General features: G+C 41.7%; 5 protein-coding genes and 1 long non-coding RNA gene across 11 annotated transcripts; 5 read left to right on the top strand and 1 right to left on the bottom strand.

Moving 5' to 3' along the window:
- The first annotated feature begins 38,431 nt into the window (after positions 1–38,431).
- Positions 38,432–42,476, top strand: zfp64 (zinc finger protein 64 homolog (mouse)). Its single transcript, XM_029722700.1, has 6 exons — positions 38,432–38,693; positions 38,994–39,155; positions 39,349–39,492; positions 39,767–39,829; positions 39,975–40,226; positions 40,492–42,476. Exons 1-6 carry the CDS (start codon positions 38,672–38,674, stop codon positions 42,033–42,035), a joined length of 2,187 nt encoding a protein of 728 aa, XP_029578560.1. The 5' UTR covers positions 38,432–38,671; the 3' UTR covers positions 42,036–42,476.
- Positions 42,477–90,732: 48,256 nt separating this feature from the next.
- LOC115167940 (sal-like protein 4) lies at positions 90,733–101,165 on the top strand. Of its 3 annotated transcripts, none has more exons than XM_029722696.1 (4): positions 90,733–90,936; positions 95,488–98,019; positions 98,159–98,469; positions 99,269–101,165. In XM_029722696.1, the coding sequence occupies exons 1-4, from the start codon at positions 90,774–90,776 to the stop codon at positions 99,701–99,703; spliced, it is 3,441 nt and encodes a 1,146-aa protein (XP_029578556.1). In that variant the 5' UTR covers positions 90,733–90,773; the 3' UTR covers positions 99,704–101,165. The 3 variants fall into 3 exon arrangements, with proteins under 3 accessions (XP_029578556.1, XP_029578557.1, XP_029578558.1); XM_029722697.1 differs by lacking the exon at positions 90,733–90,936 and adding an exon at positions 91,076–91,379; XM_029722698.1 differs by lacking the exon at positions 90,733–90,936 and adding an exon at positions 94,531–94,564.
- A 1,182-nt stretch (positions 101,166–102,347) lies between these two features.
- atp9a (ATPase phospholipid transporting 9A) lies at positions 102,348–142,717 on the top strand. The gene is made up of 28 exons (XM_029722699.1): positions 102,348–102,504; positions 105,790–105,934; positions 108,267–108,380; positions 108,509–108,617; positions 110,016–110,074; positions 110,987–111,038; positions 112,137–112,231; positions 112,405–112,485; positions 112,658–112,733; positions 113,227–113,303; positions 113,581–113,741; positions 114,050–114,192; positions 117,180–117,292; positions 120,281–120,490; positions 123,427–123,588; positions 124,233–124,325; positions 124,529–124,612; positions 126,263–126,433; positions 126,630–126,728; positions 128,039–128,128; positions 128,479–128,623; positions 128,942–129,006; positions 129,599–129,754; positions 130,497–130,561; positions 130,977–131,085; positions 131,292–131,349; positions 135,606–135,809; positions 140,579–142,717. Exons 1-28 carry the CDS (start codon positions 102,437–102,439, stop codon positions 140,713–140,715), a joined length of 3,141 nt encoding a protein of 1,046 aa, XP_029578559.1. The 5' UTR covers positions 102,348–102,436; the 3' UTR covers positions 140,716–142,717.
- Positions 142,718–148,808: 6,091 nt separating this feature from the next.
- LOC115167938 (nuclear factor of activated T-cells, cytoplasmic 2) lies at positions 148,809–201,286 on the top strand. 3 transcript variants are annotated; one of them, XM_029722695.1, is made up of 10 exons: positions 148,809–149,093; positions 155,305–156,232; positions 156,419–156,587; positions 161,100–161,302; positions 162,075–162,247; positions 176,100–176,240; positions 183,197–183,252; positions 183,499–183,631; positions 183,884–184,636; positions 200,104–201,286. In XM_029722695.1, the coding sequence occupies exons 1-10, from the start codon at positions 149,036–149,038 to the stop codon at positions 200,157–200,159; spliced, it is 2,670 nt and encodes an 889-aa protein (XP_029578555.1). In that variant the 5' UTR covers positions 148,809–149,035; the 3' UTR covers positions 200,160–201,286. The 3 variants fall into 3 exon arrangements, with proteins under 3 accessions (XP_029578555.1, XP_029578553.1, XP_029578554.1); XM_029722693.1 differs by lacking the exon at positions 148,809–149,093 and adding an exon at positions 151,834–152,341; XM_029722694.1 differs by lacking the exon at positions 148,809–149,093 and adding an exon at positions 151,835–152,341 and having other exon boundaries at positions 183,884–184,630.
- On the bottom strand, positions 182,045–188,835 carry LOC115167939 (uncharacterized). Of its 2 annotated transcripts, none has more exons than XR_003870601.1 (3): positions 188,456–188,835; positions 183,072–183,226; positions 182,045–182,912 (listed from the first exon to the last, which is right to left on the bottom strand). It is a non-coding gene; the product is annotated as an uncharacterized LOC115167939 (long non-coding RNA). The 2 variants fall into 2 exon arrangements; XR_003870600.1 differs by lacking the exon at positions 188,456–188,835 and adding an exon at positions 183,497–183,595.
- Positions 201,287–254,527: 53,241 nt separating the features above from the next.
- LOC115167937 (potassium voltage-gated channel subfamily G member 1) lies at positions 254,528–276,118 on the top strand. Its single transcript, XM_029722692.1, has 3 exons — positions 254,528–254,645; positions 272,142–273,035; positions 274,636–276,118. Exons 2-3 carry the CDS (start codon positions 272,223–272,225, stop codon positions 275,407–275,409), a joined length of 1,587 nt encoding a protein of 528 aa, XP_029578552.1. The 5' UTR covers positions 254,528–254,645; positions 272,142–272,222; the 3' UTR covers positions 275,410–276,118.
- Positions 276,119–288,358: the final 12,240 nt, after the last annotated feature.

Raw genomic sequence — 288,358 nt, 5'->3', positions numbered from 1 at the left:
ATCATGCGGAGTCGTCACGTGTCTGTGGAGTGCCAGGGAGGAGAGAGATGGGCAGCAGGGGTGGCAAGAGAGGAGAGAGGAATGGAGAGATGAAAAGAGAGAGTGTGTGAGAGTTAGTGTGTGTGAATGAGACAAGGAGGAGGAGGGAAGAGGTGGGGGGGGAGTTGAAGCAGGGAACAGTGGGCCAGGGCCTGGTGGTGTAGAAAGAGAAGTGGCCAACAGGTCCTGGCAAATAATTGTATATTTCCTTATCAACCATCTCTTCCCTCCCCTCAGATGAGTTGCTGCTAAATGACTGTCACTCCAGACGGTGCTGTGATATGTTCTGCTGTAGCAGACCGTAATTGGGAAGAGGTCACCGGTGCCTGTTTCTGTGCGTGACCTTTCTAAAACTCGGGCAGAGGCTCAGATTAAATTACTTCTCTAGTGCCTCGGCCCTTCACCTTAAATGCTGCCACTTGGCTCCAGTTCATGGGAAAGAAGCCCCGTGTTCCCGCTTCAGCGCTTCCCTTCTGCCTCGGCACGGAACCGGGAACTAGGCACCAGGCTACAGGCTGAGGCACAGACCTACCCTGTCTGCCAGGATCAACTAATGGGAGAGAACATGGGCAGACTAACTAAAACATACATTATCCTCTCGCCTTGAATTAAATGTTACTTATTTACAAAGTATTTACACTTCATATATTAGGCATGTAGTGTGGCTCAGTTGGTAGAGCATGGTGCTTGCAACACCAGCGTTGTGGGTTCAATTCCCACTGGAGACCAGTATGAAAAAGAACAATTATTGTATGCACTCACTTCTGTAAGTTGCTCTGGATAATAGCGTCTGCTAAATGACACAAATATAGTGTAACATACTGCTCTAAAACCTAATTGTGCTTTAACACATTTGTCTTTTTTACAGCATTGGATGTGCAAACGCACTAAAATGTCTTGTGTTAAAATCTCTCATCATTCAGAGATGTTTATTGATAAAAAAAAAATAGTTATTTTCTTCTCCACTCCCCATCATGGTTTAGCCTATTGTTCGTAAATACAGTATAGCACCAAAGACTTCAATCTGAAATCATCTTGCTGTCAACAACACACCATCCTCGCCCCATCACCGCGTAAAGAATGGCACATTGACCTGACACAGCAATGTGTGGAGGGAGGCAGCTACTCAGTGCTCTGTTAGATATGATATAATGAGGCTGCGACGCTGAGAGACTGACAGAAGAAAAAACACCATCCAATTGTTCTCCAAACATTGGTGGAACGTCTAAATAAAAATGTCACATTTTGACTCGCTATCATGCAAATTAATGGCAACTCTGGTTGTAAAATAGACATTATGTGAAATCAAATCATCTCCAAAGACATAAAAATGCTCTGATCAAGTGTTTATTTTTCCCTTTGAGTGTGTTCAACAGCCAGACTACCTCCTCAATTACTTTGGGTGTCAGCAGACAGCTATCTGCAACCAGGGCATGCTTTCTCACGTAATGACAACTGATAGCTGGAGTCAGTCAGGTTATGCCTTTCAATTTGTGTGTGGCAATAACAACAATTACAGCACAAGCATGTCTTCATCATTATGAGGTTTGTTTATATATAAACTCTCTTGTCTGTTCTATGACACGGTATACAACTTTTTCTCTCACACGTTCCCTCGGAACATATGAACCACTTGAGGTACAGTAGAACACAGATAGGCACACGTAGAGCGACATACTGACCATTGGCTGTTTCTTACAAGGTACTGTTAAGGTTTGGCTTTGCAGTGACCCAGGCAACTTTCTTTATGATCACATGATGAAAGGGTGCCAGTCTGTTTTTAGCCAACCATCGAATCATGCAGCAATGTGAATACAGACACATTCTGGCAACAAAGCTACACTAGACTAGGGGCCACAGTACATTCACACTTCCCATTTTTGCTGCCTGGCATGGTGCCCTGAGACCCAGCTCTCATACAGAGGATTGACTTGGGCACACATGACAGAACTGGCAGACATGACTGTCTCCGTGGTCAAGGCCTAGTGGCCTACCGACATATGTCCTTTCATGCCATATGTCCTTGTATACCCAACGTATGTCCTCATTATACACAGGCCTACATTGTACTCCCGGAGGATCTAAATGATGCGATGATGAAGCTGGAGAAGTGATCAGCCATTGAGATGGTTCGATACAGATTACGAAGAAATTGACAACACAGGGCCAGCCATTGAATATCATTGACACAACGAAATGGAACAACAAAATGGTTGGTGCTTCAGCAATTGGATAAGGTCCGATGGTAGCAAGGCGATAATCTTGAACATTTACAGTGTCCAAAATATGTATATATTCAAGTCCAAGTCTGGAATGAGAGATTATTATAGGGCAGCTAAATACACTCAGAGGTCAGGGTAGTGAAGGGGTTTAGCCGATTCAGTCCACATCTCGACTAATTCTTCAGACATGTTGTAAAGGAAGGCTTGTATTACACTGGCATCCATGGTGTGTCTGGTTCTGTCAGCTCCATGAATGTGTAGCCAAAGCTGTACTCAGCATTGACACCGAGTGATGCCTTTTCAAAAGCAGGCGGAGAGAGGAGAGAAGGGAGAGAGGGAAAGAGGGAAAGAGAGAGAGAGAGAGAGAGAGAGTGAGAGAGGATCCATGATAAATCATGTCCCATGTGAGAGCAGTGTGTTAAATAGGACTTGGACACTGCAGCATGATAATTTTCTATAACAGCAGTTTATAAGTATCTGACAGCCAGAGCCTTATGCTGACTCTGCAGTCTGTTACAAAATGGCAGGCGTGCCCTTTTATCTCGGCACATGTTTCACGGCAATTGGACAATCAGCCACTGCAGTGAAAATCCATAGTATTGATCCGGCCCTGTATCTTCTCTATAATTCTCAAGCAGGAAATCCCTGATGACAAATTATATCTGCACCAGTTTTTGATTGGTGCTTTGATGTAAACGATCTCCAAGGGCAGTGGGTAGACAGACACAGGAACAGATACTGGCTGGGGGTTTATTAACTGAGTCTAGCCCCCGTCTGATCACACAATCCTATTCTCTTCTCACACCTGCACAAGGCTGTCAGATGAGGGGTCTAGTCAAACCTGCTTCAGCAAAGTTTACAGCCAACAAGGCAGCGACACAAACACACACACAGCCCACCAAGCTGCGTAGGCAGGCAGAAATGCAGGTGTACCTGTGCTGGACGGATAGCTGGCTTGGCTGTGAAGGTGACTGTCTACATATTGTGTCTGGAACACACTCGCACGCTCTACAGCTAATAAATCACGCACGCATCAGATTTCAAACTTTTCCCGTTTATTTCTAGATCAGTGGCAAAGTCATTCCTGTATTTCATTACAGTTTACTACATGTGTATTGCTCTTTTACAAGACTATCCTGAGCCAGTCGCTGCTTTTTATTATACCTTTATAAATTGTGCCGCAGTGTTGAGTTTCACTTTACTGTCAGCGTAGGCGGTCCTTTCTTTTTGCAATAAAAGTGCCAATGGCGATGCCGACATTTCACCTACAAGTGCCATTACGTTTCTACCATCTCCTTCTATCTGCGGGCTCGAAATGTTTTAAAGTAGTACACACACTGACTTCAGGGTTCATAGGTCACGATGAGCCTTGTGTTATACAGTGCTATATTTCCTCGGCTGATAGCTCGTCACGGTAGTAGCGCTACACAGAGGAGAGAGCACATCACATCAAAGGGCCTTTTAATCCTGCATGGGACACTTAGCAGGCATCAAAATTGGCGCAGAAGAACTTTCGCCGAATCCTGTGTCATACATCCAAAGACCAGAAAGAACCCTCCTTTGTCGGAGAGTCAGGGAGGGATAATGTCGGCCGTAATCCAGCATCTGACAAGGAGGAGGGGGAAAGTACACATTCACAGAGGAGGCATATGCTCAAGTCCCAAATGGCACCCTATTCCAAATATATTGCAATACTTTTGACCCGAGCTCTATGGGCCCTGGTCGAAAGTAGTGCACTAAATAGGGAATAGGTGCCATTTTGGATGCTGTCATGTTCTCCCTTCCCTTTCCTTCTTTTCCCTTCACAGAGAGCAGACCAGAAAGACATGAACTACAGCAAAGCAGCCTTTTAGCAGCCAGTCAGGGGAGGGTAATCTTTCCCCTCGCAGCACAATGTGGGAGATTACACAGGGAACATGTCAGTCTGCACTGGATTTGCTCGACACCAGATCTCTTGTCCCTATCGATTTGCAGGCTGCTCATTCATGTTTTCACACGAGGCTCACAGCAGAGATGATGGGCCAAAAGTATATGGTTGGGGAGGCAACCATTCTCCTCTCTTTTTCCACTCTGGAGCCCTCTCTTTGTGTGTGTGTGTGCGTGCGTGCGTGCCTGCCTGCCTGCTTGTTTGTGCCTGTGTGAGTGCTGTGTGCAATTCTACATGATAGTAACTGTGTCAATGCAACACCTGCTCCCGGGGAAATGCGTTTTGTAATCACAGGACAAGTTAACCTCGACACCGCACACTGCAGATGTTGTAGTCCCAGGTGTCCCTCTGTCACTGTTCATTTTGTTTTGCACATCCACAATCAGGACTCTCATTTAAAGGCTCTAGTTTTCCCCAAAGCTTCGCGTGTATATTAATCAATTATTGTTTTGCACATCTACTACACAAACAAAGGTGAGTGATAGTTTAGAATCACTAACGGACCCAATTGGTTTCACTGTCTTAAACAACTATCATAAACATACATTCTGTTTGTCTGTGGTGTTTTAGTAAGTTTGTCTATTGTTTATTGGTGATGCATCATTGCAGCAATTTAAACCCGGTGGTAAGGAACTTCATTGTTGTTGAGAAACAAAGCTCAGGGAAGCATGGATCTTTGGTTTATTGAACACATCTGTGCCAAAAAACACCCACATAATGTTGACAGCTAGCAAAGCATCTCATGACATGGTTGCACAAGTGTTGCCGGTAAACTGCTCTTTCTTTCCATAATGAATCTATTACAGTGTTCTGAAGAAAAACATGTTCACATAACTTTTTTTGCCATATGTGCGACATTATTCAAAGGGTTCATGTTGTAACTTCCTGTTTTGGCGTATAAATCAATGTTGACTGATGCCTCATAACCAATTGAAATGGTTATTGTCAGCCCCTTGAAACAAAGTTCTGTTGTTCTGCTGTTTTCCTTGAACTTTACCATGTTTTAAGAAAGAAAGCCCTAAAGCGTCTAATGCATCCTGGACTTGAATGATAAATGACCTATATCATGGTACATGCAGCTGGTCAGATTAAAAACCAATGCGGTGGACAGTGACAGGAATCCTGTGGGCTCACAATGCCCAGTTTAGGGAGAAAGCTAGAAGCAAAAAAATAACTCCTCCTCACTTGACCGGTTTTCGGTGATCAATATGCTAACTCGTGGAATGCTAAAATTGAGGCGGACGCTTGACAAAGATGGATAGATTTGCACCGTCCGTGAAATGTCACTGATTCAGTGGAGGATGTCACCTCAGGATCGCTCGGCTGGGTGATAAGCCTGACACATCAGCTTGGGGTGGATGGTAGTGGTGGCAGGGAGCCACACTCTCTCTCGCGCTCTCTCTCTCTGTCGACCGATCTGTGTGTGTCTCTCTCTCTCCCTCTCTATCTCTCTTTCTCTCTCTCTCTGTCGACCAACCTGTGTATCTCTCTCGCTCTCCATCTCTCTCGATCTGTCTCGGTCTGTCTCTCTCTCTGACTCTCTGCATCCCTCTCTGTCTCTCGCCCCCCTCTCTCTCTCTCTTCCTGTCACGGCAGATGGATGACAGCGACCACCGCCGCAGCCAGCCCCTGTGGGACCTGCAGGTAAAAAATAAAACACAATTAAAAAATGGATGAGTTGCAATCTGTTGGAAAGTCAGTGCAGGGTTTCAGGTGGTTGCTAACTGACAGTGGTCTTGAAAAAACATCTTAAATGTTTAGGGACGCTCCCCAAGCAAAATAATTGTGTATTTTAAAAGGCTAAAGGGTAACTTCTCTGCTTGGAATAAAACAATTAGCAAATTAACGGCAAATTAAATTAAAGGAGAACAGACGTTCTGCACATTAACATTACATGATCTATTCGAACATATTCTGATTGACATCCATCACTTTAGCTTAAAACTCATCAGGGCTGAAACTCAATGCCCATTTCTCAGATGATGGGAGAACAAAGCTTAGTCATTTTGCATGGATAATGTAATTGTCACACGACAGTAGCCTTAATGAGGCCAATAAGGCCTACATTTTAGTGTCTCCCTGAATTTACCCTTTATGATGCCATTTCCTGGTGCTTGGTAATGCCCTCAGGCTGCAGCACTCAGACCATATTCTCTATTTGTCAGAGATCAAAGGTCCAGGGAGATCTAACGGCTAGAACCACAGAGAGCCTTGTCTCAATGTGTTAGGCCTAGCGCTGGGTTGGAGAGGAGAGACCTGGGGATTGGTAGGGTGAGAGGTTTCGATTTACTCTTTACCTCAGCACTCTGTCAGGGAGGCTATGCTCGGGGGAGACGGGACGAGTTTGTGTGGTCATAGCAGGAGAATCGCACAGGGAGGGAAGCTTAGCTAGCTAGCTAGCGCTAGACCTCTTCTTGGATATGACCCGCAGCCTGACCTGCTGTTTAAAGGCACGAATATCCCACCTGGTTCCCTCCTGATTTCTTTCTTTGTCAACAGACTTGGTGCTGTAAAACCACAACTATACAGAATGCTTTTCTCTCTGTGTGTAGGCCACTTTAGGAACTAGAGAACGGTGTATGATGTCTTGCTGATGTTGTCTTTTTTATTCTCTGGTCTCTCCTTCCCTTTCCTCACCTCTGGGAGCGACAGGTTATTTCTCATGCTGAATGAATGCCACCGTCTTTGATTCCAATCCTGTTGGATTGCAAAGGATAAACACTGAAGGCGTGACAGAAGACAAATCACCTGGATACTCACAGGTTCCTGTGTAACTAATAGCACAGGTCACTGTCTGTGCCTTTATTTATAATAATCCGCCCAATGAAATATGATGGGGGGTGAGATGGAGATGCAAAACTTCCTCGTGTTTTTTGTTGTTGGCAGGAACAGTAAACCCTCAGAGCTCGGACAGCAGAATGATGAAATGCTGAGGCTAAGAGGTAAACTATTAATAGACTCCAGCACCTGAAACTGTCATACTGTTCTAAGGCCCTGTGTCCACATCAGTAATACCAGCTTCGGTACAGCAGTGGCGGTCGGTGCCGTTTAAGATGAGAGAGGATGATATTTTTGTTGTTGTTGCGAGCATGGCCTTATTTCTTTCAGAATATTGGATGACTGTCATTCATATTCCATTCACCCAGTTCAATGTAACACCTATAGGTTTAGGCTACTACATGATACTTGAATTTTCCCTATACCCATCATGAGGTTGGAAAGGAAAGCGGGGATACCTAGTCAGTTGTATAACTGAATGCCTTCAACTGAAATGTGTCTTCGAATTTAAGCCAAGCCCTCTGAATCAGAGAGGTGCAGGGGGCTGCCTTAATCGACATCCACGTCTTTGGTGCCCGGGGAACAGTGGGTTAATTGCCTTGCTCAGGGGCAGAACAACAGATTTTTTCAACCTTTTGGTTACTGGCCCAACGCTCTAACCACTAGGCTATCTGCCGCCTCAACCTAGTCAAGTTTACAACGTAGGTGCACAGAGGTTGAGAGAAAAATTTCAGGTGACAGACAGACAGTGACACACCGCCTTCCACACTCTTGCCTGCACCTAGCTGATCTAGGGTGTAATCATTAGTCCAACAGTTGCAAACGAGAGTGTCTATTGGACAAATGCAGGTATGTTTATCCCCATTTAGTTTTGTTTGCTTCCATTTAAGAAACGTTTTTCAACAGAATCAGCAGAATGAATAAACCCCTGGTCACACGTAAACACAGTTCACTTTCATAGCAGCCACGTTGTATTTCTTCTTGCATCTACGTGCTGTCCTCCTCTCACCTTTTCCCTTCGCTTGTAGACTTCAATGCACAACACATCAGCTGTCTGTGACCAGGCACAAAAAAACTTTCCAAGCCAAACCATATCATAACTGCTACACACAGCCTTCATTGCTGTCACCATATTAGCTAAAGTAACGTCATAGTCAACATAGCTAATAGAACTAGCATGTCAGTAAACCTGCTACAATCACGCAGTACAGTCAGTAAGCATTTTAGCACTTACACCAGCAGGCCCCTAGTGGCAATAAATTAGTAAAACCAAAAGCTTACCTTCACTTGGAAGAGTTCCAGTGTTGGATAGTCATAGCCAGCTAGCTAACATAGCATCCCTCTGTTTGAGCTCTCTGTTAGAGCCAGGGTGTTTGAGTAGGCTAAACTAGCTAGTTGCATTTACTAGCTAAGTAAGTGAAAGTAAAAAAAATGACAAAATATCTCTCTCTTCTCCTTCATTTAAAAAAAATATTTGTTCAAAACTGTAAAAGTATTGTCTTTCTCTCTCTGAGTCAATTATGCACTACAGTGCAAGCTAGCTGTAGCTTATGCTTTCAGTACTAGATTCATTCTCTGATCCTTTGATTGGGTAGACAACATGTCAGTTCATACTGTAAGAGCTCTGATAGGTTGGAGGACGTCCTCCGGATGATGTCATAATTACTGTCTAAGTCTATGGAAGGGGGTGAGAACCATAAGCCTCCTAGGTTTGTAATGAAGTCAATGTACCCAAAGGAGAACGGAAGCTAGATGTCCTCCGGCTACACCATGGTGCTACCCTACAGAGTGCTGGTGAGGCTACTGTAGACCTTCATTGCAAAACAATGTGTTTTAATCAATTATTCAGTGACGTGAATATATATTTAGTATTGTTGTATATTTTTTAAATGTTTAACTATTTTTATGAAATTCACTGAGGGAGGAGCCTGCACCGCTGTACTGTATGTGAGACCTGTGAAATGCTAGTGAATGGGTTAATATATCGGCTAGTCTGGGTGAAGGTTTTCATGTATCACTTACTGCATCATGCAAGTGTTGCTCATTCTATTGTGGATTAGGATGACTATGTTGCATGCAGTGATCTAGACATCTTTAAATAGCCCTTTAATAATACGTCCCGGTATTATGAAACAATATGTATCAAATATGCCTACATATTGGGGATCATGAATAAAATGCTAATTCTAAACATGTTGAGCATGTAAAATCAGGCCAGCATTAAAGTTATGTCAAAAGTCACTACCGTGCCTGTAGCTACTAACACTTGCACAAATGATCATTTATTACCCCACACTATTTTAAGTGGGAAACTGGCAGCCTCTCTTTGTCAAATCTAACAAGGGAATAGCTTTCAGGTGCTTATACCACCATAACTCATTTTCCTGACCTTTGGAGCGGGAATTAGGGCACTTTTATCCTTGCTCAGGTGCATGTGGAAGACCATTAGCATTTTGTTAAAAACATTCAAAAGTATAAAAATACTCAGGGGTAGTCTTAGTAATAGACCTGCAGAGCTTTATAACTATGGTATTATGGTAAGTAGATGAATATATAACCAAACACTAATAGTGTTGTTTGTAACTGGTTATAGTTGCCTGACAGACAAATACTCAACACAACAAGCTATAGTAGCAACAAGCTACTACTGGGCCTTCAGAAAGTATTCATTCATCTTGACTTATTCCACATGTTGTTGTGTTACAGCACGTGTCAAACTCATTCCACGGAGGGCCGAGTGTCTGCGGGTTTTCGCTCCTCCCTTGTACTTGATTGATGAATTAAGGTCACTAATTAGTAAAGAGCTCCCCTCACCTGGTTGTCTAGGTCTTAATTGAAAGGAAAAAAACAAAAACCGCCTGACACTCTCCATGGAATGAGTTTGACGTCCCTGTGTTACAGCCTTGAATTCAAAATTGATTGATTATATATTTTTTCCCTCACCTATCTACACATAATACCCCACAAGGAGAAAGTGAAAACATGTTTTAATGTTTGCAAATTCATTGAAAATGAAATACAGAAATATCTCATTTACATACAGTACCAGTCAAAAGTTTGGACACACCTACTCATTCAAGGGTTTTTCTTTATTTTTACTGTTTTCTACATTGTAGAATAATAGTGACGACATCAAAACTATGAAATAACACATGGAATCATGTAGTAACCAAAAAGGTTTTAAACAAATCAAAATATATTTTAGATTTTAGATACTTCAAAGTAACCACCCTTTGCCTTGATGACAGCTTTGCACACTCTTGGTATTCTCTCAACCAGCTTCACCTGGAATACTTTTCCAACAGTCTTGAAGGAGTTACCACAAATGCTGAGCACTTGTTGGCTGCTTTTCCTTCACACTGCTGCCCATATCATCTCAATTTGGTTGAGGTTTGTGGAGGCCAGGTCATTTGATGCAACACTCCGTCACTCTCCTTATTGGTCAAATAGCCCTTACTTCTCCAACTGGAGGTGTGTTTGGTCATTGTCCTGTTGAAAAACAAATGAACCCCACATCATCTGTCCACCTACTCTGCATCTCACAAAGACACAGCGGTTGGAACCAAAAATCTCAAATTTGGACTCATCAGACGAAATAAAAGATTTCTACTGGTCTAATGTTCATTGCTCGTTTTTCTTGGCCCAAGCAAGTCTCTTCTTATTATTAGTGTCCTTTAGCAGTGGTTTCTTACGAGGAATTTGACCACGAAGGCCTGATTCACACAGTCTTCTCTGAACAGTTGATGTTGAGATGTGTCTGTTACTTGAACTCTGTGAAGCATTTATTTGGGCTGCAATTTCTAAGGCTGGTAACTCTAATGAACTTATCCTCTGCAGCAGAGGTAACTCTGGGTCTTCCTTTCCTTCCTCATGAGAGCCAGTTTCATCATAGCGCTTGATGGTTTTTGCGGCTGCACTTGAAGAAACTTTAAAGTTCTTGACATTTTCCGGATTGACTGACCTTCATGTCTTAAAGTAATGATGGACTGTCGTTTCTCTTTGCTTATTTGAGCTGTTCTTGCCATAATATGGACTTGGTCTTTTACCAAATCAAATCAAATTGTATTTGTCACATGCACTGAATACAACAGGTGTATACCTTACAGTAAAATGATTACTTACAAGCCCTTAACCAACAATGCAGTTTTAAGAAAATACCTAAAAAAAAGTAAAAGATAAGAATAACAAATATTTAAAGAGCAGCAGTAAATAACAATAGCGGGGGTACCGTGTGCAGGGGCACCAGTGTCGAGGTAATTGAGGTAATATGTATATGTAGGGAAATAGGGATATCTTCTGTATACCACCCCTACCTTGTCACAACACAACTGATTGGCTCAACCGCATTAAGAAGGAAAGAAATTCCACCAATGAACTTTTAACAAGGCACACCTGTTAATTGAAATGCATTCCAGGTGACTAACTCATGAAGCTGGTTGAGAGAATGCCAAGATTGTGCAAAGCTGTCACCAAGGCAAAGGGTGGCTACTTTGAAGAATCTAAAATCTAAAATATATTTTGATTTGTTTAACACTTTTTTAGTTACTACATGATTCCATGTGTTATTTCATAGTTTTTCATTGTCTTCACTACTTTCGACAATGTATAAAATAGTAAAAATAAAGAAAAACTCTGGAATGAGTAGCAGTGTCCAAACTTTTGACTGGTACTGTAAGTATTCACACCCCTAAGTCAATACATGTTAGAATCACCTTTGGCAGAGATTACAGCGTTGAGTTTTTCTGGGTAAGTCTCTAAGAGCTTTGCACACCTGATTCTACAATATTAATTATTTTTAATTATTTTAATTTTTATTTGATTAATTATCTTCAAGCTCTGTCAAAATGGTTGTTGATCATTGCTAGACAGCCATTTTCAAGTCTTCCCATATATTTTCAAGACGATTTAAGTCAAAACTGTAACTAGGCCACTCAGGAACATTCAATGTTATCTTGGTAAGAAACTATTTGGCCTTGTGTTTTAGGTTATTGTCCTACTCAAAGGTGAATTTGTCTCCCAGTGTCTGTTGGAAAGAAGACTGAACCAAGTTTTCCTCTAGGATTTTGCCTGTGCTTAGCACTATTCCGTTTATTTTTATCAACAAAAAAAACTCCCTAGTCCTTGCCGATGACAAACATACCCATAATATGATGCAGCCCCCATCATGCTTGAAATTATGAAGAGTGGTTCTCAGTGATGTGGTGTGTTGTGTTGTATTTGCCCCCAAAATAACAAGTTGTATTCAGGACATAAAGTTAATTTCTTGGCCAAATGTTTTGCAGTTTTACTTTAGTGACTTATTGCTAACAGCAATGTAGGCCAGTGACACAACATCTAAATTGAATACCATTTAAATTCAGGCTGTAACACAAGAAATGTGGAAAAAGTCAAGAGTTGTGAATACTTTCTGAAGCCACTGTATGCCTCAACGTGCTAGAGACGTCTTTTCATACTGTACTTGCTCACTTGAATTTTTTTATTTGTCATTGTTATGCTCCAATTCAACATCCCTCTTTCTTTAGGGAAATTACTTAGCCAGCCACCTAATCCTGGTTATAGTGGATGGATGCATTTTCAGGGTACCAATACAAATTAAACCTGGGACTGAGGTTGCTGCAAAACAGAGCCACTATCCTAGTTTTTTTACCTCTAAATAATGCACTGATAAAACAAAACACAAATACCTGCAGTAAGTTAATCCCACAAAATGAAATAACTTTATCTTGCAGCTCAAATGAAACAACACCGTAATAATAAGTGTGTGGGTGAACACAACAATAGCAACAAATAACAACGTGCCAGGGGGACAAGGGTATTACATAGGGAAATGCCATTTCATTTCAGAGTGAGTTATTGCTTTCCAATTTTATTCTACTGTCTATACATTTTAGACAATTTGAAACATCTTCATGACTTCCGGCAATTTCATGCATTGAAATGATCAAGTGCGTTATAAAATATATATCGTTGTTGAATACAGTTGCTGAATGTTTAATACTTAGTAGTGAATAGAATTTTCATGATCACTATCATGCAATATTCAGTGGCCCTTTATTTTGCTCCAACTTATAATACCTCATTACGGGATTTGTCAGATCCTTTGTTCCCTTGTCATTTGAAATAACAGTAAGATTGTTCTGAGCAGACATGTATGTTAGTTTGTCAATTCTGAATGGGCCAAGAGATTTTCCAAAATAATCCACAATCTAGACTCTAGACTGGTGTGCTGTGATGTCACAGAATCTGACAAAGAAAATGATCCACAATAACACAAAGCACTTTGTGTTCCCGGACAATCCGTTTAGCATTACCACTTCCACTGTGATCAGTACCTTTAATCTAACATAAAAAGGGGATCTGTAGGAAAATATTATCCATATCTGCATTACTTATTCATTTGTATTTTCATACCCATCCAGGGCACTAAGGTATGTCACCTACAATGTCCTCCGAAAGCGAACGGCTTTATCCAACAGTATATTGAGTTACATGTTCCCCTATTTTACGGGAAAAACAGGTCTTGGAGATAACAAGAAAGGTGATATTTACAGTGCCCTCCAGACAGCAGCCGTGTGATGTGTCTGTCCTGCCAAATCACAACTCAGGTACTGTAGCTAGGTGGAGGAGGAGCGGAATGGAGGTATGAAGAGACACAAAGAGAAGATTACTGGTGACTTTGTATCTAGAGGATCCACTTTAGATGATTATATAAAAACGATATTTGAACATGATCTTTTTGGAGTTTGCATTGGATAAACCAGGGACTTTTGATGGGCATTTGTGACGTCTTTGTTCAACATGTTTCTCTTTTGATTCTAATGATCTCTGATACTGTGACCTCTATAGCCACTTGATGGACACACGAGAACATCATGTCTATTTACTCCATAAATACACTCCTTCTGTTATGATCAATACACAGTTTTGAATGCCTATGCGATTTAGAAACAGGTGCACATGAAACAATCTGAACACATGGTAAGAGCCGGAACACCTGTTTAAATAACCCAAACAGTGTCATTCATCCAGTCTCGAGAGCACAAAATAACTTCTCTCACATACAGCAAAACCCCTTGAATTCTAATAAGACAGAATTGCAGAACAGACATATTGTCCCTGATATGCCTAGTGATGATATAGCATCTATGCAACTAGACTTTCTTCTTTATTAGATATTTCTGGTGTATTTTATTTTTGTGCTGCAGACTTCTGCTCCACTGTGAATGAAGAAGGGTAGAGGATGAGTATGTAAGGCGGTGGGGATGGGGTTGGTTGGTGAGGCTGTACATGTGCTACGTCCCAAATGGCACGCCATTCCCTTTATAGTGCCCTATTTTTCAAAAGTGTGGTGCGCTAGTTGTGCACCATATAGGGGATAGGGATGCCATTTGGGATGTAGCCACCATTAGGCCCTCTGCTGTCTTAAAGGGATGGTCCCTGAGGATTGACGTAGCCAGACCCAGAGAGGCCTGGTTTATCAACCTTGTCTAAGGGACTTATTATGAAGAGAACACTAATGAGAGACCATTTCCATTGCTCTGTTTATTTTCAGAGATGCATTGAGCGGGGCTGGGGCTATACGCACGCACGGCTCGCTGAGCGCATGTTGCATCACGTTCATTATCAGGCCTGGGTGGGCTACTGATACTCCACACACAACACACAAACCACTTAGAATTGCATTTTATTGTTCAACTCTACTTTTTTAATGCTCTTCTAACAGAATGGTGAATGTCTGTCTGCCGGACCTCCGCAACCGTAAGATATCTATGAATTATAATTTAGAATCCCCTTACTGATTGTTGTAAATGCACTCGCATTCTTCAGAGAGCATTGTCAATCAAAGGAGAACGTAAATCAGTGAAGAAAGGCTCAATTAATATCTTTTGATATAGATGCACACACAGTGGACACCACTAATGTCTAATTTATGAGTATAGCGATTCTTCTCATCATCAAACAGTAAGCTGGCAGAGATACTGAGATAGGCACCATTTCCTTTCAAACCCAATGAGTCCCTCCATGTTCATTTATTTACTGAGGCAGCAAGCTGTTTTGAAAATGGTCTCTATGGCATCACTCTCTGGATTGGATTGAAACCACTATATTTCATTGCACAGAAAATAGCTATTGAATTTGGGGATGAATAATTGGAAGCCATGTCTAATATCACCGAACGGTGGATGAGGTAGAGTTATGGTTTTGTGTCACACTCAAATCAATGACATTTTGAAGCAGAGTACTATAGCACAAATGGTACGGGTATTGTGGGTTATTGAATGGGACATTGCTCTCCATTGCATATGAGCCATATCAACAAGGAGTTGGAATGCAATTTGGACGGATGCATTTAACTTTGATTTGATGGGAGGCTGTGAATGAAATAGAAAAATCAGCATTTTACAGAGAATACACAACCACTCAGTTTGAACAGATATACATTGAATGGACAAAACATTAAGAACACCTTCCTAATATTCACGCCAATGAAGCGATGTGATTTTGATCACATGGTTTCTCTGCGAGGGTTTAATAACAATAGCTTAGATTTTCTCTTGTCAGATCAAGAAATAAACGAGTCAGGGTTAAACTGTCAGAGTTTATGATGTTCCACCCTATCCAAATTCACCCTACTAGAATGAACATTTAACATTTAAGTCATTTAGCAGACGCTCTTATCCAGAGCGACTTACACATTGGTGCATTCACCTATAATATCCAAATGAAGAGGCAACTACAACTATCGTTCTTTCTCTGTAAAATCATTGTTGTTGAGAAGCACACGGTACTTAATCCAGGATTAGCATATGTGATCTAAGGGACAAGATATATGTTGAATTAGTTATGGTTCTTTTCTTAAGAGATGCTAAACTATACATGATAAAAACCGACATTCAGTATGAAAAAAAATGTATAGTAGCCTTTGGACTATAAAGAAAAATCTCTACTGCAGAACGATTTCAATAGCTCTTCCTGTCTATTCAGGGTATTTTTTGTTGAGGGTTATGGCTGCACTGACTTTGTCCTTTTCCTTGCCCCTCCCTTCAACCAATGATCGTTTTGGGAACCCGTTAGCCTGTCATTCGTTTAGAGACTGAAAACGACCCTGTGTCTCTGCAGAAGACTCATTTCTCTCCTCCCTTACCCTCCCTCCGTCTCTCCCTCCCTCCTTCTCCAGGCGACTGGCCATACTGATGACCACACACACACACACACACACACACACACACACACACACACACACACACTTTGATGGCTCCTCTGGTTTGCTGGTGTAATGCGCTTTGTTGTGTGAAGGTATCAATCAGAGGGGAGCAGATTATTAGAGTGTCTGAAAGAGATCAAACAATGTTTGCCGTCTGCACCCACACATGGCTGATTTACAGGCAGGCTGATAAAGTACTGCAGCTCTCTGTCAGTGGCTAGATGACGGCTCGCCGCGCTCTTACGATAAATTATTGCAGAGGCCCGCGGTAATGTCTCTCCACGTAGCAACCGTTGCTCGGTCAGGATGCAGGGGAGGGAGCCCGGCCCTCTCCTTGCCTGTTGTAATGGTGCTGTGTCTGGGGTCAGCAGTTACTGTATCGTAAGGGGGGTGGGTGATATACGTAAACACTTCCACGTCCGATCATCCACCTTTTTTCACTTCATCAGATATTGGAGGTGATTCTTAAAAACACTCATATATGTCCATGGGAGGGCTGAATGAACATGGGGAGGCAGTTACGACTCTAGAAAATATTACGACATTGATTTATTGATTTATTTTCAAAACAAGATGGGGTCATAGTGATTCAAGAAGCTGAGCCAGTTTAAGAGAACACATTTAGTTAATTGTGGTTGTCTGACAGGCTTCAGCCTTAGCTTCCTCTGTCAATGTTCATTTAAATATTTAACATTTTACTTCCTGACCTATGGTAAGTGAATGGACGACAGTAGTTCACCTTTACGTAACTGTCCTTTAAGTAAATGCATATTTTGTGAAGACAGGATTTGTTTTATGGCAAACGTCCAAATCGAATTGATGTCCACGTTACGACTTCCTAATACAAGGCTATCTGCATATCATGCATGATGCCTTTAGAGACTAAGGTAAAGATAGTCACCACCTGGAAGTGGATTTCACTCACAGATGAACCATCAGTAGTTCATGTTGTGCTTCAGTTCCCGGCCTTTTATTTACTTAAGATGGCAGTTTTCTGGACACAGAGCAAGGTCAAAGAAGGTGACGTTAGCTCTTTCAAAACGGGGGAAGACACTGAACTGTAAAAAATAAATAAGTAACTTAAGATGCTAAAAGATAGATGCTGTCAATTGAGAGTGATGAATTTTTAACTCCTGTTTTATCCATTAGAGCTTTTTGACAGGAAAGAAAAAATAAAAGAGGTGAAATGAAAAACAAAAACCCCAAATATGTTCGCAAAGAGGGTCTGAGGGGTGGTAGAAAGGGAGGTTCACAGTCTAAGCCTGGCTTTAGCACTCCACTGCTCTCCACTGCCAATTGGCCATTTTAGTTCTGAATGTCTTCAAAATGTCCCCCTGGCTGTCTCCTGCCCCCTCCCCACGGTGTTATCTCGCTCTGAGCAGTGCCATCCCTCTATTGTAATACTGCCGCTACCCAGCAGCCCTTGGAATGACCTTTCTTTAATTAACTGCATCTTGATGAGCAGATCTACATAGAATGTGAAGGTTAATTAATGAAGTATCACTGCTTAGTCTTAAAACCATCACCTAGCGGATGACAGCCAGCCCACCACTCTAAATTTTACCCCCGATCTCATTAGCAATGGTAGTCCGACGATGGACAGCTCAGGCTGGTGGAATCCACAGCAAATTGTATCAAAGTAAAGAGCCTTTTGATTTCCTCCTATATGGCTACAGTAAGACTCTTTGCATTGAATAATAGATAAGATACACACACATACATACACTACATGGCCAAAAGTATGTGGACACCTACTCATCGAACATTTCATTCATAAAATCATGGACATTAATATGGAGTTGGTCCTCCCTTGGCTGCTATAACAGCCTCCACTTCTGGGAAGGCTTTCCACTACATCTTGGAACATTGCAGCAGGGACTTGCTTCCATTCAGCCACAAGCATTAGTGAGGTCGGACACTGATGTTTGAGAGATTAGGCCTGGCTCGCAGTCTGCGTTCCAATTCATCCCAAAGGTGTTTGAAGGGGTTGAGGTCATTGCTCTGTGCATGCCAGTCAAGTTCTTCCACACCAATCTCTGCAAACCATTTCTGTATGGACCTTGGTTTATGCACGTGGGCATTGCCATGCTGAAACAGGAAAGAGCCTTCCCAAAACTATTGCCACAAAGTTGTAAGCACAGAATCGTCTAGAATGTCTATATGCTGTAGCGTTGTATGTCTAGTCCAAACCATGAAAAACTGCCCCAGACCATTATTCCTCCTCCACCAAACGTTACAATTGGCACTATGCATTCAGGCAGGTAGTGATTTCCTGGCATCCGCCAAACCCAGATTTGTCCGTCGGAATGCAAGATGGTGAAGCATGATTAATCTCTCCAAAGAACGTGTTTCCACAGATCCGGAGTCCAATGGCGAGCTCTACACAACTCCAGCCGACACTTGGCATTGTTCATGGTGATCTTAGGCTTGTGTGTGGCTATGGCGGTGCCACGCTAAAAGTCACTGAGCTCTTCACTAAGGCTATTCTACTTCCAGTTTGTTTTTGGAGATTGTATGGCTGTGTGCTCGATTTTATACACCTTTAAGCAACGGGTGTGACTGAAATAGCTGAATCCACTAATTTGAAGGGGTGTCCACATACTTCTCTATACACAGTTTATCTACCTCAATTACCTCGTAACCCTGAACATCGACTCAGTACTGGTACCTTGTGTATATGAGTATATAGTTATTACTCATTGTGTATTTATTCCTTGTGTTTTATTTTTCTATGTATTCCTTGTGTTATTTTTTTTATTATTATTGTTGGGAAGGGCCCGTAAATAAGCATTTCATTGTTAGTCTACACCTGTTGTTTACGAAGCATGTGACAATTTGATTTGATTTAAAAAATAACTAGAAATTGATTATTTGAAGGAGACACTGCAAGAAAGAACAAAACAGATGGAGACAGAGTTGGGGGTGGGAGGGGGGACTATGGCCCATGAACCCGTTCAATCCGTCCCGAGTGATGTTTGAGAAAAAATTATTATAACAATTATTCCAAAAAAAATTTCAATGATTATAATTTACAAAAATTATAAAAATGATTATTTTGGGTTAAAATAACCCTCCAGGGAACTCTTGAATGTCTAAAACTAGATAGAAAGTACAGTTTATAAAAATTATAATGGACTTTCCTCTGGCGGTCCTCATGAGAGCCAGTTTCATCATAGCACTTGATGGTTTTTGCGACTGCACTTGAAGAAACTTTCAAAGTTCTTGAAATGCTCCGGATTCACTGACCTTCATGTCTTAAAGCAATGATGGACTGTCGTTTCTCTTTGCTTACTTGAGCTGTTCTTGCAATAGTATGGACTTGGTCTTTTACCAAATAGGGAAATCTTCTGTATACCAACCATACCTTGTCACAACACAACTGATTCGCTCAAATGCATTAAGAAGGAAAGAAATTCCACAAATGAACTTTAAGCAAGACACACCTGTTAATTGAAATGCATTCCAGATGAAGCTAGTTGAGAGAATGCCAAGACTGTGCAAAACTGTCATCAAGGGAAAGGGTGGCTACTTTGAAGAATGTCAAATATAAAATATATTTTGATTTGTTTAAAACCTTTTTGGTTACTACATGATACCATATGTGTTGTTTCATCGTTATGGTGTCTTCACTATTATTCTACCATGTAGAAAATAGTAAAAATAAAGAAAAATCCCTTGAATGAGTAGGTGTGTCCAAACTTTTGACTGGTACTTTATATTGTACTTCCATCACATAATGTGTGTTCATGTTGTGTGCACTTTGTATTGTAGTATCAATCTAGTCATACGCCATAAATAATTCAAAAGAAGGTAAAATAATATTTCAATTAGGATCCAGGAGTCTGTGTGTGTAAGCAGGTTCTTGCAAACAAATGCATACATGACGGATGGTGATAGATAATTCTGGTGTAATTGCATGGTTTCATCTTGATAAGCTTTTTGTTTCCGTATGATTTAATTTCAGGGTGCATTTCAACATGGCTTATCAGTGCGATTAGGAAATTAGATCCACATTAGGAAATATCCACAATCCTTTTCAAAGCTTGTAAGAGATGGACATAATGATGATGTTGGGTCTATTGTTACTAACTACACTTATTGTCAATTTCTGGCAGACTTTGGTTGTCCATTTCTGCTGTCTGCTCAGCGTATGGGTTCTGCTGTTGCCGATTCAAAGGCCTATGGTAAGTGACTTGTTTGCCTGCATGTAGGCCATAGACCTAGCTATGCTAGATCACTGCTGCTTACTTGACCTCTATCATGTCTCTCAATTACCATGAAGGAGTCAGATATCTGATGTATGTGGATACCTACTTACATCAGCTACGTATCCCCTAGCCCTAAATACTCTATGAAATCTTGATTCAAAATCTATGCACTCTCTCCATTCCAATTGTCTCTATGTCAGTCTGTCTGCTTTCCTTCACTTTGTTACAGGGTAGTCTGCTGAAATCTGGCAAAATATGCATTTTATCACAAAATGCTGTCACCAAAGACAACCTGCATTGGTGAACTGAACGAAGTGAGGAGTGTTTTGAGAGTTTGAAACAAAATAGCTGGTGCAGCATTTCCAAGATTTTGTCTGAAGATTCTTGACATTTTTACATTTTTACAGTTAGGTAGTGAATAAAGGGGGGGGGGTACTCTCTGCTCACATCCCTATCCTGACAGTCAGGGATCCTCCCTTACAGCATCACCCTGTTTTTTCATTAGTTTCTTACTCACTCTCTTGCCCTTAAGACCCGCGGTGGAGACGGAGTGGAGAAGATTTAAGTGGCCAGTCAAGAGGTATCCCTGAGGTCTGGCAGGTGTGAGCTCTGGCTTCATTATCTCACGACACCTCTGTCCAATTATGAGCCTTGCTCCCTTAGTGACAACCAACGGTGTAGTGGGCTAGTGGCAGAGTGTGGCTCCTCCCTGAACGGAGAGTTCAGACCGTCCATCTATTGTTATGTAACTATCTATGTACTCTAAATCTTCTACATCATGACATCATCTGCATCCTCCCTTTGTCAGAATCCAGACATAGTTCAGTCTCTACTCGTTTGTCTCAATCACAGTCGTTGGTCAACAGCCAGATTTTTTTATTTGTATTTGAATATTTGAAAACTGTCAACTGTCAGTGTGCAGCGGGTAGGACGGAGTCAGGCGCAGGACACAGAACTGAGTAAAAATGTACTTTACTCGAAATAAATCACAAACTAATTCCATATAGGGAAAATATTCCAGCTCGACACAAAAGAGCGACCACTTAACAAAGAACAAACACGCACAAAACTATGTGGGAACCAGAGGGTTAAATAGGGAATAAATTATAATGTAATGGAAACCAGGTGTGTACAATCAAGACAAAACAAATGGACAAAGAAACGTAGATTGGTGGCGGCTAGAAAGCCGGTGACGTCAACCGCCAAACGCCGCCGAACAAGGAGAGGCACCAACTTCGGCAGAAGTTGTGACAGCACCCCCCCTTGACGCGCGGCTCCAGCAGCGTGCCGACACCGGCCTCGGGGACGACCCGGAGGACGAGGCACAGGACGATCCAGGTGGAGGCAAATTCCTGCAGTAAGGAAGGGTCCAGGATGTCTTCCATCAGCACCCAGCATCTCTCCTCCGGACCGTACCCCTCCCACTCCACAAGGTACTGAAGGCCCCTCACCCGACGCCTTGAGTCCATGATGGCTCGCACAGTATACGCCAGGGCAGGCGCACATGGGCAGGGTCCCATGTCTCCTCCGAGCGCCGAAACCATTCATCCACCGCAGGTGCCTTGATCTGGCTCTGATGCCACGGTGCCAGGACCAGCTAGTACACACTGAAAAGGAGATAGGTTAGTGGCGGAGTTTTGGGCCATCTCTGCCCAGGGGATGAAAGCCGCCCACTCCCCCAGCCGGTCCTGGCAATAGGACCGCAGAAACCTACCCACATCCTGGTTAACTCTCTCCACCTGCCCATTACTCTCAGGGTGAAAACCTGAGGTGAGGCTGACCAAGACCCCCAGGCGTTCCATAAACACCCTCCAGACCCTAAACGTGAACTGGGGACCCCGATCAGAAACTATATCCTCAGGCACCCCGTAGTGCCGGAAGACGTGGGTGAACAGGGCCTCCGCAGTCTGTAGAGCCGTAGGGAGACCAGGCAAAGGAAGGAGACGGCAGGACATAGAAAACCGATCCACAATGACCAGGATCGTGGTGTTTCCTTGTGACGGAGGAAGATCCGTCACGAAATCCACCGATAGGTGTGACCACGGCCGTTGTGGAACGGGTAGGGGTTGTAATTTTCCTCTGGGCAGGTGTCTAGGTGCCTTGCACTGGGCGCACACCGACCAGGAGGAAACATAAACCCTCATGTCCTTAGCTAAAGTGGGCAACCAGTACTTCCCACTAAGACAGCGCACTGTCTGACCGATGCCAGGATGACCAGAGGAGGGTGACGTGTGGGCCCAACAGATCAAACAATCGCAGACATCAGACGGAAAGTACAGACGCCCAACTGGACACTGGGTGGGAGTGGGCTCTGTACGTAACGCCCGCTCAATGTCCGCGTCCACCTCCCATACCACCGATGCCACCAGGCAAGAAGCCGGAATTATGGGAGTGGGATCCGTAGACCGCTCCTCTCTGTCATACATACGGGACAGTGTGTCTGCCTTAGCGTTCTAGGAACCTGTTCTGTAGGATAGGGTGAAAACAAAGCGGGTGAAAAACATGGCCCACCTTGCCTGACGAGGGTTCAGTCTCCTCACTGCCCGGATGTACTCCAGATTGCAGTGGTCAGTCCAAATGAGGAAAGGGTGTTTAGCCCCCTCAAGCCAATTCCTCCACACCTTCAGAGCCTTGACAACAGCCAACTGCTCCCGGTCCCCCACATCATAGTTTTGCTCCGCCGGGCTGAGCCTCTTCGAAAAGAAAGCACAGGGGCGGAGCTTTGGTGGCGTACCCAAGCGCTGAGACAGCACAGCTCCTATCCCAGCCTCGGACACGTCCACCTCTACTATAAATGCCAAGGAGGGATCAGGATGAGCCAGCACGGGAGCCAAGGTAAACAGAGCCTTCAGGTGACCAAAAGCCCTGTCCGCCCCAGCAGTCGCACCGGTCCCCCCTTCAGCAAGGAGGTAATCGGAGCCACTACCTGACCAAAACCCCGGATAAACCTCTGGTAGTAGTTGGCAAACCCTAAGAACCGCTGCACCTCCTTTACCGTGGTTGGAGTCGGGCAATTACGCACGGCTAAAATGCGGTCATTTTCCATCTCCACCCCTGACGCGGAAAGGCGGTACCCTAGGAAGGAGACAGACTGTTGGAAGAACAGACATTTCTCAGCCTTGACGTACAGGTCATGCTCCAACAGTCGACCAAGCACCCTGCGCACCAGGGACACATGCTCGGCGCGTGTAGCAGAGTATATTACAATGTCATCTATATACACCACTACACCCTGCCCGTGCAGGTCCCTGAAAATCTCGTCTACAAAGGATTGGAAAACTGCATTCATCAACCCGTACGGCATGACGAGGTACTCATAGTGCCCAGCGGTGGTACTAAATGCCGTCTTCCACTCATCCCCCCTCCCGGATACGCACCAGGTTGCAAGCGCTCCTGAGATCCAATTTTGTGAAGAAGCGCACCCTGTGCAATGACTCTGTCACACTGGCTATGAGAGGCAGCGGGTAACTGTACTTCACCGTGATCTGATTTATACCTCGATAGTCAATACACGGGCGTAAACCTCCATCCTTCTTCTTCACAAAAAAGAAACTTGAGGAGGCAGGTGAAGTGGAAGGGCGAATGTATCCCTGTCCCAGAGATTCGGAGACATATGTTTCCATAGCCGCAGCGGGTAGGACGAAGTCAGGCGCAGGACACAGAATATTCCAGCTCGACACAAAAGAGTGACCACTTAACAAAGAACAAACACACACAAAACCATGTGGGTGTCACGCCCTGACCTGAGAGAGCCTTTTTTATGTCTCTATTTAGGTTTGGTCAGGGTGTGATTTGGGTGGGCATTCTATGTCCTTTTTTCTATGCTTTGTATTTCTTTGTTTTGGCCTGGTATGGCTCTCAATCAGGGACAGCTGTACATCGTTGTCGCTGATTGGGAGTCATACTTAGGCAGCCTGTTTTCCTTTGGGGTTTGTGGGTAGTTAATTTCTGTTTAGTGTGTTAGGATACCTGACAGGACTGCTTGGCTGTCGTTTGTGGTTTCTTTGTGAAGTGCTTTTTTCATCCAGAATAAAAGATGAACAAATTCCACGCTGCACCTTGGTCCTCTTCTTCCAAAGACAGCCGTTAAAGTGGGAACCAGAGGGTTAAATAGAGGGTTACAACGGACCAAGCAGCGTGGTAAGGAGGAGCAGAGGGTTCAGGACTCCTGGACTTGGAAAGAGATACTGGATGGAAAGGGACCCTGGAGACAGGCTGGAGAATACCGCCGCCCGCCGGAGGAGATAGAGGCAGCAAAGGCAGAACAGCGTTTCTGGGAGGATCGGCTGGCACGGCAAGAGGAGGAGAGGCAGCCCCAAGATTTTTTTTGGGGGGGGGCACACGGGAAGGTCGGCGGTGCCGAGGATGGAACCAGAGCCAGTCAGGGTGAAGTTGGAGGTGAGCAAAGCAGAGACAGTGAAGGAGTTGATGGGGAGATTGGAGGAGAGAGATATGAGAGAGCTGCTGTGTTGGTGCATGAGGCATGGCATTCGCCCTACGGAGCGTGTCCTCGAATTGATGTCACCTGAGTCAGCTCTCCATAATTGTCCTGAGGTGCGTGCTAGCCGTCTGGTGAAGACTGTGCCAGCCCCACGCACCAGGCCTGGTGAGTCCTGTGCCTGCTCCCAGAGCCAGGCCTCCTGCATGTCTCCCCAGCCTGGTGAGTCCTGTGCCTGCGCCTAGAGCCAGGCCTCCTGCAAGTCTCCCCAGCCTGGTCTATCCTGTGCCTCCTCCACGGATCAGGCCTCCAGTGGGTCTCCCCAGCCTGGGGAATTGGGCGAAGCCAGAGTCGCCCGCCTGTCCTCCGGCGCAGCCAGAGTCGCCCGCCTGTCCTCCGGCGCAGCCAGAGTCGCCCGCCTGTCCTCCGGCGCAGCCAGAGTCGCCCGCCTGTCCTCCGGCGCAGCCAGAGTCGCCCGCCTGTCCTCCGGCGCAGCCAGAGTCGCCCGCCTGTCCTCCGGCGCAGCCAGAGTCGCCCTCCAGTCCGGGGCCCGTGGTGAGGGACCCCGCTCTAGAGGCGCCACCAAAGTGGGGTGAGCCAGTGGTGGAGCGGGGTCTGCGTCCCGCTCCAGAGCAGCCACCGCGGAGAAATGCCCACCCAGACCCTCCCCTATAGGTTCAGGTTTTGCGGCCGGAGTCCGCACTTTTTTGGGGGGGGGGGCGGGGGGGTACTGTCATGCCCTGACCTGAGAGCCTTTTTTATGTCTCTATTTAGGTTTGGTCAGGGTGTGATTTGGGTGGGCCATTCTATGTCCTTTTTTCTATGCTTTGTATTTCTTTGTTTTGGCCTGGTATGGCTCTCAATCAGGGACAGCTGTACATTGTTGTCGCTGATTGGGAGTCATACTTAGGCAGCCTGTTTTCCTTTGGGGTTTGTGGGTAGTTAATTTCTGTTTAGTGTGTTAGGATACCTGACAGGACTGGTTGGCTGTCGTTTGTGGTTTCTTTGTGAAGTGCTTTTTTCATCCAAAATAAAAGATGAACAAATTCCACGCTGCACCTTGGTCCTCTTCTTCCAAAGACAGCCGTTACAGTGGGAACCAGAGGGTTAAATAGGGAATAAATTAATAATGTAATGGAAACCAGGTGTGTACAATCAAGTCAAAGCAAATGAGAGGCACCAACTTCGGCGGAAGTCGTGACAATAACAAAGTGATGATCAAACAAAGTTGAAATTGTGCTCATAACCAGTCCACAACAACATTAATTAGGGATTCTATCATAGTGAGATAATAATTACATTGATTTGTCTCATGATCAACACACCCTCTGCTTTACAGTGCTTTGATACATGTCTACTGCTTCATCATTCTGCTGACCTGCTGGTCCCAAAATGTCAGCAGCTACAACCAAATATAACAATGTTCCTTCTCAAGCCTGCTTTTGGACACCCCCCTACTGACACTATTTAACAACACAAGAAAACAAGGCTTTCCAGGTCTCATTGTACATGAAGCAAAATACTTGCAGTGAGTGTCCTTCTCGTAGCTATGTCTATAATAAACTAGAGTAAGTCTAGGTTGCTTAGATAATCAAGTTCCATCATAGGCTCTGGGTTAAACATACATTTACAGTAAAACATGGATCTCCTTGAGTATTTACATTCCCGTCTGAGTTTGGTAAAATGTATACAGAATGTCCCTTGTGCAAGGGAGTAATCCCCAATAGGCTATACAATTCTCTATGAAGTCACATACAGACTCACACACACTGTCCTTCCAGTTAGTCCTCATCTATAAGCATATCATGTGCATCACTTGGCAGATACAATGAAGTAGTCCTGATTTGTCTGTGAGCATGTGCGTGTGTCCGTGCGTGTGTGTCCGTGCTTGTGCCTGATGAAGTAGATTCCGAGGCATCTGATGTTTCCCAGACTTCGGCTCTGTTTTATCTGATGCTAAGATGGCAGCTGTTGACTAGAGGAATTCATACATGTGTGTATAATTTGTCATGCAGTTCTAACCAAACATGGAACTTTGGGACATCTTTCTCCTCCCTCTTTAAACTAGGACAAATATCAGCTGGCCAATATGTTTCTGTTTGGATTTTAATTTTGCATGATGACTAGAACGTGTGTCTCATTGTATAGAGCAGGCTTATGGGTATGTGCCTATCATCCCTCTACTATGTTTTCATCAGACAGTATTTCTTGACAATATCCCTTCATAGAACTGAACAAGAACATCTTCGCACATCAGTTCAGACTTAGGAGTTGGACCTATACATTTTCAGAACACCACACTGGTTGCTCTGTCTGGGTGATACCAACCAGAGGGTGACTTGGCAACTGCAAATGAGCTTCCCCTGACTCACACAGGAGAAAACAATGACATTAATAACTAATGAGTAAAATTACTCAAATTCTGCATGCACACCCAAGGATATTTCTGCCATGGAATCCTTGTGCGGACCACCTAAGCATTTTTTCATGTCCCCTAAGTCTAAACTGTATAACAAAATCTACATACATCTACATTGCATACATTTTCGGGATGGAAAAACACTTTCAGTGTTAACTTAAATGACTAAAATCATACATAAAATATGTACAAATGATTATGGATAATATATATTTTTGATCATATAACTCACAATCAGCTAAATAAAAGCTAGACAGTCTGAGACAATTGAACACTTCCAAAACACAGGGTTAGCCATGGCAAAATGCATAGAATTGCATGATTTTTTTTTTCAACTGCAACATTTTCTGTTAGCTGCATGGCAAAATGTGTGGAATGGCAATATATCGGTTTTAAACTGCAAAAATGTAAAAAATATGAAAATGTTCTGTAAAATTCAGCTGTGCCAACGGGCTGATCACGCCCCCTACCATGCCCCATGCCATGCCCACCACCTAAGCCCTTTTTTGATCCAGAAAAAACCCTGACACCAAGATCTTCCTACAGTAAGTACTAGGCGCTGAGGTGACAAAGTACTGCAGGAATCAAAACTCTACTTTTTGGGGGATATTATTTAGCTGTCTGTCAATCTGGACATCACATTATCAGGTCCTCAAAAGAAGAAAAAATCTTCACTGAAATAAACACCAAGTTGTAGGCCCGTCTGCACCTATAAAACTATTATTCTACATCTGACATGCTTGTATGGCTGGCTTTCTTCCTTTCAGCAGCTCTCATGTAAGTCTGTGGCGGCACTGTAACCAGGCTGCTGCTGTAATGCAAGTCTATGGCAGTGCTGTGTCCAGGCTTGCCGGTGATCCTCGGGTGCCCTCAGGTGGAAACATGCTATAATTGCTGTTGACAACCAACAAGTCACTCTGCAATTACAGCATCTGCCGCTCCTGTGTGGCAGTATACTGTGATGGGCTGTGACAGCTCGTTGCCATTAAGACACTGTAAGCAGCTGGCGTGCCTCGGTGTGGGGGGAATACTGTGACAGAGGCCCCACTCCCCCTTATTGTTGCCCTTGTCTCGCAGGGAATAAAGAAGGGCATTACTTCAGGGAGAGGAATCTTATGGATCTCAATGACCGGAGAGAGAATGAGGCAACACTCGAAATTGGTAGAGCACTATTTACATTATATGATAAGTTGGACCTGTGCTTTGAGGATGCAAATATAATTTGTTTATTTAAAATCATTGATATTAATTTTAATTTATATAAATTATCATGGTTAACATTAGATATGCATATGAGGGTGTTATACAGAGAATAAAAATGCTATAGGCCTAAATGTTGGAGTATTGAGTGGCAAGTAGTATGTTTGGAATTGTAAAAACTGTGATTGATACATAATTCTCCAGCATAATTATGAAAACTGACTGTAGATCAAAGTCAGAAGAGGCCTACACAATGCTTAAGGCATGAGATGTGGTTTATGTCTGTTTAATTACCCCATCTCTCTATGAGTCATTTGTCTGCCAGACTGCCGCAAACTTTATAAAGACCTTTTGAAGTACATTTAACTGTATTTGTTTTTTAGGATTTATGTGAAAATGATTTGCATGCTCTTCAGTCAAGCGAGCGTCATCAGAAGTATCAACATAGGGACCTCTGAGGCTGTATGAATAAGGGGAATAGCAGCAAACACCTCATTCAAACGTCCCAATGATTTACAATATAATATGTGGAGGATATCAAGAACTTCCTTACTCAAATTATATTGCCACTTGCCAGTTAACTGAGGGTCACATGGTTTACCCAGTTATGTACATAAACCCTGGATTGCCCATGAGAGGCTTTGAAACCACTGGTCAGCCGCATTGGTACACTCCGGAAGAAGCAGTCCTCCATTGGGAATTATTGAAATTCTACAGTATTTAAATTACATTTTTCAATGACAAAATTACACGTATTTAAGTATTTTCGGGGGTTGTAGTCGGGACCCTAACTATAACCCTAAAAAATATACTTTAAGGAAAATGTTTTTATATATTTGTCCTTTATTATTATTACATTTTTTACAATGGTGGGGGTGTATCAAAATTGATGCGCGGTGGCTTCAAAACATTGACCCCTGTCAGTCATCTAGTGTATATATAAATAATTACCAGATATAAACTAAATCAGTTCAGACAATCTACTCCACAATCGGAATAATGAACTCAGGGGTGTCACATATAGCAGAGGTGACAAAGGTTTGCACTACAGCTAGTGCTGTCACGCACAGTGTTGTCACCTTCTCTGAGATCTGATGTGATCACTCACTCCTACACTGGTAAGCTAAGCTTTAGGCCTTGTCATGGAGGTATTACTGTACAATGGTTAACGAAGTGTAGAAAAATGAAGGCAAAAGCATACAATTTCATCTGACACAAATACTGTACATGGTTGTATTTTCATCATGCATGTAAATCTGCTCAAGAAGCTGTGACAGTGATCATGGTGAGGCAGTGGTATGGAACCAGTCAACCTCATAATTGTGCCCATGGAACAGCAGCCCATTGTGTGTGTGTGTGTGTGTGTGTGTGTGTGTGTGTGTGTGTGTGTGTGTGTGTGTGTGTGTGTGTGTGTGTGTGTGTGTGTGTGTGTGTGTGTGTGTGTGTGTACACATATGTCTGTCTTTCAAGGGAAGGAACCAGAAAAGTGGCATTGCCATGCAGGAAAGTCAAAGTAAGGAAATTCCTTAGCTTTATGGTGGCAATCAGGCAACTAAGGACCTGCTACTGGAAATGGAGTTGTGTGTCACTCACTCTCACGGCTTACAGTTACTCCATCTCTACTCTCGTTACTTTCTCATTTTCGTTAACTGTAAGAGTCACAGAGATAATATTTGATCACATATGTACAGTTGAAGTCGAAAGTTTACATACACTTATGTAGGAGTCATTAAAACTCGTTTTTCAACCACTCCACAAATTTCTTGTTAACAAACTATAGTTTTGGAAAGTCGGTTAGGGCATCTACTTTGTGCATGACAAGAAATTTTTCCAACAATTGTTTACAGACAGATTATAATTCACTGTATCACAATCCCTGTGGGTCAGAAGTTTACATATACTAAGTTGACTGTGCCGTTAAACAGCTTGGAAAATTCCATAAAATGATGTCATGGCTTTAGAAGCTTCTGATAGGCTAATTTGAGTCAATTGGAGGTGTACCTGTGGATGCATTTCAAGGCCTACCTTCAAACTCAGTGCCTCTTTGCTTGACATCATGGCGAAATCAAAAGAAATCAGCCAAGACCTCAGAATAAAAATGGTAGACCTCCACAAGTCTGGTTCATCCTTGGGAGCGATTTCCAAACGCCTGAAGGTACCACGTTCATCTGTACAAACAATAGTACGCAAGTATAAACACCATGGGACCACGCAGCCGTCATACCGCTCAGGAAGGAGACGCATTCTGTCTCCTAGAGATGAATGTACCTTGATGCGAAAAATGCAAATCAATCCCTGAACAACAGCAAAGGACCTTGTGAAGATGGTGGAGGAAACAGGTACAAAAGTATCTATATACACAGTAAAACGAGTCCGATATCAACATAAGGCCGTTCAGCAAGGAAGGCCGCTCAGCAAGGAAGAAGCCACTGCTCCAAAACCGCCATAAAAAAGCCAGACTACAGTTTGCAACTGCACATGGGGACAAAGATCATACTTTTTGGAGAAATGTCCTCTGGTCTGATGAAACAAAAATAGAACTGTTGACCATAATGACCATTGTTATGTTTGGAGGAAAAAGGGGGAGGCTTGTAAGCCGAAGAACACCATCCCAACCGTGAAGCACGGGGGTGGCAGCATCATGTTGTGGGGGTGCTTTGCTGCAGGAGGAACTGGTGCACTTCACAAAACAGATGGCATCATGAGGAAGAAAAATTATGTGGACATGTTGAAGCAACATCACAAGACATCAGTCAGGAAGTTAAAGCTTGGTCGCAAATGGGTCTTCCAAATGGACAATGACTCCAAGCATACTGCCAAAGTTGTGGCAAAATAGCTTAATGACAACAAAGTCAAGGTATTGGAGTGTCCATCACAAAGCCCTGACCTCAATCCTATAGAAAATGTGTGGGCAGAACTGAAAAAGTGTGTGCGAGCAAGGAGGCCTATAAAACTGACTCAGTTACACCAGCTCTGTCAGGAGGAATGGGCCAAAATTCACCCAACTTATTGTGGGAAGCTTGAGGAAGGCTACCTGAAACCTTTGACCCAAGTTAAACAATTTAAAATGTCAGGAATTGTGAAAAACTGAGTTTAAATGTATTTGGGTAAGGTGTATGTAAACTTCCGACTTCAACTGTATGCTAGTCTTATAGAAGGAACATAAAAACTTTACTAAACCTTTCCAGTGGCGAATTTAGCATGTAAATCTTGGTGGGGCAAACTCCCCCCCCCCCAAATTTTTTTTTAATGCATGCCAGCAAAGCCTCTACTGTCACGTCCTGACCATAGTAAGAGGTTATTTTCTATGGTAGAGTAGGTCAGGGCGTGACGGGGGTGTTTTGTGTTTTTCTATGTTTTGTATTTCTATGTTTAAGTTCTAGTTTTTCTATTTCTATGTTGTTGTTTTTTTGGGTTGATCTCCAATTGGAGGCAGCTGGTCCTCGTTGTCTCTAATTGGAGATCATATTTAAGTAGGGTTTTTTCTTCCTGGGTTTTGTGGGTTATTATATTTTGAGTAGTGTTTGTTTCTCTCTGCGTCACGGTTTGTTGTTTTGTCATTTCAGTTATTTATGTATTGCAAAGTTTCACGGATTTAATCAAATGTGGAACTACAACCACTCTGCACTTTGGTCTGCTCCTTTCGACTGCCGTGACAGAATAACCCACCACAAAAGGACCAAGCAGCGTGGTAAGGAATGGACCTGGGAAGAGATTCTGGACGGTAAAGGACCCGGGAGGCAGGCTGGGGAGTATTGCCGCCCGAGGGACGAGATTGAGGCAGCTAAAGCAGAGAGGCGTTATTCTGAGGTGCTGTACCAACAACAAGGTAAGTGCGAGAGAAAAACAAATTGTGGGGGGGAGGCACATGGGGAGATTGGCAGAGACCTGAGCCAACTCCCCATGCTTACTGTGGGGGGGGGCGAGTGACCGAGCAAGCACCATGTTATGCTGAGATATGCACTGTGTTGCCAGTGCGCAGCTACAGCCCGGTGCGCTCGGTGCAAGCTCCTCACAGGTGCCGTGCTAGAGTTGGCATTCAGCCAGGAAGGAGTATGCCTACTCAGCGTTTCTGGTCTCCGGTGCGTCCTCTCGGCCAAGGTTATCCTGCGCCAGCTCTACGCACGGTACTCCCAGTTCGCCAACACAAACCTGTGCGACCTGTCACAACACCTCGCGCTTGTCGGGCTACGGAGGTTATCCAGCCAGGACGGGTTGTGCCAGCCATAAACTCCAGACCTCCAGTGCGCCTCCACGGCCCAGTATACCCTGTGCCTGTTCTGCACATCTGGCCTCCAGCGATGTTCCCTAGTCCAGAACTCCCAGCGATGTTCCCTAGTCCGGTGAGACCTATTCCAGCTCCACGACAGAAGCCTCCAGTGATGATCTATGGTCCGAAGCCTGTAGAGATGATCCATGGCACGAAGCCTCCAGAGATAATCCATGGGCCGGAGCCTGTAGGGATGATCCATGGCAAGAAGCCTCCAGTGATGATCCATGGCCCGGAGCCTCCAGTGATGATCCATGGCACAAAGCCTCCAGTGACGATCCATGGCGCGGAACCTGTAGTGACGATCCATGGCGCGGAGCCTCCAGCGACGGTCCCAGGTCCGGAGCCTCCAGCGACGCTCCCCGGTCCGGAGCCTCCAGTGACACCAACCGGTCCGGAGCCTCCAGCGACGCTCCCCGGTCCGAAACTTCCTGAGGCGGCCTGCAGCCCGGAACCTCCTGAGGCGGCCTGCAGCCCGGAACCTCCTGAGGCGGCCTGCAGCCCGGAACCTCCTGAGGCGGCCTGCAGCCCGAAACATCCTGAGGCGGCCTGCAGCCCGGAACCTCCAGCAATGATCTACAGTCCGGTTCTTTCGACGACGATCCACGGTCAGGTGGTACTAAAGAAGAAGGATCAGTGGGTGGAGCGGGGGTTATGTCCCGAACCGGAGCCGACTCCTCTGCTGGAGGTTAAGGTTATGTGGACTGCATTTGAGCCGCCATAAACAGGAGTTTCCCACCCTACCCTCCCTTTTGTTTTTGTTTGTCTTTGTTTAGGAGCATTCGGAGTCTGCACCTTTGGGGGGGTTACTGTCATGTCCTGACCATAGTAAGAGGTTATTTTCTATGGTAGAGTAGGTCAGGGCATGACAGGGGGTGTTTTGTGTTTTTCTATGTTTTGTATATCTATGTTTATGTTCTAGTTTTTCTATTTCTATGTTGTTTTTTTTGGGATGATCTCCAATTGGAGGCAGCTGGTCCTCGTTGTCTCTAATTGGAGATCATATTTAAGTAGGGTTTTTTTCTTCCTGGGTTTTGTGGGTTATTATATTTTGAGTAGTGTTTGTTTCTCTCTGCGTCACGGTTTGTTGTTTTGTCATTTCAGTTATTTATGTATTGCAAAGTTTCACGGATTTAATAAAATGTGGAACTACAACCACGCTGCACTTTGGTCTGCTCCTTTTGACAGCCGTGACACCTACACAACACAACACTAAACAATACATTAATTGCACTATACTGGTGACAAACAGCGCCCACAAACTGTTAGGGCCTACATAAAGCTGTCCCAACAGCAAAGCTTTCTTTTCTGCACCATGGAGTGAATCTTTACCACCGCTATACCTGGCTATCAGCGGAGACCCGTCTGTCAGCAAAACAATTAGTTCAGCCTCATTTAGTTCAGTTCAGCAGTTAGTTCAGCCTTTTTTAAACATAGCTGATATGGCTGACTTGCTTAAACAAATGTGGCATAAGGGAACGATGAGCGGATAAGAGGCAATCCGTCATTTTGATTAAGACATTAATTAGCGAGCTAAGACGGACGTAATCAATAACTATTTGTTCAGCACATTTGAAATATACATTTACAGAATTCAGAACATGGACCACTCTTACAGTATTCTCCAAGTACACCAAGTCAGAACTGTAGGATAATGAAAGGGGGAATATAAGCAGACAATTAAAGCGCTTATTATATTTGATAATGACATTTCTCGAAAACAGGCTCTAGGCTACATGTGCACCACCAAGTCAGAACAGTAGGCTAAGTTATAAGTTGGAAAGGGATGAAATTATTAGGGTGAAGCACATGGGCTACTAACAGCTTACTACACCATATACACTTGGTATTACTTTCATAGCTACACTATACATATCTCACTGGCGTATTACATAATTTATGCAGCAACATTCAATACATTTTTGGGCTCACCTTGTTGTGCCATAATCACTTGAATAGGAAGGTGGTGCGGCAGTCCATCTTGTGGGCAAATTTTGTGGTACTCATATTTTGTCTGGCATTCTCTGGATTTATGGTGCTTTCAAGACAACTGGGAATTCTGAAAAAAACAAGGTCAAATCATGACGTCAGTGATCTTCAGGCCGAAGCTTTAGAAAGAGGCCCGAGTTCCCGACTTGGAATTCTGAGTTGGATGACTGTTCAAAATGTATTTTCCCAGTCGGAGCTCGTATTCTTCAGAGTTCCCAGTTGTCTTGAACTCGGCAGAAGTCATACTTGATTGACAGCATTGCCAATGTATTCAACTTTTTCTGGCCCATGGTGTTGCATGTGATTGTTTATCCTTTTAAGCTTGGAAAAGGGACCCTTAAACCCAGACTTGGACCACAAATCGACTCCATTGAATAGCAGGCTAGTGATTGCTATGCAACACTTGCAGTTAGCCACTGATTCCTTCCAAACCACTCATTGTTGAATTTGCGATTTCCAAATTGTTGTGTAATGTTTATGTCCAATGGCCGATGAGCACCAATACCTTTTATCTATAATTTCTCTTCATATGACAAGAATTGAAAAGAATTTGCCAGTAGATTGTCGACTTGATTCATGATGACGACTGCTTGTCTAGCTTGCTAGCTAAGATTTTGAAAGTATGCCGTTGACATGATCAGTCCAATCAAAGCTACGGTAGATACAAAGTAAATTGACGTCATTTTATCTGTAGCCAATGACCTTGAGCCTTCTTGGATGGGCGCTTCTAATGTAAATCTATGGCCACAGATCCCCATAGATTTTGCGGTGATGTAGTGTCCCCATGAGTGACAGAACACTGAGCCAATCACGGTGCAACTAGAGAACATTACCAACCCGTACGCTCTGTATTTTCCGCTGACTGCCCCACCACCACAGAAAGCACAGCGCTAGTCTGAAACACCTACATACTCAAGAAAGCAAAAAAGAGACCATGTTTTTATACTGCTTTATTAACTCAATTATATTTTTTGTACATGGTTTGCAAACTGATATGTGACACATAGTAATGCCAAAATAACATGCAAAACAGGCAACAACAACAAAACAACAAGCTAAACAGGTGGGGCTCATAACAGGTGGGGTTCTGCATGACGGGTCGGCACTGAACCTTTCACTCATTAGCCTACCTAGTACGGCGCTCGGATTTTGAGTCAATCTCGCTTTGTACCATGTGGGTCGCATCAGCCAGGTTTGGTTCAAACTGCTACTACCATCCATAATAGTCAACAACATATGACTGAAAGACATATCACACAAACACTGCTGGGGAGAGAAGTGAAGATTAGGAACTTGTTGTTCAGAGGGAAGAAAAGTAAACAGGAGAGTCAAATCTTCAGAACCCTGGCCTTTGCTTACCCATCAGCTGTAGATCATGGCTTTTCGCTATCCACATCTGGGAAAACAAAATTGACCAATGAGAAAGATTCGATAACCCATACATGCAGTATTAATTAGATAACCCATACATGCATAAACCATTTTAGCAGCAGCAGTTGTTGCATACATAGCCTACACTTTACAGATACATGTCTTTTAGCAAAGATAAAAATGAAATAAATCCGTTTGAGCTCATTTCTACCAGCATGTCACCTGCACAACTAGAGGAGAAAAAAACTCTCGGTCACCTTTGCTCCACACACAAAGACACATACAAAACTCTCCCTCGCCGTCCATTTGGCAAATCTGACCATAACTCTATCCTCCTGATCCCTGCTCACACAGGAAGTACCAGTGACGCACTCAATACAGAAGTGGTCCGATGAAGCGGATGCTAAGCTACAGGACTGTTTCGCTAGCACAGACTGGAATATGTTCTACTCCAACACCATCATTAAGTTTGCATATAACACACGATGGTGGTGGGCCTGATCACCGACGACGAGACAGCTCACAGGGAGGAGGTCAGAGACCTGGCAGTGTGGTGGTTCCAGGAGAACAACCTCTCCTTCAGTGTCAGCAAGACCAAGGAGCTGAACGTGGACTACGAAGGTCAAAAGCCACGTGTCCTCCGAAACACAACCCTGCCAAGCCGCACTGCTTCTTGACACACTGCTCACTTAACACGGAAGCCAGCCGCACCAATGTGTCGGAGGAAACACTGTACAGCTGGCGACCGAAGTTAGCGTGCATGCGCCCATCCGCCACAAGGAGTCACTAGAGTGCAATGGGACAAGGACATCCCAGCCGGCCAAACCATCCCCTAACCCGGACGATGCTTGGACAATTGTGTGCCACCTCATGGGTCTCCTGGTCGCGGCTGGCTGCGACACAGCCCGGGATCGAACCTGGATCTGTAGTGACATCTCTAGCACTGCGATGCAATGCCTTAGACCGATGTGCCACTAGGGAGGCCAGGTGATGTTTGAGAAGATTTTTTTTTTAAATTATGATTAGAATATAAAAATAATATTATAAAAAATATTATTTGGGGTTAAAATAACACAGGCAACTCATTGGTTTCTACAACTAGATAGAAAGTATGTATAAATTATAATGGCCATATATCTTCAAATAACTGCCCTTTTTCTGGCCCACAAATTGATTTTGACAAACCCATAAAATGTGTGGTCCTTAAATTTCTAAATCCCGATGTGGCCCTATCTCAAAAAAGTTTGCCCACCCCTGATCTAAGCCTAGGCCCTAGGCGGTAAATAAACAACATGTAGTAAATGTAAAGTTACCGTTTTGATCACTCACCTGTCAAAAAGAACACCATCTGCAGATTAACAGAGAGGAATAGGCTGACATTTCACATTAAGATCCTGCTTATTCCTCTCTTTGGATTTGTGGATACATTTCATAATTTTTTTAAATGTTTGTTTATGTCAACCGCGTGTATTCAACGGTGAGTGAGATGCTGCGTTAGCCTCTCGAATTTCAACTGGTACAACTACAATATAATGTGTTTTTTTCTCAAAGTTGCCAGGATGTCACATGCATCACACTTATATTTATTTATTTAATTTTTTATTTCACCTTTATTTAACCAGGTAGGCAAGTTGAGAACAAGTTCTCATTTACAATTGCGACCTGGCCAAGATAAAGCAAAGCAGTTCGACAACATACAAAAACACAGAGTTACACATGGAGTAAAACAACATACAATCAATGATGCAGTAGAAAAAAATAAGACTATATACAATGTGAGCAAATGATGTGAGATAAGGGAGGTAAAGGCAAAAAAATGCCATGGTGGCAAAGTAAATAAAGTATGGCAAGAAAAACACTGGAATGGTAGATTTGTAGTTTGAAGAAAGTTAAAAGTTAAAATATAAATAATATGGTGCAAAGGAGCAAAATAAATAAAATAAATAAATACAGTAGGGGAAGAGGTAGTAATTTGGGCTAAATTAAAGAATTTATATCAGTACACTCGTAACAACCTAAGCATTATGAAACTTCTATCAAATAAGTTGTATCAAAATAGCAATACATTTTTTATCTTGACTAAATTCGACACTCATTGTCCCCATACAAAAACTCATAAATAGCTTAATAATTCATTTTGGGAGCTAAACCCTCTCGCTTCACCTCTTCCTCTCTGACATTTGTTTGTTTGGATCCTATTTTTGTTTGGATTTTTTTTTACAAAGCAATTCAAAGATTTTGGATTTCATTAGAATAAGGCCCTTGGTTACGAGTCAAGTATGTGGCGGATGCTGGGAACTGAGACCTCCGAGTCATTAGATGGCAGTAATGCGCTCAAATGAAAATGAAAAATAAATTCCCCTGGAGGAAAAGTGTGTACTGCCGAAAAGTGAAGGGAGCCTGTCGTAAAATGGTTGCAACAATGTTGCCAGTAGAGAGTTCAGAGCTAAAAGTCAGTAGATAATAAACTTTTGCTATTTCAAAGGCGCTTGTTGTATTGTATACTTATGTTGAATGGATTCGTTTCGAGGCGCCCGTCCCAAGTCGGTAGCCTACGTTAGGGGAGCCCTAAACTGAATTGATATCCAGCTATATTAGCGTTAAAATGGCATCATTCAACGGAGGGGGTAAGAACTCATAACAAATGTTCAAAACAAAGTCCACTTGGTAGTCAAATTATTCATTTAAATATTTGTGCTACAAAAAAAGGTCCAATGCCTTTAGTATCATTTAGCAGTCTGTTGTTAGCAATTATATGAAAATATGGCTAGCTATGTTTACAAGTTGCAAAGTAGGCCTACATTCAAATAGTCCCTACTCAAAGGTAGGATTAGTCTTGGTATTGCAGGGTAGGCTATGGTTGTCAATAATCATCATGGTCTTGAATAAAAGCTGGGTTTTATCCCATTTTTCCCCCTCATCAACAGGAGGGAACCATGTACTTGTGGAAGTGAGCCCAGATATCCACATCTGTGGCTTCTGTAAGCAGCAGTACAATAACTTTGAGGTCTTTCTGGCCCACAAGCAAAATGGCTGTCATATACCCTCCTCTAACATATCAGCATCTAACTCCGCACCCACTCTTACAGGTAAGACCATAAGATGTCTCTCCCTACACGATCTTGTTTGAACATGCTACCCCAGACTCCTTTTATTATACTGTTGGAACAATGAATAGTCTATATGTTTTCAAGTTTTAAAAAAACAGTCCTTTGTTATTTGGTAACTCAGTTGTCTGGAAATGTATCCTTTACAGTCAGAATATCCTCCCTTTGCCCCCAGATTCCAGCACAGAGTTTTTTGAGGAAGCCTACCAGACGTGTGTTATGAGAGGTGTCAAAAAGATCCTGACCAAAGCCCCAAAAACACCTTCCAAAAAAATAAAACCTGCCCTGACTTCAAAGAGACGCAGCTGCTGTTTCTCAGGTTGGTAGCTCACTCCCTCTTTCCTCGTTTATTACTCTTCTGACACATTGCTTCCATACTGCTGCTAGGGAGGAAGCACATTATCTGCTGGTCAGTTGCAACCAATTAGTTATTTTCTGGGTCACAATTACTTTTTTTTGATAGCTGACTTTTACACAACTTAATTCTACAGTGAAGTGGCCTTGAAATGTGGTTCAAACAACACTATTATATTCAGGCTGCATGAATCAATCAATTTTCTAATCAAATGCATAATTTATTCCTTTGCCCCTAGGTTGCTCATTCAAGACACAGTACGGTCAAAAAGACATGGAGCGGCATCTCAAAACTCATACTGGTATGTAACAATACCAGTATTATTAGATCATAATTCAAATTGTATTTACGCTCATCCTAGTATGTATTGCAGTCGTGACATAAATGTATCCTCCAATCCACCTGTGTGTGTGTGTGCTTGTGTATATGTGCGTGTCTGTGTCCAGGTGAGAAGCCATTTGAATGTGAGCTGTGCCAAAAGCGGTTCAGCCGGAGGGACAAGCTGAACATGCACCTCCGATCCCACACGGGGGAGAAGCCTCACAAGTGCAAGTACTGTTCCTACGCTGCGGCCGACAGCAGCAGTCTGAAGAAACACCTCCGTATCCACTATGACGAGAGGCCCTTCAAGTGCCAGATCTGCCCCTACGCCAGCCGCAACTCCAGCCAGCTCACCGTACACCTCCGCTCACACACTGGTGGGTCTGCTTTCCCTTCACTACTTGGGTTGATTAGTACACTGAAGCATGGAATTGGTGTTCACAAGTTATAAGTCTGGTTCTGATATCTGGTTATTAAATGGTCTACATTGTTTCCCATTCATTTGGGATTAAAATATGGGACATGGACTCATTTCGGTATAAGACCACTTTTAACTTCTGAATAGTCTGACAAACGTACGTTTCGAGTCAAGTTTTTGTTGTTGTTGGGTGTTCTATAAAGATATATAATCCTCTACTTTAGGGGATGCACCTTTCCAGTGCACTCAGTGTGAAGCAAAGTTCAAGATCAACTCTGACCTGAAGAGGCACATCCGCATCCACTCGGGTGAGAAGCCTTATAAGTGTGACTTCTGTGAGTACCGCTGTGCCATGAAGGGCAACCTGAAATCCCACGTCCAGATAAAACACGGCACGTCCAACTCTTTTCCCTGCCCTGACTGTGACTTCCAGTGCACCAATAAGACAGCCCTGCGGCAGCACTCGCGAGAGCACCAGCCCACTCAACCCATCCAGTGCTCCAAGTGCATCTACTCCTGCTCTAGCAAGGGGGCGCTCAAGGTCCATGAGCGGATCCACTCTGAAGAGCGACCCTTCAAATGTGACTTCTGCAGTTTCGCCACCAAGCAGCGCAGCAACCTGGTCATCCACAAGAAGAAGTGCCATGCGGACAAACCTGAGAAGGGTGCAGGTGTTGGTGGGAAAGGAGGCAAAGCCAGTGTCGGTAACGGAGAGGACCCTGCCAAGCCTGTGAGCTCCCGGTATCGGGCCAAGCTGGATGCGACGCGGGCCTTCCGCTGTGACCTGTGCGAGGCGTCGTTTGTGAGGGAGGACTCTCTGCGCAGCCACAGGAAGCAGCACCGGGAATCAGGCTCTGAGCAGACTCTTTCCTTGACGCTACAGCCCATTACCTCCCAGCCCAGTAGTGTGACTGTGAGCCCTTTACCCAGGCAGGACAGCCACACCACCCAGCTCCCCCTCCACCATGTCCCCCTAGCTCCCCTGGCCCCCTACAGCAGTGCCCAGCTTAAGATCATAGTATCCCACCCTTTGGGTCAGGAGGGCTCCTTCCATCCCCTGCAGGCTGGGGTGGGTGTGGACATTGGGCAGCACCCGCATCACACCAAGGGTTCCTCCGCCGTCCTCCTGAGCCCAGAGAACCAGGACATGGTGGTCAACTCCATGATCCAGCAGGTCAACCTGAGCCTCACGCCCATGCAGCATATAGGAGGTCCAACAGAGGGCGCTGGTCTGGAGCCTGGGACGGTCCTGCTGACACACCTCTCCTCAGAGGACAGCAGTAACCCTCTGCATCAGGCCCTACTGCAGACAGCCATTACCTCCCAGGTCTCTTCAGCAGCTCACAGCACACAGGCCTTCATCACCACCTGCTCAGACCTGGAGGGCTTTAACGCTCTTATCCAGGAGGGGGGCACCGAGGTTACTGTGGTGACGGAGGGCGGGAACCACGGTAACCTAGTCACCACAGCCACCTCCATGTTCCCACCCCCGGACATGATGTGTAGCGAAGGTGGCCCTTCAGAAGACTTGGCCAAGCAGGCACATATAACAGTGGTGCATGGGGTTGGGGACAATAGCATTACCACCTGTGAGGACAGTAGTCTCATTGTCCCTAGCATCAGTTTAGGCAGCCAGGGAATGGTCATCCACAGCTTGCCTCTGGTGGTGACTGCCCAGAACCAGCCTGTTCTAGAACAACTCTCAGTCTCTACACAGAACCTCTATTCAGTGTCAGACACACACAACATGGACAGCCTCCAAGACTGACTAGACCATCATTACTGAAGGTCTGCAACAGGTCAAATAGATATTTATAACAAATGATTAGATGGCAGCTAATGTTCCGTTACAGAGTGATGACTCATGTCATGCTTAGATGAATTTAGTTGTTAATCATAATTTCAGGCTTGAATGAAGTATGTTTGGTACAACCTAGTCAAAATCGGATTATTTTAATCTTTGACATGTTTCCCAATCATGAACTTTTCAATTCCGATGAACACGAAGGCCATGCATTGCTTTAAGTGTCATGAAACTGGGCATTTCAGAAAAACAAATTAAAACAATATCTGCTTGTGTTTCTGTGCTACTTTTCTATTATTTTGAAATGATAATTGAAATGTATTGTACTTGGTGTATGTTCCTGCTTTACCAACCTGTCGTTGACCATGAAATAGTATTAATACATTAAAGTTAAAAATGATAACTTACATCAAAAAACCTAGACAGTTATAGACAGAAAATACCTTCTATGCTTTCCAGTTACCTATTATTTATGTCAATAGATGTTCCTAGTGTCCACAAGCTATTTGCTTAACGTTCTTAGTATCTTTACGGAATTGCAGCCTTTCATGGCTTTGGCAAAGAGTCATGGTAAACATGTACATTTCAATTTGGTATTGGTACAATGCTGTGTCGATTCACCTGATAAAGAATGATCTATGTGCCTCAATTTCCGAATGAGGTCTTCCTCCTGTATGTTATATTGCAGGTTTGATTCATCATTGAAAATATGTCAAGGTATTTATGTTTTCAAAGCACAAACTACTATCTACAATAGTCAATAGACATTTGATTGAATGCCTCTTCTGCTTGTTGTTTGCTATTATCCTCCTGGAGCCAGTTTGACATTCAGCCTTCAGGTCCTTAGTGTTAGTAGGGAAGTGAAGGCTGCACTTGAAAAGGGCTGCATCCCATACGGCACCGTATTCCCAATGTAGTGCACTACTTTTGACCAGGGACCATAGGGCTCAGGTCAAAAGTACTGCACCCTATAGGGGACAGGGTGCCATTTGGGACGTTACCAAGGAGTCGCTCTGGCACAGTTGACCATTGATTTTTATTTCAGCACTAATGGCTTTAGAAGCTCAGCTGTGACCCCTCTGCTGTCTCTGGCTGTGGATGGACACAATCTGAGCAAATCATTAGCTGGCTGATGCTCCGACTGCTCTTCCAACGAGGATGAGATCTTAAGAGTCATGGGATATGTGGAATGTCACTTTGATTCTGTAGAATGGAAATAATTGTACCTTTTTGAAGGATCTAGAGATCGATAGAGGGTGGATGTAGTATCTGTGAAGTCCCAGTATTTGTGGAACGTACTGTGGTTATTTATTGAGATCTATATGATTTCTCATGTAAACAGAACATTTTTTACAGTTGTATGTATGCTTATTTTAACCATTCTATATTCAGACATCTCGTCATTTCAGTGAAGCCTGGGTGTCCGAGGCTACCAGACATAACGCTCCAGCATCTCTAGCGCTCTGGTGTAATGTCCCTAGATTGCCTTTGGGGGTCAGTAAGTATCCAACATTAAAATCATCCTTCTGAACTATTGATCTGAACCAATGCCTCTTTTTTTTCTATAAACATTTGTCTATTTTCATCCCTGTAAATGTTTGAACTCATTAGGTATTATACAAAATGGAGTTTGTATTATGACTATATGAGTGATAATCAGACAGCAACATTATAATGCACCCTAGTGTGTATCTTTTTTCCTTTTTATAATGTGGGGTTAATTATTTCATTTAAGAGATTTTTACGTGGTGTTTTATTACTAGAGTCCATTGGTTGAAGCCATAATTGCTGAGGCCTTGTAAAATTCCATTATGCATTAGGGTGACTGGCTGCTATGTGGGAAAAGTGTTTTAAAACTAAAGTTGTTCTCTTATGCATCTCTTTGATCTATTATCAGGCAGAGAGCAGAGACTTCCAGGGTTCCAATCCCAAGCACCCTTGAGGAGGGCCTGCTTCCCCCGAACACATTCTACATGCGACGTCATAGGAGGTGGGCTAAGTGCTCTCTCTCCCAGCTTTTTTATATATGTAAATCCTTGTGTAATTAATCAAAGTTTGACACAGCCATTTGATGAGTTACTTGAAATGGCTAATATAAAAAGCATCCACACATGCATTTATACATCCACAAACCTATTTACGGTGTGTACGTGCGTGCGTGTAAGTAAAACCATGTCCATTCACAAATCTATACAATCTTACATTTCTGTTTTGAATAAAGGTGTGTTTTGTGAGGCTTTGTTAAAAAGATATAGCAGGAAGTGTAAATGGATATCTTGATACTGTATGGCACTTCTGAGTTCCTTCCTTCCTGTGTTTGAGATGTCAGGCCTTTGAATGGGGTCATAAATGTCTCCAGGAAAAGCTATTTCCACTCACAGCTGCTTAAAGAAGTCGTATTTTGTGATGCATTCCTTCTGGACATGAACTAAGACAGAGAAGGCCAAGTGATGGAGAGAATGGATGATGTGAAATACTGGGGAGTCTTCCCTCTGTAACATAGAACAGTAGTATCTGACCCCTTTTAATAGTGTGAAAATGTCAAAAGGTCCAATATTATAAAACTTAATGAATATTCTGCTCTTATGGTTCACTCCTGTCAGTAATATGGTGATACATATTTAGGAGAGTGTGGACGAGAACATTGGAGTTCTTTTAAAAAAGGGTTTGGATTTCTTTCTTGGTTCCTTTTTACATCTGTTTTTAAAGCTATAAAGTCCCGTCATGTTCCACTATCTAAATACCTTACCCTTTTTTTGTGTGCAAATGTTTTGACCTTTGAATCGTTTGCACACAATTTGCTGTACCATTAGTAAAAGGCATTGAATTCCCTTAATGCAATTAACTGATCAGTTCAGAGTTGATATGGATTTGTTTTCCAATGCTAGCATCTTTTTCTCCTGACACTATTGACATTTTAAGTGAGTTTAGATTTTTTCACAACATGGGAGGCTTTTATCTTGCTCCTCATTCAATACAATATGTGTTTGAAATACAAAATATAGACGTATTTGATTAGACATTCCATTTGACAAGTGGACAATGTGCTTAGTGGTACAAGTTAATTGTCTTTTTGGATGCATTGCAATTATTTGTCAAAGTATGAAGGCCATTGAATTTGTGACATCTTATTTCAGATTTCAACTCGTTTGAAAGTCCTGACAACCAACATGCAGAAAGACTACAGGTAGGGATGACAACCGCTATATTCCAGACCTTTCAGGGTCTTATCACTTGAATTGGGATTGTTATCGGATACATTTTGTTTTAGTAACAGTGAGGGTTAGTAGGCTGCCATTTGTTCCTCTTTAACAATAGAAATACATGGTGATTGATCATGTTGCTCTATTCAGCTCTCAGACCACCCTGTCACATTTCAGATATTGGAATTATGAGCGGCGACAAAACAATGGGATAGCCGCTCACTTTACAGCTGTTCATGTTTTTAGGTCTGATGTCTTTACAAAACAACTCCGGTGTTTGATTCAGTCAATTCATTTAGTAAAAAGTAGCATATCGAAAATATTGATATCTATAACTTATTCCATATTCTTACTCATGAAGTAAAGATATAGCCTACCCACAACACTAACTTCTAAAAATAGGCCTGGGGGTAGTGTAAATTCATTCAAAACGTTAGTATTTGTGGTGTTGTTTTTGTCTTATACTGGGCTGTCAGGAAGCATTACATTGACAGGCTATTTTGCTGTTGTTTCTTTAAGAATGAAAGCAGTGTTTAAAAATAAGTCCTCGGGGACTGGAAAATAAGTATGATTTTTAGCCAATGGGGAGGTCCGGAGTGTTGCTGGCCAAAGCCCATAAAAATCCTTTAAAGGACAAAGGAATGCTACAGTATCTCCTGCTCTTAAACACTCAGCAATATAATTTGCTGTGACTTGCGGTCTAGATATACCATTTTGAAATTACCTATGATGAATGTGATGATGTTGCAGATAGCCCAGCTGTGAACGTAAAAACCTATTGTGATTAGGTGTTTCTATGTAAAGGCCATTGTTTTACCAAAAAAAGGCATGTTTGCATGTTCTAATCTTTTAAAAGTTTTTCTTTAGCTTGCTGTATTTCCTCAGTTTCTATATCAATTGGCTATTGGTTACTGTCGCCTGCAATCAATTGTTATTCTCTCGTCAGACATACTATTTGTGTGGTTTTCTGCTTTGTTTTGTGCTCATTTTTGCATTGTCAGCAGGTTGCTTTGTGTTTTCGGTATGCACTTTCAGTTAGATTTGGAGGGACAGTCAATCACAGTTTTGTCTGGTTAGATCATTGCTTTCAATGTCACTGTCCAATCCACTGAACTCTCACATATGCAACAACACTGATGAAGAATGGGCATATGGCTGGTGGTATAACAATACTGAAGAAATAGTTGAAAAGGTACTATGATCCTTCAAACTTATATTGTCAATATTCTCACAGTAAAACCTATTGCATATCCAAACGAATGAACATTTACCATTTTAAAGATGCCTTTGCTTTGGACAGATGGCCATGAGCAAGCGCAATATTTTCTTTGCTCATGCATGCATTATCCTAAAAAAAAAAAAAACATGATGGAAATCTTCACAGATATAGACCATTGTCTCCTGGCAGTTTAGGGCTCCTACTCTTTGCTATGTCTGTGTTTGTTTTAAAGGCTGCGTTTGCTTTATCTGGTTTAAATGCACAATCACACAGCAGAAAGTGGACCCAGTATAACGACTTGCTATAATAATGTTATAATTACATGGGTAATGATAGCTTATAGCAAGTGTTAAAATCCACATTATTTGTATCATAAGACACTTGCTATAATAATGTTATAATTACATGGGTAATGATAGCTTATAGCAAGTGTTAAAATCCACATTATTTGTATCATAAGACACTTAAGGCTGCTGTGAGGTGTTTCATAAATACACTAAGGCTTTATTTGTGTGCCTACAGTATAAGTGTTAATACGTCTTATACTATCAGTAATCCGCAGCAATACCATGATTGAATGAATATTGAAATGTGATTGCTCTTCTCTTATGATGCATATTTACTGAGCACCGTCCTTAATGGGTCGACAGGAAGAATCTCTTTTGTTCTCCGTTTTAGGAGAAACACCATTAAAGTCCATGGCCTGCATGCATGGGTAGCATTAGGCCCCTTTTGAAACCTTTTCATCCTTTTAATTTCTATAGACCCTCTGTTCAGGGGGGGGGTGAGAAAGGACAAGAGCCATGCCTTTTTAAAAATGTTCAAATATTTTATTTTATATTGCACTGTTGTTTTCATCTGAAGATGAGCCAAATGTGAGTCTCTCTGTCCTCATGTCTCATTCTGCCCCTGAACAAGGCAATTAACCCACTGTTCCTAGGCCATCATTGAAAATAAGAATTTGTTCTTAACTGACTTGCCTAGTTAAATAAAGGTAAAATAGAAAAATATATATTTAAAGATTCTATGTATTGACCCCTTCTCATTTCTCCTCCCCTCATTATTTTATGGCCAACTGGGTGCTATGCTTCTGCATTGAACACTTTATTTCTGAGACCCAGGAAATGGTCTTGTTGTCTTTTTGATGTAGAATGCTGTTAGTCACAGTTGGTTGAGTGAACAAGGAAATGCAATGGTCAGATGAGGGCCTGAAAGAGATTAGGGTATTGTATTTGAGAATTGTATTGTGTTGAAGAGTTATAGTATCAAGAATCGGTCTCGCCTTTTTTAAATTATATTCAATGTTCAGCAACCCAACCCCAATGATATGTCATATTTATATTTACCATTTGAACTCATAAGTTCATGAACTTTAGTTGATCTATGATCAGTCACCTAAGGACAAAGCTAATGTTTGCGGTGACATCCTAAATGCCCGTGGAGACAACAACGGTTTATGGATAATCAGCTCGGTGTATAGAAGCGCAGAGTGGACAGAGAGACATGTCTGAAACCTCCAGCCTGTGTCATGGAAAGTTCAGAAGGAACTCAACTCACACCTTGACCAAACACACACTGCTCAGAATGAGGAAAGAACTGTCCTGGTCTGGGGATCAAATTACTGTACTTGTGGTGGACTGGACAGTGACCACTCATGTGCATGTTTGAGTTTAGTTCTTGTTTATATGGACCTTGTCCTGAGTTAAACCACACATCATCTAGTCTGAAGACTGTTTGCTACCAATTCCTTTGGGATTTGGTTGATGTTGTGTAGTTTTGAGAGGGTAGTTCAGTATCAAAGAATAATCTTGTTGGCTCTCTGAACCCAAAGAGCTGATCAGTCAGGCTGTGTTTTCCTCACAGAAGAAAGAAGCTTTGTTTTTATAGGCTGGACTGTGTTGAGGACTGCTGATGGACGTCTGCTTTATTAGCATATGTGATCCCACCCCCAACGGAATCTGTTGGTGGTCTGATTTAAGTTTTGTCAATATAATCTTAAAGGGTCCACCAATTCAGCATTGCACTTACACACCTATCACACATATTAATGATGGTAAAGATTGCCAAAACAAAAATTGGCTGCTGCTAATGATAATAAGATAATCATTATTATAATATTATGACTATTATAATAATCCTAACAGTCATATTGTTAACACATTCTTAAATATAATAAACAAGCAATATACTGTATATATGAATATTGTAACTTCATTCTATAACCATTGGCTCTAGTTCCCCTGGAGCTCATTGGTGTGGAAATTCTTTAGAAGAAGAGTCATTCTCAGGTCGTTTCACATTGATCCCACCCATGCACACATTGCTGGCCCAAAAGATTATCATTAGCATATCTTCCTTTGTTACGCTAATAACATTAAATGGGGCTTTTCAAAGTTCAGTAGTGGTCTGTCTACCATCAATGTGGAATTTTCCACTTTTTTTTCCAATGTCATTTGTTAACTTCACATCAAAGTTTATTGGTCACGTGCATACAGCACAGTGAAATGCTTACTCTCCTCAACATTGCCGTACTAGTCAATCATTTTAATGTGTTCTTTAACATAACTTAGTGTTACCAATTAATATTTTTTTTAAACTATGATAACCTTGATGAATGATTCAAACTATAATAAATACGTGTTTCATTAATTGTAAACATGTGTAAACATTTGTTGGCATTACAATGTATATGCATTTATAACTTTTATAATTTGATATTTCTAATAATCAATTGACCTTTGGACTGTATAAATGATTAAATACATATGAAATTTTATCCTGAGTGTTCAAATCACTGTTGGATTGCCATCTGTCACCAGAGCTCTAGGGTGTTTCCTGTTAGCACCATTTAATAGAAGATGCTTAAATTAGCATATGTTGGGCGTACCACTTTTTAAAAGCTCTGAAAGACTGATAAAGATCAAATGCAGAACTTTGGAGACCTCCTTCGACAGATATCTTCTATTAAAGTGGCCGTTGTAACCCGACCCCAATTGGGGAATGCACTCAATCATGTCTATTGTTTCTGGTTACATACAGTTCCTTTTTGTTAGATAAGTTTGCTCTGGCCACAGAGAGATAACAACAATGCAGATGAAATACCTAGCTCGGAACCCAGATTAATGTAAAATCAAATCACATTTTATTTGTCACATGCCCCGAATACAACAGGTGTAGACCTTACTGGGAAATGCTTACTTACAAGCCCTTAACCAACAATGCAGTTTTAAGAAAATAGAGTTAAGAAAATAGTTACTAAAGAAATTAAAGTTTTAAAAAAGTAAAAAAAAAAAAAAATAACACAACAATAATGAGGGTACTGGTAACAAGTCAATGTACGGGTTAGTCGAGGTAATTTGTACATGTAGGTAGGGGTAAAGTAACTATGCATAGATAATAAACAGGGTAGCAGCAGTGTAAAAAACAAAATCTGCTGGGCAGTTTCAGTCCTATAGGCATGTGGTAATTTCAGTCAAACCAAAGTTTATTGGTCTGGTAAGTCATTTGCAAAAATAAATAAAGTAACCTAACAGATGTCAAATGTATAAACATCTAATAGATTTGCAAATACAAGGTGGTGAAGTAATAGACTTAAATATTCATTAATACCTTTTCAAAATAATCTCTGAGAATCATGTCTCTTGTTTTATTGCTGTACCTGTGGATTTTCCGGTTCTAACCGATTGTTTCCAAAATGCCTGCAGCTTTTATTAGATGGGAGATGTGTTGATTGCATTTCTACTTTCCACTTCCTCCCACAGAAACTCCCATATTTAGACTATTAGTCAGTACTTAATGAGGTCAACCAGAGCTGTGAATCAAGAAACCCAGTTAGATGGGGGGTAGCTTTAGAATGGCCAGCGTAAATATTATGGCACCAGGGCTGTGGCTCAGGAGATTAAAAATCCAGTTGATTAACTCTTTGCTTAAGTTAAAAGACAGGAAGTTGGAAGATTTGTCACCAGCAGGTAGGTTTATCTCTTTGGGGAAAGGGAAGGGGGGGGGGGGTTCTGCACAACTCAGGAATGGGGAAAAGGTTGGGAGGGTTTGGTTTATTGTTGCTCTAAATCTGTCAGTTCAGTTTCTTTTGGGATGATACAACTAAATAAAACCAATGCATTTACAGAAGATAGACATCATTGGGTTTGCATTTTGCATCTGATAAAAAAAATCTTAATCAGGGTTGTAGACATTAAAGTCACTATAGTTTAGGATTCCACCATAGTACAGTTCCAGCATATCAACCATATCCACATCTAAAACAGTCCATTGAGTTGACTGAACCTTTCATCAGTGCTGGGAGGAGGCTGACATATCCATCTATGTATGGTTCTGAAGGGGACTAATCCTGGACAACTGTGCCCCTCTGGCACCATATCCGTTGAACTGATGGCCGGCTGATACAATGGATCGCCTCCTTTGTCCCTGAAACTGTTTTAATTAGCCCCTCAGCGGGGGTGAAGTCACTACATAGGATGGTAGGACTGGCTCAATGGGACTGGAGAAATCACAGGACCATCATAATACACGCCGAGGAGTTGACGTATGCCGCTTCTAGGATTCTAGAAGATATTTGATTCTACTGACAACTGTTGATATAAAAATATATTTCTAAATACATTTGATTGATGATTTTGGGGGAGAAATCATCACAAATCAGATAATGAGCACTGGATGAAAATTAGTTTCCTTGAGCAAAGTATATTTTTTGTTCACTTCTGCTACTTGGTATACAATATAAGCAGGCACAAGTACATACACCAAACATACTTCCAAACAGTATAGCATGCTATGGCATGGATGTAAGCAATGTTATTCAATCTCCTTACAGCGTGTCTCTAACACCAACAGTGGTGCTGTTGCAAAGCAATTGAACCTAAAGACTGCCAAATCCTTTGTGGACCTCAGCCTATAGGGAAATATAATTGAGTAATTAATAGACAGTCTTTCCATCACAGTAGATGCCTGTAGTGTGTTTCTTTAGAAGTCATAACTTGACAGAAAGGCCATCTGTCAACTGGAACACAGCCCACCTGGCTTTGAAACCTGTTCAACCTCCAAACACATTCCTCTCCGCCAAACATAAAAATACTACAGTATAATACACTTTTTACACTCAAATACATTTCAGTAATATTAAACCGACTAAACATTTAGAATCCATTTAGTATACTCATCCAGCTGAGATGATTCCGTGATGCAGTGTATCAGCCAGCTGTCAGTGTGTCGGCAGTGTGTGTGGCCACTCTAAGGCCGTGTGTGAGACGAGCGGCGGCTGTGGCTTGTCACTCCAGTAGCCCAGGGGTCCTCTCTCTGGACAGAAGAGGTCTTCCTCTCCTGAGGGCCTCCAAGGCGAATGCCAAAGACCACTTGGACCTCCCACCAGTCCCCACACAAACCCTGCCTTCAACAGCAACTCAAGAGGTAGCCACCAACACAGAGAATAGTGAGGAGCTGGACAGAGGAGGCAGACTCAATGCTACAGGACTGTTTTGAGAATACTGATTGGAATATGTTCAACGATTCATCCACCCAGGACTCATCCATCAACATTGAGGAATATACATCGTCAGTCATAGGCTTCAATAGGAAATGTGTTCAGGATGTTGACCCACAATAACAATCCGGACATACCCCAACCAAAAACCCTGGCTGAACGGAGAAATCCGTACCATGCCGAGAGCCCGTACTGCAGCATTCAATGTCAGCAGAATGAACCCGGTGACACGTACAAGGCAAGCAGGTACGAGCTCCGCAAATACATTAGTTCAAAAAGACGATACAAACTCAAACTTGAATCAGTGTTCGACAAACAACTCAGACACGTGATGCATGTGACAAGGACTACAGGCTATCATGGACTACAAAAGCAAATCCAGCTGTGTGGTGCCCACTGAAACCTCCCTCCCAGACGAGCTTAACACATTCTGTGCTCGCTTTGAGGCAGACGATACCGAACCATCCAGGAAGGATCTCAATGCTCTGGATGACCAGGTGCTTTCGCTCTCTTAGGGTGATGTGAGAAACTCTCAAAAGGGTGAATACTCACAATACCGCCAGCCCAGACCACATATCTGACCGCATCCTAAGGGTGTGCACTGTCCAGCTGGCAGGCGTCTTCTTGGACATCTTCAACCTGTTCCTGTCCCAAGACTGTAGTCCCCGCTTGCTTCAAGGAGACCACCATCATCCCAGTGCCCAAGAAAACCAAGGTGACATGCCCAAATGACTATCGCCCATTCACGCTCACCCCTGTAATCATGTGCTTCGAGATACTAGTCACGGCCCACATCAAGGCCAGCATGCCAGGCATGTACCGCTCCAACAGTTCCAATGTCATTTCCATCGCTATTCACACGGCCGTAACACATCTGAATAAGAGGAACACCTATGTGAGAATACTGTTCATTGACTAAAGTTCAGCATTCAACACTATTGTTCCCTCCAAGCTCATCACTAAGCTCAGAGCCAAGGGTCTGGTCACTACTCTCTGCAACTGGATCCTGGACTTCCTGACGGGCAGACCACAGGCTGTGAGGATTCGCAACCACCTTCACCACACTGACTCTTAACACAGGGGCCCCCCACTGACTCTTAACACAGGGGTGTGTCCTCAGCCTTCTGCTGTACTCCCTGTTCACCCATGACTGTGTGGCTTTGCACGACACCAACTCCATCATCAAGTTCGCTGACAACACAGCAGTTGTGGGCCTGATGACTAACAACGACGAGTCAGCCTATAGGGAGGAGGTAAGTGAACTGGCATTGTGGTGCCAGGACAACAACCTCTCCCTCAATGTCAGCAAAACAAAGGAGTTCATTGTTGACTTCAGAAAGCAGAGGAGGGAAAACACCCCGATCCACATCAATGGGACTGCAGTAGAGAGGGTCAGCAGTTTTACGTTCCTCGGAGTCCACATCACCGAGGACTTGACATGGACCGACACCACCACTCTTGTCAAGAGGGCGCAACAGTGCCTCTACTGCCTAAGGCGGCTGACGAAATTTGGCATGCCACCCCGAGTCCTCTCCAAATACTACCACTGCACCATCGAGAGTGTCCTGACCGGTTGCATCATGGCCTGGTATGGTAATTGCTCCGTCCACGACCACAAGGCCCTTCAGTGGGTGGTGAAGACGGCCCAGTGGTCCCACCCATCCAGGACGTCAACTTGAAACGGTGCCTGAGGAAGTCCCACAACATCATCAATGACCTAACACACACCCCAGCAACAAGCTGTTCACTCACTTACCGTCAAGCAGACGGTATCGGAGCATGAGGTCTGATAGAAACTGTCTCTGAGCTTGTTGGTATCTACAAGCTATCAGACTGCTGAACACTTGAACTGGACTGACCACCTGCTCTGATTCTCCGCACCATAGCACACATGCACACACCCACACAGACACCCACACAGCACCCATACACACACATTCATGCTTCAGACACAAACCACAATTTCTGCTACCAGACTCTTTACTATTGCTAATACTGCACAATTGAAACACTTGCCCCCAATCTCCCCTTTCTCTGATACATATAAATTATACCTTCCTGTATTATACTTATGCTCAAGTGTTAATTCTATTCTACCGAGCCATTGACTTTATGTTCGTATTCTTATCTTTTATTATTTCTTATTGTTGAATTGTCAAGAAGGAACCTGCAAGTAAGCATTTAGTTGGGCGGTGTATACCATGTGTATCCTGTACATATGGCTAATAAAACTTGAAACTTGAAATTACACATTCAATTCAGAAAATGATTTGTCCAATAACCCATATATTGTATATCTTACTGTGGATAAACCATACCATGAAGAGAGAAGAACAGTTTGGCCTTTTTATGTTAATGTCCCCCCCCCCCTTAGCTGCTTGGAGGAGGGGTGGTGCAGACAGATCTAAATCCCTTTGAACTAAGTGGCCAGAGAGGAGTAAGGGCAATTATTCCACCATGATGCATTCCTTTTCAGAAGAGGATTCCATTACTGTGCAACATGTGGAATGCAAGCTGTTTCATAGGCATTCAAGGCATGCCACACAACCTAGCTAGCCAACTCCCCTCTTTTATTGCCCAAAAAGTCAAAAGATGTGAGTGGGATAAGAGCGATTTATGCACAACAAGAATGAGACAATATAACGTTTGATAAATAAAGCAAATAACCCAAAGGAATCATTGGTCGGCATGGGCATACAACTCCACTTGAAACACATAAGTCATTAATTTCCGTTCACATATTGTATATTCGTGCCTCTCAAACCATGTTTTGATTGTGTTTAGCATATCGTTAGATGTGTATTTTTGCAGCAGGTCTATGATCACTTATCATTAATGCTCTTCCTTGATGTTTTCTGTTGACTTTTTTGTCATCCAATTGTTGTTGTTAGCCTACTCCCAGCTTCCATAAACAAAAGTCTAATGATGAAAAAATCCAGCTGTGTTACTTTGTGAATATAGAAACCTACAATTAAGAAAGATTAATAATGGTGTGCACTGATGAAGCCCCTCCCTAGCCAAACAGAGCTCCCCGAGGCAAAGTCCTGTGAGAAAATTGTGTTTGTTTGTTTTCCCCCTTCATAGTCATGCTGATTGTGAGAAACAGGAGATGTAAAATAATCTGCTTTTTTTTCATCACTTTGCATCATCAATTCATTTACAAAGGAACCCGAGTGAGAATGTTTAAAGATAAAGCTGATTTATTTTACAGATGTGTATTTCCAGTCAATTTTTTTTTAACATTCTCTTTAAAAAGTGTACATTTAAAAGAATATAGTAGAGTATAAAGTTATTTTAATGCATACATTTGTCATTTGCTGGTTAGGACATGTCTCATGTCCTTGTGTATAGCTTGTTACCTCATTTCTACCACACAGAAATCATTTATTGCATGATTTGCTAGATTGTGTAGATGTATGTAGACACATTGATGTGTTAAGAGGAAATTACAAAATAACACATTTATAAGATGAGACACTTGAGTCTTGTGTAACCTCTATTCCACCTGTAGCTTATGCTATACTTTCTTCTTAAGAGGTCCGGCTCCTCAATGGTGTTCAATGAAGCTCATTGTTTCAACAATTCTCTCACCGTTTCCCCCAAAAACGGGACACTTCTTACCCACCATGTATCATTCACTGTCACCTTTTTAGGAAGAGAGTGGAGCATGGAGAAAGGACTTTATCACCTCTTCTAAGAGCCAGGCAACAATAAGCACAAGATTTCCTACTGAACAGGGCTAAGCGGTTGTGAGCTGGAAAACGCATGCCTTCCAACACATACTTCCAACAGCGTTATGGGGCTGTTGCGCATTTGTTTTAACTTTTTTGAACGCTTGTGGAGTAGAACCAAACACATTCTCATGTTTGAAAGGCAACCCAGAATTTTTTTTTTGACAAGATGGTGAGGGCATAAAGATGAATGTTGGCGCTACCTTGGAGCTACATGATGTCTCATCTACTCTAGCTCTGTCTGTTGAACTATTTTAATTGGACATTTAAAATTGGGATTTTGAATGTAAAGTGCTCGCAAAAACTTCACAGGACAGTGTCGGTATTGTGTAGGTCAGCAGAAGTACTGACAACTATAGGGAGCAGCCACCAAAATGAGTGGTTCAGTGATAAGTACTAATCCTTGTCTTTCATCCTGGTCCATCAGACCAGACAGGTCAGGGTTAATGACAGGCTGGCGTTGCGTCTTTAATGTACTATGTGTTGATGTAAAATTGCCTCTGAAAACATAAAGCCTTCATATGAGTGAAACTCATATGTTCTTAGTAGTAAAATAGCAAGAACCATGGTTATCCAGACAAACCACTGTGATTTTGCATACATGGGCCCTGACCGATGGTTGTGCCGCATTGTTTTGTCCTGTACACCCTCATGAATAAAGATTTGTTCTTAAAAGGGGTACAAACACTTTTCACTGTGTTAATACCCTATAAGATACGTCCTTTGTACCTAATTGTACCCTAGTTTACCTTAGGGGACAGGATAGTACAGGTACAGAAGGGTACCTTTGGAAAAATGTACAAATTTGCCTGTTTAGGGAACCACCACAGTGACAAAGCCATTTTGTTCCATTTAAGTGCCAAACATCTACCTCTTAAAAGGTTTCTAGGTGTTGTTTTAACACTGTAGGGTGTAAAGGCTTACACTGTGTGTACAAAACATTAGGAACACCTTCCTAATATTGAGTTGCACCCCCTTTTGCCCTCAGAACAGCCTCAATTTGTCGGGGCATGGACTCTACAAGGTGTCGAAAGCGTCCCACTGGGATGCTGGCCCATGTTGACTCCAGTGCTTCCCACAGTTGGCTGCATGGCTTTTGGGTGGTGGACCCTTGTTGGTACACACCGGAAACTGTTGAGCATGAGAAACCCAGCAACGTTGAAGTTGTTGACAGACTCAAACCGAGGTGCATGGCACCTACAACCGTACCCTGTTCAAAAGGCACTTAAATCTTTTGTCTTGCCCATTCCCCCTCAATGGCACACACACAATCCATGTCTCAGTTGTCTCAAAGCTTAAAAATTCTTCTTTAACCAGTCTCCTCCCCTTCATATACACTGATTTAAAGTGGATTTAACAAGTGACAACAATAAGGGATCATAGCTTTCACTTGGAGTCACATGGTCTGTCTCTGTCATTGAAATGTTTTGTACATTCAGTATATTTGCATATTTCCCAGGGTGCCTTTCAAGTGGTGGGAGTAGGCGGCACATCTGCCACGCTGATCCTTTGCACTGGGGCCCCTCAGTGGTGTGTACTTCGTCCCCTCCTGTATTCCCTGTTCACCTACGACTGCGTGGCCAAACACGGCTCCGACACCATCATTAAGTTTGCTGACGACACAGCAGTGGTAGGCCTGATCACCGGCAACGATGAGACGGCTTATAGGGAGGAGGTCAGGGAACTGGCAGTGTGGTGCCAGGACAACAGCCTCTCCCTCAATGTGAACAAGACAAGGGAGCTGGTCGTGGGCTACAGGAAAATGCAGGGCGAACAGGCCCCCATTAACATCGATGGGGCTGTGGTGGAGTGGGTCGAGAGTTTCAAGTTCCTTGGTGTCCACATCACCAACGAAATATCACAGTCCAGACATACCAAGACAGTTATAAAGAGGGCACGATAAAAACCTTTTCCCCCTCAGGAGACTGAAAAGATTTGGCATGGGTCCCTAGATCCTCAAAAGGTTCTACAGCTGCACCATCGAGAGCATCCTGACCGGTTGCATCACGGCCTGGTATGGTAACTGCTCGGCCTCTGACCGTAAGGCGCTACAGAGGGTAGTGCGAACGGCCCAGTACATCACTGGGGCCAAGCTTCCTGCCATCCAGGACCTATACAGTAGGCGGTGTCAGAGGAAAGCCCATAAAATTGTCAGAGACTCCAGTCCCCCAAGTTATAGACTTTCTCTGCTACCGCACGGCAAGCGGTACTGGAGCACCAAGTCTAGGACCAAAAGGCTCCTCAACAGCTTCTACCCCCAAGCCATTAGACTGCTGAACAATTAATTAAATCGCCACCTGACAATTTACATTCACCCCCCTCCCTTTTGTACACGGCTGCTACTCACTGTTTATTATCTATGCATAGTCACTTCACCCCCACCTACATGTACAAATTACCTCAACTAACCTGTACCAGTGCCCCCTGTATATAGCCTCGTTATTGTTATTCCTATTGTGTTACTTTTATTTTAGTCTACTTGGTAAATATTTTCTTAACTCTTCTTCAACTGCACTGTTGGTTAAGGGCTTGTAAGTAAGCATTTCACAGAAAAGTCTACACTTGTTGTATTCAGCGCATGTGACAAATAGTTTGATTTGAAGTAAATTGAAGAGTTACCAGTACCACCTATGACTGTGTTTGCTGACAGAGACATGGTTGTTGCATTCAATGGCTTTTAGTCCAGTAGCCTTCACCAAGTGAGTGCCTATTTTATCATTGAAATTAAAAAGTCTTTATGACAATACATTAAATATATCATAAGGCTATACTTTGACAGCCTAGTTTTACCCTAATACAGTGGTCTGAAACTCCAGGTTCGCAGGCCACATCTGGCAGGTCACATTATGCTGGCATGCAAAGTTAGATGTAAATTCTATTTGAATCCAGGCAGAGTTAAGATATCAAAAAATCAGAACTTTTAATCACCCGCAACCTGCATTTACTATGACTGCCAAGGTAGGAAAAATTGAGACTACCTAAACCATCTAAATGGGAACAAACATATCTGTAACGAGTCCAATATGTCCATCTACTAACAGATTGGATTAGTTTAGAAAAATTTATTATTTATCATTGTGTAGCATAAGATCAATCAATCAATGTGCATATTAAAACACACTGCAACAAAGTTAATAAAAAATGTTAAAAAAAATAGACCTGCCATAGGGCATCCTCAAAAATACGATAATGATGGGCATAGTGTGTGAGGATTATACCTTCTTGTATTCAAAATATTGGGTACTAAAATGTGCAATTTATACTAGATTATCCACACACTAGATTATACAACAGTGCCATGTGCGCACCTCTGAACTGAAGATACATTGTGTATTTTCATATTTTTGTACCCCTTGGGAACAATACTGCACCCTAACCATACTATTTCTTAGAGTGTAGCCTGGCACACATTTATTCCTCTATGCTTACATAGGTAGAAAATATTAATCTCAAACAAAAAGTTTAAATATATATGTGTATATTTGTTCTGGAAGGGATACAGACGCTTGTCACTGTAGTAATACCCTATAAGGTATCTTATACTCAACTAAAATATAAACGCAACAGGCAACAATTTCAAAGATTTTACTGAGTTACATTTCATAAAAGGAAATCAGTCAATTTAAATAAATTCACAAGGCCCTAAGCTATAGATTTCGCGTGACTGGGAATACAGATATGCATCTGTTGGTCACAGATACCAAATGGTGTCACCACCATTTGCCTCTCCTTTGCATAGAGTTGATCAGGCTGTTGATTGTGGCCTGTGGAATGTTGTCCCACTCTTCAATGGCTGTGCGAAGTTGCTGGTATTGACAAGTACTGGAACACGCTGTCGTACCCATCAACCCAGAGCATCCCAAACATGCTCAATGGGTGACATGTTCGTTGTCCGTAGCTTATATCTGCCCATACCATAACTCTACCACCACCATGGGACACTCTGTTCACAATGTTGAAATAAGCAAACCACTCGCCCACACGACACAATACATGCTGTCTGCCATCTGCCCGGTACAGCTGAAACCGGGATTCATCCGTGAAGAGCAAACATCTCCAGTGTGTCAGTGGCCATCAAAGGTGAGCATTTGCCCACTGAAGTTGGTTACGACGCCTAACTGCAGTCAGGTCAAGACCCTGGTGAGGACGACGAGCACGCAGATGAGACGGTTTCTGACATTTTGTGCAGAAATTCTAAACGGGCAACCCACAGTTACATCAGCTGTCCAGGTGGCTAGTCTCAGACGATCCCGCAGGTGAAGAAGCCGGATGTTGTGGTCCAGGACTGGCATGGTAACACGTGGTCTGCGATTGTGGGCCATTTGGACGTACTGCAAATTCTTTAAAACGACGTTGTAGGCGGCTTATGGTGGAGAAATTAAAATTAAATTATCTGGCAACAGCGCTGGGGCACATTCCTGCAGTCAGCATGCCAATTGCACGCTCACTCAACTTGATGTGGCATTGTGTGACAAAACTGCACATTTTAGAGTGGCCTTTTGTTGTCATGTGTGATGGTCATTCTGTTTAATCAGCTTCTTGATATGCCAAACCTGTCAGGTGGATGGATTATCTTGGCAAAGAAGAAATGCTCACTAACAGGGATGTAAACAAATGGTGCACACAATTTTAGAAAAATAAGCTTTCAGTGAATTTGTTTTGTTTCAGCTCATGAAATGAAACACTTTACATGTTGCTTTTACATTTTTGATCTGTGTATATACACACATTCAGTGCCAGCTTACTAGGTACACCACTCTGTTCACGAAAATGGTTTGCTTCTACAGACAGTGAGTCACATGGCCGTGGCTTGCTATATAAAGCAGGCAACGTCCAAGAAGTTGACTCAAGTTTCCCAAAAAGCACCTGGATGATCATCATAACTCTTGGAAGAATGTTCTATGGACAGATGAGTCAAAAGTATATATTTTTGGAAGACATGGGTCCCATTATGCCTGGCGAACACCAAACACTGCATTTAACAGTAAGAACCTTGGTGTTGGTTTTATGATGGTTTTCTGCCTCAGGACCTGGACGACTTTCCTTAATAGAAGGAACCATGAATTCTGCTCTGTATCAGAGAATTCTACAGGAGAATGTCAAGCCATCCCTCTGTGAGCTGAAGCTGAAGCGCAGCTGGGTCATGCAGCAAGACAATGATCCAAAACACACAATCAAGTCTACATGAATATGGTTAAAATTCCACAAATTTGAAGTTTTGGATTGGCCAGACCTAATCCCAATTGAGATGTGGCAGGACCTGAAGTGAGCAGTTCATGCTTGAAAACCCACAAATGTTGCTGAGTTAAAGCAGTTCTACATGGAAGAGTGGGCCAAAATTCCTCCACAGCATTGTGAGAGACTGATCAACAACTCCATGAAGCGTTTGGTTGGAGTCATTGCAGCTAAAGGTGGCACAACCAGTTATTGAGTGTAAGGGGGCAATTACTTTTTCCACACAGTCGACGTTTACATACACTTAGGTTGGAGTCATTAAAATTCGTTTTTCAACCACTCCACAAATTCCTTGTTAACAAACTATAGTTTTGGCAAGTCGGTTAGGACATCTACTTTGTGCATGACAAGTAATTTTTCCAACAATTGTTTACAGACAGATTATTTAATTTATCACTGTATCACAATTCCAGTGGGTCAGAAGTTTACATACACTAAGTTGACTGTGCCTTTAAACAGCTTGGAAAATTCCAGAAAATGATGTCATGGCTTTAGAAGCTTCTGATAGGCTAATTGACATCATTTGAGTCAATTGGAGGTGTACCTGTGGATGTATTTCAAGGCCTACCTTGAAACTCAGTGCCTCTTTGCTTGACATCATGAGGAAATCAGAGGAAATCAAAAGAAATCAGCCAAGACCTCAGAAAAAAAATTGTAGACCTCCACAAGTCTGGTTCATCCTTGGGAGCAATTTCCAAATGCCTGAAGGTACCACGTTCATCTGTACAAACAATAGTATGCAAGTATAAACACCATGGGACCACGCAGCCGTCATACCGCTCAGGAAGGAGACGTGTTCTGTCTCCTTGAGATGAACGTACTTTGGTGCAAAAGTGCAAATCAATATCAGAACAACAGCAAAGGACCTTGTGAAGATGGTGGGGGAAACAGGTACAAAAGTATCTATATCCACAGTAAAACGAGTCTTATATGGACATAACCTGAAAGGCCGCTCAGGAAGGAAGAAGGCACTGCTCCAAAACCGCCATAAAAAAGCCAGACTACGGTTTGCAACTGCACATGGGGATAAAGATCATACTTTTTGGAGAAATGTCCTCGGGTCTGATGAAACAAAAATATAACTGTTTGGCCATAATGACCATCATTATGTTTGGAGGAAAAAGGGGGAGGCTTGCAAGCCGAAGAACACCATCCAAACCGTGAAGCGCGGGGATGGCAGCATCATGTTGTGGGGTGCTTTGCTGTAGGAGGGACTGGTGCACTTCACAAAATGGATGGCATTATAAGGAAGGAAGGAAAATTATGTGGATATATTGAAGCAACATCAAGACATCAGTCAGGAAGTTATAGCTTGGTCGCAAATGGGTCTTCCAAATGGACAATGACCCCAAGCATACTTCCAAAGTTGTGGCAAAATGGATTAAGGACAACAAAGTCAAGGTATCGGAGTGGCCATCACAAAGCCCTGACCTCAAGCCTATAGAAAATATGTGGGCAGAACTGAAAAAGTGTTTGCGAGCAAGGAGGCCTACAAACCTAACTCAGTTACACCAGCTCTGTCAGGAGGAATGGGCCAATATTCACCCAACTTATTGTGGGAAGCTTGTGGAAGACTACCCGAAACGTTTGAACCAAGTTAAACAATTTAAAGGCAATGCTACCAAATACTAATTGAGTGTATGTAAACTTCTGACCCACGGGGAATGTGATGAAAGAAATAAAAGCTGAAATAAATCATTCTCTACTATTATTCTGACATTTCACATTCTTAAAATAAAAGTGGTGATCCTAACTGACCTAAGACAGGGAATTTTTACTAGGATTAAATGTCAGGAATTGTGAAAAACTGAGTTTAAATGTATTTGGCTAAGGTGTATGTAAACTTCCGACTTCAACTGTGCAAACATACATTGCATTCGTAAAGTATTCAGACCCCTTCCCTTTTTCCACATTTTATGTTACAGCCTTATTCTAAAATGTATTAAATATAAAAAAATTCTCATCGATATACACACAATAGCCCATAATTACAAAGTGAAAACAGGTTTTTAGAATTTTTTGCTAATTTATTAGAAATAAAAAACATACCTTATTTACATAGGTATTCATACCCTTTGCAATGAGTCTCGAAATTGAGCTCAAGTGCATTCTGTTTCCATTGACCATCCTTGATTTGTTTCTACAACTTGATTTCAATTGATTGGACATTATTTGGAAAGGCACACACCTGTCTATATAATGTCCCCCAGTTGACAGTGCATGTCAGAGCAAAAACCAAGCCATGAGGTCGAAGGAAATGTCAATAGAGCTCCAAGACAGGATTGTGTCGAGGCACAGATCTGAGGAAGGGTACTAAAAAATATCTGCAGCATTGAAGCTCCCCAAGAACCCAGTGGTCTCCATCATTCTTAAATGGAAGGAGTTTGGAACCACCAAGACTCCTAGAGCTGGCCGCCTGGCCAAACTGAACAATCGGGGGAGAAGAGCCTTGGTCAGGGAGGTGACCAAGAACCCAATGGTCACTCTGACAGAGCTCCATAATTCCTCTGTGGAGATGGGAGAACCTTCCAGAAGGACAACCATCTCTGCAGCACTCCACCAATCAGGCCTTTATGGTAGAGTGGCCAGACGGAAGCCACTCCTCAGCAAAAGGTACATGACAGCCCACTTGGCGTTTGCCAAAAGGCACCTAAAGGACTCTCAGACCATGAGAAACAAGATTCTCTGGTCTGATGAAACCAATATTGAACTCTTTTAGACTGAATGCCAAGTCTCGCATCTGGAGGAAACCTGGCACCATCCCTACGGTGAAGCATGGTGGTGGCAGCACCATGCTGTGGGGATGTTATTCAGCGGCAGGGACTGGGAGACTAAAGATGAACAGAGCAAAGTACAGAGAGATCCTTGATGAAAACCTGCTCCAGAGCACTCAGAACCTCAGACTGGGGTGGAGGTTCACCTTCCAATGGGACAACAACCCTAGGCACACAGCCAAGACAACGCAGGAGTGGCTTCGGGGGAAAGTCTGAATGTCCGAGAGTGGCCCAGCCAGAGCCCGGACTTGATCGAACATCTCTGGAGAGACCTGAAAATGGCTGTGTCCCCATCCAACCTGATAGTGCTTGAGAGGATCAGCAGAGAAGAATGGGAGAAGCTCCCCAAATACAGGTGTGCCAAGCTTGTAGTGTCATACCCAAAAAGACTTGAGGCTGTAATCGCTTCCATCAACAAAGTACTGAGTAAAGGGTCAAAATACTTATGTAATTTGGTATCAGTTTTTTATTTGTAAGAAATTTGCACAAATTTCAATATAGCTGTTTTTGCCTTGTCATTGGTTTTTTTTTGTGTGTAGATTGATGATAAAAAAAAAAACAATTTAATCAAGTTAAGAATAAGGCTGGAACCTAACAAAATGTGGAAAAAGTCAAGGGGTCTGAATACTTTCCGAAGGAACTGTATATATTGTGTCTATATCACCGACTTCTATCCTCTGCTCTCCTCGCAGTCTACTATAGTGATGACAGACATTATGACCAACATTTCCTTTGGTGATGTTTGGTGGTTGGCAACTGTAATGGAATACTTGTTAAAAATAGAAGAATGTGCTTTAATTTGTCAAGGGGATCTAGGCTGACAATTTTCGTAAAGTCCACTATAACAACCTTCAAAGGCCCCTGACCCAGGGAGGCGGCAACCCTTGACCTTATTTGTGCCCCTTTTAGGACTTTTTTCTGGTTCTGGCCAGATGGTTAAACTATCAAAGAGTTTTTATGAGAAAAATCTGCAGGCAAGAGTAGAGGAGTATATTTTTCTCATTGTGTGGATGCTGACTGGAAGGAGTCATAGAGCCTGCATAACATCCGACTCGCAGTGGGGAAATGGAATTGAAAACATGGGATGAGGGTATGTGTCCACATGTGGACACTACCAAACACTGATCTATGGCAAATTATTTTCCTCTTTCATAAACCATAATGAATATGTTTTCCAATGAAAATGGTCATATTTACCGTAATTTCCGGACTATTAAGCGCACCTGAATATAAGCCGCACCCACTGAATTTAAAAAATATTATTATTTTGAACATAAATAAGCCGCACATGTCTATAATAATTGTAAATGAGAACTTGTTCTCAACTTGCCTACCTGGTTAAATAAAGGTGAAATAAAAATAAAAATAAATAAATAAATAAGCCGCAGGTGCCTACCGGTACATTGAAACAAATTAACTTTACACAGGCTTTAACGAAACACGGCTTGTAACAAAAATAAATAGGCTTTAACGAAACACGGCTTAAAATAAAAAATTAGCGTAAGCTTTAGTTATCTTTTTGCACGGAGTCAATTCCTCACGCTGCTGTTTCCAACGTCTTATCATCGACTCATTAAGACCAAGCTCCCGTGCAGCAGCTCTATTTCCTTTTCCAACAGCCAGATCAATCGCCTTCAACTTGAAAGCTGCATCATATGCATTTCTCCGTGTCTTTGCCATGATGAGGGTGGCAAAATGACTACTGTAATCAGAATGATGGGAAGTTTGAGAGCGCTCGATTTAATCTAAACAGTAAACAAAAAAGTTGTTTGACCTTAACCTGTTCGGCAATTTCATTGGTCTAATGAAAGCTTCATGCCGCCAAAAAACTGAGCAAGTCACAGAATGTGTTTTTTTGGAGAAAAAAAAATTGAAAGCGGGATAAATCCATATATTAGCCGCGTCATTGTTTAAGCCGCGAGGTTCAAAGATGGGAAAAAAGTTGCGGCTTATAGTCCGGAATTTACGGTACATTGATCCCTGTTGATTTTTTTTTTTGGGGGGGGCGGTAGTTCTTACATTGCTTACTTGTAATTATAAATATCGACTTACAATGTTATGAGTCTTCAGAACTTTGGCATCATAGTGGCTTACTAAATTCTAAATACATACAATCACATTTTCTCATCTTTCGCCAGTGGATATTACTTGAGGTAGCCTGTGGAGTATTATGACTCCCTCCGTCCCCCGAACACAAGCTGGCGTGTTTTTTATGGGCGGTGGCAGTGCCAGCCAGCAACTGATGTGACAGTGAGTCTTCTGAGATCTGGGGTGAGGGGTAGAGTTGTGTGTCCCAAGGTCACAATAACTTGCTCTGCTCACATCACTCATGTGGCATCTTTATGAACAACGGGCCATTAGGCTGGATTAGGTTTGTGTGTGGAACCGCTCATTCCTCGCACAATCTATAAACCTCTCAAAACAGGAATATGTGAAGAAGAAAAGTGTAGTGTGTGCGCGTGCGTCGGCACGCGTGTTGGTGTCTGTGTGCGTTTTATGTTGTAATGACAAATGAGCTGCTCCCTGTGTTGTGGAGCAATGGTAATGGTCTACTCCCCTCTCAGCAGGAAGTGCATGGCTCTCTCTGTGGTAATGATAGCTGCTGTAAACATTACTAGTTGGCTATCCTTCACCACCCCAATTTCAGCTGCTTCCGCTGAGCATAATCATAATCTTCTTCTTCATAGAACTGAAATATCAACATGACCATACACTACATGACCAAAAGTATGTGAACACCTGCTTGTCGAATGTCTCATTCCAAAATTATGGGAATTAATATGGAGTTGGTCCCCCCTTTGCTGCTATATCAACCTCCACTAATCTGCGAAACCTTTCCACTAGTTGTTGGAGCATTGCTGCGGGGACTTGCTTCCATTCAGCCATGAATGTGAGGTCGGGCACAAAGGTCGGGCACAAAGGTGTTCGATGGGGTTGAGGTCAGGGCTCTGTGCAGACTAGTCAAGTTCTTCCACACCGATCTTGACAAACCATTTCTGTATGGACCTCGCTTTGTGCATGGGGCATTGCCATGCTAAAACACGAAAGGGCCTTCCCCAAACTGTTGCCACAAAGTTGGAAGCACAGAATTGTCTAGAATGTCATTGTATGCTGAAGCGTTAAGACTGCCCTTCACTGGAACTAAGGGGCCTAGCCCAAACAATGAAAAACAGCCCAGACCATTATTCCTCCACCAAACTTTACAATTGGCACTATGCATTCGGGCAGGTAGCGTTCTCCTGGCATCCGCCAAACCTAGATTTGTCTGTCGGGCTGCCAGATGATGAAGCGTGATTCATCACTCCAGAGAATGCGTTTTTACCGCCTCAAAGTCCAATGGTGGTGAGCTTTACACGCCTCCAGCCGATGGTTGGCATTGCACATGGTGATCCTAGGCTTGTGTGCGACTGCTCGGCCACAGAAATCCATTTCATGAAGCGCCCGACGAACAGTTATTGTGCTGACAGAGGCAGTTTGGAACTCGGTAGTGAGTGTTGCAACCGAGGACAGACTATTTTTACGCGCTACAGCACTCGGCAGTCCCGTTCTGTGAGCTTCTGTGGCCTACCACTTTGCGGCTGAGCCATTGTTGCTCCTAGATGTTTCCACTTCACAATAACAGCACTTACAGTTGACCGGGGCAGCTCTAGCAGGGCAGAAATTTGACAAACTGACTTGTTGGAAAGGTGGCATCCTATGATGGTGCCACGTTGAAAGTCACTGAGCTCTTCAGTAAGGCCGTTCTACTGCCAATGTTTGTCTATGGAGATTGCATGGCTGTGTTTTATACACCTGTCAGCAACGGGTGTGGCTGAAATAGCTGAATCCACTAATTTGAAGGGGAAACCACATACTTTTGTATATATAGTATATTTGTGTGGATGATGCCGCAATCTCAAACAGAAGTAGAAAACTGAATTTTGAATTTGCCCCAATCCCTCTCTTGCAAGTTCTGGGCATACCTAACTATGATATTGATATTTGTTTGTGAAAGTGTTGTGGTGTTTTCAATTAGTTTTAACCCCCTATATCGAATCGATAGACGACCTCGAAGATGAGAGAAGGATTGATTGTGAGCCACATTGCTCAGGCACTTTAGATGGTTATTGCCACCATTTTACCTTGTTTTTTTCCCCTCCAGTCTTCATAACTATGGTAACCTAAGCTGTCCCCAGCCTGGACGTTTAATGTGGCCATTCCTGTTCCTGATTGCACTCTGATGTTGAGCAGGATCTCAAGCCACTGGAAGCAGTTAAAATAATAGGAGCTGACCACATGTTTGAGGTTATGAGAAGGGGAAGGATGCCCGGGCCCCCAACATGGAAGGACCAAACAAGTGCTATGGGAACTTTTACAGAAGCTCCCAATTTATGAGAATCAAGACAATATTAAAAACCATTCATTATGACAGAGTTTTGTTTATGAAACAGTTATTATCAATTGATCTGGTTTGTGATCACTCCTGTCAGAATTAGAAGAGATTGGGTCTGTATTTTTAAATCCCCAGTGAAAAGGTTAAAAAAAGAGGTTACAGGACAGGTCATTTTAGTAGGCCACCTCTGCCCATCAAGGTACAGTTAGATTTTGAGATATCTGCAAACTTGGCTTATGTTAACCCTATAGTCATTACTGATAGAGATTGTAGGTTAGCTGCCATATCTACTCACCAGTAGTGACAAGGCAGGCATTGTGTGTGTACATAGTTAGGTCAGTCAGTCTGTTACATCTGGTATTTCCTGTTTACCTTCCCCTGTGGGGCTACCCCTCACATCCAGCACATAATAAAAATACATTTCATTTGTATAGCACTTTTCATTACAGTGTTATCTTTAAGGTTCACTGCTCTCGTTTATTTGTCCAGGACACTAATTAATGTTTAATATTAGAGGTTAATGTGTACTCTGTGTATTAGGTGAGCAGTGGAGAACACCTGTTTTCAGTATTTATGTTTTTGTACTCATAATTGCCTATACGTAACATCAATAAATATCCATTGAAATAATTATACTACACATTCTGTGCCCTCTGAATGAGATGTTTTTCTCTGTTTGCTCCCTTCCTCCCTGATGATGGCCAATGTTGTTTTTTTGTCACTGTTAAATCTCAAGGTTTGGGGACACAAAGACCCCATGGCGGTGCACTGGGCTGGCTGACCCTCCCTGCAGATGGCCAGAGGATCAGAGGCTGTCTGTCTGTCAGCACGCTTAAACGAGTGAAGAGTCAGGGTTCCTTCCCTGCAGGGGAGGGCGGCGTCTGAATAGGGGCATTTCCACCAGCTTCTATAGCCTCCCGCTGAGCATTTGTAAAATGATTTGCGGCAAATTTGTTTAATCAATATGGATGCGGGGGTTGGATTCCTCTTTTCCCCTCTATTTTTGATCTCCCTCCGAGTCATCGGTCACTGGTGTGTGTTTGCATAAGGAGAATACATAGGCTAAGCTAAGGTGAGGAGTCATTGACCACACATAGAATGTGGGGAAACAAGCTTGGCGATTATTACAAGTCACACCAGTTTGAAGTACTCAATTAAGATGAGGGGCAGAATAATCTTTTTTTTTCTCAGGCATTGTGAATTTATTGTCAACTGGAAAGAAGTTTAGCCTACTGTACAAATCCTTCACTGTGATGTCATGTAAAACACTACATCAGCCAGTGTGAGTGCTTTACAGGGTGCATCCCCTCTCCAAAAGCTTCAGTCCTTGCTCTGTCATGTAGGACAGCAACAGGAGTCTCTCTCTGTCATTGAATGTGTGATGTCTTGGTGTAGGCTACGGGCAGGTGGTTTCACTCCCATTCTATCTGTCGCCAGGGACAATTGACATCTGTGGGTTCTTTCTCTTTCACAACTCGTACTTTCTTTTAAGCTCTATACCCCCCCTCAAGCAGGGCAAGCTAAGGCCGAGGGACAAAGCTCGGACACTGGCTGAATTGGCATTATGTTAAATGTTCTTCTCTTTCTTAGAGATGAATGATAATTTCATACAACCTGCGTGTTGATTTACAGTTAATAGCCACAGGTAGATCACTTGTTTTCTACCTTGTTGTTCAACAGGGAAACAATTCAAACTGATTTCTACATATTCCGGATGTATTTTAGCACGTGACAGGTTTTGAGTGAATTCCAGGTCACTCGAATGCCCGTAAAACATGATATGATATGGAAAGGCTATGATAACATGATATGATACAACATCCTTACCCAGTTACATGGACTTTACAGTTGTAGACCTCTGAGGTAAAACCTCTAGAATACAATGAGAAGTTAACTCTCTGAATGGAAGCCAACAGCTAACCAGGGGGCGGCTGCTAACACAATTGCTTAGTGCCATAAATGTTTTACACAGAGTAATTTGGAGTGAGGATCATTTAGGCCAATGTGACGGTAGCCATAATCTACTGCTGCATGTCTCATGGTTGCTAAGCTCTGGTGTCATCTATACACCTTATATGGTAATGGATGGTCTAGGTTGGGGAACCTTGTCTAGGAAATAACACCAAATATCAACACTGTATGTAATTTCCCATGTATAATTTTAATTTGAGCAAAAATCTAACTGCTAACCTATTTGCACTTCTTCACACAGATGGTGACAGAATTCCTCATTTCATTCCAATTTCTTCAGCCTGTCAATTTTCAAAGGGGAAGCAGGATAGAAAATAATCAGCAGAACATCCCATAGCTCTGAATGGAGAGCAGCAGATGTGGATGTGAATAACAAGAAAAGGACTATTAGACCTCCCCACGTCTGACCTTTGTTCACCTCCGCCAAGGAGGCCATTTATAGGGTTGCTATGACAACAATAAGACACTTTTTATCCATTTCCCCATGCAGTGCGCATGCAAATTTCAGATCAGAACATAGCTGGTATTGTTGACAGAGGACGGAAACCAAACACAAACAATGCCAAAGTAAGCCTAGTAAAGACGTTTGCATATATCTACTATGCAATGGCAAGATATTTACAGATATTAACAATTTATCATAACTATTCTAACATTTCAGAGAATGTAGCCTTTGTACTATTGGATAAAGATTCCATGAAATATTAAACCTCAAAGAAATATCAAATAATAAAATGGTTTACTAGCTTAAAAAGAGTGTGCTTTTATAAAATGACTCCATGATAAAACAAAGGTTAAATGAATATGCGACACCATACAAATAAAATGTATTGTGTGGCAGTTGCCCACATTCTATTGAATCCTTTCAGGAAGTTGTAGCCCTAATTTGTAGCCCTGGTTCGAATCCAGGCTGTATCACATTCGACTGTGATTGGGAGTCCCATAGAGCGGCGCACAATTGGCCCAGCGTCGTCCAGGTTTGGCCGGGGTAGGCGTTATTGTAAATAAGAATTTGATCTTAACTTACTTGCCTAGTTAAATAAAAACATGTTTAATAAAAAGGTTGAGGTGTGTCTGTCTGCTTCTAGGACTGTTGTAAATACTCAGTGAAGAGCCCAGAAAAACCCACCCCTCTACCAGCTCCTCCCACTCGAGGCCATCCACCAGGGATAGTTCCCCACCAGCTGTCCTGTCCAGACCACCCCACCCTTGCCAGCTCACCAGCCCATCCCACCCTCTCTCCTGCTAGCCTATCCAGGCCTCTCCGTCGCCAGTTCGCTACCACCACTAGTGTCTTTGAGGCTTTGAACACAAGGATAATGGACACACATAGTCAAGTGCCTTATGTTGTGTTTTTGATTAAAGTTGCTTAAACTGCGAAGGCCACCTAGGAGTTTGTAGTCTTATGTCTTTGTGTGTAGGCTAATTTAAGTGTATTTGAATAAGTAACCATTAGTTATGACTGAAATTTCATAATTTGTTTGTGTTGATCTTCCATGAATTATAATTTGTGTTATTCTGGTTTGGCCAGTAACCGAAAGGTTGCTGGTTCAAATACCAGAGCTGACATGGTGGGAAAAATTTGCTGTCGTTTAACTCTAATTGCTCCAGGTGTGCTGGACAATGGCGATCCTGGCCGTGAGACCATTCTCTGCGGGTGTCTCAGGGGGAGTTGGGATATGCACCAACAACAAAAAAATCAATAATCAGTGTAACAGGACAAATATACCTCCAAATTATTATTAGAAGTGAGAGGATGGAAACATCACTAAATACAACTACAGTGCCCTCCACTAATATTGGCACCCTTGGTAAATATGAGCAAAATGGGCTGTGAATAAAAAAAGTATTTGCTGTTTGTCCTCTTGGTCTTTCATTCAAAATATTCACAAAAATCGAGCCTTTAATTTAAGTAAAATGATTGGGAAATGTAAACTCAGCAAAAAATAAACGTCCTCTCACTGTCAACTGCGTTTATTTTAAGCAAACTTAACATGTGTAAATATTTGTATGAACATAAGATTCAACAACTGAGACATAAACTGAACAAGTTCCACAGACATGTGACTAACAGAAATGGAATAATGTGTCCCTGAACAAAGGGGAGTCAAAATCAAAAGTAACAGTCAGTATCTTACTATCCAAGATGGCGTAGCAGTCAGACATCTTTGTCCTTCGTCTTGTCGTGTTCCGTGTATATATATATATATATATATTTACATCTTTTCTTCGCACATCTTTTTATATATTTTTTCTAAAAACTCAACCTCAAAACACTCTCCTGCAACCCGCCTCACCAATTTAAAAAAATAAGTATTATTTACCTCAAATCTGAAATCCTCAACAGAAGCTAGCCAGAGGTTGGTCAGTTCACTGGCTAACGTTGGAGTTCAGCTAGCCACGGTTGGCGGTCATCAGCTATCCCTTAACTCGAAAAGCATTCGCCAGTTTTGTACAGCGCGACTTAGACCAGAGCATACCGGACCTATTTTCTCTCCATATCCCTAGATTTATACCGCAGGCTCTGGACATTTACACCTGGATCTTGCAGCTACCCGAGTGACTATTGGCTAATGTCGGTCCCGGAGCTAACATCAATTATTTCGGAGCTAGCCAGCTGAAGAGTTCCATCAGCCACTCCTGGGCTACAATCACCTATCCGGACCCGTTTTACTGCCGATGCGGAGACCCATCGGGCCTTCACGACTGGACTACCAACGTTATCTGCCCGAGGGAGTTATCCAACTGGCCCCTCCGTCGCGACGTAACCTGAACGCCCATCTGTGGCCCGCTAATCGTTAGCTGTCTTATCGGCTGCTATCTGAATAGGTCTATCGGACAATTTTCTTGGGCCACTATAACAATAACTATTTTGCCAATTGGACTGGTCCCCCCTACCACACGGAACCCCACTAATCTACAGACGGAAACGCACGAGGTGGCTAAAAACATACCTCCCTCCATCTTCTGCCAGCTTGCTACCTATGGCCCTGCTAGCTGTCTGAATCTCACGGGACCCTTATGATCACTCGGCTAAGCATGCCTCTCCTTAATGTCATATGCCTTGTCCATTGCTGTTCTGGTTAGTGTTTATTGGCTTATTTCACTGTAGAGACTCTAGCCCTGCTCATTATACCTTATCCAACCTTTCAGTTCCACCACCCACACATGCTATGACATCTTCTGGTTTCAATGATGTTTCTAGAGACAATATCTCGTTCATCATCACTCAATGCCTGGGTTTACCTCCACTGTATTCACATCCTACCATACCTTTGTCTGTACATTATACCTTGAAGCTATTGTATCGCCCCCAGAAACCTGCTCCTTTTACTCTCCATTCTGGACGTCATAGATTACCAATTCTCATAGCTTTTAGCCGTACCCTTATTCTACTCCTCCTCTGGTGATGTAGAGGTGAATCTAGGCCCTGCAGTGCCTAGCTCCACTGTTATTCCCCAGGTGCTCTCTTTTGATTACTTCTGTAACCGTAATAGCCTTGGTTTCATGCATGTTAACATTAGAAGCCTTCTCCCTAAGTTTGTTTTATTCACTGCTTTAGCACACTCTGCCAATCCGGATGTCCTAGCCATGTCTGAAACCTGGCTTAGGAAGTCCACCAAAAACTCTGAAATCTCCATCCCTAACTACAACATTTTCAGACAAGATAGAACGGCCAAAGGGGGCGGTGTTGCAATCTACTGCAGAGATAGCCTGCAGAGTTCTGTCCTACTATCCAGGTCTGTACCCAAACAATTTGAACTTCTACTTCCACCTCTCTAAAAACAAGTCTCTCACCATTGCCGCCTGCTATAGACCACCCTCTGCCCCCAGCTGTGCTCTGGACACCATATGTGAACTGATTGCCCCCCATCTATCTTCAGAGCTCGTGCTGCTAGGTGACCTAAACTGGGACATGCTTAACACCCCAGCCATCCTACAATCTAAGCTTGATGCCCTCAATCTCACACAAATTATCAATGAACCTACCAGGTACCACCCCAAAGCCGTAAACACGGGCACCTTCATAGATATCATCCTAACCAACTTGCCCTCTAAATACACCTTTGCTGTTTTCAACCAAGATCTCAGCGATCACTGCCTCATTGCCTGCATCCGTAATGGGTCAGCGGTCAAACGACCTCCATTTCAGCGAGCAAGCCCTTCTAATCGACCTGGCCCGGGTATCCTGGAAGGATATTGACCTCATCCCATCAGTAGAGGATGCCTGGTTATTTTTTTTTAAATGCTTTCCTCACCATCTTAAATAAGCATGCCCCATTCAAGAAATTTAGAACCAGGAACAGATATAGTCCTTGGTTCTCTCCAGACCTGACTGCCCTTAACCAACACAAAAACATCCTGTGGCGTTCTGCATTAGCATCGAACAGCCCCTGTGATATGCAACTTTTCAGGGAAGTTACAAACCAATATACACAGGCAGTTAGAAAAGCCAAGGCTAGCTTTTTCAAGCAGAAATTTGCTTCCTGCAACACAAACTCAAAAAAGTTCTGGGACACTGTAAAGTCCATGGAGAATAAGAACACCTCCTCCCAGCTGCCCACTGCACTGAGGATAGGAAACTCTGTCACCTCCGATAAATCCACTATAATTGAGAATTTCAATAAGCATTTTTCTACGGCTGGCCATGCTTTCCACCTGGCTACCCCTACCGCGGTCAACAGCGCTGCACTCCCCACAGCTACTCGCCCAAGCCTTCCCCATTTCTCCTTCTCCCAAATCCAGTCAGCTGATGTTCTGAAAGAGCTGCAAAATCTGGACCCCTACAAATCAGCCAGGCTAGACAATCTGGACCCTTTCTTTCTAAAATGATCTGCCGAAATTGTTGCAACCCCTATTACTAGCCTGTTCAACCTCTCGTGTCGTCTGAGATTCCAAAAGATTGGAAAGCAGCTGCTGTCATCCCCCTCTTCAAAGGAGGGGACACTCTTGACCCAAACTGCTACAGACCTATATCTATCCTACCCTGCCTTTCTAAGGTCTTCGAAAGCCAAGTCAACAAACAAATTACCGACCATTTCGCATCCCACCGTCCTCCGCTATGCAATCTGGTTTCAGAGCTGGTCATGGGTGCACCTCAGCCACGCTCAAGGTCCTAAACGATATCGTAACCGCCATCGATAAGAAACAATACTGTGCTGCCGTATTCATTGACCTGGCCAAGGCTTTCGACTCAGTCAATCACCACATCCTCATCGGCAGACTCAATAGCCTTGGTTTCTCAAATGATTGCCTTGCCTGGTTCACCAACTACTTCTCTGATAGAGTTCAATGTGTCAAATTGGATGGCCTGTTGTCCGGGCCTCTGGTAGTCTCTATGGGGGTGCCACAGGGTTCAATTCTTGGGCCAACTCTTTTCTCTGTATACATCAATGATGACGCTCTTGCTGCTGGTGAGTCACTGATCCACCTCTACGCAGACGACGCCATTCTGTATACTTCTGGCCCTTCTTTGGACACTGTGTTAACTACCCTCCAGACGAGCTTCAATGCCATACAACTCTCCTTCCGTGGCCTCCAACTGCTCTTAAATACAAGTAAAACTAAATGCATGCTCTTCAACCGATCACTGCCCGCACCTGCCCGCCCGTCCAGCATCACAGCAACACGGTTCTTACTTAGAATATGTGGACAACTACAAATACCTAGGTGTCTGGTTAGACTGTAAGCTCTCCTTCCAGACTCACATCAAACATCTCCAATCCAAAGTTAAATCTAGAATTGGCTTCCTATTTCGCAACAAAGCATCCTTCACTCATGCTGCCAAACATACCCTCGTAAAACTGACCATCCTACCGATCCTCGACTTCGGCGATGTCATTTACAAAATAGCCTCCAATACCCTACTCAATAAACTGGATGCAGTCTATCACAGTGCCATCCGTTTTGTCACCAAAGCCCCATATACTACCTACCACTGCGACCTATACGCTCTCGTTGACTGGCCCTCGCTTCATACTCGTCGCCAAACCCACTGGCTCCAGGTCATCTACAAGACCCTGCTAGGTAAAGTCCCCCCTTATCTCAGCTCACTGGTCACCGTAGCAGCACCCACCTGTAGCACGTGCTCCAGCAGGTATATCTTTCTGGTCACCCCCCCAAAGCCAATTCCTCCTTTGGCCGTCTCTCCTTCCAGTTTTCTGCTGCCAATGACTGAAACGAACTACAAAAATCTCTGAAACTGGAAACACTTATCTCCCTCACTAGCTTTAAGCACCAACTGTCAGAGCAGCTCACAGATCACTGCACATAGCCCATCTATAATTTAGCCCAAACAACTCTCTCTTCCCCTACTGTATTTATTTATTTATTTTGCTCCTTTGCACCCCATTATTTATATTTCTACTTTGCACTTTCTTCCACTACAAATCTACCATTCCAGTGTTTTACTTGCTATATTGTATTTACTTTGCCACCATGGCCTTTTTTTGCCTTTACCTCCCTTATCTCACCTCATTTGCTCACATTGTATATAGACTTATTTTTCTACTGTATTATTGACTGTATGTTTGTTTTACTCCATGTGTAACTCTGTGTTGTTGTATGTGTCAAACTGCTTTGCTTTATCTTGGCCAGGTCGCAATTGTAAATGAGAACTTGTAAATGAGAACCTGGTTAAATAAAGGTGAAATTAAAAAATAATAATAATAATCTGGTGTGGCCACCAGCTGCATTAAATACTGCAGTGCATCTCCTCCTTATGGACTGCACCAGATTTGCCAGTTCTTGCTGTGAGATGTTACCCCACTCTTCCACCAAGGCACCTGCAAGATCCCGGACATTTCTGGGGTGAATGGCCCTAGCCCTCACCCTCCGATTCAACAGGTCCCAGACGTGCTCAATGGGATTGAGATCCGGGCTCTTCGCTGGCCATGGCAGAACACTGACATTCCTGTCTTGCAGGAAATCACGCACAGAACAAGCAGTATAGCTGGTGGCATTGTCATACTGGAGGGTCATGTCAGGATGAGCCTGCAGGAAGGGTACCACATGAGGGATGAGGATGTCTTCCCTGTAACACACAGAGTTGAGATTGCCTGCAATGACAACAAGCTCAGTCCGATGATGCTGTGACACACCGCCCCAGACCATGACGGATCCTCCACCTCGAAACTGATCCCGCTCCAGAGTACAGGCCTGAAGTGTAACGCTCATCCGTTCGACGATAAAGGCGAATCCGACCATCACCCCTAGTGAGACAAAACCGCGACTCGTCAGTGAAGAGCCCTTTTTGCCAGTCCTGTCTGGTCCAGCAAGGGTGGGTTTGTGCCCATAGGCGACGTTGTTGCCATTGATGTCTGGTGAGGTCCTGCCTTACAACAGGCCTACAAGCCCTCAGTCCAGCCTCTCAGCCTATTGCAGACAGTCTGAGCACTGATGGAGGGATTGGGCGTTCCTGGTGTAACTCGGGCAGTTGTTGCCACCCTGTACCTGTCCCGCAGGTGTGATGTTTGGATGTACCGAGCCTGCGCACATGTTGTTACACGTGGTCTGCCACTGCGAGGACGATCAGCTGTCTGTCCTTTCTCCCTGTAGCGCTGTCTTAGGTGTCTCACAGTACGGACATTGCAATTTATTGCCCTGGCCACATCTGCAGGCCTCATGCGTCCTTCACGTTCACGCAGATGAGCAGGGACCCTGGGCATCTTTCTTTTGGTGTTTTTCAGAGTCAGTAGAAAGGCCTCTTAGTGTCCTAAGTGCTCATAACTGTGACCTTAATTGCCTACCGTCTGTAAGCTGTTAGTGTCTTAACGACCGTTCCACAGGTGCATGTTCATTAAATGTTTAAGGTTCATTGAACAAGCATGGGAAACAGTGTTTAAATAAACCCTTTACAATCAAGATCTGTGAAGTTATTTGGATTTTTATGAATTATCTTTGAAAGACAGGGTCCTGAGAAAGGGACGTTTCTTTTTTTGCTGAGTTTGTGAAATAAATATTTTTCTCTGAACTGTGCCACAATTATTGGCACTCCTAGAAATTATGAGTAAATTCCCATCATATTTTACATTAAGTTCACCTGAGTGATTAAGAACACTTAAGTGGTAAGCCATGACTTCTCGTTTCACTGGGGTATAAATAAGAGGTGACATACAGGCCAAGTTCCAATAGTCATCCATCACTATGGTAAAGACCTGATAAAACAGTAAGGATGTGCGACAAACGGTTGTTGAGCTTTTCTTATAGGAAATGTCTATAAGAAAATAGCTCAAGTTGAAAATGGCCATTTCCACTATCAGGGAAATAATTAAGAAGTTTAAAGCAACTGGAGATGTTAACAATCGGCCTAGAAGAGGACGTGTGTCTATATTGACCCTACGCACAGTGAGGAGGATGGTTTGAGTGGCCCAACAAATCTCCAAGGTTTACAGCTGGAGAATTACAGACGATAGTTGGATCTTGGGGTCAGAAAGTCTCCAACTATGACCAGACGCCACATACATAACCACAAGTTGTTTGGGAGGGTTGCCATAAAAAAGCCTTCGCTGTCATCAAACAACAAACTCAAGCGCCTACAGTTTGCCAAACTTTACTGGAACTTTCAATGGGACCGGGTTCTATGGTCAGATGAGACCAAAATAGAGCTTTTTGGAAACAAACACTAGAGGTGGGTTTGGCGTAGACAGAAAGATAGCCATGCAGAAAAGTACCTCATCCCCACTGTGAAGTATGGTGGTGGATCTTTGATGTTGTGGGGCTGTTTTTCTCCCAAAGGCCCTGGACAACTTGTTAGGGTACATGGTATCATGGACTCCATCAAGTACCAGCAGATATTAAATCAAAACCTGACTGCCTCTGCTAGGAAGCTTAAATTGGGCCGTGGTTGGATCTTCCAGCAAGACAATGATCCAAAGCACACCTCAAAATCAACACAAAAATGGTTCACTAACCACAGAATCAAGGTTGTCGTCATGGCCATCCCAGTCCCGACCTAAACCCATTAGAAAACCTGTGGGATGAGCTGAAGAGCTGAAGGATCTGGAGATATTCTGTATGGAGGAATGGTCTCAGCTCCCTTGCTATGTGTTCTCCAACCTCATTACGCATTATAGGAGAAGACTCCAAGCTGTTATCTTGGCAAGGGGAGGTTTGGCCGCCCAGCCAAACTGAGCAAATCAGGGGAGAAGGGCCTTGGTCAGGGAGGTGACCAAGAACTTGATGGTCACTCAGAGAGCTCTAGAGTTCCTCTGTGGAGATGGGAGAACCTTCCAGAATGACAACCATCTCTGCAGCACTCCACCAATTAGGCCTTTATGGTAGAGTGGCCAAACGGAAGCCACTCCTCAGTAAAATGCACATGACAGCCCACTTGAAGTTTGCCAAAAGGCACTTAAATTCTTTCAGACCACGAGAAACAAGATTCTCTAGTCTGATGAAACCAAGATTGAACTCTTTGGCCTGAATGCCAAGCATCACATCTAGAGGAATCCTGGCACCATCCCTACGGTGAAGCATGGTGGGGGCAGTATCATGCTGTGGGGATGTTTTTCAGTGGCAGGGATTGGGAGACTAGTCAGGATCGAGGCAAAGATGAACGGTGAAAAGTACAGAGAGATCCTTGATGAAAACCTGCTCCAGAGCGCTCAGAACCTCAGACTGGGACAAAAGTTCACATTACAACAGGAATATGACCCTAAGCACACAGCCAAGACAACGCAGGAGTGGCTTTGGGACAAGTCTCTGAATGTCTTTGAGTGGCCCAGCCAGAGCCCGGACTTGAACCCGATCGAACATCTCTGGAGAGACCTGAAAATAGCTGTGCAGCAAAGCTCCCCATCTAACCTGACAGAGCTTGAGAGGATCTGCAGAGAAGAATGGGAGAAATTCCCCAAATACTGTTGTGCCAAGCTTGTAGCGTCATACCCAAGAAGACTCAAGGCTGTAATCACTGCCAAACGTGCTTCAACAAAGTACTGTGATATTTCAATTTTGTATTTTTTTTTATAAATGAGCAAACATTTAGGCTTTGTCATTATGGGGTATTGTGAGTTGATTGAGGGAAAAAAATTATATTTAATACATTTTGGAATAAGGCTGTCAAGGGGTCTGAATACTTTCCAAAGGCACTATGTCTACTAACCTACTAAAATGGTCATTTCAAACCAAACAAACATGATATTTCCCATCTATCAGTAACCTTGCAACTGAAAGACAAAACAATAATGTTTCCCAAATGGAGTCACCGCATGTTGCGTTCTCAAAAGTGAAGTAAAATACATGGAGGTATAATGTAATAACCATATTTATTAACAGAATCTATTTTTAAAATGAGAAATTTGCTGCATGGCTGGAAAACAGATGAAAGAGACGATAGATTTGTCATTTGTAGCCTGTTTACCTCATAATACATTTTAGCCGCTAAAAAGGAATATTCCCAATTTGTTTGGAGGGACTCTACTGAATAATGTTGACAGGTTGATTGTATTTTTTGGGGATTGTGCATGTAAATCATTGAATCCTGCTATAAATGTGGTCCACAAGTAATCTAGTTCTTGTATGAACAGCTGACATTTAAATAACACTTTAAAAGTCCTATTTATTATTTGCCTGATGTAAGGAAACCACCAAAGTTGACAGACACCATGTAAATAAGTATGTAAATTTCAGGGGTTGGTTCTGTAGCAACAGATGAAGGAGAGGTTTGCCTGTGCTGTAAACAATATCTATGGTACCAAACAGTGCATCCATATTTCATCAACACACTTTCCAAAACATTGTGTGTGCGTGCCTTACAATCATTCAATGTTTAGTCAGCATAACACTTTACCAGAAACTAGTCACTTTACCATCTGGCTGCAATTTCTACATATTAGCTAATCAATCAATGTGAGTGCATATACCATGTGGGAGCACTTGTGCTCATATGATTCACCTCTTCTGCACCTACCAGGAAAGGCATACAACTCCATCCTCTCTGAGAAATAACTAGGAGATGCTTGATATGCTACTTTACTGATAGACTATCATGACCATCAGACCTGGGTTCAAGTAGTATTTGTTTTCTCTCAAATGCATTGAGCGTTCGATTGAGCCTACCTGGGAGTTACATATAGACGGGGTTTGCACGTTTGGGACTATTCCAACGTGCCAGGCAATCTCAATCTAGCACAGCTCAAGTATTTGAAAGAAAACCAATACTATTTGAACACCATAGCCTAACTAAAGAAGGGACTCTTCTCCTGCAGCCCCTCTCCCTACCCAGCAGCACCTCCCACCCAGTAAACGTTTATAGCTCTGAGGCCCCAGATTGCATCTCAGATTTGAAGGATTGGCCCCCTGTTGACTCACAGCTTGATGGTGACTGCCTGGCCCTGTGTGTTTGCTGTGTCTCAATTTCTCTAGCACTTTTTTTCTCTCAGTATCCGACACCACATCAACCAATGCCAAGGTAGCTACTTAGTGACACAGCAAAGGACACTGGCTGCATTTCAGTGATCACTAAATCAGTGATACATTTCCAAGAGCAATTAATATGTACTCTATTCTGTTTTCAAGCCGAATTAAATCAGTATGCTGTTTTCAATTTCTGAATGGAAAAATGGAAAATGGATCCCATGCAGCCAGTCCATTCATGTTTTACTATTGGCTTGTAAATAATATAGACTCATAAATAATCTCTGGTCAATGATCGACTGGTGGTGAGAAGTGGGCACAGCAGGGTCCCTCCATACATACAGTGACTCCTTGTTCCCTCAACGCTTTATTGTTTGTTGATAGAAGCAGTTGTCATAGTCGTGCAATAACAAAAGCCTGACTATTAGTGTGTTTACCTCTGGACAGGAACCCGGTGGGCAATTCTCTATTAAATTACAGCCATGTGTGGGATCCTGAGCTGATCAACCACTAAGAGAATGAATATGTATTGGGTCGTTCCACTAAAAGAGTGCCTTTTGCCCTTTCAAATTTTAAAAGCCTGTTTTATTAAATGAATTGCCTTTTAATATAGACCACATGGAGAATTAAATAAATCAGATTTTATTTATATAAATAAAGACTTTAATGTTCCTACGTGCATCCTTTGTGACTTCTAGGAAGATTTTACCCCACTTAACCCAAAATCAAGTTAAGATTTCACCATCATTGTAAAGCCCTAGTTATTTTGTTGCTTTGACAAAGTCATTTCTGAATATTATTATTTATTTCATGTGATTAGTGATTCATTTTACGTCTGTCCCTCATTTTAAGGTCAACTCTGTTACGTGAACTTAACTCTCGTTTTAATATGGTGAAACTAATTCCTTAAAACAAAAAATCTAAAATAAACATTTAACATCTATTAGTGAAAACAGTGTAAAAGCAGGTGAGCTGGTTCTACTCTTTGGCCACTTTCTGGTGTTGTGTGGTGGAAAACTGAGCAGGTCAAGCCTAACACGTCAACCCTGTTACCCATAGACAGACAGGCTAGAAATATTTAAACAAATGTTTTTGTGACTCTGGCATTCAACTGCCACTCCCTATTGCACACAACAAGCTTCCATTCCCCATTTCACATGGGGATTCATGGCTAATTTAAAATGAAATCGTCAACCCTGTTACGGTCAAACCTGTTACTTTATTTGGCACTTAATAGGTACTTACTATATTCCTCTTTTTATTTAACCTCTTGAGATGGGAAACATGTTTTTATGAAGTGGCAGGCCCTTTGAAGTTGAACATGTGCTCTTTATGAAAGAATGTAAAAAAATATGTGAAATCGAAGTTACACTTCACAAAAGGCACTGAATTGGTGGAGCGACCCTACAGTCAATTATGTCATAAAGTTTGTAGTTTTGCACTGTCCACACCTACTTACAATACTCAGACAGACGACTGAAAAGACAGAAGCCCAAGAGGTTACTGCTGAGTTGTTTGTGGAATTCCGTGGCACATAATTTCCTCCTGCAGCCCAACCCCCACCTCCCATTCAGTGGTGTGAGACAAATAAGAAGTCATCTTGTTATCTTTGAAGACTCACATCTCTATCTGAAGGCCTGTGTAAATTCCACTTCCTGTGTGGGACTCAGTTCACGTCATGTTTCACCCAGGTGTTACAACCATTTCTGCATCCATTAAGCACTTAGCTCTCTGAAACTAGCCTTCCTGAGAGATGGAATTCACTTCATGTAAATGTAGAACTTAGCGATTAGTCTTCAAGAAAAATACTCTTCCACTGAGAAATATTGTGGTTCTATACAACAAATTCATACTTGAAACAATTTGGAAATAATTGATGGTCACCATTGTGACAAAGCGCTGGTTGTTTAAACAATAGATCAACTCTGAGCTTCAACTTGTGAAACCCTCTCAAACGCCTTTACGCCTCAATGCTCTCAACCTCTATTCTAGTCTTGCCCAACAAAAGAAGTTAATACGTGTTCATGAAAAGGGAAAATGTATCAAAGGGTGTTTTCCGATCGATATTGAAAACCACCTAACACTATAGATCGGTCGATGAACGCCTTTGGATTGGCTGGTTGGCACTGCGTGTGTAGATGGTTGCACAATCATAGAGAACAAAGGCAAATAACCAAACGGAAATGAAAGCTATGGGGCTTTAGAAAATAACAACGTTGATGTTATGGCCTCCACTACTCAAAGTTCCACACTTCCTGTCATGGTGAAATCTTCATCTGACCACTGTATATAAAATAAAACATAATTTAGAAGACTATCAAAAAAGAAGTGCCACCAAACTTTTCTTTTTTGCTCTCATTCATTCTTCAACATTGCTCATTTATTTTTATTTAACCTTTATTTAACTAGGCAAGTCAGTTAAGAACAAATTCTTATTTAAAATGACGGCCTATGAACAGTGGGTAACTGCCTTGTTCAGATTTTCACCTTGTTAGCTCGGGGATTCGATCTAGCAACTTTTCGGTTACTGGCCCAACACTCTAACCACTAGGCTACCTCATCAGTTTTATTGGAAATCAATTATTGCATGTAAACTGTTGCTCTCCTTTGTGTGGACTTAATGGTGTTATTTATGGTATCTAGTGGGGATGAAGCATTTCAGACACAGCCAAAGAAAAGACAAAAAGAGAGGAGAAAATAATACAAATTAGATCTGGGGACACAGAAAATCTGAAGTCGGTGATTGAGTACCTGAGTAACCGTTAAAAGCTCCCAAGAAAGACTGCCTGTGTAGTTTCCGGCTCAGCTCAAGGAATAAAATAATAACTCTTGTGAAATGGTCAGAGGACCCTGGTAACTATGGATGTCTTAGTATTTCACACAAGGTCAGTCCTCAAGAGGATGCCATTTTCTTCATGTTTCTGCACAATAATATCTTGCCATTTGGCTGGTAACTTTCTGCAATCAATCACTCATCAAAGTATGTGATTGGAGTGCAGGAACTATGGACACAAAGAGACAACTCATTTAAAGCAACTCATAAAGCAGGCTCCTAGATGGACATTTTGATTATAAAGTGGGATTTCTGAAATACCACAGATACCACCACAATTGTGACTCTTGTTAGAATTCCATGTCGTTTAAAAAGTATGGGCATAAGTATTGTGCTTCAAGTAAACACGTTTCATTGCAAAACAGAATGAAGATAAATTCCAAGCCATGCATTGTTTCCTAACATAAGGGAACTTAAGAGGACACATTATTTGCTTGGTTCACCTCTTAATGAAACAGTTTACAGTGACACAACCATAATGTGGTCTTAGAATGATCGGGAAAGTCATTTCAGTAGATGTATTTATTTTTTACTCATTATTTTGTATATCCTAATCCAGTGTTTCCGAAATGGTGGAGACCCCTAGGTCACGTTCTGGTTCAGCCCATTGCACTAAACAGCTGATTCAAATAATGAACTCATCATCAAGCTTTGATTATTTGAATCAGCTGTGTACTGCTAGGGCAACAAAAAAACACCCCTTGGGGTCCCCACGACCAAGTTTGGGAAATTCTCTCCTAATCAAATAAGTACATCAAATATTGAGCTAAAGAGATCATTACTTTTCTCTTATGGTGTTGATTCTTCTGGTGCTTACAGTTGATTGATAAACAATTCAGCACTATCAAAGATATAGATGTACTATTGTAAAGTGGTTGTCCCACTGGATATCATAAGGTGAATGCACCAATTTGTAAGTTGCTCTGGATAAGAGCGTCTGCTAAATGACGTAAATGTAAATTACAGAGAAATGTAAATGTCATTCCTCAGTGATGATTTGATATTGACAAGCTCATGCTGGCACTGATGAAATGTTAGTTTTCTTTGTTCCCTGCAGAATATGTATTCTTTCTGCTTGGCACATTAACCAGGGTTCAACAGAGCTTTTTACACCTACAGTATGATTACCAATAGGCTTTGAATGAAAAAATCCACCATAACAAAAATATAGAAATTAAAATGTGAAGTTATGCATCCTGTCTTTCCTTACTTTTCCTATAGGTCTACCCATCTGGGAAGCTTGCATTCAATTGCTAACCATCTACCATCTGTTTTAACCAGAACTGCTTTTGGTCTTTTCCTGTTTATGTCTCTTCATCAGTCTATATGAGAGTTTAAGGTTGCCTTCATTAAAATGAAAGCCTACCCATCATCCTGGTTGTGGGAGAATCATGCTGATGTGAAATATCTCAACCTTTCCAGACTGCTCCACCGCCTTTCTTCTTTTACTGAGTCCTAAAACTAAAAAACAAATGTTCAATTTACAATTCCTTTCCCAAGTGTTAGACTGTTATTGTTTGTCCACTATGAGCCAGTATAGCTGTTGCCATTGTCAATGGTTGCTTAGTTGCTGAATGCCTGGTTAGAAGTACAAGGATATTTGAGAAACCTCGCAAATATCTCTCCATCGCTCACATGTAAGCAGAGTAGCATTCATAGCTTTTGACTAATGTATGATTTTTTTAAACATTTAGATAATGCTACCTGAAGTCAATTGTATATGTTTTACATGACCCTTAGCAACATGTTTAAATATTACAATGATCCGAATTTAGAAATGTGATGGAATGGCTACTTTTGCCACTTCACAGATGTTATACAGTGCCATCTCTTGACACTATCTTTCAGAGTTGCCCTATGTACAAACATGTACAATTGATAGATATTTGACCAGGTTAAGGTTTTCTATGTCACTGTCATCATGCTACCTTCTACACATTCTTTTCAGAAATAACACTGCTGACATTGGCCAATTCAAATTTAACAATACAACAGCAAGCAACAATCTTCTTCTCGCAAAATGCAGGAAAGGCCAAGGGCTAATTTGTTCATGCAATACTGCCTTTTTAACACATGCCAAACCTAGATGTACTTTCTTTTCATAAACATAGTGTCATAGCTCTTCATGTGGGATCATTTTTGCATTCAGTTAAAAGCTTGTGCGAATAGGCGTATATTGTAATATTCAAACGTAATTATTATATTCAGTTTCCTACTGTTCCTACTGTGTGGTCAGGTGCCACAAAGAGGGACTTGGGAAAATTGCAGTTGGCTCAGAACAGGGCAGCATGTCTGGCCATTAAAAGTACACAGAGAGCTAACGTTAATGACATGCATGTCAATCTCTCATGGCTCAAAGTAGAAGAGAGATTTACAAAAAACAAGTAATGAGGAAGTCAGAGGTGTTGATAAGCTGAAGGTACCGAGCTGTTTGTTTAAAATACTAGCACACAGCTCAGACACTCATGTATACCCCACAAGACATGCCACCAGAGGTCTCTTCACAGTCCCCAAGTCCAGAACAGACTATTCCACATCAGGTAACTGATGCAAGCAGTAGAATCAGATTTAAAAAGCAGGTAAGAAAACACCTTATGGAACAGCGGGGACTGTGAAGTAACACATGCATACACACACACAGGATAACATTCACACTATACACACACGTACACATGGATTTTGCGTTGTAGATATGTGGTAGTGGAGTATGGGCCTGAGGGCACACAGTGTGTTGTGAATTCTGTAATTAACATATTGTAATGCTTTTAAAGGTATAACTGCCTTAATTTTGCCAGACCCCAGGAAGAGTAGCTGCTGCCTTGGCAGCAGGTAATGGGGATCCATAAGAAATACAAATACCACATTTAATGATGGAAATTGATAATTACTCTTGAAACATTTGTCCCAGTTTCATGTACTTTCTAGGGTGTACAGTAGACTATAAAGCGATTTCAATGCTACCATTTGAGTCACCTCATAAGTCATGACATCTGTCCATTTTCCAAAAGAAGGGGCATCCTTTTGGTTCCCACCATTTCAGCTTTATGACACAACAGCCTGCAGTTCGAATTGTTAGTTTGAACACAGCAGAAACACTGTGTTCAATTATAGTTTCTTATTGGGGCTATAAAGCGTCTAGACAACCCTCCCCTCTTTTTCACCTTCAGTCAGTCTCTAAGTAAAAGGCATTTGCTTTTCTGGATATATGGACTTTTCTTTGTCTCACAGCTATCAACCATTTTTTTCAACTCCTGTTTATTAGACAGTTGCTGTTAGAGCTGCAACAACACATAATCATATACTGGACGTACTGAATTTCGATGTCCCTCAAATTCCATATGATTTACACTTTATTTACTGTAATTAAACTTTACTTTCTTTCAAGGGGAAATGCAGCTTTGAATGTGAAACTAACCCTTTTCTTTCTCCTGTGGCTTAAGCTTACCTTGGCTAAAATATGTGTAGCCTTTTAGCTGCTTGATGTGATTGTCATCTCTATACAGAATGGAATGAATTCCATGTCCTCACTGCATGGAAAAGTTGAACACCTTCCACCACATGCACACAACAACAGAGAGGCCAATGTAATCTGGAGTTAGCCATGTCCTTACTTAGTTTTCCATTTTTGCTTTGAATGACTACCCCCCCCCCATCCCTTTTTGTGAAGATGGCAGACAGTGGGTTGAGTAGGCAAAATAGATTGGCCTATCTTCTTCTTAGTGCAGTGGGAAATAAATTCTTCCTCACCTAATGCATTTACCAAAACTCACATGGTCTAATGACAAATATGGGAGAAGCTTCAAACATATTGCTCTGACAATATGTTTGAGTTCTTGAGAGGGAAAACTAGATAAAATTAAAACTAGATAAAATTGAATCGTTCTTGAATTATTCTTTTTTTTACAATCTGGATGTCCTCTCATTGTATAGCGGATCTGTATGTTATACATAAAGACTATACAGCTTAAAGACATCCCCCACAAATACAGTATATTATAGCATTTAAATGATTATTACAGTATGGTTCACCACAAAGTTTCTACAGTTTCGGGACAGTAGGGCTCTTGACCCTGACTATTTTGCTGGTAAGTCAGAGTGATTGGACATCTGGGCCAAAGTTGTCTCTCTTGAAGAGTCTTGTCTGTCTGTCTACTTCTCTTGACTGCGATTTAAACCAACCTTGAAATATACATGTAATATGTCATATCTTTTTAAAATTTTAAAAAGAATAATTATATTTTCAGTTACCAGAAACACCTCCACAGAAGTTATTGGTAACTAAATCAGTGACAAAACTGATCATGTACAGTGCCTTCAGAAAGTATTCATACCCCTTGACTTATTTCACATTTTGTTGTGTTACAGCTTGAATTCAAAATGGATTAAGTAAAAACAAAATACATACACACAATACCCAATCACGACAAAGTGGAAACATATCTAATTTACAAAAGTATGCACACCCGTAAGTCAATACATGTTAGAATCACCTTTGGTAGCAATTACAGCTGTGAGTCTGTCTGGGTAAGTCTCTAAGAGCTTTGCACACCTGGATTGTACAATATTTGTCCATTATTCATTAAATTCTTCATGCTCTGTCAAGTTGGTTGTTGATCCTTGCTAGATAGCTATTTTCAAGTTTTGCTATAGATGTTCAAGCCAATTTAAGTCAAAACTGTGACTAAGCAACATTCAATGTCGTCTTGGTAAGAAATTCCAGTGTATATTTGGCCTTGTGTTTTATGTTATTGTCCTGCTGAAAGGTGAATTTGTCTCCCAGTGTCTGTTGGAAAGGAGATCGAAACAGGTTTTCTTCTAGGATTTTGCCTGTGATTAGCTCCATTCCGTTTCTTTTTTATCCTGAAAAACTCCCCAGTCCTTAATGATTACAAGCATAGCCACAACACGATGCAGCCACCACTATGCTTGAAAAGCAGTATTACTCTACAGGCTTCCTTTTCTCTCTGTCAATATGTTAGTATTGTGGAGTAACTACAATGTTGTTGATCCATCCTCAGTTTTATCCTCATCACAGCCATTAAACTTACTGTTTTAAAGTTACCATTGGTCTCATGGTGAAATCCCTGAGCAGTTTCCTTCCTCTCCGGCAACTGAGTTAGGAAGGACGCCTGTATCTTTGTAGTGACTGGGTGTATTGATGCAGCCTCCAAAGTGTAATTGATAACGTCACCATGCTCAAAGGGATATTCAATGTCTGCTTTTTACATTTTTACTCATCTACCAATAGACGGGTTGGTTGTTTAGCAACTATGGTGCAAAACAGACAGGGTTGACTTAGATTGTTGACGACATGTTAACTATTTAGTCTCCAATGATTATAGAAAACATAAATACATTTGCACAATGAACACGTCTCAAATAAAAAAAATTGCCATATTGGCATGAAATCAGTCAAAACACCTCAAAGCAAGACACGGTATCAAGAACAAGATTAAATTAGCTGAAGCGAGTCACATACGATTCCCCATATGGCAGTTTCTTGTCATTGTTGGTAGCTATCTGGCCATCCAGAATCACAACTTTTTCGTGACATTGTCAGCTAACCCATCTATAGGTGCCCTTCTTTGCGAGGCAGTGAAAATTTCAATTTGTGGGTGAATCTGTGTTTGAAATTCACTGCTCGACTGAGGGATTTTACAGATAATTGTATGTGGGGTACAGAGATGGTAGTCATTCAAAAATCATGTTAAACACTATTATTGCACACAGGCTTGCCATAACAAAGGGGTTGAATACTTTTTGACTTGAGACATTTCAGCTTTTAATTTTTAATTAAATTTGTAAAAATGTCTAAACATAATCCATTTTAAATTCAGGCTGTAACACAACAAAATGTGGAAAAAGTTAATGGGTGTGAATACTTTCTGAAGGCACTGTAAATAATTTGATGAATGAGCTTAATGATTTTTTTTTTTTTTTACAATTTCACAATACTTTTTCATTCAGCTCACCTAGATCAAAATGCAAAGGATAGAGTGCAGGGTTTATGGATCATAAACAACATATTTGACTGGACATTGGAAGAAAATGACAGACTAATATGAACTAAAATGTCTGCAAGGGATTATTCATTTCTCAAAGATATTTCAAAATGTACATTTACATTTTAGTCATTTAGCAGACGCTCTTATCCAGAGCGACTTACAGTAGTGAATGCATACATTTTTTTTGTATGTTCTACATGATGAAATACATGATGAAATACACTTCTAATGTGTACCCTAAACAAACTAAGTTGAATTAAATGATTATCGAAGTTACAATATTTCCATATATACAGTATAGCAGATTTTGTAGTTCTGTAACTCCTTTACCTTCCTCCCCATCGTTGCCCATCCACTAGTATCGCATCTCCCGCCCCCTTGGCATTCTGCTTTTCTCATCAATGGGCGCTATTTGAATAAAGTGTAAGCACTTGGAGTGGAGCCAATCAGCTGTCAGAGGACCATGATACATCGCAATGCATTATTGATAATAATAATTCCTTTGACATGCGCATTTCTACTTCGGGGGCTAATTTTACAACCCGAAGAATTTGTAAAGAAGGGACGAAAATTGCGTTACTATTTGCTCCCGATGGTTGCACCATGTCGAGGCGTAAGCAAGCTAAGCCACAGCAAATCAATTCCGATGAGCCCTGTTCGTCAGAAAATGGTGAGTTTTTGGACTGATAAACTACTTTTGGAAAGAGTCGCGCAGGGTTACATTTATACAATGTTGAAAGAAGCATCATTTTTATTTGGAAAGTTATACATTGTTTCTCCTCGCACTTTGACCTGGCTGGATCATGACCCTTGGAACTGACCATGCCTTTTTTTTCTTCTTTTTTTTTTTATAAACCTGCGAGTTTGAAGTTTTACAATTTTTTCCAAAATACAGTTGATTTTTGAAATTGTGTAAGCGAGTTTTGTTTGAAAACATTTTGCGTTTATTCGTATGAATAAAATACGGTTTAATCTGGTTGAACATCAATTGATCAATCGATTGCGTTTTGTTTGATAGAGCCAGAAAGCCCACTGTAAACGACATGATGCCTTAACTTTTGAGCCAAGTTTTTCGAACATGTTACCAATGGAATACGAAACTGGAATAGCTGGGTGACTACTAACGTTAATGCTGTAGGCTATTTTAGAATGTTAATGTTTGGCTGTCTTTTTAGAAGATGATTAAAAAAATAATTGTAGACAAATCAGTTGCATGTCTTTTGATATTTTCACATAGGCCTAATTAAAGAAATGTCCATGTTGCGCATCAGAATTTGATTGCATGTGGTGTTTCTCCTGCTTTGGACTGTAGAAATTTTATTTGTGCTCAAATACATGGCATAACGTTACATTTTTGCCAGTGTTTGATGTAGTGTATTTTGGGGGCAATTTTATAAAAGGTTTCAAACAGTGTGGTATGAAATGTGACTCAGTAAGCTGATTTTTAAAGGGGGAAGAGGGGGGGCAGTGGTAGTTGTAGGGTTGGCGGTGCGGCTTGTTGCCATGCCATAGTAATTAACTTTATGAATTATTCTATTGATTCTACTTACATGTAGGCTACGCTGCTTGATTGGGAGCGTGCATATGTTCGATAACTTCTTGTCGGTGTTTCTTTGATCTGAGAATAGTTACGTTCCATTTAATACAGGCTATCAATGTACTCTCATTAAGTGGCATCCTTGTGTAGTTTCACCTCGTGCCATATTGAATTTTAGGTGATCTGATAGAATTTATGCGCCACCAAGTGGTCATATGTTTTTTACTTGACACAAGTGCTTAAGCTAGTCTTGTTATTTAGACATGATTTATTTTCTACTTGCTTTCCCATAATTTTGCGGGTTCTTGATTAGTTTCGTCTCTGAAAATCGCCCACTTTTTTGCATAGTGAGTCATAAGGTAACGTTCTCCTCCCTCTGCCTACTGCGTTATGCACTGCAACAGCATTGCCAATTTGTTTGACAATGAACGGATTCGGAATACAATGCCATTTGCCATTTTTTTCCACCCGATTCCAGTTGCCTGGTGAGCGATTAACAAGGGCAGCAACAGTTTCGTTGGAAGAATGCAGACAGGTGGTCTACCCCACAGAGAGGGTACATTGTCAAAAGCTAATGCGACTGGTTGTGAAATGGACTCTCGGTCGGCAGACAAATACAAATCATCACTTATTTATTCTAGTTCCATTTTGCTAGAATTTACTTTTCATGTAAATGAGAAGTTGATATGCGAGACGATTGGCCCTGATCTTTTCTGGGTTTTAAAGGCAAATCGATGGATGTCTTTATAAATCCACTGTTCTGACTGATTATTGTGAGCATAGGCACACAATCGTTTTGTTTTATATTGAAATCGGTGTAAAATTCAAGTACAGGTCATGTAAATCTTTGTTTATAGTTCACACCATACTTCGCAGACTTGAATTATTGTAGCAAATTCAGGCATATTACAGGCCCACACAATGAATATTGGTTTACATGTGTCCTTATAATAAAGTATGCTTGATATCGGGAGTCATTTAAGTTTCTAAAATGAAATGGGTGTCAGGAAAGACAGGCTGGTCTTAATTTGTTATCCTACATGAGACAGTGGCGGCAGGTAGCCTAGTGGTTAGAGCGTTGGGCTAGTAATAGAAGTTGCAAGATCGAATCCCCGAGCTGACAAGGTAAAAAAAATATGTCGTTCTGGCCCTGAACAAGGCAGTTAACCCACTGTTCCCAGGGCGTCATTGTAAATAAGAATTTGTTCTTAACTGACTTGCCTTTTTAAATAAAGGTTAAATGACTAAAATAAATAAATAGAAATTGGTTGCTTGCCCCTGATGTTTTTGTCAGATGTTGCCCTCTGCTGGCAGTTGTGCACTGAGCCCAAATTGCACGAAACCAATGTATTGACTGGAAATGTAATTGAGAAAGGTTTTTCATGAATGTAAATGACTCATTCAAGTTTTGCCCACCAAGCAATATTAATTTCTAATATAGATTAACCTCATTAATTATTGAAGTATTTGAATACCACCTTGAGTGTGTGTATGTGTGTATATAGTACCAGTCAAAAGTTTGGACACACCACCTCAATCCAGGGTTTTCCTTTATTTTCACTATTTTCTACCTTGTCGAATAATAGTGAAGACATCAAAACTATGAAAGAACACATATGGAATCATGTGGTAACCAAAAGTGTTATTTGAGATTCTTCAAAGAAGCCTCACTTTGCCTTGATGACAGCTTGTCATTCTCTCAACCAGCTTCATAAGGTAGACACCTGGAATGCATTTCAAAAGGTGTGCCATGTTAATTGTGGTATTTCTTTCCGTAATGCATTTGAGCCAATCAGTTGTGTTATGACAAGGTAGGGGTGGTATGCAGAAAATAGCCTTATTTGGTAAAAGAACAAGTCCATATTATGGCAAGAACAGCTCAAGTAAGCAAAGGGAAAAGACAGTCCATTATTACTTGAAGACATGAAGGTCAGTCAATCTGAAAAATGTCAAGAACTTTGAAAGGTTCTTCAAGTGCAGTTGCAAAAACCATCAAACACTAAGATGAAACTGGCTCTCATGAGGACCGCCGCAGGAAAGGAAGACCCAGAGTTACCTCTGCTGCAGAGAATAAGTTAATTAGTTACCAGACTCAGAAATTGCAGCACAAATAAATGCTTCACAGAATTCAAGTAACAGACACATCTCAACATCAACTGTTCAGAGGAGACTGCGTGAATCAGGCCTTCATGATCGAATTGCTGTAAATAAACCACTACTAAAGGACACCAATAAGAAGACTTGCTTGGGCCAAGAACCATGAGCAATGGGCATTAGACTGGTGGAAATCTGTCCTTTGATCTGAGTCTAAATTTGAGATTTTTGGTTCTAACTACCACGTATTTGTGAGATGCAGAGTAGGTGAATGGATGATCTCCGCATGTGTGGTTCCCACCGTGAAGTATGGAGGTGTGGAGGTGCTTTGCTGGTGACACTGTCAGTGATTTTATTTAGAATTCAAGGCACACTTAATCAGCATTCTGCAGTGATACGCCATCCCATCTGGTTTGCGCTTAGTCCCAATATCATTTGTTTTTCAACAGGACAATGACCCAACACACATCCAGGCTGTGTAAGGGCTATTTGACCAAGAAGGAGAGTGACGGAGTGCTGCATCAGATGACCTGGCCTTTACAATCACCTGACTGCAACCCAATTTAGATGGTTTGGGATGAGTTGGACCGCAAAGTGAAGGAAAAGCAGCCAACAAGTACTCAGCATATATGGGAACTGCTTCAAGACTGTTGGAGAAGCATTCCAGGTGAAGCTGGTTGAGAGAACGCCAAGAGTGTGCAAAGCTGTCAAGGCAAAGGGTGAAGAATTTGGAAAATCTCAAATATAAAATATATTTGGTTTTATTTAACTTCTACGGGATCGATAGCCCCCCACGGGACGTTTAACGTAGGCTAATGGGATTAGCATGAGGTTGTAAGTAATGAGAATTTCCCAGGACATAGACATATTTTATATGGGCAGAAAGCTTAAATTAGTGTTAATATAACTGCACTGTCCAATTTACAGTGAAACAATACTATGCTATTGTTTGAGTCTGCACAATTGTGAACTTGAAAGTATTAAACCTATTAGGCACAGTCTTGATACAACATTTTGAACAGATACGCATTGGATCAGTCTAAAACTTTGCACATACACTGCTGCCATTTAGTGGCCAAAATCTAAATTGTGCCTGGGCTGGGATGATGGTACTACAAAAACACATTTTTTTCTTCTTTGTATTATCTTTTACGAGATCTATGTTATATTCTCCTACATTCAATTTACATTTCCACAAACTTCAGAGTGTTTCCTTTCAAATGGTATCAAGAATATGAATATCCTTGCTTCAGGTCCTGAGCTACAAGCAGTTCGATTTGGGTATGTCATTTAGGCGAAAATTGGGGGGGGGGGTACGATCCTTTTAACACTTTTTTGGTTACGACATGATTCCATATTTCATAGTTTTGATGTCTTCACTATTATTCTACAATGTAGAAAATAGTAAAATAAAGAAAAACCCTTGTAGTTGTTTCCAAACTTTCCAAACAATATACTACCTGTATATTGTTTGACTGAAATTGAAAAAATAACTCTAAATGATAGAATTTTAATTATATCCAGGCTGTAATTAATTTATACTTGTTGGTTTAATGTTTTTAACCTGAGATTTCCCTATTATCATTACAGGCGTTCTACAAGACGGTCAAACTGAAGAGAATGGGAATGAGGTGAAGAGGTTTAGAATGGACGTGACGAAGGTCTGCAACAAATGCTGTGCTGAATTCATCGATGAGGCTGAGTTTTTCAAACATCAGAATAATTGCACTAAAAGTAATGCGATGGTCATCATGAAAGATGGAGAGGGGAGAGAAGTACCAGATGACTTCTCACAAGGAGGCTCTCAGAGTGACTTTCAGAAAGACCACAGTGACTGCCAGTCCAGCAGTAATACTCTATCAAAGTCCAATGCAGTGTCTATGGAAAGGATGGAGGAAGAACCAAAATCAAACAGTGAGGAACAACCATCCAAACAAGACCAGGTGGAGATGTCTGACAGTCCCAGGCCTGAGATGAGTTGCCATCAGCACCAAGACTCATCCAAACCCCAAGATTCAAATGTCACCTTGGAGTCCATGCCTGGCACCAAAGTGGCTGTCACTCAGCACTCATCGAACAGTGGTTTGAACAACTGCAAGTCTCCACAGGCCTCCCAGGAGGCCTTGCAAGCCATCCCTGTGATCCTGGAACAGCTAGTGGCACTCCAGCAGCAGCAGCTCCAGCAGATCCAACTGACTGAGCAGATCCGTATCCAAGTGTCAATGATGGCTCCACAGAGCCTCCACTCGGCCCTAGGGGCAGCAGTCGACCCTCTCAAAGCCCTAGGAGTTCATCTCTCCCAGCAGCTCTCTGCTGCAGCAGCCCTGATCGGCAAGAGGACTGGCAACCAGAGCCTCTCGCTAGAGTCCCTCAAACAGGGTAAACTACCTCTGTCCAATGGCATTCCCACCTCACTGGCTCGAGGCATGGGGCCGATGCCCTCCAAAGCCGATATGTTGAAGGGGCTCCCAGACATGGCCAACCCTCTACCAGCGATACTGCCTCATTCACCAGGCTCCATGGTCTACCAAAGTCCCTTCACTAGCCTCTCATCAGGGATGGATCCCTCTAAGAAAGTAAAGAGCAAGATCCCAAATATGCCTGAGTCTAAAAATGGGTCTGGTGGCGACAGCATGTACAAGCACAAGTGTAAGTACTGTGGGAAAACGTTTGGGAATGACAGCGCACTCCAGATCCATTTGCGCTCGCACACTGGAGAAAGACCATTTAAATGTAACATATGTGGAAACCGCTTCACAACCAAAGGAAACCTCAAAGTGCATTTCCAAAGACACAAGGAGAAGTACCCTTACATCAGGATGAACCCACATCCTGTGCCGGAACACCTTGACAACATTCCCACCAGCAGCGGCATCCCCTACGGCATGTCAATGCCCATTGAAGAATCCAACATGGTGGACATGAAGCCAATGCTCGGCGTCCCATCTCCAGGTTTCCACCCATCAGCACTGCAGGGGTTCAAGCCTTCGTTTGATTGTTTCAGGAGTGACCCGTTCTCCCAAAGAGCGTCATCAGGAAGTGACTGCGCGTCAATTTCCTCAAACATGTTCAATCACGAAATGGGCTCTGATCAGGACCACCAGGTATCTAAAGAGCTAATGGGAGCGCTGCATCACATGAATGTCAAAGGCCTTCCTGGCGACCACAACAGCTCTGAAACTGCCAAACTGCAGCAGATGGTGGATGGACTGGAAAAGAGGACCAATGACCCAAACGAGTGCTACATCTGCCACCGGGTGCTCAGCTGCCAGAGCTCCTTGAAGATGCATTACCGTACGCATACGGGCGAGCGGCCCTACAAGTGTAAGATCTGCGGCCGTGCCTTCTCCACCAATGGCAACCTCAAAGCTCATTACGGTGTTCATCGGGCTAACACGCCCCTCAAGATGCAGCACTCTTGCCCCATCTGTCAGAAGAAGTTCACCAATGCGGTGGTTCTTCAGCAGCACATCCGCATGCACATGGGAGGCCAGATCCCTAACACCCCCATGCCAGAGACCCAGCTCGAGGCCTTGGAAGAAATTGACTCCTCTCTGCCTGACGAGAAGTCCATGGACACCAACGGCTTTGAGTGCATGGTAGACCAAGACGCAGAGCTTGACTCTCAAGAAAAACCAAGCGACACCTCAGATTCTCTCGCACCATCTTCATCTGAGGAACCGCACCAACCTAATCAGGCCCCTCCATCCTCTATGTTCTCCAGCATAGCTACTCAGGAGAACCACATGAAGAACCTCCCCTTGGCTCTCAACCTGCAACGCCAAAGCGGCACCGCCTCGGAGTGTGATGGAGTGCCCCCCAAAGAGTCCCCATCAGCCGCCGAGTGCATCCGGGAGCATGAGTACCGGAACGGCCACAGCCCTGACATCTCAGACTCTGTCTCCTTCCACTCCTCATCACCAGTCAATGGACTGGCTGCTGCCTACATGGCTAAGTCCCCCGAGTCAGCCATCCCTGAGGATTACACCCGGAATGGGCCTAGAACAGACTCTGACAGCAGCTCTCAGGATGCCAATGGAGCTCTGGACCTAACAGCACCCAGCTTTACCCCAAAAAACATCAAAGAAGAGCCTGGCCTACCCTTCACTAATAGAGAGTATGGTAAGTGTATAAGCCCCTTTGATTAGAATGTTCTTTATTGTAAATCAATCACATTCCCTGTAGGGTTTTAAAAATAGGTTGACTGGGAGTAATCTTGATTATTGTTTATTAACTGGATATATTTTTCTTCTCTCAACAGCTCCCAGCCATTTGCCTCCTTTTATGAGGGTGCCTCCCAGTCTGGTCAAACTGGAGAGGCAGATTCCCCCAGAGAGCTCCATGGGCATGGGCCCTCTATTTGTCTCCCAGATGCCTCAGGGAGTGGGAGGGCAGCCACGGGACGGCTCCAGTGCTCACCGTAGATCCAGCAAGCAGCATCTGTGTAACTCCTGTGGCAAAAACTTCTCCTCTGCCAGTGCCCTGCAGATCCATGAGAGGACCCACACTGGCGAGAAGCCCTTTGGCTGCACCATCTGTGGCAGGGCCTTCACCACTAAAGGCAACCTCAAGGTAAGGCTTTTTTAAGAAAATGAAATGCTATTAAAGCCTTTGTCTTTCATGGACTCTGGCCTGGTATGAAACAGCTAACTTCCTGCAATTCTAAACATTTTGCCATGGGGCAAAGAGTAAAATGTGCAGTTTTATAGCTAATCTCATGCTATTTTGCCATGAGGCTGAGAATTATTTTGCTGTGTTGACTGTAATAAATGCACTGGATTATGAGCTGGAGGCCTGATGAGCTGTCTTTGCTAAATGAACAAATTAAGTAGGCGTTGGCATGGTGCATATAGCCATAGAAGCACAGTGACATATGCCGTCATATTCATGGATTATTCCGGGCGTGGCTTTCAGTTATTTTTGTCCACCATCCCATCAGAGTGAATGTCATTCCAGTGCACTGCTTGGTATGAATCCTATCTGATGGTGTTTGCATGTTTAGGTAAAAAGACAAATGTCCTGTTTGGAACATGAGTAGAAAGCATAATTTTTGTTGTTGCTTTATCTGATTGGGTTGGCCTGGCTCGCCAGGGGCTGGGTCTGGGCCCACACGTGCCTACGTGGCTGGATTGTCCCAAGTAGATGTTAAGTAATTGTCAACATTTTGATTAACTAGTCCTAATCTTAACCCTTATCCTAACCCTAAACGTAACCCTTACCTCAATCCTGGCCCTAACCTAAAACATTACCCAAACCTTAGCAAGCATTTGCTTATCAACAGATAGTCCCATATCGGTGGTCATACTATTAAACTATCCAAATAAGTGTGACCTCATTTTCTGTAGTAATATCTATTCCATGCTTGTTTTAGGTGCACGTTGGAACTCACATGTGGAACAGCTCTGCGAGGCGCGGCCAGCGCCTCTCTCTGGACAACCCCATGGCCCTGATGGCGATGAGCTCAGAGTCTGGCAACATGATGCCAGAGATGATGCCACCTCCCAAGGAACTGGGTCCTCCTCCGCCGATGAACTTCGACCAGTCTCTGTGGAACCAGTACACTGCTGCTTTCACCAACGGCCTGTCCATGAAAACTAACGAGATCTCTGTGATCCAAAATGGCGGAATGCCTGGTAGCCTAGCCGGTGGTCCTATGGTCTGCTCTACTGGAGGCCTGATGGAAATGGATGGGTCCCACTCTGGCCTGCCTGCCACCATGGCAGAGATGGAAAGGAATGGCTCAGAGTGTGTGGCTAGATCTCAGTTCCAACATTTCATGGAGGAAGGGAAAATTGCAGTGAACTAGTTGTAAAATGGAAGAACAAGGCAGTTTTATCTGTTTTTGTTTTGCTTATAGTTTCTTTGTCGATTGTGTACGGATTTTGAATGTTCATAGTAGCAATGTTAGCTAACATTGCCACTTGGTCCTTGACTGGTGCTATTCCAACACTTTCAAGGGATAGTCCATAACCCTTGCTGAACATATTGCTGGTTTTTGCAAAGCCTAGTTGGAACTCTCAGTAACTTAAATGATGCAGCTCTTCCCTTTTTCATTTGAACAATTCACCCCTTAAGTGTTATTTTTAGTTGAAGTTGCTAAAACTACTGTAGGTGTATTTACGGTTATATTTTTCTCCATAATGTATGCGGGTATTTCTGTGACACTTTTTAGTCTTGTATCCTGAAGTTGAATGTATGGCTTACTTGAAACCGCTTTGATTCAGAATGTCTCTCTCCTTGACGGAAGAACCTGTAGGATTTTGTCTAGCATTACGAAAGCTTCAGTGTATGACCGATTGTGGACACCATTGTTTTAGTGCCGATAAACAAGTGGTTGTCCTGATTCCTCTACAGTACATAACTACTTGGCTCTCGACCTGTTGTGTGCCATACATTTTATGAAAGTTGTGTAGTTTCAAATTGGCCAACCGTCTTGCAACGATATTTCATAGGAAAGTGTTTGATATTTCAAGTTGTCTGGAGATGCTCTGATGTGGTCTGCTGAGAGTTATCCGTCAGGTGTCATATACTTTTGTTTGATCCAGACAGGCCTACTGATTTGCTCAGTCATCTGTTTTGGATGTTGATTATGTTTCCAGGTAGTTTACACATGCTGAGACAATAGTTTCTTTGCCTTTCTCTCTAAAACTGAAAAACCTCATGCCAAGTGCCTAACTTGAATTTGAATTGTTGCTATATTGCGTTTTTTTTCTTTTTTCTTTTTTTAAGCACCACAATTGTAATGACGGTTATATTTGTCTGTGTTTTGACTGGTACTATATTTTTCCATATTGCATTGTTTCCGGAAATGTTTTCTTTTCACTAATTTACAAAGATGACTGTTTCCATATTTTTGCTCCCAATATTCCTTTTTGTAGAGCTTCTGCATCTTTTGGTGGGTTGTGTTCTGAAGGCTATGGTTTGCGTCCCAAATGGTACCATATTCTCTACATACACGGGCCCTGGTCAAAAGTAGTGCACCGTACAAGGAATAGGATACCATTTGGGACACAACCCATAAAATGCTGAATGCTCTCAATCATGCCTGCACTTTATATTTCTTCATACTTTTGGTAAGCTTGTCATTTTAATGGTTACGTGTCAAAACCCTCATTTACATTTACCTTAATCTTCATATAAGAGTGCACATCAGCGATTGTCATCTTTTCTTAGTTTGTTTGAGGACTTGGAAACATTGACTTCAGAATTTTACTCTATTTAACTCAATTCCCAGCCCTATTAAGTTTGATATACTTCAATAATTCTCTTCATTGACTGGGACTCTACATTATTTTATAAATTGTGGAATCTTAAACTTTTTGTTTTGTTATTTATATTGTGTACGATGCCAGAGCTTTGGGGGCTACACTCTACCTCATTCAGATATTAGTTTATCCTCCACCTACCCTCAAAGTTAACGCAATGGGTACATTCACTCTCTGATACATTCTGAGTAAGCAATGATATGCTTTCATTCTTCGCACAACCTACTGAGTTGTGTAAGTAATGAATGTATCACTGGACTCTTTGCTCAACTCAGAATTCACAGATTAACTCTATAATCCTGCTGTACACCCCCCCCCCCTCCCATTGAAATGCATTTACCAAATTGTGCCTTGTTTTAAAAGTAAAACCATGCATCAGAACTGCTTTGAGGTTGTCTATACAATTCAAGAAATTGAGCCTGTGTAGGCTTGTTTACAATGTAAATGTCCTTTTCCTTATCACCTAAATGTAACTTTCTGGTCTTTCTGAAAATAGAAATCAGGGTGACCTTTCCACCTTTGGTTTGCATTCCTTTGTCAGTTCCCAGCATGCCATTAATTACTCTAAAAATCGTGTGTTTTATTTAATTGTTTGTATGAATTAGATTTATTTAGTTCAGTCTGGAAGAGTTAGCGTTTCAGTTACAGGATTAATTCTGCTCTGTCTCCTCAGAGCATGGATTTTGGATTAATTACCTCATGGGTTTGTTCTTGCTACTTTTCTTTTAATTTGCATTGTGCACATCCCTGATTTACATCTTGTCTCCTTTAGATGACTTTCTTGGAGATGTTGGTTTGGTTGTTGATCTCGCATGTGTCCCAGAAATAAATGTTTGGTCCCAGATTTTGCATCAACTAAATTCATTTGCATCTCCAACTAGCCGTATGTTGTCTGTTCTCATTTTCTTCCCACAATCAAAGCTAACTATCTGTTTTGTGACCTCTGATCAAGGCCTAGAGCAGTCTTCAAATGGATAAGTAGCCTAATTAGTTTATCCAACCATTTAAAAAAAAAAAGAAAGATAAAATGGCCATCTGTAGGTGTAGACTTATTCCAATTTGGGTCTCTTGACATGTGCAGGGTCAAGACTCAAGCATTGGCTACTGGGTTCAAGTTATCTGATTCAGTGCAGTCTCTCGACAAGCCTAGGCCAATATTTGTGGACCTTGGAATGACAGTCACTTCCGTCCATAGCTGTACTCCATCTAGTCACAACCCGCAGAGACTGCTAGGTGGAGTTTGCCTGGCGTCACCGTCAACTGGGGCTGCAGGAATGACGGACAATATTCCTTTACAACCAGTAAGACACAAAAAAAGACACGACAATAAAAACAGGAATGGGTAAGAACAAAAAAAAGACATTTACACTAAGTAGAAATTAGAACAACGATATTAGGAGGATGTTAGGCTGTTATTTAGCTCGTTGGCTAATAACAATGAATTGTTTACAAAACCGCGGACGAATATATTCGCTACATTGTAACCGTTCTAAACGTTCAAGATAAATGTCCTTTTTCATAAAAACTAACACTGACGGGATTTGCCTTAGTTGGGGAAATGTGTAATCGAAATGAGTCTTTCATTGTAGCGAAAGGGATGACACAACCTTGTTCCGGTTGCTGTATGTTTTGTCGGCGCTAGTAGGCCTACACTATTAATCGTCTATTGTTTTTTTATCTTGACTAGATAGGCCTATAGGACGGCAAAACAACACCCTTATCATTATGCCTAAAACACAAGGTGGGGTAAGGTAGCGTGGCTGACTGGCATTCTTTGTGTCATTGCGTTGAACCATCCCCAGACAGGGCAGGCCTTATGAGAATTTGGAGACAGACAGTGATTTACTTGGGCAGGAGCTCACCGGAGTGGATTACCGGCACCTCAGAATATTAGTTAAGTATTGTGGAGCTCCACCTAAATATAAACAGTGTACCTGCACATATTTCAGTCCAAGTAAAGCACTGGGCACAGCAAACCACCATGATTGACTATGGACACAATACGGATGATGATGCGACTTCTATGAAGTTTAGGATATTTCCTGATTATATGCAATGCTAATATTGCGTCATAGAATTGCACCAATTGTAAAGTAAAGCCTAACGTCTCATGTCCACCAGTTGCATCAAACTCTTTGTGTTCCGGAAGTTATTGTCAATGGAGCAGTCTGCAATGCTAAGTTGGGGGTGCCGCACTAGGCTGTGGTGCGTTCTGTGTATCGCATGCGTTCAATATTTTTAACTCGTGCGTTGCTTTACCGTGCGATGGTACAAACGGAAGTACACACAGAATCCAACTAGGTTACTTTTAGCTACTTGAAAAGCGAAGCACATGTGCTGCAAGTACTGAAAATGCGGGGTAGACACCCGGCAAAACAAAACGCGTATGCATCTGGTGGACATCTGGGAAAATACAGGCCACACAAGACTAGCCTGCACACCTGTCCGGGCATCCCCTTTGCACCTCATGTCCCCATCATCCGATCAGACAGGAAAAGGCAATCTCAGAGATGGCGCTTGTCAGAGCATTTCAATTTTAGGTTTGAAATAAATTGCAAATGAGTAGGTTTAAAATGTGCAACAAAATATATACAGTCAGGTCCCAAATTATTGGCACCCTTAAAGATGAGCAAAAAATAGACTGGCCTCTTCAATTCAAACCACAGGTTTTCAACGGGGTTCAAGTCCGGAGATTGAGATGGCCATTGCAAAATGTTGATTTTTGTGGTCAATTAACCATTTCTATGTGGATTTTGATGTGTGCATGGGGTTATTGTCTCGCTGGAAGAAGTTTCAGCATCCTAGCAGAGGCATCCAGGTTTTTGGCTAAAATGTCCTTATACTGGTAAAGTTCCTTGTGCCGTTGACCTTAACAATCACCCCAGGACCTGTGGAAGCAAAATAGCCCCATATCTTCAAAGATCCACCACCATATTTTACAGTAGGTATGGGGTTATTTTCTGCTCATGCATCCTTATACTGAAAAACCGGAATAAAACAAATATATATAAAAAAAAATTAAAAAATTGCAAAATATTTGTAGTGCACTGGGCCTTTACTAGTCCTGTATTAGTGGACCAATATAGCCATCCATAGCGCGGGCAAAATAAATCAGCATTGCCCAAACTACTTCCCGCAGCTATGTCCACAGTCAAGGATTCATTATCCAGGTATTCAGTCCCTACGATATGTGTAGAATATGTGATCTGTAAAAATCATAGAACATTATGACACATGGCAGCCATAAGATTAGGTCACGTGCTGACTGCTTGCCTAGATGAAATGGAATGCTTTGTTTGAGAAAGGTGTATGAAACTAAGACCTTGCTGCCTAACACATGAAGCCAATATTTACTGAGTCGGGGCCCACCTCTGTGGTTTATTGACTGACTGAAGCCTTGCTCACCACCATAGGAAAGAAACATATTATTTGCATGTTTTTGTAGTGGCATTTCAGTGAGAGGGAAACTCTAAAAGGGCCAGTTTCCCAGACACAGATTAGGTCTAGTTGTGGACTAAAAAATACTGTTATGGCATTTCTTCATTGAGCATGCTTTTAGTTCAGGGTCTGTGTTCAAAAGCGTCTCTGAGTAGGATGTTGATTCAGGATCAGATCCCTCCCCCGTCCATATAATCATTATGATTTTAAATGCAAAACTGATCCTATATCAGCGCTATTCTGAGACTTTTTGTGAATAGAGGTCCAGGAGCAGGCTTAAAGCTGATACAGGGGGCTGGAATAGGGTGCCATTAGACACACACCAGCTATTTAAATGTTCATGTTGGAAGACAATATCCCAATTACGGGCCCAAAAATGTTCATGTGTATTTAACTTTTTGGGCAACCTGACCAAATTCACATAGACATATCAGTTATAGATCTGTAATTCTCATTGAAAGCCAGTCTAAGAAGCGGTAGATGTGTTCTATGTGCACTATTTCTATGCTTTCCATTCTTACGTTTCGTTTTTGCATCTTTTACTTTCGGTTTTGTACACCAGCTGGGAAAAAAAAAAAAAAAAAATATATATATATATATATATATATATATATATATATATATATATGGTTATGGAAAATATATTTCACAGCGGTTTAGATTGTACAATGATTCTCTACACTATACTTGCTTGTTTTGTCACATAAACAGAAATTAGGGGACTATTAGAATTTGAGCAACCAGGAAATGGTGGAGCGATTTCTGCATAGTGTATCTTTAAAGGGATACTTCGGGATTTTGACAATGAAGCCCTTTATCTGCTTCGCAAGAGTCAGATGAACTCATGGAAACTATTTGTATATTTCTGCATCCAGTATGGAGGAAGTTAGAGGTACTTTTGTGAGCCGATGCTAACTATCGTTAGTGCAATTAGCGGAAGTCTATGGTATCTACTAGCATGCTAGGAGTTACCAAAGACTTCCAATCATTGTGCTAAAGCTAGTTAGCAATTGAGCTTACGCTAGTTAACTTCTTTCAAACTGCATGCAGAGACCTATAAATGGTAACCACGAGTTTGTCTGACTTTGGGGAAGTAGATAAAGGGCTTTATTGGCAAAATCCTGAAGTATCCCTTTAACCTGGGTCAAGGAAACCAGCCCTAATGATGTACTACACTGGTGTTCCTCAGGTGCTGCCCTTGGTCGAGGTGCTGCGGCATGGGGGACTTCCGGCCGCGGACAGTGTGGCTGGGCCACCCAGAGAAGAGGGAGCAGAGGTACCCCCGGAATGTCATTAACAACCAGAAGTACAACTTCTTCACCTTCCTCCCAGGGGTGAGTGTCAGGGACTCATGGTCAACCAAGCAACTGTAATTTGCTCCTCATTCACAACACAACAAGCCTGAAAGAGTTTATTGGCAAAGTGGAGTAAGTATTTAGTGAGCAGTAGGGCTGACCCCATAGATTCAGATATAACAAATATTCTAATCAAATGAGCAGTCTTGTTAGCCTGTGTTGTTTAGCCTATGTGCCTCAAGTTCACAGGAGGTTGGTGGTACCTTAATTTGGGAGGACGGGCTCGTGGTAATGGCTGGAGCAGAATAAATGTAATGGTATCGAGCACTTGATTTCTATGCGTTTGATGCCTTTCCATTCACTTAGTTCCAGTAATTATTATGAGCCGTCCTCCCCTCAGCAGCCTCCACTGCTCTAGTTGCTTAGTCTCTTTATTGTTTTGTCATTACAAGTGAAGCGAAACCACGGCAAAAATACTAAGGAGTGTTTTTGGTTCCCTTTCAGATTTTTCAAGCCTAATTTTACTATGATTTAGGTTTTCAGATATTTGCTAGTCATAAAACAATGCCTTTTTTGGATATGAGGTCGGATATTAAAAGTAGTCCAGATTTGTTTGGAAAAACAAAAGCAAAGACCAGTCCTTTTTTGCATTGCAAATTATGATGATTTTTATTTACTTTAGATAATGTCAAGGAATTATTTTCGGGTCAAAGTCTCAAACACATTATTGTTGTTGTATGCTGTCACAGTAGCAATGAGAGAACACAAGATTTCCCTTTGTACTAATCTTGCACATTGGTGGTAATAAAATTCAGCCAAGGTGTAGTGTGACTGTTAAATCTATACTTGACTGTGGGTGGCACTGGAATGAGACTTACACTATTGTTGAGACATACACTATATATACAAAAGTACGTGGACACCCCTTCAAATTAGTGGATTCGGCTATTTCAGCCACACCCGTTGCTGACAGGTGTATAAAATGGAGCACACAGCCATGCAATCTCCATAGACAAACATTGGTAGTAGAATGGCCCGTACTGAAGAGCTCAGTGACTTTCAACGTGGCACCGTCATAGGAGGCCACCTTTCCAATAAGTCATTTTGTCAAATTTCTGCCCTGCTAGAGCTTCCCCGGTCAACTGTAAGTGCTGTTATTGTGAAGTGGAAACATCTAGGAGCAACAATGGCTCAGCCACTAAGTGGTAAGCCACACAAGCTCACAGAATGGGACCACTGAGTGCTGAAGTGTGAAGCGCAGGAAAATCGTCTGTCCTCGGTTGCAACACTCACTACTGAGTTCCAAACTGCCTCTGGAAGCAACGTCAGCACAATAACTGTTTGTCGGGAGCTTCATGAAATGGATTTCCATGACCAAGCAGCCGCAAGCAGCCGATGATCTTAGGCACAAGCCTAAGATCATCATGCGCAATGCCAAGTGTCGGCTGGAGTGGTGTAAAGCTCGCCACCATTGGCCCAATCAGTGGAAACTCGTTCTCTGGAGTGCTGAATCACGCTTCACCATCTGGCAGTCTGACGGACCAATCAGAGTTTGGCGGTTGCCATGAGAACGCTACCTGCCCGAATGTAAAGTTTAGTGGAGGAGGAATAATGGTCTGGGGCTGTTTTTTATGGTTCAGCTAGGCTCCTTACTTCCAGTGAAGGGAAATCTTAACGCTACAGCATACAATAACATTCTAGACGATTCTGTGCTTCCAACTTTGTGGCAACAGTTTGGGGAAGGCACTTTCCTGTTTCAGTATGACAATGTCCCGTGCACAAATCGAGGTCCATACAGAAATGGTTTGTCGAGATCAGTGTGGAAGAACTTGACTGGCCTGCACAGAGCCCTGACCTCAACCCCATCAAACACCATTGGGATGAATTGGAACGCCGACTGCGAGCCAGGCCTAATCATCCAACATCAGTGCCTGACCTCACTAATGCTCTTGTGGCTGAATGGAAGCAAGTCCCCACAGCAATGTTCCAACATCTAGTGGAAAGCCTTCACAGAAGAGTAGAGGCTGTTATAGCAGCAAAGGGGGACCAACTCCATATTAATGCCCATTATTTTGTAATGAGATGTTCGACAAGCGTGTGTCCACATACTTGTGGTCATGTAGTGTATCATATAGAATGTATTTGTGTGTGGATGTCTGTGGAACCATATGGCAAGCAACAAAATAACAATCACACAATTGCAATCTATAAGCTTATTTTTGTCTTCAGTTTCAAAATGTTTTCTGTTTTTGTGCCTACTGAACATGACCCTGATTAACATCACAGGCATATATAACTACACTCCTATAGTGTAAAGACACATCGATGATTGGTTCATGTGAAATCATATTGTTCTGTTGTGTGTTTTCAGGTACTGTTTAATCAGTTCAAGTACTTCTTCAACTTGTACTTTCTGCTCCTGGCGTGCTCTCAGTTTGTCAATGAGCTCAGGCTAGGTGCTCTGTACACCTACTGGGTTCCTTTGGTAAGCAGCATTTATTTTTATTTTTTTCAAGTAATGTAGTATTAAGTGTATACGTGATCCACTACTCACTTGCTAATAATACAATAATGTTTAACTGGGTTTGGGTTTGTCTTATTTTTGATTTTCAGGGATTTGTTTTGATCATAACCATCATGAGAGAAGCAGTTGAGGAGATCCGATGTTATTGTCGAGATAAAGAAGTGAATTCACAGATATACAGCAAACTCTCAACAAGAGGTAAGGATTTATTTTCAGTCATTGCACACAATATGCCGACTGAACGATAACATAAATACCATCAACAAAACGTAACCACTCATACAAATCAAAAACCACCAAATTTCCTGACGCAACCATTCAGATGAATATAAATGCCTAGTTGAATTTGAATAGTGGGTGTCTCCAGTTAACTGTATGGAGGTTGGTCGTGTCCTGTTTAAACTGGGAAGGGAGTGATGCCTAATTCAAAGCAGAGATGTAAAAGTGTACACATAAGAGGGCTTGGAATAAAATGCTACCAGCAATAAAATCCTAGAGACCTCTTGTGGTTTCCATCACTTTTCCCCCTTTGATCTGGCAGCTTGTTTTACTCATAAACAAAATGAATGGTTTCTTCCATGATAGTGCCCCCAGTGACTTGCTGCATGGGGTCTGGGGTATGAGAGCCAATTGCATAAGATCCCTGTAGATTGTTGTTCTGCTCTAACGGAGCATGTACTTTGTCAAAAGCAAAAACAAACAGTTGTTTACCTAGGATTTTTGTCTAATCCTGTATAATTGCAGGATTCATCATTTTAAAGTAGAACATTCTTAATTTATGTTTATTTCCTTGAAGGATTTTGATTTCAGACTAATTATTACTGAAATGTATTTGGAAGTTTTTGTTTATTGATAAGCTGCCCTCCATCAGATGTTTGTAAAAAGCAAGATAGACTACATTTTAATTATCTTTGTGAAACAGAACAGTTTTTAGAGTCCCATAAACCTAAATGCGTAACAATATTAATATCCTTTAATGTCTTACATATGCAAAAGCCTGAGGTCACACAGCAAAGGTCATGGGTCAGTGACCCCCTCTAACAATTTTTGCCTGTTCATTCCAAATGGAATGGAAGAAAAGGCTCAACTCCCCCCGACCTTCCAACATTCTTTCAGGTCTAGGCCTACATGGAAAATTACTTTCCCCAAATTTAGTGAAAGGAAATCTATAACAACAGTTGTCTACATTTGCTAGGCAACCGGGAGGAGACAGTTGGATATAGACAGTCAAATTTAAAAGTGTTTCTGTATATAAGGCCATGGGAAGAGAAGTATAAAGAGCAGGGTTTTAACTGTGTCTTTGAATGACGTTAATGATACCAGGATGTCTCACTACCATAAATCCTGTTTGAGCTATGTGAACGTTTACATGGTCGTTTTAGATTTTTACTTGTTTGGGTCATTTTTCTCTAGTCTTCCCCTCTTAAGAGGAATGGAATGTCCATAAAACAACATACGCTCATATCTGTTCATCCTTTGTTTGGTCTAACCACAATACGATTATGATTATCAAAATGAATTTGGTCACCTCAACTCAACATTCTGCAATCTAAAAATGCTTATTGAATATTAATTTGACATGTGTTTTTGTTTCAGGCACTGTGAAGGTGAAAAGCAGTGGCATTCAAGTTGGAGACCTTATAATCGTGGAAAAGGTTTGTATCACTTCATAGATTTCGCCTCAACTGCACCAAAAAATTGGAGGCTAAACTTGTAGGATATAGTCTTACCAAATAGTTGCACTTAAAAATACTTTAAGTTAATTTGTCATATCCATGTAGGAAAGTTAATACAAGGCAATCAATTGGGGTTACTACTGTTTTCATTTGTGAGGCTAATTTGAATGCCACAACACTGGTAGCATGCTGTTGCTGTTAAAAGTATCTTAAGTAATTCTAACACACTTTGCAATCTGTTGCCTCGTGTCATCTTTTTTGCTGGCTATTGTAGAAAGAGTAGATTCTGGGAGTCTTTGTACGTGAAATATGAGAAGGGAGTCCTCAGTTACCAAATGGTCACTTCATTCAGAAAGGTTCAGTTATTAAACACTGCTGAAGGATAGGTCACACATGTTGTTCTCTATACATTTGATCTATTTTAACCATGACTGAGAGACATTCAAAGTAAATCAAACTCTGAATTGTTACGAGCTTCAGATATGAAATTTGTTAAAATATCTAAATATACAACATTCCAAATTTGTACTGCCACATGGATCTGAAGTGCCACTGTAAATCTTTATTTAAACCATCGACCACTTAAAATAGTCCATGCCCAGCTCAATGTTTTGAAGTCTGTCAACTTAAATAGCGTTGAGAATTAATCTTCCAATAACTCTGACCAGGACTCGGTCACAGTGGAGTCTGGGTCAAACAGAGTGTAAAGCCCGGTCAGGCTCCCAGTTAGGGTAAGCAAGGCTGGATGATTTGCTGCAGGGCTTATTATTATGACTAGCTGAATGCAGGTAATGTACATTAAAGGCAAAAGTCTGAATGTCTACAGTTAGAAGGAGGGGGGTTGGAACAGGATGCAAGTTGAAGTCATGTTTTTCTTCTCTGTCTTTGTAGAACCAGCGAGTTCCTGCTGACATGATCTTCTTAAGGACCTCTGAAAGAAACGGTAAACATCTGCTGGTCATTCATCCAAATCTCCAAAACAAGATAGTTGGGGAAATGGCATGTTTAAAAAGGGTGGTGAGGTGAAGGGATTACTCTAGATCCAGGACAGGAAGTGTAACAATGTCTAAATTGTAATTAGGTCCATTTATTTTCCCTAAGATCTCGACTGACCATTTTTGTCTTTCAAATTACAAGTTGCATCCTAAGGAAAATCACCAAGATATGCAAAGTGTAGAATAGAAAGAACATATCAAATGCAAAGAGAAGATGAAGGGAACCAAGGTACAAAGATGGAGCCTAATCTGAATAAACAAATGTGGAATTGGATGAGATTTGGAAGAGTGATGACAGAAACACAATGAATTACTCCCATGCAAAACAATGCTGTCTCCGACAGGCTTATTGTCTTGTACACAACAAAAACACCACTGCCCCCTCGATAACTTGCAACGGTTGGGATCCATTGAAAATGTGCAATAAAACACCATAACCTTACACTTTTATCATCTTGATTTGGAGTAACACAAACTATATGAAGCATGCTTGGTTGCGGTTGTGCTTTGCTATAGGGGGATGAAAAAAACACATGTTCCTTTTACTGGAAAGAGTGTTTGGTTGGTTATCTCTATAACACATGGAGGCCATTAGGTCAATTATGAAGAGCCTAACTATGCTCCGTGTTCTCCGCTACAGGCAGGCAGGATGATGCGGGCTAGGGTTTGGGGGCTGGGTTACTGGGGGCTGTGGGGTGATGAGGGCTGGGTAGGCATGGATGCCTCTCCACTTGTTGATCCCCAGATTAATGTGCAGTTGGGCAACATTTATATTTGAACACTATTTTGTAATAAGATGACCTTTGTCATTCGGTAAGATATGTTTATGCTGAAAGATAGAGGGAACAAAGGATGCACCAAATAAAATAGCGGCAGAAGTTGAAGCAAGTGACAAAATTGACAGGGTAAGACATATTTTAGTGTTTTAGATATACAGAAATAAGTTATTGGTACCACAGAGACCCTAAACCCTTATACCGTAGAGCCCCCTAGAGGTGTTTGTGACTCCATTCTAAATCATCAGTTCTTCTCCTCCCTTATCCCAGGCTCCTGCTTCTTGCGTACTGACCAGCTGGATGGAGAGACGGACTGGAAACTACGCCTCCCAGTGGCCTGTACTCAGAGACTGCCCACTGCTGCTGTGAGTCACCACACCAAATGGCTGCTCTGCTATATCTATAGTAGAGTGCAATGTTGGTACTTCACTGACTGCTTTACATCTTTAGTAAAGTAATGCCACATCTCATGTTTTTGGGGGATTTTCTTAGAATTGTTGTCGGTTATCAAGTGACCATGTTGTGATTGCCTCTCCAGGACCTTCTCCAGATCAGATCCTATGTGTATGCGGAGGAACCAAACATTGACATCCACAACTTTATTGGCACTTTCACCAGGGTGAGTGTTTACCTGGACAATTCTATTTGACTTTTCTTGAATAAGACCTGCTAAAGACTCACATAAAGATAATCGTCACCATATCTAGTCAACTTGGAAGAAAGACTGCCTTCTGTTATCGTAGAGTAATGCCCCTCACTCTGTGTTTTGTGTCCTATGTGCTGTGCTTTAGGAGGATGGAGACCCTCCAGTCAACGAGAGTCTCAGTATTGAGAATACCCTGTGGGCCAGCACTGTCATCGCCTCTGGTAAATACCAACTACTCCAGTGGTGTGCTCTCTCTCTCTCCACTGAAGCAGCCAATAACATGGAAGTAACTAGTACCAGCCCGCCCACCCTCCATCTCTATCCCTCCATCCCTAGAGCTGTGATGAGACGTTACTTCCTCCACGATTGATGTGCTGATGATTTGTCCTCCTACACACACACACACACACAGGCGCAATCAGACATTTGGTAATTTAGAAACAGTTCAGGGGTAGTTAACTATGAGACAACATTTTCCTAAAAGGGAAAAAACCCTACATAAAGATTCCAGAGTCTAACCTATATAACATATGGTAGTCATTTGGCAAATTGGCAGTCTGTCTCACGTATTCCTACTGTCGTTATACATTTCAAAACATCCTTTCACATCCAGGGAAGTCGCTGAAATTGCTGCTATATGCTGTATTACATGTTATGGTTCATGATTCCAGACTTAAAGTCTCAGCTAATTACTATAATGTTCTTTCTCTGTAGGCACTGTGGTGGGAGTAGTTATCTACACAGGCAAGGAGCTCCGGAGTGTGATGAACACCTCAAACCCAAGGCACAAGGTATATTCATGTTAGTCACAGTAAAACACCCTGCACATGACACTTTCCTTTAGTAGACAAAGACATGTATATTATCTGTACGTTTATTAGGTTATCATTTTATCATGTCATTTCTTAGAAAATACCCTAGTAAACGCTGTTACCATAAAATAAAGTGCTACTAGTATTAGTATAATTTCTGCCAATTTTATTTTCTGTAATATTGTATTGAGACTGTTCTGAGAGTGTTTCAAATGATTTGTACTGCCTGATGATATTCTCCTTGTGGTTCTTCTAGGTTGGCCTCTTTGACCTGGAAGTGAACTGTTTGACCAAGATTCTGTTTGGGGCTCTGGTGGTGGTGTCTCTGGTCATGGTGGCCCTCCAACACTTTGCCGGCCGTTGGTATCTGCAGATCTTCCGCTTCCTACTGCTTTTCTCCAACATCGTCCCCATCAGGTAGAAGTTTTAACACACTTTCTATCTCCATTTCAATTAGATACTTTTAAAGCAATTAAAAGTAATATGTAACAATGTAGTTACGCTTGTAATGAATTTGTTATTACACAGGTTTGAGAGCAAAGTAAGTGTTACCAAAAGGTGTTATTTTCAGTTGGAGCTTCATGTACATCAAAATATATCCTTGCTTATTTGTTTGTACATATGCTTATGAACATGTTTGATGGACAATCTAAAACCATTGATATCCAAAATGTGTATCTGGGAGTCTTGTTTTTAAATAAATAAAATGCGAACCTTGTGTCCAGCTTGCGTGTGAACCTGGACATGGGCAAGATGGTGTTCAGCTGGATGATCAGAAGAGACTCTAAGATCCCAGGTACTGTGGTCCGGGCCAGCACTATACCTGAACAACTGGGACGCATCTCCTATCTGCTCACTGACAAAACAGGTGAGTCTGCTCCTTTTGTGGTTTATAGACATAAATATGTCATTACGGGCTGCCGGACTATCACGGCTATGTGGCTGTGGACTCTGTATTGATCTGAAGTGAGAGTGCTTCCATAAACTTCCATCAGCTTAGTCAATGTGTACGATTACATGCACACTAATAGTTTGATATAAAACTGATTATGGCAGAAGGCAGAGTATGGCATTAGTCATGTAAACATCTTACCCTGCTTATCTTTATAAGATCATAATCAAAGTAAGCATATTCCGGTTAAACTACTGGTTTTCTGAGAAATCTTTCAAATTATTAGGACATGTAAACGGCTTAATCGGCATTCCAGTGGTGTATTTGATCTGCGTGTGTGCCAGCGCTGATAGCGCAAGCCTGCCACTTATGCGCGAGTAAAGTGAGTTTGGAAAAACCGAAAGTATGCATCTTAGAAACTTTATATGTTCAAACTCAGAATCAAAAAGTCTTCGCCAGGGTTGGGGAGTAACAGATTATATAAACCTGTAACTGTAATCCGTTACGTTACATGCAAAAATATTGTAATCAGATTACAAATACTTTTGAAAAACTAGATTTTTTGACATTCAGAAAGGATGGTTGCACAATTTTGGGGGGGAAACCTTTCTGTTTTCTCAATGATGTTCAAATAAGCATTTAAAAAAGGCCCAATTTTAAGTTTGTTGTGCCTGAGCGAGTCTGACCACAAGTCAGAGAACACTATGCAGGCACACCAAATGTGTTTGATGGATCGTGGGAAAAGAACAGGAATAGGCTTTTGCAGGCTACAGTCCAACCTATGTCTTCCAATGGTGCGACTGCTGTTGGCATCCAAAGATTATCTAACTTGTGTTACGAACCAGCTTGTAGCCCATAACAAAGAGGAAGGCAATGCGGAGATGACCGCAGGTGTGTCCCATTTTGCTGACGACCCTCCCGGCTCCTCCCACCAACATCCTATTAAGGAAAACAAGAGCAAAGAGAAAGAATTCGGCAGACAGAGTGGGAGGGTCGTCACACTTGATTAAACGCTTGGAGGTAAGGACGACAGCAGTGGTGTAGCCTACGGGCAACACGGATATCACTTAGGCCTATTATAGGCTACATAGCGCATTGATGTGAATTACACTGCTGCTCTCTCATTTAGCTATTTGTGCCTTATGGATTGTGGTTGTTGTGGATGGCTGTTCACAAATGTATATGTGTATTTTAACCCAATAATGGTTGAATTGAAGAAGTTTAAGCTGCCTATCAATCATTGTTTTTGAGACCAGAGGTGTATTCATTACGGAAACCGTTTACCGTTTAAGAACCAAACGGAAGCAAACAGCAAAATAAGAGTTTCTATTTGACAAATTCTGGTAGGTCCCTCCCTGTTTTGTTCCATTTGCTTCCGTTTAAGAAACGTTTTTCAACAGAATCGGTGTAGTGAATAGAATTTATTCAATAGAAACTGATAATAATTTTTTTTACCATAGGCCTAACGGACACATGCATTTTTGATAGACTTAAACAGCTGCAAATTATCCAGATATCAAAGTGTCACCAACAAAAACTTTGACAATAGGCCTATAACAAATGCAGCATACGAAAAACTTTTTTTCACATGCAAATAGTACTTTTCGGTAGTGTTCAAAGCATGCCATTCCGAGAGCAGCATTTCATTTTCAACTCAAAGCAAGGTTGATGTTTATTGGTCCTTGAGGCAGAACTGAGTGATTTCCGCTAGATGGGCCATCTTCAAAGTCAAAATGTGCTATATTGTAAAAATGTATGAAAACAAAAATGTCTTAATTTTATGTAAGCATTAGGGTTAGCAGTGTGGTTAAGGTTAGGTTTAAAATCAGATTTTATGACTTTGTGGCTGTGCCAGCTACTAACCTAAAAGTAACAAAGTAATCAGATTACATTACTGAGTTTGGGAAATGCAAATGTTATATTACTGATAACAATTTTGGACGGGCAACTAGTAACTGTAAGGAATTACATTTAGAATCTAAACTTACCCAACCCTGGTCTTCGCAAAAATAACATGGTCACTGTGGTAGAACATGTATTTTGATTGCCGATTTTCTGCATTTAACAAAAGGCCCATCAGTTGCCTGATTTCAGATGTGTCCATGAAAACAGGCTTATTAGCGAAGTCGTTGCAAAGCACGTAAATATTTTAAACAAACTATCATATTAATCTGACTATCCACAATAATTATTGTTTTGTGCATGTAACTGTGCTCAATATCACATCGGACGTAACTGTGGTATAAAACGTGTAGTATTTAATGTTGGCATAAAACAGCTTAACGTTGTAGTGCACAGGAAGAGTAGAGTGGCTACATAATAAGAATGCATTTATCTTGCTTTAGTGGTCAGGAGAGGAAATTGACACAACGGACTGACATGTTGGATGTGAGATGATAGTGTTGAAGATGTGCTAAGGTTGTGTTTAGTATGACATTGCTAGGGCTGACCCATCCCTAGGGCTTTGGGCTGTGTGCGACTCTGAGACATGCTACTTATTGGAGCTTTAAATCAAAACGGGCCTGAAGTCTCCTGTCTCTGCACACACACACCCTCAGGAACTGGCCTGTACCCCTCTTAAATTTACGACCCTGACGGCCAATAAAATTATACTGGATTTTCCCACATAGTGATAAGGGCGATAGGGGTCAAAGGTCAGTCTAATGTATGTGCTGTAGGGGGCTCTCGGGTCATCCTGAAATACTACATACAGAGAGAGGGGCTTTTAAAGTGAGTGTGAGGACAACCAGGACACTGAAATCATGGAAATGGTTTCAGGAACAGCTACTTGATCATAGTGTGAGTTCTGTAGACTGTTTTAAAATCACTCTTTAAATGATGATCAGAATTTTAACACCAACATTACCATGTGGCTTCCAGCACTTCTGACACCAACGAGTGTAACCCCACTTTCAGGAGAAATGTTACAAATAGTATACATTGTGCTTGTGTGTTTGATGCAGGAACTCTCACCCAGAATGAGATGGTGTTCCGTCGCCTCCATCTTGGAACGGTGGCCTATGGAATGGACTCCATGGACGAGGTGCAGAGCCACGTTTTCAGTGCCTACACACAGGTAAAAACAATAACCATAATCATCATCAACCATATAGAATAGGGCTATCCCTGAAAACAGAAAAACTTGGGCGACCGAAAGTCATCTGTTCTTTCGACCAATCGATTTGTGGATTTTTTTTTACCGTGGATTTTTCAATATATAGACACAGCCTATGTGTTTTAATAAAATCAAGTATATGCATTGAGCTTGTCTGACGCTTTAAGCTCACTGTTTGATGAAATAACACACAAATGACTCGAGGGAGCCAGAGGTCTAGAGGAAGAAAAAAAACTTGACCGACCATTCTCCTCCTGGCTTTCACAGATTCTGCCATTACTCTACTGAAGTTGCCAGTAATAGGCTACATGAGGAGTCGACAACCTTTCTCATGTATAATGCCAATTTATCTTGACGTTTCTACAGATCTGCGTTCCAGTTATGGTTTTCATATGCACATTTTCCTGGAACTGTTTTATTTAATTTCTAATAACGTCTTCGTATCTGAAAATCATTGTCATGTGGTTAATCAAAATTCTATTCAAATCTAAATTAAAATGATACAAAGCTAAAAAAGTAACTTCTATTGCCATTGCCAACTATGTAAAAATAGCCTAAATAAAGAAAACAAATAAAACATTGCAGCATGCAGGTAGAAAATATCCTGATTTAAAAAATAAATAAAACAACTATAAATCACATTGGCTATGCATGGCCTGTCTGCAACAAACTTGAAACACAGTATCAACTATTAACTTGGGTCCAGCCCAAATCTTGCCCTAGCGACATATAAAGTATTCTGGGCCAGTGAGCTCGGGACACAGCTGTAGGCTATTTGCGCAAGGGATAAGAAGCAGTGCTTGACTTGAGCAGGAGCTCATTGGAGCTGAGTACCGGCACCTGTTTCTTTTAAGGAATGTTGACCTATTTCAGTCAAGCACTGATAAGAAGCAATAAGGTAGCCCTATTTCAGGACGTTTCCACAAGATCCGAGTATGACATTTTTCTCTTTCATGCTGAGTGGTTATCGAAAGGGAGACAGCTGAATTTTTTTTCCCAAATAGCCTACGTTGAGGAACTATTGTCATTCTCAATGGATGTAAAAGCAGACTTCATTTGCTTGCTGTTTGAGGTGAAAAAAACACTACTTTGAGAAGCTCCACAGATCATTAGTGGTGGCAGAAGTCAGGGCATTCATACTTTTTGTGCTTTGCGGAGCAGTGTAGAGCTGTTGTCAAGGAAGCGAGTTTGTGTTTATACAGGATGTACCGCCCCCACCTACCATCAACCAATCGTGTCAATACGGAGCTATAGAGAGCCCTCTGCATTGTTACAACATTTTGGAGGCGCATGGCGATTTGGTACGGAGCTCGATATGGCCTCTGCATGCCTCCGGAGGCTCCGGAATTGTGTCACACCATCCATATGGAGCCTCCGACCACATTTTCAGATCAAGCATTCGATTTTAGTCTAGGCCTATGCAATGGATTAGTTCACTGAGATGGGCGCAAATATATACACTACCGTTCAACAGTTTGGGGTCACTTAGAAATGTCCTTGTTTTTAAAAGAAAAGCTGATTTATTGTCCATTAAAATAACATCAAATTGATCAGAAATACAGTTTAGACATTGTTCAAGTTGTAGATGACTTGTAGCTGGAAACGGCAGATTTTTTTTTATTTTTATAGAATATTTACATAGGTGTACAGAGGCCCATTATCAGCAACCATCACTCCTGTGTTCCAATGGCACGTTGTGTTAGCTAATCCAGGTTTATCATTTTAAAACACTAATTGATCATTAGAAAACCCTTTTACAATTATGTTAGCACAGCTGCAATGCGTTAGATTTCTTATGCTTTGCAGGATAGAAAAATTGTCCAATTCACACACTTATCAAGAGAACATCCCTGGTCATCGTGCTCAACGTGAGCAAGACAAAGGAGATAATTGTGGATAACAGGAAAAGGAGGGCCAAACACGCCCCCATTCACATCGACGAGGCTGTAATGGAGCGGGTAGAGAGTTTAAAGTTTCTTGGTGTCCACATCACCAACAAACTATCATGTTCCAAACACACCAAGAAAGTTGGGAACAGGGCACGACAACTCCCATTCAGGAGACAGTCACCCAAGTCATAGACTGTTCTCTCTGCTAACGTACGTCAAGTGGTACCCCCAAGCCATTAGACTGCTGAACAATTAATCAGATGGACATCCGGGCTATTTGCATTCACCCCCCCCCCCCCCCCCCTTTTTTTGTTTTTACACTGCTGCTACTCACAGTTTATTATCTATGCATAGTCACTTTACCCCTACCTACATGTACAAATTACCTCGACTAACCTTTAACCCCGCACACTGACTCGGTACCGGTACCCCCCTGTATATAGCCTCATTGTTGGTATTGTATTGTTTTTTTATTTAATTTTTTACTTAGTAAATATTTTCTTAATTCTATTTTCTTAAAACTACATTGTTGGTTAAGGGCTTGTAAGTAAGCATTTCACTGTAAGGTCTATCTATACCTGTTATATTCGGTGGATGTGACAAATACAATTTGATTTAATCTCTCCTGCCGCTGATCTGGCGCACTTACTAAACACAAATGCATTGTTTGTAAGTTATGTCTGAGTATTAGAGTATGCCGCTAGCTGTTCGTCAATAAAAACATGAAAATCTTACCATCTGGTATGCTTAAAATAAGGAATGTGCAATGATTTTTTACTTTTGATACTTAAGTATATTTAAAACCAAATACTTTGAGTCTTTTACTTTTGTAATTTACTGGGTGACTTTCACTTTTACTTGAGTCGTTTTCTTTTAAGGTACCTTTTACTCAATTGGGTACTTTTTCCACCACTGACTGTTTGTCAATCAATGAATAGCTGAGAAAAAAGTTAGGTTTAAAAAAACGCTCTACCAATCATTGAAAACCTTGCAGGTAGACCGATGCTTATAATCCAACTCAGTGGGCTAACTTTTCTTTTGTACACCTTCCTCCCCACAGCCCTCTCACGACGTCCCAGCATCCAGAGCTCCGGCGGCCACCAAGGTTCGTAAGACCATCAGCAGCCGTGTGCATGAGGCGGTGAAGGCCATCGCCCTGGTGCACTGTGTGACGCCCGTGTACGAGGCCAACGGTGTGACGGACCAGGCCGAGGCGGAGCAGCACTATGAGGACACCTGTAGGGTTTACCAGGCCGCCAGCCCAGACGAGGTACATAATGGCTCACTCTCAATACTAGACATAGCTGTCCATAAACACAGCAACCGGAGGATGTTAGTATTTGCCTCTGCGCAGATATAATATACTCCTTCGTTAACGATAGACCAACATATACCAAAATAGCCTGTGGGAAATGTGAGTTGTCTACTCAACAGCCTCAAAGGTTAAAGGGAATTGTCACTACGCCAATTACACTAGGTATGGTGACAGTAGAAGAATGGAATCCAGATTAAAATATGGAGAGAGTCAATTCAAATGGTTTTGCAGTTTGAACCCTTATCAGTCCCTGCAGTGGACTACCTGCTGCCCTTGAAGGAAACCTTGAGGAGACAAATTACATTCCACATGTACCTAGCTGTGACCTTGATCACTATGAATTGTTTGAACTCCAGGAAGAAGGCTGAGGAATTCCGCTTGATCCATTTCCTGCGGTGTAAATACGGATTTCCTTAATGTGCTCCCCAGTCCATTGGGCTTAGCCTATCCACCCTTTGAGTCTCCTACCTTCGTAGTAGATACTTTGATATGGCCCACAGAAGTTGCTTTGTGGTGAGTTGTGGCCCAGTGTATGCTGAACTTCATGCAATATGAGCATTGTTTTCCAGAAAATGAATTGTGGGATAACAACATTTCTCACAGATTACAATATCAGTCAATGTGTAGATATTTCCTTGTTTGATTGAATGTTTTTTGCTGTTGTTACTATAAGTATATTTGATCTGCTTGATATGATCTGGGCTCAAATTCAGTTTGCTTTCCAATGGCTTCTCAGGAAGTCCATAGATAGATATAGTTTTGGCTGACGGTTGTCGTGGTCACAATGCCAGTGACAGTTGGATGTGTGGTTTTTGGTAGGAATCCATTCGCAAGCCATTTATCTAACTTGTTTTGTTCTGTTGGTTGTGATACCTGTTTGGCAGACATAACTCGTTGTAGTGGATGTAGTGTGGAGTAATTTTTCCACAGCTTATGCTTTTACATCTGCTTATTTAGTATATCTTATATATTATGTCTAAAATATTGATTGTGATATCTACTCGAGAAGTGTGTTCCTATAATAAAAAGCCAGAAGAGTATCAAGTATTTCTTGACGGTTCCACTTCCAAGCAGGACCAATAAGAACTTTCGCTTATGCCAAGCTGTGGTTTTGACTCCAACCATTTGCCAGTAGCAGACCCAGCTCAATTAAACTCTAGACATTCCCATTACCAAGTGCCGCTGTTGTGGTGGAGGCCGATTCACTGCATGCCTTCACAGTGAATGTAGCCTTACTAATGTTACCATGACTAAGTCAAGTTCTTCATTCTCCCCAACTTGTATGACCAACGCACAAGCTAGTCAGAGCTGTGTTGACCTTCATGGAGTTCAGCTCAGGGCTACCCTTAGCCAAGCATAGCCTCAGACCAAATATTAGCATGTAATAAGTATTATTTGTTAGCTGGAGGAGAGGAGGCATGGTTTGGGACTGGACTTTGGGTGTTTAGGGTCCAATGGATGCCTCGTTCTGTCCATCTGAGATCTACACTGAGTCTACCAAACATTTTTACATTTACAGTTTAGTCATTTAGCAGACGCTCTTATCCAGAGTGACTTACAGTAGTGAATGCATACATTTCATTAAAAAGATTTTTCCCGTACTGGTCCCCCGTGGGAATCGAACCCACAACCCTGGCGTTGCAAACACCATGCTCTACCAACTGAGCCACATGAAGCCATTAGGAACACCTTCCTAATATTGAGTTCAATCCCCCTTTTGCCTTCAGAACAGCTCTACAAGGTGTCGAAAGCGTTCCACAGCGATGCTGGCCTATGTTGACTCCGATGCTTGGCTAGGTGTCTTCTGGGTGGTAGACCATTCTTGATACACACAGGAAACTGTTGAGCGTGGAAAAACCCAGCTGCGTTGCAGTTCTTGACATAAACCGGTGTGCCTGGCATCTACTACCATACCCTGTTCAAAGGCACTTAAATATTTTGTCTTACCCATTCACCCTCTGAACGGCACACATACTGTACACAATCCATGTCTCAATTGTCTCAAGGCTTAAAAATCCTCCCCTTCATCTACATTGATTTGAAGTGGATTTAGTAAGTGACATCAATAAGGGATCATAGCTTTCACCTGGATTCACTAGGTCAGTCTATGTCATTTAGAAGGAGCAGGTGTTCTTAATGTTTTGTACACTCAGTGTCTATTAGAGAGTGGTCAGTGTAGGCATGAGGGATGAATTGTGTTTTTGATCTTGTGCTAATATCTGGAAGTTTAGGGACATTAATAACTTCTGACCCCCCCGGAAATGATTCCTTCAATGATTCCAAATGTCATTTGTACCATGTTTTTGTACTGTTATCATGTTGTTGCTACCATGCTGTGTTGTCATGTGTTGCTGCCTTGTTATGTTGTTGTCTTAGGTCTCTCTTTATGTAGTGTTGTGTCTCTCCTGTTGTGATGTGTGTTTTGTCCTATATTTCTGTTTTAATTATTATTTATTTTTTTATCTCAGGCCCCCGTCCCCGCGGCAGGCCTTTTGCCTTTTGGTAGGCCGTCATTGTAAATAAGAATTTGTTCTTAATAACTGACTGTTAAAAATATTTTTAATTTTTATTATTTAACTAATCTGGCTTTATCCTCATGTGCCCTTCAAAAGAAACCAGAAAGAACATTCAGCATGCGTCTTTTAAAAGGATTATCTTCCTAGTTTGTTCAATCAATTTGTCAATCAATTTTCTTTGAGTGCAGAAATGCTTTTATTATTGATTTGCGCTGAAGTAGAACTGTGCTCTTTGCTCAGTTTGATATTTCCCGCTTATTGCTATTTCCTGTGAAAAGGTGCATCATGTTAAAATGGTCCATTCTCCATTTACCTCACCAAACTGATCTATTTTGATAACCACCATTCACCAAACTGTCTCCTCTGCCTTGCTAGGTGTCGCTGGTGCAGTGGACTGAGAGTGTTGGACTGACCCTGGTCGGACGGGACCACAACTCCATGCAGCTGAGGACTCCTAGTGGACAGATCCTGAACTTCACCATCCTGCAGATATTCCCCTTCACCTATGAGAGCAAGCGGATGGGAATCATAGTTCGAGTAAGTGCTGCTGACTGGGATATGAATCTGGTTTGAAAATGCAAATTCGAGTCATCCATTTACAATTGCCAGCGGTGTTTGCCTTCCGGAGCTGAACTAATGTATTGTGGAAGATGATTTGTATTTTACTTGATTGCCAGCAGGCCAACTGTTAGTGTTTGGATGTAACTGCTCTTTTGAAAGATACATTCTATAGCTGACACCAGTGGGGCCAACTACTCTTTTGAAAGATACGTTTTCTGACTTTTGAACCTGGGCATTGGTCCAGTGATCCATCAAGACGAAGACTGATCTGAAAAAGACTTTACCCGACTATGAACCCTATGACTAAGTCTCTGTGCTGTCTGCATGACTAACTATTGTTGTTGGCTTGGATAGACCTGGTATAACTCAACTTCAGGAAGCCTGGGGTTGGACTTGGGTTCCTCAAGAAAATATTTTCAAACATGTTTGAGACCAAACTAAGTTTCCCTTTCTACGCAACCAACTGAGAATAATAAACTCATATTTTTATGTGCATCCCTACACAAATGCTGAGAGTCGGGGGAAACCCCGGAATGTACCTTATTGATTGATGTGAATGTTTTTCTTCTAGTTTGTTTGTCAAGCATGGAATTTAGGTAGTGACAGTGTCTGTTTTACAGGATGAGTCTACAGGAGAGATTAGCTTCTACATGAAGGGTGCAGATGTGGTGATGGCTGGCATTGTCCAGTATAACGACTGGCTGGAAGAAGAGGTAGGTTTTCCTTCCTCTAGTCTAGAACAAGTCATTTTAGTTTGAATAAAAGACCACCCTGATTTGAATATATCGTGTTGTCATCTTTAGAGGTTGCTGTCAATTTACCCTTTTGGGGGGGGAGGGGTTCGGAGTCGTTGTGTATGTTTGAACATTCTGTTCTGATATTAATATTTTAGTGTTACTTTTGCTCTTTCTTCCAGTGTGGAAATATGGCTAGGGAAGGTCTGAGGGTCTTGGTCGTTTCCAAGAAGTCTCTAACAGAGGAACAGTACCAAGACTTTGAGGTTAGTAGCATTCCCCCTCTGTCTTTGAACGAGCTTAAATGTAACTGTCATCACGTTGATCCATAGGGTACGGGACTTAGCGGTAGGGTAGACTGTGCCATAACCAAAGCCAACAGGAGAAGGATGTTGTTTAATGGAAAATGAATTGACTGTCCTGAGTAACCAAGCCTGCCGTCAGTGACCTTGACATTTCAGTGTTTCATATCCATTTGGCAAACTCATTAGTGAGACTGAAGCCCAGGGTATCCATCTTGGTTTCAGTTGGCTTCTGCGAGCACATCCACATAGCAGGTCATAAAGACTCAGTAGGTTAATTCCTACATGGTGTTGGTTTTATTATGACGGTGTCTTAAAGAGAAGGCGAATTCATTTTGTCTGAGAATGAAAGATGATACCGAGTGTGTTATAGCAGTTATAACAACATGAATTGTTAACTTTTACTAGTTGATGCACCTCCCTCTTCTTGTGTTGTTGTGCCCCAGTTAGTCATTGTGTTGGTTACCACTCCTCCCAATCCCAAGGAGATTTCAGTCAAATGTTTTTTTTGTAGGATGACAATATACACCGAGTATACAAAACATTAGACTGCCCAGGTGAATCCAGATGAAACTATGATCCCTTATTGATGTCACTTGTTAAATCCACTTCAATCAGTGTAGATGAAGGGGAGGATTTTTAAGCCTTGAGACAGTTGAGACATGGCTTGTGTACAGTATGTTTGCCATTCAGAGGGTGAAGGGGCAAGACAAAATATTTAAGTGCCTTTGAACGGGGTATGGCAGTAGGTGCCCGGCGCACTGGTTTGAGTGTGTCAAGAACTGCAACGCTGTTGGGTTTTTCATGCTTAACAGTTTCCCGTGTGTGTCAAGAATGGTCTACCATCCAAAGGACATCCAGCCAGCTTGACACAACTGTGGGAAGCATTGGCATCAACATGGGCCAGCATCCCTGCGAAACGCTTCAACACCTTGAAGAGTCCATGCACCAACACATTCAGGCTGTTCTGAGGGCAAAAGGGGGTGCAACTCAATATTATGAATGTGTTCCTAATGTTTTGTACACTCAATGTATAACAAATTTGTTTATATTCCTCAACATACCAAAACCTGTACAGTGCGTGCTATGTCCTGAATATCAACCTAGTACCTGCCAACAACAACAAATACAAAAACAAAATAGTTTCCACAGATACTTTCACCATTGTTCTTTAAATGTCAAAGCCTGTTGTTTGATGCTCAGATCACACACACACCCATTCTCAGGGCGAGCGAGGCAGGCAGTGTCTCCCCTGCAGCCCCAGCCCCATTGCTGGAGTGTATAATTTTGTGAGCTGGCTGGTGGGCGGTGGTGACTCACTAGCTTAGTGACTCACACACAGAGTTTGTGTTCCTGAGTGAGTCACTCAGATAGTTTTTACTTTATCTCACACTGAAAATTGCCCTCTGAGCTGGAGACTACTGGGTGTTTACTTGCTGATCGATGTTGTTATTCCTCTGGCCATCCAGAACATGTTACATTTGACGAATTTGTATGTCTGACAGTCGATAAATCAATCTAGTTCAACTCCAACATGCTATATTCCAATATTGTAGGCATCCAATCGAAATCTTTTCTCCATATTTTCTCCCCTGCTACTTTCTCCACCCACAGGCCCGATACATCCAGGCCAAGCTGAGTGTGCACGATCGGTCTCTAAAGGTTGCCACGGTGATCGAGAGCCTGGAGATGGAGATGGAGCTGCTGTGTCTGACGGGGGTAGAAGACCAGCTTCAGGCTGATGTACGGCCCACCCTGGAGATCCTACGCAATGCAGGCATCAAGGTCAGGGGAGGTCACCGGGACAGAGGGAGACTGCCGCATAGCAACAACACTTAGCAGTTAACTTCAATACACTTTATTTATCCCAGGGCTTTGTGCCCTCTGTAACTGTTGTTATGTCATTGTTTGAATGTGGATAAGAAAAGTCAAATGTTAATCACACAAAAATGTCATTTTTAAACTGTTATTACATGTGTAGGTGTGGATGTTAACTGGAGATAAGCTGGAAACAGCCACGTGCACGGCTAAGAATGCCCATCTGGTAACCCGCAACCAGGACATCCACATCTTTAGATCGGTGAGTGGAGAAGCAGTAGAGGGCATTTTTCTGTTTTACCACTGCTATTTCAATACCATATTTATTGTGGATTAGAATAAATAGCTTTAGCATAAGGAGTCATTCCTAGTTCACAAGGGCATCCACAGTTTCCTGTCTGCCCTGACCTTATTGGGACATCCATCCTCTGTGTGGTGAAGGCCCATAGTGGGGGTTATGTAGTCCCCCAGCCCAGCCAAGATCCTCTGGATAGCTGGCAAGCCCAACAATAAATACCTCACACAGGAATGAGCATCCAGGCCAGTGTAAAACAGACCTGAGCTCTCAAAATCTGGTTTCAAATACTATTTGAAATAATTTCAAATACTTTAGATGTGGTTGAATGATCTTCCCTGTTGCAATATAACCAATAGATAAGTCCCAAAAGTACAAACCCCGCCAACCCGACACTCCAGGCAGGCTAAAGCAAACGCTCAAAGTATTTGAAAGATTTCAAATAGTTTTTGAACCCAGGTCTGGAAACAGGCTGGTAAGGACCAGCTGAACCACTCCCTTGGGGAACACAGTGACAGAGAACCTAACTTCCTAATTTGTTTTGCAGGCTTAGCTCTCAAACTGCACTACTGCTTTGATAGTCCTTTGAGTTCCCTTTTGGCCGATCTCCAGTTGCAGAAAGGGAGAGCTTGCCTGCCATAGGAATGTTAGGAGTTGTGTACAACAGTTGTTACTGGAAGAGGATAACAATGGCTGGCACAGCATGAAAACAGTCCCCTTGCTTCTCCCAGCGGAGCAGGGCAGGGGCTGTGACTTTTGATTTGACCAATAGCCAGGGCATCTGCTATTGGCTTCCTGGTTCGACACAAATGGCACCTGGGTTGATGACTTGACGTATAAACAGGCAATAGGAGAGGACTATAGCCATACCAGTGCAGAACATTAGTTGACAGATTGATGTCTTGTGGTCATTTCCAGTTCCACATTTTTTTAAATTGTGAGTCCACATATGAGTTTGATAGAGTTGCAGAAACTATGGGATGTTTTCAATCAACCTCCATATTTGGTAATAAATAGTAGTCTATAGAAACCCACAAAATGAGCCATGGTTGAGCTGGTCCTCCTTATGGTTTTATAACTTACTTTGGCATTTCAAATCACATGTTCAGTTATGGTTATGGTTTGGATGCTCAGTTGACAGTTGATCAGTTCACCCTGATGCTAATCTAGAGTATGGATGACAGTTGCAGTAAGGAGAGCAGCTACTCCTGCGGGTTAGATAGCTATCTGTATGTCTGTGACCGTGATGGTAAGCCATGTACTGTCTGTGGTCCTAGGTGACGACGCGAGGAGAGGCCCACCTGGAGCTCAACGCTTTCCGGAGGAAACACGACTGTGCCCTGGTCATATCAGGGGACTCACTGGAGGTAAGCTGAGCACCGTCCTCACTCTGAACACTTTACCTTATCTGTGTACGACGAACCAAAGCACTGTTACTGAAGAGGCCTTTAGTGGTGGCTGTGGTATTGGTAAGAGTCAGACTTTTTCCCATGTTAGACTAACTGAGACACTTGAGAACCCTCAGCTTGTTTTGAGTTTTATCCTATCACACTGCTGCATTGTTTTGGGTCTCAATTGACAACTTCCTAGATAAATGTAACAGACATTGAGGAAGGAGTCTACATCATTGATAAAAATACAGACGTAAACCACAGTCGGTCGTTGACCCCTGGCTTGTTGTTCAAGCCTCGTCTGTCATACTGTGCGTCTCTTGCAGGTGTGTCTGAAGTTCTATGAGTATGAGTTTATGGAGCTGGCGTGTCAGTGTCCTGCCGTGGTGTGTTGCCGCTGCGCTCCGACCCAGAAGGCCCAGATAGTCCGGCTGCTGCAGGAGCGCACAGGCAAACTCACCTGCGCTGTAGGTGAGTCTCCCCAGTGTCAGCCCCCAAGCTTTTCTCTATTGGGACATTACAGTGTTAATTAACAATTCAGCTCACTGAAACTCTCCAGTGGCATTTCACTGCAGGGTTACTGATCTGTATGTTAACGATGTCGAATGGTATTGTTTTCATGATGTGGTCTTGATAAACAGTTTGCAGAGGTCAGATCAAGGGTGTCGCGCGCACACACCCACACACACACACACACACACACACACACACAGCCCTCTCTCTTGTGAGTCACATTAACAGACGTATTTCTCCTGACACTTCCACTGATATCTGTTTGTTTTCTCTTAGGGGACGGAGGAAACGATGTCAGCATGATCCAGGAAGCTGACTGTGGCGTGGGAGTGGAGGGCAAAGTAAGAATCTCTCTGTCCCTGTCGCCTTGACACTGCTTTCACACAAACACACACTCTCTGCCATCGGTATGTGTTGTGTGTTTCCTGAGAGTTGGCTTCCATCTGGCCAGAGCGTCTTTTTAACATACATTTGTCACTTGTTTATGTTATATCATGCACAGATGATTACTTTTTGACTGTGTGAAAGAATGTCATGGGTGTAGAGGAAATGAATGTGACAGAGTGGTATTGTCTTTCTGTTCTGATTGGGACTGCTTGAACTGTAGTGCTGACGGGTCAACCATGCAGAGTTCCTACCTCATTGACAGATTGCTCTTTCTGACCCATTCAGCAAATACGGACAAGAGCTCTACATAAACTCAATAGTTAGTAATTATTGGCAGAAATGGGGAACTATACAGTATTTAGTCAAAGTGGCAGTTTGGCCTTTCCAATTTTCAGTTGATCACTTAGTTTCAACTTTTCCTCTAAACTTTTGGACCTACTATTCTTTATATACACTCGTAAAAAGTGTTTTTCTGGTTAAAGAAGACCTTTGCTAACCTTTTTGTAAATTTCTCTTATTTTCCACCACCACGTTGTTTGTTGACAGGAAGGGAAGCAGGCATCGCTGGCTGCAGACTTCTCTGTGACTCAGTTCAAGCACTTGGGCCGACTCCTCATGGTCCACGGGCGGAACAGCTACAAGAGATCTGCCGGCCTCTCCCAGTTCGTCATCCACCGGAGCCTGTGCATCAGCACCATGCAGGTAGGCAGGACCAGGGTACCAAAGAGTGGAGCGGGGTGTGGAGTGAGTCAGGACAGGGAGTGCCAGAAGCTTCTTTGGGACCCTGCAGAACCAGCCCCAGAGCCCCAGTTCCAGTGGGTAGTGAGGGTACCTAGGGCCAGGCATAGTGAGTTGGAGCAGGGTGGGGAGTGAATCAGAGAAAGGGACCCCAGGAGCTCTTCTGGGAGGCCACAGCTTTCAGTGTCAACCCCAAGCCTCAGCCCTTGTGAGTACCACAGCCCATGCATCCAGCTCTTCAGCCTGCTAGTCTCCCAGACCAAGGAAAAAGGGAAAGCCATGTGAGTCACCAGGCCATAGACTCATTCGATAGGGAGGCCCCCATGTGTCTCGAATTAACGCTGCCCACAGCCACAGCTGTTAACTGTTTGTTATAGGGCATGAGCTGGCCCAGCTCAATGTCTGGCTGCTGCTCAAACCATGTAGAATCATACTAGTAGTCAGTGTTAGTCAGTGTTCTAAACTACGTAGTAGAAGTCGTACCTCCCCAGAGTGATGATAATAGGTTTATTATTTATTTTATAAACTATTCTTAGAGCTATTACTTCAATCAATTGACTCATTTTTAGATGAAAGTAACGTGTTTTGGCAAATTGTGTCAATGGTGTTTTGTAGTTGTGTATTACAGTTGTCAATGCAAAGTTAAGCACACAAGTTCTACATACGGTAATGATGACTCATCCGTGATCACTTCTTCCTCCCCCAGGCTGTGTTCTCCTCTGTCTTCTACTTTGCCTCTGTACCCCTCTACCAAGGATTCCTCATTATTGGGTGAGCTGATCTTTTCTGAATAGCGGTGGCTTATCACAATGGCATTTCAGCTATGTGTTAGCTCCATGTTTTGTTGATATTTAGATTGTGTTGACGTAGTGTTGCTAAGACACTACTATGAGATGACTTGAACCCTACTGATTCATCAAAACCCCCTCTGTCCAGCCTTAGAATGGAGGTCAGAGAACTGTACTGAAATCTGTGAGAATTAATATTAGTAGGCACATAACCATACGTGATGCTTCAATCCGAAAGTAAAGTATTTTACATCCTACCGTTAATGTTCTCTGGCAATTAATGTCTGTTAATGACGTGCTTGAGAAATGACTTGGGTTTTTTTTGTAAATAAAATAATAGTATTCTCTACTATCGTCTGCAATCTGCTAATTATTTTTGTGAATGTTCTTTGTTTTAGCTACTCCACCATCTACACCATGTTCCCTGTGTTCTCCCTTGTGTTGGATAAAGATGTGAAGTCAGAAGTAGCCATGCTCTATCCTGAGTTATATAAGGATCTCCTGAAGGTAATACATGTCTTTATTGGCTGTGTAATTTGCATTGTGTTATGACAGGGAACATTGTTTTAATACATACTGCATAAACTTCTCTTCACCCTCGATAATACTTTACACACACATATTTGCACATATCTCAGTTTTCATTAAACGTTTAGTACTTAATGTGTGTGGATTCATTGTTTAAAATCGTTCTGAATATTCCTCTTTTTCAGGGTCGACCTCTGTCCTTTAAGACGTTTCTGATATGGGTCCTAATAAGTATTTATCAAGGTAAGTCGGTTGTGGAAATAATGACACATTCGGTAGCTTGAGTATCTATTGATATTCATTCCCATAGATAGGAATGTTATGTTTTGTTGTTGGAAAACAACTAATCCCTTAGGCCTCTCTCACACAGGTACTACTTTAGAAACTGCCCTGCCCTGTGGTGTAGGATCCATGATGCTCCCCACCAGCCCACACACTTTCTTCTTAATTGCTAGTAGTAGAGTTTATTTATGTCTGTGCTTTGTAAATGTTAAATAACCTAAGGTGGTTTTACCACACGGCCCATTTGTGTTGCAAAGGCGTTGCCAGAAGCATCCAAACTACACCCCTAAACCTTTTGTCTACCGCTCAGTGCTCAAGCCTTACCTCCCACCTTTCCCTCTCCAAATAGTTTGTTTAGCAGAATATTCCAGTTGATGGAAGATCCTTAGCCATGATCCTTTTTCCTTCTTCTTTGCTATTGAGTGGGCCTGGTTTCTGTGTTTAAGGCCGTTGGTGGGTTGTTTGGTATTTATTCCGTTACAGTTTTCCACGAAGGCAATGTTTTGTATGCTTAAAAAAAAAAGAATAATAATAATAAGGAGATAAAGGTTACTTTATTGTCAAATGTATACGAATGTCTAACAGGAAAATGATTTCTGTCTGACCCTGACCCTTCCACAATTTTTACTCAATGTGATGAGAATGCCACTGTATTCGATACAGAACTATGATACATCCCATGTTAGATCTGTTGGTATTAATTACATTTTCAATCGCAGGAAGTGTGTTTTTACGTCCCTTTTTAGAGGTCACATTAACAATCAGAAAGGTTATGGAAGCGTTAAAAAAAAAAGATGGAAAGTGAAAAAGTTCCTTTTCCTCTTCCTGACATGGGAAACTGTGAGAAATCGCGACATCGATTCCCTCTTTTTTTTATGCAAAATTTATAGGTCTGGTTGTACTGTGTTGAAAACTTTCTTAGTTGTATTCCAATTGTCCATTTTTCTTCATAATAGCAAAGTGTTGCATAACAGAAAAAGCAGAGCCAATGTTCAGGTTGAGCATTACAGTTACAGGTGTTGTCTTAATTTTGGCACTCTATTGTCGCAGAGAGTTTCCCTTTGCCACATGAATTGAAATGACCCTTGTGATTTACAGAACCAGTCAAAAGTTTGGACACACCTGCTCATTCAAGGTTTTTTGTTGTTGTTATATACGTTTTTCTACATTGTAGAATAATAGTGAAGACATCAAAACTATGAAATAACACATATGGAATCATGTAGTAACCAAAAAAGTGTTAAACAAATTATAAGCAAGTTATAAACATTTTAGATTCTTCAAAGTAGCCACCCTTTGCCTTGATGACAGCTTTGCACACTCTTGGCATTCTCTCAACCAGCTTCATGAGGCATGCTTTTCCAACAGTCTTGATGGAGTTCCCACATATGCTGAGCATTTGGCTGCTTTTCCTGCGCTCTTCAGGCCAACTCATCCCAAACGGGTGATTGTGGAGGCCAGGTCATCTGATGCAGCACTCATCACTCTCCTTCGTCAAATAACCCTTACACAGCCTGGAGGTGTGTTTTGGGTAATTGTCCTGTGGAAAAATGAATGATAGTCCCATTAAGCGCAAACCAGATGGGATATCGCTGCAGAATGCTGTGGTAGCCATGCTGATATATATATATATATATATATATATATATATATATATATATATATTTTTTTTTTTTTTACTTTTCTATAACTAGGCAAGTCAATTAAGAACACATTTTTATTTACAATGACGGCCTACCCCGGACAAACCCTAACCCGGACGATGCTGGGCCAATTGTACGCTGCCCTATGAGATTCCCAATCACGGCCGGTTGTGATACAGCCTGGAATCGAACCAGGGTCTGTAGTGACGCCTCTAGCCCTGAGATGCAGTGCCTTAGACCGCTGCGCCACTCGGGAGCCCAAAGTGTGCCTTGAATTCAAAATAAATCACAGACAGTGTCACCAGCAAAGCACCATCACACCTCCATGCTTCACGGTGGGAACCACACATGCGGAGATCACCTGCTCACCTACTCTACGTCTCACAAAGACACGGTGGTTGGAACCAAAAATCGCAAAGTACAGATTTCCACCTATCTAATGTCTATTGCTTGTGTTTCTTGGCCCAAGCAAGTCTCTTCTTCTTATTGGTGTCCTTTAGTAGTGGTTTCTTTGCAGCAATTCGACCATGAAGGCCTGATTCACGCAGTCTCTGAACAGTTGATGTTGAGATGTCTGTTACTTGAACTCTGAAGCTTTTATTTGGGCTGCAGTCTGAGGTGCAGTTAACTCTAATGAACTTATCCTCTGCAGCAGAGGTAACTCTGGGTCTTCCTTTCCTGTGGCGGTCCTCATGAGAGCCAGGTTCATCATAGCACTTTATGGTTTTTGCGACTGCACTTGAAGAAACTTTCAAAGTTCTTGACATTTTCTGAAATGACTGACCTTCATGTCTTAAAGTAATGATGGACTGTCGTTTCTCTTTGCTTATTTGAGCTGTTCTTGCCATAATATGGACTTTTAACAAATAGTGCTATCTTCTGTATACCACCCCTACCTTGTCACAACACAACTGATGTGTCAAATGCATTAAGAAGGAAATTAACTTTTACCAAGGCACACCTGTTAATTGAAATGCATTCCAAGTGACTACCTCATGAAGCTGGTTGAGAGAATGCCAAGAGTGTGCAAAGCTGTTAAGGCGAAGTGTGGTTACTTTGGAGAATCTCAAATATAAAATACATTTTGATTTGTTTAACACTTTATTTGGTTACTACATGATTCCATATGTGTTATTTCATAGTTTTGATGTCTTCACTATTATTCTGCAATGTAGAAAATAGGAGAAATAAAGAAAAACCCTGGAATGAGTAGATGTGTCCAAACTTTTGGCTGGTTCTGTACATACAATTAATTTGCTAAGTATTCAGACCCCTTAACTTTTTCCACATTTTGTTACGTTAATGCCTTATTCTAAAATGTATTCAATAGTTTTTTCCCTCCTCAATCTACACACAATACCCCATAATGACAAAGCAAAATGTATTAAAAAATGGAAATATCACATTTACGTAAGTATTCAGACCATTTACTCAGTACTTTGTTTAAGCACCTTCGGCAGTGATTACAGCCTTGAGTCTTCTTGGGTAGGACGCTACAAGCTTGGCACACCTATATTTGGGGAGCTTCTCCCATTCTTCTCTGCAGATCCTCTCAAGCTCTGTCAGATTGGATGGGGAGTGTCGCTGCACAGCTATTTTCAGGTGTCTCTAGAGATGTTCGATCGGGCTCAAGTCTGGGCTCTTGTGGGGCCCTTCAAGGACATTCAGAGACTTATCCCGAAGCCAGTCCTGCATTGTTTTGCTGTGTGCTTAGGGTGATTGTCCTGTTGGAAGGTGAACCTTCTCCCCAGTCTGAGGTCCTGAGTGCTCTGGAGCAGGTTTCATCTTTCTCTCGATCCTGACTAGTCTCCCAGTCCCTGCCGCTGAAAAACATCCCCACGGCATGATGCTGCCGCCACCATGCTTCACAGTAGGGATGGTGCCAGGTTTCCTCCAGACGTGATGCTTGGCATTCAGGGCAAAGGGTTCAATCTTGGTTTCATCAGACCAGAGAATCTTGTTTCTCATGGTCAGAGTCCTTTAGGTCCCTTTTGGCAAACTTCAAGCGAGCTGTTGTGCCTTTTACAGAGGAGTGGCTTCCTTCTGGCCACTCTACCATACCATAAACGCCTGATTGGTGGTTCCAAATTTCTAACATTTAAGAATGATGGAGGCCACTGTGTTCTTGGGGACCTTCAATGCTGCAGAAATGTTTTTGTACCTTTCCCCAGATCTGTGCCTCAGATCTGTCTCGGAGCTCTACAGATAATTCCTTCGACCTCATTGCTTGGTTGCAAAAAATTCAAAATTCCTGTTTCACTTTGTCAATATGGGGTATTGTGTGTAGTAGATTGGTGAGGATTATTTATTTATTTAATCCATTTTAGAATAAGGTTGTAACGAAAGAAAATGTGGAAAAAGTCAAGGGGTCTGAATACTTTCCGAAGGCACTGTATGTAGCCACACAATCATGCTTTTTAATGGCACCAAATTGTCTGCCGGTTGTTTGATTCATTTACTGATTAATTGATTGATTTCATTATTTTGACAATTAACAAAAAAACATGCACAGCTACACACCATGGCAGTGGCAGTGCTCTTGACGTTGTGCTGCCTGTTTTCTGTGCTCCTTAGGCAGTATCATTATGTATGGGGCGTTGCTGCTGTTTGAGTCAGAGTTTGTCCACATCGTGGCCATCTCCTTCACCTCACTGATCCTCACTGAGCTGCTGATGGTGGCGCTCACCATCCAGACATGGCACTGGCTCATGATCGTAGCCGAGCTGCTCAGTCTGGCCTGCTACATCGCCTCGCTCGTCTTCCTGCACGAGTTCATAGGTGCGTAAACATGCATACTGTACTCAAACACGCACACAGACACGTGCTCACACAGATTTCTCAGCCTAGCCAGTAACATTGCCTCGCTCGTCTTCCTGCACAAGTTCATAGGTGCGTAAACACACGTACACCCCCACACTTTTAATGGCCAAATAATTCCTATGTCAGGAATTTTGATACTGATGAAGCAAAATAATCCAGCTACAATTTTATTTACAAGTACACAGTGATAGATTTGATTGTAATGGACTTTCCCAGTTTTACTGCCGTTGGATTTGTACGTCAGTATTCAGTGATGACAGGCTCTTATCCATTCATACAGCCTCTGGTGTCCAGTTAGCCCTGGGCTGGCTAAGACCTGGAATGTACTGCCTGTAGGAAGTCCTGCTAAAGGTGAATAAAGTAACAAATAGTACCAGAGGAGTGCAGCCAGCCTCATGTTAGTTTCCTGCTCCAACTACCACACACACACACACACTGGCCAAGGTCTTTGTGTTTATGACCAAACAGAGGCTGTAACTCAGAAACTACTGTACCACATGTCGAACATCACATGTTTTTTTTTTGAGAGAAACTTGTTTGTCACTTAAAAAGCATAAGGCTTCGTTTACACAGGCAGCTTAATTCATTAATATTATTTGATACCTTTCTGATCTTTTCCCTAATGTGTGAACAGCGAAAAAACACATGGAATCTGATATTTTGACTTCCTATTTACACCACCTCCATATGTGGATCTGAATCCTGATACAAACTCGATCCTCCATATGTGGCCTCTGATGGAACCCTCAGATAAGATTTTTTTGCTCAAATGTTGTTTTTTGGACATGACCTTTACCATGACAACCCCCGCAAAATGTAAAGGAACAGTGACAGGAAATGAGCATTGCATTTGTGTGCTACTTCAGAGGCTACATCTGTGTGAATGAGCAGATCTGATATGGGTCACATGTAAAACTGTGGACAGTCAGGAAAAAAATATTTATATATACAGTTGAAGTCGGATGTTTACATACCTTTTCCCCCCACCCCACTGTATTTCATCCCCTGCTGATTTTGTACGTTTGCCCACTGACTAAGAAAGGATCAGTCTACAATTTTAATGGTAGGTTTATTTAAACAGTGAGAGACAGAATAACAACAAAAATATCCAGAAAAACGCATGTCAGAAATGTGATTTGCATTTTAAAGAGGGAAATAAGTGTTTGACCCCCTCTCAATCAGAAAGATTTCTGGCTCCCAGGTGTCTTTTATACAGGTAACGAGCTGAGAGTAGGAGCACACTCTTAAAGGGAGTGCTCCTAACCGCAGCTTGTTACCTGTAAAAAAGACACCTGTCCACAGAAGCAATCAATCAATCAGATTCCAAACTCTCCACCATGGCCAAGACCAAAGAGCTCTCCAAGGATGTTAGGGCCAAGATTGTAGACCTACACAAGACTGGAATGGGCTACAAGAACATCGCCAAGCAGCTTGGTGAGAAGGTGACAACATTTGGTGCGATTATTCGCAAATGGAAGAAACACAAAAGAACTGTCAATCTCCCTCGGCCTGGGGCTCCATGCAAGATCTCACCTCGTGGAGTTGCAATGATCATGAGAGCTTTGAGGAATCAGCCCAGAACTACACGGGAGGATCTTGTCAATGATCTCAAGGCAGCTGGGACCATAGTCACCAAGAAAACATTTACATTTACATTTAAGTCATTTAGCAGACGCTCTTATCCAAAACAATTGGTAACACACTACGCCGTGAAGGACTGAAATCCTGCAGCGCCCGCAAGGTCCCCCTGCTCAAGAATACATATACATGCCCGTCTGAAGTTTGCCAATGAACATCTGAATGACTCAGTGAACAACTGGTGAAAGTGTTGTGGTCAGATGAGACCAAAATGTAGCTCTTTGACATCAACTCAACTCGCCGTGTTTGGAGGAGGAGGAATGCTGCCTATGACCCCAAGAACACCATCTCCACCGTCAAACATGGAGGTGGAAACATTATGCTTTGGGGGTGTTTTTCTGCTAAGGGGACAGGACAACTTCACCGCATCAAAGGTGCGATGAACGGGGCCATGTCCCGTCAAATCTTGGGTGAGAACTTCCTTCCCTCAGCCAGGGCATTGAAAATGGGTCGTGGATGGGTATTCCAGCATGACAATGACCCAAAACACACGGCCAAGGCAACAAAGGAGTGGCTCAAGAAGAAGCACATTAATGTCCTGGAGTGGCCTAGCCAGTCTCCAGACCTTAATCCCATAGAAAATCTGTGGAGGGAGCTGAAGGTTCGAGTTGCCAAACGTCAGCCTCGAAACCTTAATGACTTGGAGAAGATCTGCAAAGAGGAGTGGGACAAAATCCCTCCTGAGATGTGCGCAAACCTGGTGGCCAACTACAAGAAACGTCTGACCTCTGTGATTGCCAACAAGGGTTTTGCCACCAAGTACTAAGTCATGTTTTGCAGAGGGGTCAAATACATATTTCCCTCATTAAAATGCAAATCATTTTATAACATTTTTGACATGCGTTTTTCTGGATTTTTTTGTTGTTATTCTGTCTCTCACTGTTCAAATAAACCTACTATTAAAATTATAGACTGATCATTTCTTTGTAAGTGGGCAAATGTACAAAATCAGCAGGGGATCAAATACTTTTTTCCCCCACTGTACATCTTAGCCAAATACATTTAAACTCGGTTTTTCACAATTCCTGACATTTAATCCTAGTTAAAATTCCCTGTCTTAGGTCAGTTAGGATCAACACTTTATTTTAAGAATGTGAAATGTCAGAATAATAGTATAGAGAATTATTTATTTCAGCTTTAAATTATTTCATCACATTCCCAGTGGGTCAGAAGTTTACATACACTCAATTAGTATTTGGTAGCATTGTCTTTAAATTGTTTAACTTGGGTCAAACGTTTCGGGTAGCCTTCCACAAGATTCCCACAATAAGTTGGGTGAATTTTGGCCCATTCCTCCTGACAGAGCTGGTGTAACTGAGTCAGGTTTATAGGCCTCCTTGCTCGCACATGCTTTTTCAGTTCTGCCCACAAATTTTCTATAGGCTTGAGGTCAGGGCTTTGTGATGGCCACTCCAATACCTTGACTTTGTTGTCCTTAAGCCATTTTGCCACAACTTTGGAAGTATGCTTGGGGTTATTGTCCATTTGGAAGACCCATTTGCAACCAAGCTTTAACTTCCTGACTGAAGTCTTGAGATGTTGCTTCAATATATCCTTATAATTTTTCTTCCTCATGATGCCATCTACTTGGTGAAGTGCACCAGTCCCTCCTGCAGCAAAGCACTCCCACATCATGATGCTGCCACCCCTGTGCTTCACGGTTGGGATGGTGTTCTTCCGCTTGCAAGCCTCCCCCTTTTTCCTCCAAACATAACGATGGTCATTATGGCCAAACAGTTGTATTTTTGTTTTATGAGACCAGAGGACATTTCTCCAAAAAGTACAATCTTTGTCCCCATGTGCAGTTGCAAACTGTAGTCTGGCTTTTTTATGGCGGTTTTGGAGCAGTGGCTTCTTCCTTGCTGAGCGGCCTTTAAGGTTATGTTGATATAGGACTCATTTTACTGTGGATATAGATACTTTTGTACCTGTTTCCTCCAGCATCTTCACAAGATCCTTTGCTGTTCTGGGATTGATTTGCACTTTTCGCACCAAAGTGCGTTCATCTCTAGGAGACAGAACGTGTCTCCTTCCTGAGCGGTATGATGGCTGCGTAGTCCCATGGTGATTATACTTGCGTACTATTGTTTGTACAGATGAACATGATACCTTCAGGTGTTTGGAAACTGCTCCCAAGGATGAACCAGACTTGTGGAAGTCTACCATTCTTTTTCTGAGGTCTTGGCTGATTTCTTTTGATTTTCCCATGATGTCAAGCAAAGTTTGAAGGTAGGCCTTGAAATGCATCCACAGGTAAACCTCCAATTGACTCAAATGATGTTAATTAGCCTATAAGAAGCTTCTAAAGCCATGACATAATTTGCTGTTTAAAGGCACAGTCATGCTGTTTAAAGGCACAGTCAATTTAGTGTATGTAAACTTCTGACCCATTGGAATTGTGATGCAGTGAATTATAAGTGAAATGAAAAATTACTTGTCATGCACAAAGTAGATGTCCTAACCAACTTGCCAAAACTATATTTTGTTAACAAGAAATTTGTGGAGTGGTTGAAAAATGATTTTTAATGACTCCAACCTAAGCGTATGTAAACTTCCGACTTCAACTGTAGAAAGAAAATCAGATTTGATTTCTAGGCTGGTTGTGTACAAATGCAGTAGTTGTATAGATTCTGATCATTTACTCCACAGTATCTATTTGCTTTTTCCAAACGCTACTTTAAGCTTTTATGTGGGGTGTGAAGGTCAGTTTCAGACCACTGAGCATTATGACTTGAACGTGGTCAAAAGTGCCCTTCTCGTCTTCCTCTTTTGTAAAAGAGAGGCCATTTTAACTTTTTAAAGTCACAAGTGACACCAAAGGTCCATCATTTCCCTGAATGGAACAGCTTGAATATAAGTCAATTACATGGCAAGCCATTTCCCTCTTCTGCCATATATTTAGATGCTAGGTCTCCCTGCTAGGTCTCCCCCCTAGTCACTAAATGAACTGAGTAGTGGCAACTGAAATACAAACAGTAGTCATACTAACCTGATTTATATTAAGTCGTACTTACTCAATTCCTCATTTATAAAACATATTTGTTTAAATGACCCACCATGCTGCCCTCTGTTTCCTTGGCTGTATCTAGATGTATATTTTATCGCCACGCTGTCGTTCCTGTGGAAGGTGACGGTCATCACCCTGGTGAGCTGTCTGCCCCTCTACATCCTCAAGTATCTGCGCAGACGCTTCTCACCGCCCAACTACTCAAAGCTCACCTCCTAGAGAGCCCTGCTTCTGTGCATAGGGAGGAGAGAGATCTCTGCTCGCACACCTCCCTACCTCTCATCTAACAGAGCCTGCGCTTTATAAGAACCTAAAGGGTTCCCTTCCCCTTTAATTTATTCTTAAATGTTCATGTGCAATTGGAAGAGTTGGTGTGAGAAGAAAAACAAGTTTGATTTGAGAAGAAAGTTGTTGTGTAAGTCTACAATATTTCCCCTGTTTAGATGTAAAGACTGACAAGTATGACTGAGTATGTTTCCAGACTGATTGGATTGGTGGTTACCGTAACCGGAATTCTGTGTTTTATCATGGTCACAGGTCTAAAATGTGTGAATACCATCAGGAAATATGTGCCATAATGAACTAACAGAGGGCTGTGCACTTCTTAATCATGGACTCATTAACAATATAGATCAGGTTTGGTATCTAATCATCGGGCCTAGAGAACTAACAAGGATCACTTGATTGGATTTGACTAACATACAGTACTTGCATAAAAAAACAACACAAGCATGTCAGTCTGAAATGCATTGAATTGGTAATTATGTTGAAATTGTACATTATCAGAGTAATCATTGTAGTTCCATTGGAAATATAGTGTGAAATACACTGGAATTAAATGTTTTAATATCCACTTTTTTTTTTACAACATAATAGTTGTATTACAAATTCAAGTGTTTTTTATGGCACATTCTGTTAATGGAGAACACTGGTACTGAAGTAGTGTTTCTCAAGGACTTGTTGCAATTTTATGTTAACAGTTCTGGGGCTTAGAGATTAACCTCTGATCAAATTCTGTTTGTGTATGTGTTTGTGCGTCACCCAACGACTACAACCCAGCCAAGTGGAGGTGGCTTGGTTCTTTAATATAGCATGATGACCCACTGTCTCAGATGTCAAAAGCTGTGTCTTTGTCATTTTGTACGTTTGGTAAAATAGATTGTGTCTAAACTGAAGAGCATGGTCAATATTCAGCCACTAACTGAATGCTATTTGTAGCCAAGCCATATGTTCCACTTTGGCCGTCAGACTAGCCGTGTGTCCGCTAGGCCAGGGAGTCTGTAGGCTACCCTGTCACGTGGTCACTGCCCACTCCTGACGCCAGTTCTTGCCACACTGTGTCATTGCATGATTCACTTTAGTTGTGACATGAAGCCAATTCAAGCCATAGCTGAAAATACACTGACCACTGTCCGTCTGCCCTCTCCCCTCACCCAGAGCTGAGCCCCCACAATTCCCAGTTCTTCTCTTCTCACAGACATGTCTGGAATAGAAGGTAACAATTTTCACCTGCACAGAGTGAATGGCCCAGTAGAATGTGTTGATTTTCAATAGATATTAGTGCACATTTTAAAGAAAAATATGTAATGAATTCCTCACATACTATTCCTCGGGAAGAGGAGGAGAGAGGAAAGAGACGACTGGTACAAAAAAGTGTAAATAATTACATTGTGTTGTAGGCTAATGTCCCCATTTTTTATTATTTTCGCTAATGTACTATAAAGATGTAGACTAATACCATGACGGGGTAACTGTTAGGATTAGTGAATCATTTGTGTCAGAGTACATACAAGCTGTCATAACTACTAATTCACTGTTTTTCTTGTTCAGTTGGAATTAGTCATTTTTTTTGTGACCTACTCTTCATCTTTCCTTATTTTAGTTGATGTTTCAAACATTATTCAAACCCTTTGAATTTGACATGCTTTTTCTTGCAAGGAATTTTGTTAAAACTGACAGCTGTACTTTTTTTCTTATGTGGACTTTGGCGGTTTCATACCATCAATTGTGGTAGAATGACACTACATTATTTGACTGTTTTGAAGTTTTGTTTTTTTAAGTATTGTCTTGCATAATTGTAAATAACCTGTTTAATTTATTAACCTTGATGATTTTGTGTTGGTATAATTGCACTCTAGTTAGCAGAACAAAAAGGGAGGATCGTGTTGAATTGTGAATATTGGTGGTGATAAAATAAATCTCATGTTTTCCTTTCTAGTTACCGAACCATTGTCATTTCTCTCAAATCCTTTTTTGTAGTAATTTTTTCTGATATGTTTAGCTTTGTGAGAGTTAATTTAAGTGCTTGGTTTTGGTACAGAAGAACAACAATTCCTCCAGTAAAACTAGGCCTATAGTATACTCAGGCTGGACTGAGGCTGTACTGTGTTAGAGCGTTGGGCCAGTAACTGAAAGGTTGCTGGATCGAATCCCCGAGCTGACAAGGTAAAAATCTGTCATTCTGCCCCTGAGCAAGGCAGTTAACCCACTGTTCCCCAGGCGCCGAAGATGTGGATGTCGATTATGGCAGCACCCCGCACCTCTGATTCAGAGGGGTTGGGTTAAATGCAGAAGACACATTTCAGTTGAAGGCATTCAGTTGTACAGCTGACTAGGTATCCCCCTTTCCCTTGGCTTTCCATTATTGTAGAGGAAATCTTCCTTATGTAAATCAGTGTGCGTCTCATTTTCACCAGAGGAGGGAGTCCCTGACACTCAATAAAAGCTGCTCTCCTCATACAGTCAGCCACACTTTCTGACAATCATATCCTGTAGCCATCAGTGTGGAAGGGTAAGTCTATGCCCTGTCTCTTTGACCATCTAATGTCAGAAAGGGATTGTATCATGATAGGGAGTTATGGGATTTATTTAATCTGATAAAGTACAGTTAGTATAAAATACATTTTTCAGTTTATCTTTTACGAAAAATCAATCTTAGCAAATATTACTTGAATCTCACACCAAATTAGAACATGCACAAGCTAAAATGTATTGAATCTCCCAAGATTTCAAGAAATTGTTTGTTGGAACCAAGCCTCAGTCCAACCAGTAAAACGTGGATTCAAGCCCCACACTATGTTCATAATAAAATCCTGCTTCTCCGTCCAACTTTTTCTTGTTCCATGGCCCACATGCGTAGGTTTTACCATTTAAAATAAACAATTTAAGTTAATCAGCTACATGAAAACTGAAATTCCACCCCAGAATCAATTGCAATGCCCCCTAGAACTATTTCATCTGAGCTTCAAGCATTCAACAGAGCCCCTTGTTGGAGCATTGCCAAACCTCCAATTTAATCAAAAGAGGAGAGGTAGCGAGTCCCCAATATGACTCCTGGTGTCAGGGAGTCATCTACAGAGAAAGACAGTTTGTTAGGGTCAGTTGTATTTCAATGTCTTTTTAATTACTATATTAAGCTAAGGAACTCCTTTTGGCTTAAGTCAATACATGTAAACAATGATGTGAAGCTGGTTGCATAATAACAATTTTAATAAATACATTTTTTTATTAGGACGACCAAGCTCGTTTGAAATATGTCAAACCCTATTTGCTGTACTGTGGGGATAAATCAAAGTGGCAGAACCTGACAAACCAGTCAATGCACTTCAATCTACTACACGTTCTACTTCGCTTAGTGTAAACAAAGGATTTTGGTGATGACACACCATAGGAAAGTGTGCTGAGCATGCACACACCATTTCAACAGCTATTTATAGCCTGGGAGGACTGGAATGCTTTGATTGGTCTAAGCACCTACTACTACCCGAAGGATGGGCTGTTGTATTTTTCCCTCCTTTTGTAATCTTCTATAACACCTGTTTCAATGGAAGTCAATGAACTTAGCAGACTGCTATCGCATTGGTGTCTATGGAAGAGCCACCCCCTTAAGCAGACAATGGTAAACAGCCTGAGGGAACTATCTTCATTTATCCACCATCTTTGGTAGAAGTAGTACTGTACTACAAGTAGGAGATGCAGCTATTCCTATAGGGGTCAGAGGTTATTGTTCTTGAGGTGCTGGGTGGATAGACAGTTCCAGGTCCCAGGTGTCGTCCGTGGGCCTGAGTGGAGGTGTGGCACAGAGCACAGCGCAGAGGTGACTGAATGGTTGGTTTCTGGCTGCTTATTCTCTATCATGTACCACTGAATAAAGACGTCTCACCATTGATCCAAAGAACTCCACACCTGGCTACCGTGGAAACAAACAGAGAAACATGTCATCCCTCTGCATCTCTCTGCACATCTAATGAATGGGTGATAGAAGGATGTCAGAATTACAGTATGAGTTAGGATTGGAAACTTGGTACTACGACAGTGAATAGTGTCTTCTGGGGGGATGTTGTTTCATGGGATTTCATAACGCTGCCTGTGCTCAAGAGGGGAAAAATCCCTGAGCTATGCAACTTTATTTTCCAGTGGACTAAAGCAGAGAAATGTGTTAAACAAACAGAGTATCGATCAAACTCCCATTACATAAGTGGATTGTTTCATCTGATGTGGACATGTAGTTTCCATACTGATACAGAATGTATTAGTTCATTGAGTTGGAAAAAGAAGAAAGGAAATATTTTCCAGAGTTGACAAGCTGTGGCAGAACAGAAACAGGATTCCTTATTACACATGACATAATATAATGCCCGGTTCTACTATCCAAGCATTTTAATTCAGTTCCATTACCTAGTGTTCTGTCAAAGCAGCAACATGAATAACTTGGAATGTTTTTTTTTAATAGAACTTTAGAATGTTTAAGGAATGAAGATCTAAACACTGGCTGAAACAGGGAACAGGAAGTCCAAACAGAAATCTAAATGAATTAGGAATGTGGATTTTTGACAAGAGCCTTCTCTACTGGTTAGTACAACATCTATATAGTGTAAATTGTAATGTGCTACACACTATAACTAAGTAAATAATGAAGCTCAAGACAAGACAGCAGTACCACCATAGAGATATTATTAAATAAGTAGTAATTATTAGTATTCTAATTCCTAATTCCTATAAGTAACACATTAAAGGTCCACTCAGCAATAGGAAATCATCGTATTTGGGGCGACTCGCTGCTTACAGAAATCAATAACACAATTCTAATCTGCCAATATTGGAGGGGAAGGGGTGCTGGCAGTCTTGGAATTTTGTTGTTGTTGATGTCCGTAAGCCAGAAGTCTTGTCGATGATGATGTCATATTGCTGAGTCTACCTTTAATAAGACAATTTCATTATGGATTTCTTAAGGAGAAACTAAAATGGAGTCAAACGTCTACACATCCCTTTAGTCGTCTGAATTTCCTTCGAAAGCTTTCCATGAGACATGATTATAATGTGCCATCCATTTCCATATCAAAGTTCCACTGCTCCACTAGTTTAAAAACTAAAACACACATGTTGCACTAGGAAAACTAAATGGGGTAATGCTATAACCCAGACAACGCTCCCTAAATTAGCTGGTTTACAGTGATGGAAAATCCTGCATGAACTTGGAAAAAGTGGGTTCTAATGGCAAAAAACGGAAGTGCAAAATCGGCCGTCTGGACAGGCTTAGTCAGTTTTCCCTTCTCAAACGTATGCCTTATTCATTTACTCATTCATAACTTCAGTTACATAAGAGTCACGTAACAGTGGAGGAATTTACATCTGGTAGACAAGGGATTTAACTCGGACGGTCGAAGAGTTAGGCTACCCCCAAAATGTATGCTCTGAATTGTGTGGTTTACAGCACAGTCACTGACTGCAGGCACTTAGTTCACCCGATAGTCTGGGTCTACCACCCAAATCCTTTCAGTCACCCATCTAAACCCATGTCAGAACTGGAACCAGATCCCTGATTATGCCCCTTATAGTACACAGATTTTCCTATGGACAGCTCTGCTGCTCACGTCACTGATGTCAGCACTGTATCAGTAGCTTCATTCTCGACAATGTTCAACGCATACCACCATTGGGTATAAAGATACTTGGAAGTCCCACTTTAAATGAACAAGAAATGGAAAAGCTTCCTGAACGCCTCCATTGGTCCTCACAAAGTCATTATAGAGTGTGGAAAAAGAGTAACATTTGGCAGTTGAAAGTGTGCCCGAGAGACCATAAATGTATTGGTGGAGTTCATGTACAGGAACATGGTGGCAAGTGAGTCCTCCCAGAGCTATACACTACTACATTAGCCTATATATGAACCATATGAGTGAATGGTAATCCATCCACAAGTTCCATATACTCTGGCTGCATCCTGCTACAAGGTACTATTACATCTAGTCAGCTATCTTTGTAGGAATCAAGCTACAGACGTGTGCAAGAAAGTAAGGGCTGATACAGACGTGCATGTTGTTGTAACTTATGTCCACTAAGCTTACCTTGGCTTCTCTGTATATCCCATTCCTCAGCTTCCTCCACTGGGCACCACAGTGAACTTGTTAATGCGCTGAATTAGGTTGAAACATTTCTTGGTTTGAGTTACCTGGTCTCCATGACTTAAACAGACCTTTCCAAGATAAATGCATCAGTTAGACCTTTATTATGTGATTAATTGGCAGTGTGTGTAACTGTGTATTGAGTGTGAATAGACTTACAGTAGCAAATGTACAGAATAAAAGTCCATAAAAGGACAATGCCCCTGGAGCTGACTGTGTTGCCAAAATCCCATCCAATCCAAACAATGACATGCCATTGTTGACCATTGGCATAGAAGCCAGTATAGGGCCTTGTTCTTAAATGAAATATGCTATCATAGGGGAAATGTATGTAATAAATCTGTCAAGTGCCGGTGAATTGTATATGTTTTGTAAAAGTTCAATCTTTCTTTTTATATAGCTGTTATAAATAATATTCCGTTTTTTGTAAGATGCTTTCCATTGGGAACTTATGCCACATTTATTTGCAATGGAAATTTTTGCTGGAGTCAATTTAGCTGTCTATGATTTCATACTTTTTCTGCCTTATATTGCCTCATTTGTAATGTTAAGATGCAAGACTACAACTTATACAACTTATTAACAGCAAGTTTCCAATAGAACACATTGCATGTTCAACAGGACAAGCAGACCATTCAACCAGACTGAATTGAAGGCATAACCCACTGGGCACAGATGTCAGTTTAATGGCTTGTTTGGATTTACATTTGGTTGAGTTGTCAACTAATGTGAAATCAACAAAACATTTCACCATGTCATTGGATTTAAGTTGGATGAAAAAAAACACAAAATACCCCGACGTTGATTAAGTTTTTTTCAAATGCAATCAGTTTTCCACGTTGATTCAACGTCATCACATTGATTCATTTGGTTGAAATGATGTGGAAACAACGTCGATTCATCCAGTTTTTGGGAAGCCTCGGACTAGAGGTCTTTACGGGTCCAACCGAACCCGAATACCTGAGACCCGATCTGGGACCAGGTCCAAAATTCAAACTTTCCCCTCGGGTCTGTGTCGGCTTCTGTTTGACTGTCATCAGGTCTCGGGTCTGTGATGGGGGCGGGAAGATGGGGCGCTACAGATGGCTAAATCGGTCTGCTAATACAGAATTAGTAAAGGCCCAGTGAACAATTTTTTCAAATTTTAATTATATATTTTTTATTCTGATTTTTCAGGGGGTGCTGCAGCACCCTCTACACTGCTACTTGCCGTGGCAATGGGGTCTATGTAACTACAGCTGACCACAGCACTGCTTAGAATATAGAATATTTATTTTATGCTAATACAAAGAATTTATTGACTTATAGAAGGCTTAGCCAACACATAAAGACCTATTCGACCTACAACTTGGCTGATACATTTTTTTTTGTCACTGGGTCCAATCAGGTCTGGTCTAGATCGGGTCTAGGTCTGGTTGTTGTAGGGACGTTCGGGTCCGGGTCTGATTGCCCTCGAGTCTGTTCGGGTCCAGGTCCAACTATTTTGACCTGCGAAGACCTCTACCTAGAACTACTGCTGATTTTTAAAACTCAGTTAAGGCACAAGTTACAGTAATGTGACCAGCACACATTAAAACTTTGTAGCCTAAAAAAGTTATGTACTACTGTATATAGTATACATAGGCCTACTGTTTTAATTTTTTTAGCCCCTGTCCTGCAGTAATTTTTTCACATCCCTACAATGAAGTTCTTGTGTGCCACTGTCTGCGAGAAGCCACAGAAATGCCTTGGCGCAGGAGCCGGAGACGTCATGGATTCCTGAGTGTGGGCTTTGCAGGAAAGCCCTGAGTCTTCGAGATGGAGCCGCTCCAGGTTTCCATGGCAAAGCGCATAAACAGGAGGAAACACTGAGGGAATCCCGTTATTTTACAGCATTGGACCATTATAAACACCCAGAGCGGGGAAGGAAGCCGCTCTTGATACTCAAGTAATCCTTAGAGCAAGGAAAAGAAGTTCAAACCATAACCATAGCTTGCTGGAGTCTATTTTAGCTCCATGTTTTTGAATTTATAAAGGAGTATTGGAAGTCTAATATTTCATTTTTATTTTGCCTTTGTTTTATGCAAGTGGGTTTCTACTGCTATGATAGGAGAATAGTTTTTCATTTTTATATATATTTTTAACTTTATTTTCAAATGTTTAGAGAATCTTGGAGACTGGCACAGTACCACACCATGAGGTCGATGGATCAAGGTATGGATGCCGCGTGCTGAATTGTGATAATCTGGTAATTTATCAACCCTATTGATTTTCGAGTAGCCTAGTCCTAGACATGTGTTGATATATAATTTTACATTGTATAATCTACAAAATATGGTATATTGACTGTGTAGTTGTATATCGTGTGTGGTATATCTGGACAGTCAGTTAGTGGTTTGGGTATCTAACTGATGCACATGAGTTGATCAGTTTATACCATGGGGATTCCGCTATTTGCCTGCATGCCCTGGACAGCGGCGAGGGGAACGCTAGCGCTATGTAAGGTAGGCTACGCTACTGTAGTGGTAGACTTTACGTCATTGTAGTCACATGAAAATTAGCCTTCAGGTTGTAGTAGATCACATTTACATTGACATGTATAACTATTAAAATAAAACATTCATGCCTGTAAGCTATAATGACCAGTAAGGTATCCAAATTCATACTAACAATATAAGATGTATAATAGGCATTGTTATCCGTTACCTAAAGCCTATGGGATCGGACATGATAAAACATTAGCATTATAAATTGTGACTGATATGTGCACGCGCTCAGTGCGTCCTGGGGAGTTAATCTTCTATGTTGACAATACCAAGGCAAGATGTTTATGGCTATTGAACAGTTTGGTTTGGGATGATTAAGGACTTGATTGATTAAACCTGCGTAGCTGATGTTATGGCGGTGTCGAGAGGTGGAACTGCTTTGGACGGAGCTGTCAAATCGGTGAGCAGCTACTCGTGTAATAGCTGTCTCGAAGCCATACCCATCCCACTCGCGTTAGAAGTTCACGACGAGAAAGTGTAGGCTATATAGAAATAAAGACGCTCAACTGGGAAATAATTAAATAAAACGACGTGTAGATTTACATCTCACATCACATCTCAGTTTTCGAACTTGTAAACAAGGCTGCATGGGATTTATCTCAATGCTACTCCGTGCAGACATGGCAATATAATGCCGGAGCAGCTTGTGGATTTGACAGCTCTACGCAATTCCTCCTCCCACACCGTCAAAACATCAGCTAAACAGATTTCGGCTAAAGCAGATCTGATTGAATCGGGCCCTTAATTTAATGTAAAAAAAAAAAAACTTTTGACACATTTCTGCTATCATGGCATTATTAGGGTGCATGCTACTCTTGTTCAGGTATTCCTGCTAGGAACAATTAGGACCCCTCCCAGACATATTTACTACTTTTGCTGTAGGCCTAAACTTTCACAATGTAGCTATTGTGGTATGGTGTTATGCCAAGATGTTATTACAACGCTATAACTTTACAATGGTTGTTATAGCTGATACAGTAGGGTTTATAAATGTAATAACTACACATGGTCTTAAGCTTGTTCCACTTGTTTAGACACGAAGGAGCACAGATTGAGGTTTAAATTACTGTAATCTGTCAACTTTTCTCTAGCCTGATCCTAGCTAGAGCTGTCTGTGCTGTTTTACAATCTCATATGTTCATTGTCATGCCAAAGCACAAACTGACCTGGGACCAGCAGGCTAGCTCTCTCAATTCAATGTAGATCAGGGCCGTATTCATAAAGCATCTCAGAGAAGAATTGATGTGCTAATCAAGGATCAAATAAAATACAATTTCAGTTCCCCTTGTCCTTGTAAGCGTGTATGGCGACCTGTGGGCGAGTGGTTTGCTGATGTGAACGTTGTGAACAGAGTGCCCCATGGTGGCGATGGGGTTATGGTATGGGCAGGCATAAGCTACTGACAACGAACACAATTGCATTTTATCAATGGCAATTTGAATAAACAGAGGTACCGTGAGGAGATCCTGAGGTACATTGTTGTGCCATTCATCCGCCGCCATCACCTCATGTTTCAGCATGATAATGCAAGGCCCCATGTTGCAAGGAGCTGTACACAATTCCTGGAAGCTGAAAATGTCCCAGTTCTTCCATGGCCTACATACTCACCAGACATGTAACCCATTGAGCATGTTTGGGATGCTCTGGATCAACGTGTGTTTTCCAGTTCCCTCCAGTTCCCTCCAATATCCAGCAACTTCACAAAGCCATTGAAAAGGAATGGGACAACATTCCACAGGCCATAATCAACAGCTTGATCTACTCTATGCGAAGGAGATGTGTCATGCTGCATGAGGCAAATGGTGGTCACACCAGATACTGACTGGTTTTCTGGTCCACGCCCCTACCTTTTTTTAAGGTATCTGTGACCAACAGGTGCATATCTGTATTCACAGTCATTTGAAATCCATGATTAGGGCCTAATGAATTTATTTCAATTGACTGATTTCCTTATATGAACTGCAACTCTGTAAAATCTTTGAAATTGTTGCATGTTGTGTTTATATTTTTGTTCAGTGTAGTTTCTAAAGGGTTTAAAAGTAATTAATTAATTAATGTATTCATTAGAACATAGACCATAACAGTAAACTCCCCAAAAATACAGAAAAAAAGTAATTCATAATTCATTTTATGAATTGACTCATTGATACGGCATGGGTGGGTGAAAATGCTGCAATTACTGTAACTTTTAATTCAAACTGTAAAGATATTGTGCACAATAGTAGCCTAGATTATACTATAGCCTACTTGGACACACAATCTTTACAGTTTGAATGAAAAGTTATAGTAAGATACCTAGCCTATATATGTCATGCGTAATTGTTTGGTGCCAAACACCCGGGGGCAGCAGCACTTCAGCTGTACCACTGATGCAACTCGTCACTATCAAGTTGTGCACCTGCAACTAACTGTTCTGTCAGTGATCGTAGGGAGGCGTGATCACTCCGCTTTTGACACCTTGCATCGTATTTATTTACTTTGTGAAATAGACACCGCCTTGTCTCACCATGCGGTTAAGTTTGAAACAGGAAGCTTTAGCTACTATTACGATTCTGATCGTTGTTTTCAAAGCGTTTTACTGATGCATCAGGGTCGCATCATCGCTTCAATCGAGCAAGTAAATAGTCTCCCATGGTGTCTCCACCTCCAACGCCTCTGACATCGCATGGCCTTAGTGGATAAAGACAACAGCCAGTGTAACATCATTGATTCTACAAACGATCTATATTTCCTTTCGTTTTTCTCATAACTAAACTGAGTAAATAAGACAGATGAACTCGTTTTACGACGGAAAAAACCCTAGTGAGTTAGGGTTGGAAGAGGAACTGAGTCAAGTGAACTGCCAAGATGAGTTGGAGTTTGACTACCTGTTTGAATACGAACCACCTTGCGACAACTTTACCGGGGAAGATCAAGGTTTGTCCAATCGTTTGTCAAGTCTCCCACGCGCTTTTCAACTTGTATATGCGTTATAGTACTTTAACGACAAATTACTTCTTACACTCTCAAAAACGCTCTCAAAAACGTTTAATTCATTGGCGTCATTGAAAACAAATATACAGGAAGTAATTTTGACAATGTTATTTTCCTTCCACTTCTAGTTATAGTAGTCATTACTAAACATAAATAAAAACGTTGACAAAAATGATACGATTGATCCTGTATTTCTTATGCATGTTTGTATACATTGTATAATCACACTGTAAAATAAGATGTTGATTCATTTGTAAGGCAACCAGCTGCAACAGGATTGTGAGTTGGCTCAACATTTGGGCATATAGCTGAACTAACATACATTCTCAAGTTGAATTGTATGGTCATTCTACTTAGAATTTTAGGTTGAGTGACCATACAATTCAACTTCATCATTTTTTTTACATTATTTGCATATTTTCCAGTGTGCCTTGCCTTTTGAGTGAATTGTACTTACCACTCATGACTGTATTTGTCAGCAACAGAGACAATGGCTTTCAGTCCTTTAGCCTTCACCAAGTGAGTGTCTAAGTGAATATGTTATCTGTACAATTAAACTCTATAACAATAGATTGCATATGGCCTTTCATTGAGGGCCTAGATACATCCTAACACAATGGTCTGAAACTCCTGGTTCAAGTTTCCCTACTGGTTTACAGTACTGATGTGCAGGTTGAACTTTTCATTTTTTTTAACAAATCCTTTTACTGACTCTAGATTCATGATTCAACAAATGATACATTTGGATTCAGATCTCCATCGCAACCTAAAATAAAAGTTAAAGAATAGGATTAAGCCAGTGGCTCAGATGAAAGTATCCAAGCAATAGATACATCTTCTTTAAATGTTGATATTTGGTTGCGGTGTCAACCAAACACAATTCAATATTACTTTTGTAATACAGTAAATAGCCTAAAGTTAAGGCGATCTTACAGTATTTATTAATCTTTAAAATTAGTATCACATCCCTGGACACATTTTGAGGTTACTGTAACAACAAATGTCTTCTTATGTAATAATAGAAAGTGTGCATGTTAAAGATAGCATGGAAATGTCACAGGTCTGTGGAGATCTTCACAATTGATAGAACAATCTGAGCAGAATCTCAAATGGCATTGACAACTTGCACCATGTACTTAAATAATCAATCCAGGTAATTTGGTTGGGCTAGTAGATGAAGCACAGTGATAACACATTAAGTTGTTGTAAAATAAACAAAATATCTGACATTGTATTCCCATTTAAAAAATGATTGAAAGCACAGTGATATCACATTTAGGTAACAACTAAAACAAAAATCAGACATTGATTTTCCATTGGAATTTGGTTGTGCTTTTAGATGGTTGAATGCATAGTGATAACTCATTGGGAATTCAACAATCTTTTGACTGTCTTTTTGAGGTTGGAAACTCATTGATCAACGTATCAACCAAATATGACCCAATTCTCTACATTGAAATTACGTGGTGTGCCCAGTGGGTAGCAATCACAAATATACATCGTTTGAAGTACACAGTCTCAGCCACGAATGACAGCTCCAATAAGACAATTATGGTGAGCGAGAGGCTTGTAGAATCACTCTGGGAATTACTGAATCCAATGAACTAAATGTTATTTTGACTAAACGAGTTCAAAAGATCAGAGTCAATAAAAAGAGCCAAACTTCCCATCACTACTTTACAGGCCACATCACTTTGCAAGTCACATTATGCTGGCTTGCAAAGTTATGTATATTTTGTATTGGAATCCAGCCAGAGTGAGGATATCCAACAATTCGTCCCACAGGTGCCTGGTGAGGGGAGGACGGCTCACAAAAATGGCTGGAATGGAACAGTATCAGTTTTCAATGTTGATTCAACATCACATCAATTTTTTTGGTTGAAATGACATGGAAACAACATTGATTCAACCAGTTTCTGCCCAGTGGGTTTGTGTTTGATACCATTCCATTCAAGCCATCACTTTGAACCCATCCTCCCCAATTACATAGCCACCATATGTTTAGAACTATCAATCACTCGCAACATGCATTGAGAATAACTGGCTAGGTAGGAATGATTAGTTTGAGGCTACATAAATCATATTAACTGGAACGGCCATCTCAGCAACGGGTGCAATAAGTCAAACCATTAACAGATTGGATTGGTTTAGAAAAATGTTTGTTATTTATATTTGTGTAGCATAAGATTAATCAACCAATCAATGTACATGCAAAAACACAGGTATTGAAACAAACATTTCTGAAAATCAACCTGCAATAGAGCATGCTGGGAAATATGATAATGACGGGTGTGGTTTTGATCAAACATAAAGTTGTAATTTTACTCAACAAGCTGGTTCAAATTCAGCTCACTTCGAGCAGTTTGCTGACTAAACAAACTTTAACACATTAGCTCAAATTCTTGTCCTTCTGAAGTCCACTCAACTCAAAGAATAAAGCAGTTGGTTAAGTTGATTACAGTGCATTGGTAGAGCTTGTTGGAACATACTTTCCAACCACAAAACATCATGACATTTGTTTTATGTACATAATGGGTTAATGGTTACAAAAGGAGGACCCTTTTGATGTGATCTGTGAATACTTTCCAAATCTAAGCCTTTTGTTTTATATGATTGTTAATCAAACTGATCAAAGGGATTGAATAAAAATGATTAACAATATGGTTATATGAAATGGTTATTTGATTAATTCAATAAACACAGAATTTCAATTCAATGTGGCTCTCAACATGTGTATTGAAACATGTACGTTTGTAAGATATGCGATTTCGGGGGAAAGTGAATATCTTTCGTGAGAAATGATTTTACAGACTATGGGCAATCCCTTTTATAAATAATATATTTTGTTGTACTTTCATGTGTTTTCCTAATGATTTCTCTTCCTTGTTTACTATCTCCTTCTGTAGATGAGCAAAATCTCTCCTCACAGAGAGTCAGCCCTCCATCTGGTCTGGCCTACATCCAGGAGGAGGCTTCCCCCTACAGCATTAAGTGTAGTGAGCACAACCCAGAGAGCCTCTCTGGCTATGAGCACCTGGAAGCCAAAAACTACCTGGACCACTCCAGGCTTGGGGGCATTGCCCTGAGCCCCAGGATCGAGATCACACCCTCACGTGAGCACTACAGCGATGGACGAGATTCCCTGCAGAACCACACTCTGAACATCAGCCCCCGTCCCACCTTGACCGTCCCGGGCCACGAAAGCCTGGCCTACCGTGAGCCCCAGTGCTTGAGCCCAGCCTCCAGCAACTCCTCCACCAGCTGGCACTCGGAGAGCTACTCCCCCTGGGCCTCTCCCTGCGTGTCCCCTAGTAGTGGCCAGACCGGGGCCGGGGACCTCTGCCCCCGCTTCCAGAACATCCACACCGGCTCCCCCCGCACCTCCCCGGGCACCTCCCCCCACACCGAGGAGGGCTGCCTCGGCCCCCGCTCGCCCTCCCCATCCCTCAGGCCAGGATCCCGCTCCGCTTCCCCACAGGGCAAACGCACCTACGACATGTACAGGAACCCCAGCCTGATCACCGGGATCCGTTCCCGCAGTCCCTCCCCCCATAGGGGCCACAAGGAGCATCCCCAACAGAATGCAGGGGCCCACTACGGAACCTCCAACAGTCTTGCTGAGGCCATGAACGGCTACGGCATTGTCCAGCCTGGTCTAGTCCCCACCAAGATAGTGAAGACGGCCAACCAGGCATATGCCTTCTACCCAGAGAACCACAGGGAGGTCAACTACCTGGTGTCCTGTGAGCAGGATGTTAAGAATAAAAATGGGGCCGAATCCTTCTTTGTGATCCCTCCCATCTGGACCAAGCCGATGGTCCCCAACCTCTGCAGGTGAATGGTGTAGGAAGCCTGTACTGTATAGGTGCATCGTGCAGTTTTATTATGAATCTGATTTAGTTGTTAATTTGTATGTTTGTATGACCAAGCTTTCATAGCCCATTAGGAACCACAATTTAGCTAGCCTAATCGTTGCACAAGACAAATTAATACTTTTCCCCCATCTCTTATTTCCTTTAGCATCCCAGTGTCTTCTCTGCCCCCTCTGGAATGGCCTGTCCCCAGCCGTACAGACCAGTACAAGCTCCACGTTGACGTGCAGCCCAAGCCCCACCACAGAGCCCACTATGAGACAGAGGGGAGCAGGGGCGCGGTCAAAGCCCCCACTGGTGGTCATCCTGTTGTCCAGGTACGCTGCATCCCACTGGGCGCAGACTTCAATTCAACGTCTGTTCCACTTTGGTTCAATGTCATTTCATTGAAATGACATGCAAACAACGTTGATTTAATCAGTGTGTCCCCAGTGGAATGGCTCTGTATCACTGTTAGAAAATAAGTTGATTTATGGAAGTCTTTTTTGGTTCTTGGTAGAATATTTTCACCCAATGAAGAACCCTCAAATAACCTTTTAAGAACCCTTTGGTGAAAGGAATCTACCTTGAACCAAAAAGGATAATACATTTCCTGGAATCGAAAGAGTTCTCCTACAGGTGAAGAACCCTTTATGGTTCTAGGTAGCCCCTTTTAGTGTAGGACAGCCCTAATAGGAAGGCCTGTTGTGTGTAATGGTATTTTCTAGTCAGTACACAGCTACGCTACTACTGTCCCAGGGCCTGGCTTAGGAACATTTCTACTGTGTGTTACTGTGTATGTTCTACAGTATATGTTATTTACCTCATCCTTTCTCGATCTCTCCCTTTCTCTCTATATATCTCCCTTTCTCTATCTTTCCCTTTCTCTGTCTATCTCTCCCTATCTCTATCCCTCTAACTTTCTCTTCTTCCTAGCAGCCTGCCACACTCACTGAAATGAGTTATAATGTGCACTGATATCTTGCGCATGTCAGCTACTGTTTCATCAAGTCAAGTCCCAGACTTGAATTCCAGCCATTATTACACTAAACCCCTTGCAGATTTATTGTTTTTGTCTTCATTTACTATGAGCAACAGCTTTTGTGTTAATTGTTTCAAATCAAGTGTCATGAGAACACTTGTCTTCTTGCAAAAAACACACTGCTGCTTTGCCTCTCACAGCCCAATGTTTTAACCACAAGCAGTTTTGTTTGGCCCATTTACACGCATTACCCCAGTGTACTCTGGAGACAGGAGTGGTGAACTTTAGTTCAGGCATACTCATCTGAAAAAAATAATAAAGTAAAGTTAAGTTTTGCTGTATAGAGCTAGTATCACCTTTTTACATGTTCAATCTTAGCTGAACATAATAGAACGCATTTCCACGTCGTCCATATATTTAGGAAACAAGTAGGAAATAGAACTTTCAGTTCATATTTTAATGTTTCCAAGGCAACATCTTGAAAGCTTACTTGTTGTTGTTGATCGTCAGAACCTGGCCATGTGGAAATTAAGCATTTCTCACTTTCCATTTTCTGGCTCTCTTTGAGGTCAGTGAGCTGTGCCTGGTGTCGTCCGATCACGTGGCTGGCTAGGCGCGGCCAAACTACTCCCTCTCAGTCCCAGACTCTGAACTCCCTCCACTTTAATTTTCCTAGTCCCACTCGCTCTGACTCACTGCAACCATAGCAACCAGCTTCTCAGATGGCCTGTTCTCAGATAGAATTCCTCTATTTTACTCATTGTGTCAGACTCAACTACCTGTGTTCAAGACCACTCATGTCACTATAGTTTTTGCTTACATTGAACAGTTGTAAGGAGTTTCACCAGTGAAAAAGCTCTGTTCTACAACAGTGAATGTGAATATTGTAATTCTCACTTGACTTTAAAGAGGACACTATGCTGTAGGCTACTCAGCTTCCAAGGATGTGCCTCTTTCTCTCGGTCAGTCCCCCCATGCCTGTTTCTCTGCTGTCTGTCTGTCTGTCTGTCTGTCTGTCTGTCTGTCTGTCTGTCTGTCTGTCTGTCTGTCTGTCTGTCTGTCTGTCTGTCTGTCTGTCTGTCTGAGCAACAAGGAAATTAGATGAGATGTGATCTCTGCCGTGCCTCATTCAGCCAAACTCTGCCCCCTCACTATACTCTTCTCACCGGTCGTAAAATACACATAGACACCCCCACACACACACACACACACACACACACACACACAGATTAGTGGAGAGACCAGAGACTACCTCGGAAGGAAGCATGCAAAAACCACAATGCGTGAACTTGCAACTAAAATTATCTGTCTGAAAAATCATGAGCTTGAAAATGTGTGTGTGTGTGTGTGTGAGAGAGAGAGAGAGACAGACAGGGGGTTTTAGTGGTAAGTTAAGAGAACTATGTAAAGTGTAGACGTCTGACAAGGTTGCAAGCATATTTTGATTATTTATCTGAATATTGGCGACAACTAGGCCTACAGCTACTTTGCAATTGTATGTAATGATTTTGATAAATATTTGTGATTAGGAGTTTTACATCATGTTATAAACATGTATTTACTATGTGGCCATCTCCAATTCTCCAAACCATTCCACTGTAGAAGTACTGGAATTAATGTAGACCTAGTCTTTCTTTTGTTTTGAAAGTATCCGTGGCACATGTGGCTAAACTAAGGCAGTCATATTCTAATTAGCATGCCAATGAATGATAGTGATTCCTATGGAGCCTCTTTGAATTCTAAAGACAGCTACTTTAGAACAAACAGCTGCTAGCTGATATTCAAGGTTGAGGATACTAATGTTTCCAGCAGTGAGTGTTTCTGCTGAGCCAACATCTAAGTAATTTAGCAGACACTCTTATCCAGAACAACTTAGAGTAGTGAATGCATACATTTTAATTTGTATATATTTTTTGTACTGGGCCCACATGGTAATCAAACCAACAACCCTGGCATTGCAAGCGCCATGCACTACCAACTGAGCCACATGTGACCCCACCAGGCTACACCAGGCTAAGGTACCCTACCAGGGGGTTAGCTTTATGTTCAGCCAAAACTGTTAGCAGAAAACTGTCAAAGAAGACGTAGTTATAGAGTCATTCACCCTCAAAAAGCACAAGAAAGAGGATTTCGACACTCACCATCTCAGATTGTTCTGAAATGGTTTTGAAACAAATAATATGAGCATGCCTGCAACATTATTTTGTTCAACAATTATTTGAACTCTAATTGATTGCCCCCAAATTGTAAATTTAAATGTATAGGATTCATATAATATTTATTAAATATAGTACCCAACATCAAATTTTGACCAAACCTCTTCTTAAAAATGATTGAGGAATCCAAATAAATGGTCAAAAGCTACCCATAGACCCCCCAAATCCCATACCAAGTAGTATGAAGCTGCGGCTTGGAGTACAGTTTAATCATACTATGTTATGTATTCTCAGAGAATTTGGTGGGGATTTTTCCCCTGTTCAGAGAAATTAGCCATTGAAGTAGCTTGCATTTTCCCACATAAATTAGTGTGAAAGTTCCAGATTCTGCCACTATTCCTGCTACTGCCACCCTATTATCCCTTTTGCTGATCTCTTGTGTTTATTAAATGGATCACAACAATGGTTTGTAGAAAACCAATAGCTTTTGCTCAAGATGAAAATGAATTGTGTCCTCACAAGTCAAGCCAGTCCTCCATGAAAGCAATTAAATGTGTCCTTCTCTTAGCAACGAATGTCTCATCCAACTCTCCTTGAATAGTCCAACAAATAGCAGCTCTCTGAGAGGGCTATCCCTATGTTGGAATTCTCAAATTAAGACTTTTCTTACAATCCCAAACATTTTATGGAGAAATGGGCTAGTGACTGTTGTGACATTCCTAATAAAATAACACAATTATAAACCCTTGCGTGGCAGTCTTTTGTTATTGTTTTTTACCATTAAATCCAACTCAATTCCATTACCATTGCAAAACACCATACAGTGTATGTTTGGGAATTTTAACATTGAATACCCTTAGCTAGAAACCATAACATTGAAAGCATTAGCACTGCTGTAGCCTAATCGTTTGCTTGTTCAACAAGAATGGTCTAATCCAGACTTTTTGGGATGGGAATAAACCACACACACAGGGTCTGTTTCCTGGACACAAATTAAGCCTAAGAGAAGGAACACCTGAATTGCTTTCATGGAGGTCTGGCATAAATTGTGAGGATGACCACACCATTTATTTTCATAATGAGCAAAAGATATTGGTTTTCTACTCAAAGTTGCAACATAAATGTTGTGACCCATTTAGTAAACACAAGAAACCAGCAACATTTGATAAAATGTTGTGGCAGTAGAAGGAACAGCATCATCTATTGGGCAAAACCTGGCATTTGTACTCATTTATCGGGAAATATGCAAGCTACTTCAATGGCTAATTTCTTTGAACAGGGGGGGAAAAATTTCACAAATTCACTGAGAATACATTACATAGTATGAATAAACAATACTCCAAGCCGCAGCTTCGTACTACTTGCCAAAAACATAAGGAACTGATACTGGACATTTGGGTGGGCTTAGTGTGTTGTTTGGGGGGGGGGGCGGTCCGTGGGTGACTTGACCATTTATTTGGATTCCTCAGGTCTTAATCATTGTTAAGAAGAGGTTTGGTTCAAATCAAATGTTGAAAATAATGAGAAATACCAATCATTATATAAATTCAACTATGCAATAAAACACTGGTTACCTACCAATGGGTGGGCATATATTATAAGGGGGGGGGGGGCAGAACAGGCAGAATAGGAACTTGAAAAATTACACATTATGAAAAGTGTGAACATCTTGACTTCATGTAAAAAAAAATATTTATTAGAGTTTCTTCCAGTTGCATGGCTACAGGGGAAAGGAGCCACTGGGCCTGCAGATCTTCATCGGGACCGCAGATGAGAGGATCCTGAAGCCCCACGCTTTCTACCAGGTTCACCGCATCACGGGCAAAACGGTTACCACCACCAGCTACGAGAAGATCATCAACTCCACCAAAGTCCTGGAGATCCCTCTGGAGCCCAAGAACGACATGAAAGCAATGTGAGAGAAATTAGAGTAGTGATTTATGCCAAACACCACCCATACAAAGCAGTGTCCTTTGCAGACTTTGGTTCAAACGGTATTTGTTTTCTTTCAAACTCATTGAGCCTGTTTACTGAGCCTGTCTCCAATGCCACCAGATAAGTGGGAAGAATTTAAACTGATGGGACTATTCCATTGGTTCCAGGCATGCTCTTTTTTTCTCCCCAATTTCGTGGTATCTAATTGGTAGTTAAAGTCTTGTCTCATCGCTTGCAACTCCCGTACAGACTCAGGAGAGGCAAAGGTCGAGAGCCGTGCGTCCTCCGAAACACAACCCAACCAAGCCGCATTGCTTTTTGACACAATGCCCACTTAACCCGGAAGCCAGCAGCACCAATGTTTCGGAGGAAACACCGTACACCTGGCTCACACTTTGTAAGCGTGCACTGCTCCCAGTCTGCCACCGGAGTCGCTAGTGCACGATGGGACAAGGACATCCCTGCCGGCCAAACCCTCCCCTAACCCGGACGACGCTAGGTCAATTGTGCGCCGCACCATGGGTCTCCCGGTCGCGACCGGCTGCGACAGAGCCTGGACTTTAGTTGCACAGCTAGCTTAGACCACTGTGCCACTTGGGAGGCTGTGCCAGGCATGCTCAATCAAGTTTTTGAAATAAAACTCCTACTAATTGAACCCAGGTCTGATCTCATTAACCATATCAGATGTGATCATAATGCAACACATGGGTATCTGTACAGGGTTTACAGTAGTTAATCCTCCTATCTCACAGAATCGACTGTGCTGGGATCCTGAAGCTCAGGAATGCTGATATTGAGCTGAGGAAGGGCGAGACGGACATCGGACGAAAGAACACTCGTGTGCGTCTAGTGTTCCGTGTGCATATACCCCAACCTAATGGGCAACACATCTCACTGCAAACCGCATCCCATCCTATTGAGTGCTGTAAGTACATCCAACACTATAATAGTTATTTATTTGAAATGTATTTAACCAGGTCCCATTGAGGCCAGAATACCTATTTTCAAAGGCAGACATATTACCTGTGCTCTTTAGCGTGATAAACATAGAATCACAGACTATGTGGTCTTTCCCTTCTATAGCCTTCTATAGATGTGCTATAATTAATTCAATAAGGCCTGAGGGAGTGTGGTATATTGGCCATACCACAAACCCATGTGGTGCCTTATTGCTATTATAAACTGGATACCAACCTAAATAGATCAGTAAACAAGTACTTTAGCATCATACCCGTAATATATTGTCTGATATACACATGGCTGAAATGCTGTTTCAGGCAATCAGCATCCAGGACCCAAAGTACATGATTTATAATGTGGTTTAGGTTTAACATGTGGTTATACTGTATTTTGATGTTACACAATGCAGTACATTTCCATGTATGTTTCCTCTTCCCTGTTTTCATTGCACTGATGTTAACCAGAGGTAGCACAGAGAATGAATAAACATGGCTAAAACTCAGAGTAGAGCTGATAGTTCAGGCACACGGACGTACAAAGACTTATGATGAGGCTGGCAGCTCTGAAACCTCAACTCTTTTAGAGGGTGTGTGTTTGTTGTATGTGTGTTTGTGTGTGTTTATGCGAGCGTGTGTGTTTGTGTGCTTGGGTGTGTCTGAATCCTAGTTAAAAGCAAAACATTACTTACGTGTAGGCTAACATGTCCAGGGAACATGAAGTCCGTGTACCAGTGTATGCTATGCCAGTGACGTGCGTAGAGGTTGGTGGCTTTGTAGGCACTGGCTATCAAAGCCAGATTTACACGCAAATAAACAATGAAGTCCAAGTTCACCATACGACAGATAGTTCCAACAACCAGAGTGACATAGGTTATTAACCGAAATTGACAAAAAATGTCATCAAATGTAAATATCAATGTAGCCAAGCGATAGCCTCCAATGGCAGGATATTTCATATCATCTGACAAAATAACACACTGCTCAACTCAGCTCAGCCATATACCAATGTAGCATCCGCAGTTACAACTAAAAGGTGGCACTAAAATATCAATATATGGACACATTTAATCATTTCATAGCTTTTCACAATGGATTTACAATTCTTCCAATGCACGGCGTGTTAAAACACACATGCATAATAATATTATGATGTGAAATATAATTACACACAGCTACAGTGCGTTCGGAAAGTATTCAGACCCCTTGACTTTTTTCACATTTTGTTACGTTACATTCTTATTTTAAAATGGAATAAATATTTTTTTCCCCTCATGAATCTGCACACTAAACCCCATAATGCCAAAGCAAAAACAGGTTTTTAGACATTTTTATATCAAAATAACTGAAAATAGTACAAAATAACTGAAATATCACATTTACATAATGTGCTACGGGTAGGTGTTGCTATGGTGACCAGTGAGCTGAGATAAAGCGGGACTTTACCTAGCAAAGACTTATAGATGACCTGGAGCCAGTGGGTTTGGCGACGAATATGTAGCGAGGGCCAGCCAACCAGAGCATACAGGTTGCAGTGGTGGGTAGTATATGGGGCTTTGGTGACAAAACGGATAGACTACATCCAATTTGCTGAGTAGAGTGTTGGAGGCTATTTTGTAAATGACATCGCCGAAGTCAAGGATCGGTAGGATAGTCAGTTTTACAAGGGTATGTTTGGCAGCATTTGTTGCGAAATAGGAAGCCGATACTATATTTAATTTTGGATTGGATTGGAGATGCTTAAAATGTGAGTCTGGAAGGAGAGTTTACAGTCTAACCAGACACCTAGGTATTTGTAGTTGTCCACATATTCTAAATCAGAACCGTCCAGAGAAGTGATGCTAGGCGGGCGGGCAGCAATCGGTTGAAGAGCGTGCATTTAGTTTTACTAGCATTTAAGAGCAGTTGGAGGCCATGGAAGGAGTGTTGTATGGCATTGAAGCTCGTTTGGAGGTTTTTAACACAGGGTCCAAGGAAGGGCCAGATGTATACAGAATGGTGTCGTCTGCGTAGAGGTGGATCAGAGAATCACCAGCAGCAAGAGCGACATCATTGATGTATACAGAGAAAAGAGTCGGCCCAAGAATTGAACCCTGTGGCACCCCCATAGAGACTGCCAGAGGACTGGACTTTTATCTATCACGGTTATGATATCATTTAGAACCTTGAGCGTGGCTAAGATGCACCCATGACCAGCTCGGAAACCAGATTGTATAGTGGAGAAGGTACGGTGGGATTCGAAATGGTTGGTGATCTGTTTGTTAACTTGGCTTTCGAAGACTTTAGAAAGGCAGGCCCGGATGAAATAGGTCTGTAACAGTTTGGGTCTAGAGTGTCTCCCCCTTTGAAGAGGGGGATGACTGCAGCAGCTTTCCAATCTTTAGGGATCTCAGACGATGCGAAAGAGAGGTTGAACAGGCTGGTAATAGGGGTTGCAACAATTTCGGTGGATCATTTTAGAAAGGGAGGGTCTAGATTGTCTAGCCCAGCTGCTTTGTAGGGATCAAGATTTTGCAGCTCTTTCAGAACATCAGCTATCTGGTTTTGGGTGAAGGAGAAGTAGGGGGGCTGGGCAAGTTGCTGCGGGAGGTGCAGAGCTGTTGGCCGGGGTAGCGGTAGCCAGGTGCAAAGCATGGCTAGCCATAGAAAAATGCTTATTGAAATTCTAGATTATTGTAGATTTATCGGTGGTGACAGTGTTTCCTTGCCTCAGTGCAGTGGGCAGCTGGGAGGTGGTGCTCTTATTCTCCATGGACTTTACGGTGTCCCAAAACCTTTTGGAATTAGTGCTACAGGATGCAAATTTCTGTTTGAAAAAGCTAGCCTTAGCTTTCCTAACTGACTGTGTATATTGGTTCCTGACTTCCCTGAAAGGTTGCATATCGCAGGGGCTATTCGATGCTATTGCAGTATGCCACAGGATGTTTTTGTGCTCGTCAAGGGCAGTCAAGTCTGCCAAGGGCTATATCTGTTCTTAGTTCTACATTTTTTAAATGGGGTATGCTTGTTTAAGATGGTGAGGAAAGCACTTTTAAAGAACAACCAGGCATCCTCTACTGAACGGGATGAGGTCAATTACTTTCCAGGATACAGCCAGGTCAGCCAGGTCGATTAGAAAGGCCTGCTCGCTGAAGTTTTTTAGGGAGCGTTTGACAGTGATGAGGGGTGGTCGTTTGACCGCGGGCCCATTGCGGACGTAGGCAATGAGACAGTGATCGCTGAGATCGTGGTTGAAGACAGCAGAGGTGTATTTAGTGGGCAAGTTGGTCAGGATGATATCTATGAGGGTGCCCATGTTTACGGATTTAGGGTTGAATCTGGTAGGTTCCTTGATAGTTTATGTGAGATTGAGGGCATCTAGCTTAGATTGTAGGACGGCCGGGGTGCTAAACATATCCCAGTTTAGGTCACCTAACAGTATGAACTCTGAAAATAGATGGGGGACAATCAATTCACATATGGTGTCCAGGGCACAGCTGGGGGCTGAGGGGGGGTCTATAACAAGCGGCAACAGTGAGAGACTTATTTCTGGAGAGATGGATTTTTAAAAGGAGAAGCTCGAACTGTTTGGGCACAGACCTGGATTGTATGACAGAAGGCTATCTCTTCAGTAGAATGCAACTCCGCCCCCTTTGGCAGTTCTATCTTGACGGAAAATGTATTTGGGGATGGACATTTCAGAATTTTTGGTGGCCTTCCTAAGCCAGGATTCAGACACAGCTAGGACATCAGGGTTGACGGAGTGTGCTAAAGCAGTGAATAAAACGCATTTAGGGAGGAGGCTTCTGATGTTAACGTGCATGAAACCAAGGCTTTTACAGTTACAGAAGTCAACAAATGAGAGCACCTGGGGAATAGGTGTGATGCTGAATCTACAGGGCCTGGATTACCCTCTACATCACCAGAGGAACAGAGGAGGAGTAGGATAAGGGTACGGCTAAAGGCTATAAGAACTGCTCGTCTAGTGCGTTGGGAACAGAATAAAAGGGGCAGATTTCAAGGCATAATGTACAGACAAGGGTATGGTAGGATGTGAGTACAGTGGGGGTAAACCTATGCATTGAGTGACGATGAGAGAGCTTGCATCTCTGGAGACACCACATCTAAGCCAGGTGAGGTCTCCCCATGTGTGGGGTGTGTGACAAAAGAGCTATCTAAGGCATGTTGAGCAGGACTAGGGGCTCTACAGTGAAATAAAACAATAACTAACCGAAACAGCAGAAGACAAGGCATATTGACATTAGAGAGAGGCATGTATAGCCGAGTGATCATAGGGTCCAATGAGCAGCAATAGGTGAGTCCGGGAGCTGTTCGGTAGTCGCTACTATGCTAGGCAAGTGGGAGGCATGGCGTTCAGAAAGCTAGTGGGCCGTGGCTAGCAGATGGGTCTTTGGCAACATCGCAACGGAAAAGCCTGTTGAAACCATATCGGACGATTACGTCGGCAAACCAGTCGTGATGGATCAGCGGGGCTCAGTGTCGGCAATAAAGGGTCCAGGCCAATTGTCAAAAGAGGTATTGTAGCCCACGAATTAGCGGGTATACCTCTTTGGCTAGCCGGGAGATGGTTCTAGCTCGAGGCTAGCTCAAGGCTAACTGGTGCTTGCTTCGGGACAGAGGCGTCAGCCAGCAGTAGCCACTCGATTGTAGCTAGCTAGCTGCGATGATCCGGTGTAATGGCCCAGAGCTTGCGGCAGGATTCCAGAGATGTGGTGGAGAAAAGCAGTCCGATATGCTCTGGGTTGATATTGGGCTGCGCAGACTGACAGGTATTGACCAAGCTAAAGCTGGCTACTAGTTAGTAGCTAGTTAGCTGGCTAGCTTCTGATGGAGGTTCCAGTTATAACATATAAAAATAGCAGATCGTTACAACATTGGGAGAGGCGGGTTGCAGGAAAGTATATTTAGGTCATAGGTAGAAAGTGAAAAAAACGATAAACTGACTATTTACATGGGACAAGACAAACACATGTCCGACTGCTACGCCATCTTGGATACAAAGTTACCAGAACATTCGTTTGGTGGCGGCAAATGTTCACAAACACACATTTTTTTCAAACACAAACACTGTCCAGTTGTGCTGATGATTATACAATGTTTATATAAAACATTTGACTCATGTTGATAGAACGTTACCAGTAGGGATGACTATTTTCCCGAAAATGTACCAAGTTTCAATCAGAAGTGCCAATTTAATGCGTTTAAAATCAAGATATGGTCACTATGCCAGGTTTCTCCCAAAATAAGATTCTCGCTGCACCACATTGCCAGCTTGACTGCGCCAATATGTAAAGATTTCACAGCAAGTGAAACGGATATTTAGTAACAATGGAGTAACTTTGATCGCCAATGACATTGTTGTGAATTGCGAAACAGACCGTTCATAAATTCAGTGTTATCATGTTTCTCAATTAATTCAGTGCATTTCATCTCGACACAGAGCGCGCTCAGGACACACAGAGCTCACCCTGACTTAGAGCCTGTAAGTAAGCATTTCACTGTTGTATTCGGCGCACGTGACAAATAAACTTTGATTTGATTTGAGTAGGCTAAAGTGTTGTCGAATCATACAAATTTGTAACAGCAGTCAAACAAAAGTCAAATGACCAAAGTTGCTGAGCTTGCTAGATAACTATCAAATTACAGAATATCTCAGATTTGGCAAAATCGAGTTGATGATTATACAGATAACAGATCAGCTCATGAATAACGGGGAGATAAAAAGAGGAAATGTTTTGAATACCTTGGCCTAATCACTATTTCAACTCCGCTGCCGCCCTCCCGCCACCGCGTTGTTCTCAACAGCAGTTTAAATCAATATTGCCTACTGTTTTCTAGAAATTAGGCTTTTTTTTTTATTCGAGCTCATTTCATTTCTGTGATATCAGACTAGGCCTGGGCTCAGGCTTCAGCTCACTAGGCTTGGGTCGGACCAGGATCTAATTTTCAGTTCTGATGAGAACTCTGAACTGCATTCATGACTCGTGTGCAGTCTGGTAGTGACAATTTTGCGTTTGCTTTGAATTTATGGCGACTTTGTTTTGAAGTAAATACACTAGGCTAAAGGGTTCCATCCGACAACCTGTTTGGGTAATGCGCTATGCGCATGTTGTGTATTTTGTAGAATTACATTAGTGAGACATTGGGGGAAAATGTTGTAATTTCCCAGGTCTTGTCATATTTTTTGGGGAAACGTGAAGAGTGGTCCCAGGACAGTTCTGGAATCCCGGTTACCGGTGCTCATCCCTAGTTCACAGAACACGTTTCGTCTATTCTTTAAAGGTTCCCAGAATGTTTATTTAGGTTGTGGGAACATTGTGGGGACATCACAAAAGATATGTTCCCAAAACACAAAAACTGTCCATTTGTGCGGATGATTGTACAATGTTTCTTTTAGGGTACAAAAAACATTCACCTGATCATACAAAAAAGTTTGCAGAACATATTTTTAATGTTCTTTAAAAGTTCCTTACACACTTCCATAGGTTGTGGTAATATTGTGGGGACATGACAAGAGATATGTTCCCATAACACAAAACTGTCCAGTTGTGCTGATGATTACAATGTTTCTACTATGTTGAAAAAACATACACCTGATCTTGAAAATACATTCCCAGAATACATTTGGTATGTTCTTTAAAAGTTCCTAAAATATCTATTTAGGTTGTGGGAACATTGTGGGGATATGACAACAGATAGGTTCCCTAACACAAAATCTGTCCAGTTATGACATTCTTACAATATTTCTATCAGCGTGCACAAAACATTCCCGCAATGTTTTTAGAATGTTATTCCTATGTTCCCAGAATGATAAAATTACATTTTGAACAGTCCATGGAGGTTTATTTCATGTGTTAGTGTTATCTTACTGTTGAGGAAGTTAGTTGTACAAAAATGTAGAAACACATATGGCAATTATTTGGAATCACATGACAATTTATTAGATATTTATTGTACAAATGTAGATTTTACCGTAGTTTGTTGATAGTTGTAAGTGAGGATCGAACCTGCGAACTTTGGAGTGTTATTTCTAGAATGAATCCAGTGCATCACAGGGATGGGACTAACACAAATACACAAGCTGTTCACACCTTTACTCTGTCTTCCAGGTTGTGGTCTTTGTCTTTGCAAAAGAGGATTCAAATAAGTATTCTCTATTCTTTCTTACTCTACCAATCTTCTTTATATACTGTAAAGTTGGGATGTTTTGACTTTTATTTTCACTACAAACTTGATTTCAGAAATCATGTAAAAATGTTGCATGGCAGATTGCGGTGAGGGGTACATAAACTCAGCAAAAAAAGAAACGTCCTCTCACTGTCAACTGCGTTCATTTTCAGCAAACTTAACGTGTGTAAATATTTGAATGAAAATAACAAGATTCAACAACTGGAACAAACTGAACAAGTTCCACAGACATGTGACTAACAGAAATTGAATAATGTGTCCCTGAACAAAGGGGGGGTCAAAATCAAAAGTAACAGTCAGTATCTGGTGTGTCCACCAGCTGCATTAAGTACTGCAGTGCATCTCCTCCTCATGGACTGCACCAGATTTGCCAGTTCTTGCTGTGAGATGTTACCCCACTCTTCCACCAAGGCACCTGCAAATTCCCGGACATTTCTGGGGGTAATGGCCCTAGCCATCACCCTCCGATCCAACAGGTCCCAGACATGCTCAATGGGATTGAGATCCGGGCTCTTCGCTGGCCATGGCAGAACACTGACATTCCTGTCTTGCAGGAAATCAGGCACAGAACGAGCAGTATGGCTGGTGGCATTGTCATGCTGGAGGGTCATGTCAGGATGAGCCTGCAGGAAGGGTACCACATGAGGGAGGAGGTCTTCCCTGTAACGCAAAGCGTTGAGATTGCCTGCAATGACAACAAGCTCAGTCCGATGATGCTGTGACACACCGCCCCAGACCATGATGGACCCTCCACCTCCAAATCGATCCTGCTCCAGAGTGCAGGCCTCAGTGTAACACTCATTCCTTCAACGATAAACGCAAATCCGACCATCACCCCTGGTGAGACAAATCTTCGACTCGTCAGTGAAGAGCACTTTTTGCCAGTCCTGTCTGGTCCAGCAACGGTGGGTTTGTGCCCATAGGCGACTTTGTTGCCGGTGATGTCTGATGAGGACCTGCCTTACAACAGGCCTACAAGCCCTCAGTCCAGCCTCTCTCAGCCTATTGCGGACAGTCTGAGCACTGATGGAGGGATTGTGCGTTCCTGGTGTAACTCACGCAGGTGTGAGGTTTGGATGTACCGATCCTGTGCAGGTGTTGTTACACATGGTCTGCCACTGCGAGGACGATCAGCTGTCCGTCCTGTCTCCCTGTAGCGCTTTCTTAGGCATCTCACAGTACGGACATTGCAATTTATTACCCTGGCCACATCTGCAGTCCTCATGCCTCTTTGCAGCATGCCTAAGGCACGTTCACGCAGATGAGCAGGGACCCTGGGCATCTTTCTTTTGGTGTTTTTCAGTCAGTAGAAAGACCTCTTTAGTGTCCTAAGTTTTCATAACTGTGACCTTAATTGCCTACCGTCTATAAGCTGTTAGTGTCTTAACGACCGTTCCAAAGGTGCATGTTCATTAATTGTTTATGGTTCATTGAACAAGCATGGGAAACAGTGTTTAAACCCTTTACAATGAAGATCTGTGAAGTTATTTGGATTTTTACGAATTTTCTTTGAAATTCAGGGTCCTAAAAAAGGGAAGTTTTCTTTTCTTGCTGAGTTTAGATGTGCATATGTATGTACAGGGCGGCAGGTAGCCTAGCAGTTAATCGAAAGGTTGCTGGTTTGAATCTCCAAGCCGACTAAGTGAAAAATCTGTTGATGTGCCCTTGAGCTCATCGAGTACACCAACCCTAATTGCTCCTGTAAGTCGCTCAGGATAACAACGTCTGCTAAAAGACTAAATTGTAAATGTACCAAGACGTATAGCCGTACTTTGGATCATAATTTGAGGATTTTAGTACAAAGGGAAATCTACTAGAAACATTAGGATCCTGTTGGCGCAGCAGACTAAGTAGCCTACAAGGCTTGAAGATGGCAGTTTGTACATTCAAATCTACTTAATTACCGTTCTTTAAAATAGCTATAGCTATGTTAGGACAATACCCTAATAAAATATAATGATGTAAGAAGATTGAAATGCCGTTTGTTTAAAAGTTTGGCAATTTCATATAATAATATTACATTACACATCAATATTAGCAGAACATTATTATGCATTATCATGGAAGTACAGTGGATATAAAAAGTCTACACACCCCTGTTAAAATGCCAGGTTTTTGTGATGTAAAAGAATGAGACAAAGATAAATCATGTCAGAACTTTTTCTACTGTTAATGTGACCTATAATGTGAACAATTCAATTGAAAAACAAACTGAAATCTTCGAGGGGGAAAAATGAAAAATAATAACCTTGCAATAACCTGGTTGCATAAGTGTGCACACCCTCTTATAACTGGGGATGTGGCTGTGTTCAGAATTAACCAATCACATTCAAACTCATGTTAAATAGAAGTCATTACACACCTGCCGTCATTTAAAGTGACTCTGATTAATCACAAATAAAGTTCAGCTGTTCTAGTAGGATTTTTTTGCAACATTTTCTTAGTTGCATCTCAGAGCAAAAGCCATGGTCCGCAGAGAGCTTCCAAAGCATCAGAGGGATCTCATTGTTGAAAGATATCAGTCAGGAGAAGGGTACAAAAGAATTTCCAAAGCATTACATATACCATGGAACACAGTGAAGACAGTCATCATCAAGTGGAGAAAATATGGCACCACAGAGACATTACCAAGAACTGAATGTCCCTCCAAAATTTATGAAAAGACGAGAAGAAAACTGGTCAGGGAGGCTTCCAAGAGGCTTACAGCAACATTAAAGGAACTGCAGGAATTTCTGGCAAGTACTGGCTGTGTGCTACATGTGACAACAATCTCCCGTATTCTTCATATGAATGGGCTATGGGGTAGGGTGGCAAGACGGAAGCCTTTTCTTACAATGAAAAACATCCAAGCCCGGCTGAAGTTTGCAAAAACAAACATCAAGTCCCCCAAAAGCACGTGGGAAAATGTGTCATGGTCTGATGAAACCAAGGTTGAACTTTTTGGCCATAATTCCAAAAGGTATGTTTGGCGCAAAAACAACACTGCACATCACCCAAAGAACACCATAGCCACAGTGAAGCATGGTGGTGGCAGCATCATGCTTTGGGGCTGTTTTTCTTCAGCTGGAACCGGGGCCTTAGTCAGGGTGGAGGGAATTATGAACAGTTCCAAATACCAGGCAATTTTGGCACAAAACCTTCAGGCGTCCGTTAGAAAGATGAAGATGAAGAGGAAGTTCACCTTTCAGCACGACAACGACCCAAAGCACACATCCAAATCCACGAAAGCATGGCTTCACCAGAAGAAGATTAACGTTTTGGAATGGCCCAGCAAGAGCCCAGACCTGAATCCAATTGAACATCTCTGGGGTGATCTGAAGAGGGCTGTGCACAGGAGATGTCCTCGCAATCTGACAGATTTGGAGCGCTTTTGCAAAGAAGAGTGGGCAAATATTGCCACATCAAGATGTGCCATGCTAATAGACTCCTACCCAAAAAGACTGAGTGCTGTAATAAAATCAAAAGGTGCTTCAACAAAGTATTAGTTTAAGGGTGTGCACACTTATGCAACCAGGTTATTGTGAGTTTTTTATTTTTCCCCCTCAAAGATTTCAGTTTGTTTTTCAATTGAATTGTTCACATTATAGGTCGCAGAAAAAGTTCTGACATGATTTATCTTTGTCTCATTATTTTACATCACAAAAACCTGGCATTTTAACAGGGGTGTGTAGACTTCTTAAATCCACTGTATATTTTTAGAAAAATGATGGATCATCATGTCATAACCTTACAGAATATCTTTATGAGACCAATGTAGGAATATTCCCTGCTTGTTGTTATGGGTGTTTTGAATAACATATCCATCAACATTAGCAGAACATTTAGTTGTGCCAGTATGTTCTTAAGAACATTACCGGAACATTTTGTTATTACATTACTTGGAAACCTAATGAGAACATTTGGGGAATGTTCTGTGGTGGTTGTAACAGATGTTGTGCACAACATTTTAGTGAACGTTAGGAGAACATTCCAAGGATATTTTACTTAAAACATGTCCTTTGTTAGATAAAACCCTAACTAGAACTTAATAGGAATCTTACATAATGTTCTGGGAATGTTCCCGGTTTGCTGGGAAGGGTCTAACGAAATTTCCATATCAACAATCGAAATGACTGAAAATGTGTCTTGTCAAAATGAAATTCTAGCTTGATAAATCAAATGCATTCAAAGGAATGCTGTCTCTTCTCATGATTCAACAGTACAACCCGCAATGACAGTGATGTAGAAGACACAGCAGAACCCCATGTCATTTAGTTTATTCTGCATGTACACAGCAGGCCAACAGACATGTGGGAGACACATCCCACTTTCACACTGACACAAAATGTCATTCCCATTACATCGACAAAGCAAAAGTAAATGTCTAAGATGTGTAAAAGTCTGGTAAAAAGTATTAATTGGTAATGACGTTTCAGACAAGTGGACAGTGTCACTGTTCGCCTGCCCGACAGTTGTCAGTAAGGGATATGGTGGTTGCCTGTCATGTCTTGTAGAGGTATGCTGCCTCTGTCTGGTCTGAACGTTCATTATGGTTGGCGTTCCGCTCTTCGAACCCTCCAAACAGAGCCTTACATTATTCCAACTTGGAATTTTATTTGAGGTGCAGTATAGTCCATTTGTCAGGTTGTTTTTGCTAGCTAGCTTCGAGTTTGATCAGTTCAAGGGACGTGAGTGCCAAATTATGTAGCTTACCCCAGGCAATACCCACAGAACATGTTTAGGCAATACTCAAGAGCAAAATATGAAATCGGCTCAATGCAATAAATGAAACTACTTCAAGCTAGGCAAAGCAGCGACGCATATACTGACCCTGTCCATTAACATTGACTGGAGTCAGGAATGTCCGCAGCGTCATCTATTTGAGTGGATGTGAATGGCTAGAAAGGAAGGCATGAACACACTGGTGCAGTTCCTGAGGTTTTGATGCAGTTTCAGCACATTTTTCGATTTTGAGCATAAAAACCACCATAATCATTAAGAAAAAACATTAGATAACATTTTTTTATTTTATATAATTGTATCTTTTATTTGGCTTTTCATAACAGTTTTTGTTTTCTAAATTAGATTATCACAGGGTAAGCACTGCCTACCCTGCCTACCCTGATTGCACGTCACTGTGCTATGCAAAATTATGTAGTGGGTTCTGTCCAACACTCGGATGCAATCTCCCTCCGGAGTGTCAGAACATTGTTGTCTGATGAGCGAAAGAAAAATATGCAGTCACGCTCCCCGGAAAACCTGGCATCACTGAAAACCAGTCAAGTAAAAACTTGTTTGCACAGTCGTACTAGAACACCCCCAACACATCTGTTAAAATGGCCAATAAGCAAACTAAACTGTGTCAGTGGTGTGTGTGTTTGAAGAGACTAGCTTCCAGCTTTTATCCTCTGTGTTGACTCACAGTATAGTAGGCTGTCCGAAGGTCACAACTGTTTGTCTACACTTCACACGCCTCACTGGAGATAGGTTTTCAGTCTTTCAGGCGGGATGATAATAAGCTTGAGGAAGTAACTTCCATTCATTTGGTCTCAATCTCATCATGTGTACAAAATGTTGTTAGATTTAATTGCCACACACTCTCTAGTAGTAAACATGATCCGGCTAAAAGGAAGGCAACTGCCGTCCATTGCCCAAGTGATTCATTTGGCCTTCATGTAACCCCTTATGCTGGCATTGCTGACAGTTGATCCCCAATAATGTCAGTCACTAAAAGATAAGAGCAAAGAGTCAAGCCTTGATTTGCTGTAGTCGGGTATTGGTTCCCTAAACATGGCTGCCTCCATAGAAATAGAATTACTAGAACGGAAATTCCCTTTCAAGTCACTGGGTCTGTAATGGGTGAACTGGTGGCCATATTGAGTGGACCCATAGGTGTTCCAGTTGAATTGCCATGGTCTGATGAGCTTTCCCTGTTCTAGCAAATTATATTTCTATGGCTGCCTCTGTCTCTGTGGCTGCAACTTCAGTGCCACTGCTTGATTAAGCTATCAGTCCTGGAAATCTACAGTACCGGGAGAGAATACAGTACAGCAGCCAATCAGTGTCTACATCATGGACAGGTCACAGGGTTTGTTGAACATACTCCAACATACGCTCCGTTGCGTAATGATGATAGTGTTGGAGAGGTCCACCCTCCATGTTCCTTCCCCCTCCTCCCTCAACCCCTTTCTGTACTGTAGGCTACCGCACGCTGTCATATGTTTCCACTGGACAGAGTCCCACTTCCATGATGTGCTCTGTTTGTCCAGGCCTGTAGCGTGTAGCCACAATTGACACTACAACCTCAAATTCAAACAAAATCTCTTCATTCATATGTACCAAGTAATTGCCCCATATTAATGTCTACACAAATCTAATATTCAGACAAATATTTAAAGTGCACATTGAGCCGGTACTAGTCTCATTGTAATCAGTCAACAATTACCTTGTGACTTCAGAGCAAACATCAACCAGAGATCAAACAGACTACCCCAAAATGACCTACCACAGCGTGTGTAACATCATGTCATAATAATGCCATGCTCTGTCTCCTGTCCTACAGCCAGTCCTCTACCCACTACGCCAACACGACCTGTCAGTACCACAGTGTGTAACATCATGTCATAATGTCATGTTCTCTCTTCCATCTCACAGCCCAGCGTTCCGCCCATGAGTTGCCCATGGTGGATAAACAAGACATGGACAGCTGTTCTGTCCTGGGAGGTCAGCAGATGATTCTGACGGGACAGAACTTCAGCTCCGACTCCAAGGTCATCTTTATGGAGAAAACCCATGGTGAGTATTACTCAATATGAGTCAACACCCCTGGTGGTGGAAGTGGATGATGGTGGCATGGACCATATTCTATATGATGTCCCACCTCATCTATTAAAAATGTTACGGTTATTTTGCTAGAGTGAAATGTTTGCCGGTATTCTTCTGACCGTTGTTAGATTCTGTTGAGAAAAAAAACACTCACACTCATACACCAGTAGTGTTGAAAACGTTTTGGGAATTTTCCATTGGAAAACTGTGGGAATGTGGAAAACTTTACATAGGAATATATGGGTATTTATTCACTTTTTAGCTTTTTGCAAGTATTTACCCTCATAAACCAGCCATGATAATCAGATGTAGACAGTTATTACCCATGCCCATTTAGAGGCCATTTACTTTACAGCCGTATATTATTATTATTACTCTTGTTGATCATGCCTCCACAAATTTCGCTCACTAGTGCCACAGCACCACATTGAATTGAATGTATAGCTCTGCCATGCTGCGTTTTACCTATGAATAATTTGCATGATCCATCAGATAAGGCAGCAGCCTCACTCTCCAGTGCCCTCTCCTTCCTCGCCTGTTATCCATGTGTTATGTTATCATTATGCTGTTTCTTTTGTTGTGCATGGAATAGGACCTCTGTTAAGGAATAGGACCTCTGTTAAGGAATAGGACCTAGCGGAATATGTCCTAGCGGTTAAGAGCGTTAGGCCAGTAACCGAAAGATCGCTGGTTCAAATCCCCGAGCCGGCGAGGTGAGCAAGGCAGTTAACCCCCAACAACAACTGCTCCCTGGGCGAGATGACGTGGACATCGATTAAGGCAGCCCCCCCCCCCCTGCACCTCTCTGATTCAGAGGGGTTGGGTTAAATACGGAAGACACATTTCGGTTGAATGCATTCAGTTGTGCAACTGACTAGGTGTCACCTTTCCCTACACAAAACTATAGACGAGCTTCAAATACCTCAGTACGTTAGGGAAAAAAACCGTGATACTAGGATATCACAGTACCAGAATTATACCTAAAGTGCGCATTTACTAGTGTGTGTACTACTGCATTCTTATTGGTTTGCTCAATCCATTATTAGTTAGGCCTGGTGCCACAATTATTTAACTTGTACATTGGAATGGCAGAATCACCATTACAAGATAGTCTCAGATATTGCTGTATTAATCAATGTGATTGAGTAATAGTGACAAAGGCCACCATACTTTCTGTCTGTCATTTGAATCCTGACCTTTCCTCCTCACCCACCGCTCAGATATTTGCATGACATTCCAATTCCTTCTGATACCGAACAGTGCCACCCCTTTTAGGATAAGAAGCTTATCACAGCAAGATAGGTTTTATTGTAGGTTTATTTTAGAACTTCACACAATTATTTAACAAGCTTACTAAATTATTAGTATATTGCGCTTCATTGACAGCTTACAGGATTGTATGCTGAGGAGATGTGCTTTGTTATAGTTGTCAGTCACAGTTTTCAGTACAGTCTTTGTTGTCCTGCTCTCTGTCGCCACTCCTCAATACAGACTGTCTGTGTAGTGAGGGAAGTATAATTTATGTCACCTCATTGCACCTCAATATCCTCAATACTGAGTCCAGAGAGAAGAGTGGTCCTCATTGATCCATCTACAGCACTTACGGCAGCTACTTGGTTTACCTTGGCAGTCGTCACCCAAACACTGACCATAACACCAGCTCTTATAAAGCCAGATGCACAACCTAGGGACTATTCTAATGTAACTATTTATTTCTGGTTAGCTGTTATGTTATGTTTTTGTTATATATAGCTTGGCCATCCAGGTTTTGTTTATAACCTTCCATAAATCAGATCTAGGTTTTTTATTTATGGTCCTTTAGTTGTTGTTGTTAATAGCCCTCAGAAGTCTCTGGACTGCATGGGATGGCAGAAGAGTAGCCTAGTGTTTAGATGCTTTATCTGTTACTAGTCTGTTACTAATGGTTGTGACTCATTACATCCATGGCCTGTCTGAGGGCTGAGTATGGGGAGCTTTGAGACATGGGCTTTCCGGGGGCTGAGTGTGGGGAGCTATGATACGTGGGCTCTCTAGAGGGCTGCTTCAGCTAGAACTTGGACCTTGTGTCTGTCCAGGTTTTTTTTTTATTTTTATCAAGGCTTTCCTGCTGCCGGGTTACGACACACTGCTCTAATGGCTAGTATTTGAGACGGAAATAAAAAAAAGTAGATCTACGTAGAAGAGGGATTGCCATTGTTTTGGAGAGGTTCTCCCTGTGACCCAGAGTTCTGGAACAGTAAGACTGTGAAATCCCTTTGAATGGGACACAACTGGCTCTGGCCTTCACTGGCTCTAGGAGACACACGCATGCATGCACGTGCACACACACACATGCACTGTGCACACACATGCACTGTACACACACACACACACACACACAGCTGGCTTCGGCTGGGGCTCCTCTGGCTCCATCTCATGGACTTGGCTCCACGAGGGGAGGAGAGGAGGGTTCCATAAGACATTATTTGAAGGTCCGTAATCAACCATTTATAAGGCATTAATAAATCGTTACTCCCACAAGAACCATTTACTAATCATTCGTAAAGTATTTTTGCAGTCCCTAATCTAAAGTGAGTGCTATTTATACTATAAATGTTTTGAGTGACCAGTGTCAATTCTCACAAAAATGAGGGTGTAATGATTAATAAATGGTGGGCAAATGGTTTGTAAATGCCTTATAAATGGTTTATTATGGACCCTTAACATAAAGTGTTACCGAGGATTCCCACAGTCAAGCCAAGCTGGGCCTCTTCAACTCTTTCTGGCTGCCTCCATTCCTAATTACCAGAGAAAAAAGAAAAGACAAGGGGTATCCCGTAGAGTAGTTTTGGAACAAAACGCAAACAAATGTAAAACGCCAAGAAAGCAACAGTCATCACCTGTCGTTACTCTGTACTGAAACGGAGCGAGTTGATCATAAAACGAGAGAAAAATAAAATAAAGATAACTTGGCAAGACGTATGGAATCCCCCTTTCTCCTTCTGACTCATTTCAGCCATATGCGTTTAATTTGCAGTCTGACATAAAGGTTTCCCACATAGCATTAAACAGATATCCGGCTGCTAAATACTGGATTTATTTTCTTTTGAGAAAATGCTTAAGCTGTTTATTTTTAATAGAGAGCAAATCTAGTTGAAATGTCTAAAATGTTGATGATAACAAAAAACATTTGGGGTTATTTGTGTGTTTCGGTTGACATGTCATTTTGTTATCTTTTGAAAGTTTATGATCATCAATGACAAGAAGTCATCATCAGCGTAATTTCTAACACCTGAGTTGTTGACCTATACTCTTTTTCCAGTTAACTGTAAATGACTGCAATATGATGTAATAACATTAAATGACACAGCTAAATGCAGATAGCAGCAACAATACCTGCGTTGTGATTTACCCAAATGTTCAACACATTCATGTTAAGTTATTGAGCAAGACCTAACCTTGAGGTATCAAGTAATACCCTACAGCGCATCTTCAAGACCCAGAGTTATAATCTTATACTCTGCAAAAATTAAATCTGAGTTCATGATTTATTTTTCTTATTATTTTTATTTCTATATTGGGAAAGACCATAAAAAAACTTTACAAGGTAAAGAAGAAAATAACATCTCTGAACTTAAAGGAAAACTCCACCCAAAAAGTATATTTTGGTATTTGTTTCATTATTCCATTGTTAACATAGTCTCAAAAGATATGTAACTTCCAAAACACAGAAATCATCCCTGTATGATGCATTTTGCATCATATGATTCTGTGTTTTACATCATATAATGCAACATTTATCATACGGGGATGCTTTCTGTATTTTGAAAGTTACGTATCTTGAAAACTTGATAGCTGACAAGCAAAACGTTTTGGGACTATGTCAACAATGGACTAATGAAACAAATACTAAAACATAGCTATTGGGTGGAATTTTCCTTTAAGCAAAAATAGGATCTTTTACAGTTGAAGAGAGCCAACAACTGTAGGTTAAACTCAAATTAAGCATACTATTTAATGGATAATAAAGCTGTTAAACAGCCCTCACAAAACGAATACATGCCACACCATTTATAATTTTAAAAGATAAGGATACAAATGCTTTAATTAGAACAACAATGCTATTAATTACAATTTTAAAAGCTTCCATGAAAATCTATAGAAATTTGAATGAAATAACCTTCTTAGACTCAATAACCCTGAAGCAACTATCAGCAGACAAAAAATAATCACAAAAAATAGAAATCCCCCAAAATGAAATATTAAACATTGTTAAAACATTTGCGCAGAGAAAATCTCCAGATATGGATGGCTTTCCCATAGAATTTTATTTGACATTCTGGGACAAAGAAGCACCCCTATTTACTCAAATGACAACACACGTCACTCAATTAAGTGCTTCCGGGTTCCATGTATCAAATGGTTATTTCAGTTGTATTAAAACCAGGAAAATCTGTGGAGTCCCCTGTAGATTACAAGACCCATATGTTTAATAATACATTTTGACAATTACATAATAACAAAACTCATAAGTAACAGAATGGCAAAAGTCTTACCAGACAAACAGGGTTTATTAAAAATGTATTCACTATAATACAATACGCAAAAAAACAAGATGTAGATTTATCACTTATGGCTGTTGATGCCTAAAAGGCTTTAGACCGTCTTGTATGGCCTTTTCTATTCCAAACTTTGGAAGCCTTCAACTTTCCAACTGAAATAATACATTTCATAAAAAATATGATATAAATATCCTGAAGCAAAAATATATAAAAAATAATACATAAACTGCTAAAATTGCTTTAGAAAGGGGCACGAGACAGGGATGTCCATTCTCCCCCCTCCTGTTTGTACAGGACCCAAACGTAACAGGTATCAGTATCGGTAAACATTAATATCAACTAAAGTTATTTGCCACCTATCTGTTGATATACAATGACTAATTTTGAAAACTCAACGCCCCCCTTGTTAAAAATATTTTCAGAATACTTAAATATCAGGATATAAAATGAACGTGGAAAAACTGAAATAATGGCAATAGGAAAAATATGATCTACAGCAATCCTTGAAGTGGACCACAAAAAATCTTAGATACTTAGGATGCTTAATAAGTGACAACAAATATATAAAGATAATTAAATGGAGCAATCTTCCCAGAAATCTGAATAAAACTCTTTAGAATGGCATGCATAACAAAGTTTCTATATTTGGTAATACCAATTACCCCACCCAATACATTCGGTACAAAAAGTATACTCGGCCATAAGACTTTATATGGGCAAATAAACACATACAATAAATAGGAACGTTTTACATGTTCCTAAGTCTGAGGGTGGTTTAAACCTTCCAGACTTGGAATTTTATCAACTCACCACCCAAAACTTTTACTTGAATGTTATTGTTAAATGCACTATAGAGGAACAATGGGGACCTATTGGAGATGTGCATGCTCCTCCCCAGAATCTTTTCATGTGTCTGGTTTTTGAAAGGATGGAGTTAAGAACATCAACAACTTCATAGTTAAGAATTACTATAACATATGGAAGAAAATGAAACAGATTCTGCAAGAACCAATATCACTTCCTAATAACACACCCCTATGGAACAATCCCTGGATAGTTTTTCAGAATTCACAGATAAATTGGCCCACATAGAGACTAAAGGCATATAAACAGTAAATCTATGACATAATTAAAAAGTAATGTTGGACTGACCAATGTAGACATTTTCAAATACATGCAACTTAAAAGTTTTATATCACAACATTTTGATCTGGAATCTTTTGGACATCAGAACAATTTTGAGGGAATTTTATTTGAGTCAGAAAAGGATACTCGTATGACAGGTAAGATATACTCAATGTTGCAGAAGGCCTATCCAACTGACAATCTCTTATAAACTTTGCGAACCAAGACCTAAAAATAACTGATATTGGCACAAGATGGAGGGAGTGTCGGAACATGACTAACAATTAACGAAAATGTACATTTAATCGAGTATAAACGAATGTACACAATTTATTGTACAAGACACAATTTCACAAATTCTATACATGTCATCGATTTTGTGTCGGTCTATTTTCTTTTGTCTATGTATGGTTTATATTGTTTGAGAAATATTGTACAAAAAAGCAATGTCCTACAGTATACTATGAGCGTTTTGGTATAGTGAGAGTATTGGTATACTGTACGCATCACATGGTGTAAAACAAGTGGGGTAGTATCTACTCTAAATCCCTTCATACCCAGACAGGTTTGGCCTATTCATGATCACCAGTGCGTATCAACCATTGGACCAAAGCTCTCCGGCAGTGTGCCTTTTTAGAATATACTTTTCTTTACCTCTAAAATAATTCCAATATTGCTTGACACGCAGTAAATATGTGATTTTATGTATGATTTCTTACAATATATTATGGGAAATATAGGTTCAGGTAATGGTTTTACTTCATGATAAATCTGTAGCTGTCTCTGGCTGTAGGTGAGCAGTGGTGAAAGAGGAAGTTGTGAGAGTAGATATATAATATATGTGAGTCTCCTAACACCTATTGCGTGTTAATCATATGGCCTATGGGTTAGTGGCAGGCAGACAGTGATGTGAAGGTTGAAACCAGGCATTGTGTTCTGTGACAAAGCGGAGAATCCTCTCCCACGCTGGCTCAACCTGCCAAAGAGACAATAGAGCTCATTAATTCACTATAAACACACGGACACATCTGAGATATACATTTTTACTGTTTAGAATTCATTTTTAATTGGTTTGCAACGTAGCATGTTTGCAATTAATCAAAAAGCAGAGTAGCAATTGCACACATTTTCTCACCATTGGTTTTACATAACCTCTCCCTGTACTGTGTTCCTGTTTTTGCTGTGTCCAACAGGGTGTTGTAATTCACCCTGAAATATGTATATGACCTGAAACAACCCTTCCCTTCTCTGTCTCTGCAGATGGACAGCAGATTTGGGAGATGGAGGCAACTGTAGACAAAGATAAATGTCAGCCTGTAAGTATCAGTACTTTTACAGATGGCCCACTTCTCAAAGTCTGAAAAAGTGGTCAAAACAGTCCACTGATTTTAATGTGTGGATTGTTTGTTCGTTTTTTTAAATAATTAAAAAACAAATAATAATGTCATACTTTGTCACCAATTCCATTGTTTGCACATCTACAGTGGTTATACTCTGAATACAATTTATAATAATAATAATGTGACAGATTAATATGAAATGAAAATATTGTCATTTTACAGAGTCTGCTGTTTGTTGAGATCCCCTCCTATCGCGACCCGTCGATCTGCCATTCCGCCAAAGTGAACTTCTATGTCATCAACGGAAAGAGGAAGCGCAGCCAGCCTCAGCACTTCACATTCACTCCACTGGCAGGTATGGAACCTTAAGCATCAGCAATAAGGATGCAATACCCATCATGTGACTGATGGTCTGAGAGAACTGTGTGCTATTTTAGGTGCTTCTGTGAAAGAGCAATACAATTATGTTGGAATGATATCAAGTCACGTTATTCCATGTCATTAATATGTCACTAAGATATATGATTAGTGTAGTAGATTATAGTTACTTTAAGCAGTATTACTTAACCCCCACTCATATCTCTGTTGTCTTCTGTCTCTCCCACAGTTCCGTCCATTAAAACAGAGCCTGTGGATGACTATCCTTTCTCCATGACCCAGATTATGGGTGTGTCCCCCCAGTCCTACTACCACCACAGCCCTGGGTCCCGTGGGATCATCCACCCAGACAATGGCCTGGTCTCCAGCATGGCCTCCTGCCAGCAGGTCCGCTCCGGCCTCCCCACCCCCATCCCAGACACCTGCTTCCAGCAGCAGAGCCCAGCCATTGTGTACTCCCGTGGGGGCAAGAGTCTGAGCGGCAGTCCCGGGGGGCTCTACCAGCAAACTGGGGGGATGCGGGTGATGCCCGACCCACACCGCTCTGTCCTGGTCCACACGGGCTCCCCAGCCCAGTCGTCCCCGCTGGGGGCCCAGCAGCAGCAGCATGGAGGGGGCCAGGGCCAGCACCCCTCTATCATCCAGTTCTCCCCCAACAACCAACACCTGCTCCGGGGAAGCGACCCTCCACCTCTCCAGCCTGACAACCAGCAGCACATCATCTACTGTGATGGCTACCCTCAGCAGTCTGGAGCCCAAGCTCACTCCCCTATCTCGGCCCACTCCCCCCAACATTACCCCACCACAGTGATCCAGCAGCAGCCCTATGTGCCCAAGGCGGGGCCCAAGGGCAGGTCTTCCCCTGTTGGAATGGAGGCCCAGAGATGCCCCCCTGGAGAGGAGCAGCGAGCCAGCCTCCCTGGAGGACGGGTCACAGTCAAGGAGGAGAACCTGGATCAAATGTACCTTGATGACGGTGAGTGTAAGTTAGTGCCAGGCTTTTATACATCAATATAATTAATGCTCTTGAATGATGCATGGTGGTGTAACATCCATGCGATTTTGTTATTTGCCTTCTAGGCAGAGTTCCTCTGTCCAGTGTCTGTGTTCTTTCCCCCTCTTAATCTTTTCTTTTTATCTGAGATATGGCTTCTTTAGTCTGAGATATGGCTTTTTCTTTGCCTAGAAGGCCAGCATCCCAGAGTCGCCTCTTCACTGTTGACGTTGAGACTGATATTTTGTGGGTACTATTTAATGAAGCTGCCAGTTGAGGACTTGTGAGGCGTCTGTTTCTCAAACTAGACACTCTAATGTACTTGTCCTCTTGCTCAGTTGTGCACCGGGGCCTTCCACTCCTCTTTCTATTCTGGTTAGAGCCAGTCTGCGCTGTTCTGTGAATGGAGTGTACACAGCGTTGTACGAGATCTTCAGTTTCTTGGCAATTTCTCGCATGGAATAGCCTTCATTTCTCAGAACAAGTATAGACTGACGACATTCAGAAGAAAGTTCTTTGTTTCTGGCCATTTTGAGCCTGTAATCGATCCCACAAAGGCTGATGCTCCAGATAGAACTAGTCTAAAGAAGGACAGTTTTATTGCTTATTTAATCAGAACAACAGTTTTCAGCTATGCTAGCATATTTGCAAAAAGGTTTTCTAATAATCAATTAGCCTTTTAAAATGATAAACTTGGATTAGCTAACGCAACGTGCCATTGGAACACAGGAGTGATGGTTGCTGATAATGGGCCTATATAGGCCTATGTAGATATTCCATAAAATATCTGCCGTTTCCAGCTACAATAGTCATTTACAACATTAACAATGTCCACACTGTATTTCTGATCAATTTGATGTTATTTTAATGGACAAAATGTGCTTTTCTTTCAAAAACAAGGACATTTCTAAGTGACCCCAAACTTTTGAACGGTAGTGTATATTTTGCAGGCTGTACCATATGATAGGAAGTGGATGACGTTGTACGCGTTGTACGTGCTTCTACACCTGCATTGCTTGCTGTTTGGGGTTTTAGGCTGGGTTTCTGTACAGCACTTTGATATATCAGCTGATGTAAGAAGGGCTATATAAATACATTTGATTTGATTTGATACACAATTGTGCACACTTTTCTGAGACGCGCTTTGGCTCTGACGCTACTTTTAAAACTACTGGCTGAAATTATACAAAACCTCTGTAGCGTAAAAAATTATTAAATAAAAAAAGACTATAGAATGGGCCAATTAAAGAAACAGGGTTGACCGTAACAGGGTTGACCGTAACAGGGTTGAATGGAAGCTTGTTGTGTGCAACAGGGAGGTTCACAAAACAAATGTGTTAAAACATTTCTAGTCTACAGTACCAGTCAAAAGTTTGGACACACCTACTCATTCCAGGGTTTTTCTTTATTTTTACTAGTTTCTACATTAGAATAATAGTGAAGACATCAAAACTATGAAATAACACATATGTGACCGACTGCCTTGGTTGCCCTTAGTTTGAAGATGTAATCTGGAGACAAGTGTTTTCTCCTTCTCCTTAGCTATTAAACTCTAATTCCACTGATTTCAAAACTCGGTCCTCAAGAATGTGGAGAGCAACACTTATTACACGTACTACACGATAAAATTTTTTAAGCCGCGTTAGACAGGATTACCTACACATACTGACCAGCTCAAATAGACAGAAGCGTGCTATATGGCAGACCAATCCGAACTCATGTCTCGGCATGTCCATCCCACTCATTATCTCAGCCAATCATGGCTAGCGGGAAGGTTGCTCACTTTTTCTGTGGCTAAACCAAATAGGCTCGTAATTGAACAATTTTATTCGTATTTACAGATGGCATACACGTCTGTTATTAAGGCACATGAAAGTTCACATATTCCAGAAGGCATTTCTGCCAAAAAACACATTTTGATTAAAAAAAAGTTTACGTTAAAATGGCTCTCCTGTGAAGTAGTGACCCGCGACATACGCCTAGTTTCCTGAAACAAGTCACATATGGAATCATGTAGTAACCAAAAAAGTGTTAAACAAAGATTATTCAAAGTAGCCACCATTTGCCTTGATGACAACTTTGCACACTCTTGTCATTCCCTCAACCAGCTTTATGAGGTAGTCACCTGGAATGCATTTCAATTAACAGTTGTGCCTTGTTAAAAGTTCATTTGTGGAATTTATTTCCTTCTTAATATGTTTGAGCCAATCAATTGTGTTGTGACAAGGTAAGGGTGATATTCAGAAGATAGCCCTATTTGGTAAAAGACCATGTCCATGTTATGGCAAGAACAGCTCAAATAAGTGAAGAGAAACGACAGTCCATCATTACTTTAAGACATTAAGGTCAGTCAATCCGGAACATTTCAAGAACTTTGAAAGGTTCTTCAAGTGCAGTCGCGAAAACCATCAAGCGCTATGATGAAACTGTCTCTCATGTGGACCACCACATGAAAGGAAGACCCAGAGTTACCTCTACTGCAGAGGATAAGTTCATTAGAGTTACCAGCCTCAGAAATTGCAGCCCAAATAAATGCTTCACAGAGTTAAAGTAACAGATGCATCTCAACATCAACTGTTCAGAGGAGACTCCGTGAATCAGACCTTCATGGTAGAATTGCTGCAAAGAAACCACTACTAAAGGACACCAATAATAAGAAGACACTTGCTTGTGCCAAGAAACACGAACAATGGACATTAGATCGGTGGAAATCTGTCCTTTGGTCTGATGAGTCTAAATTTGAGATTTCTGGTTCCAACCGCCGTGTCTTTGTGAGACGCAGAGTATAGATGAACTGATGATCTCTGCATGTGTGGTTCCCACTGTGAAGCATGGAGGAGGAGGTGTGATGTTGTGGTGGTGCTTTGCTGGTGACACTGTCTGTGATTTATTTAGAATTCAAGGCACACTTAACCAGCATGGCTACCACAGCATTTTGCAGCGATATGCCATCTCATCTGGTTTTTGCTTAGTGGGACTATCATTTGTTTTTCATCAGGACAATGACACAACCCACCTCCAGCCTGTATAAGGCCTATTTGACCAAGAAGGAGAGTGATGGAGTGCTGCATCAGATGACCTGGCCTCCACAATCACCTGACCTCAACCCAGTAGAAATGGTTTGGGATGAGTTGTGCAGAGTGAAGGAAAAACAGCCAACAAGTGCTCAACATATGTGGGAACTCCTAAACTGTTGGAAAAGCATTCCAGGTGAAGCTGGTTGAGAGAATGCCAAGAGTGTGCAAAGCTGTAGTCAAGGGTGGCTGCTTTGAAGATTATAGAATCTATTTAGATCTGTTTAACACTTTTTTGGTTACTACATGATTTCGTATGTGTTATTTCATAGTTTTGATGTCTTCAGTATTTTTCTACAATGTAGAAAAGAGTAAAAATAAAGAAAAACCCTTGAATGAGTAGATGTGTCCAAACTTTTGACTGGTACTGTATCTATCTATTGGTAGCAGGGTTGACGTGTTATGCTTGACGAGCTCAGTTTTCTACCACAAAACAACAGAAAATGACCAAAAATATTAGAAGCAGCTGACCTGCATTTACATTATGATTTGACTATTAGATGTCAGTGTTTCTTTAAAACATAGTTTCAACCAAAACAATAGATTGGTTCACGTAACTGATCAATCCTGTTCAAATGATGGACAAACATAAATGATTCCCTAATCACATGTGCACTTTAACAACAATCCTTCCCAAGTTGCCAGGCCAGGAGATGTAGTTACATATGTTCAACTTAAGTTTTCCACTCAATGTGGAAATAACATGGATTATGAATCATATATTTATACTTACCCATGTCAGCCCCATTATCACCCTGTGAGATCAGAGTAACAGACCACATCCAAACTACATGTTGCTGCAGTGTGATCGCCAGACCTGATAATGATGTTGTCCCTTTAAACCTCTCTTTGGTTGGGGAGGTAGCTAGTCCTAGTCAGTGACAGGTCATGTCCTAGACCATGTGGAAGTGTTGTAACCCTGGTGATCTGTGATTTAAAGGATCACCATGTTGTTCAGTTCAGCACAACCCAGAAAGAAAGAGAGAGAGAGAGAGAGAGAGGGATTTCTCTGGCATCACTACAGACCAGGAAATGAGACTTCTCTTTTTTTCTCTTTCTTTCAAAAAAAATAAAACAACAGAAAAAAAGGAAAAAATTAAGCAGCCAGCTCTCCTGACCGACTGCCTGGATGTGTTGACACTGTTATGATCTGAAAAACAAGTTCCATGGTAACCATTGTCAAACAGTGGAATGGGCTGCTTCAGAGAGCCCGGGAAAGCCTCTGTTTGTTATACTTGGCTGGGGTTTCCCTTGGCCCCACTCCCCTCAATTCTGTGGGGAACACACTGGAGGATTTGCTTTTTTCCATCCCTGGCCCAAGATTCTGCCAATCTGGCACAAGAAAATCCTATTTGCAGCTGCTCTCCTCCAGAAAATCCGGTCTGATCTCCATAAGATAGCACTAAGGGTGGGAGTTGGGAGGCAACAGCAGCAGGAAAAAGGAAAGGGCTGAGTTCGGATGGAAAAAATGAAACTGAGAAAAGGGTCCAGCAGTGGACGAGTGGAATTTTGTTTTAGATGGCCTAACAGGGTTTCCCTCGGTAAACAGCAACAGCGTTTACTGTTTCTGATTTAAGACAGAGTAACTGGGAGAGTCATACTGGGTGGACTGTGTTTGCTCCTCCTTATTACAAGGTGTTGATCTGAGAGCTCCCTACCAATATCTCTCTCTCTCTCTAATGTCTTCCCTCTGTTCTGGACTTTTATTCTGGTAGCTATTAGAACAATTCACCATCTCCCTACAAATCTCATTAAACATACAAACTGGTTAAATCAACATTGTTTCAACGTAATTTGTCAATGTATTGGGATCTGGAATCTATGTGGAAAATACAATGGATTTGAAAAAGTCTACGTAAACTGTTGTTTTGAGTGTGGTATTTCAACCACAGGATTATGTCATCATGGTTATGAATTTTCAATATAGACAAATATATTGAATTTATACCTTTGAAACAACATTAGATCTTCAATATTTTATCCACTATCAGAAAAAAAACAATAGGCTGGACAGCACCTCCTACTGGAGAGTTGATCTACCTACAGGTATCCATTTGGTCTTGCATCCAGAGTTTTAACCAAGCCCAGATTTGATATTTGTCACTGACTACTACTATTGTGCTATCGGGAAAATGATTATTGAGAGATCTCTCAACGAAATAGATTAATTGTTGCTATCAAAGTCTTTCCAAAGGGTAGGTTTAACAGAACAAATTAAATGTAACCATACTTTATAAGTCATATGATAAATTATACTTTTTAGGCCTATATATCATTTGCAAAGTCAACAGCTATTGTTTCAATTCAATCCAGGTTTGAACAAAAAATACATATAGGCCTAGGGTTTCAAGCTAGGATGATTTCAAATGTAATTTGAAGAATAGGACTAAATCAAATCAAACTTTATTTAAAGTACATCGCTCCGGCATTTTCCTGGTAGCTAATAGTTGGCTTAATTTCAGTTTGTGACAAAACAAGTAGTCATTGTGTAGAGAATTATTATACCATCTAAACCGCTGTGAGATATATTTTCCATAACCCAAAATATTTTATTTTCAGCTGTTTGAAGCTGGCGTACCAATCTGAAAGTAAAAGACACAAAAACAAAATTAAGACCGGGAAGCATAGAAATAGCACCCATAAAACAGATCTACCACTTCTTAGACTTGCTTTCAATGAGATTGACAGATCTAAAACTCACATTTCTATGTAAATTTGGCCAGGTCGCACAAAAAGTTACATATTGCAGCTTTAAAGTTTGATTTGATTTAGACATATTCTTTCATTTAGATGTTTGGTTGAGATGGAGATGTGAATCCAACATGTAAATTATTAATTTGTAGACTAATTGGATATTGAAATGTGTTTGGTTGTCAACTCAACCAAATATCATAATTTGAAGGAGATGCACCTTTGTGAATCAGCCCTTCATGGTCAAATTGCTGCAAAGAAACCACTACTAAAAGACACCAATAAGAATAAGAGATTTGCTTGGGCCAAGAAACACGAGCAATGGACATTGGCCCGTGGAAATGTGTCCTTTTGTCTGGAGTCCAAATTGGAGAGTTTTGGTTCCAACCGCCGTGTCTTTGTGAGATGCGGTGTGGGTGATTGGATGATCTCCGCATGTGTATTTCCCATCGTAAAGCATGGAGGAGGAGGAGTTATGGTGTGGGGGTGCTTTGCTGGTGACACTGTCTGTGATTTATTTAGAATTCAAGGCACACTTAACAGGGATTCTGCCTTGAACTTTTTGAAATGTTTAATTTATTATGTATCGTTATGATTACACCTTTAGTGTTGTTTGGGGTTGATGAAAAAGCAGCCAGTTTGTACATATGGACCGGCTCGATTCAGTCCTATGTAGCAGTTTATTTTTTACATTGGATAAAATTAGAGACTCGGAGCTATAAAATGGTATATCAAACACTACAGTTGAGTTACAATAGGAAAGTAATTCTGCTTTGAAAGTTGATCAACTTTTGTTTTCAGAAAATGACCCTAGAATGTTTTGGTACACCTACTGGAGAGCTTTTCTAAAGATAAGATGCTCCTTAATCCAACCACAGTGTCCGATTTCAAAAAGGCTTTACGGCGAAAGCATAACATTAGATTATGTTAGGACCGCGCCTAAACATGAAAAACCACACAGCCATTTTCCAAGCAAGGAGAGGCGTCACAAAAACCAGAAATACAGCTAAATTAAAAACTAACCTTTGATGATCTTAATCAGATGACACTCCCAGGACTCAATGTTACAAAATACATGTATGTTTTGTTCGATAAAGTTCATATTTATATCCATAAACCCCATTTTACATTGGCGCGTGATGTTCAGAAAATGTATTCCCACCAAAACTTCAGGTGAATGAGCACATCAATTTACAAAAATACTCATCATAAATGTTGATAAAATTTACAACAGTTATTGAAAGAATTATAGATACACTTCTCCTTAATGCAACTGCTGTGTCAGATTTTAAAATAGCTTTACGGCGAAAGCACATTTTTCAATATTCTGAGTACAGAGCTCAGCCATCAAAGCAAGCTATACAGTTACCCGCCAAGTTCTGGAGTCAACTAAACTCAGAATTAGTATTATAAATCTTCCCTTACCTTTGCTGATTTTCGTCGGAATGCACTCCCAGGACTCCCACTTCCACAAGAAATGTTATTTTTGTTCGAAATACTCCATATTTATGTCCAAATACCTCCTTTTGTTCACAAGCGTAAAACCAGAGACAAAAAGTCAAAATGTTCCATTACCGTTCGTTGAAACATGTCAAATGATGTTTACAATCAATCCTTAGGGTCTTTTTAACATAAAACGTTGATAATATTCCAACCGGACAATAGCGTATTCATTACAGAGGAAAAAGAAGGAGTGGCGCGCCAACGTGTCCGCGCAGTAAACAACTCACTGGTCCCAGGCAGTCCACTGAGCACCTATTCTCTGCCCAGTAACAGTGGACGCATTAAACAAGTTTCTAAAGGCTGTTGACAGCCAATGGAAGCCTTAGGAAGTGCAAAATGACCCCACAGACACTGTAGTTTGAATAGGGATTAGATAGAAAATCTACAAGTCACTTCCTGGTTGGATTTTTTCTCAGGTTTTTGCCTGCCATATGAGTTCTGTTATACTCACAGACATTATTCAAACAGTTTTAGAAACTTCAGAATGTTTTCTATCCAGATCTACTAATAATATGCATATCCTACCTTCTGGGCCCGAGAAGCAGGCAGTTTAATTTGGGCACGTATTCATCTGAATTTCTGAATACTGTCCCCTATCCCAAAAAAGTTAAGCCTTATCCCCACTAATCTCTTTAAGGATTCACATGTGAGGCCATGGGCTAAACAGTGAGTACGATAGTGTACAACAAAGACTAAAGGCTAGTTTATACTATGTCTATTGACATGTCTGTTTACAGTTGTCGCAGTGACATCATGCACATTCTATTGTCGTCCGACATCAAACTTGTCATTCTCGTTATGAAAAAATCTAAACACAAAAACGACAGGCTGCATGACATCAGCAGCCTGGTGTTCCAAAATAGCATAACTGGTGTATTTTAACACCAATAAACCCATCCTTTTAAAAATGAATTTAGTAAATGTCAATCTAGCAAACCAGGCAACTAAAAGCATCTTTCTAAACAATGTTTTGGTTTGTTTCTAGCTTGTAATATTCTAACTAATAATGAACATATCATATACAGTTGAAGTCGGAAATGTATATACACCTTAGCCAAATACATTTAAACTCAGTTTTTCACAATTCCTGACATTTAATCTTAGTAAAAATTCCCTGTCTTAGGTCAGTTAGGATCACCACTTTATTTTAAGAACGTGAAATGTCAGAATAATAGTAGAGAGAATGATTTATTTCAGCTTTTATTTCTTTCATCACATTCCTAGTGGGTCAGAAGTTTACATACTCTCAATTAGTATTTGGTAGCATTGCCTTTAAATTGTTTAACTTGGGTCAAATGTTTTGGATAGCCTTCCAGAAGCTTCCCACAATAAGTTGGGTGAATTTTGGCCCATTCCTCCTGACAGAGCTGGTGTAACTGAGTCAGGTTTTATAGGCCTCCTTGCTCGCACACGCTTTTTCAGTTCTGCCCACAAATTTTCTATAGGATTTGAGGTCAGGGCTTTGTGATGGCCACTCCAATACCTTGACTTTGTTGTCCTTAAGCCATTTTGCCACAACTTTGGAACTATGCTTGGTGTCATTGTCCATTTGGAAGACCCATTTGCGACCATGCTTTAACTTCCTGACTGATGTCTTGAGATGTTGCGTCAATATATCCACATCATTTTCCTGCCTCATGATGCCATCTATTTTGTGAAGTGCACCATTCCCTCCTGCAGCAAAGCACCCACACAACATGATGCTGCCACCCCCGTGCTTCACGGTTGGGATGGTGTTCTTCGGCTTGCAGGCTTCCCTCTTTTTCCTCCAAACATAATGATGGTCATTATGGCCAAACAGTTCTATTTTTGTTTCATCAGACCAGAGGATGTTTATCCAAAAAGTACAATATTTGTCCCCATGTGTAGTTGCAAACCATAGTTTGGATTTTTTATGCCGGTTTTGGAGCAGTTGCTGTTGTTCTGGGTTTGATTTGCACTTTTCGCACCAAAGTACGTTCATCTCTAAGAGACTAGGAGACGAGTCTCCTTCCTGAGCGGTATGACGGCTGCGTGGTCCCATGGTGTTTATACTTGTGTACTATTGTTTGTACAGATGAACGTGGTACATTCAGTCGTTTAGAAATTACTCCCAAGGATGAACCAGACTTGTGGAGATCTACAATTCTTTTTCTGAGGTCTTGGCTGATTTCTTTTGATTTCCCCATGATGTCAAGCAAAGAGGCACTGAGTTTGAAGGTAGGCCTTGAAATGCATCCACAGGTACACCTCCAATTGACTCAAATTATGTCAATTAGCCTATCAGAAGCTTCTAAAGCCAAGACATAATTTTCTGGAATTTTCCAAGCTGTTTAAAGGCACAGTCAACTTAGTGTATGTAAACTTCTGAACCGCTGGAATTGTGATGCAGTGAATTATAAGTGAAATAATCTGTCTGTAAACAATTGTTGGAAAAATTACTTGTGTCATGCACAAAGTAGATGTCCTAACCGACTTGCCAACGCTATAGTTTGTTAATAAGAAATTTGTGGAGTGGTTGAAAAACAAGTTTTAATGACTCCAACACAAGTGTATGTAAACTTCCGACTTCAACTGTAGCTGACAGCGTCTAAACTTGACCTGATTTGGATTCCCTCCCCTTATCTATACCATGTCTTAAACAGCATATATTTTTGGGGGGTCTTAAGGTATTGCGAAACATAAGTAAAGTAAAACATAAAATAACTAATAATTAACCCCTTCAGACCTTCACATTTAAGTTTGCAGATTTAAAAAAAATATAGAAATATTGCAAATGAAATACAAGCCTAAACAGTCACATATCCTCACTATTATTAGCAATATACTCTAAATTACCTTAAACATAGGAAGAATAAAAAACAAGCAAAAAGGAATTGTGTGGAAGCCCATATGGGACTGACAATCTATCTTGAACAGTTTAGCCCATAGGGGTGTAATGTGCTGTAGCCCCGTAAGGAAGCAACCCTAGTCTGTATGGCTCTTCAATGTATGGTACTTCAATATATTGTACATTTTTCATTAATTGGCGTAGAGTCATCAATGTCGAAATATCCTGGAACATATTCAATCTAATAATAACAAAGTCCAATGTTCAGAAAGAATAATAATAGTGTTCCTTTTACCCAATTGAGAGGGGTTTCTCATCATTGTCTTATGCTGAGGGCAGCACCACAGCCATAGGCTAGGCTGCGTGATTGTGCGTGGATAGCATACTTGAATATTGAGTCAGCCAAAAGCCTAGATCTGTCAGCTCTTCCCCTTGTGTGTTGGACATTTTGTGTGCTTATCGAAGAAGTCTTGAGCCTCCTTGGCAGTAGAAAACGTGTGTGTTGTATTCTGGATGGTCAAGATGAGGTTTGCCAGGTGGATGAAGCTATATCTCAGGTTTATCTTATTTCTACTTTTTAACTACTTAGCTAACATTTTACCTAACCCTAACCTTAACCTTAACGCCTAACTCTAACCTTAACCCCTAACCTTAACTCCTAACCCTTAACCCCTAGCCTAGGTAAGGTTAGCCACTTCGCTAACTTTAGCCACCAAAAAAATGTAGTTCGTTATGAAGAAAATCATGTACTGGACACGAATGCGTTATGAAGAAGAAAATCATGTGGTGGACACAAAAACATCATATTTAGAAAATTGTGTGGTGGACACCATTTTTTTTGGTGTGTGCCTGTCAAGAATTTTGAATAAGTAATTTATGTCTACTGTATTTCACGATAACCTGTGATAGTGTGTTGGCTATAGGTGCAGTTTGAGAGAGCATCAGTAGAATATGTTTTCTTAAACACAGCCTTCAGTTGTAGGGTGTGAATCCACCCACCCCCCCGTGCCACTTTTAGTTACGCACCCCCGCTCCACCTTCAAACCCTTTCTTCAAACAAAGCCCATGAAGATGGGGAATGCAGAAAGTCCCATTGTCTTTCACTACTTAGATGTCAAGGTGTGGTTTATGCCCTAAACATTCATTTATTTGATCTTCACAAAGTCGTTTTCAGAGAAATAAGATTCTCAAATTAGTCACTCAGATGTCTCTTTCACACCTTGCTCATTTCGAAAAGGTTTTAACTCTGGAGCGTCATGATTCTGTGGTTTCGATTATAGAACTGTATCATCTTGGTAGTGCTGCTCTCTGTGGTGTGACCGAGATAAAGGGCAATAGAAGAAAGCAATGTATTTCACTATGAGTAAAACTAAAACATGGAATGGGCTTCACATACTGTACTCTAAAGACCTCTTCTAGAAGCTAGTGTCTTTGCTCATCTATAGGCTTACACTGTCCTGTGCTGTGAAGGTGCTGTCTACAACTTAGAAAATGAGTCAGGATATACTCTTGTACCTGCATCTTTCCATGCCCACTCATGCTATAGTTATAGTGAAACTGACTGGAATTAACCCCAGAGTCAGTGGCGCAGGTGAAAATATTCCAGCAGGTGAAAGGAGAGAGAGCTACTATTCAGAGAAAAAGCACACAATAACAGCATGCCGAGCACAGATTAGTTTCAGGTACCTTACGTCCCTTACGTCCCACAGAGAACCAGAGTTAAGAAACTAAACTGGGTTAAAGAGTACTGTATTCTGAGAAGTTTACTTTCTCACTCACTCACTCACTCACACTCCACCACCACCTCATAGGAGGCAGTGTGAACTGACTGAGTCAGCTACTGTACTGTGTGTGTCTCTCTCCCACCCCTGGTTGGTAAACAAACATGTTTATTGGTGCAGGACTCTAAAGCCAGACACTCATCTATTGTATGGTCAAGTCTGAGTGTTCCCTGGGCCAGTCTCAAATGGCCAGGCCATGCCAACCCTTCATGAGGCTCAGTTAAAGCTCTCTACTGTATAACTTCCCAGCCTGCCTTGCTCTGGAGCACCACTCGCCTCTCTAAGCCCTCTTTTTTATACTCAGGAGAATCCTGTGGCACCGTTGAGTAGTTGAACGTTTCTTTAAGGCATTAGGTGTCAAAGGGAATTCCACTAGAGGATAAAATAAACATGGACGTTGAGGTTCTGACGACAGCAGAGAGAGCTGGAGCAACCGGGCCGGTTTGGCCGCTCTAGTTGGTTTGCCCTCCTTGTTTCAGATGCAGCTCTGCTCTGCTCCATAAAGTGTGCTTAGTGTTGAGCTGCTGTAAACAGCCATGGTTTATTTATTTTCTCTTTCAGATGATCAGAGACAGAAGGAGTCGAGAGGACTGGGAGGAGGATAGTCTAGCAGCTACTCTTAATGATAGAAGTGGGCCTACAGTTTGCTCTGCTGGCAGGCTGTTTTAGATCAGCTTCTGAATTGTTTGTCAGGCAAAAAATGCATATCTGATAGATAACTCAGTGACTTGCAATAACAAGAGAAGGTTATTGAAAACTACAGAATCATATTTTATCTTAACTGTACCTGTTTAATCTCAATTGTAACTACACAAACAGGGTTCCAGTATTAGTGCATACTTTGCGACCAGTTTCACTGAGTATTAGTTAGGGGAACACCATGCCCATACCGGACGCGCGCGTGCGCCATCGTGCGCAAATTGATTTTGTCCCCCCACACCAAACGCAATCACAACATGCAGGTTGAAATATCAAAACAAACTCTGAACCAATTATATTAATTTGGGGACAGGTCGAAAAGCATTAAACATTTATGGCAATTTAGCTAGCTAGCTTGCAGTTGCTAGCTAATTTGTCCTATTTATCTAGCTTGCAGTTGCTAGCTAATTTGTCCTATTTATCTAGCTTGCTGTTGCTAGCTAATTTGTCCTATTTATCTAGCTTGCTGTTGCTAGCTAATTTGTCCTATTTATCTAGCTTGCTGTTGCTAGCTAATTTGTCCTTTTTATCTAGCTTGTTGTTGCTAGCTAATTTGTCCTGGGATATAAATGTTGAGTTGTTGTTTTACCTGAAATGCTCAAGGTCCTCTACTCCGACAATTAATCCACACGTAAAACGGTCAACCGAATCGTTTCTAGTCATCTCTCATCCTTCCAGGCTTTTTCTTCTTTGGACCTTATATGGCGATCGGCATCTAACTTTCATCAACCGCTCGTTTGCGCACGCGAGAAGCGTGGGTGCAATGATAGAATAACATGTATGTGTAAATTTGTGTGGTCAGCATGTAAGGGCTGTTGTGTGTCTCTGAGGGAGTTACATTGGTAAACACCACTGCTCAGCCAGGGATGAGTGTGTTTGTGTGGGTTGGTTGACGGTGTCTGTTTTCGCTTAACTTGCTGTTTAATGGCAGCACCCTTTCCCTTGTCCCACTATATAGGTCAATGCTTTAAAAATGCCTCCTAAAAGCCTGTTGGATATTGAGTTCCCCTAAACCCTGAGTGGTATTGCTTACTAACTTACCACATTCATCCCTTTTAAGTGAAAAGGTTTCCTCTTAAAAAGATTGATCATATTTTCATATATTTTAGGATGCTTCATATCAGTGAAACTACTGTATTAACTGAGACCCAGCCTCCCTGTGAATGTTCAAAACATGTTGTTATAGTATACCACGCATAAACATGAATGTGGTTAGCTTTTAAAATCACTGACGTACTAGAATTAAAGGCATTTTCGCTCAATTAATGTCATTGTCAACCAATTTCACACTATTATTCCTCCATTTTGGGCATGCCTTAAAATGTTCCCTAAAGGTCACAACAAGAAGCCATGGCGCCAGGCTCTTATGTCGTAGTGCCAGTATACACAGTGTGCTTCCAGAGCTGTTGGAGTTGTTAGTTACTGATAAAGACAGATAGACTGCAGTACAGAGGATGTGGCCTATCTGGACACACTACATGTTCATCATACTGGACATTCCTCTGAGCTAACTACAGGTTTTCCCTATTGTCAATGTGAATCAAAGTGTGATTACATACTGTTGTAGTGTAAGCTACGGCTACAGTAGCAATCTTATTGGTTTCATGATGTCATACAATCACTCTTCATTTTCATATAATCATCTGGCTGTGGTTTATGAATACAATACAGTATTCAGTTTGACACCTTGCAGTATAGGTATAATTTTTTATATTTCACGATAGGCCTATAAATATGTTGTAATGGGCCCCATACAAACTGATCATATAAAGCTAAATGAGAACGCTTACAATCATTGTTTGTAGACTTTTTCAAATGGTAATATATCGGAATTACTTAAAGGTCCAACGCAGATGTTTTTATCTTAATATCAGATCATTTATGGGTAACAATTAAGTACCTTACTGTGAGTGTTTTCAATTAAAATGGTCAAAAATAAACAAAAATAGCTTCTTAGCAAAGAGCAATTTTTTTTGCAAGAATTGTTCTAAAATTGTCTGGGAGTGGTCTGTGTGGGGAGGGGAAAACTGAAAACTACAGTAGCTGTTATTGGCAGAGAGGTTTGGAGCTCCTACTTATTGGTCAATTAACTAATTTACCACCTAGTGACAAATTTCCATCAAACCAAAACAGGTTGAAATTTCAGGTGGTCTTTTCAAACAGCTCCTACACTAAAAGGGCATTATCATTATTTTCACAATTGCACAAAATCACGTTTTTAACTGCACTGGGCCTTTAGTGATGGTGATCTGTTTTTAATACATCTTTATTTACCCTCATCACAGAGCTACCAGACATGAACTTTAGACAGGTTTCATCACATCACAATGTGTGTAAAATGTTTCCCCCACCTTACACACGACATGGTGTGTGTGTAAGAACTCTACACACCTTGACTGAGTCTATTTTTAGAATGCTAAAGCTGTGAAAGTTTCCATTTATTCCCCCTGTGCTGTGTGTCACCTGGCTGTCAGCAGAACAACAGGAAGTAATGGGGAATTGAAAGAGCGGTAGAATCGAATACTGAGGCCCTCCTCCTAGTGGACACTGTGCCAATGCAGCTCATGAACTGTTGCGGCATCTTCTGTTATCGCTACTACAGCCAACCTGGACACAGAGTAATCAGCAGTTCTTGGTGTTGTGTCCCTTGATGTTTTACTGTCGGATCAGTATGTTTTTGTCAAGATGTTATGCCCTTTTCTACGATGTAATGTACCTTTTATGAGCATTTGTTGTAAGAGAAAGGAAAATATGAAAAGGCCAGAAGTGAAAATTGCCCTCTCTGGAGCTGTGAAATGCTGCCTGGGAAGAACAGATGACAGTACAGTATTACATCAAACACATTTTATGCTCTGACTAACTAACGCCCCGTACTTGTTTCTCTTCTCCTCCCTGTAGTAAACGAGATCATAAGGAAGGATCTGACCGGAGTGCAGGCCAGAGGTCAGACATAGACGACAGCAAACAGGAAGTGGACAGCTGCAGCTCGCTCTGCGTCGCCACGGGAACTTCTTCTTCTTCCCTGTGTGCCCAACTGTCCATCTCCATAACAACTATCAACTATCAGCTACCAGCATTTTGGCTGTTCAGTCCTTTTCCTTCAAATAACTGTTTCTCAGCTAAAAATTCAGTGCCTTTTACCCAATGCCAAAGAACGTTCTACCAAAGAAAATCTTAATTTTTAGGGTCATCGTAAACTAGATTGTGCCTTGTTTTTTTTGTATATTGTAGAAGAGAGGGTGAAAATTCATAAGCAAGTCACAATCATGGCAGTAGTTGTGGCAATACTCGGTGTTAAAACCTTATTCAAACCTTTCAAGGAACTTTCACCCTCTAACCCATCTTGTTGACACTTCTACTAAAGACACCATGCATAAACTATGCCAACATGTCAGCATTGCACTGTGATATGTGTATTGTGTTATGAAATGTAATGACCGAAATTCTTCTTGAGCTTACTTTGATCATCTCATCTTTCTACTCTAAAGGAGACACACACTGCCATCCTAATAACCCCAAAAATATTTGATAGAAGGTTCATCTCCCCATATTCTTGCTTTTCAAAGTTATATGCACTGTTTAGTAGGGGAATCGTTGGGTGTGTGTATTCTTACATGGCGTGTTGTCTTTATTTCAATGTTTAATGTTTTTTTCCTCTTTATGTTTGAGTCATGTGATGAACTTAATGTAACTAAAATGTATATTACAGTATAAGCAGTTGATTTGCGAAAGAGGCCTTATCTGGGCCAGTGTTTTTAACACAGGTTATTATTTTGAACTGCTTAGAGAAAAAGTATTGTACATTTCTCTATGAATTATTGAATATTGAATTAGCCTCAAAAGGCGTATATTCAAATAGTTACATGCGAATCCTTACACAGGAAAGAATTAGTGGGAAATGTAATAGCGTATTGTTCCCAGTTACAAAATTAGCAGGTTATAAAGATGTCTAAGCAGGATAGTTTTTGAGTGTATGCCTACAATACATTTGACTACAATAGTCTTTCAGTGCCTTCAGAAAGAATTCATAACCCTTGACTTATTCCATAATATGTTGCTACGTTACAGCCGGAATTCAAAATGGATTAAAAAAAAAATCTCACCCATCTACACACAATACTCCATAATGACAAAGTAAAAACATGTTATTAGAAATATTTGCAAATGTATTGAAAATTAAATGCAGAAATATTTGATTGACAAGTATTCACACCCCCGAGTCAATACTTTGTAGAGGCACCTTTGGCAGCGATTACAGCTGTGAATCTTTCTGGGTAAGTCTTTCACACCTGGATTGTGCAACATTTGCCTGCTGAAAGGTGAATTCATCTTTCACTGTCTGGTGGAAAGCAGTCTGAACCAAGTTTTCTCCTACCACAGCTGTTTTAAAGTCACCATTGGCCTCATGGTGAAATCCCTGAGTGGTTTCCTTCCTCTTTGGGCAACTGAGTTAGGAAGGACTCCTATCTTTGTGGTGACTGGGTGTATTGATACACCATCCAAAGTGTAATTAATAACTTCACCATTCTCAAAGGGTTATGTAATGTCTGCTTTTCAAATGTTTACCCCTCTACCAATAGCTGCCCTTCTTTGCAAAAACCTCCCAGGCCCTTGTCTTTGAATCTGTGTTTGAAAAAACTGCTTGACTGAGGGACCTTACAGATAATTGTGTGTGTGAGGTAGTCATTCAAAAATCATGTTAAACATTATTATTGCACACAGAGTGAGTCCATGCAACTTATTATGTGACTTGTTAAGAACATTTTTACTTTTGAACGTATTTAGGCTTGCCAATACAAAGGGGTTTAATACTTATTGACTCAAGACATTTCAGCTTTTCATATTTTATTAATTTGTAAAAAAAAAATATATATATATAAAAACATAATTCCTCTTTGACATAATGGGTTATTGTGTGTAGGCCAGTAACACAAAATCTAAATTTAATACATTTTAAATTTGGGCTTTAACACAACAAAATGTGGAAAAGGGGTGTGAATACTTTCTGAAGGCACTATATGCTTGCTCATTTTTTACATTTTTATTTTTTAATTGAACTTTTATTTAACTAGGCAAGTCAGTTAAGAACAAATTCTTATTTACAATGACGGCCTACCCCAGCCGAACCCGGACGACTCTGGGCCAATTGTGCGCCGCCCTATGGAACTCCCAGTCACGGATGGTTGTGATACAGCCTCATGAGTGCCCAACTTATTAGTTGCCTATTTGATTGTAACATTTATCAAAATATTTGGCATTTTTAGTTCATACAGAGAGAAAAATGCACATAATATGTGTAAAACATATATTATAGCCTACCTATTTCTGTTTCTGTAGTTTTTTGTGTAATTTTTTTTCTTCCCGCAAAGACAATCAGCAATATACGATATATGTAGTGCTTATTATTGTCTGCATATACAATAACATCCCAAGTATTCATACCTGTACTGTACATACTGTGCCTTACATTTCCAAGATAATCCCACATTTCCAAGATGAGCTGTGATTTCTTTGTTCAGTGTCATTGTCATTATACATGTATTTTGATGTACAATCAAACATGAAATCAATAGGATTTCCTGCATGTACAGTCAGGTCCATAATTATTGACCTTGATGATAAAGCTGACCAAAAAGACGTTATAAAATAAATAATACAAATACTGAGCTATATTGTATGCAAATAAAATTTGGAAATTCTATTATTTTATAATAAGACAATTGCTCAGAGAAAGAGATTTTGTTTAACAAGTAATAATATAAAATAGTAAAAAGACGGGTCAAAATTATTGTTTTCAATACTCTAGCGCACTCCCCTTGGGAGGATAATGACAGAGTATTTTTCAAAAATGTTTTAAGAGATTGGAGAACATGTTGGGAGGGATCTTAGACCATTCCTCCATATATAATATTTTCAGATCTTTGATATGCTTTGTTTGCTCTTATGGACTGCCCTCTTCAATTCAAACCACAGATTTTCAATGGGGTTCAAGTCTGGACTGAAGTTTGATAAACGGCATTGGCACTTGGATTGGAACTGGTGCTATGGTCAGAAGAAAGGAAATAGAGCTCTTTGGACACGGACACCAGTGGTGGGTTTGGCGTTGAAAAACAGCAACATATGCAGAAAAGTACCTCATATCTACTGTAAAATCAGGTGGTGGATCTTCGATGTTATAGGGATGTTTTGCTTCCACTGGTCCTGGGGACCTTGTTAAGTTCAACAGCATCATGAACTTTACCAAGTACCAGGACATTTTTGCCAAAAAAAACCTGGTTGCCTCTGATTGGAGGTTGAAACTTGACCGCAAGTAGATCCTCCAGCAAGACTTTAATGCCAAGCACTAACAAAATCCACAAAGAAATGGTTAATTGACCACAAAATCAACGGACATGATCCCAATTGAAAACCTATGGTTTTAATTGAAGAGGTCAGTCCAGATTAAATATATATTCTGTATTGAAGAATGGTCTAAGATCCCTCCAAACGTGTTCTCCAATCATAATTTCTTTTAGAAAAAGGCTCAGTGTTGTTTATCTTCACAAGGGGAGGGTGCTAGAGTATTGAAAACAGAGGTGCCAATCATTTTGACTCCAATCTTATTGCACATTTTATTTAATATTTCATCAAATATATTTCTCTGAGAAATTCTATTGGTATAAAATAATATAATTTCCCATTTTTTTGGCATACAATATAGCTCAATATTTATATGATTTATTTATACAGTCTTTTTTGCACATCTTTATCAAGGGTGCCAATAATTATGGACCTGACTGTATATACTAGCATTTTCCCAAGTGCTCGAAGTGCTTTTATATTGTGTAAAGGGGGATTGCTTACATTGGTGCAGAAAGGGACTTTTGTTACGTATCCAATACAATATGTTAACATTTTTAAGAAGATTCCAAAGAAAATATACGTTACTTAGATTATATAGTTTAAAAAGTATAAACCTGAACAGTGTCCCGTCATTCATGCCATTGCTGTTTGTACTGAGATTTAAAAGTTAATGATCCAGAGACTGAATCTGCCTGTACGAGCCATTCTCTCAATGTACAGCATACAGTATGTTTGAAATATCCTGAATGTATACTTTACGAAATAGTTTTCCCCTTTATCTGTAAATAGTTCATCGCTTACAACTGTATAAATGCTTCTGTTAAGCCTGTTTTTTAATTTCAAAGTTATAGAGTATGGTAGAAAATATGTTTTATGAACTGCATCAGTTGTTTTCTTGCTTCTTCTTTTGTTTTGTTAATCCAGTGTCTTAGTAATATACAAAAAGCCATATACAGTGCCTTGCAAAAGTATTCATCCTCCTTGGCGTTTTTCCTATTTTGTTGCATTACAACCTGTAATTTAAATTGATGTTTATTTGGATTTCGTGTAATAGACATACACAAAATAGTCCAAATTGGTGAAGGGAAATGAAAAAAATTACTTGTTTCAGAAAATTCCAAAATATTCAAAACGGATGAGTGGTGCGTGCATATGTATTCCCCCCTTTGCTATGAAGCCCCTAAATAAGATATGGTGCAACCAATTACCTTCAGAAGTCACATAATTAGTTAAATAAAGTCCACCTGTGTGCAATCTGTGTCACATGATCTGTCACATGATCTCAGTATATATATACACCTGTTCTGAAAGGCCCCAGAGTCTGCAACACCATTAAGCAAAGGGCACCACCAAGCAAGCAGCACCATGAAGACCAAGGAGCTCTCCGAACAGGTCAGGGACAAAGTTGTGGAGAAGTACAGATCAGGGTTGGGTTATAAAAAAATATCTGAAACTTTGAACATTCCATGGAGCACCATTATATCCATTATTAAAAAATGGAAAGAATATGGCACCACAACAAACCTGCCAAGAGAGGACCGCCCACCAAAACTCACGGACCAGGCAAGGAGGGCATTAATCAGAGAGGCAACAAACAGGCCAAAGATAACCCTGAAGGAGCTGCAAAGCTCCACAGAGGAGATTGGAGTATCTATCCATAGGACCACTTTAAGCCGTACACTCCACAGAGCTGGGCTTTACGGAAGAGTGGCCAGAAAAAAGCCATTGCTTAAAGAAAAAAATAAGCAAACATGTTTGGTGTTCGCCAAAAGGCATGTGGGAGACTCCCCAAAAATATGGGAGAACATACTCTGGTCAGATGAGACTAAAATTGAGCTTTTTGGCTATCAAGGAAAACGCTATGTCTGGTACAAACCCAACACCTCTCATCACCCTGAGATAACCATCCCCACAGTGAAGCGTGGTGGTGGCAGCATCATGCTGTGGGGATGTTTTCCATCTGCAGGGACTGGGAAACTGGTCAGAATTGAAGGAATGATGGATGGAGCTAAATACAGGGAAATCTGTTTCAGTCTTCCAGAGATTTGAGACTGGGACGGAGGTTCACCTTCCAGCAGGACAATGACCCTAAGCATACTGCTAAAGCAACACTCGAGTGGTTTAAGGGGAAACATTTAAATGTCTTGGAAGGGCCTAGTCAAAGCCCAGACTTCAATCCAATTAAGAATATGTGGTATGACTTAAAGATTGTTGTACACCAATGGAACCCATCCAACTTGAAGGAGCTGAAGCAGTTTTGCCTTGAAGAATGGGCAAAAATACCAGTGGCTAGATGTGCCAAGTTTATAGAGACATACCCCAAGAGACTTGCTGCTGTAATTGCTGCAAAGGTGGCTCTACAAAGTATTGCCTTTGGGTGTGGGGGGGTGAAATAGTTATGCACGCTGAAGTTTTCTGTTCTTTTGTCTTATTTCTTTGTTTGTTTCACAATAAAAAATATTTTGCATCTTCAAAGTGGTAGGCATGTTGTGTAAATCAAATGATTCAAACCCCAAAAAATCTATTTTAGTTCCAGTTTGTAAGGAAACAAAATAGGAGAAATGCCAAGGGGGTGAATACTTTCGCAAGCCACTGTATAGTTGTCTTAATGTGGTATTATACTCTGTCTATATTAATATAAGTGATGTTGAAATTAAGTTTGCATTTGAGAAACAGGTTATATTTATGTTTCAGATGTTTTACAGTTTTTAACAAATCTCTGCATCTGGTGAGTGCAGGCAATCATTTCCCCCATAGTCTTAATTTTGCTTAATAATGAATATTTTACATTTTCTGTTCTATATCTGATGTATGTATGTTCCTTAAAACCCTGTAATTTTCATATCTATTTTTCCAGAAGCAAAAGTTGTATTTTTAAAATATCAATAAAACATAAACAAATAAAACTACTGTTCTTGTCATTTTTGTGTAAGGCTTTTCTGCAGTTAATTTGACATGTACGTTTTAGTACTTCCAAGTTATCCTTATCCTAAAGTTTATTGATGATTTTCCTTATTTTTGCTCCCTCCATTGGTTGTTGGCAAAGTAATACTGTCACTGATGTCTGTCTTTAGACTGTTTGTGTTTTTTGTGAGGGAGAACCTGTCACTGACTCATGCTACATTACCCCATACTTCTCCCCCTGCCTGGCACATCAATGGGGTGACCGTTTCTGTTATCCTCTCTTCATGTTCATTTTTACCACGGCTTCATCTATTATATACATACTCAGTGACACCACACACACACACACACACACACACACACACACACACACACACACACACACACACACACACACACACACACACACACACACACACACACACACACACACACACACACACACACACACACACATACACACACTCCCACTTACAACCCCACAACCCCACCACTCCTTCAAACAAATAACAACAAGGGAGTTGACTATAGCCCTGTAAGCCATGTTGCCAGGAGACAGCATGTTTGGAGCCTAATTCTGGTGGCTGGAGTACTGAAGGACTCTGTGAATGAACCCTGTGTTCAGGAAGTCTCTGCCTATGACCTCATAGCATGGGTGAAAAAACACAGCACGTGGGCTAGATGGAACGCTAGACAAGCGTTTTTCACCCCACTCTTAGAGATATGCTGTGGCCCATGACTCATGTGCCCTTTCTCTCCAAATGAGGTACTAATGAGGTCAGTCTGCTGTAGTACTGATTGACTGTGTGAGATTGACCCAGAACAAAAAAACAAGCCTTAATGCGAATGGAATTTCATTCATTACACTCTGATGTCATTACTAGACTCAGTAGACTGTATTGAGTTAGCCTTAGTTATGCCAAATTGATAATACACAACAAGTTCAAATCAAATAGAAAAATCTGTCCCTGATTGGAACCAAAGGTTCTTGAGAGTGATGCCATAGGGGAACCATTTAAGGTTCTCTGAAGAACCAAAAATGGGATGGTTCTTTGAAGAACCTTACAAAAATCCAAAACCAGAAATGTTTCAGCCCTCCAGGAGCGTAATTGAATAGCCCTGCTGTAGTGTTTCAAGCCTTATTTGCATATTTTCCAGGGTGCCTTTCAAGTTAATTTTAGAGTTACCAGTACCACCCGTGTCTGTGTTTACTTGTGACAGAGACATGGTTGTTACTTTCATTCATTTCCAGTCCTTTGCAGGGCCTAGTTTTACTCTAATACAGTGGCCTGAAACTCATAGTTTACAGGCCACATCAGCCCTGTAAATCACATCATGCTGGCTTGCAAGGTGATGTGTAATTCCTATTGGAATCTAGCCAGAGTCAGGATATCTAACATTTTGAATTTTTATTGACCTGCAACCTGCATTCAGAGTGACTGCTAGGGTTGAGAAGACTAAGTTATGAGTGTAACGAACGTCGTTGTAATGATGGTCGGACCAAGATGCAGCGTGGGGTAGGTTAATCATTTTTTATTTATGATAACCGGCAACAAAACAATAGAGTAACCAACAAAACGTACAGCTTTGTAGGGCTAAAAGCTACAATTCAAAATCACAAGATCCCACCAACAACAGGTGGGAAAAGGCTGCCTAAATATGATCCCCAATCAGAGACAACGATAGACAGCTGCCTCTGATTGGGAACCATACCAGGCCAACATAGAAATACAAAAAACTAGAGTACCCACCCTAGTCACACCATGACCGAACCAAAATAGAGAATAAAAAGGCTCTAAGGTCAGGGCGTGACAGTACCCAAAGGTGCGGACTCCGGCCGCAAAACCTGACTCTATGGGGGAGGGTCCGAGTGGGCATCTAGCCTCGGTGGCGGCTCCGGACTGGGAAACGTCGCTGGAGGCTCCGGACCTTGGATCGTCTCTAGAGGCTCCGGGCCATGGATCATCACTGGAGGCTCCGGGCCATGGATCCTCACTGGAGGCTCCGGGCCATGGATCCTCACTGGAGGCTCCGGGCCATGGATCATCACTGGAGGCTCCGGACAATGGATCATCACTGGAGGCTTCGGGCCATGGATCATCACTGCAGGCTCCGGGCCATGGATCATCACTGGAGGCTCCGGGCCATGGATCGTCACTGGAGGCTCCGGGCTATGGATCGTCACTGGATGCTCCAGGCCATGGATTGTCACTGGAGGCTCCGGGCCATGCATCATCACTGGAGGCTTCGGGCCATGGATCATCACTGGAGGCTTCGGGCCATGGATCGTCACTGGAGGCTCTGGACCGCAGACTGTCGCTGGAGGCTCTGGACTGCAGACCGTCGCTGGAGGCTCTGGACAGGGAACCCTCGCTGAAGGCTGGGAACCCTCGCAGGAGGCTCCGGACTAGAAACCCTCGCAGGAGGCTCTGGACTGGGAACCCTCGCAGGAGGCTCTGGACTGCAGACTGTCGCTGGAGGCTCTGGACTGCAGACTGTCACTGGAGGCTCTGGACCGCAGACCGTCGCTGGAGGCTCTGGACTGCAGACCGTCGCTGGAGGCCTGGTGCGTGGAGCTGGCACAGGACATACCGGGCTGGGGAGACGCAAAGGAGGCCTGGAGCGTGGAGCTGGCACAGGACGTACCGGGCTGTGGAGGCGCACTGGAGGTCTGGTGCGTGGAGCGGGCACAGGACATACCGGGCTGGGGAGACGCACAGGCGGCCTGGTGCGTGGAGCTGGCACAGGACGTACCGGGCTGTGGAGGCGCACTGGAGGTCTGGAGCGTAGAGCTGGGACACCGTGTGCTGGACAGATGACAACCTTCGCACGGCAAGTGCGGGGAGCTGGCACATGATGTACCAGGCTGTGGAGGCGCACTGGAGACATGGTGCATAGAACCGGCACACATTGTACCGGAACGATAACACGCTCCTCAAAGCGAGTGCGGAGAGCTGGCACAGGATGTGCAGGGCTGGGGAGGCTCATTGGAGACCTGGTGCGTGGGGCCTGCACAGTCTTCACTAGATGGCTAGCACGCTCCTCAGGACGAGTACGGAGAGCTGACTCAGGTGGCATTAAACTGAGGACACGCTCCTTAGGGCGAATGTCGTGCCTCATGCACCAACACAACAGCTCTCTCATAACTCTCTCCTCCGATTTCCCCATCAACTCCTTAACTGTCTCTGATTCACTCCCTTCACTCCCCTCCAAGTTCACCTTCCTCTCCCAGACTGGCTCTGGTTCACACCTTGGCTCCTCCGACCACCCCATGTGGACTGGCTCTGGTTCACACCTCAGCTCCGCCGACCACCCCGTGTGCCCCCCAAAACATTTTTTTGAGGCTGCCTCTCGGGCTTCCTTCGTGGCCGCGAACCCCGGTGTCGTCGTTGTTGCTCCCTCGCTGCTTCCGCCTGCTTCCATGGCAGGCTTTTGTCTCCTGCCATTATTTCCTCCCAAGTCCAGGATGTCCTCCACTCCTGGCTTTCCTCCCAGGCCCAGAATCCCTGCTCCTCCTGGGCACGCTGCTTGGTCCGTGGGTGGTGGGATCTTCTGTAACGAACGTCGTTGTAATGATGGTCGGACCAAGATGCAGCATGGGGTAGGTTAATTATTTTTTATTTATGATAACCGGCAACAAAACAATAAAGAGTAACCAACGAAACGTACAGCTTTGTAGGGCTAAAAGCTACAATACAAAATCACAAGATCCCACCAACAACAGGTGGGAAAAGGCTGCCTAAATATGATCCCCAATCAGAGACAACGATAGACAGCTGCCTCTGATTGGGAACCATACTAGGTCAACATAGAAATACAAAAAACTAGAGTACCCACCCTAGTCACACCCTGACCTAACCAAAATAGAGAATTAAAAAGGCTCTCTAAGGTCAGGGTGTGACAATGAGACTACATTAAACATCTAAACTCGAACAACCATTTCAGTAAGTCCAAGTAACAGATTGGAATAGTTTAGAAAAATGTATGTAATTTATATTAGAGTAGCATAAGATTAATTAATCAATCAATGTACATGCAAAAACATAGATATTTTGATTTAACCAGGCAAGTCAGTTAAGAAAAAATTCTTATTTATAATGACGGCCTAGGAACAGTGGGTTAACTGCCTTGTTCAGGGGCAGAATGACAGATTTTTACCTTGTCAGCTCTGGGACTCGATCTAGCAACTTCTGTTACCAGCCCAATGCTCAAACCACTTGGCTACCTGTCACCCCATATTGAAACAATTTAAAAACTCGACCTGCAATAGAGAGCATGCTAGGAAATCTGATAATAATGGGCATGGTTTTGGTTAAACTCTGAATATTAACACCAACACTTCGGTTATTTTACACCACTCTTTACAGTGTTAATTTAACTCTTGAATCAACACTAGAAATGTTAAACTGAAAAATCAACACTAGTTAACACTGGCCGATTTGCTGTGTGCTATGAAAGGGACACATCTGGAGACTTTCATACATTTCAAGAACCTTTTAGTATTCTGAAGAACCATAAATGCCACACCATGAACCCCACGGTAAACTCAAAGGTTCTTTATCGGGTATGAGTTTTCCAAGTAACCTTAAGAGCTAAGAAACAACCATTTAAGAACCTTCATTTTTTGGGGTGTAAAGTAAATCTAGTTTAAATTTAAGTAATTAAGATAACTAATGTGAAACAGACATTTATACGATTGTCAATGGCCATCAATAGTACCTTTTCTATGCTTATCGGAGCATGCGACTGGCCAGGTACGTTACTACTCAGAGGCCAGAATTTCCTTCTATAAAAATGTCAGGGCACTTGACCAACAGTGATGGCCTGTTGGTGTTGAATAATGTTGGAATTGTCCAGTAGCACACACACTTCTCAAAGACCTGCATGGTGTTCTCACGCATAGATGTTAGTCAGTTTCCTGCAGGGCTTACGGGCATAGGTAACACACGTAGGTAAGATGTGTACAAACACAACATTAAACTGTGGAGAAGTAAGTTAGCCTCCACATCTGATTTAATTGACATAGGTTTATGTAGAAATACATAAATTATCCCTCATACATTTGCCTACAATGTTATGTCAAAGTCTCATGCATTTTCATTAATTATTTACTTACATTTTAATATGGGATCGTCTGCTGTCAGGTCTCCATGGCAGCCCATCAATGAACATCCCATGAGAGTTTACCAATGGGATGTCAAATCATGTTTAATTAAAAAAACGTTATTAACTCTCAAACTACCGACTGGGGTAGAGTTTATATTTTTTATCATAGGTCAAAGGTGGCTTATTCAAATCCTCAAATTTTACATGACTGTCAATCAACATCTTCAATCTAAATAATTGTTTAGTGTTATAGTATAGAGTGATTTCAGTGCCAACAGAAGCTGAATTTGAATAAAACATTTTTTTATTTGTATTAAGATGTTGAATTTAAATTCAATATTATTGAATTTGTAATACACAAATTGAATCATTGAAATCATACATATAACTTATATTTCATCATTTAAAACTTAATTGAATTAATACTGCATTCAGTTTTAATATTCAAATTCAATATCTATATATATTTTATTTCAATATGGTAGATATTGGATTCATTGTCTGTGTATCAAGTTTACAAACTAGCATTTCAAGTTCACCAAAGTTCACATATATTCAACTTCTCAGATTCAGTTCTCTAAATTCACATTCAAAACCAGAGACAACATCCTGGTACTTTTTGAATAAGGAATGGTAGAAAAGTACAGATAGAATCAAACGCTCTCTTTCTTAAATAGTTTTCTGGCAGTTTCTGAAGCCAGTGTGGCATATTTAATTGATTTTCTTCCTATGAATTTGGCTCTGGTGTTTGAACCATTTGGGCTACAAGCTATTATTACCCCATTCCTGAAAGCTTGGATTCTCTGGAACATGGGTGTTCCCTTCTGAGGCCTACTGCACAACAACAATACTTTCTGTGGCAAACAGAAGCAGAAGGATCTGTGCAACCCATTTAATGAGAGTGCAACAGAGGTGGTTTGGTGATCCATGCATGTGAGGAGCAACCTTGCCTGAGACCTGAAGACGTGTTAGTTTGACTCATGGGGTTCTTACCCAGGTCTGCTATGCGCCAGACAATGTAGAGACCTGAAAAATTACATTGTCTGGGTAAGAGTATGAGGTCAAAGGAGGCTGAAATGTAACTGACGTCCACACTTTTTTTACCCCTTTTTTGTGGTATCTAATTGGTAGTAACAGTCTTGTCCCATCGCTGCAACTCCCATACGGACTCGGCGAAGGTCGAGAGCCGTGCGTCCTCCAAAACACAACCCAGCCAAGCCACTGCCCACTTAACCCGGAAGCCAGCCGCACAAATGTGTCGGAGGAAACCTGGTGACCATGTCAGCGTGCATTGCACCCGGTCCACCACAGGAGTCACTAGTGCACAATGGGACAGGAACATCCCTGCTAGCCAAACCCTCCCCTAACCCAGACGACGCTGGGCCAATTGTGTGCTGCCCAATTGGTCTCCCGGTCGCAGCGACAGAGTTTGGCCTCGACCTAGGACCTCTATTGGCCTTAGACCACTGCACCACTCAGGAGGCCCGAGGTCCACACTCTTTTGATGAGTAACCTTGCTGGAGACTTAAAGACTTGTTCCAGTATTCAGGAATGGGGTCATAATAGCTTATAACCCAAAGACTGAAACTTGGCCGCAAGTGGATCTACCAGCAAGACAATAACCCCAAACACACATCAAAATCTACAAAGAAATTGTAAATTGGCCACAAAATCAACATTTTGCAATGACCATCTCAGTCTACGGACTTGAAACCCATTGAAAACCTGTGGTTTAAATTGAAGCGGACAGTCCATAAGCACAGATGAAGGATATCAAGGATCTGGAATGATTATGTATGGAGAAATGGTCTTTAAGACCCCTCCCAATGTGTTCTCCAACTCATTTTAGAAATATATTTAGTGCTGTTTTTTTTTTACCTGTCAATAATTGTGGGAAAAATATGACTTCTTAAACAAAATCTCTTTCTCTGAGAAATTGTATTAGTATAAAAAATTATAATTTCCCCATTTCATTTAGCATACAATATAGCTCAGTATTGAAATATTTGTTTTGTACAGTCATTTTTGCTTATTTTTATCAAGGGTGTCAATAAATTTGGAACCCACTGTATATGCTAAGTTGCAGTGAAAACAGCTCATAAAAGTCTGTCATTGGTATGAATACTTGGTAAAACTGTAGTACATAAACCAGCTACCCTCTGAATGTACACATGGTGCTGTATTGTTGTGTATTATCAGAAAAATTCTACTGAAAATGTTATATACTGTAACTTAAAGGATTTGGGTATGCTTTTTTAGGCATGCTGTCCTCCCACTGAGCACAGACGTCAGTTCAATATCTAGTTAAAATGTACATTTGGTTGAGTTGTCAACTTATGGGAATTCAACGTGAAATCAACAAAAAATGTTACCATTCCATTGGATTTAGGTTAGAAGTCGGGTGAAAAAAGACTAAATACCCTTACGTTGATTACCTTTTGCAAATCCAATCAGTTTTCCACATTGATTCAACATCATCAAATATATTTTTGGGGTTGAAATGATGTACCACTCCCATTGTTTCACTAACAGTGATGCTAATGCTGGCTGTGGGAAAGTAAATAAAGATAACTCAGTTTCACTTTTTGAAGTGAATTGAATCACTTTTTGTCAGTGAAATTAAGTATATTTCAAATTCTGGTTTACTGCCCCTTTAAATGGCAGTTGTTTTACCATATACATATGACAACATTTTTAATTTCTTAAAAATTCTGAAAACTAAATGATACTATAATCAAATGATAGTAACTGAGCGTTTAATACTAATGTTTATTGTACATTGGAGAAAACAAATGCACATTATATAAAATAAAATGAACATTTTCTATTTTGGTATATTTTTTCCAGATACCATTAATTACATGTCTAATGATGTTCTGATAAGAAATAAGTTGATATTTTGCTCTGATTGTTGCTTTTTCCAATAGTTGGTAACCAATGTACAGTACGGACACACCTACTCATTCAAATAACACATATGTCAATAGAGTGCAAAGCTGTCATCAAGGCAAAGGGTGGCAACTTCCAAGAATATCAAACATAAAATGTATTTTTATTTGTTTAACACTTTTTTGGTTACTACATGATTCCATATGTGCTATTTCACAGTTTTGGTGTCTTCACTATTATTCTACAATGTAGAAAATAGTCCAAATAAAGAAAAACCCTTGAATGAGTCGGTGTGTCCAAACTTTTGACTGGTACTGTATGTAAAATACGTTGGTAGCTTGAGGGTTAAGAAGACTTCTAACATTCATCATGTAGAATATTGCTTCAATGGAACCTTCAAATGCAGATTATGACTTTTCTACAAATAGCCTCTGAAACTGTCCATATATCTAGATAAAAAGTGAGAGTACATTTTTGTTTTTCACTGACAGACTGGTCAAATGCAATTCCAAAGGGAGTGGTGTGGCGTGATTGTACCTTGTGTTACAGCGACTACTAGTGTAGAATACAAGGAGGAGCAAAAAGGAACCATATACGGAACATGCTCAGTTGAGGGTAATATGAACTTGTGCAATATGGCTATTAGCACAGAGGCCATTCACTTCTATGGAATAAGCATAGTAAAAGGATTGCCAGGTGACATTATTTGTGTCATGTCTCAGTGTAATATTCTCTTGTCTTTTTTTGGTATTTGATTGCATATGCCAGCACTTCTATCGGTCTGAATTGAATTCTGCAATTTGCAAAATGCAATTAGCGTGAACATTTTGACAACAGAAAGGATGAAGATTGTATGAGAACATATAATTCCACTGTATAATCTGTCAAAATAAGTAGGCCTATTCAAACACAACAATACTTCAGAGTACTGTACTGTATGTGCAATCTCCACATACAGAAATGAACACATGGGAAGAGTAGCCTAGGCCTAACTACAATGCACAATGCCACACAATTTATCCCATGTGCTATTCCATTTGTCTATCTACAGTATGGCCACAGTTTACGGCTGTACCAGGTATGTATGCTGTTAGAATGGTTCATTATTATTACCATTCAGTCTCATTCCCTCATTACCGCAGATCGAACAATAGTCCTACCACTGTAAATATGCTTGCCGCCCACCTAGCTTCAATTGGAGATAGGTCATCTATATATTGTAGTCCCCTGCTCCTGTTGTAGTTAAGAGTTCCATGTTTTACATAATGCTTATAGTGCTGCTGCAGTCTACTTTTCTGCCACTTGAATGGCTTAGGAGCACAGTTAGACTGGAACTTTCTGTCTTGTTTAGTGTGGGAAATGCTGCTATAACAATTGAATTTCAATGTTGTGTTATGCTTCTCACATCTCAGAAGCTACAGTTTTCAAGGGTCCTTTCCCTGCAGCATATGACTATGTAATTGTATGTACAATACAATATTTCCAGCAGATTAAGACCAGCAGATTGAGACCCATTGCCAATGAGAATAAACTGAGCATTTTGTTCATGACAAAGGTGTCATCATTTTGCCAGCTACATCATACACCAGAGATGGATTCTCCTGCACAATGTCTCACAGCACGTCTCTGCCTTGAGATAATGAGTCTTTTGGCCTTTTGTGAGTTTAAGGGATGACCTTTTAGCTCGCTGGTGCAATATATAGCCCTATAAACTATAATAACATGATTCTCCCAGTACCATAGGTCCCTCAACTAAGATCAGTAGTATTCATGCTATACTGCTTGAGTATCAGTCTAACACTCCTTGGGTTCCACTTTTTGTTGTGGACATGTTGCTCTGCAGTAAAACACACTGTTGCATGTCAGCTCTCTAGTTCCTCAGTCCTTTTGGAATTTGTAGTAGGGTCCACTGGTCTGTGCCCAGTGGGATGACACAAATAATGTTTTCACTGTGGGAGGGTGACACTGTGGAAGGAGCAGAGCTCCACGTCACTTGGTAGGAGCGGCCTGCCAGGTAGGATGCAGTCCAAGAGGATGCAGTCCTGATGGTTCACGGTGTTGAATGCAGCGGATAGATCTAGGAGGATGAGAACAAAGGAGAGAGAGTCAGCTTTGGCAGTGCGGAGAGCCTCCGTGACGCAGGAGAGCAGTCTCAGTTGAGTGACCCGTCTTGAAGCCTGACTGGTTAGGGTCAAGAAGATCGTTCTGAGAGAGATAGCGAGAGAGTTGATCAGAGACATCACGCTCAATTGTTTTGGAAAGAAAAGAAAGAAGGGGTACAGGTCTATCGTTTTTGACGTCAGATGAGTCGAGTGTTGGTTTCTTGAAGAATGGAGCGACTCTGGACATTTTGAAGTCAGAGGAGTCACAGTCAGTGGTCAGGGATGAGTTGTGACTGTTGGCTTTTAACCAGAGAAGATGACCTATATGGTTTCTAACGGAGATGAAGAGAGGGATGAGAAAGCAAGAAAGGAAGAGAAAGCACAGCTAGCTTTTACTACACAGTGCAAACAAAAGCCTGATGCATTATTCCTCTGCTGGCTGCTAGCTAATGATTGGTATCAAATCAAATCAAATGTTATTAGTCACATGCGCTGAATACAACAGGTGTAGACCTTACAGTGAAATACTTACTTACAAGCCCCTAACCAACAACGCAGTTTAAAAAATACAAATAAGAATAAGAAATAAAAGTAGTTAAAGAGCAGCAGTAAAATAACAATAGCGAGACTATATACAGGAGGTACCGGTACAGAGTCAATGTGCGGGGGCACCGGTTAGTCGAGGTAATTCAGGTAATATGTACATGTAGGTAGAGTTACTAAAGTGACTATGCATAGATAATAACAGAGAGTACCAGCGGCGTAAAGGGGGGGGGGGGCAATGCAAATAGTCTGGGTAGCCATTTGATTAGATGTTCAGGAGTCTCATGGCTTGGGGCTTGGGGGTAGAAGCTGTTAAGAAGCCTCTTGGACCTAGACTTGGCGCTGAGGACCCACGCCAAATATCTGTGGCTACTTGAGTTTGTTGCTTTTTAAAAATATATTTTTAATTGATTACCAGATGCCATAGTGGCGGTGCAGGGGAAACGGAAGTGTGGTGAATGAATGTGTCTGTTTGCCAATAAGTTTTGTCATCCTCCTCCAAGTAGTGTACAGTAATTCTGGCATACACTGTAATAAGGAAAGTGGTGTCGGCATGAATACAGATGTAGGATCTTAATTTGAGACAGATTCTTAAAGCAAGAAAATAATCCTGCATCAACAGGAAATGTGAATTATTATGTGCATTATAATTAATATACATTTTTGTAGGGGTTGATACATTTGTCATAATGGAAAATGAAGTCTGAAATTTCTAATTGGTAATTACAAACTTCAGAAGCCTTTTTGAACCTCAAGGAAATGTCTCCTGCAACTGGGTGATCAAATTAAGATCCTACATCTGTGACAGCCCAAAGTGCCCAGTATTACATTATATAAACTCTGCCACATCCTGATAGGCTCTCAGATTTCAGATGCACTCAGCCCTGTGGGAGGGAGAAGTCAGTCTGTCCAGGAAATGAAGGTGACAACAACAGAGACTGACTGTATCTTCTATTCCAGCCACGTGCTTCCCAGCTAACCGGTAATGATGGCCATTGTCTTCCGCCCACATACTTAGTCTTCTTCTCCTATCTGTGAAATCACCATGCAATGTAGTATATTGAACTCCATGCATTATTAAAATATACAATTTATATGCATACCCAGATGCTGTTAGCTGAACACCAAAAAGGAAGATTCATTAGTGTTTGATAGTGGATGGTTTGACCATTTGTCATTTTTTACTTGACTGATTCTGAACTAAATGAAATGTGTTGACAAATGTGTTATTGGCTGTCCAATTAGTGAGAGAAGCCCATTTACTCCTACGTAGACAACATTTCCATTTCCTTTGGTTTTCCTACTGTTGGGGGTGCAATGCTCTGTGTATTCCTTGCCTGTTTCATTTAATTAATCAACCTGCAGAAAAGCTTATAAAGTTTATCTGCTCTACATTACACATTCTAAACTGTATAATATAGTCCACAGCTGTAAAGGAATACAAGGGTTAGAGTTGAACCAGGATGTGGACATGAAGCTAGGGTTATGGTTGGGTTTAGGTTTAGGGTTAGGGTTAGAGTTGAGGTTAGGGTTGAACCGGAATGTGAACTGGAAGTTAGGGTTAAGGTCACTAGCGTCCCACACCCCCTGCAGACCCTGCAATACGGGGGGGACCCACAAGCCTCTAGAGGTCAGGCCCACCACCAGATATCATATGAACACGTAATAAGCCAAGGCTAAATGTATAGAATTGCAGGTAATTAGCTTTAACCCCTTAGAGTCGATTGACACACTGGTGCATCAATCTAAGTTACAAAACAAAAAAATCCCCATTAAAATCCATCATTTTCAGCTAGAAATCGTATTTTTTTTGCATTGGATGCGTCTGAATCCACCGCATCTGCCAGTGTTGCACTTCCGCATCTGCGGTGAAAGGTGACAGAGCTAGAGCGTTGTTTGTCAGACCATGAGACATCCCAAAAGTTGGTCTTCTCACAAAAGAAGACAGATTTTTTACCTATAAACTATTATGACCACAGCTCTATGGAAAGAGGAGACTTCTTTTTGCTCTACAACCACCACAAGTGTCAGGAGACTTGTCTGAATTTGGTACCGTCGATGTGCCAACTGCTGTTTGGTAGCGTCCGAATGGTGGGCTACAAACTAATGGGACCCCACTGTGGAAAGGGAAGATTACCACGAACACGATGGTGTTCTCCTTTTTCTCTACGAGGTAACTAGTACCGGTTTAAAAAGCAAATGGAAGTGTGAAGGTAGTTTTGTGCCTAGCCCTAAATATGTGTAATATATACACAGTACCAGTCAAAACTTTGGACACCGCCACTCATTCAAGGGTTACTCTTTATTTTTACTATTTTCTACATTGTAGAATAATAGTGAAGACATCAAAACTATGAAATAACACATATGGAATCATGTAGTAACCAAAAACAAATGCAAATATATTTTAGATTTTAGATTCTAGATTCCCTAAGAGTTATTCTACAATGTAGAAAATAGTAAAAATATTGAAAAACCCTTGAATGAGTACTGTAGGTGTGTCCAAACGTTTGACTGGTACTGCATTGAGAATCTATATTTTCTCTGATCCTGACTTTATTAAAAATAAAAACATGTGCCGAGTTGAAAGGAGCCACACCAAAGGCCTCCTGTTTGGTTTCATCTTCCATGCCCAAAAAATACAACTTGCACTGTGAAAGACTGTGGCTGTTACTGATCGTGTGTGAATGTGCATGGTGTGAATAACCTTCCTCATGATGAGATATACAGTATATCAAGTTTTAATGATGGCCATGACTTCTGTTATTCCATCAACTACAGAAAATAGTCAAATCTCCAATGATTCACTCTCTGTTGGAGATCGTTATCGTTTACATTACCCAGATAACCAAGCACTGTATCATAAATAGATTAAAAGATTGCTATGTTACCATTTTCCTGGTCCATGGTCCCTTGAACCATAACATGCAGGTCAATGAAGCTAAACGAACTGAGCCTCAACACAATAAAACATTTACTACATAATTCTGGAGCAAAGATTGTATTATGTTCCATAGCCAGAAACTTGCACAGATTGCTTTGGGGAGGGACATGCTATTTTGCATAATAGAAATCAACATGACTGCTGAGTTTTACACATGCCAGCTCCATTCTCAGAAAATATTAGATATATACTCTAGCTGAACCAATGGTTCATTGTAACAATTTCAGATATTCAAGTACTTTGCTCTACATAGATTTGTCTCAGATTTTGTAAGTGAAAAATTACTTTCATCGTAGCTAATGTTACTTAGTTCATGACAAATAACTTACTATAATTGTATGTAATGTCTAAATAGAGTACCACAGAATGAGTCATAATACCATAAAACCCAGCGGTCGAACAGGGAAATGGTTCCAATCGTTTTTCCACAATTCATTTTTCCCACAGGGGATTAGAAACACTTAAAATAAGGGCTGTTTTTTGTGTAGGCTTACCCCGGCGTTACGTTTTGATAACAATCTCTCGGACAAGTTTACTATTATAAATATATTCACCTGTATTTACCCCCAACAAATTAAATGCTAATTAGCTGCTAATGCGGCGATCATAAAGAACTACAAATGCCACTATGATCTGGACAAGACTGCTGAATTGAGGCAAAGGTAAGAATCTTTGGATTAGTTATCTAATTTTAGCGAAATGTAGTAATTAATACATTGGCAAAATGTCTTTAAATTTACAATTTTGTTAGCAAAGGTGTCAGCTAGAGATGTAGTGCAGGAGTATACTTTGATGCTAATAAGCATTTTCAAATCTGAGAGTAAATAAAGACGAATTTATTAATAAAAGTCACCTTGTCCGAGAAAGATTACATGGTTATCAAAACGTCAAGCCAGGGTTAGCCTACATAAAACACAGCCCTTATTTTAAGTGTTTCTAAAATCCCCTATGGGAAACATGAATAATGGAAAAATGATCGGAACCATTTCCCTGTTTGACCGTTAGGTTTTGGGGTATTATGACACCTCCACTGTGGGGCTCTATAGTCTTTAGTTGTGGTTCACAGTATATATAGTAGATTTGTAGCTATCGTCACACTACCTATTAGCCTATATCAGTACATGGTTAAATTAATTGACTTGCCAGTGATGGTGAATGATAGTGTCACGACTTCCGCCGAAGTTGGTGCCTCTCCTTGTTCGGGCGGCGTTCGGCGGTCGACGTCACCGGCTTTCCAGCTGCCACCGATCTACGTTGCTTTTTCTATGTTGTTCTGTCTTGATTGTACACACCTGGTTCCCATTAAGTTATAATTTATTCCCTATTTAACCCTCTGGTTCCCACATGGTTTTGTGCGTGTTAGTTCTTTGTTTAGTGTTCAAGACTTCTGTGAGCTGGTGTGTTTTTTCCCTGCGTGGAAATCATTGTTGTTTTCTTTCGAGTAAAGTATGTATTTTACTCAGTTATGTGTCCTGCGCCTGACTTCATCCTAACCGCTGCACACTGACACTTGACAGATAGTCTTGTATCAAAACCTCCATGTAGCTTTTGCATGGCAAATTCAGCAAATTTTATGCCATGTTAAAAAAACAGTGTTCTTGAAATTCACATGATTCTGATTGAAATCCCCCCAAAATTGTCAATTGATTGAAAACATGAAACCTACTCTACTGTAAAGATACAAGATGTACACCATACGTGGAAAACACAGTCTCCCCACTTCAAGTCTCAACTCTGTCACATAGCAACAATACGGTATCTATAGAAACTGCTTCAAACTAAAAAAGTATATATTTATATCTCTTTTGTTAGTAAAAAAGGGTTCTCTAATTAGGGGTGGATTGATTTAATTGCCAGTGAATTTCTCTTGTTTATTTGTATTATTTTACCTTCTGTAAGACTTTACAATGCCTTTGTCTAGATAACATGTTCCCAAAGGCACTATTTATAAGGTAGGGAAAATAAACGTTATGTACCATGTGACTACAAATGTCTTCAGGAAAAGTGCACAAATTGGACTTTCTCCACTGTGGCAAAAGATAGCCTACATACTAAAACCTCCACAGGCATCACTCATACAGTACCCTACACTCATACCCTACACATGTGAAACAGCTGTTTTCACATTTTGAGCTTAAATGAAACCATGTTTTCACATGTATTACATTTAGAGTTCACATGTTAACACAATCTTTTTCCATGAGGAAAATAACATGTTTTCACCTCACATGTGAATTGCAGTTTCACAGGTGAAATTTGTTAAAAACGTTCACATGTGAAAATCGGATAGGCAGTTTTACATGTGGAAGTGCACACACATGAGAGGTAGACTCAGCGATATGATGTACAGTAGACGCAGAAGGTCAACAGCATGCTTAGTGGGTACATTTCCACAACAACTAAGAGTGTTGGAGCGCAATGCTCAACTTCTCCACTGTTTTGGTCCCGTGGCTACCATGCTGTAACAGCGTGAAGTGAACCCATGCACGTGTGCAGATATTGTGTGTGACTGTGTGAGAGAAGTCTTGCATCTCGCTCATCTCAATATCTGCATTGCTGCTACTTATAAATGTTGCAGTAGCAATGTTTCCACCTGTAGAATTAGAGTGACCACATCTAAAAAGCCCAAATGCAGGACAAGGGAATGACTTTTCTGGACATTCACGGAACAGTGGACAATTTTTGGGGTTCGGGGCGGGGCAGGTTAATGTATCACGTTCAAATGGGGACATGGTTCTACTGTATGAAGGTCACTGCCTGTTACAGAGAAAATCCTTAGTTGCTACATCCATTTTTGGACTTATAAATGAATGATATGATGAATACAACATATAAATGCCTCCTGAGCTTAGTTCAACTGTCGTACCTCATCAGAACCCAAAATATACGCTTGTTTTTAAACGAAGTAAATGTAAACAACCACTGGTCACATACACATAGTTAGCAGATGTTATTGCGGGTGTAGCGAAATGCTTGTATTCCTAGCTCCAACAGTGCAGTAGTATCTAACATTTCACAACAATACACAGCTAATGTTAGCCACCTAGCTAGCCTAGCTAACATTAGCCACCTACCTAGCCAAGCTAACGTTAGCCACACAAATTGGAATTTGTGTAATTTACACAAATGCATTATGAAGAAAGAAAATGGTGTAATACACACAAAATGCATTATGATGAAAATTATACATAAACATACATGGATTTTGTCATGTGCCTGTGATGAATTTTGAATAAGTAATTTGTGTCTATTTCACAATAAACTGTGATAATGTGTTGAATTTTCCATATCTTTGATTATGTTACCCAGGCCATTTTACTTTGCTGCCTTGTTTCCAGTCTGAAGCTAAGTGGGAACAGTCCTGGTCAGTCCCTGGATGGGATACCAGATGTAGCTGGAAGTGGTAGAAATAAATCTGTGGATTTGTTTTTTTACATGTGGGGATTTTTTTTTATTCATGAGGGAAAAACATGTCAACTGTGAAACATAAAACGTGTCCAAAAAAACACAAGTCTGACTCATGTTAAAATAAAATGAAAGAAAAAGGTTTCACACGTGTCTGAAAGCCACATCTGTTTTTTTTCATGTGAGTTTTTTTATGTCAATCATTTAGGGTTATCAAAAACCTGTAAAAAAAAGTGTTTAAAAAATCTACACAATTGTCTAATATGATTATATCCAGCCTAAATGGACAGCATACATCTTCACATATGACATTTGTTCTGAGGTAGAATACTTTGAGTTGGTAGCAGTATTTCTTCATCACATCAGCACTGCTTGTTTCAATTATTCTGAAAGCCAGATTGTAACGACTGTCGTAAAGAGGGGACCAAAGCACAGCGTGTTGATTGCTCATGATGATATTTATTATAACTCAAAATACTAAAGGAAAAAATAACAAACAGAAACCGATCAGCTCACAGTTCTGTCAGGTACATAGACTAAACAGAATACAACTACCCACAAACACAGGTGGAAAAAACCCCTACTTAAATATGATCTCCAATTAGAGACAACGAGGACCAGCTGCCTCTAATTGGAGATCATCCCAAAAAACAACAACATAGAAATAGAAAACTAGAACTAAACATAGATATAGAAAACATAGAAAAACACAAAACACCCCCTGTCACACCCTGACCAACTCTACCATAGAAAATAACATCTTACTATGGTCAGGACGTGACACAGATGCCCAATTAAAAAGGTACTCCAACTGAAACACTATGCCGTCCCCTATCAACAACAACACTGGCAACCACAATGAAATTACATTTGAAATGCAAATCTGGCTGCCTTTTGTTTTCTTTCAATAAGATTTGGATGTGCATTTTGTTTGTTTTGGGTATGCATGGGAATTGAAATGGAGATCTGAAAGAGTGACTGTGTATTGTAATAGATCTGTATTCCTCGTTAGTATAACAGGTTGTGTATTAGGCTGGTTAATGTTGCTGCAAAGGTCACATCACTTCATTGCTCTGAGGAAAGAATTTGTAGATGTTGTGCATATGTTATTACTATGTTACTATGAATGAATAGATTGCTAAATGCTTCTGACAGAGTTGCCAGACAAAAACGTTGCCAGTCAAAAATATGAATTATTCACACAATTGTCATGCAGTCTATGTGGACTTTTAATTGCATTTTGATTGTAAACATCAACAATGGATATATGGGAATTAAATTATAAACAGACCGAACCCAAGATGCGTATGCTGCTCACACCAACAGGACCATGAGACATTAAAGAATGTCAAGTACATTTACTTCAGCCGTTAACCTGGAGCTACGCCTTTGAACGGTCATTTTTGAATCTTTAATAGGAGCCTCTTGAGTTTGTTTTCTCGTGTGCTCCGGTCACTGACCTTCCCTCCAGGAAAATACATCACCATCATTTTGCTTTGATGGAGAGACACATCCTCAATTCCCACAGAGATGGAGAAAGAGAAGACAGTAGGCGATTTCCGCTAGGATGAGAGGCGATGAGGTGATGAGGCTTGGAGCTGTCTGGAAAGGACAAAGGACCAAAAGTCATGAACTGCACAACAACAATCACCAGGTTGACCAGGTTCTTAAGAGCTTCTCAATGCAGGCTGGCTGGTCACAAGTTTTGGGTTTGAGCGTCAGTGTTCTCCAGCTGTATTTGAGGGGAAGGAGAGTGGACAGGTGTATATTCCTATTGTGAGATCTATTAAATTGTTTGTGGAGCAACCAAGATCACCAGTGTGCTGTGGTTTCTACCTTTTCATTGACTAACCTGGCTTTTTGTAGACACCTATTCAAATCTACGACAGTAATCTGCTGTTGAATAAATTCACAATCATACTGTACATTGTGCAGTGTAAATTTCAACCAGCGCATAGAGATGTGGCTCTGATTTGAACTCCGGTCAGTCAGAGCAAGCGACCACTCTCCAATAAACAATGGAGCAACAACACGTTGAAGCTGTCAGGAATTCAAGCGATATTCATTACAAAAAGGTATGTTTTAAGTGAATTATTTAGCGTATGTCAGAAGTCGAAAAAGACAGGAAATTCAAATGAGCATCAAAAGTGAATTTGACCTATGCACTAACAAGGTTTTTCAGCATATGCAGCTTTGACACCTGCTAGAGTACTGTAGCTGACCTAATGTGGAGGCTGGGTTCCAGCAACATAGTCTGCATCCCAAATTACACCCAATTCCCTATATAGTATATAGTGCACTACTTTTAACCAGAGCCCTATAGGCCGATTCCAAGCCAGTGGCAGTGGAATATACTTGGGTATCTCAGATTGTTTTGGCAATTCTCACATAGAATTTCATTGGGAAGAAGTACTGTTTGTTTAACGTTTTACGTTTGTATCACTTCATTTTCTTTTGAAAGTCATAATAGAAGTGGCCATTTTAGGCCCTTTACATGTCTCCTGTAAGACCCTACGATCCAGGAACCGTACTTGATACAGACAACATCTTGGTGTCATTATACTCCTTATCGTGTGCTCTCAAATATGAAGTATTTTTTATAGATTCTGAAGAAAGGTTTTACATTCATTTATTCAAAATAAAAAATATGAAAACAACTAATCCCTTTGAAAACGGCCTATGTGGCATCGATATGAGTCAGAAACATTTATTCAAGTGTCAGAAAGAAAATCATACCCCCTTTTCCCAAGCTCCACGTGCAAATCGCCCCTCAGCCCACTTTGCTTATAGAAATGTGAAAGCAACGATAAGGTTGGTTCCACCTGGCTAATCATAACCACCATTGATAATGTAATCAGTGCTCTATCTCTCTCTCTGTGTGTGTGTGTGTGTGTGTGTGTGTGCGTGCATGTGTGTGTGTGACCACTGTCTTAGATGAGGGGCCAGGAGCTGATCTACACTGCCATGCAGTGCGGCTCTGGCACAGACCTCACCTCCAGCCTGACCTCTTGTCTGCTCACCAATGCTCACCAATGAATTAGGTAGGTTTAGTCTGACTTCAAACTTCAACATAGTATATGTTTGTGTGTCAGATATCACTTATCCTAACTGCAATTGGTAGTATAACTTGAACTATGTGTGTATGTGTTCACAGAAACATGTATGGAGCCAGCACATGGAGAGGATTGTGATGAATTCCAGACTGAGCGACGGGTTTGATACTGATGTCTCTGAATGGAGAGAGACCTGGCACTCGGCGTAACATTTTTACTTGACAACTTTTACTTGTAATGACTTTTTTATTATTGAATTGAATGGTATCAGTCATTATGGGGAGGGAGAAACCCTGTGTATTCTGCACCAGGTATATGGGACACCACACAGGAAGGTATGTTGCTAAGGTAGCCCCATTGCCACCAGACAAAATGTTACTACATTTCAAAGTTACCAAAACACTTAGTTTAGAATGTATCTACAGAAATTCAGAAATGGCATTCTTCTCATATTACTCTGTAGGCTACTGACCTCTTCAAAAGCTTCCTCCGGCATCTCCCCATACATTTGCCTGTAGTTATTGAACTCAACCTTCTGGAGGTTTGTTTGTTGTGATTGAGTGGGGGGAAACAGCTGCGAGCAAGGTTCTGACAGATGAGTGTGTCTTGGTGGTGGTAAGAATCACCCACATCAAACCACACCCCCAAGCCAACTCACGTCTGGCTTCAGTCATGGCCGCCAAAAACGAGGCCAATTCAGCGGGTGCTGTTCCCCTTTAATTTGAATATCTCAAAACTACCCTTTTGATTTTGCTTATTTTTAGACAACATTTTTATAACAATATACTCTTCAAACACGTAAAATTTCCAGAGTGGTGCTCTGGTACCTTTAATAATGACCCATTTTAAACATAAACATTTACATTATAGGTCATTAACCAATCACATCCCTCCTTTAGGATTGCACATTAAGCAAATCACCAGCAGAGGGAGTTCCCTTGGACTCAATTTACCATTCACTGTATTGGTGGTACTCATAAAATGTATCATAACCTCAGAATTAGCAGAGAGCCCACTCTCTAAATTTGATGTTCTTGTAGAGTATACTGTTCCAAACCATGTGTCTTAAAATTACAAAAATAAAAAGTTAGTTTTGAGATATTCATATTTTTTATGTTGAATATATGAATGTGAACATTTGTATTTCAGAATCTAAACATATGTCATATGTTAGAACAAGTTCTCATGTGAGAATTGCCAGAACAATCCAAAAAATATTGTGCACTCCCGCTGGCGTGGAATCGCCCTAAAGTCTTGGAAATTCCTGACCTAGAGCAATGTCAGAACATTGTTAATGTGGGAGGCAACCCGTCTTCCTAGGGCGACTAAGAGCTGTATGGATCTGGGTCAAAAGTAGGGCACTATATAAGGAATGAGGTGCCATTTTGGGACGCAGAAACATTGTACCAGTGGGCTAATATTAGCATGTTAAAAGAATCAGAGTCTAACAGAGTCACACTGTAATATGGTCTCCGGAGAGGAATACACAAGACACTTGTCTATGGCAACAACACAATTATCAACACAGTGCTGAACATTAAAACCTCCCCTTCAACAGCTCTGTTCCCTTGTGTCATAACTCAATTATCACACTCATTCTGGTAGGGATGTGAAAATTAAGCACACATCTGTCAGGTGTATTCCAAGCCAAATGTGTCACAGTCACACAGTGAAGCGTCAGCATACCACTCGCTACTTTATAGATTATATCTGATTATAATTAATATAACTCATATACATTATACATTTTCAACTTTGCAATACAACGTCTGTATCAAATAATGTAATCATTTTGAAAAAGATGGACTGCATTTAGCTGAGTAAAATACTGACACTTCAAGTACTGTATTATCATAACGATTAAAGGTATATAGATCTGATCCAGTGTCTTCCATGTGATTGATGAGGAATGCATTTCAATCGTTAGTTACTGGTCGACAGAGAGCGATCCAGGAAGCTTATGCTCCCTCGATCTGTGATCTATTAAACTCTGCGGCGCTAATTGTTTTTAACACATCATTTTACTCTCTGAATATAAATTAGTAGGCTTACAGTCACAGCATTATAGGATACGTGCAGAAGAAATTGCACTCAAGCAGATCAATGAAGTGAACCGTTTTTATGAACTCTTCTGTTTAATTTATTCGATTTTGGTCATGTGCAAGAAATACAGTATGTTGAGAGTGAATTTACATTGAGACTTACCCGCTTCATGAGTTTCTTATCCAAATAGGCTACTTATGGGATTACACATATGTGAAATAAAACAAATTCTGACAGGATTGTCATGTGTTATTCCACTGACTGGCATGTTGATTAAGATGAAAATTACAGGGAGGGAATAGATGACCCTTTCAAATGATGGAAATTGAAGGTCAATTTTTCTTTCGATTACTGTCTCTGAACCTTTTTCCACTATCATTTTTTTTTTACCGTATGTGTGCAGAAATGAATTCCAATGCAGTATTCTCTCCCATCATGATATTTTATGGATTTTCATCAAGGATATTCAACCTATAGGTACTGTTGCATGATGATTTTATCCGAGAAAAATATTAACCTTTTCATGAACATCACTAGCTAAAGGATGCAAGAGACATAGCTATTGTACTCGTCCTGGCCTCAAAGAATAACAGAATATACTATTACTGCAAACTGTACGCATTGTTAATTTATCAATTAAAGGCCATTTGATCCACTTGGGAAGAAGTGAATCTGTTATAGTCACTCTATTCTACAGTGAGGCTAATGGGGATACTTAGCCCAGTTCTGCAGCCTCTCGCTGATACACTGAAATGAATATGTCGGACAGATAAATGATCACCAAATTGTACATAAAAATCATTTTGAGTGTGTGCCATAGTTGTCAATTGTAGATCTGTGGGACCATTCTCTGATAATGTTCTGTTCATAAAAGGGGATATCCTGGTCCATAGCAAGGTCGGGTCGCCCCTTTTAAAAAAAATCCCCTCTCAGGGTGAAAAGGCCAGTGTGAAAACACCTAGCTACCAACTGGAAAACCCCTTGCGTAACAAACATGCTGTTGTTTCTGTGATCAGCAAATGTTGTTTACTATCCCTTAACTCTAAGCCATACCCATACATTTGGAAATTAATGTTATGTCCTGAAAATAGATAAACAAATCCATTTTGACATGTAGTCAATAATAATGACTTTGCCCATGTTTTCTTCAGGCCAGGTGTCAATTGGAAACAGAAAGCAGACACAAACAGTGTTCCTCAATACAAGATTTAGGGCTAGGTAAAATCAGATTTACATTTGCATAGCGTTTGGTGGTTTCAGAGGTGGAACTGAGCTGTCAAATCCACAAGTGGTTAGTTACGTTCGTTACCATACACTGCCATTGGATGCAGCGAAACCACACCAGACTATAATTTGACAAATTCCATATAACCACATTAAGGCGTCTGCATACATAGGTTGGTGTGCTCTTAGCAGAACTTTGCTAGGCGAAGCGAACGTCTGTGCTCGCATACTCCCTAAAGACCCAAGTTTGTCCCTCTTGATCAACCGTAGCAACAGCATAGCTATAACACTTCCTCAAAATAGTCAGAATTAATCTAAAATAAATTAAGAAAACTGTAATCAAGTTTTTGCAGAGGATGTCTTAGTCACATGCAATTTTACATCTAACTAAGATGTTTAATGCAAATTGCATTAAAACTAGTCATCTGTTGTTGAATGACAACAAACAGTTCATTGAAGAATCCCGTCCATAGTTCCCACTCCTACCATTAGAAGTACTGTTGACCAATCACCGACAAAAGGGCATAGACTTTGGTTACCGAACATCGACTTGCCTCGAGAAAAACAATGTGTGCAGGAACAGCCGAAAAACCCCACCAAAACGAAGAAAAAAACCTTTGTTATAATATATGTGTGAACTGTTTCAACTGGGAATCATGGGACAGGCTTTAGAAGTTCATGCAGCCACGTTACAAGTTCAAACACTCTAATTAGACTGATAGGTATAAATCCTCCCCCCCCCTCGCCCATCCAAATTAACATGAAAACATGCATTAGCCTAACATCATTGGTTTGATGTTTGAGAGTCATTATTTTCTAACATCGATAGAGCTTACACTTTCTAGCGCCGTTTTGAAATCATAACGTGGTAGGGATAATAAGGAAGCGATTGGTTTGTGACACACAAGAGCAGCCACTCAGCAATAGCCTATGTCAGCTCATACTGCAGTTACACCTCCATATCCGTCGAAACATCTGCTATGTGCATGTCGGCCAACGATGGTTAACACTCAATCTGATTGACTCTAGGTCTAATGCTAATCCGTTGACTGACAAGACAGTTCCACCATATACAGTTTTCGTCAATAAGGTCCTGTGATGATACGGTACTATAGCAAAGCAATGAGAGCACAAAGAAATTCACTCTTCTAATTCAACACTTTCTTCTGCTGTCAAAGGCATGTTGCTTCTGATGATACCTCCATCCAATAAGAGCTGGACGAAGTAAAAACCTTTCATGTTCTTTTACATAGGAACATACAGTCCTATTTATTTGAGCTGGACTGAAGAGAAAAATTATTGCGAGACCAGCAAGCAGTGGTGGCAGCCTAGACCAGCTGGACCAGGACTCAGGAGGGTAAATGACAAAGGAATAACTTGTTTTGCTGTCGGTAGCTAGCTAGCAATATAAGCTTTCTTTTAACCGAGACAGTGTTGTTCAGTACAGTACAATTTAGTGATCGATTCAGCCATAAAGGAGCTTGCTAGAACCACTACAAGCCAAGCTAGCCAAGTTTAGCCAGCTAGCTAGCTGTGCTGTTTAGCTTGATCACTCATATTAGTCTTGTAACTAGTAACTATACCTGTATGTTGTAGCTAGCTAACGTGTGTCTAAGATTTCTCATATTTTACACCATGCTGCAACAATAGGAATACAGACAGTACACAATGATTGCCATGAATGTGTAGCGTTTTCGTCTTTCTCTCACAGACAAAACTGCTTGGATACAACGAAATTGATGACTCTCAAGAGGAGATGTAAAAGGTCACGTAACAACAAACTCTCCTTATATAAAAGTGACTCTGAACACCTCACTGCACCATCTAAATATACAATTTGCAAGTATTCCCTTTGTAGTACTGTAGTATTTATTATAAGCGTTAGTAGTATATTTGTTTTTAACTGTATATACGGTGCATTCGGAAAGTATTCAGACCCCTTGACTTTTTCTCCCCACTTTGGTACGTTACTGCCTTATTCTGAAATTGATTCAATTGTTTTTTCCCCCTCATCAATCTACACACAATACCCCATAATGACAAAGCAACTGTAATGAATACTCAGGGAGAAAAAGGTGTTGATTCACACGCAGAGCGCGGAAGGTGTTTATTTTGCCTTTGCAGAAGGCAGGAATCGTGGTCACAGGCAGGCAATGGTCATACACAGGTAGGCAAACAGGCAGGTGAATCAAAACTAGGACTGAAGGCTATAACTGGTTCTCACAAACGAGCTAGGAAAGGCTTAGTAAAGTCTAAACGAACAATACCTCACAAAGGCACAAACAGAATGAACTGGACCAAATAAGAGCTGATGAGACTATGTGAGTAACTAACACAGGTGAAAACAATGAATAAAAATGAAAGACAGGGCTACGTTCAAGAACACAGAGAAACAGGGCTATATTCAAGAAGACAATGAAACAGAACACAAAGTTGACTAAGAAAATAAATACAGAACCTTACAGCAACAACAGGTTTTTAGAACATTTCTCAGATTTATAAAAAATACAAAAACTAAAAATATCACATTTACATAAGTATTCAGACCCTTTACTCAGTACTTTGTTGAAGCAATTACAGCCTAGAGTCTTTTTGGGTATGATGCTACAAGCTTGGCGCACCTGTATTTGGGGAGTTTCTCCCATTATTTTCTGCAGATCCTCTCAAGCTCTGTCAGGTTAGATAGGGAGCGTCGCTGCACAGCTGTTTTCAGGTCTCTCCAGAGATGTTAGATCAGGTTCAAGTCCGGGCTCTGGCTGGGCCACTCAAGGACATTCAGAGCCTTCTCCAAATGTCACTCCTGCATTGTCTTCGCTGTGTACTTAGGGTCGTTCTCCAGGTGGAAGGTGAACCTTTGCCCCAGTCTGAGGCCCTGAGCGCTCTGGAGCAAGTTTTCATCAAGGATACTTTGCTCCGTTCATCTTTCCCTCGATCCTGACTAGTCTCCCAGTCCCTGCCGCTGAAAAACATCCCCACAGCATGATGCTGCCACCACCATTCTTCACCGTAGGGAGGGTACCAGATTTCCTCCAGACGGGACATTTTGCATTCAGGCCAAAGTGTTCAATCTTGGTTTCATCAGACCAGAGAATGTTGTTCTCATGGTTTGAGAATCCTTTAAGTGCCTTTTGGCAAACTCCAAGCGGGCTGTCATGTGCCTTTTACTGAGGAGTAGCTTCCGTCTGGCCATTCTACCATAAAGGCCTGATTGGTGGAGTGCTGCAGAGATTGTTGTCCTTCTAGAATGTTCTCCCATCTCCACAGAGGAACTCTAGAGCTCTGTCAGAGTGACCATCGGGTTCTTGGTCATCTCCCTGACCAAGGCCCTTCTCCCCCGATTTCTCAGTTTGGCCGGGCGGCCAGCTCTAGGAAGAGTCTTGGTGGTTCCAAACTTCTTCAAATTTAAGAATGATGGAGGCCACTGTGCCCTTGAGGACCTTAAATGCTGCAGAAATGTTTTGGTACCCTTCCCCAGATCTGTGCCTCGACACAATTCTGTCTCGGAGCTCTATAGACAATTCCTTCGACCTCATGGTTTGGTTTTTGCTCTGACATGCACTGTCAACTGTGGGACCTTATAAAGTGTGTGTGCCTTTCCAAATCATGTCCAATAAATTGAATTTAGCACAAGTGGACTCCAATTTAGTTGTAGAAACATCTCAAGAATGATCAATGGAAACAGGATGCACCTGAGCTCAATTTCGAGTCACATAGCAAAGAGTCTGAAAAGCTATTTAAATAACGTGTTATTTTGTATTTAATTTTTATACATGTGCAAAAATGTATAAAAACCTGTTTTTGCTTTGTCATTATGGAGTATTGTGTGTAGATTGATGAGGGGAAAAAATGATTTAATACATTTTAGAATAAGGCTGTAACGTAACAAAATGTGGAAAAAGCGAAGGAGTTTGAATACTTTCTGAATGCACTCTATGTGATGCATTGCCATAATTGTCCCTGCATTCTGTTGGTAAACTCACCTCTGTCTCCACAGCAAATAAACTTTGTCTTGAATACAAGCCATGCCTACTTATTTGCTATATTGGCAGACTAATGTACTGTTTTATTAAAGCATGTTCACTTGCCAACAAATTACTTTAAATGATACACCAACTCCCTGCATCATTTGTTTTAGCAGTAAGTCTGAAGCTAGTTTATATAATTACATTTCATGAATATCACAATGAATTGATCAAGAAGTTGAAGTCAACACTTTAGTCACATGTAATTTAAAAAATATATAAAACACCATTGTAAACATACATCTGTACAACAGCTAACAATATCTATACCACAATGCAGTTGTGAGCATACTAAGCATTCTACACTATACTACAACATCAAATCAAATCACATTTTATTGTTCACATACTGTACACATATTAAGCAGATGTTATTGCGAGTGTAACTGAAAATTGATGTTGTGTTGGTTGAATGTTCCAGGCAGTTTCCAGAATGTTCTTCAGCTGATGAACCTCTTCTTGTGTTGGGTAATGGCAGCTGATGTAGCAAGCTTTGTCACCGTGGCAATGTTGGCAGGGATGTTGGGTTTGAGGGGCTGTGGTCTGGTCCTTTCTGCACTCCACAGCTAGGTGGACAAACCTCTCGTACACGTTCTTCACCACCCACTACTTCGACCGCTTAAAGAAGATTTGTTTGTAACGCAAGTCTCCTGGAAAGACATGAAGACTGATCATGAGGATGTTTAACCATACAATAAACCATGTGTAACCAAAAAAAGGTACAGTAGACTGGTATGTGTTTTGTTACACTCTGAGTCAATAATGTGGAATTTCGATTGGCTTTTAGCAAAGAAGTGAAAGGTTTGAGGGGGGGCTTGACTTGTAGAAAGTCTAGTCATGTTTTGTTGTATATGAGCACCTACAGTTGTGCTGTTGAGTAGACAAGCACTGCCAACAACAGAGTGAATAGGCTAGAAGAGTACACTAACAGCCCCTCTCCCCTATGCCAAAGAACTGACTACAAAAGTGTGAAAAGTTTGAGGAGCACTCATCTAGACAGTTCAGTGTATTGATGATTTTGTTTTCTCAAGGGGGTATTGTGCTTTTTAAAATATTGTTGGTTATACTGGCTTGTTTCAAAGTCAGATGATGTTGAGCTTGAGCTTAAATCATTAATCTAATGGGTCTACAGGCTCGGTACTACTAAAGCTGGTGACAAGGACATTGTCATCAGCAGCAAGATCGGTCTGTAGGACACACAGTAGTCAGTGACTAGCCAACTTTTTACTACTTTGTCCCCATCAGTACACACTCAAAGACTGAACAAAAATATACATTTCAAGGATTTTACTGAGTTAACATTTATTTAAGGAAATCCGTTAATTGAAATAAATGCAATAGGCCCTAATCAATGGATTTCACATGACTGGGAATACAGATATGCATCTGTTTTCTATTGAACACCGTTCTTTCCGTCTGAAATATTATCATTTAATTACATATTAGGGTACCTGAGGATTGATTAGAAACATTGTTTGACTTGTTTGGACGAAGTTGACCGGTAGCTTTTTGGATTCCTTTGTATGCATGTTGAAGGAGTGAATTACTGAACTCAATGTCGCCAACTAAACTGACTTTTTTGGCTATAAAGAAGGACTTTATTGAACAAAACAAACATTCATGGTGTAGCTGGGACCCTTCGGATTGCAAACAGAGGAAGATCTTCAAAGGTAAGTGATTTATTTTATCGCTATTTGTGATTTTTGTGAAGCCGGTGCTGGTTGAAAAAGTATTTTGATGTGGGGTGCTGTCCTCAGATAATCGCATGGTATGCTATTGCCATAAAGCCTTTTCGAAATCTGACAAAGCGGTTGGATTAACAAGAAGTTAAGCTTTTATATGATGTAAGACACTTGTATGTTCATGAATGTTTAATATTTCTATTTTCTTATTTTGAATTTGTCACTCTGCAATTTCAACGGATGTTGTAGCAGGTGGACCGCTAGCGGTCCGCGATCCCTAAGAGGTTTTAAAAGAAGGTAGGTGTTGATCAGAAAAAAACAGTCAGTATCTGCTGTGACCACCATTCGCTTAATGCAAATAGAGTTTACATAGAGTTGATCAGGCTGTTGACTGTGGACTGTGTAATGTTGTCCCACTCCTCTTCAATGGCTGTGCGAAGTTGCTGGATATTGGCGGGAACTGGAATAAGCTGTCGTACACGTCAATCCAGAGCATCCCAAACATGCTCATAGGGTGACATGTCTGATGAGTATGCAGGCCATGGAAGAACTGGGGCATTTTCAGCTTGTGTACAGATCCTTGCAACATGGGGACAGGCATTATCATGCTGAAACATGAGGTGATGGCGGCGGATGAATGACATGACAATGGGCCTCAGGATCTCGTCACGGTATCTCTGTGCATTCAAATTGCCATTGATAAAATGCAATTGTATTTGTTGTCCATAGCTTATGCCTTCTTATGCCTTCTCATACCATAACCCCACCATGGAGCACTCTGTTCACAACGTTGACATCAGCAAACCGCTTGCTCAGATGACGCCATACACGCTGTCTGCCATCTGTCCGGTAAAGTTGAAACTAGAATTCATCTGTGAAGAGCACACTTCTCCAGCATGCCATTGGCTATCAAAGGTGAGCATTTGCCCACTGAAGTCAGTTACAAGTGAGATCAATATCCGGCTGAGGACGATGAGCACGCAGATGAGCTTCCCTGAGACGGTTTCTGACAGTTTGAGCAGAAATTCTTTGGTTGTGCAAACCCAACGTTTCATCAGCTGTCCGGGTGGCTGGTCTCAGACGATCCCGCAGGTGAAGAAGCCCGATGTGGAGGTCCTGGACTGGTGTGGTTACACGTGGTCTGCGGTTGTGAGGCTGGTTGGACATACTGCCGAATTCTCAAACATTATGTTGGAGGCAGCTTATGGTAGAGAAATGGCAACAGCTGTGGTGGACATTACTGCAGTCAGCATGTCAATTGTATGCTCCCTCAGCATTCTGCTGTCTGACAAAACTGCACAATTTGGAGTGGCATATATTGTCCCCCGCAGAAGGTGTACCTGTGAAATGATCATGCTGTTTAATCAGCTTCTTAAAATCCCACACCTGTCAGGTGGATGGATTATCTTGGCAAAGGAGAAATGCTCACTAACAGGGATGTAAACAAATTTATGCAGAAAATTTGAGAGAAATAGGCTTTTTGTGTATATACAGTGGATTTAAAAAGTCTACACACCCCTGTTAAAATGCCAGGTTTTTGTGATGTAAAATAATGAGACAAAGATAAATCATGTCAGAACTTTTTCCACCTTTAATGTGACCTATAACGTGAACAATTCAATTGAAAAACAAACAGAAATCTTTGAGGGGGAAAAATAAAAAATAAAAAACTCACAATAACCTGGTTGCATAAGTGTGCACACCCTAAAACTAATACTTTGTTGAAGCACCTTTTGATTTTATTACAGCACTCAGTCTTTTTGGGTAGGAGTCTATTAGCATGGCACATCTTGATGTGGCAATATTTGCCCACTCTTCTTTGCAAAAGCACTCCAAATCTGTCAGATTGCGAGGACATCTCCTGTGCACAGCCCTCTTCAGATCACCCCAGAGATGTTCAATTGGATTCAGGTCTGGGCTCTGGCTGGGCCATTCCAAAACGTTAATCTTCTTCTGGTGAAGCCATGCTTTCGTGGATTTGGATGTGTGCTTTGGGTCGTTGTCGTGCTGAAAGGTGAACTTCCTCTTCATCTTCATCTTTCTAACGGACGCCTGAAGGTTTTGTGCCAAAATTGCCTGGTATTTGGAACTGTTCATAATTCCCTCCACCCTGACTAAGGCCCCGGTTCCAGCTGAAGAAAAACAGCCCCAAAGCATGATGCTGCCACCACCATGCTTCACTGTGGGTATGGTGTTCTTTGGGTGATGTGCAGTGTTGTTTTTGCGCCAAACATACCTTTTGGAATTATGGCCAAAAAGTTCAACCTTGGTTTCATCAGACCATAACACATTTTCCCACGTGCTTTTGGGGGACTTGATGTTTGTTTTTGCAAACTTCAGCCGGGCTTGGATGTTTTTCATTGTAAGAAAAGGCTTCCGTCTTGCCACTCTACCCCATAGCCCATTCATATGAAGAATACGGGAGATTGTTGTCACATGTAGCACACAGCCAGTACTTGCCAGAAATTCCTGCAGTTCCTTTAATGTTGCTGTAGGCCTCTCTGAAGCCTCCCTGACCAGTTTTCTTCTCGTCTTTTCATACATTTTGGAGGGACGTCCAGTTCTTGGTAATGTCTCTGTGGTGCCATATTTTCTCCACTTGATGATGACTGTCTTCACTGTGTTCCATGGTATATGTAATGCTTTGGAAATTCTTTTGTACCCTTCTCCTGACTGATATCTTTCAACAATGAGATCCCTCTGATGCTTTGGAAGTTCTCTGCGGACCATGGCTTTTGCTCTGAGATGCAACTAAGAAAATGTCAGGAAAATCCTACTAGAACAGCTGAACTTTATTTGTGATTAATCAGAGTCACTTTAAATGATGGCAAGTGTGTAATGACTTCTATTTAACATGAGTTTGAATGTGATTGGTTAATTCTGAACACAGCCACATCCCCAGTTATAAGAGGGTGTGCACACTTATGCAACCAGGTTATTGTAAGGTTTTTATTTTTACTTTTTTCTCTTCAAAGATTTCAGTTTGTTTTTCAATTGAATTGTTCACATTACAGGTCACATTAACAGTAGAAAAAGTTCTGACATTTTTTATTTTTGTCTCATTCTTTTACATCACAAAAACCTGGCATTTTAACAGGGGTGTGTAGACTTTTTATATCCACTGTAGAACATTTCTGGGACCAACACTTTACATGTTGCGTTTGTATTTTTGTTCAGTATATATCCACCGACCCCCCTCATGTCAATAGACCATGCATACTAACCTTCACACACACAATACCTACCCCCAACCGACACCAGTCAGTCACCCACACCATCCCCTCCTTACTAATACCTTCTTTTCTCTAATTTAGACTTCAAGCCTTGCATGAACAATCAACTAAGCCTCCATAATACAGAGACCTACAGTAGAAGTTGTAGCCTACTTGTAAACAGACGTACTATGACAAAAACACACAGACCATGTTCATGCCTAGCTCCAGTATATTTATTTGTTCATCATGGTGTCGTGGAAAGATTTAGTACATTTTAGTTAGATTCTAGAAGGTGAATTACACTAGTTCATGGTGCTAAGCTTGATGTTGATGCCTCTGCAGATGTTGATGAGATCGGACTCTAAATAGAATACAGTCATGTTAGCCTCCACAGTAGTTAGTTAGCTAGCTTGCTAACGGTTAGCTAATGCAACATAATGAAGCTAACGTTAGCTCGCAAAGTTACAAATCCCATCTCCAGATAGCAGCTGCCTAATTACATTGATATGCTCTGCAATGGTTTAGATAAACAAATGTAGTTCGTTAGCTAGCTACGTTAACTCAGCTTGACTTATTTTCTGCTGCACTGATGTTGGCTGATCGCAAAGCTCCCTCTTTGAAGTGAAGGGGAAAATATAAATAGAATAGCATCACTTTTCAACATTAGATGCCATAGCAACCCAATCAGTTGAGACTTCAGTTCCATTTTGATAACCTCTGGCTGAAAGTGGCTACAAACAGACATTTTGATAATTCTCACAACTTAACGTCCTGAAATCACTATGAATTCTGGATATTGTGGTTTGTCTACAACCAGGCAATGTAGCTGGCCCGTTTCTACTGGTGAGATACAGAAACACACGTATTTGCATGTAGTGAGGAAATTCAAAAATGTTATGACATATATTATATGTTAATAGCATATTAATGGACATATATAGTGAACTAGAGTAGTAATGAATTGTCCATTTAAAGTGCACAAGCTAGGGATATTTAGCTGTGCGGTTACATGTGACCGTTACGGTCTTAACATACTAAGTAAACTCATAACATTTCCCAAAATCAAATACAAATTCATCACACAGACAGTACAATAATGATCTGAGAGGCATGTACTGTAGGAGTTCTTGCCAACATCAGTCAGTGTGTCTGGTTATGACCGGTTACAATTATGTTCCCAGTTCCCCCATGTTGTTTCTATTAGATTCCAACCTCCGATGGTAGATAATGGCGGGTAATGGGACAGAAGTACAATCAACCTGTCATCTGACTTCAGCGTGAATAGATCGTACTGCTGCCTCCACTTTCCCCTGAGGCTGACAGCAGCAAGCCAACAGAGTATTCCTTCCCACGGAAATGTAAACAATGCTAGCAGGAGTGTTGTGAACCTCTCGTTTGTTTTGTTTAGGAAAGTGGCACAGATGGGCAAATTCCATCTCTTTGGACTAAGTATGCGTAAAATAAACAATATCTTCTGTATTTTAGTGAAAAATAAGGGCCTAAGCTCAATGGATTTGACATTCCTTAAGGCTAGGACACCAACAAATCCCAGTCAGACACCAACATCTGAAACCAGAAAGACGTCCCAAATAATCTGCTCTACGGCAGAGTTTAGAGTATGATGGTGAGATATGCCTTGGAAATTATCGGAAGGTAGTCTACCAGTTGATATTGCTACTGTAGCTAGGAAAACAAATGGTTTACAAGGACTTCTGCAAGTGTTAAATGAAAATACACCTAAAAAACTATATTTTGGTATTTGTTTCATTAGTCCACTGTTAATATAGTCCCAAAATGTTTTGCCCGTCGGCAATCAAGTTTAAGATATAGTACGTTCAAAATAGAGAAAGTGTAACAGCATGATACGTTTTGCATCATATGATGATCCGGCTTTGCTTTATATCACTGGGAAATTGCGTTTGAGTCATTTGCTCTCTTGTCCAAAGTGACATGTAGACCACACAAAAAACTATTGATGAAGCAATTGAGTTTTTCTCTCCCATCTATTGACATGATTATTAATTCAAGCTTAGTCTCTGGCCCTTGATATCTGTTATCAAGCCTGCTCAGCCGTGCTGGAAATTATACTGTGAAAAATGAATAGGTCTATTGTACATTCTTCTACAAAAACATCCCAGATGACAAAGAATCTATCAATAAATGGATTTGCTGATCCAACGAACGTACCGGTTAGACAAGTAAGACACAAATGGCCTACGTTTCACATCCTGCGAATGTGCTCTTATCGCTTTGTCTTGGAGCACCTCTAGTATTTATGTGTGCCATTGTCTTGACTCTCTGTTGCGACTAAACTTGCGGTAACACCTTCATAGATTTTTCCCTGAAGAGCCCATAAAAGTACAAAAAAAGCAGCAACAAAAGCGGTCAAATTCATCCTCTCCTTATTCACAGATCTGTGATCACCTGGCCAGAATTACAAAACAACCTCAGCTACTGTAGTTGACCAACAGAGATGAGTGTTTTATTGATGTTTATTTTACCATTAGTACTAATCAAATCAAATCAAATGTATTTATATAGCCCTTCTTACATCAGCTGATATCTCAAAGTGCTGTACAGAAACCCAGCCTAAAACCCCAAACAGGGGTTCTATTACTTTAGTGTTAGTATTGCTCCTGACAGCATAAACAAAATGGCTGCTGTTGGATGAAAAAAAAGGAAGGCTACAGTACACAGATGTGCCTACCTAGTTCTGATAACAGCCACAATAACAAATCTAGGTTTCTCCAGTTTATTGTGAAACTGATGCTGGACAGAGAGGTCTAGGTATTTTCCGCATATATTTCAACTCTGATGTGTTTGTTGTGTCTCAGAATTTGAGTGTGGCCAGGCTGAGGCAGGATGGGTTTTCCGACACGCATAATGCATATTCGCAATGGCTAGATAACTCAGACTGGAGAGAGAAAGATTATTTATCCACACTACAGGAGTTGAGTTATAATTTGAGATGTATTGATCCATTATTGATATATTGATGTATAGAGAACCCTCCATTGCACACATCTCAGTTTATTGCTCAAACCTCCATCGTTACAGTAAAATTCTGACTCATTATATCTAGAACTGCTTAATGAGATGAACACTCGAAAAGGGTTAACTTTATACCTCTGCTCTGCCCCTGGCTAATGTTCATACTTCAGACCATTGGTTGGGGTGGTATTTGGGAGAGTGGAGAGGACACATCTTCAAATCTTAAAAAATGTGATTAAAAAATCCTATAGTTAGATTTAAATGCTTTGGGACATTTTGTATGCTGTTGTTTTTGTGTGCAGAGCTGGTTATATTACTCCAGCATGGTCAGACATATGGTTCTCAGACATGTCACTATCTCTACGCTGCTCAAATGAGATTCTGCTCCAGCCCTGTTGGTTTGGAGGGGAATTGAGTTTACCACTGGTTCCTAATTTTGTAATTAAAATTGCAATAAAAAGGGAGGGCAAATGGCAGCGAGTCAAAGTGCCAATAAATCAAATAGAGGCCTCAAAACAGCCAACTTGTAATTAATTGATTGTTTTGTATTTCAGTCTAGAGAAAGCTTGATAAACAGTCATTCTTTTGTTCTGTATGTTAGAAAGAAAATCCCTGCTTATTGAATTTCCAATTAAATTATGTAGAAAAACATGTTCAAATCATTCTTGCTCTTTAATATTAATCTGTTTGTATTAGAATTAGCCCTATATGTAATGCATGTGTCAATATACATTTACTTTAGTGTACTGAATAGTTTGATTCATTCTATTCATTGTTAACATGCATAAACATTGAGGAATAAAGACAGGTGGAATTTGATTTCCAGGATATTTTGTTATGCAGGGCGCAGCAGGTGTTTATTACAAAGGACCACAGGAGGAGGCAGGTAGCTGGGTCCAGGGGCAGGCAGAAGCTCATACACAGGGGGTCCAAAAGGGCAACAGTACAGGCAGGGAAAAGGATAGTAGCGTAGTCCGGGAGATCAGGCAATAGGTTGATAACAGGAAATCCGATAGGCTAAAGTACAGGCAGGGAATAGGCAAAAGGTGTCGTTAGTGAGGTAGGCAAAAACTAACATACACAGGAAAAACAGCGCTCCGAAAGACATGTGTCACAAAACAAACAATACCTCACAGTGATGGGGTGGAAAGAACAGAACTAAATAGTTAGTGATAATTACATACAGGTGTGTGAACAGGTGATTAGAATTCAGGTGACTGGGATCTGGAGAGTGACCTGCATTCAGGGGATCTAGGTGTTTGAGAGTGTGAGCTGGAAAGTGACCTTCGTTCAGGGGATCTAGGTGTTTGAGAGTGTGAGCTGGAAAGTGGGCTGGAAAGTGAGCTGCGTTCAGGGGATCTACGTGTTTGAGGGTGTGAGTTGGAAGCAGATGTTACAATTGTAAAAATGAAATAATATAGCTAGTGCATGCACACATCCTATACACCACTTACAGAATTTAAATCATTGTTCACAGTAAGTGATATGAACAATATGTTATATGCCATGGTCAAATACACTAATTACGAACATTTGATTTTGGCTGATTCATAAAAAGCTTTCATGCTGTTACTGTAACCCAAACTGCTTGAACACTTATCAAGTCTCTTTTTAATTCATAGTGGCCATCGCCCCAAGAGGGTGATCTGATCTGTAAGCGACTGTTTCTTATACTTTGGGAGACTTACCCTTTAGCAAAATGGTTCTCACAAGTACAAATTGGTTACCTAGCGTTTCTGCCAGAAAGTAGTTTCTAGTACAAATGAATGGAAAAGATGCTGCTTTTAGAGCTACCAAGTGAATGGCTTAACATTTCAGAGGTGGGAGGGGAAGTGTGTTGAATACCAAACACTGTGTTTGAGTTCATACTCTTAGATTTGTGTTGTGTGGTGAATTTTTCCACAATGCTGGCCCAACAGAGGAGGATGTAATGGGAAGTGAGTTGAATACCAAACACTGCAGAGTAGAGTTGTTTGAATTAATACTTTTTTCGAGTGGAGTAGCTGCATGTGTCCAAAATGACTGCTAACTGATTATTATTATTTTTTAAATGCAATAATGCTGTGCGGCTGTTATCCACTGGTAACAAAGAGAATGTACGGTACAATCAAGCTGTTATTCAGACCTGAATTACACAGGGATTTGTGACCTTAGAACTGTCAGAAATAGACAGTCACAGCCCATCCCTCATACAGTTGAAGTCGGAAATTTACATACACTTAGGTTGGAATCATTAAAACTAGTTTTTCAACCGCTCCACTAATTTCTTGTTAACAAACTATAGTTTTGGCAAGTTGGTTAGGACATCTACTTAGTGCATGACACAAGTAATTTTCCAACAATTGTTTACAGACAGATTATTTCACTTATAATTCACTGTATCACAATTCCAGTGGGTCAGAAGTTTACGTACACTAAGTTGACTGTGCTTTTAAACAGCTTGGAAAATTCCAGAAAAAATTATGTCATGGCGTTAGAGGCTTCTGATAAGCTAATTGACATCATTTGAGTCAATTGGACGCGTTCTGTCTCCTAGAGATGAGCGTACTTTGGTGCGAAAAGTTCAAATCAATCCCAGAACAACAGCAAAGGACCTTGTGAAGATGCTGGAAGAAACAGAAGTATCTTTATCAATAGTAAACAAAAGTATCTATATCCACAGTAAAACGAGTCCTATATCGACATAACCTGAATGGCTGCTCAGCAAGCCATTCACTGCTCCAAAACCGGCATAAAAAAGCCAGACTATGGTTTGCAACTGCACGTGGGGACAAAGATCGTACTTTTTGGAGAAATCTCCTCTGGTCTGATGAAACAAAAATAGAACTGTTTGGCCATAATGACCATCGTTATGTTTTGAGGAAAAAGTGGAGTCTTTCAAGCCGAAGAACACCATTGCAACCGTGAAGCACGGGGGTGGCAGCATCATGTTGTGGGGGTGCTTTGCTGCAGGAGGGACTGGTGCACTTCACAAAATAGATGGCATCATGAGGGAGGAAAATTATGTGGATATATTGAAGCAACATCTCAAGACATCAGTCAGGAAGTTAAAGCTTGGTTGCAAATGGGTCTTCCAAATGGACAATGACCCCAAGCATACTTCCAAAGTTGTGGCAAAATGGCTTAAGGACAACGAAGTCAAGGTATTGGAGTGGCCATCAAAAAGCCCTGACCTCAAATCCTATAGAAAATTTGTGGGCAGAACTGAAAGAGAGTGTGCGAGCAAGGAGGCCTACAAACCTGACTCTGTTACACCAGCTCTGTCACGAGGAATGAGACAAAATTCACCCAACTTATTGTGGGAAGCTTGTGGAAGGCTACCTGAAACGTTTGACCCAAATTAAACAATTTAAAGGCAATGCTACCAAATACTAATTGAGTGTATGTAAACTTCTGACCCACTGGGAATGTGATGAAAGAAATAAAAGCTGAAATAAATAATTCTCTCTACTATTATTCTGACATTTCACATTCTATAATAAAGTGGTGATCCTAACTGACCTAAGACAGGGAATTTCTACTAGGATTAAATGTCAGGAATTGTGAAAAACTGAGTTTAAATGTATTTGGCTAAGGTGTATGTAAATTTCCAACTTCAACTGTACTTCCTCACTGTGTGATGCTGCTGCTGCATGGTAGATCTACATCCTAATGATAACAATATAGTAAGGTAATCCAACCCTACTGTAGGAAGCTGAGTGGCAGTAATCAATGCTCCATTGTCCATCTCTTCTTTGAGCGACGACAATGATGGGATGAACCCTGCTACAATAAAACGTCAATAGGCAATTTGAGTGTTATCCTTTCACAAAAGACAATCAGTTCAAATGGGGTGAACGACAAACGATTCAATGAAGCAAGCTATGATCTTCTCAAGGAGAACTTCAATTCCTCTCCAGTGTAGGCTACTGCATAAAACTGAGATTCTGTGTGTAGCGTTGCGTCTGGGGGAGATCTGGGGTGATTAGTATTGGTCAGTCAGGTTTTAGGAAGCCCAAGTGCATGTGGGTAAGTGGGTGTGTCAAACGTTGCCTTCTGTCAGATCAATGCAACATCCCATCACCCAGAGATGAGACAGTGAATGTTTTGATCGTGTGTGTGTGTGTATATCGGCTCATGTGAAACCACAGTTAGTTCAACCACCAAAGACAGACTGAGTCAATCTCATCATAAAGCTAAAGACCTTCGTTTTCTTCAAGAATTTCCTTGATCGTCCTTGCATTATAGTCCTGAAACCCTTAGGGATCGTCCCTTCACACATCAACGACTGAAAAGTAAGGACCGAATCAACTCTGCATATGAACTAGTGTAGTGTGGATTCATTTAAGAAGGGATTAACTCAAAGTTTTGCTTTTGTCTCTGAGCCTTGGCCTCATGAAATGTGGAATGTGTAATAGGGATTTTCAGGTGAATAAATGACAATCACAGTCGCAGATAGTCGATCAAAATCAATCAGGTTTATTACAAGAATGCAGGGAGAACCCCTCCAGAACAGAAGCAAGCAAAATGTCTAACTCACCTTGTCCTATGCAGGCCCTTGTATTTTAATCTCACAGCACCAATGTTCTGAAAACACCTGCCGAGACGCTCGTAGGAAGTCACCACATCAGCTGCTACAGAATCCCACAGTGTCACAGAATATAACAACAGTCAGTGTCCTCAGTTCTTGTACCTCCAGTCTGGCGTCAAGTCACTATCAACAGATATGAGAACAATGCCTAACATTCAGTATCAAGTCTAATGACCATCAACCAGTACACAGATGAGTGTCCCAAATAGAACACTGGAAATCATGTGTATTGCATAAATTGAAAACATATACATATGCTAAGCATTGTGTTAATTATAAATATCTAATCACGTCTCTTGTTGATAACTACTAGTAGCCTCATTATTCAGTACCTTAAATAAACAGTCTGTAATACCTAATACGTGAGCAACATTTCTAACCACTTCCTCTTTGTGTTCGGTATTCAGTCATGGTATATAAAGATATATAAACAAGACGATAAACACATATTCTTAAGTAATCATTAAATGTATTCACTGGGTAACCAACCCCCAAAAGTCACGTAGTGTGAATTGATCAGAAACACAAGACAGAGACTCTTTGGCTCTCCAAGTGAAGTATAAGCATTACCACGATCAACATGTGTCGGTTGCCTGAGGGAGATGCAACAGTGGATTTTGGCTCCAGAATACCAATAGTATTTATCTACCAAGAGACAGCCCACTGGGCACACCACCTCATTTCAACGTGGAAATTTGGGTAATATTTAGTTGAGAGTTTGATCAATGAGACTTCAACCTTTTTTCACCCACTCAAAAAGATAGCCAGAATTTGAACATTGAATTCCCAAAGTGTTACCACTAAGCTTTTAACCATCTATGCACAACCCAATTCCAATGGAGAAACAATGTCTGATTTTTGGTTTATTTGTTATTTAAATGTGTTTTCACTGCACTTCAACCATTTAAAAACAAAAACAAATTCAAATGGGAATGCAATGTCAGATATTTTGTATTTTACAACAACTTAATGTGTTATCACTGTGCTTCATCGAATAACACAACCAAATGACCTGGATTGCAGTTGAGATTACATTAAAAACTACAAAGTGGAAGTGATCAATGCTGTTCGAGATTCTCCACAGATTACTACAGCAATTGTGAAGATATCCACAGACCTTCGACCTTTGCATGCTATCTTGAACATGCACACTTTCTATGCTTACAAAAGTAGACATTGATAGTTACAGTAAACTAACCTCAAAACGTGGCCATGGGTGTTATTCCTTTTAATTAAGGTTGAATAAACACATTTACATTAGTTTATAAGATCGCCTTAACTTTAAGCTATTTACTGTATTACAAAAGTAATATTGAATTGTCATTAAAGATCCCATTGCACTTATCGTAGGGGTGTTAACCCCAGTGTCCTGGCTAAATTCCCAATCTGGCCCTCATACCATCACAGCCACCTAATCATCCCCAGTTTACAATTGGCTCATTAATCCCCCTCCTCTCACCTGAAACTATTCCACATGACGTTGCTGTAAATGAGAATGTGTTCTCAGTCAACTTACCTGGTAAAATAACGGTAAAAAAATCATTAAAAAAATATGTATGTACTGTATGTACAGATGTAGGATCTTAATTTGAGCCAGTTTGCCAAGGACAATAATCCAGCAGCAACAGGAAATGTGAATTATTATGTGGATTACAATTAATGGACATTTTTGTAGGGGTTGCTAGATTTTCGTAAGGAGAAATTAAGTCTGACATTTCAAAATGGAAATTACTAACTTCAGAAGCCTTCTTAAACCTCAATCAAATACACTACAAGTTTAAAATGTCCTGCATTGCAGCAAATTTCTCCTGCAACAGGGTAATCAAATGAAGATACTACATCTGTATAAAATGCTCAAAAACTTACAACACAGAAAGAATCAAAAGACATGTGCCTTTTCAATTTCTCGATCTCCCTTTTTTTAAGTTGCGTGCAACATCCAGTGGCCTGTATTCATGGATGCCAAGGGAAGCCAGGCTTCCCCAAAAACGTACAGAGAAAAAAAGAAAAACTTTTCTAATTTTTATTATTATTTATTATTATTATTATTATTATTATTATTTAGTTAGCAAGAGGCTGAATGTATGTCACCGGAGAAAGCATCCAAGCGAGCAGTACCCCTCTGTCTCTGTATGTGTAGCCTACAGTATCTACCTGATGCCGTCTGGTCAAAAAGAGTATGGCATTGTTTCTGCCCGTGGCATTGAATGCAGGGGAAGCCAGTGAGCATTTAGCCTCGCTTGATAAAAGTATAAAATAATAGCAAATTACCATTGAGCTAAACTGAGTGTGCTGAACTGTGAATGGGCCTTGCGCACTAAGGAAACGTGTCAAGGGAAGCCAGTTTGGATTTGGCTTCGCACCAATCACATCAAATCAAAGCAAAACGTCATTGACAGAAAAAACTTGAATGCATCTCGTTGTGTCGTTGTCCTCCGGTGGCTAGCTACAGTAGCAAGCTAAAATTGTCCCTTTCATAAATTAGCCATAGATGGAGATAGGGATTTGGACTTTTTAATTGTCTGTACTGGCCAATGATTATAAGGGTGATTCTGATCCAACCATAAATTCATACATCGTGCCCCTGGCCTGTGAGGATGGGAAGTTAATATGTAGCTAGATGTAGTAGGCTAATGTTAACTAGCTGGCTCATCGTTACCCATGAAAGGATGTTAGCCAGGTAGCCTAGGAGAACAAAAACTAATAGAGTGTACAGTATGAGTCATAGAACGTTTCATCAACATGAAAGAGAGGAGGATGACATTGGCGTTTCTATGAGTTCGTTGAGTCATTATGTTTTTTCTACTTGCATGAATGCACACATACACCCCCACACACACACACACACACACACACACACACACACACACACACATACGCACACATACGTACAAATCAGAACCATGGACAGCCACATCATATTTATCTTACGTTGATTGGACTAAATAGTTTCTGGTTTCTTTTAGTTGTCGCTGTAAGCATAGGGGATTTGATGATGTTGAAATGTTGAAGTTGAAATGGTCCTGGAATAGTGGAGGTAGGTCCTGTTTTCTTTGCGACTTGCGGTAACTTTCTGTGGTTCTAAATCAATAGTTGTTGAGTAGTCCAAAAATGTTGGAAACATTAACTTGCTTGACCGTGCTGTAGTTCATGTAACTGTTTGTTACATGCAATATGCTTTGTGGACTTTACCGGACAGAGGTTGCTCTCCGGTTTTGTCTTGGCCTTAGGCCTACATATCACAGTCGCAAGGCATATGAACTAACATGTTATAGAGCAAACAACGCAATTATCACAACACATAGCTTATAATATGTTTTTTGTTTCATGCTTCCCCAGTGATGTTACCCACTCGCCGCTATTGGCAACATCGCCACTTTCTCAGTTCTGCTTGGAATTATTCAATTAACCAAACACCAAAGCTTAGCTTCTGTCAAGCAGAGCAGAGAAAAGAAATTGGAATAGGCCCAAAAAAGTATAAACATTTGGAACTATTAGTTTCTATCTGCATTTTTGTCCAAATGTAGTTATTGACACAGTCTTGTTCTGTTCAATGTTCTCTACCTACATTAACCAGTGAAAAGTTTGGACACACCTACTCATTCCAAGGTTTTTATTTATTTTTATTATTTTCCACATTGTAGAATAATTATCACGTCCTGACCAGTAAAGGGGTTATTTGTTATTGTAGTTTGGTCAGGACGTGGCAGGGGTGTGTTTGTTTAGAGTGTTTCGCGGTTTGTTGGGCTATGTTCTATGTTACTATATTTCTACGTTTATCTAGTATGTCTAGTTCTATGTTTAGTAAATGGGGTTGACCTTCAATTGGAAGCAGCTGCTCCTAGTTGCTTCTAATTGAATGTCCTATTTAAGAGGGGTGTTTTTCTGTGGGATTTTGTGGGTAGTTGTTCCTTGTTTAGTGTTTGTAGCACCTGACGGGACTGTTTCGTGTTGTTCTTTTTGTATACGTATTTAGTTGTTTTCCTTCTTCAAAATAAAATGAGTATACATATTCCCGCTGCATTTTGGTCAAATCCTTACGACACCCGTGACAGAACTACCCACCAACAAAGGACCAAGCAGCAGGGTAAGGAGCACGATGAAGATGGATGGACATGGACGGAGATGAGGATGAGCATATCCAGGGCTATGAAGGAGTTAAGGGAGCCTGAGAGGCAGCCCCCCCCCCCCAAAAAATGGGAGGGGGGCACAAGGGTAGTTTGGCTAGGCCAGGGTTGAGCCCTAAGCCAACTCCCCGTGCTTACCGGAGGCAGCGTGGTACTGGTCAGGCACCGTGCTATGGGGTGATGCGCACGGCGTCGAGGCCGAGCATCCACAGGCCGGTGTGCTCGATGCCGGCGTCCCGCATTTGCCGGGGGGAAGCAGGCACCCAGCCAGTACGGGTGGTGCCAGTCCTGTGCTCGAGACCGCCAGTGCGCCTCCACGGCTCAGTGTATCGTGTTCCCGCTCCCCGCACTAGCCCTGAGTTGCGTGTCTCCAGTCTGGCGCCTCCAAAGCCAGCACCACGCACCAGGCCTCCAGTGCGTCAGCCCAGTCTAGTACGTCCTGTTCCTGCTCCTCGCACTAGCCTTGGGGTACATGTCTCCAGTCTGGTACCTCCACTACCAGCCCCACGCACCAGGCCTCCAGTGCGTCAGCCCAGTCCAGCTCGTCCTGCTCCTGCTCCTCGCACTAGCCCTGTGGTGCGTGTCCCTAGTCTGGCGCTTCCTAAGCCAGCCCCACGCATCAGGCCTTCAGTGCGCAGTCCCCCTCCAGAGCTTCCGGCAACAGTGCCTCGTCCAGAGTGTCCGGCAACAGTGCCTCGTCCAGAGTGTCCGGCGACAGTGCCCCGTCCAGAGTGTCCGGCGACAGTGCCTCGTCCAGAGTGTCCGGCGACGGTGCCTCGTCCAGAGTGTCCGGCGACAGTGCCCCGTCCAGAGTGTCCGGCGACAGTGCCCCGTCCAGAGTGTCCGGCGACAGTGCCCCGTCCAGAGTGTCCGGCGACAGTGCCCCGTCCAGAGTGTCCGGCGACAGTGCCCCGTCCAGAGTGTCCGGCGACAGTGCCCCGTCCAGAGTGTCCGGCGACAGTGCCCCGTCCAGAGTGTCCGGCGACAGTGCCCCGTCCAGAGCTGCATCAATGTGTGCACCTGACGGGACTGTTTCGTGTTGTTCTTTTTGTATACGTATTTAGTTGTTTTCCTTCTTCAAAATAAAAAGAAGATGAGTATACATATTCCCGCTGCATTTTGGTCAAATCCTTACGACACCCGTGGCAATAATAGTGAAGAATGAAGACATCAAAACTATGAAATAACACATATGAAATCATGTAGTAACCAAAAAAGTGTTAAAAAAATCAAAATATATTTTCTATTTGAGATTCTTCAAAGTAGCCACCATTTTCCTTCATGACAGCTTTGCACACTCTTGACATTCTCTCAACCAGCTTCATGAGGTAGTCACCTGAAATGCAATTCAATTAACAGGTGTGGAATTTCTTTCCTTCTTAAAGCGTTTGAGCCAATCAGTTGTGTTGTGACAAGGTAGGGTTGGTATACAGAAGATAGCCCTATTTGGTAAAAGACCAAGTCCATATTATGACAGTCCATCATTACTTTAAGACATGAAGGTCAGTCAACCCGGAACATTTCAAGAATTTTTAACGTTTCTTCAAGTGCAGTTGCGAAAACCATCAAGCGCAATGATGAAACTGACTCTCATGAGGACCGCCACAGGAAAGGAAGACCCAGAGTAACCTCTGCTGCAGAGGATAAGTTCATTAGAGTTACCAGCCTCAGAAATTGCAGCCCAAATGAATGCTTCACAGAGTTCAAGTAACAGACACATCTCAACATCAACTGTTCAGAGGAGATTGCGTGAATCAGGCCTTCATGGTCGAATTGCTGCAAAGAAACCACTACTAAAGGACACCAGTAATAAGAAGAGACTTGCTTGGGCCAAGAAACTTGAGCAATGGTCATTAGACCAGTGGAAATCTGTCCTTTGGTCTAATAAGTCCAAATTGGAGATTTCTGGTTCCAACCACCGTGTCTTTGTGAGACGCATAGCAGGTGAACGGATAATCTACGCATGTGTGGTTCCCACCATGAAGCATGGAGCAGGAGGTGTGATGGTGTGGGGGTGCTTTGCTGGTGACACTGTCTGTGATTTATTTAGAATTCAAGGCACACTTAACCAGCATGGCTACCAGAGCATTCTGCAGCAATACGCATCTAGTTTGCGCTTAATGGGATCTTTTGTTGTTCAACAGGACAATGACCCAACACACCTCCAGGCTCTGTAAGGGCTATTTTACCAAGAAGGAGAGTGATAGAGTGCTGCAGCAGTAGACCTGGCCTCCACAGTAACCCGACCTCAACCCAGTAGAGATAGTTTTGGATGAGTTGGACCGCAGAGTGAAGGAAAAGCATCCAACAAGTGCTCAGCATATGTGCGAACTCATTCAAGACTGTTGGAAAAGCATTCCAGGTGAAGCTGGTTGAGAGAATGCCAATTGTGTGCAAAGCTGTCATCAAGGCAAAGGTGGCTACTTTGAAGATTCTAAAGTATAATATATATTTTGATTTGTTTAACACTTTTTTGGTTACTACATGATTCCATATGTGCTATTTCATCATTTTGAGGTCTTCATTATTATTCTACAATGTAGAAAATAGTAAAAAAATAAAAAAATAAAAACATTGAATGAGTAGGTGTGTCCAAACTTTTTCATGTTAAGTTCTAAATGGCCTTTGTTGTTTGAGCCCTTAATGCTGACTGGCTGAAAGCCGTGGTATATCAGACCTTATACCAGGGGTATGACAAAACATTTATTTTTACCGTTCTAATTACATTGGCTAACCAGTTTATAATAGAAATGTGGCACTTCAGGTGGTTGTGGTGTATGGCCAGTATACCACGGCTAAGGGCTATTCTTCTTAGACATGTACATTAGATATGTCTTTATTTCATTCTCAATACATTTCCAAAAACAGGTTTTCACTTTGTCATTATGGGTTTATTGTGTGTAGATAAAAAAAATATTCAATCCATTTTGAATTCAGGCTGTAACCCTACAAAATGTGGAAAAAATTATCTTAATCCTATCTGTTGTCGCAGAGAATCTTCCAGCACACCAGCGGCTTAAAGTTAGTGCATTCATCTTAAAATAGTTAGGTGGGACAACTACATCACAGGCATAGTAGGTACACTTTTCCTCAATAAAGTAGCTATCGGCAAAGTCAGAGCTGGGAGGGGGGTCCAACTGCAATTGTGTTGGGGGGGGGGGGTCAGTTGAGGTGAGGAGGGGTATTATTTAAGATACTCTTTGAAGAGGTAGGGTTTCAGGTGCTTTTTGAAGATGGGCAGGGGCTCTGCTGTCCTAGCTTCAGGGGGAAGATGGTTCCACCATTGGCCAGGACAGAGAAGTGCTTGGACTGGGCTGAGCAGGAGCTGGGAGGGAGGGCCAAGAGACCAGAGGCGCCAGAACAGAGTGCTCAGGTTGGGGTGTATGGTTTAGGCAATTAGGGTTTGAGCAATTTGAACAATTATAATCCACATAATAATTCACATTTCCTGTTGCTGCAGGATTATTTTCCTGCTGAGAAACTGGTCAAATTAAGATAGCAGGCTATATCTGTAACATTTTGAGTGAATATATTTATACCATTTTGAAATGGACATAGAGAATAGGATGGAGGAAGAGGGTATCTGACAGTGAAAAAAGAACACTTTTTTTGTACTGTTGATAATGTTAGACTGGAACTTCACCAACCACTAATGCTGGACACAGTGACGGCTGTCGGAGTACACAAGAGTGATGAGGAACCACACTATGTGAACCTCAGGAGACAAATATATATATATATTGAAATCTTTATATAACTAGGCAAGTGAGTTAAGAACAAATTCTTATTTTTGATGATTCAGGGATTTGATCTTGCAATCTTCCAGTTGCTAGTCCAACGCTCTAACCACTAAGCTACCTGCCACCCCAAGCGGTATAAATATAAACCGTCCACATGAGTCTATGGTCAAATAAGAGTGATTATTCCTGTTTCAAAGGTGGAACCCTCCGCTACGCTCACCAGCTAGATGCTGGTTGCTGTGGATTTCTGTGAAAAGCTCTCAGAATAATGGCAGAATGGCACATCCCACTTGTGATGTCAGAGCTGCGAGACTAGCTGTTGATGTAGAGAGGAAGGGGGAGCCTATAGCCTGTTGCTCATGATCATCAAATAGCCTGCTAGTACTCTATAAGCCTTGTGCCTGTGCGCAGAGAGAGCAGAGTTGGTGTTCGATGCAGAAGCGACAGCAACAGTTAGGACTTCAGGTTTTCTTGTATTTCTGATCACTTTGTACGAACTAAAACTCACAGCTGTGGGAAGAACTGACACGCAACCACAGTGAGTATTTCATCATATTTGTTCTTATTTACCTCATCTCAGAGGATGTTAATACACATACTGTACTGTATATCAATCCCTTTTGACAGCTCATGTAACAGTAAATGCATGGCGGTATCAACTAAGTGCTATCAGTATTCACCAAGACTTCAGTAAGTGTGTATTTGTTGATGCTGACCCCCCTATCAACATTTTAGGGGCTGTAGTTTGTTGTAATTTTCAGTGTAACACATGATAAACCATTGAGTGATGTAATATCAGAATTGCTAATGTACTAATCACGCCCACAGTTGCCATGATTATGATCATGTTTATCTAACGAGCATGTTTTTATGTTCAGCAACAGTTAGTTGGAAAAATGTGTCAACCGTGCATCACGTTCAGATGACAGAATTATTACGTTTTTAATAATGATACTCTTGCACACATTGATATTTTCACATGTACAGTAGCTACGTATGTACTGCAAGTTTACATTTCCCCTCAGGTTTTGAATTAAATATGAATGATATACTATTCTTCCAGGGCCATAAACATTTTAGCTACTGTCCACTCTGATTGTATCCAATGGTTCCATCTGTTCATTCTAATGGTATCACTCCATCTCCATGTCTCTGACAGATGACTATGATTAGCATACCGTAGATCAGTACATGGTAATAGAGTGGCCGATATATTACATATGGTACATGGTAAATCACTTTAAAAATAGATATATATATTTGCCAGATGTTGTTGAAATTCCGTAGCTGTAGCATCTGAACAACATACAGAAAATATAGTATATGTTCTATTCAAAATGGCCAAAAAGACAGAATTTAAGCTTCACAAGACACAATAATTCCAGCGTTATTGGTACCTAGTAATTTCACAGTCTGGCAGACGTATTAAACATTACAGAGTAAATACTATTGATTGACAGATGGGTCACTCAACATAATATATGTTTCTGGAGTCAAAAACTGCATAACAATGTTTTATCATACTCCTTGCCCACAGTTCCCCATATTTGGTTGTAAGTGTAGAGACCCGCTACACTAATGTATTCAGAGCTTGGAGACACAAGTTAGACAGACATTGATAGCTATATCAGTCTGACAAACACGAATGTTGAGTCTATGCATAAAGAGGTAAGAGACTTTTGGCTGCTTTAGGCATTTCCACACTCTACATACAATCTGCTCTACACTGTAAACCCCTACACAGATATTCTATATTTAGTTGCAACCGGCAAAACATGAAGGAAGCAATGCTCAAAACCCTGATTACATCTCTGAAAGCCACTACAGGAAATTGATTAATGGCAAATTATGAGCAATACCAGACCTAAGAAGGGAAGCAATATGAGCTGCGTTAATTTACTAGCGCTACTGTTGTTAGATCACATATGTAAGAGGGTCATTAATCAATTGTGATACTACCAATAATCTCAAATGTAAACGTGCACAGAATGCACGTTCTTTCTTTAGACCCCTTTATGATGTATGTTGTGTAATCTATAGATCTATTTCACCCACTCTGCAAGGTCATTCCGATTTTAATGAGATGAACTAATGACTTTCTTGTATTTACATCTATAGCAGTCATGCTCCCCCATTCCCCTCAGACTGGGCCAGTGCCAGAGTAATTGTAATCTGCTTATTCCCAGATGTCTTTAGAAGTGGAGGACCTGAGCGACATGTCCTTATATGTCATTAGATCAGACTGCAGGGTCGCCATTTTAACGGCATTAATTAACTTACATTCTCAATGCACCTGAGGAAAATAGTCTACAGATCCCTTTCTGCTCTCTGGTCAGGGCTAACTGTCAACACAAATTAGGTTGGGATAGGTGGTGTGTGATTGGAGAGCAAAACACTTCACTCTTCCCCCATTTTCACATAACTTGAGTTGAGTGCCTTAAAACGTTGGCTAGTTCCAGCATTAAATATTCAATAGCAATTGATGTACAGTACAAATCTCCCACCTAGAATGATTTAGATATTTTGGGTCTGAGTAATTTAGGCAAACCAACACTGGCTGAACAGTAAGCAGACAGAAGCTTGCATAAAACACGATGTGCATTTAAACAGCATTAGACGTTTACAATCTCCTTTTCTACGTTGACATGTTACAGTACAAATCCTTGCTGACAGCAGATTATAATTTACAGAGGAACCTACTGTCCATCTTTTTGAGTCACTACCCATTCTATCAAATCTATCCTATTGGTTACCAGTACCACTGGTGAAAGTACCCGCCTTCACTCAACTCCACACAAAACAACTTTGTCCCCTGTTGTAATTTCCTAGAGCCCAGATCTGTTAATCCATTCCATCAACTAAAGTACTTTCTCCTCTCTGTTCAGGCTGGCACAAATCTAATAATGGTTTCCAGAAAGACTGGATGTTGTTTTTTCTCATTTTTCGTCCAAAACGATCCATCTCTCATCCCTCCATCTCTCTTTTATCTGTCGTTCAATGTCCTCCCTGCCAGACCATCCCAATGAGGCCTGTAGTGGGGTCTGGTTTGGTCTAGTAGCCACTCAGAGCAATCCCTTCAAACACTCTGTCCCTGCAGTGACAGGACAGACAGGACAGGAAGTTCTCCTCATGAACATCAGACATCAGACTGTCTGCCTGTGCACATCCCTACTGGGACTCTTTTATCAGTGAAGAGCAGGATTAGGGTCAATTGAACATTAATTAAACGTGCATACCCTGTGCCGACCGAGACAGGTATGGACAGTACTATAACAGGATACTAATGTGTGGTAATGTAATGCACACAGTCTCACAGCTGAGATCTTGCATAATCATTACGCAATCTAAAGTTGTGTTCTGTTCCATCTGTGAGTTTACTTTCCAACTCAGAGAGTGTGATATCAAACAAAGAGATCACAGAAAACGTGGATGGACAAGAAAGAAACCATATGCATAAGAACCAAACCCACGAGAACAAGATAAGAACACTTACCTCATATAGCTAGATAGAAACTAAGTTTTGCTTTACAAATGTCATTTTACGGGCATAATTAATCTAAATTATGACGATTGAGAGGTACTCTCTACAATTTACAAGAACATCTAAGTTCCTTGGGCAGAAAGACACAGTATATTGTGCGCAGAATTCCCCAAGTGTTGTCCATTAGCCAATTATGTTTCCAGTTCTGTAGCCTAATGATCAATTAAATATGACAGGGAAAACTACTCTCTATTCCAAACCAGTGCCGTAGAGAGTCAAGACACTTCAGAAAGAAGAATATGGATGTTACGTTAAGGTGGAGGGTGGAGGGTGGAAGGTGTAGGGTTGAGGGTGAGCGTTTGGGTGCTACCCTAATTATTGTCAGTCACGGTGTTGTGGCGTTGAGGGGATGAGGAGGAGTGATGAGGCATAATATGGAGCAGCCAGGCAGAAAAGGAGGAATTGGCAGTGTCTTCTCAGCTTCTGTCTGGGTAGTCCTGAGGGCACGGAGAAGGACAAGGACGGGACACTAAGATTAATGGAGAAAATGGTCAAAGTTCGATAATTCCCATTAGCGGCCTGACATTTGCTGAGAGTGGAAAGAATCTACCGAAGTAAAGACAACTCCAACTGCAAGAAAGGACATCTCCATAGGTTGGCGTCGAAAGGTTCCCCACTACACACATAAATTAGAAAGATGGCATAAAGGATTTTCTTTTAAAGTAAGAGCGACAGGAAAGAAAAAGATGCTTTTCATTATCATTTCATAATCCAAGTATGCAAATCTGAAGTACAGTATGTAAAATATACGATATACTGTATGAAACCAACCGTTGGTTATATGAAAGATATGAAGTATTAAAGTATGGTGTGGATTAAAGTAAATCACATTTGGATATTGTGGACCACGGTGAGGGCTAGCAAGGCAATTACATCCCTTGAGATATTTCTTGTTCCAATGTAGTCAGTATTTATTAAATCCACCCACTTACATCAGAAAAGGGCCTTTTTTTTATTCCGCAATTCCTGCCGGAGTTTCTGTTAGCATAGGTCTTACAATGTAAGGTTTGCTCCAGGCATTGAATCTTGCCTGCATAAAAAACAGATTTGAAAACAGAGAGGGAGAGAGAGAGCAAGAGAGACAGAGACAGAGACAGAGTATTGGCTCAGTATTTCTGTGGTCAGAAGTCCATTTCAACACTACCCACTTCGAGTTCATTATTAAGTTATATGGGTTTCTATAGGAAAACAATGTTGTTCAGATGGTCATTATGTGGTCTGAATGGTCATTAGAAGAGAATGTAAGACTCCAGGTCAGGCTGTATACTGTTGTCATCTTGAATAGCCTACTTGCACCACACATTTGAGATCAGGGTCAAAAACAAATGGTTTTAGGTCTACAGTATGTAGACACTGTTACGGGTTGATGGGAAGGATAGTCCTCCCATGAGAGGAGAGCACACAAGCCATTAGAAAAACAGGGACCCAGTCCTCCAGACAGACTTCTTTTGATCCATTTTGGCAAAGTAAGACACGTCTGTAGTAGAAGGTGAAAAATAGTTACCAATCTACTCACACCACATAGACAGGATTATTAAATAATGACAGAGAATACAAAAGGAATAAAAAATAACGGACCGTATTACTAATGAAATATACAGTACCACTCAAAAGTTTGAACACACCTTTGAACACACCTTTTCTACATTGTAGAATAATAGTGAAGACATCAAAACTATGAAATAACACATATGGAACCATGTAGTAACCAACATTAAACAAAGTGTTAAACAAATCAAAATATATTTTAGATTCGTCAAAGTAGCCACCCTTTGCCTTGATGACAGCTTTGCACACTCTCTGCATTCTCTCAACCAGCTTCACCTGGAATGTTTTTCCAAAAGTCTTGAAGGAGTTCCCACATATGCTGAGCACTTGTTGGCTGTTTTTCCTTCACTCTGCAGTCCAACCCAACCCAAACCATCTCAAATTTGTTGAGGTTGGGTAATTATGGAGGCCAGGTCATCTGATGCAGAATTCCATCACTCTCCTTCTTGGTCAAATAGCCCTTACACAGCCTGGAGGTGTGTTGGGTTATTGTCCTGTTGAAAAACAAATGAAATTCCCGCCAAATGCAAACCAGATGGAATGGCATATTGCTGCAGAATGCTGTGGTAGCCATGCTGGTTAAGTGTGCCTTGAATTCTAAATAAATCACTGGCAGTGTCACCAGTAAAGCACCCCACACCATCACACCTCCTCCATGCTTCACAGTGGGAACCACACATGCAGAGATCATCCGTTCACATACTCTGCATCTCACAAAGACATGGCGGTTGGAACCAGAAATCTCAAATTTGGACTCATCAGACCAAAGGACAGATTTCCACCGGTCTAATATCCATTGCTCAAGTTTCTTGGCCCAAGTAAGTCTCTTCTTATTATTGGTGTCCTTTAGTAGTGGTTTCTTTGCAGCAATTCGACCATGAAGGCCTGATTCACACAGTCTCCTCTGAACAGTTGATGTTGAGATGTGTCTGTTACTTGAACTCTGTGAATTATTTATTTGGGCTGCAATTTCTGAGGCTGGTAACTCTAGTTAACTTATCCTCTGCAGCAGAGGTAACTCTGGGTCTTCCTTTCCTGTAGCGATCCTCATGAGAGCCAGTTTCATCATAGCACTTGATGGTTTTTGCGACTGCACTTGAAGAAACGTTCAAAATTCTTGAAATTTTACGCATTGACTGACCTTCATGTCTTAAAGTAATGATGGACTGTCATTTCTCTTTGCTTATTTGAGCTGTTCTTGCCATAATATGGACTTGGTCTTTTGCCAAATAGGGCTATCTTCTGTATACCAAACCTACCTTGACACAACACAACTGATTGTCTCAAAAGCAATATGAAGGAAAGAAATTCCACAAATTAACTTTTAACAAGGCACACCTGTTAATTGTAATGCATTTCAGGTGACTACTTCATGAAACTGGTTGAGAGAATTTACATTTACATTTTTTTACATTTTTAGTCATTTAGCAGACGCCCTTATCCAGAGCGACTTACAGTAGTGAATGCATACATTTCATTTCATACATTATTTTTTTTTTCTGTGCTGGCCCCCTGTGGGAATCGAACCCACAACCCTGGTGTTGCAAACACCATGCTCTACCAACTGAGCTACAGGGAAGGCTGTGCCAAGAGTGTGCAAGAGAATGCCAAGAGTGTGCAAAGCTGTCATCAAGGCAAAGGCTGGCTACTTTGAAGAATCTCAAATATAATCTCAAATGATTTGTTTAACACTTTTTTGGTTACCACATGATTCCATATGTGTTATTTCATAGTTTTGATGTCTTCACTATTATTTGACAATGTAGAAAATAGTAAAAAATTAAGAAAAACCCTGGAATGAGTAGGTGTGTCCAAAGTTTTGACTGGTACTGTATATGATTTGCATATTCAAATTCAACCTGAGTTTTGAATTTCACAGACCTTGATTCTGTATTGAATTGTAAATATAAGAGATTAGCAAAATGTGGACATTGGATCTAAACTTAACATATAAGTGTATAGATCAAAAAGGACTCAATAAGATGAATTTAGGCATTGTATCAAGTATAATGTATTTGTTTTTACACAGACTTATCTGAAACCAAAGCATATTTTACTCATGACCAAACCAATGGCTTCTAAAAGCTAACATAAACTTCAATGTTGATTTAAAGTGTGCCAGAATTGAGAAAATATCACCAAATAAGGATCACCTCTGATCAACTTTATATTTGGCCCATTACCATGCCGTGAACGACACGACGCCAGGATCTCAGTTATAGCCTTTCTCAGACACTTGAAGTGAGTTGCTCACTACATTTCCAAAGCAGTTTGAGTCAGATTCTCAAGGCGCTGTAGGAAATCTGTTGTATTTGTGTTACATTTCGAAGCCACAGACAACTCTAAAATTTTGGTAATAGCCTTTCTCAGACCCTTGAAATGTCCTGTATAATCTGGTAGTGCTTTTCAAAGACAGTTTGTGTCAGTTTCTCGAAGCACAGTTGGAGACGCATGAGCTCTGCAGATAGAAAGAATCACAGCCCAGGCCAGTGACTCACAAGCAATCTGGAGAGAACATGCCCTTTGGCAAAGCTGCGATAGATAGCACGGCATAGCACCGGCACGGAGAGGCCCATCGACAGAGGGCCAGACCTTAGGCGATCTGGTGGAGAGAGAAACATTTCTCTGGCTCCGTGTTGTTTCATCTCTTCCTCAGAGATTTCTGGGAGATACAGCTCTCCCTCAAGGAGGTGTTTTAAAGGCACAGTAGAGTTCTAAAACACAACTACTTCACGGGTGCTCCTGTGACTGGAAACAGGCCAAAGGACCACCTGTTACTACTGGCCCCAGAGAGAAAACAAACGGTGCCAGAGCGATTGAAGGGTTTTATCTATCTGGTCTTTGCCATCCATGTCTTTGGGCGAAGAAGGGGAGAGGAATTTCATTGATTTGAGAATTTTATCTTTGGAGCATGAAGAAGACATAATTGTTCTGCAATTTAGAGTGGAACGTTCTTTTTACTGTCTTTAGGCAAAGAAGTGGAAAGGATTTGAATAATGTCTCACAATAATGTTTCTTACAGATCGGTATCTATCAGTATAATATCCTTGGAGCATCAATAAATGAGCAAATTTAATGGCCATTTCATTTTACTGGATATTTAGGATTTTATAAGCAGATAGGACACCGTTTGTTGAAACTAAAATGGTCTATTTGTCACACTACTGGTGATATGTTTTGAGTACTCCATCAAGATACAGAATGCTGCTGAGAATAACTGCAGTGTCATTGGCCATCACAAAAGTGGCCTGTATAGTTTGTTCAAGTGGTTGAGCAGATTCAAGCTGCTGTCCATCGTGACCGAAATGTTTCTCCTCACCCCATCTCGTACATATCCACATATACACTTTCCATTTCCATTTGAGTCATCTATCAGACCCTCTTATCCAGAGCGATTAATCAACAACCCCATCCTTGCTGAACTCCACTGGCTTCCAGGCTCTATACGATTGACTTAAAATAATCCTCCTAGTGTTTTAAAGCCTTGATTGCATTGAGACCCACCTACATCAGTGACCTCAATTCTATCAATAAGCCACCTCGCACTCTCAGCAACTCCCTACTGCTTCAATTCCCCAAGACACGTCTCCGTACTATGGGGACCGAGCCTTCAGCTCCCTAATCATCTGAGAGCTGCTCCATCAATCAGAACTTTTAAAACAGCCTTAAAACACATTTCTACAGACTGTCATTCCTATAGTCCTCATCTGGAAAGTCCTTTTAGTACATATTATTGCTACTTCCTGCCTTGATTCAAAATGTAGAATGTTTATTGTCAGGAAGAGTGGGGTGTGCCCAACTACACAAGCGGCAATGAGTAAACACACAACAAAAGAGTTCAAGTTTCAGACGCTTTTACTTTAGCTTTTAGTTTTACAGCTTTTACTTGCTAAGCTTTTTAGTGTCTCTGGAGTTTTAGTCCACAAGGTTGACGAGTAGGCACGCTCTGGCTGTCTTCCTAACTGCTTCACTTGAGTGAGGTCCAGCCTGCACTCTTGTGCCAGTCAGTTGATTAGGGAATGCCTTGCAGGTGTGCTGATTAGTAATCCTACACAGGTGTGTTGGGTGAGCAGAGCTGTGGCGCTGTCTTCGGGTGGCCTGGGGCCGAAGGCAGTGCAGCTTTCCACAGGCTGAACTGAGTGCCGCTGTCCACTATGCTGCAGCCAATGCCGCTGCCCACGGTGCTGAAGTGAGCACACCTGTCTCCTGTGCTGAGGTGGCTGGCTCTGTTCATGGTGCTGAACTGGGCATCCTTCAGCCACATCTATGCCCATGTCTCTCACGGTGCCACATGTACTATATATTGTATTTTATTATCATTATTTATAGTTTTGCCTATGTAGAGCTTTGAGATAACACTGTAATGAAAAGCACTATACATATTAAATGCATTATCATTAGTATTATTAAGATACTTTCCCCCTTCTATTTAAGATGGGGCCCTCTGTTCTTTAGAAACAACCAGTGGCAAACCAAACACAGATTGCTCCCATAGGAAACCAAGCAGGCTAAATGAGAGGAATAGGTGAATGTCAATGTACTACATCATCTTTGGCTTCGCTTGGGGTGGTTCACTCTAATGTGACAGGTGGGAAACAGAGAGAAGTAATCATTGGCCTGAGGCACTGACAGTGTAAACGCCTAATAACCATCTACTGACCGTGACGCACTCCGATACATTTTTAGACGTTTTGTCATAGGGTTTTTTTATTTACAGCTAAAATGTGTGTTGTATTGTGGGATTGATAGTCATTTCACACACAGCAAGATGGTAATTGGAGTGTTACAAAAGGCTATTCTTCATAGTTGCAGAGAGTGAGGCTGTATAACTAAGAAGTGATTGTATTGTAAAAAGTGTTAAGTATCACATGCAATCAATACATCCCTAAATGCTATAGCTACCATATAGTCTGAAAAAAATCAAAGCAGCACTGGAAAAACTACACTGCAACTGTTACGCAATGGATAGCAGATGTTTTCTGACAGAAAATGGTTGGCTATGTTTATATCAATTCATCTAGATGAGTAAACGTGTTCAAATATGTGTACATTGTATCTTTATGTAACAGGGACCAACGGTGTGGGTTTAGTGTTGCATCATTAGACGATAATGATCAGTCTATTGTGACTGAACCGTGTACTGGGGTTGTGGTTGCCTCTGCTTAGCTGCCTTAAAGGTATAGGGGTCAGCCATATGATGTACAAGCAGGGGGACATCAAGAACAACTACATTTGCCCAATGTTGTTGAACCAATGTGGCAGTAATGTTCATATTGGGAAGAGCCAATATTGGCAGATTAGAAATCCATTTTTGTAAGCAGGAAGTCACCCTGCTCTGTATGATGATAGCATATCGCTGAGTCTAGGTCTACCTGCCTATGTGTCTGTATCTGTGTGTGTGTGTGAGTGTGTGTACTGTGTATGCAGTGTCATTATGCAGTGGTCCTGAAATAGAAGTTTGCTATAAGATCTTGATTCCCATGTACTGTACATTTAACTATATCACCTTCGGCTATGAATTAGTCTTGCCAAGTTCTCACCAGTGTTTTCGTTCCAAGTACATTTATCATCTCACCCCAGTGTTAATCATAGTTACATGACTCCTCTACATGATACATGGCTGCCCTACGGCTGTAAAGAACCAACAGCATGTGTGACATCCACTACAATTACATCCACTAGACAACCAGACCCCAGATCATTTCAGGTGTTGTCCATCGAGCATCAACATCACAGTGAAATCATATGTTGTCTATCCATTAGACAGAGCTTTTAAGTGCATTACAGGGGAAATCAATCACAATCAGCAACCGTTTCAAGCATCTAAAATCAACCAATACATGTAACAGGGTTTATTTTGTTGAGGCTTTTGCCTATTAGTGACATACAATGAGAAAAGACAGGGAATCAATGATTTATTAATGTTTTTAGTTTTTCATATGACCTGGCACATGTTGATTCCACATCTGTTATGTGTTAACTGAACGTTATGGTCACATCAAATCAAAGTTTATTTGTCACGTGCGCCAAATACAACAGGTGTAGACCTTACAGTGAAATGCTTACTTACAGGCTCTAACCAATAGTGCAAAAAAGGTATTAGGTGATCAATGGGTAAGTAAAGAAATAAAACAAGAGTAAAAAGACAGGCTATATACAGTAGCGAGGCTATAAAAGTAGCGAGGCTTCATACAGACACCGGTTAGTCAGGCTGATTGAGGTAGTATGTACATGAATGTATAGTTAAAGTGACTATGCATATATGATAAACAGAGAGTAGCAGCAGCGTAAAAGAGGGGTTGGGGGGGTTGGGGGGGGCACACAACGCAAATAGTCCGGGATTACCTGTTCAGTAGTCTTATGGTTTGGGGGTAAAACTGTTGAGAAGCCTTTTTGTCCTAGACTTGGCACTCCGGTACCGCTTGCCATGCGGTAGTAGAGAGAACAGTCTATGACTGGGGTGGCTGGGGTCTTTGACAATTTTTAGGGCCTTCCTCTGACACCGCCTGGTGTAGAGATCCTGGATGGAAGGTAGCTTAGCCCCAGTGATGTACTGGGCCGTACGCACTACACTCTGTAGTGCCTTGCTGTCAGAGGCCGAGCAATTGCCGTACCAGGCAGTGATGCAACCAGTCAGGATGCTCTCGATGTTGCAGCTGTAGAACCTTTTGAGGATCTCAGGACCCATGCCAAATATTTTTAGTTTCCTGAGGGGGAATTGGCTTTGTTGTGCCCTCTTCACGACTGTCCTGATTACATAGTAATCCTTTAAATGGAAAAATATGTTTTCCTATTTAAAAGTCAAAGGATTTAGGCCTACTACCTCTGTGACATGAACAGACCACTTATTTGAATGAACTTATAAGTTAAATTGCAGTATACATAAAGTCAATTAAAAATCCTAACTAGCAACAAAGATGCTTTGCCTCTGTCACAACATCCACAGAAGGGGGCGCCTCTCCTCGGTTGAGCGGCGCTCGGCGGTCGTCGTCGCCGGCCTACTAGCTGCCACCGATCTGTGTTTCAGTGTGTATTAGTTATGTCTGTTTTTGTTTGCACCTGTTTTGTGTTTGTCATTAGTGGGGGGGTTATTTAGTCTGTCTGTGTTTAGCTAGGATTTGTGCGGGATTGTTCGTTGTTACGTGTGGTGTTACGTCTATTATCTAGGCATTAGGGTTGTCGGGCTGTGCCCCGTCGGCTTTTTGCGCGGAGCTTCTTTTATTCATTCTTTCTGACTGTTATGCTCCCAGCTGTATATGAATCTTGCCCGTGGACTTATTAAATTAAGTTTGTTCTCACGGACCTCCGTCTCCTGCGCTTGACTCACTCCTTAAACTGTTCATTCCGCTCGTGACAGAATCCCGCACCAAATATGGAGTCAGCAGGGACAGGAACATTGTCAATGGAGGAACAAGTCTCCCAACATGCCAGCCTCCTCCAGCAACTGGGCACGGCCATGGACCAGGTGCTGACCCGATTGGAGAGCTGGGAGCGAGTCGCTCCATCACCCCCACCAGGACCAATTCATCACCCTGCGCCCCTACCGAATCCAACCGAACCCAGTATAAGCGGGATACGGATAATGGCTCCCAGGGAGTTCGACGGGACGGCCGCTGGGTGCAAGGGGTTTTTGCTCCAGTTGGACCTGTACCTGGCGACCGTTCGGCCCTCTCCCTCCGATGAAGAGAGGGTGAGCGTTCTCGTCTCGTGCCTCACGGGTAGAGCCCTGGAATGGGCCAACGCCGTCTGGGAGGGCCCAGACTCCGCGAAAGACAACTACCCAGAGTTCGCTCGCCGCTTCCGGGCGGTATTCGATCATCCCCCGGAGGGCAAGGCGGCGGGCGAGCGATTATTTAATCTGAGGCAGGAGACGAGGAGCGCTCAGGACTTTGCTCTGGAGTTCCGGACTCTGGCCGCCGGATCGGGGTGGAATGAGCGGGCCCTGATTGACCACTACAGGTGTAGTCTACGTGAGGACGTCCGCCGGGAGCTGGCTTGCCGGGACTATACCACCACGCTGAACCAGTTAATTGATTTATCCATCAGGCTGGACAACCTGCTAGCTGCCCGGGGACGTTCCGATCGGGGCCTATTCATTCCACCTCCCATCCCTCCTGCTCCAATGCCCATGGAGCTTGGAGGGACTGCTGCTAGGAGGACCGGAGGGGGGGGCCTCTCCTGCACCCACTGTGGCCGTAGAGGACACACTGCGGACCGGTGCTGGAGAGGTCCTCCCGGGAACTCAGATGGCAGGCAGAGCACTCCATCGAACCCCCAGGTGAGTCAGCACCAACCTCACTCAGAGCCCCCTGTCGATCACATGTATGTCTCTGTTTTCTTCCCAGAGTTTTCCCCTCACTCCCAGTATAAGGCACTAGTCGATTCAGGCGCAGCTGGGAGTTTCATGGACCAAAGTGTTGCTGATAAGTTAGGGATCCCCCTGGTTAAACTGGACCAACCCTTCCCCGTGCACGCTTTAGATAGTCGACCACTAGGGTCTGGCCAAGTGAGGGAGGTAACAGTGCCGCTGGTCATGGTAACGCAGGGGGGTCATGAGGAACGTATCAGCCTGTTCATTATTGATTCCCCGGCATTTCCGGTGGTGCTGGGACTTCCCTGGCTAGCCTCTCACAATCCTCAGATTTCATGGGGGCAGGGGGCTCTTAAGGGGTGGTCGAGGGAGTGCTCAGGTAGGTGTATAGGAGTTTCCATCGGTGCAACCACGGTGGAGAGTCCAGACCAAGTCTCCACTGTACGCATTCCCTCTGAATATGCCGATTTGGCTATCACCTTCAGTAAAACGAAGGCGACTCAATTACCACCCCATCGACAGGGGGATTGTGTGATAAACCTCCAGGCTGGCGCGGCCCTTCCTAAAAGTCACGTGTATCCTCTGTCGCAGGAGGAGACAGTGGCTATGGAGACATACGTCACTGAATCCTTGAGACAGGGATACATTCGGCCATCTAAATCACCCGTCTCCTCGAGTTTCTTTTTTGTGAAGAAGAAGGGGGGAGGCCTGCGCCCGTGCATTGACTATAGAGGTCTAAATTCTATCACAGTGGGGTTCAGTTACCCACTACCTCTCATTGCTACGGCCGTGGAGTCATTTCACGGGGCGCGCTTTTTCACAAAACTAGATCTCAGGAGCGCGTATAACCTGGTGCGTATCCGAGATGGAGACCGCATTTAGTACCACATCTGGCCATTATGAGTACCTCGTCATGCCGTATGGGTTAAAGAATGCTCCCGCCGTCTTCCAATCCTTTGTGGACGAGGTTCTCAGGGACATGCTCGGGCAGGGGGTGGTGGTGTACATCGATGACATCCTGATCTACTCCGCCACTCGCGCCGCGCATGTGGCTCTGGTGCGTAAAGTGCTTGGGCGGCTGCTGGAGCATGACCTATATGTCAAGGCTGAGAAATGTGAGTTCTTCCAACAAGCCGTTTCTTTTCTGGGATATCGCATTTCCACCACAGGGGTGGTGATGGAAGATGACCGCGTTACGGCTGTGCGTAATTGGCCGACCCCTACCACTGTGAAGGAGGTGCAGCGGTTCTTGGGGTTCGCCAATTATTACCGGAGGTTTATCCGGGGTTTTGGCCAGGTGGCAGCTCCCATTACCTCACTGATGAAGGGGGTCCGGTGCAATTGCGGTGGTCGGCAGAGGCGGACAGAGCCTTCCGTCGTCTGAAGGTTCTGTTTACCAACGCTCCGGTGCTGGCGCATCCGGATCCCTCTTTGCCATTCATAGTGGAGGTGGACGCGTCCGAGGCTGGGGTGGGAGCTGTGCTTTCGCAGCGTTCGGGCGCTCCTCCGAAGCTCCGCCCCTGCGCATTCTTTTCTAAGAAGCTGAGCCCGGCGGAGCGCAACTATGATGTGGGGGACAGGGAGTTGTTAGCCGTGGTCAAGGCTTTGACAGTGTGGAGACATTGGCTTGAGGGGGCACGTCATCCTTTTCTCATCTGGACCGACCACCGTAACCTGGAGTACATCCGGGCAGCGAGGAGACTTAATCCTCGTCAAGCCAGGTGGGCCATGTTCTTTATGAGGTTTCAGTTCACCCTTTCTTACATTCCGGGTTCTCGGAACCGGAAGGCCGACACACTGTCACGTCTCTACGACACCGAGGAGCGGACCATCGATCCCACTCCCATACTCCCGGCTTCCTGTCTGGTGGCACCGGTGGTGTGGGAGGTGGATGCGGACATCGAGCGGGTGGGTCGGTTCGAACCCAATCCACCTCAATGTCCCGCGGGTCGGAAGTTCGTCCCGCTGGGTGTCCGCGATCGCTTGATCCGATGGGCCCACACTTTACCCTCCTCGGGTCACCCTGGGGTGGAACGGACAGTGCGAGGCCTGAGGGGGAAGTACTGGTGGCCCACCTTGGTAGAGGATGTAACACACTATGTCTCTTCCTGTTCGGTGTGCGCCCAGTGCAAGGCTCCTAGGCACCTGCCTCGAGGGAAATTACAGCCCCTCCCCGTTCCACAACGACCTTGGTCTCACCTCTCGGTGGATTTCCTTACGGATCTCCCGCCATCTCAGGGAAATACTACGATCCTGGTTGTTGTGGATCGGTTCTCGAAGTCCTGCCGTCTGCTTCCGTTGCCCGGTCTTCCTACGGCCCTACAGACCGCGGAGGCCCTATTCACCCACGTCTTCCGGCACTACGGGGTGCCCGAGGATATCGTATCTGATTGGGGTCCCCAGTTCACGTCCAGGGTGTGGAGGTCATTTATGGAGAGGCTGGGGGTCTCGGTCAGCCTGACCTCGGGTTTCCACCCCGAGAGTAATGGGCAGGTAGAGAGCATTAACCAGGATGTAGGCAGGTTTCTGCGGTCATATTGCCAGGACCGGCCAGGGGAGTGGGCGCGGTTCGTACCCTGGGCCGAGATGGCCCAGAATTCTCAGCGCCACTCCTCTACTAACCTGTCACCCTTCCAGGTCGTGTTGGGGTATCAGCCGGTCCTGGTGCCATGGCAACAGAGCCAGACAGAGGCTCCTGCGGTGGAGGAATGTGTCTTGCGCTCTAGGGAAACCTGGAATGCGGTCCAGGAGTGTATAAAGAAGGCTGGAGAACGACACAAAGAGAGCGCTGACCGCCACCGCAGTAAAGCCCCCGTGTTTAACCCGGGGGATAGAGTCTGGCTCTCGACCCGGAACCTGCCCCTCCGCCTGCCCTGCCGGAAGCTGGGTCAGAGATTTGTGGGGCCATTCAAAGTCCTGAGGAGAATAAACGAGGTGTGTTATAGGTTACAACTTCCTATATATTACCGTATTAACCCCTCGTTTCATGTGTCTCTCCTCAGGCCGGTGGTAGCTGGTCCGCTGCAGGACGCTGAGGTGCAGGAGGTCCCCCCGCCCCCCCTGGACATCGGAGGGGCCCCGGCGTACACAGTCCGGGCCATCTTGGACTCCCGACGTCGGGTGGGGGGCCTACAGTACCTCGTGGACTGGGAGGGGTACGGTCCGGAGGAGAGGTGCTGGGTACCGGCGAGGGACATTCTGGATCCAGCCATGTTGCGGAATTTCCACAACCTCCGCCTGGATCGCCCAGCGCCTCGCCCTCCGGGTCGTCCTCGAGGCCGGCGTCGGCGCGCTGCGGGACCCGCGCGTCAGGGGAGGGGTACTGTCACAACATCCACAGAAGGGGGCGCCTCTCCTCGGTCGAGCGGCGCTCGGCGGTCGTCGTCGCCGGCCTACTAGCTGCCACCGATCTGTGTTTCAGTGTCTATTAGTTATGTCTGTTTTTGTTTGCACCTGTTTTGTGTTTGTCATTAGTGGGGGGGTTATTTAGTCTGTCTGTGTTTAGCTAGGATTTGTGCGGGATTGTTCGTTGTTACGTGTGGTGTTACGTCTATTATCTAGGCATTAGGGTTGTCGGGCTGTGCCCCGTCGGCTTTTTGCGCGGAGCTTCTTTTATTCATTCTTTCTGACTGTTATGCTCCCAGCTGTATATGAATCTTGCCCGTGGACTTATTAAATTAAGTTTGTTCTCACGGACCTCCGTCTCCTGCGCTTGACTCACTCCTTAAACTGTTCATTCCGCTCGTGACAGCCTCTTCCTCTCTGTTAGCAAGTACATTCCCCCATATGAACAGTACATGTAAAACTAGCTAGCTAGCTACCATTATTACATTAACCAACATTATCTTCGATCTTAATCAAGATATTGTGAATGACTGACTGACATCAAAAATAATTGTGGGTAGTCATTAAACAAATATGCCAAGAATACCAATGCTACTAAAAACAAGGTAGCACAGTTAATAAAGTTACTAAAGAGAAATGTCCACCGAGTTGTGTGGACATAGCCAGCTGCTCGTCCTATCTTCCCAGCTCATTTTTATTTGCTACCAGCCAGAAAAGTCAAAGCAGAGACGGTATTTTGTAGCTAACTACCAAGCTACACTACTAAAGTTATGTCAGTAATTCAGTTAAATGAAAAGATGTAACGTTAGGAAAAAGTCACTCACCAAAAGGGTGAACTTTGGAGTCATCGGTGTGTTTTTCAGACAGTGTGCTTTTACCTCAGAAAAATTATGCAATATCTTTGCTGGGGTTGGGGTGGAGGAGGACTTGGAGTTTGATGTGTATGACATCCTACATTTTAAAACATAATTTCAAGCAAAAGTATTTTTAAATACTTATTGTCTAATATGTTCAGTTGGTGGCTTTAACACTCAATAAAAAGGCCAGGAATCTTTTGACATTCCAAAGAACCATATTTTCAACAACAAGAACTTTCCTCAAAGAACACAAAGATCTTAATCAGGAAAGAGTTCAACCTGGTCCTGGAACCCGCAAGCCAACAAAGAACAATCTACGAATGTTCCTTTGTAGTACATGTAGGCCTACCCAGTGCCTGTACCCTTTGCATATGAGATTATGAAATAATGATACATAGAATTTTGTGTTTGTCCTTTCCTCTCCTTCTAAAGGTAAGCATGTGCCAGAGAGAGGTCGACCACAGGGATGTGACCAGCGATGGAGGTAGAGGGGTTGTTCCTGTATAGGTAAAGATGACGCTGCTGGCAGGTGATGGCTCGGACTACGACTACAGCGCTCTGAGCTGTGCCTCTGATGCCTCCCTCCTCCTCCTCCCTCAACCTCCGCCCCTGTCAGAGCAGGAGGCCCTCAAGGGGGCCTACTACAAACGGGCCCAATTACTTCCCGAGGACTCAGACCACCTCCTCACGAATGCTACCTCGCTCTTCGCTACCCATAAACTCCACGTCATCATCAACGTGGGTGGGCTGCGTTATCAACTACCCTGGACCACCTTGGAGGACTTCCCCCTGTCCCGACTAGGCCAGCTGCGCCTCTGCAGCAGCTTCGACGAGATCATGTGCATCTGCGATGATTACGACATCGCTCGAAACGAGTTCTTCTTCGACCGCTCGCCCTGTGCCTTCCGCATCATCCTGACCTTCCTGCGGGCTGGGAAGCTGCGGTCCCTCAGGGAGATGTGTGCCCTCTCCTTCAGGGAGGAGCTGCACTACTGGGGGGTCCCTGAAGAGAACCTGGAGTGGTGCTGCCGTCGCCGCCTCATCCAGCGGGTGGATGAGTGTGACGAGTTGGAGCGGGCTGCCCAGGAGGACGAGGAGGAGGAGCTGATGATGGACACGGACAGCGGGCACCGTAGGGGTTCCACCGCCCTGGCTACGGAGACCCGGATGGGACATTGTATGAACAAGCTGAGGGACATGGTGGAGAGGCCCCACTCGGGCCTGCCAGGAAAGATCTTTGCCTGTCTGTCGGTGCTGTTTGTCACCATCACGGCTGTGAACCTGTCCATCAGTACCATGCCAGCCATGAGAGAGGAGGAGGAGCAAGTAGGTGGAAATGTTGAGGACCAGGAGGCCTCAGTACAGGGCAACAGGTCATACACTCTGTACACTTCCCAGACACTTGATAACAAAACCTGCACTTTGAAATTGTAAAAAAAACTAAACATTTTGAATATCAGAGCTGTAATGTAAAGCACAAAGAGCATTTGTCAAGTTAAACTTATAATGGATTACATGCATGGGCTATAATTTGCAAAGAAAACACATCTGAAAAATTTGGAAAAGTCTTGTTCGAATGTAATATACATGCTCATTAACGTGGCTGACTTGAATCACTGCAGTAATTCCTCTTTTTTTGGCCTCGGTAGCCAGATAAAAAGAAAATTGGAGTGACACACACACACACACACACACACCACTGCACATCTCTGGTTTCACTGTGCGTTCTAGGAGAGTACTTCCAGGTGGAGCAAAGGCAATTAATTCATTTTTACCCTCAGTTATCTGGTTGTAACCATCATGGAACATATTTTTTAACCGAGAAGGTCATTCATTACCCCAGAGGTGATGGACATTAGATGGTGCTTCAAAGGCTGATACCTGAGCACTGCATTCCAAAATTGCATCCCTGATAGATTCTATTGTTAGACGGTTAGAATCAATTGAAGAGGAGTACTTTGCTATCTAAACACTGTTCTGTCTGAGAAAAAGCTTATTGTACACTCTGTGTAGAAATGATACACTGGTATAAGTCGTTTCCTACTCTGTGGGCGTGTTTCATAATAATACTGCGTGCTTTCTTCTGAAATAGAATCAACTCAAAGGCCACTTTATATCATACCGTATGTGCTTTGAATCAGTTAACAATTGAATATTTACAATTGAAAAACAATTTCTAAAAAACAACCTTCCAAATAATACATAACCTTCGGCTTTGGAGAGCATTATTTTGTGTTAACTAAATTCAGGAGTTTGTTTATGTTTTTGTTTCAGTACATAGATTTTTAAAAATCTTTTATGAGCTGAATAAATAATACTGCATGCTTTCTTCTGAAATAGAATCAACTCAAAGGCCACTTTATATCATTCCGTATGTGCTTTGAATTGGTTACTAATTTAATATCCACAATTGAAAAACAATTTCTAAGAAACAACCTCCCAAATAATACATAACCTTCGGCCTTGGAGAGCATTATTTCGTGTTAACTAAATTCAGGAATTTGTTTATGTTTTTGTTTCAGTACATAGATTTTTAAAATATTTTATGTAGCTGAATAAAGCAACACGTACTTTCACAGCACCTCACTCTGTGCAGAACCGTCTGAGCAGAGAACAGAGAACATAAAAAATATTGGTAACAAGCTGTGAACAGAAAATATTTGGGCTGTAATGAATGGAGTCTGTGTTTAATGCCCTGCCGTCTACAATTTGACATTTGAGGAATAGAATTTGGCATACCTCAATAACGTACCTTAGATTTTAGGCAGCACCATAGCTCCCTCTAGTGTCAAACTACTTTTGCAACAACAAAAAGTCAATGAGTTCAGAACAAAAGCCTATACACCTTGTGGCTTGGTGTACAGAACACTGCTGTATATGCTAGATATTTATATACAGGTGATAACCAGTATCTCGTGTCTCTTAGGGCAAGTGCTCCCAGATGTGCTACAACATCTTCATTGTGGAGACGGTGTGTGTGGGCTGGTTCTCCCTAGAGTTCACCCTGCGCTTCATCCAGGACCGAGACAAACTAGCCTTCCTGAGACGCCCTCTGAACCTCATAGACGTGGTGGCAATCCTGCCCTACTATATCACCCTGGTAGTGGACAGCTACCAGGGGGAGAAGAAACTGGGCTCGGGAAGTAGTTACCTGGATAAGGTGGGTCTTGTGCTCCGGATACTCCGCGCCCTGAGGATCCTATATGTGATGCGGCTGGCCCGCCACTCCTTGGGCCTGCAGACTCTGGGGCTGACAGCGCGGCGCTGCACACGGGAGTTTGGGTTGCTCCTCCTCTTCCTCTGTGTAGCCATTGCCCTCTTCTCCCCGCTGCTCTACCTCATCGAGAATGAGATGGCCGCCACCCACGAGTTCAGCAGTATCCCCGCCACCTACTGGTGGGCTGTCATTACCATGACAACAGTGGGCTACGGGGACATGGTTCCAAGGAGCATCCCGGGTCAGGTGGTGGCGCTAAGCAGTATCCTGAGCGGGATTCTTCTCATGGCATTCCCAGTCACCTCCATCTTTCATACGTTCTCCCGGTCCTACGTGGAACTGAAGCAGGAGCAGCAGAGGCTACTGCAAAGACGGACACACTTCCTGTTACGCAGGAGGATGGGTGGGCTGGGAAGTAACATGTCGCTGAAGAGTGACTACCCCAGCTGTGGCTCCTCTGAGACCAGGGACCGGGATGACTGAAGAGGAGGAGGAGGAGGAGAAGAAGGAGGAGCAGCAGGAGGAGCAGTAGGTGGAGGAGGGAGGACACAAAGCACAGAGAGAATAAAACAAAAGAGGGGTTAGGACTTGTCAACTTCATCTGTGAACAGCGACCCAAATGGCTGTGGATGATGAGAGAAAAAAAATCAAGGACACAAAGCACAGAGACTACAGAGAGAAAATCTGAGAGAGAAACAAATAAGGGTTAAGAGGACCTGGCAATGCTCTGCTAAAAATGTTTTAGTTTCTCTGGACGATATCGTCTCTGTCTGCCATTATGATGTAATATAGGCCAGAAATGTTCCCAGAAACCAGATCTGCACAATAACAGAAAGAAGATTGTAATGAATCGTATTAGATCATTGACATTTTGCTGTATAACAGTACATTATATTCCATAAATGCATAAATAAAAAATAACCTACAGTATAAGCTATATGTAATATGTGATCGATTTCTTATTCATTTTTGTGTCTCAATTGTGAAGAGTCCAGTCCATAACCATATTTCTTAAGAGTTAGATGTATTGGAGGTGTATTGGTGCTCAGCACTGTTAGGGGTTTCATATGCAATTTTATGTATGAAACATTGAAGAAACATGTATATGTCCGTAGTTGTTGTATGCTCCGTATCTTAAAAATGTATTTCTAAATAATGTTGTTGGTTGCTAAATATTTACAACTGAACTGAAGCTGATCTGCCTCATGATTGTTTGGACTTATTTGTAATTTCACTGACTTTGTTGCTATTTCCCAAACAATTATACGTCTATTGGGTCCTACTAATCACCCCAAACAACCCAAAAGTACCCAATAGTACCCAAAAGAACCCAATAGTAGCCAAAAGAACCCAAAAGTAGCCAAAAGAACCAAAAAGTACGCAGAAGAATCCCCAAAAAACCTAATCAGGTCCCCAAAAGAACCCCAAACAGCAGTGGAGGCTGGTGTAAGGAGCTATAGGAGGACAGGCTCATTGTAATAGTTGTCATGGAATAAATGGAATGGAGTCAAACATGTGGTTTCTATATATTTGATGTGTTTGATACCGTTCCAATATTCCATTCCAGGCATTACAATGAACCTGTCCTCCTATAGATCCTCCCACCTGCCTCCTTTGTCAACCCGGTACCAAAAGAACCCAAAAGAACCCATAAACAAACCCAAACAGGTTCTCAAATGATCAGTTCAGGTTCACGTTTCTGATGTTTCAGGTGTTACGCCACATTCACATGCTAGTCATAACTAGGAAACTCTGAAATTTCTGACTTGCTGATTTGTTGAATGCGGCACGTCTATAACTACAATCAGTTAGCAAGTCGGAAATGTCTGTTTCCTAGTTCTGACTAGCATGTGAACACGGCGTAACACTTGAAACGTGAACCTGAACTGATCATTTGAGTACCTGTTTGGGGTTGTTTGGGGATCTTTTGGGTTATTTTGGTACCGGTTTGGCAGAGGAGGCAGGTGGGAGGATCTATGGGAAGACGGGCGCATTCACTTTTGTCAAGACAGTGACCAACGTTGGTCACCAACTTTCAAAGTGTGTTGCATTATGGGTATAAAAATTGTCAGACTACATCGGCTGCATGACCTTTACAACAATCATATGATCAAACGTCATGAACTTCGACTGCAGTCAACTGAACATTTCTTCAGTTGCTCCTCAGCAACTGAAACTTGAATTCAGAACCAAAGCATTGTGTGAGATGAGCCTATTACATTTTTGTTGATGTTGCCACCTATAATTGGTTATTATCAATGCATGTTTACTGTTTTGGGTGGATGACTATTTAGAGCTTAAATACATCTTTATCTTTACATCCTAACAATCTAATTACATAGGCCTACATGTGATCCAAATTTCTAACATAAATAAATGAAATATCCTACTAGATGCTACTGTAATGTTGTGTCCCATGTTATATCCTACAATTTATTTGTTTAGTCTGTAATATTGTTGTCACCAAACAAATGCAAATGTGTTGATTGTCTATTAAGTGTGAATAAAATTGAATACATATTATAAGCTGCACATGGCTTATTGTAGGAGATTTCTACACTGGCAATTTTAGAGGCTTAATCTGTGTCCAGGAAACCAGCTCTTAATGAGCAAGTATCCCAGACGCCAGTCGTGGGGTCAATACCAACTGCGTTTGACTGCTTGGCATATTGTTTGGCATATTGTTTGCCAAGTAATTTATGGGAAATGATGTACATGTAGTCTAATCCTTTTCATATTGTTTACCCAGCAATTAATTTGAACTGATGTACATGTATAGTCTAATCCTGTTCATATTGTTTACCCAGGATGTGAACTGATGTACATGTATAGTCTAATCCTGTTCATATTGTTTACCCAGGATGTGAACTGATGTACATGTATAGTCTAATCCTGTTCATATTGTTTACCCAGGATGTGAACTGATGTACATGTATAGTCTAATCCTGTTCATATTGTTTACCCAGGATGTGAACTGATGTACATGTATAGTCTAATCCTGTTCATATTGTTTACCCAGGATGTGAACTGATGTACATGTATAGTCTAATCCTGTTCATATTGTTTACCCAGTATGTGAACTGATGTACATGTATAGTCTAATCCTTTTCATATTGTTTACCCAGTATGTGAACTGATGTACATGTATAGTCTAATCCTGTTCATATTGTTTACCCAGTATGTGAACTGATGTACATGTATAGTCTAATCCTGTTCATATTGTTTACCCAGGATGTGAACTGATGTACATGTATAGTCTAATCCTGTTCATATTGTTTACCCAGTATGTGAACTGATGTACATGTATAGTCTAATCCTTTTCTGTACAGTGAGTGTTTTGTCCTTCATGCGCTTGAATCAAATTCTGTTCTTTACATGCTGACAAAAGCAACATAAAGGTTGAGAATTAAAGAACATACAGTAAGAATCTTTGTGGACTTGGTTTAATCACATCTGTTACAATTCCATGTTGCACAAGCACAAATAATGAGGAAGGTGCAAGGCCATGAAGAAATTGCAAACAACACATCATATCTCATTTGCTGCAAAAACACATATGTTCTCATTCTAGTAGCCTATGCACTCACTATCTGGTTGTATTTTGAGAAACCCATCACAAAAAATACAAAACAATTCCTGTGAATGTTAGAAAGAGCTTGGGCTGGTATCTAATTTCCTCATCGGCATATTCATTCCTTGGACCATGTTGATCATGTTCAGCTTCGGGTAGGAGAAGTCGAATTTCGATAGCATCCACGTCATCGGCAATAACAAAGGCGAATGCCATATCTGCATTTAGCTATGTTTCCATTAACATGTCCAGTGATTTTCTTGTCGACATTTGCCTGCTAGGGTGAGTTTCCATTTAGGCTAACTATCTTGTGTCGATAAAAGCAGCTGGATGTAATGACATCACACCTAAGAATTTTTTTGTTGTTGTTGCAAAAACCTTTGGTCAGTGTCGAATAAAAATGTGGCGGTTGAAGTGTTTCCATTAGCCATTTTGGCAAATTGCACATTAATAAATTGGCCACAGCCTGTAGGCCTATGCCTTCCAGCCCATGTTTCATGTGTCAGGTAGCCCGCGAAAGCCTGCATGTATAGAATGCAATAATTTACTAATATTTGCCAGTCTAATAATTCTCCTGTGCCAACCTACCGACACGGTCCATGCCAGGGTGGAACATGCACTCATGTAGATCTGAAATAATTGGATGGTGAAACTAGAAAAGCAAGTCGAAGCAATTCGGTTATTCTTGAAAGTCAGGACAATCCTTGTCCTGCAAAGAAACATACATTTTATAGTTGAAAAAAAAAGAATTTTGCAAGCAGTAGGCATTTAGAAGTAACTGTGGGTGGAGTGGAGCTTTATAGTTATGTGGGTGACATCAAGTGCCTTCAAAATGATTCGGCAATTTTTTTAAAACACTGTTTCCATCATAATTTGTCGCAATAAAGAAAGTTGGACAAAAGACAAATCTGCCTGTCAAGCATATAAAAATGTTGTTGATCTTTAGAAAATGTTTGCTATTGGCCTATCTGCTTTTCCGCTATGGAATAAACCTGGGTCAATGGAAAACTGCCTATAGAGCCCCACTGTGGAGGTGTAATAATACCCATAAAACCTAGCGGTCAAACAGGGAAATGGTTCCAATAATTTTTCCACCATTCATTTTTCCCATAGGGAATTTTAGAAACACTTAAAATAAGGGCTGTGTTTTTTGTAGGCTTACCCTGTCGTGACGTTTTGATAACCATTTAAATCTCTCTCTGACAAGATGACTTTTATCAATATATTAGGCTCTATTTACTCTCAGATTTGAAAATGCTAATTAGCATCAAAGTAAACATCATGCAAGACTACAAATCCCTGCAAGCTCCTGCACGTCATCTCTAGATGACACCTATGCTAACAGGTATTGTGTCCATTTAAAACACGCACGAGACAGTTCACAGAATTGTTCATTTAAAGAAATGTAGCCAATTTATTAATTGCTAAATTTAGCTAACATTCTCAATCAAATCATATTGTACTGGTCACGTACACTTGTTTAGCAGATGTCATTGTGGGTGTAGCGAAATGCTTGTGTTTCTAGCTCCGACAGTGCAGTAATATCTAACAAGTAATATCTAACATTTTTACAACATGTACTCAATACACACAAATCTAAGTAAAGGAATGGAATTGAGAATATATATGTATATGGTCAAGCAATGTCAGAGCGGCATAGACTAAGATAGAGTAGAATAGAATAGAATACAGTATATAAACTACCGGTCAAAAGTTTTAGAACACGTACTCATTCAAGGGTTTTTCTTTATGTTTACTGTTTTCTGCATTGTAGAATAATAGCGAAGACATCAAACTATGAAATAACACATATGGAATCATGTAGTAACCAAAAAAGTGTTAAACAAATGAAAATATATTTTATATTTGAGATTTTTCAAGTAGCCACCCTTTACTTTGATGACAGCTTTGCATACTCTTGGTATTCTCTCAACCAGCTTCACATGGAATGCTTTTCCAACAGTCTTGAAGGAGTTCCCACATATGCTGAGCACTTGTTGGCTGCTTTTCCTTTACTCTGCGGTCTGACTCATCCCAAACCATCTCAATTTGGTTGAGGTCGGGGGATTGGGGAGGCCAGGTCATCTGATGCAGCACTCCATCACTCTCCTTCTTTGTAAAATAGCCCTTACACATCCTGGAGGTGTGTTTTGGGTCATTGTCCTGTTGGAAAAAAAAAGATAGTCCCACTAAGCCCAAACCAGATGGGATGACGTTTCGCTGCAGAATGCTGTGGGAGCCGTGCTGGTTAAGTGTGCCTTGAATTCTAAATAAATCACAGACAGTGTCACCAGCAAAGCACCCCAACACCATAACACCTCCTCCTCCATGCTTTGCGGTGTGAAATACACATGCAGAGATCATCCGTTCACCCGTTCACCCACACCACATCTCACAAAGACACAGTCGTTAGAACCAAAAATCTCCAATTTGGACTTCAGACCAAAGGACACATTTCCTCCATGTCCATTGCTTATGTTTCTTGGCCCAAGCAAGTCTCTTCTTCTTATTGGTGTCCTTAAGTAGTGGTTTCTTTGCAGCAATTCAACCATGAAGGCCTGATTCACGCAGTGTCCTCTGAACAGTTGATGTTGAGATGTGTCTGTTACTTGAACTCTGTGAAGCATTTATTTGGGCTGCAATTTCTGAGGCTGGTAACTCTAATGGACTTATCCTATGCAGCAGAGGTAACTCTGGGTCTTCCTTTCCTGTGGCGGTCCTCATGAGAGCCAGTTTCATCATAGTGCTTGATGGTTTTTGTGACTGCACTTGAAGAAACAGCAGTTTCTGTAGGTGTCCTGGAGGATAGGTAGTTTGCGCCCAGTGATGCGTTGGGCAGACCGCACCACCCTCTGGAGAGCCCTGCAGTTGAAGGCGGTGCAGTTGTCGTACCAGGCGGAGATACAGCCCAACAGGATGCTCTCAATTGTGCATCTGTAAAAGTTTGGGAGGGTTTTAGGTGCCAAGCCAAATTTCTTCAGCCTCCTGAGGTTGAAGAGGCGCTGTTGCGCCTTCTTCACCAGACTGTGATTTTGTCAGTGATGTGTACTCCGAGGATCATGAACTTTTCCACCGTCTCCACTGCTGTCCTGTCGATGTGGATAGGGGGGTGCTCCCTCTGATGTTTCCTGAAGTCCATGATCATCTCCTTTGTTTTGTTGACGTGGAGTGAGAAGTTATTTTCCTGGCACCACACTCCCAGAGCCCTCACCTCCTCCCTGTAGGCTGTTTCATCATTGTTGGTAATCAAGCCTACCACTGTAGTGTCGTCTGCAAACTTGATGATTGAGTTGGAGGCGTGCTAGGCCACAAAGTCATGGGTGAACAGGGAATACAGGAGGGGGCCGAACACACACCTTTGTGGGGCCCGAGTGTTGAGGATCAGTGAAGTGGAGGTGTTGTTTCCTACCTTCACCACCTGGGGGCGGCCTGTCACGAAGTCCAGGACCCAGTTGCACAGGGCGGGGTTCAGACCCAGGACCTCAAGCTTAATGATGAGCTTGGAGGGTACTTTGCTTTCTTGGGTACAGGAACAATGGTGGCCATCTTGAAGCATGTGGGGACAGCAGACTGGGATAGGGAGAGATTGAATAGGTCCGTAAACATCATGCTCTGAGGACGCAGCTAGGGATGCCGTCTGGGCCGGCAGCCTTGCGAGGATTAACACACTTAAATGTCTTACTCACGTTGGCCACAGAGAAGGAGAGCCCACAGTCCTTGGTAGCGGGCCGCGTCGGTGGCACTGTATTATCCTCAAAGTGGACAAAGAAGGTGTTTAGCTTGTCCGGAAGCAAGACGTCGGTGTCCGCGACGTGGCTGGTTTTCCTTCTGTAGTCCGTGATTGTCTGTAGACCCTGCCACATACGTCTCGTGTCTGAGCTGTTGAATTGCGACTCCACTTTTCTCTGACGTTTTTCCTGTTTGATTGCCTTAGATGGTTAATCCAGAGATTCTTACTTTTGCCTCGGTTTGGCAGTCTCATCCAGATCATCGTGGCATTTGTAGTTCTTTATGAAAGCCACATTAGCAGCTAATTATAATTTCATTTTGGGTGGGTAAATACAAGCGAATATATTGATAAAAGTCACCTTGTCCTAGAGAGATTTACACAGTTATCAAAACGTGACGCCAGGGTAAGCCTACACGAAACACAGCCCTGAGTTTAAATGTTTCTAAAATCCCCTAAGGGAAAAATGAATGGCGGAAAAACATTTGGAACCATTTCCTTGTTTGACCGCTAGGTTTTATGGGTATTATTACTCATTCTGTGGTACTCTATTGTCGCGTTTCCTAGAAACATCAGAAGTTTTATGATTTGCTGTCGGTGCATATGTACCTGCCCCAACTTTACTCTTCAACTTCCGTCTACAGTTGGCTACTTTCTGCTTACCACTCACGTGCCCAGTATTACTCAATGATAGACAAACAATGGCCCTTGTAGACTTCAATAAATGACTGCTGTACTGTTTTGTAGTTTACCGCTTATAAACTATTATTTTTTAAATAAATAAGGCATGCATTTTCTGGGTGAAGCCTGTGCATGATCTTTTATTGACATGTTGTTAAATAATGCACTTGAAGTGAAAAAAGCCGTATTGATCAAGATTTGAGCCACAGGGAATCTGTCAAAGTCTATCCATACTGTAAATAATATGCAAATATGCATTTAAGATTATATGCTGTCAACTATGTGATTACCACCTATATTCTCACTACTTGGCTACAGTGTCCTGGGCCAGATCTTTAAAATAAACCCTTCAACAGGCAATCACTCCCAGATTTGACCCTTCCAGACATAAAATAAGAATAAAAACAGGCATATTTGGCTTTCAGCTATGGGATTTATCAGAATGTTATACCGCTAAAGGCCATTAAAGGGCAAGAGAGACCATGATATCTGATAGTGTCGATAATAGACTAACATAGAATGCACACAATTTAACATTCGACCCACTCTTTTTAGTCATACCACTTTCACGCTATTACCGGTGATTCTATTTTTTCGTATTTTTTTCTTTTATAGAGTTGGGTAGGATTTGAATGACCAGTTGAAAAAAGTTGTGATTATGGTGGGCCAGAAGGCAGTTACCGTTATGTGCTGCACCTGTTTTGTGATTTCAGATGGTCACACTCATATTGACAAGACCACACCTTGCCACACCCACCAAACGGGAACAAACCTACCTCACACCTCTTTAGGAATGTAGTGAACTAAAACTAAAAGTTGTTTAAACTATAAATAGTAAAGTAAAGTACAGATACCCCCAAAAACGACTTAAGTAGTACTTTTAAGTACTTTTACTTACGTACTTTACACCACTATAAATTTCACATATAGGCTGTGATGTACTTAGAATTAAATACAAATTATACTAAAAATGACTTATTAGTGCCTATTAATTTATTTTTAGAAGCACAAGTTTGGCCAGTCTGTGGCTCCAGGCTCATGCAATGTTGCCTGGAGAGCAGTCCAGCAGTAGAGAATATCCTCTCTACACTTGCAGAGCCACTGGGGATGATAAACACCCTTTTGGCCATTCTTGACAGGTTGGGCAGAGATGCAGAGTTGCTTTTATTTTTATAGGTAGGATAAAGGTTTTTAGGCAAAATAACCCAATCAAAACAGAAAGCTTTTTGAACATGGAAATATGCCAGGTCTATTGGGCCAAAATAACTGATGGCCTATTGTATAGATAATAGAACAAAAATGAACGAAACGTTTAAGAGATCTGATTTTTAGTTTCTAAATGATTTGCTACAATGACACACTTAGTTATCTAACCACCTAATTCCTTTCATTTACAATGTGGATGTAATAAGAAAACTATCATGCTTTTGGGATACTTGTCTTTTCAGATTCCATGATAATTTTTGGGTTGTAGACACTACAACACCACACTCCCTCTCTTGCGCTTGGTCATCATCTTTGTAAGTCACCTTGATTTTGCACCTGTGTGTTTTATCAGTTTCTTTGTGAGAATATATAGCGAACTCCATTACAGTAGCTAAAGCAAGGGGCTACAGCAGCACACAAGTAGACTACAAATGCATGCTGGGCCAGGGCATGCCCTGAGCTCGTGAAGTGAGCGCTACTGGAGCTAAATTGGAGTGGGTGAGAAGGCCAAGGCTCCAGCCTTTGGGAATCTCGCTCCACGCTCCAGTCAAATTGGGATCGCTGTGCTCCAGTTCCAGCTCCACTCACATACACTATATATACAAAAGTTTGTGGACACCCCTTCAAAGAAGTGGATTTGGCTATTTCAGCCACACCCGTTGCTGACAGATGCAGGGGCACAACTTTCACTGGAGATGTGGGGGACATGTCCCCTCCGCATTCTGAAATTGCATTTTTGTCCTTCCCAGTTTTCTCATTGAAATGTGATACAAAACAAGGCACCAGTGTGCTTTAGGACCATGCGGACGCATCCAAGTGGTTGGGTAGGCTGTTTGGAGCGTTTATCCGACTAGATAAAAATAACTAAATAAATGATGTCCCCCCTACTTCTATAACCAAAGTTGCGCCCCTGGACAGACATATAAACTCGAGCACACCTCCATGCAATCTCCATAGACAAACATTGACAGTAGAATGTCTTTACTGAAGAGCTCAGTGACTTTCAACATGGCACCATCATTGAATGCTACCTTTCTAACAAGTCAGTTTGTCAAATTTCTGCCCTGCTAGAGCTGCCCTGGTCGACTATAAGTCTTAATCTTGGAACGCCATCTAAATCTCCAATAAAAAAATTATAATTTTATTCAATTGAAACGCCGACTGTGGACCAGGCTTAACCACCCAACATCATTGTCCAACCACACTAAAGCTCTTGTGGCTGAAAGGAAGCAAGTCCCCGCAGCAAAGTTCCAACATCTAGTGGAACACCTTCCCAGAAGAGTGGAGGCTGTTATAGCAGCAAAGGGGGGACCAACTCTGTATTAATGCCCATGATTTTGGAATGAGATGTTCAACAAGCAGATTTCCACACACTTTTGGTCATGTAGTGCTATGATGGAGGTCAATAAAAGTGTCGAATCTGGTCAACAAAAAAGGTCATGGTTTATTTGCTAGGTGTGGCTTATTGATCGAATAGAAGTTTGCTAACAACGCTAGGTATGTGGATGCCTCTAGTTCCGAAGAGCAGCAGACCAATAAGTCAACTTTGCTTTCAAACTTTGTAATCATCTCTAAAGTGGTTTTACATGCAACCATTGCTAACTAGATAGACATTTAGTTAAAACGACTGTTGATGTCATTGGTTGTCTCTTTGGAGCTAAGTTAACTAGTTAAGCTAATAGCTTAAATTAGATATATTATAGAGAGATCACACATTCATGCAGATGTGGTGGTGTCACATTGTCTTTATCCATACCATAGCTACTGCTATGGATATGCCTTTTACTTGAGAGCTCTGCCCTTTTTGCTAGGTCTTCCTTGAAAAATGTTTTGTTATTTTTGACCTGGTGAAATAAGCTAACGGTGGTGTGTACTCTCACTAGATAGAATTGTGTGGTTCAGTGGTAGGTTTTCAAAAGAACATAGACATGTACAGTATATCATCAGCAATTCTCAATCAGATGAGATAAACAGCTAACCCACCTTGAATTTCATTCATAAATGTGTCCACTAATTATTGTTGATATTACAATTCTTTAGGTCTTTCCAAAACCTGAAGCCCCCTGTACCCAGCAGGAAAGACAAGGAAAAGTGTTGGCTTAACTTCCTATTGAGGAAATGTAAGATAACTCAATGTCATATTTAGAGTTACTGACATGAATAGAAGCATATACAAGCACTCAATCAAAGTTATTTTACATCAGCAGTTGTCACAAAGTGCTTATACAGATACCCAGCCTATAACCCCAAAGAGCAAGCAATGCAGATGTAGAAGCACAGTGGCTATGAAAAACTCCCTAGAAAGGCAGCAACATAGGAAGAAACCTGGAGAGGTGCCAGGCTCCGAGAGGTGGCCAGTCTTCTTCTGGCTGTGCTGGTGGATATTATAAAAGAGTACAGCTATTTAGGCCAGATCGTTCTTTAAGACATTTAAACGTTCATAGATGACCAGCAGGGTCAAATAATAATCACAATGGTTATAGAGGGTGCAGTAGTTCAGCAACTCAGGATTAAATGCCAGTTGGCTCTTCATAGCTGAGCATTTAGAGGTTGAGACAGTAGGTCCGGTAGAGAGAGACAGGATCAAACAGCAGGTTTGGGACAAGGTAGCACTTCCAGTGAGCCCTGAGCAGTTCAGGGTTCCATAGCCGCAGAGAGAAACAGCAGAAACTGGATCAGTAGCACGACCAGGTGGACTGGGGACAGGGACAGGAGTCATCAGGCCAGATAGTCCTGAGGCATGGTCCTAGAGCTCAGGTCCTAAATCCTTTATTTAATTTAAGTGTAGACTAAGCCCGAGAGGTTTTGTAACTTCACATGATTTAGCCAACTTGTCAATCCAGATCTGAATATTTGATATCCTTTTTACTGTACGATGTTGATAGTCATTTTTTCCAAAGCTAATCACTGAATGTCCTACTACAAGGATGTGGTCAGGTTGACACACTTCTGAGTCACAACAACACAGAACACACACACCACAGTTTGCGAGTGCAAGTACAATGAGCAGTTGGGAAAATGAAGTCTGCTGCGTGGTTGCCCTATACACACACAAACACACACACTTAATTTAGGTTAGTGTGTAGTCAAGGCTTTGACATTAAGATAATATTGTGCCTATCTTTCAGATCTGCCAACTAGGCTCGGTGGGTGACAGGTAACTGTGTTTCCACCAAGCTGTTCCAGGCCTGGAGTGGCACCCTGGAACTTCTTGAGGCTTGTAGACGTGAAGCGGTGTGATGTGGTCCAGGTAATTATCACACACACGTATACACACTCACTCACTTAATCACTCTCTGTTTTGTTGTATAATTATTTTCACTTAAGCAAATTGTGCCGCTCTCTTTTAGATCTGACACTCCTATTAGCTCAACCACAGCCCTCATAGCTGCAGTCGTCTGCTCCTGCACCTGCTACACCGGCCGCGACAGGTGATACAGGTAAATATCACATACAGTACCAGTCAAAAGTTTGGACACACCTACTCATTCAAGGGTTTTTCTTTATTTTTAACTATTTTCTACATTTTAGAATAATAGTGAAGACATCAAAATTATGAAATAACACATATGGAATCATGTAGTAACCAATAAAGTGTTAAACAAATCAAAATATATTTTTATTTTGCCTTGATTACAGCTTTGCACACTCTTGGTACTCTCTCAACCAGCTTCACGAGGCAGTCACCTGGAATGCATTAAAATTAACAGGTGTGCCTTGTTAAAAGTTAATTTGTAGAATTTCTATCCTTAAGTTTGAGCCAATTAGTTGTGTTGTGACAAGGTAGGGGGGTATACAGAAGATAGCCCTATTTGGTAAAAGACCAAGTCCATACTATGGCAAGAACAGCTCAAATAAGCAAAGAGAAACGACGGTCCATCATTACTTGAAGACATGAAGGTCAGTCAATATGCAGCCACGAAAACCATCAAGCGCTATGATGAAACTGGCTCTCATGAGGAACAACACAGGAAAGGAAGACCCAGAGTTACCTCTGCTGCAGAGGATACGTTTTTTTAGAGTTACCAGCCTCAGAAATTGCAGCCCCAATAAATGCTTCACAGAGGTCAAGTAACAGACACATCTCAACATCAACTGGTCAGAGGAGACTGCATGAATCAGACCTTGATGGTTGAAATGCTGCAAAGAAACCACTGCTAAAGGACACCAATAAGAAGAAGAGACTAGCTTGGGCCAAGAAACACGAGCAATGGACATTAGACCGGTGGAAATCTGTCCTTTGGAGA

Source organism: Salmo trutta, chromosome 30 (genome assembly GCF_901001165.1).
Source record: "Salmo trutta chromosome 30, fSalTru1.1, whole genome shotgun sequence".
Classification (NCBI taxonomy): domain Eukaryota; kingdom Metazoa; phylum Chordata; class Actinopteri; order Salmoniformes; family Salmonidae; genus Salmo; species Salmo trutta.
The sequence above is the reverse complement of the archived record's forward strand: the minus strand, read 5'-3'. Positions and strand labels throughout refer to the sequence as shown.

Coding starts and splice junctions, on each gene's coding strand:
- atp9a (XM_029722699.1), top strand. CDS start 102,437: ATGACGGACAATATTCCTTTACAACCAGTAAGACACAAAAAAAGACAC. Junction 102,505..105,789: donor GACAATAAAAACAGGAATGG/GTAAGAACAAAA, acceptor GGTGTTCCTCAG/GTGCTGCCCTTGGTCGAGGT. Junction 108,618..110,015: donor CAGCAAACTCTCAACAAGAG/GTAAGGATTTAT, acceptor TTTTTGTTTCAG/GCACTGTGAAGGTGAAAAGC.
- LOC115167938 (XM_029722693.1), top strand. CDS start 152,197: ATGAACTCGTTTTACGACGGAAAAAACCCTAGTGAGTTAGGGTTGGAA. Junction 152,342..155,304: donor CTTTACCGGGGAAGATCAAG/GTTTGTCCAATC, acceptor CTCCTTCTGTAG/ATGAGCAAAATCTCTCCTCA. Junction 161,303..162,074: donor AAGAACGACATGAAAGCAAT/GTGAGAGAAATT, acceptor CCTATCTCACAG/AATCGACTGTGCTGGGATCC.
- LOC115167940 (XM_029722696.1), top strand. CDS start 90,774: ATGCGCATTTCTACTTCGGGGGCTAATTTTACAACCCGAAGAATTTGT. Junction 90,937..95,487: donor GCCCTGTTCGTCAGAAAATG/GTGAGTTTTTGG, acceptor TTATCATTACAG/GCGTTCTACAAGACGGTCAA. Junction 98,020..98,158: donor CTTCACTAATAGAGAGTATG/GTAAGTGTATAA, acceptor TTCTCTCAACAG/CTCCCAGCCATTTGCCTCCT.
- LOC115167937 (XM_029722692.1), top strand. CDS start 272,223: ATGACGCTGCTGGCAGGTGATGGCTCGGACTACGACTACAGCGCTCTG. Junction 273,036..274,635: donor TGAGAGAGGAGGAGGAGCAA/GTAGGTGGAAAT, acceptor CGTGTCTCTTAG/GGCAAGTGCTCCCAGATGTG.
- zfp64 (XM_029722700.1), top strand. CDS start 38,672: ATGGCATCATTCAACGGAGGGG. Junction 39,830..39,974: donor GCATCTCAAAACTCATACTG/GTATGTAACAAT, acceptor GTCTGTGTCCAG/GTGAGAAGCCATTTGAATGT. Junction 40,227..40,491: donor ACACCTCCGCTCACACACTG/GTGGGTCTGCTT, acceptor CCTCTACTTTAG/GGGATGCACCTTTCCAGTGC.